The sequence below is a fragment of the Eutrigla gurnardus genome (genome assembly GCF_963514095.1).
Source record: "Eutrigla gurnardus genome assembly, chromosome: 8".
NCBI lineage: Eukaryota > Metazoa > Chordata > Actinopteri > Perciformes > Triglidae > Eutrigla > Eutrigla gurnardus.
This window is the reverse complement of record NC_139922.1, coordinates 18,063,873-18,352,230: the sequence shown is the minus strand read 5'-3', so window position 1 is coordinate 18,352,230 and position 288,358 is coordinate 18,063,873. Positions and strand designations below refer to the sequence as shown.

At 42.8% G+C, this 288,358-nt stretch overlaps 5 protein-coding genes across 8 annotated transcripts in view; 4 read left to right on the top strand and 1 right to left on the bottom strand.

The window, feature by feature from the left end:
• The window catches only part of bsna (bassoon presynaptic cytomatrix protein a), a gene marked incomplete at its 5' end in the record, with an annotated part of 128,509 nt that extends 52,106 nt beyond the window's left edge, over nt 1-76,403 (bottom strand). Inside the window, 4 exons of the mRNA XM_084014642.1 lie at nt 20,190-21,599; nt 21,831-22,055; nt 51,368-51,974; nt 76,216-76,403. Of these exons, the coding sequence (XP_083870768.1) occupies nt 20,190-21,599; nt 21,831-22,055; nt 51,368-51,974; nt 76,216-76,403 (2,430 nt within the window). The remainder of the gene's footprint in view (nt 1-20,189; nt 21,600-21,830; nt 22,056-51,367; nt 51,975-76,215) is intronic.
• Nucleotides 76,404-88,797: 12,394 nt separating this feature from the next.
• LOC311017648 (helicase ARIP4-like) lies at nt 88,798-144,932 on the top strand. Of its 3 annotated transcripts, XM_084016132.1 has the most exons (23): nt 88,798-88,890; nt 106,101-106,261; nt 128,962-129,205; nt 130,639-130,772; nt 130,949-131,116; nt 133,187-133,392; nt 133,747-133,929; nt 134,240-134,373; nt 134,739-134,935; nt 135,026-135,229; nt 135,369-135,507; nt 135,687-135,864; nt 136,138-136,356; nt 136,902-137,020; nt 137,263-137,387; nt 137,980-138,079; nt 138,163-138,368; nt 138,934-139,109; nt 139,661-139,857; nt 139,967-140,166; nt 140,281-140,370; nt 140,547-140,642; nt 140,805-144,932. In XM_084016132.1, exons 2-23 carry the CDS (start codon nt 106,147-106,149, stop codon nt 141,887-141,889), a joined length of 4,515 nt encoding a protein of 1,504 aa, XP_083872258.1. In that variant the 5' UTR covers nt 88,798-88,890; nt 106,101-106,146; the 3' UTR covers nt 141,890-144,932. The 3 variants fall into 3 exon arrangements, with proteins under 3 accessions (XP_083872258.1, XP_083872260.1, XP_083872259.1); XM_084016134.1 differs by lacking the exons at nt 88,798-88,890; nt 106,101-106,261 and adding an exon at nt 115,309-115,492; XM_084016133.1 differs by lacking the exons at nt 88,798-88,890; nt 106,101-106,261 and adding an exon at nt 117,377-117,670.
• Nucleotides 144,933-147,326: 2,394 nt separating this feature from the next.
• tmem115 (transmembrane protein 115) lies at nt 147,327-153,229 on the top strand. Its single transcript, XM_084014499.1, has 3 exons — nt 147,327-148,746; nt 150,244-150,608; nt 152,091-153,229. The coding sequence occupies exons 1-3, from the start codon at nt 148,255-148,257 to the stop codon at nt 152,398-152,400; spliced, it is 1,167 nt and encodes a 388-aa protein (XP_083870625.1). The 5' UTR covers nt 147,327-148,254; the 3' UTR covers nt 152,401-153,229.
• Nucleotides 153,230-156,855: 3,626 nt separating this feature from the next.
• rhoab (ras homolog gene family, member Ab) lies at nt 156,856-166,918 on the top strand. Its single transcript, XM_084015726.1, has 5 exons — nt 156,856-156,995; nt 163,281-163,438; nt 165,104-165,224; nt 166,205-166,335; nt 166,618-166,918. Exons 2-5 carry the CDS (start codon nt 163,283-163,285, stop codon nt 166,789-166,791), a joined length of 582 nt encoding a protein of 193 aa, XP_083871852.1. The 5' UTR covers nt 156,856-156,995; nt 163,281-163,282; the 3' UTR covers nt 166,792-166,918.
• A 10,641-nt stretch (nt 166,919-177,559) lies between these two features.
• Nucleotides 177,560-280,513, top strand: sema3h (sema domain, immunoglobulin domain (Ig), short basic domain, secreted, (semaphorin) 3H). 2 transcript variants are annotated; one of them, XM_084015725.1, is made up of 18 exons: nt 177,560-178,125; nt 198,292-198,446; nt 202,661-202,723; nt 203,335-203,454; nt 205,428-205,521; nt 206,804-206,923; nt 207,503-207,648; nt 208,577-208,691; nt 273,820-273,889; nt 276,284-276,428; nt 276,549-276,638; nt 276,867-276,996; nt 277,116-277,204; nt 278,185-278,226; nt 278,865-279,019; nt 279,551-279,612; nt 279,713-279,855; nt 280,053-280,513. In XM_084015725.1, exons 1-18 carry the CDS (start codon nt 178,026-178,028, stop codon nt 280,509-280,511), a joined length of 2,298 nt encoding a protein of 765 aa, XP_083871851.1. In that variant the 5' UTR covers nt 177,560-178,025; the 3' UTR covers nt 280,512-280,513. The 2 variants fall into 2 exon arrangements, with proteins under 2 accessions (XP_083871851.1, XP_083871850.1); XM_084015724.1 differs by having other exon boundaries at nt 278,862-279,019.
• The last annotated feature ends 7,845 nt before the right edge of the window (nt 280,514-288,358 follow it).

The window sequence follows — 288,358 nt, the reverse complement described above, 5'->3', positions numbered from 1 at the left end:
AATAAAAACTAAAGATTATGTTAAAAAATGGGGGCAGCAAAAAGGATTTAAGGAATAGTACACAAGCCTAAGAGAGTAAAACAAGTAATAACGGTTCTTGGGTAATGCTAATGCTGATAATATTTGATCCAGTTTATTCTAGATTGCAGTTGACTGTTGTGTTTTTTAAACAGGTGTAGTGGAGAATGAAGAGCCCCCTTCCAACCAGTGCATATTTTTGCATGTCCACGTTTGTGTATTCAGCTGTTGGAGGATCTGCAGTAGCTGCAGGGACAACATGATCACTACACGATGATGAATTGTCATCTCTGAGCAGCGATGACACGCTGCCCATCTGCAGCCGCGGCTCAGATAGGCATTGATTTGACGTCAGTGTCGATGCTCTGCCCTCAACAGAGAGGCCTCACCAGAAAGTGCTGCGAGGTGTAAACAGTGACAACAAAACTCAAAGGGAGGAAAGAGAAACTCTTTTCAGTGCTCTTTAAAGGATTTGTCCAGTTTATTACAAAGTCTTTTTCCTGACAACCAACCAGCTGATCAGTCAGACTGTAAACTGTATCCAAACCCAGCAAATTAAGGTTTACCAAAGGATTTTATTGACAAAACTCACAATGTGTAGGGGTGTGTGTTTACGTCACATTAAGTCCTTTTGTGTTTTGCTTTGATCTTAAGAACTAAAATGGAGAGGAACAGATCAATAACCGATGGCCATTAATTCACACACATGTCTAGAAAAACCCCTGATGGTGCAATCAATAAAAGAACAGGAGGGCAGCATCCAATGTTCTGAAACCACACACTGAGGAGAAACAAACATGCAGACTGAGTACTGTTTTTGTTCCCTGGTTTCATGCAGAAAGTCACAAACACGTCATGAATACATTTTTTCTTAGTATCAACCATATTTGCATATTTTCTTTTGTTGCTGGAACTTAGAGGAGAAAATAATTCAATACTTTGGCCTAGCTTCAAACTTAAACTGTGAGACGCAGCTTTGAAATAGCTCCAATGGATAAGCTCACTGCTTGTTAAACCCAACCTGAAGCTTCTGTAATAGGTGTAGAAGTATTTACGATTTGCCTCGTGTCATCTGCGGTCAGAGATAGAAGTAATTCAGAGGCCTAATGTGAAAATGATAAAACATCGGAGAGCCATTTTTCATTATCCAAACAATCAGCCGGCAAGAAGATTTAGCTGAGCAAGCCAATACACAGGGAAGTCACCCTGAAGTACCTGCCGTGTGTTTTCACGTAGAACATAATCATTTATGAAAGACAGCACAGCTGTAAAATGCAGCGGGGAGTCAAAGGGGAGATTAAGTAAACAAAGGAGGGGGGGAGGTGATAGAGGGTTAGATGGGATGAGGGAAGGGAGCGATGCATTGTGTGAATGAAATGTATAAAGTAAGTATAGATTAAGAGGCTTCTTGTGTCATCATGTAGATTTATGTCCCCTGAACCACAAACACAACCTTCAATCCTCCTACACATCAAAGGACTGGTGTTGGGAATTAGCTTTAGCTACACTGTATACGTGTGTACAGTACGTTTGGACACTGGTTATGTTTCACCTGTACCTTACTAATCGGTCATCACTTTATCATCAATCGTTTTTAAAAACTGCATTAGATGTAATGCATGACCCCAACCCAAAACGTCCTTTGGTGGTAGACAGTTATTTTTACCTTTGGACAGAACCAGGCTGTATGCTAAGCTATGCTGACTGGCTGTTACATCACATCTATTGTACAGGCATGAGTGGCATCAGTCTCCTCAGGCAACTCTCAGCAAGAAAGCAATTTGAATTACCAATGTCAAACCATTCCTTGAACCCTTAAAAAACGGCCAAAAAGTCCTAATTTTCCAAAACATTTTCTGACTCTCAAGATCTACCAACAGCCCTTGCAAAGATGGAAATAAAAGGACACACGCACACATTAATCAGATGTTGGCGGTTCACTCAGTTGCACTGGACTGAGTGAGCAAATAGATGGAATCAATTTTGTTCCATAGCATGCAGCGTTTCAATGACCATGAGGCATCGCAAGCTAGAATAAAGTGTAATACAATAGCATTGGTCATGAGAGTTATCAGATCCCAAGTCCTATGTTTTACTATTATTGACAATATATAGTAGCAGGTCACCACCACACTACACACACACACACATACACACACACACACACACTACACACACACACACACACATACATAAACTGCAGTACACCACAGTGTAGTGACTCCCTTGGGACTGCCTAGTGTTATAGCTACCTTCACCCTACACAGAAAATACACACACACATAGACACACACACACAGTACAAGAATGGTGTGTATCCAAGAGAGCTGATTGGTCAGTTATACTACGGACTCTACTCCCATTGGATTCAGAGAAACCTAGACTGTAATTTGATTCCCCAAAGTGCTCCAGGGGGTGTTTTCTAATTGTTTTATGCTTGTGTGCACAGGAGTTTGTGTGTGTGTGTGTGTGTGTGTGTGTGTTTAATGGAGAGGCGAGATCAATTTACGCACCTCTACCAGGATAGTTACAGATATAGTACACCTGCTCCTCTATCTCCCTCGCTTTCTGGTTGCCATAAACCTCTCTGTCATACTGGTTCTCTACATACTTGATTTCATTGGCCTGCCTGCATGTCTTTTGTATTTTTTAACACTATATGGAAATGATTGAGGCCTTCTAAACATTAGCCATCGCCGACGTATAGGTGATGTTATGTGAAAACAACAACATCGAAGTGTGTGTTTTTTTTCCTTTCCAGGCTTATGATGGAAATAGGCTTCTTTAACATTTATAAAGGTCTAGTTGAGATTGAGACAGTAACTCAGCATCCATTATACTTCAGAAAAAACAGACTAGACTACCGACACTATTAGCATAATAAAGTGGAGGAAAGCGCAGTATTTATTTATGAAGATGGTAATTTGAGCCATGGACAAGGAGAGACATGGAGGTGACAGCCTGCCGAAAAAGATGTGTCACTAAATATAGTGATTTATTATAAACACGATGCTACAGCAGGAGTTTGACAGCTGCACAGGAGCACCCTGCTGAGAAACAGTTTTCACATATGATCTGTTTCTTTTATATCTTTTTCTGTTGACTGCCTTCTCATTCCTCTGATTTCCCCATCTCTGTCATCTCTTATATTTCACAGAGACGGCAAGTCTGGTTGTTTGCTTGGCTGTGTTTCCTCTCATATTTATTTATTTTGCAATTGGCCAGAAAACATTTCTTAGAATTTGATTTGACTGTAATTTGACTCAAGTCCAAGTCTCAGGTCAGCTCTGTTGTAAACAAGTTAAAAAAGAGGCAACCTTGACCAAAGTCACTGCCGATGTGTAATATAATGAAGATGACGACCAACTATCCCTTCTTTTGTTACTGCTTTCAAACTTGTGCTAACACCTGACTGTCCCTCCACAGAACACCTCTGACACAGTGACCCTCCATCTTTCCTTACCAGCACCAGAAGTGCCAGAAGGCACTATGTAAATGTATTTGCTTGTGATTATAAAAAAAAACACTATGTAAAGTATTGTTGCTTACACATTCCTTCGTATAACAATTAAAATCAAGGCATCCTGTTAAATAGGTTAAGATGTTCATTCAGGCAGCAGTCAATCAGCACCACGGACAGAGGCAACATAAGAGTGAAGTAACCACAACTCACCAGCAGGGGGACAGAAAGCTGCTGTTAGTGTGAGTGCTGATTTACTGTAGTCTCTAGATAATGGAAATGACTACACATAGAGTAACGTGGTGCTAGTTAGTCCGTCAGAGATGAAACAGAGGAGGATATTATAATTGCAAAATCAGAAAGAAAAATTATACAGAGGGAGGAAGGAAGGGAAGTGGGGGAGAGATTTGAACAGAGAGTAATAAGCAAAGGCAGAGAGAGGGAGATACTGTAGGGAGGGAGAGAGAGCAGCAGTGGAATACAAACCACTGAGCTGCTGGTTACAGCTGGATTTTTCTAGTTACGCACATGCACACACACGCACACACACACACACACACACACACACACACACACACACACACACACACACACACACACACAGACACACTATAGATGTCCAGAGCTAAAAAAGCACCAATCAGAGGAAACCATTCCGCTGCCCTGGTTTCGTCGCCACGGTTTTCATGTCTGTGATGCATTTCAGCCAAAGGGATGTTACATCCCGCTTAGTATGTAACCAACACGGCTGTTAGCTCTAGCTCACACCTCTATCACATTCATTGGTTGTGTATTCTAATTCTATATTTTCGTAAGTCTTATATTTAAACAGTTACACAATCAAATGCTAATTTCTTGACTTGGTTTAAATTCACATCATACGTGTAATTCATGGCAAAATTCAAAAAGGATCAAAGCATTATTTGTCACTTGCCATTGACTTCAATACATATGTACGTCCCATGGTGGTCCAATGGAAGGGGTGGGTATTCCCCTTTCTTTTTATACAATGCAACACATTTACATACACACAAATAGTAAAACTGAACAGTTAAATCTATTAATATAATAGATAATTATATACTAATAAGTATGTGTTTTGTGTATTCTCAGTCCCTGACACTTTCCTCCCCCCTACTCAGCATCATGGCACAGTCCAATCCTAAAGGTTTTGCTTGTTCCCGTCGCACTCTCCTTTATCCATCACTTGTCCGTGTTTCAAGCTCACTCTTTCATGCTGTTTGTGGGGAAGATTATTGCTCAGATTTGTCACCATGCACGAAATAACAGTCTGGATGTGTGTGTGTGTGTGTGTGTATCTGTGAGCTGATTGGTTGCTCGAAACCATTATGAGACATCACATGTATTTACAAAGGGATACACACACACACACACACACACACTGCCATCAGTCACCATGTCTCCCACTGAGCGACGCAGATGAACAACATGCTAGTGACAGAACTAATACCCATGCCTGAATGATTGACATAATTTATGTAAGTGTGTGTGTGTGTGTGTGTGTGTGTGTGTGTGTGTGTGTGTGTGTGTGTGTGTGTGTGTGTGTGTGTGTTTTCTTTCCTGAGTGCTACTTGAATTGTAATATGAAACCAGACTGAGACATCTGCTAAATTAGACTGAAATGACTCTCTATTTACCTCTATTTACCTTCTGCTTGAACTATAAATACTTGAAATAACCTGTTCTCGATCATTTTAGTACTAGTAATCACAAACTATGTCATGTCTTCAAAGCAAATATAGTAATTTATCATTTGTTTCAATATAAAAGGTATAGTTAAGGTATCCTGATATTTATATAATATATTAGAATATAAATAAATAATGGTCATAGTGGAAATTAGTGCTTTATTTTTTAAACTGTTTCCGCTGTAGTTCTCCATATCAAGCACACAAAAAATGTGGATGTATTTTAAAATTATTATAGCCACAGATTTCTTTTATCACTTAGTTTAACATTAAGTTTAACTTCATAGTGTTCTTGGGAAAAATCGGATTGTGCCAGTCAGATTTCACTAGTGTCTTTAATTGAAAAGTAGAGGTTTTCCCAGCATGGCATTCTCAGATAGAAACAAGAGATTATATTATCACAATTTAACAAGTATCTTGACGTTTATTGGCATATTTCCTATAGTGGACATTCCAATTGTGGGGAGGAATGTAAAGCAATATTAAGACTACTGTTATCAGTAGTAATATTATACAGTTATCAATACAGAGAAAATCTTGCAGGGGCTTAAAGCAGGTGTGGGTTTTAACAAAACAGGAAAAAGTGCAAACACAAAAACCAAGCACGGACTATATATCTTTCACTTCAAGCATTCTCATCCAGAAGAAAGATTAAAGTGTGATCATCAACAGATGTTTTTTTTCAGACATCGGCAGGCCAATCACAAAACATGTACTCTGTCACCACCAGAAGTTAATAGTAAAATATTTACTTTTTATAACATGAAAATAGGAATGACTTGGACAAATACATTGAGACTATTTACACTGACCGTCACTATATCACTGCAATCAAACAGAATTATTTAGCAAAACAGTGATAGAAATCTAGGTTGAACACAAAAATAACATGTTGTCCATCTCCCATATGAGGGCAGTTCCCTGAAAAAAGCTGCTGAATGTGTTTTTATTGTTATTGTTATATCAAGTGGCAGATCGGACAAACCCTTGCAACGCGGTGTGGGAGGGTTTTACTCACAACTGCTTCAGGGGTGCCAGTCTGTAAAAACTGTAATGAAATCTGTGTCACATGGCCTTAAAAAACTGCATACCTTCCTGAAATAGTTTCATTAGTCTGGATGTCAACAGTGTTCTAATCCTCCCTGTTTTACTCAATTTGAATTTTAATTTACTGTTGATACCTTTAATATAAACTCAACATTCCTCACGTTTGTTTTATTTGTTGACTCAACAGCTTTTATTTGACAGTTTACAGTACCCAGTTCTATGTGTAATCTCACTAGTCATTTAATAAAGGCTTTAACCACTTCATGAAGGATTGTATTTTTACTGCTTTATTATTCTCTGGTGCCATTTAGGATATTGGTTGTTTGATGTTACTTGAAATACATTTTGAGACCAAAAGTATCCATATCAGCATGATGATCCCATAAATCCCCACACTAATAAAGCAACAGAAAGTAGAGGTAGAGGCAAAGAGGGGAGACAGAAGGGGGGAGAGTCTGAGTGAATAGAGGAGAACAGCTGGAAGGACGAAAGGAGGAGGTAATGGAGCACAAACACAGCAGGCTTTGGCCTCGAGGGCAGGACAGCCAGCAGAGAAAAAGATACCCCCACAAAAACCAACAGAATAGCGCAGCCCGCCTGGGAATCATCCATTCAGTTAGCAGCACAGGGGAGCTGGAGGAACACACAGTGAATGGATCTGGCTGGGTATACCCTCTAATTTCCCTCACTCTCTCTCCGTCTCTCCCATGAGAGCCGTCTCTCTCTCACTCAGTATCGCGACCTCTGACCACTTTGCTCTCTCTGGTTAATTCTCTTGCTCGCTCTGTCAGATTCGTTCTCTGTTTCACGGCTGAATCATCATCTAAGTCATTCCCTTGATTTCTCTCTTCTTTCAATCCTTCACTTTCAATCTCCTCCCCCCTCTCCTCTTCCTCCAGGGCTGCCTGGTGCTTCCCCTCTTTCCTCCTACTTTCTCTCTAGATATGAAGCAAAATAATGCCACACGTTTCTTTATGCTCCTTTTTACACCTTATCTGCATTTATGTGTTGAGTTACTGAGTTATTTAGGAACACTTAACTGCCTGTATGATTGTGTGTTTGCATATGTGTACAGGGCTTACAAGTCAAGTGTCACATGTATCTTTATCTGTGTGTGTGTGTGTGTGTGTGTGTGTGTGTGTGTGTGTGTATGCCTGTCACATCTTGGTAGCTGTCAGTGTCAGCGACAGGCAGCCACACATACAGGATATGACAACTGATTGGCAGACCACCAACATTCGTCATGGCAACCACCGAATACTGGAGTTATCAACTTTTCTATTACTATAAAATGTGGTCTCACATTTGCACATGAGCCCCAGTGGACTACTGACATTACTGTGGCATTCGCACGGGGGTGACATGAATCTTGGTCGTCAGATTTGGTGACATTCCTGTGGAGCTCAGCTTTAACGGATAAAGGAGCGATACGAGCATTTTAAACATGTGTCTTCTCATGAGGCAGTCTGTGAAAGGTCAATGTTATAATGCGCAGAATGCTCACCTGGACTTACATTTAGTAGAGCTACGTTATCAAGCGTCAATTTCACCCTGTGACTCAACATTGACTGACCTGAATCCTATTTCATAACAAATACAGACATGGTAAGTCTTTAAAAGATGAAAAAAACAATGTAAAATTGCTATATTTTCAGCCTTTTTTCATCATCTTGCATGAAGCTTTGTGTTCTACTTCCAGCACTTTACATACACTCTTTAAACATTTAAACTCTAGGTCTTGTATCTGATTCAGTTGCAACACTAATATATATATATATATATATATATATATATATATATATATATATATATACAGTGGGGCAAAAAAGTATTTAGTCAGCCACCGATTGTGCAAGTTCTCCCACTTAAAATGATGACAGATGTCTGTAATTTTCATCATAGGTACACTTCAAATGTGAGAGACAGAATGTGGGAAAAAAATCCTGGAAATCACATTGTAGGATTTTTAAAGAATATATTTGTAAATTATGGTGGAAAATAAGTATTTGGTCAATAACAAAAGTTCAACTCAATACTTTGTAATTTAACCTTTGTTGGCAATGACAGAGGTCAAACGTTTAATGTAGGTCTTCACAAGGTTTGCACACACTGTAGCTGGTATTTTGGCCAATTCCTCCATGCAGATCTCCTCTAGAGCAGTGATGTTTTGAGGCTGTCGCCGACTTCAAACTCCCTCCACAGATTTTCTATGGGGTTGAGGTCTGGAGACTGACTAGGCCACTCCAGGACTTTGAAATGCTTCTTACGCAGCCCCTCCTTCGTTGCCCGGGCGGTATGTTTGGGATCATTGTCATGCTGGAAGACCCAGCCACGTTTCATCTTCATGCTCTCACTGATGGAAAGAGGTATTGGCTCAAAATCTCATGATACATGGCCCCATTCATTCTTTCCTTAACACGTATCAGTCGTCCTGTCCCCTTTGCAGAAAAACAGCCCCAAAGCATGATGTTTCCACCCCCATGCTTCACAGTAGGTATCGTGTTCTTCAGATGCAACTCAGCATTCTTCTTCCTCCAAACACGATGAGTTGAGTTTGTACCAAAAAGTTCTATTTTGGTTTCATCTGACGACATGACATTCTCCGAACTCTCTCCTGGATCATCCATATGCTCTCTGGCAAACTTCAGACGGGCCTGGACATGTACTGGCTTAAGCAGGGGGACTCGTCTGGCACTGCAGGAGTTGATTCCCTGTCGGCGTAGTGTGTTACTGATGGTAACCTTTGTTACTTTGGTTCCAGCTCTCTGCAGGTCATTCACCAGGTCCCCCCGTGTAGTTCTGGGATTTTTGCTCACCGTTCTCATGATCATTTTGACCCCACGGGATGAGATCTTGCATGGAGCCCCAGATCGAGGGAGATTATCAATGGTCTTGTATGTTTCTTTTATACAGATAACGAGTTCCAACAGGTGCCATTAATACAGGTAACGAGTGGAGGACAGAAGAGCTTCTTAAAGAAGAAGTTACAGGTCTGTGAGAGCCAGAGATCTTGCTTGTTTGTAGGTGACCAAATACTTATTTTCCACCATAATTTACAAATAAATTCTTTAAAAATCCTACAATGTGATTTCCAGGATTTTTTTTCCACATTCTGTCTCTCACATTTGAAGTGTACCTATGATGAAAATTACAGACCTCTGTCATCATTTTAAGTGGGAGAACTTGCACAATCGGTGGCTGACTAAATACTTTTTTGCCCCACTGTATATATATATATATCAAAACATTTGGTGGAGTGGAGAGCAGAGAGAGGTGTGAGTCATTCATCTGCTCTGCTTCCCTCCTGAGATGCAGACAGGGAGCAGGTGAATGGAAAAAAGGCTTGAATCAATGTTCTCTCTGCCTGTCACGACCCTAAACCACATACCTCCACCAATGTGGGAGTATAAATGGTGCGTTGACTGAAGAAAATGAGCCTGGTGCTACCATGAAAGACTGAAAGAAAAAAGAAAGACAGATAAGACAGAAAAAGGCCGGATGAGACGCGTGGGTCTGAGTAATTCACCCTTTCTACACAATAATCGATGTGAGTCACGACTGCGTGTGTGGTGGGTTTCCTTTTAAAGAGCACATTCTCCGTTTAGGATGTGAAGTATTATGTGTGTTATTGCATGAGCCCTCCTTTACGTACACACAGAAACACACAGAATTCAGCTCATGAGTCACTCATTTTCCACATTTAAAAGAATATGGTGTGTAACCGAGAGATAACATGGAAAATAAAGGGAGATCAATGTGTTTATCTTTGCTAGGAAAACATCAGAAACCTCTGAGATAAATAGGAAGAGCCGTGGGGGGGAGGGAAAGACGTAAAACGACACATCGCTTTAACTTCAGTCCATATACCCACGCAGTACGGTAAGTCTCTAAGTTAAAGCGGTTGCCAAGTGTCCTGCTGTCAGAGCTTAGTGTGTTGCTCCAGTAAAATTGATGCTGTGCTCAGAAATCCTATGAAATATTTGCATCAAAAGGAAAAGACAAGATAATGTATTTAACGGCTCAATTGCTACAATGCAGCAATCGCTGCATTTACAATTCAGGCCGGACAATTCTGAAATCAAATAAATGATGAAATGACCGAACATGTAGTCACTGGTAATGAAAACAACTGGCCTTCATGTTAGATTGGAAAGTAGAAAACTTACCAGACAAGTATATTCTAATTGTAGCTACTGTGCTAACTGCACAACGCCACCTGTCTTATGTGAGTTCTGGCTGTCTTCTTTGAAGATACACAGTCAAACTCGCATTCAACCGGCAACCTCTAAGGACAACAAGCTCCATGTCACTTTAAGAGACTTTTACCCATGTCAGCCACAATGACTCGAGAAGATCAAGCTTCTACCTGACATACTGCTCAAAGAGAATCCTTCATCATGGTTCAGCAGCAGACTCAGTTCCAATAATTCTACTTTTTTCCCTCATCTGTGCCCTCAGGCTTCCTCTTGTTATATACCACGCTCATCTTGTTTTCCATCGCTGGCAATTGGAAAAGCTGTAACTGAGGTTTTTTAAAGGCATCATAGGCTATTTTATTCAGAACACTTTCCGTTATATTGCTTGAAATCATCGTAAAATACTGATAGGTGTACGTACATAAAAGCACTGACATAACTAAGTAAAAAAGAAGTCCTCTGTGGCGGGGGCAGGACTGTCAAAAGCACGTCCAATTATTTTCTCCGGGATGGAATTGTGAATGTCAGCTAGCGATGTGATGCTCCTCGCCCGAGCGATCTTTCATGTTGTAGTAAGGGCAGGGTGCGATCACGCGTTCTGGGGGGCACGGCTTTCAACAGAGGTCTGAACGATGTGGGCAGGATCGTTCCAGTACGCCGATGCGTTCAAAGTCAAAAATCTCTGTGTTTTTTTTTTTTAATCTTTAGAATGACCTATAAGGCCTTTAACACCACTCTGGTTTTCATTAACGGCTCTTCTTCAATGGTTTCCATGGGTGCCGAGCCTCATTTTGGCTCACCGGCTGCATACATTATGTCCCTCAAACATCCCTAATCCCTGCTTCATTTTGTATTAAATCTACTTCACTCTTCCTCATGGATCTTTAAATGGCAGAGTTCTCCATTTACTTATTGTGAGAGTCATTTTTCTGTTATTGGTAATGTATTCAGATGCATAACCCGGGGGAAGGATGATTCTTCCTCTACTCTATGGCATCGATGCATAGAATTGCACATTAGACAGTTTGGGATTTCAGTCTTATTTTACAATGAATGCTATTTCATGTTTTTCATGCTTCCAGACTCACATTGGAATTCAGCTCGTCAGAATTTCTACAGATTTATCAAACTGAAGATCAAATATAAATGTTTTTTTTTGGAAAATCTAAAAATCGGCTGTTATTAGCACCTTTACAGAACATATACAGAGTCTCATACAGCCAATATTATTTTCTGGAGTGCAGTCTCTAAACACTTACAGGTTTAAGTTAATTCAGTTTTGCATTTTGGAATTATAAACACCTTGGTTTCAGTTTCGGCGACATCCATCTGAACCTCTGTCTGTCCCTTTTTCAGGAATGCTGGAGCGATTTCGGTTGTCAAAGATCATGATCTCACAAAATATGTCTTTGGCCATAACTCAAGAATTAATATGCCAAATATGACAATTTCACACAAAAGTCTTAGTATACTTGGATGTAAACAGCAGCCTGAGTGGTTGGCGGAGGGGTATAATGGTCAGCTAGTAATTGTTGTTTAAATCTCTTAAAAGGGGGGGAATATATAAGTGTTCATCCTTTACAGCGTCACACTTAACGGCATTTTAAAAAAAACACTCCTCTGTTGTTTCCCAGCAACAGCTTCATGTTCTTTTGCTCATCACCCCGGTGAGGGAATTCCCCCTCTGCTCTTCTGCTGTATCGTCCCTTTAACTTTGGGTTTTAAATTGTTCAGAATCACACATTGTGCTTCTGTGGGAGTCTCTTTGTAAGTGTGTGAGGGGTGCTGTTAATCAGCTGTGTAGCAGAGGGAAGGGACCAGCTCTCCTCACTGACCCATTTAAAGGTAACATGGTGGAGAGAGCAGTGAAAGTAGGACATGGAAATACAAAACTTAAAAAGGTACTGCACACAGAAACCCAAAGGCTAACACCAGTGGCGCAAAAAGTGGGTATGCACTATATGCAGCGCATAGAGGCGATGGTTAAAACAATATATATTATTTTCTATATTAAGCTGCTGTTGTGCGTTTCTGAATCATTGCAGTCTCTTAATGTTACATAGAGTTGGAATTGGCCAAAATTGTTGCTGCATACCCCTCTGACACTGGGTAGTTGCGCCCCTAACCCCTAACCCTAAACCTTTTTGTATCACTATGATGATTTTCTTTAGATACAAAAATAAAATATATCATTTTTTTTATTTGATTTGGCGTTCGCCAGGAGGGCCATTCCACTACCAAATAACACCATCACTATTACTGATTGTAACACACCTGATCACAGTCTCACACACATGCACGAAGAGATACGCTGGCAGGAGACAAGACCGCACTCTTGTGCAGCAACTCCCTCACTAAGAGTTTGTCAAGGTGAAGATTAAAGGGACAAACAGTTTTAACTTCCTCTAAATATGGAGCCGTAACTCCGCAACACAACATGTTTTAGTCAAAGCCAACAAAACTACTTCTGGTGATGAAGCATTATTTTCACAGATACCTTACCTTGCCTAGAACTATTTATAGAGGACGTGCTCACCTGCACTCCTGAAAAATGTATCGGGACACATTCTGGAACAGTGTGTCTCCTTGCAAACTCCCGACGCTCCTCTGTGGTTAAAGAGGGAACAATCTCACTGCCCTCCTTCTCATCCTCTTCTCCTGCCACAGTTGTCTGTCTATATGAGTTAATCTGTTGCACCACTGACACTCACTGTATATCTATTAACTGGACAGGAGCACTGAAAGATACCTATGAAAAAGTTAGTCTCAGTCATAATGCTGCAACACTCAGTGCCTAAAACTCTCCTTGCCGCTACTTTTAATGTTGTTCTGCTGTGGTTACTTCTGCAATTTAAATTGTATTAATTTATCTCTAATCACATTTTGTTCTCTTTACTAAAACTCAATTGTTTAAAATGGTTAAAACTTAATGTGTGTGTATTTACACTTACAACTGTTTGTACTGTCTGTAAAATCTATCTATTAATCTAGAGTGTCTGATCCATGTATTTGATGCAATTTGAAGTTAAGTCACGCCTGATGAAAAGAGGGGAACCTTAATCTGCTGAATTTGCTAAACCAGTTTTCTACAAAAAAGCCCACAAAAAGAATAAAAGTGCCAGAGATGGCACTGTTCCTCATCCACACAACAAGGTGAAAGAAAACAGGCAACTATATAGAAAAGGGATGGAGAGATGAGAAGATGAAAAAAAGAGAAAAAGAGGAGGGAAGGATGAACAATGGTAAGAAAGGGAAAGATGGAGGAGTGGGATGAGGGAGGGAAGATGATGTGGATGAGAAAAGGGCAGTATAGACGGGAGGGGAGCAGAAACAGTGAGGTGGACAGACTGAGGAGGAGGAGGAGGAGGAGGAGGAGGAGGAGGAAAGACTATGATCTGATTCTGGAGAAGAAAAGAAGTGAAGAGATGGACGTCAGATGAGGATGAGTATATAAATGAGGACCGTTTACCATTTACGTCAGAGGGATACAAAGAGAGGAGGAGCAGACGAGAAAGAGAAGTAACTGGAGGTGAAGATAGAGGACTAGGGGGAGAGGAAGAGTCATTGTGGAGGTGACGTGGATAACACCACAAAATAACTCCATCATAAATAAAGACAATGTGTGTTTGATGAAAAGATTCCAAACAGACTGGGAGCGCTTGATTCATGTCACAAAACAAGAAAAGGTCACATTTGTTAAGTCTTTTCAGCACATACAGTATATAACAAAAAAAATAGCAAAAACTACTGTTACTTTGGATATTTGAGTTCATGTCACAACAAATGAATAACAGGCAGGTCTTTGTCGTTCTTCGGTCACATCACACAAACAGAAAAGTCTTAAAATGACACTAGCAGTTCCCCCCTGAATAGATTAAGTAAGACAAACCCAGCGCCCCTCAGTATACGTCATCTGATGGTATTTAAAGAACAGACTGTGAAAAGTCAAGTTAGCACGCGATGCCGGGTACAGACCTCAGCACGGAGTACTCTGAGAGTCTGAAGGCTGCATGGGAGATGTCGGTGCAAAGGGTTTGAGGGGGAAATAAGGTACGAACTATGGTTTGAGATAGGAGAATCATCTTCTAGGTAAAACATGTTGAATATATTCAATGGACTTGACAGATTCAGAACAGAGATATGCAACACAAAAGTCATTAATCTAACCTGAAATAGCCAACGAAAATATTCAAGATACATTTAAATATTAAAGGTGTTCCTAAATCGGGCATCACAGTGACTACATATAATCTCCCCAACAGAGCCAAGTACATGTAATGTCAAGGGTCAGTCGCAATCCTGTTGGAAAGTATTTGGGGAAATGTAGTTTTTTTTTTTTTTACATCAGTCTAAATGATGCAGAAAAACAATACTTATTGCAGCTCAGATATCTGTATTCATTTCACAGCTATAAAACTCAAAATCTAGAGATTGTGTTAGAAGAGGAAGAAATTACGTTTAAATACCCCGATATCTTATCATGAATCTTTGGCAAAGAAAAAAAGCAAGTCTTGTTTATTTGCTCTTTACAGTTAAAAGACTTAAGACTACCAGATGGTTATCTTTTTCATGCCTGCGCCGTGATTTCAATGACTAATTTGATAAGTAGCTGGCTGGGAAAAAAAAAAAAAAAGAAAAAACGCCACCTGCATAAAAAAGAACTCGTCTTGCAGGATTCTCGATGCATATTGCATGAATTCTTAAAAAAAAGTGAAAGGAGTTTGGTGTACTGAATAAGTCAAGAGCTCAGACGGAGAGGAGAAAGTAAGCAGGGGAACTAAGAAAAAGAGTTAATGGAAGAGAGGCTTAAAAAAAGTTTGACAAAAGAGGAGAAAGCAAGATGATTCGTGAAAAAGAGAGGCGAAAGCAAATAGGAGGAATGCAATATAGAGAGGAGAGAGGTGAAAGGAGGAAGAGATGTAGGAAATGGGAAGAATTCACACTTGAAACGGGACGGCGATCAGAAAGTTGCCAGTTTGAATCACACCTGGGAAAATCTGGGTGGAAGAGAGAGGATGAAGGAGACGGAGAGGACAAGATGAAAGGAACAGATGGAGGGGAGGCGGTGGACAGAGGCAGCGAGAGGAGAAAGAGGAGAGAGGGAGAAGGAGGAGGAGAGGAGGGGATGGCAGCCGTTGTATTATTAATTGTAGTGAGATGTCCTGAAGTGCAGGAGCGAAAACCGTACGTCCATTAGAAACTCTGACGTTCCTGCTGCTTCTCTCCTTCTCTATTTTTGTTCTGATTTCTTTCTAAAAAGAGAAACATGACGCACTCCATCCTCACTTCTTACCTTCGACTCCTCTCACCTTGTCACCTCTCCTCGCTTTGGCCCTCGACTTTAAATTGACTGGTGGTTTGATACATTTTTGCATATTGACATCTCTTTTATTTAACAGTAACTCATCTCATCTCAATGATGTGGATGAGTTTACCTTGTAATTACTTGAAACCCGGTGTGTCGGCGTTGTGGCCGAGTGCTGAACAGTAAAATAAGAAGAAAGGAGAGAATGTCTTTGTAGATACAGACACCACCATACACTTCTAGTGGGTCATACGTGATTACTGAGAGTACATTTTCGGTTTCAGTCAATTCATTTTTTACTGAAATGTTGTACATTTTTATAGCATGACCAACAGTGGACCTCCAAAATGTCCCCCGCTGACTCAGCGGTCCATTGTTTTTGAATAAGTTAACAAAGCCACGGTCTGCTGTTGGATAGATACGTAAGACAGACAGTCACACACACACACACACGCACACACACACAATCATGCGGGTTGTCAAATTGACTGGAGAGCCACAGTGAAGTGGATTATTGTGACTGGGACATGATGGGGCTGGCTGGAATCAATTTAGTTACGCTGTGTGTGTGTGTGTGTGTGTGTGTGTGTGTGTGTGTGTGTGTGTGTGTGTGTGTGTGTGTTTTCTTTGGCGTTGACTAAATGTCACACAGTTTATGGAACATTATGCAGCTTCTGTCTGAAATTTGTTGCTGTTTCGTCGTTGCATTAGATTGCTTTTCTCTCTGGGTGCTCTGCACTCTGCTCACCAATTTACAGATTGTTATTCTCATATTCATGTTTCCTCAGTGGACTAGAAAACAAGAGGTAATAGTAAGTGAACAGAGAGAGTAGCTAGATGCAGCAATGACCTTTAGAATGACCAATCAGTGCCATGGGAACTTCTCATACAAGTACACTCACGTAATCAAATACACACCGAGAACCTCTTTGAATTACCCATTTTAACCCCATGGCCACTGTGGCATTGGCTTCAGGATCAACCCTCTTAATTGCAATATTGTTCATATAATGTTAACACACACACAAACAAACAAACCAACAAACAAACACACACACAATTTCAGATGCAGGGATAACAATACACACTCCACATGTGCACAAGCACACCAATGCAGATTAAATGTCACAATCCCTAATCAGTTTCCTTCCGATGTGCACTCACACTCACACACACACACACACACACACGCACACACACACACACACACACACACACATTTAGACACCCATCCAGGTGGGCGGAGTGTAATAATCCTAATAATTGTTCGGACAGCAGTGATGACAGCTGTGAAAAGCCTGAATGACAGACTGGACAGAGGAATGACCTCATTCACTCATTCAGTAACACCTGCTTATACAGTGTAAGTGTAGTGTGTGTGTATGGGAGGTAATCTAATTCACTGTGTTCAATGTTTTCATGTTGAATTGTGAGCTCAGACTTTCTCATAAATAAACACAACATGCAGCACCGTTTCTCAGACACTCCCTGTGGCCTTTCAAGCTCCATTAGATCAAACACGGACCAGTTAAAAGAAGAATGAGCAGACTAAAGGACAAAGAATAAATATTATTTGAAAAAAAAGGGAAGGAAAGAAGGACACAGCTGTAGGAGGCGGACATAGAGAAGCAGAGAGGACAGAAGCGACAGGATAAACTTCGTGACTTTTTACTTTTCTGTTTCCAAAAGACACTGCCTCCTCCTTACATATTTCATCTCGTCTGCTATTTATATTTAAAAAAAAAAAAAACCTTTGCTGAATTATTGATTAATCAAGCGAGCGCAACCCTCCGTGTTTCTCTATGGCACAGCGTTCAAACACTAACACTCATCTGCACCGCCTTGTCAAACACATTCATTTTTCAGTTAAGGCACAACGTTGTATTCTGTCACAGTGTATAAAAAATACTGAAGTAGACAAGTCCTCTGGCAAAAGGGTTTAGAACAGTCGCACATAAGCCCATTTTCATTCATTCACAAATTACATATATTTGTTTGTGCATTCAGTGGGATGACAAGCCGACATTGCCCTTTGCTAGAGCAAAAAAGTGTTCATGCTCTCTCAGTCGAACCTCCTCAGCAAAAACCTTTGACGTCACTTCCCCCACTTTTTTCCTACTGTTCTACTTACTGTGTGTGTGTGTGTGTGTGTGTGTGTGTGTCTTCCCTAAAGGCTGCACGTGATTCAGCTCTACATGTCTGGTTTCCCCTGAGCCTCTATCCATTTCTTTTTCCATCTGTTTCCATCTCACTTTAAATGTCTTTTTTTCATTAGTGTTTCTTCGAACTTCTCTTCGTCCATCTTAATTTCATTGCGACTTCCTCTTCATCGCTTTCTCAGACTTTTTTCTCTCAGACAATTGTCTATCCTTTCTTTTTCTTCTCCCCATTTCTTTTTCCTATGATTCTCTATTGATCCAGTCTCTTTCACGGTCCCCATCTTCTCCAGTTCTAATCAACGTTTTTTTTCCTAGCTTGACTAGATCTCACACCTTAGCAGTAGTTATAAAACACAACCGTCATCTTTTCGATAATGGTCATTATATTAATTTTTAATCCCTCTGACATTTCTCTCTCCCTCCTCTCTTGCTTCTTTCAATTTTCTCTTTTCTGTTTCATTCACTTCTTCTGCAGAGCTGCAGGCCTTAAGCCATATCACACACACACACACATACGCACACTCACACAAACCATACATACACTCTTTACATAATGTGTAAGTTTGTGTGTGTGTGAGAGAGAGAGAGAGAGAGAGAGAGAGAGAGAGAGAGAGAGAGAGAGAGAGAGAGAGAGAGAGAGAGAGAGAGAGAGAGAGAGAGAGAGAAAGAGCCACAGTTAATGGCATTGATTTCTCACGGTCTAAATAACATTTTGAACTATTTTTTGTATATCTATAACACTGTATATTCACATATATATATATAACACTGTATATTATCTCTAGGTCTATCTTCAGTGACCTGCATTACAGTACAGTACTATGAACAACCGTACTCCCCAGAGACCCTGAAGGCATCACGCTGCCTCAAAGTAAATACAACACGAGTCATTCTCCATCAGCTTGACTGACTGACTGATTTACATGCATCCTTGCCTCTTTCTATCTTCTCTTTCATCTGTTTTCTCCTGGATCTTCTTCTCTCTTATTCCCTTTCTGATTTCCTTTTCTTATTTGTCTTCTTTATTTCATTTGTTGTTGTTTCCCCTCTTCCTTCTTTTTTTTTTCCACCTCTAAACCTGCATCTGGATTAGTAAATGGGAGGTGGGGGAGCAGTCTGCCTTTGCACTCGTCTCATTGTGGCATGAGCAGAATCGCTTTGGAGGAAAGAGAGAAAGCATACTGAAGAGGAAGTCTGTGTTTTGTGATTCAACTTCTCTTGGAACCTTCATTGACTCTTATCCTTTGCCCTTTTTCCCTTGCTCGGTTTACAGTCTTTACCTGTATTTTTATCTCTTTCCCTCTTGTCTGCATTTTTCTAATATATCTCCTTTTTTTGCGCTCAGTATATTGGCCTTCATTATTCACTCTTCATCTTTCCTTCTTGTTCTTTCTTCACCCTCCTCTTATGGACCAAGTATCCATGAAAAAACACAACCTTGCTTTGCCTCTCTTGAAATGTACAAAGCTTCACACATTTAGCAGTTAGCTCGTGTAGTGCCTGGGCATCGGTATTGCTGCTGACGGTTAATGAGAAATACGAAGACAGACAGACAGAGAGAGACTCCTTCCGTTCTAGTTAGATGGACTGTTGGAGGCCATTATTCATTGATTTTGAAGTGACAAGAAATCCTTCTCATGTAAATGTTTGGTTGATTTGTTTGATTTGTTTCCCAATTTCAGCTGTCGCCATGACTATATGACCTTTATCGGCATGTTTTCTGAGATACAGCATGTTAGCATGTAGCATTCATATAGTGTTTAGGTCTACTGATTAGGAGAGCACTCTGTTTACCATTTATCATTGTCCATTGACCTGTCAGGGCATATGAAGTATTATTTCCAGAAGTATTATATAGCTGGCTCTTGTTTTTCAAGCTGGCGGTTGGGTCTTTGAAATGTGTGCTGGCGTTTTATAGTGGTATTGTTGTATTGGCAACAATGGTGCAAAAAACATGACTTAATCCTATCTCTATACCTCGCTGCCACTTAGGATTACAAAACATGAAAGCAGTAGGGCAATGCGGTGAAATTGGGCAATATAACTACTAAAACTGACAACACGTAAAAAACACTGAGAATTGCACAGTGAAACAGCAAGTTGTGTGCCCAGGCGGATTGTCACCTGTGTCAAATTTCGGTAAATCTTTAGTACATTTTTCATTCAATTTAACAAAATGTTAAATGATTTAATTTTCTGTGCATTTTTGTCCCCACAACATGGGAACATGCATGTATCTGTGCGAGAGACTTTGTGTGTACACTGAACTGCATGTATGTGTAAGGCTCCTCTTACCTCCACCAGATGCGGCGTGGGGTTGAAGCCACACAGGTTACACACTTGGCTGTGACACTGCGTACAGGTGTTGTAGTTGGGCGGGTCGGAGCAGCCGATGTTCAGTTCCGTTTTACAAAGAGGACAGTTCACTTTAGGCTTCACAGGCTCTGGAGCAGGCACCGGGGCCGCCACGGGCTCCTGATTCTGCGGTGCTCTTTGCAGATGAGCAGGTGTTTGCTGATGTGGTTGTCCTTGCGGCCCTTTTTGATGATGTGTGGGTGACTGGTGTTGCTGCATTCCTTGTTGATGGGGCGTGGTCTGCTGCTTCTGAGTTGGTGCATGCGGTCCACCCGTTTGGGGACCTCCCATTTGGCTGGGTGGATAAGGGCCTCCCATTTGGCTCTGCGTATGAAGACCACCCATTTGACTGGGTGGATAAGGGCCGCCCATTTGTCTCGGCACATGAGGACCCCCCATTTGGCTTGGCGTATGAGGACCCCCCATTTGGCTTGGCGTATGAGGACCCCCCATTTGGCTTGGCGCATGAGAGCCACCCATTTGAGTTGGAGCATGAGGGCCACCCATTTGAGTTGGAGCATGAGAGCCACCCATTTGAGTTGGAGCATGAGGGCCACCCATTTGAGTTGGAGCATGAGGGCCACCCATTTGAGTTGGAGCATGAGGGCCACCCATTTGAGTTGGAGCATGAGGGCCACCCGTACTAAATGGTTTGGTGCCAGGGGCCCCTTGTTGTTGCTGCCTGGTGTCAGGAGTTGCATTACTGAACACCACCTTGCCTCGTGCAGGGCTTGGCTGGGTGGAGGCAGTGGGTAGAGGGTCAACATTTATCAGGGTACTCGCCTGATTGAGCAGCGATGCCCCGAATCCAAACAGTTTGGTCAGGCCATCTTGGGCAGGAGGAGGGGCCTGACTCTGAGGTCTGTGGGCTGGGGAGGAGCCGGCGCTTCTGGTCTGGTCATGGTGTCGGGCCATAGACTGGTGCATCGGAGAGCCGCGACCCAAATCAGGTTGGGATGGAGCCTTGGCCAAGCCGGGGAGGGGCACAGCACCAGGGTGGGGAATCCGTGGACCTCCAGTCTGGTTGGGACCTCCAGTTAGGTTGGGACCTCCTATAGGACCCCCAACAGTTCCTGGAGCTCCGGGACCTCTCTGGGAGTAAGAGTCAGACCTCATACCCTGCTGAAAGGAGCCTGTCTGAGTCTGAGGGCCACCAGTGCCTTGGTGTCTTTGCAAGCCCGGGGATGTATGAGGTTGAGTCTGGGGCCCTGGCTTGGATGCAGGGTAAGACTGGGGCTGAGACTGGGGATACTGCTGGGACTGGGAGTATGGCTGGGACTGGGAGTATGGCTGGGACTGGGAGTGTGGCTGGGACTGGGAATATGGCTGGGACTGGGAATATGGCTGGGACTGGGGGTGTGGCTGGGACTGGGAGTATGGTTGGGACTGGGGGTGTGGCTGGGACTGGGAGTGTGGCTGGGACTGGGAGTGTGGCTGGGACTGGGAGTATGGCTGGGACTGGGAGTGTGGCTGGGACTGGGAGTGTGGCTGGGACTGGGAGTGTGGCTGGGACTGGGAGTGTGGCTGGGACTGGGAGTATGGCTGGGACTGGAAGTAGGGTTGACTCTGGCCGTGGGGCTGCTGCTGCTGCTGCTGCCGCTGGGTGGGCTGACTCTGTGCCAAAGGTTTGGGCTGTGGTGCTGCTGCTGGCTGAATTGGCTGAGGTGCGGGCTGCTGAGGCTGGGTGATGGGTTTGGCTTGGTGGGACGGGGAGTGAATCTGCTGTTGGCTCTTAGAGCGAGGTGTGGTCATATCAATGCCAAGGGCTCTCTGCATCTGACAATTCAGACACAGCCACTCCTGGACCTGCAGACAAAAAAACAAGACAGGTTTGACGTTATTTTAACCTTCCCCTGGGGAAAATCATGTTCATTTGTCTGATTGACAATATCACACACATATTCCGTACAAGCTTGTTGACCCTATCCTTTTTGTTTTTCCTTTTTTTTTTTTTTTTTTTGGTGCAATAACAAAACAGTAGTGTAGCTTTACAGATACGATGTGTGAAACATAAGTGAAATACTCGAGTACAGATGAACGGAAGACAGAAAACCAAACAACAGCAACAAAAAGAACAAAACAGACAAAATGAAACAAAGCAAAACAAAACAAGGTAGCAACTTAGTACATTTCTAGATGTACTATTTCTATACAAGAGAAACTGAATAACAAGCTTGTTGTTTCTAAATATCTATCGTAAGTGGAATATTTAATGACAAATCTGTCAAAATATCCTACATGTATTGTGCATAATTTTATACCTAATTTCCTGAATTTAGTGTGATGCATTGGGTATCTTTGAGATCTCCACTAAAATTTAAACTCTGAGTTTGAGCAATGCTTAGCAGCACAACATGTGTTTCCAACGACAGGGTCAGTGAGGTTGAAGAGGTTATGAGTGCTGTTTCCTTTACTGATGTAAGAAAAGCCAAAGCAATTGAAACAAAAGAAAAAGGGGACAATTAAGAGAATTTATGAAGATAGAGGATGGAACAGATATAAAACATCTGTATGATTTCATTGATTTTCCCTTTCAAAGCCGATTGCTATTGATTACTTTAAATATCATTGCTGTCTCAGACCCAGTGCCCCAATATCTCATCTAAACCACACAGACAATGTATTCATTCAGCCAACTTCAAAGCTGCAATGAGTGCATTTGGATGGCGACACATAGAACATGGTCCATCTCTCCTCCCATTTAAAACATGAAGTGCAGAGATAATAGTTGTAATCAACCAGAAATAGGGAGAGAGGGGTAAATCAACCACAAATTGACTGCAGCACTGAGTGATTGCTGGAACTGCCGAAACCGCAATCTGAGAAAAACAGCATTACATCTCTCACAGACACACAGACTTATAAATCCACACGGTAACATAGGTATGCACACGACACAAGCGAGACACAAGCGTAATACGTAATAAAAGACACGATCAAATGAAGTAAATATAAAACACTCCATAGCATCTAAAAATAAAAATAAAAACATCACCCCTCCTCCTCCTCTTCTCCATGTCTTCCTCTTTCCTTCTCTTCTTCCTCCAGATGAGAGCTGATACTCCCTTGTGTCCGAACCTTGCCTGGCTCTCTAATTTCTCCCGACTGCAAGAAACAGACAGCTCATCTCTGAACTGTGTCAACCTGCTCTCGTCCTGTGTGTCCTACTGTAGCTTTGCATCCGCCACAGCCACCAAGCTGCCATAAATAGAGCTCTTTTAGCTCCTCTGCAACCAGAGCAAAGCTAGTAAATCTGTGCACGTTTCAAGCTTTTCTCCCATCCCCTTTCCTTCCCATAATGCAATGCGCAAATGTACTGTATCACCCCGCCTGCTATCTACAGAACCACCCCCCACCCCCCTTCGGGTTTTTTTTTTTGGCTAAAGGACAAGTTGACTCCTTGAATTTGAGGAAATATGTGGAGAAAAAAAAATGTCTGCCCTAACTAAGCATTTCCTCCCACTATGCTGTCCCAGCCTGCTTGGCATTTTCTAGCCTGACAGCATTACTGATCCTGTGTTCTGTTAACTCAGCGGCTACAGCCACTGCTACAGCCTGACATCCTCCTTTTCCCCCTAACATATTCTCTTTGTAGCTGTCATTCCTCTCCTCTCTGCTTCTCTTCTTCTGTTTTTTTCTCTTCTTCACATCCGCCCCTACACTTTTCCTTTTTTCTTGTTTTCCGTCTTTACCCCCATTTTCCTGTTCTCTCTCTCGCTCTCTGATCAGATTGAAAATGTAGGTCTTGTTCCTTGAATAGCTGTAGCGGAAGGAGATTTGAAAGTATAATTTTGCTGTGCATGCTCCTCCCACGTTGTGCTGCCATAATTACATCTGATGAAGATGGCGAGAGAGAGAGAGATGAAGAGAGGTGGATAGGGAAAAAGAGAAGGGGGGAGGGGGGTTTAATGAGTCCCTGTCTATCCCTCTGCTTTATAGGCAACATCACAGGAGACACATGAATGAATGAGGGATGGAGAGATGGGAAAGAGCAGGGAGGAGATGGAGAGGGAGCGAACAGTGGAAGGAGAGGAGTCAGCAGTTTTTTAATCCAGGCAGCTCTTCAGCTCTCATCATGTCAAGCTTAATCAACAGCAGCACAGAATATCCACTTCTGCTTCGCTGTTTTAAAACCAGTGAATCCTTAACGCACTGGAGTCCTGTTGCAAACAAGTGAGAATTTGCATTGCTTGGGGTTTGTTTGAAGGGCCAGTTCATTAAATGACCTCAAGTGGCATCTGGCCACCCTCTGGTGATTACAATCTCTGATGTTTATGGTCCAATACAGTGGAAAATAATTTGTGTTTCTCACAGCATTGAAATAGTATATTGAGTGTTCAAAATTCAAAAGCAACTTGTCTTTGAAATCTGTCACCAGTTTTGATAGGGACTACTTCTTTAGTTTAAAACAGTAGTTCACATTGAGGTCTACTGTCTTGAGGTGGCAGCAGAAAGACATGAGTAAACTGAGTAAACCAAATGAGTAAACCAAAAAAAAACTAAATCATCTGCATGGTTGGATACCACCAGATTCTAAACTACAAGTCAGTGTACTATATAATAATTTCAGCTCTTTATGCTGCAGCCTGAACTGTTTGTTAGAAGAAATGTTTGGGTGTTTTGAAGTGGGGTTGTATGAAGTCCTTATCCATAGTCAGTGTATTATGTACAGGGGAGGAGGGTCAGCACCCTTTTGGGGAAACAGATCATGCAAATACTGCTGTGGATGGAGGCTGCATCTAAAAGAAAGGCTCACCCAAAATAATCAATCCAAATAAAATGTATGTGTGTACGCTACAGCTGGAATATTTTCACCGCTTTATCTTGCTGTCAGGTAGCTGATTGCGAAGGGGAGCTGAACTAAAAGTGAAACTTATCTACGCTCTCTTCAAAGTCACAATAGTCTACTGCCAAAAACAGTATATATAAGTATCACTTTCAATTCAGTTTCCCACTGGAAAAAATTGCTTTGCTTGAATGCAGTAACTCCTGTCTGTTTCTCCAAACTCAGGACCTGACTGACAACTGACAACTAGGTAATACACTGACTATAGATAAGTACCTCAACAGTCTTGACAATGCAATCTAATTATACAATCAGGTGATATAACGTGTGCACTCACACAGAGAAACAGCACAAACTCAGATCAGTAGACATTTCTCAGGTAAACTTTAATCAGGGAGTCCCACTGAGATGAAACATGTCTTTTTCAAGAGAGAGTTGGCCATGAAGCAGAATTTCGAACTTAAACTGTAACAAGTGCCTGTTAAAACAACGTCTAACCCAGGAGGGGAGTTCTTCAATCAAGTGAGTGGAGATGAAAGACATTTCAACTGCAAAGGCAAAGCTCCAAACCCCAAAAGTATAAATATATTATATTACAACCGTCTTTCATTTACTAGCTCACATCTTTAACATTAACTGTTTATATATATATATATATATATATATATATATATATATATATATATATATATATATATATATATATATATATATATATAAAATTGGGCCACATTTGACTAATTTGTGTGCATGATATATAATTTGTTACCTCAATTTAATTCAATCGTTTCCACCATTTTTATTAATTTGCAAGATACTAATTTGTGTGTATGAGTTATAATTCATGGCCTCAATTTAATGAAATCGTTCCCACTTGATTAACTTGTGGGCACGAATGAAATAATTTAATAAGCCCCAGTGCACAAGGCCGAGTCATTCATTCCAGCCGCGACCTGCTTGCACTTGTCCGTGGTTGTATAGCTAAGGATAGACTCTTTAATTAAGCTTTACTTTAGCTTGGGGATGTGTAATCAAGACATGTTGACAACACATGCTTTGTGAAGGATTATTGTTAGTTAAAGGCATTTATTGAAGTTTCCCATACACACTCTATAGATGGGGTCCACACAATCTACCCGAAAGATTCAACTCAGCAGTTCATAAGATGGTAGCGCGATGTGGGAGGATCCCCTGATTGGACATCTCCTAAGAACCGGCTATATTTAATCTGTGGTGGTGCACCACGACCAGGTCTAGGTTGGCTTAGAAAGGCCCGGGGTGAAGGTGGCAAGTGGCTTTAGCCGTGAGCTTCAGCTACCCTTTCCAGGACCGCACCGGTTCTGGGGAGAATGGACATAGTGTTCACTGTGCCTTCTCTCGTGGCGGGGAGGGACTGCAGGACTGTGATGTCGGTGACCTACCCCACCCATCTTGAAACATGGATCCTTTTGCGTTTTCTATGTTTTGTGGGTGTAACTTTTTGTGGGTGTCACCACCATTCATATCTATACAAGGTAATCAGTGGACAGTATGTAGGCTACTTTATGCTTTAGGAGAAATGTCTGTCTGTTCTGCTGGCTCTATGTGTGTTTATAAATTAATTACATATTTTTTCTCTATATGGCTTCTTAGAAAGACACATTTACTCTGTCCTAAAGGCAGCAGACGAAGACCGACCAAACAAAGACAGCCAATTTAAAAGATTTCATAAACTGCCCATTGTTTGAATTTCTGCAGTGTTATATCTACTGGCTTTAACAGATACGCACAGTGGAGAGCAAAACAATCAAATGAACTTAATCATTACTACAGTGTCTGTCAGAAAAGTGTGTGTGTGTGAGACACTTAGACCATATCATTCAGCTCCAGGAGTGGAAGTTGCACAGAGCAGAGTTCACTGTGACTCTAATCTAATTTGTCATTAATTAGCCTGGAGACACCGAGAGAGGAGCAGAGAGGAGGTGGGAAGCCTGAATGCTGAGATCCAATCAAAGAATTAAAACAGCATTAGGAGAAAATCTATGAGGGTTACGGGTTTTTTTTTGGCTACCCTCTACTAATTAATACAATAAGTAATAGAACATAAACTGAGCAAATTTGTAGTCCAGTAGGGAGTAGGTTGGCATGGATGAGTGGCCAAATGAACACAGGACTTTCACTCTGGAAACTGCTTTTCATGTCCCAAATGACTTATTCAAATGTGTCTGTAACCTAAATAATGTAATGTACATATTTATTTTAAGTCAAACCTTGATGCCTAACTTAATCTAGCCAAGTCGTTTTATTTGCCTAAATATAACAAAGTAATTTTATTGCATTTTTTCTTTTGTTTGCATCAATCTACATTGATAACCATGTGTTTAAAACTGTAACTGTAATTTGTAGAAGACGAAGGGTTGGTGGTCCAAAATATTTGTTGCTAATACAAACAGCAAGCATAGACTCATCTTTACACTTTCTATTTTGCTTGGGGGCATTATCTCACACATGCACACTCACTGTCACGCTGTAGTCGCTACACACACGCACAAACACAACCACACTAACCTTTGAAGAGAGGCCACCGTTTCGTAGTCAGGTGACAGAAAAAAAAAGTCAATGACAGTAGCTATTTCCTGTGTTGTTCCACACAAAGGGTGACATGGATACAAACCAAGTCACACTCAAAACACACACACACACACACACAGACACACACACACACTGCTAGCACAATAAAAACATTTTCTTTTTGCCAACAAGTGTATCAGTGTACTTATTTTTGGTATGGTTTGTGCAAAAACCATACCTGGGACGGACCTCACTAATTTTGAAACCCTGGCTACGGCCCTGATGGTATATTCCCACTTTCCTGTCTGGTCATGTCTTTTCTATGTGTTTTTTGTGTGCGTCTTGTGCTTTGTACCGGTTGTGGTTTATTTTGCTGCATAACTGTTTTACACAATGTGTGCAGTGACGGCGCGGTTGGGGCAAGCAGGGTCTCAAGACCCTCCTGTCAAAGGCTGCGCCCCCCCTTTTGCCCCCCCTCCCCTCGAAATATTTATGGATTAAAAATTATAACAAATATAGATGATATATATGTAGATATATATATATATATATATGTAGTGTATCAGCACGGCCATGGGAACAGTACATCTATTATAGTGTTATTTGTTGGTGTCAGAATTCACGAGCACCTCCTATAAACAATCAGACCCCCTCATTGCCCACCCAATAATAATTTTCTGGTGCCGCCGCTGAATGTGTGATTAATTGGTGGGCTGGATCCCTGTGAAGTCCTTTGAGACTTACTGTACTCGTGATGAATGGCAACGGAAAGATACTTGCCTTAATGCTCTTTGCTGCAGACTCGCTGAGAGATGTGAATTACAAATTAAACGTCACGTGCTTTGATAAATTAACCGTATATAAACCTGTGTTGAATCACAAACAGAAGAACTAGTGTTGACTGCGACATGATATTTGAATATAATACTGTTACTAAAGGCAAAAAGATGAAAATTCCATTCCAAGATGGAACCATATGGCGGCCATCTTACCTGGGTGTTTAAATTACACCCAGCTAAGATGGCCACCATTTGTTCCATCCTGGAATTACTTATATTTCCTCACTATATAAGCAATCTCAGGACACCCCTAAGCAAAGCAGACATTCCTAGCAGACCAGGCCAGCCAGGAGCCAGCAGAGCAGAACAGACAAAAGTCGAGAGATCCTCAGAAAATTCAACAGCGACGACGAAAAATGAAGACATTCGCTGAATTGATGAAGAAGATCGAAAAGCTCAAAAAGGAAAACTATAACACAAAACATGAGTGCAATGGGATGCATTTACTGCTGGACGCGGAGCGCAAGGAGCACAACAAATATAAGGCTGGTATGGAGAAAGTACTCGAGGACTGTAAGGAAGCAGCCAGACAAGGCATCAGGAACATGGACAAAGTCAGACTCCAGAAGGAGAATATTCTCGCTGGACAATGCTTAAAGATGCATGATAAGTGCAATGCTATGAAAGCACAGACTGAACAAGCTGAGATGATGGTGGCAGAGGAGCAAGAAAAAGTAGCAGAATGTAGGGGTACCATGGTTCTCAAGGACAACTGGAACAAAAGGTTAAGGCTGAAGCTACTCCAAGACCACTCAAAAGTTTGTAAGGACCTCTGTAAAACAAGATTGCGACATGCGGAGACCCTGCAGAAGGTTGAAGAGTGCACTAAGCTGGTGGCTCAATTAAGGCAGACAATCGAAGAAAACAACATATATTTAAATAACAACAATATATTGATTGAATGCCAGAAACAGGAAATCACAGACTTGAAGGACTTACGAAAAGCTCTACCTGACGAAAGGGAAATGGAAAAGGAAAAGGAAAGGGAAAGAGAAAGGGAACATACCCTTCTTCTCCAGGGCAAAATAACAGAAAATGTTGGCAACATCAAGAGGCTTCAGGATGAGGGAAGTGAGCTTCAGGAGAGGTTAAACAACAAAGAGGATCAGCTGATGGAGTCAAGAGAGCTGACTGAAAAACTTGAGATCGAACTGCAGACCTCTCAGGCAGATAAGGTGAGCCTGGAGCAGGCTCACATTGAGGAGGTGTCTAGATTAAAGGAGACAATCCACAACTTCATCGAAAACCAGAGGGAGAAGATCGCTGACTTGAAGGAAGCACAGAAAGCTTTGCTTCAACAAATGAAGCAAGACCAAATTCTCACCTGCAAAAATGTAGAAGAATTGGGCAAAAACATGGCTTTGAAGGAAAGTGATAAAGATGAGATTTTGGAGCTGACTGAAGCCAAGAATAAGCTGGAAGTAGAACTTCACAAAGTCACAAAAGCCTCTCTGAAACGCAAAGTTGCCCCAAAGGTTGAAAAGGAAACACCTCCTACCCATCGAACAAATTATGACATGTTCCAAGCCAAGACCACCGTTCGCGGTACACAATGCACTCTTCATGAAAGGCCCGTCAGTCGCACATCGCTTTCAGAAGAATATGGGAAAAGAGCAAACAAAGAAGATGGAAACACCAGTACCCGAAACATGTAAGATGTTCTTAACTGGGAACGAATATATAAAGAAAAAGACTGCAATAAAGCATATGATGAATTCTTAAAAATGTTTTGTGTATTCTAAATTAAAATTGTCCAATCAAACAATATAGAAAAAAACAAAATCATAAAGATAATCAGTGGATCACAAAGGGGCTTCAAAACGCTTGTAAAAAGAAAAATACAATATATCGAGAATTTCTAAAACATCGAACAACAGAAGCTAAAGGGCGTTTACATACACGCGGATGTGATGGTTAGTTTCGCTAGAGGGCGCTGACAAACACGCGGATGTGATGGGTCGTTTCGCTAGAGGGCGCTGACAAACACGCGGACGTGATGGGTCGTTTCGCTCAGGACGTACACATACAATTATGTTTTTATATTTATTTTATTTGCTCCCAAGTCCGTTTTACACCGCCGGGATTGCATAGAGACTGGAAACAAGGGGTCCTATATGGCTGATACTTTTTGTATGGGTTTAAAACTTTTAATTCATGACATGCTAATAAGTTAACTTTATAGGTGTTCCAAATGTCAATTCTTTAAAAATAAAAAAATAAGATAAACCAAAATAATAACTTAAATCATGATTTAGTGATTCCCTCTATAAATATCATAAATAAAACTTGTACAATGCGACTGTATTTTTGCCAGTCATTAGTTTTGGCCAATTAACAGGCCAGACCTGAATGTAAGAAGTATTTAATTTCAGCCAAGTTTTATCAATACTTTTCTTGAGGCCAAGTAGCATAATTAATACATTAAAATTCATTAAAGCCGTTGGACTCAACCTGTCTGGGTTAGTGAACAGGTTGATGTGGAGCAAAGGGAATTTTAAAGGTTATACAACTCAGAAATTGCCAGAATGTATGATTTAAAGTGAAACAGCATTTCCATGTTAATGCACATTATGCTTTTATGCATTATGCATCAGCGCCATATAACAGTGAGTCCTCCTGTAATTTGACCACCTCGGTGTCATAAAGAGGCTTATAGTCTCACCAATACTAAACATTCACGTACTTCAAGCTGCAGGTGAAATCGATATTGTATACTCTATCTGTAGGGTATACTACACTGTTGCCCAAGAAAAGCCCTCAAACAAATGGGTGCCTGCTTCAACATTTCTTCTCATTGATTTCATATGAAAATGTTTGTTTTGATTAATAGGGAAATATCTTTATATAAAAGCAACACAAAGTGAACCAATACAGTAAAACAAGAGAGGCAGATGTGAGGAACGACATGACAACTTGGAGTCAAGCCAAGGTCCATTACTCATTTACGTTCATATTGGATCATTTTGCACCTGCCAATGGAGTGGCTAAGTCACACATCATTTTATCCATGTCTACCCCCCATATTGGGTCATACTTTCACAAGAAAACATTTTTAAGGCAAAACTAAAACTGCATGAGGTTGTATTTCTTGTTTTCAATTCAGTTGGAGTTATAAACACCTATGACACTAAGCAGCATACACGTACACCACTTCGCAAGTGCCAAACTAAAAAAATGAAATGAAGCATGACTTCTAAGTTCAAGCTGGTCTTTGTGACAACATCAGCCAAATGGTTTCTATCAACACCAGCTCTAGAAAACAGTAGGGGACTGAAACAGCACAGTAGGAGTACAACAGCTGCTTCTAAACATTGCAGTTTTAATGGAAGAAATGAACTATGAAGAAACAGTGAGAGGTCCATTGTAGAAATAAAAGTACAAACTGCAAGTGCCTTTATTGCATCAAAGTGAGGTTGAATTAACTTGCCATGAGCTGTAATTGGCTCAGAGTGTCTGGAAATCTTACACGTAATGTAAAGTAATTGAAGCCCACCGCAGGCATTAGACGAGGACTGTGGTTTGGTGTTGTGGCCTGGCCTGAGCAGCTCACTTCCATCATGGGAAAAGTCTGCACACACACATTAACTCATAGACTGTATACACACATAATACCCACATCTGATGCGTTCGACCGCCTCACATGCTCCTGCAGAATCCATATGCACCTCTACACAGGGACATTTACAGCTTTTAATAGACCTGTCTATCAACATGGTGTGCAGCTTTTCAGTGCAAAGTGGAAAAGTGAAGGAGGGAGAGGAGGACAAACACACAAGAGTAGGAGGGTTTGTGGGAACGAAGATGAGGACAAGACAGATGTAGAGAAACCGAGACATCAAGAGAGGAGAGGAGAACGGGTGCTTTTGAGGTTGAGTTGAGTTTATTTATGGAGCAATTCAGTGCACAAGGTTACACAGTTGTTGTTTTTTTAAACAACAAAAAAAACAATATGAACCAAGGAGAATGGAGGCATGAGAACATAAAAAGGAATTCTGAATTACTTGAAAGCTACAAATACTGGTCTTACTAAGCCTGATAAACAAACTGAATTCCTCCTTTTCGCTTCTCTTCATTTATTCAGCCTGACATTGTGACATCAAGTCAGCAGATTGCTTTTACGGATGTGAGAGGAGAGTACAGAAGCAGAGACAAAACTCTGGTGCCTTTTGACAACTACCACTAGATGGCCTTGCAGTAGGGCTGCTGCCATTTTGGACCGAAAATGCCAATAAATCTGTGGCCATGGATGTATAAAGAGATGTCAGTAAATCAGATAATTTAAAAAATGTTTTAAAAAGTACTAATAGCTAAGAAAGAGATTTTTTTCTCTGTATAATAGAAGTGTATCAGACTTACAAGTCTGTGGCACACCGCACGCTCATATGACATATCCGGTACTGCTGACTTCTAGCGAGCTGTACGGTGCTGTAATAATGGAATTATTGGCTGTAGCACATCACTTTTATTAATGTTTAATACATGGGCTGTATGATGTAAAGTCTGTGCTGTGGTGGATATATAAACATCTTTGTTCCCTAACAACCATCTATCGGCCAGTAGCTAGTAGCACAACATAAAATCAATTTGACGTAGTTTTATTATTTGTAGGTTATTTACAAACGAATCAGGGAAGCAGGTTGCGATTGATGTTTTGATTTCCATTGTGGAGATTTCGATGAAAGAGATCTTTAGGAAACCTATGAGGAAGCAAAATAATTTTGTTTTGGATTCAAGTAAATAGATCAGGATCAAGCAGAAATGTATGAATGAACACACAGAAGTCTTAACATGCAGCAGCAGTCAATTTACTGAGCACATCCTGATAGTTTATATAGTATATGAGGAAGGCCGATATGAAATGCAACATTAGTGGGTCTGCAGAGGGCACACGCTGTATGTTTCACATTTATCTTTACTGTCAGTCACTGAGTGGAGGCTCTTATGCAGAGTGACTCCAGTGAGTGAACAGTTTGTCTGGCTGCTCACAGTCATGGCAGCAGACTAATGTACTGATCAATATTCCACACAGAGAGAGGACGTTCCAGGAAGTATTCCCATGATGAAGCACTGAGATTCTTCAGCTTATTATGGAAACACTCGCCAAAACTCACACACACACACACACACACAGGTTTATTGCTTCTAGATACTTGTGAGGACATCCGTTGACTTAATGAAACCTCCAGCCCTCAACCATGGACATAACCATGGCAACTACATGCCTACACTACCCATAATCTAATTGCAACCTTAAAAAAGCCGCTTTGAAGAAGTAAGTGTCCTCAATTTCCCAAGATTTAAAACTAATCCTCAGAGAGCTAGAACATACACAAACACACTCGTCTACGCACATCACATTAGAGTGAATTTTACCCAAATTTTATCCAATAAAATGGGCACATTGAACATTGGAAGTAGGGACGGGACAATATAGAATTTCAGAGCTCATTGCAATTATTATTATTATTGATGGATGGATGGATGGATGGATGGATGTTTTAAAAAAATTATTCAAATCAATGATGGCTGAATGCCATTTGGTTGCTTCGTTTTCAGGGTCCTGGTATTGTTCACGCTGGCTCACGCTGTCACACTGTCATGGCTTACTGAATAAAATGGAGCCATTGTTTATGTCGACACCACTTGCTGTAATTATGACTTATAAAGATTTATGCTTGCTTTAGAAAGGCAGTTAACCTGCCTTTCGGAACCTACAATAAGATTGATGGCATCAAAATAAGGGAGGGCTGTGTAAGTCTTTGTTTGACAGATTGAGGACAATTTGACAAAATAGATGCTGAAGATCTTAATGATAATTAATTATATATTTTTTTTACAGAAACCTACAGTAACGGTTCCAAAGGCCCATTCACATTTTCATGTCAGCCACCATAGTTCTCCTACACACTTAGCACATGAAAGGAGATACACTTGATTGCAATCTGCAACCTCACCACTAGATGCTGCCAAACGTTACACACTGCCCCTTTAACACAAGTGAAAACATAATGAAACTGATACGCAGCATTTTGAAAATGTTTAATTTATTTAAAAAAAAGGTTTACTTTGTAGACTTTGTTAATTTGTGTGTTGTCCTTTACAGTCTGATCACACTGTTCAATTACAAGTGAACCAGGGCCTGAGGGTCATTCTGCTACCATAAACAAACATTGTCTCCCCAATATTTCATATATATATATATATATTTCATATATGTGTAGCGGTAGGGATAGTATAGTACTGCATTCACATTTAGATGACTTTCAAAGGGTACTTTGTCTCTTAGCCATGGTATTCCAGGTTCCAGGTATCCAGCTTGCTTATGCTCTTTAATCTCAGGTCAGCTGCCCGTTAAGTCTATCTGCTGTTCTTGGGGCTTGGAACCCAATCTGGGGGTGGGGTTCCAGTAGCCCATTTCTCATCAGGTTGCCCTGGTTCCACAACATCTGTCACAGACCTAGTTGACCTGGGCGACTTCCAAGCCATTATGACCCTTGTATTGGTTTCACTCATGCCTGAGGGAGGCAGATAGCATCAAGGGTCTTGCCTAAGGGCTGAACAAAATCTAATTCCAGTTCCTGAAAGTTTATCCACACTTCTCTGGTTTTCATAACACAAAGGAAATGAACCACCTCGGTGGATTTCATCTTGAGGTCATTTTGGTGTACTCTGTTGCCAAACAGGAGGAAATGGTGGCTATAACATGTCAACATCCATGTTATTAGAGCTCCAAAACCTCATCTCCTCATGTTTTCCTAAACCTTCAATCATATACATCACCTTTACACTATAACATCACCTTTTAAAAGCCTGGATACTTATTTTAGACGTGTAGTACATGCATGTCTGAGCCTCACTAACTAAAGGTGTAAATCATCCATAGTTGGATTAAACATCTAAAGCATGCTTTACTTTTATGCATTGTTTTTTCATTTCCTCTATCCATCTAATACAAACCACTGAACAGAGTCGTGTCTGAACCCTGAAATATAACAACTAAATACACAGAGAGATACTCCTCCTTCATTCAAGACCTAATAGCACCTCAGCTGACAGTTCATTCTCTGCCTTATCCTGATGAATGTACAACACACACACACACACAAACACACACACAGAGGTCTATCGCACCATGATTACCATCAGCGAGCTCCTGGCCAAGAGAAAGTCATAAAACACACTCACCTCTCAGTTCTGAGGCTGCACACACACACGCACGCACGCACACACACACACGCGCACACACACACACACACACACACAGTCCAACATCCGTTCCAATTTCATAAATCCTGTTGCTATCACGCCATCTCAGTCCACACTGCTGCTGCCGCCGCCACAGTCTAGCACATAAACACACCCCCGTGCCCATCCTCAGTGTCATCTCAACACATACACACACACACACACACACACACCACCTGTGCCATTCATCCACTGCCTCCCTTCACTGAATAACCCTAACTGGTCGATTGTATTGACCACTATCACACTATAATGCATGTTTCTTAATTAAAATCTGCCTCAGCACTTTCAGCCCGATCCAATATGGTCAAAGCCTCTGTGTGAACTCTGTGTGAGGAGGTATCCGTCTATGTGTGTGTGTGTGTGTGTGTGTGTGTGTGTGTGTGTGTGTGTGTGTGTGTGTGTGTGTGTGTGTGTTTGATTAAAAGCCTGGGTCTATGCCTGTGCTGTTACATCAATAGCAGATTTGAGTCAGACAGAAAAACAATACAAATGAGGGAGAGCAGTGGATGGATGGATGGATGGATGGTTGGATGCATTTTTGACTGCCTGAAGTCACAGAAAAAATCTTTATAAATATATGTTATATAAATACAAGTTTATTGTTATCATTACTACTACTACTACTACTACTACAACTACTCTGTCAGTCCAACTGAAATCACATTTAGTTACAGTAACATTTTGTCTTCAAAAGTTATGTCAACATGTTTTTAGAAGTATTGTAACTAGTTTAAATGATTAAATAGGAATGAAAAAAAGGTCTTTGGGGAAATATCAGAAATGCTTCTTATTGTCTCAGCTGGCTGGAGAGGCGTGTCTATGTTTGATTGACAGCTGCTGACAGGCTGGCAGGCTGCCGGTGTCACACCGTAGTGAAGGAGAGAAGGACTACACAAATCTGCGCTGTAGCCGACGTGTGATGGGCAGACAGCGTGTTGTTAGTGGTACTGAAGATGAAGGACCTGTAGTGCACTTTCCCCCAGTGAGTTTGTTTGCTTGTTACACAAGCAAAGGTGCAAGGATGAAATTTCAATGAAATAATGCAAAACCAGGGGGAACAATCACAAAATAAAAAATTCAGAATCCAATTTTTTTTTCTCAAATAACAACATACAGGATAGGTGATCCTATCATCTAATGTGCCGACTGGCCAAATGTATGAATGAAAAAGTGGTTGGGAATAAACAGGGGTTTTGCAGATTGATTATTATTCATTGTGGCCCGTTGTGGTTTGCAGATCTGCACTGCTACTCCTGAAAAGCACTTGAAAGAATCTAAAGAATGATTTTGAGGCATTCATCACTGTGGCCATGCATATCTCCTCTGTAGACAAAGTTGGGTGTGTTGGAGGAAGATTAAAAGGAAAGTGAAAAGTTAGACACGTTTAAGTTTTTTAGAATTTTCTCCAAGGGGAAGAGTGACCTGCCGACAGAGTTTGATTAATTGATTTAACATTTTAATTTCCTGCTTTGATTTGTCTTTTTTTATTATCTTGGACTCCTTCGATGACTTGAACAACCCCACGAGGCAGACACGATATCGAATACATTGCACCAAAGGGTGTCTGGAATCTTCAAGAGGAGGACGCCGATAAGACATCCACCACCCAGGAAGCTGACCAGACAGCACAGACCTATTTGCAGAGTTAGAATGAGTCGTATCACCTCCACCTCAAACAGTCTTATCACGCAGGGACAGCACCCAGTCAACCTTTTAAAAACCTCCTATGTCCAGTCCATCAACCACCGCTCTCCCTCCTCCTCCCCTCTCCTCCCCTTCGGTGAGTGCTCCTGCGATAGGGTTGGACATCAGTGGCGTCTGCACGTGTCCGAGTTCGTTTCGGTGGGGGAGGATGATCAAAAGTGTGTGGACATGTTTGTGAGAGATCAGTGGCGGAGCGGAGTGGTCTGCAGCTGTGTCCTCAAACGACTTCTCTCAGCTGGTAGGTGGTTGACTGACATGATATGACAAGACTGTCCTTCCCAAAAAAAACGACAGCATCAGTTGTCTCGGCAAATGCCCCAACAGAGCATCTGTTTATGTCAAAGCAACAAAGCCTATAGGGACTATAGGACGTATGACTCAACATGACGGGACTTTAACACAGGAGACCAGTGTTCTTCCCCCTATTTCCAACAAACAGTCAACATTATTTTTTTCTTAAGCATGACCATGACCGTTCCCTAACCTATACCCTGTGGTTATCATCATAACCATGATAATGAAGGTCCCCTAACCTTAACGAAGTAGTCATTTCAAACCCAAACCACGATCTCTTACAAACCCTAACCAAGTTGTTTGTGCCTAAACTTGAACATGCTTTAACCATAATGTGTAACCACATCATTAAAGTTTAATGATACCGTTTAATGATGTGTAACGGCTTTGAAAGGCAGTGACAAATGACTGTGTTCTGCCGATAGCGGGATCAGATCAGAAGAAACGCATCGATGAGTCGCTCTAAAGGGGAACACGATTTGTTGAAAACAAACCTACAGACAATAATGACAACACCAAGAGGGGAATTAAAGCGACATGCTTGTGGACATAGACACCAAATATTTCACATTTCTTTGTAAGAAGACAAGTTCTTTCGAATAATTACAGACACATGGAAAAATATGTGTTGCATTAACACCGAATCTAGTGACTCTAGCTAATGTGAAATTGTCACATATCCCTTCTCGACATTTCTTTTTTTTCCCCAGTTAGTTTTTCGTAGCGGAGGTGCTGTCTGTCCGTCTGTCCGTCCATGCAGGCATCTGTGAGTGCCAGCAGAAGCCATTAATCATTTAGGGCAACTCATTATAAATTCCTGCGCCTGAACTGCTGGGCTTGCAGCTGCACTCTCTGTAAGTTTGTGTGTGTGTGCGCATGCATGTGCAAATACGTGCAATGTGTGTCAATGTAAGCTAACTCAAGTGTCCATGTGTCTGGATGTATGCATGTTTATTTAACTGTGCATGTGTGTGTGTGCGTGTGTGTGTGTGTGTGCACATGAGTGTCCAGGTGTGTTCGTCTTGCCTCGAGCCTCTCTGCTGCTCTGCTCTCATGGTTAATGCATGTTGAGAGAGAATCCTCGTCCCTCTGGTTTTCTCCCCTTCTTCCTCCCCCGTACCACCCGACTTCCCCGGAATAGGCCTGATCCTCACCGTACATGCAAAAAGATAACTCCCATTCCTCCCCCATTTCTGCTGCACACCTCGGAAGATGAGTCAGAAAAGCACAGAGAGAGAAAGGGGGAGATAAGGTGAGAGAGAAGGGCAGGAAGATAAGACGTGGTGAAAAAGAGGTTGGAGGGAGTGATAAGGAGACATGAGGGCATATATTAAAGGTAAGGTGAGGTAGTTAAAGGAGGTACAGCAAAGGGGAGGAGAGCCTCCGATTAAAAAGATGGGAGAGAAATTCTCTGACATCTAAGAATTATAATGAAAAACACGGTTTGTTGGAATGACTGTCTGAGTTATTCAAAAATATATACCTCCCTGAGTGTTTAAAATCTCACGCTGTGACATATTTCACCATGATTTTACTTGTACTGCAAGAAAACAAAACATGACTGTAGAGTCCAGTCAGGTTTTGTTTTCTTACAATGAGAACAGGTTTTGTTTTCTTGCTCTATTTCTGTCTCTCCAGTAGCTTCCTCTGCCAAGCAGGCTGGGCTTTAACCAGTGCCAGGTCAGAGAGGCAGAACAGGCACACACACACACACACACAGGCACACACACACACACACACACACACGGCAGCTATCACTATGATACTTCTGCTGGGCTAAATTAGGAGATAATCCAGAATTGGCCGTACGGAGACACACACACCAACACCTTTTTCATAAGCCATTTCTGCTATTTAGCGGGAAATTTATTCCACTCCAACAAAGAGGCACACCCATTACTTCAATGTTTTCCCTCACTGACACTTAATATACATCAGCAGAAGACTAAACACTGTTAGCTCTTTCAGTGCTGTTGTTGTTGTAGTTGTTGTTTAGGTTGTTACCTCCAGAAAACCTCTATATTCACAGTTTCCAGTCTTTTCATTAATCTTTTTTCAAGACAAAATTACAACATAGGTAAACTTAGTTTCTAGTTTTTCTAACACAACACAACTACGTGGTTAGAGTCGAATTAAAGTAAGGACATTATTTAACAAAAGTGAGGTCAAATGAGTCGATGTTGACTTGGTTTAACACAGGACAGAATCAGCAAGGCAAGGCAAGGAAGAAAATACACTGAAAAGAGACTGTAGGTAAATTTAGTTTGTTGTTGAGTTATAGTTACGCCTGATGCACGCATGTTTGGTTCTGTGTTGGAGTGTGCAGCACGTGTCCCTTGGCGACCCTCTTAACGCTGTTGCCATCACAGTCACTCCCAGCGGATTTCTCCACCTTGATGTCCCAACATGCCCGCAGAGCTTCACACGGAAAAATACAGCAAAACTCGCAATCTCAACATGCACACACGTTAAAAGATACAGTGACCTCCACCATGGATCACCTGGTTTCCTTGGCAACAGTCGAGTTCGCCTGCCAAGGTGTGGGAACTATTACCGGCCAGGAGTAAGACAAGCAAGGGGAAAGGTGTCGGAGAGGAATAGCATGAAGAAAAATAAGAGGAAATAACATAGCCCAAAACAAGGGTGAGAGCTCAGAATGAGGTTGAGAAGAACAAAGGGAAAATAGAAGAATGTCAAGTGGAGTGGAGACTTAAAAAGAAAGTGTACTCCTGTGTGGTTAATTCGAAAGAACAGGGCAGCAACACAGGAAGGGTTAGAGGTGTTATTCCTAACGGGGCCACTCATAGTCAGAAAGAGTCTGGTAAAGGTGAACATGCCCTACAAAATTGTGTCTGTTTAAAGTCAGGTCATCCTCTGCAGCATGCCTTTGTGATTCTGTCAGTAACGGGCAGAGCAGAATAGCCTATAAATTCAGCCTGTTGGCCGCGGATTACGCTACAGTTTGTCATGTCTGAACAGAATCTGACATGGGATATAGACCGACATGCGTAACTGAACTAAAACAGTCTCTTTGGCAAAGAAATGCTTTAAAAAGACTAGCAAATAATAAAAAAATGACGACACAATTATCTTTTTTCATAACTCTCGGTCTCGGTGTGAGCGAGGTAGCAAACTTATCTTCTGCTGTTACGCTGTGTACACACCAAACGTTAATATGAATAAATGTGTGATCCAGGTTGTCTAAATTGCCAGCTAATAGGGCATGATAAAGTCACCTGTCTTTAGCCAATGGTGTATGGGTGGTGCAAAAATATACCTTCTCCATTTTAAATGCATATACAGTAACAAAAAATATCATTATACCTTAGAGGCTGGAACAACAGGTTAAGGATTAAAGAAAACGTGCCAGTACAGAGCTGAATACTGGTGTGGCCTTTTCAATATGGAAAAATTATTATATTACTTTGGGGGATGCCAAAGTTGCTCGTTATTTTGTACTTTTTTCTTGTTGGATTGGGAAATCCAAATTCATCACATTTAATTAACTCACCAAATGAAACGTTTTATTGAGCCGCTCTATGTCGGAGGCAGAACAAGGACATAATGAATTGGGTTGCGGTATTCCTCTACAGCAGTCCCTACAATGTGCACACGCATCCCGTCCTCAGAATGTGTCAGTTCCCACATTTTACATACAGCATGCACACATTTCTAGATGTGTTCATAACATACACTGTGTGTGTGTGAGAGAGAGAGAGAGTGTGTGTGTGTGTGTGTGTGTGTGTGTGTGTGTGTGTGTGTGTGTGTGTGTGTGTGTGTGTGTGTGTGTGTGTGTGTGTGTGCATCTCCACTGAGCTGTCAGTGCATCTGGAGGCTTTCAAAGAGGATTTCTGCTGCTTGGCGGAGGTTTATGCCGACGCCGGGGCTTTTGATTCGCCGCTCGCTCGCGCACGGCCATGCATGACAGACTGCTTCTTCTACCGCAGAGAAGGAGAGAGGGAAAGAGGGGAGAGACATACTGAAGAGGAGCAGATGGAGAAAGGGAGGAGGAGGTGGATAAATGGTAGAGGGTGTTGGAAAAGGGGGAGGAAGGAAGAAATGTGGCCCTCAAAAGCCAAGAATGAAGGAAGAAGGGAAAGATGGAGAATGATTGACAGAAAGTCTGTGTTCTTAGGTAGTTTGGAGGAGAGGGAGACAATTAAGTTTCCATCACTGCTTGGAAAATGCTTTACCCACATTCCAGAGAAGTTGAAAGGTGATTACATTCGCGACTTAAAATGAAACTTAATTGCACGTCAGGATTCACGCAACCGCTTTAAATTCTCACTGGCAGCAACAACCCGCTAATGACTAATGTAAGTTATTTGGGACTGCTTTTAAGGTCTGCCCTCTGAGTTCCCCTCCGCCGGTGTTCCTGCAATCTCAATAATTTACAGTGGAACATACCAGCTCCCTTTTCAAACTCTAATATGTTTGGCTTGGTTTCAGCTGGGGGAGCCATCCTGCAGCTATTGAGGAAGGATTTCCTCAGGATTTAGTCAGTAACTCATGATCAGATTTTTGTGGAAAATATTTGATTTTGTTTTGGGGTCGGAAAGATGTTGGTTTGGTTTAATATTGAAAAATTAACTAGTCATGCCTTGTCATCTTACATCCGTACCTACTAGCAATGTAGGTCTACTGTATGTCCTTCTATATGAAGATAACTTTGTTCTGAAACATTATATAAAGGGGCAGCAGTTGACAGTGGAGCAGTGATGAGCTGACACCAGCTACTATATTTATCTCAGTTCTAGGTGATGGAAATATATCCTCTCATTTAGGTCATTGCGGTTGTATCCTTCATTACAGACGAAACCGTCATTGTTTTGGTCCTCATTAGCGACTGGTTCCATTCCTCTACAGGGAAGTGCCATTAGGGTGATGAATACATAACGTCGTAAGTGAGAAATGTAAGAGGTAATTGCCTAAGTGGCATTCCTGTAACCTCTGTCATTAGCGTTATTATGAATATTCTCATTATTATCTGCAGGTCTGCTTTCAGGAATAGGGTAGCCAGCATTGGAGCCACACACACAAATTATGGTTGAAACTGAATGACATTTTTTTTTTGCTATTTGTTCATATAGAATATAGTATTTATTTATACAAAATGTTTAACTGAATCAACCCAAATTCCCCACCGTGTTTATAATTTCATATTTCTGCAAAAACCTTGAAACTTTATCATTTTTATTCTTTTCAATAGTCACTGGTGTAATTCTGTGAGTGTGTGCATCAGGCAAAGAACATGTGAAGATCTGGTAATGACGATTATATTGCCTTTTGCAGTTGTGTGTGTCTCTGTGTGTGTGTTTGTGTGACATTCAACTGAAAGATTTAATAAGCCGTGATGAAGTAATTAAATAGCGCAAAAATTCAATGGGCTGGAATTTTCTCCATATCAGACGTCAGCAGTGATGATAACATGTCTTTTTAAAACCTTGTTCCATCACTTTCTCCCTTTTCCTCTGCCTTCTCCTGATTTGTTCTCTCACTTCCTCTCTATCGCTGCCAGTGTTAGTCTCCTCGCACTGTAACACCTCGTCTCTCCTTTTCATTCACACATTGAGGAGTCACAGTGCAAGTCAAAGAGTGATTGAAGGGGACTATGACAAACATCTTAGAAGAATTAAGTGTCTTCTTATGTCAAATATTTCTAAAATGCCACAAAAACAATCTTGTGAAGAACCACATTTTGCAACGATGACACAAACAGACACTCACACACAAGGTCACAAGGTCTCTCAGCTCGCAGCTGGTAACGCTAGCATCATAATGATAATGAGATAATAATAACAAATATAAGCAAAACTTAAAAGTGGTCACAAGAAACCACTGTGTGTAAGTCTGTTGCTGAAGACAGTGAAGTTACACACACACTAACATAAGTGGAGTGTAACAGGCAGGAGGTACGATTTGAAAGGAGGGAATAGAAAAGCACAATCTGCAGATTTCTCAGGAAACTAATTAATCCAGCACACACACACACACACACACACACACACACACACGAGCAGCCCTACTTGCATGCTGAGACTAAAATTAGTACACAGTCTGTTGAACAACAAACAGGCTACAGGGAGGAAGATGTGCTGCCAGAACGCTTAGATGACAAATGGCTGAGAGACAATAGCAAGATGGATGCAAGTAGCCAAGGACAAGTCAGTGTGAGCTTAAAGAAATATCATGAAATCTTCTATCTTTACTATCGTTCTTGTTGTTTTATTTGTTTGGTTTCATTGGCAAGAACTAAGCCTTTGGTCAGAGCAAGTTCATCTGGGCTCAAAAGTTAATTTCCTGTGAGTTAAACAGGTGCAATCAGCTTAATAAACACAAATACAGGGAAGCAGAATTTATATGTGTTTGTATGTGAGTGTGTGTATTAAAGTACTCCATTTTCATACAAACAACTATCTATTTTATCACTTTCATTCCATTTTTACTGCATATCCATTTAATTGCTGTGACACAGACACAGGAAGTGATGTGTTTAGAGTTTCTGGCCGGAGAAAATGTGGCTATGTGGAATGTTTTTTTCATTAGCTTTTCTTCTTCTCATATCAGCCCACTTGTTACTTTGTTGTCATTAGACAGACGGAGTAAAAGTTTCCATTTCCACTGTGTGCCCACTGAAGGCAATTTGGATAAAAGCCTCCACAAAATGGCCTGCATTACATTTCACTCACTAATGGCTTATGAAGTCACTTTTATCAACACATTTGCATCAAGGTTCCCACTCGTGTATGTTGCCCTGTAGCTATATTTGCTTCAAAAACACAAGATTAAAAACGGTGTGACCCATGCATCACTGTTCACGACCACAGCCTGCTAATGTGTTTTTAATCTCCGAGACAGAAAGCCGTTGAATCTCATAGTCAACAACAAGAAACACATGGATAAAGGAAAGGCAGTGCATAACTTTGCTGGTTTAAGACTGAATATAAGCAAAGGGTTTTATTAGTAAAACATATTTATAGTTCAAAAGATGTTGTATCATATTGGCACTATTCAAATGTAACTCGGGCCAAAGAAGCTAGGTGTGATATCGCCCCTAATCTTACATTAATATAATACCAAACATTTAAAGGCCATAGCTGATTGTTGAAATTGTTTTTACAATTCTAGACCATGTAAAAAAGGTGACAACCTGCAGTGTCTCAGACACTCTTTTTATGCCCAGTATTCACAGATGAACCGCCACAGCATCAGCATCTTTCCCAGGTGTACTTTCTCAGGATTGAATAACACACATTAGATGAGTTGCAAATACGTGTGGGTGTTTCGATATACCTCATCCATATTCATAAGAGCTGCAACGGTCTGGGTTTATCCTTTTAAGGTGCTAAACTGACACAGCACACGTCACCCAAGAAAACATGGAATGAAAAGGGGTTCATCTCATTCATTCCAAGATCCTATTTATCCATTTTAGAACCAAAAATGGTAGCTGCAATTTTGCTGTAAACATCAGATTCTAGTCTCAAAAGAAATGAAAGTATGTTTAAGTGAAATGGCTCAATATTTAAACTGCTAATGTGCTTTATAATGATGATGAGAGTGATCTTTTAGGGACAGCGACAACATTTTATGAAACACTTTAGAATCGAGCTGATGATCTGGCCGCTCACATTTGTTGTCCAGTCAAAAGACTAACCTGCTGATAAGAAGGTATACTATTTATACCATGGCATAACCCTAGTTTCGCATTTACAAATTAGCAATAAGACAAAAACATAGCTGAGGCTGATGGGAATATCAGCAGTTTTGTAGATATTTGGTCATAACCCAATTAAACTTTAAATTGTGACCTGATGAGGGCTGTATATTAAAAAATTAAGGGATCACAAAAGTTAGAACAAGTCATCCTATGTATTAAATTAATATCTGTACTAAGTTTCATGGGAATCGATACAATAGTTGTTGAGCCATTTTGCCATTTAGAAACCACAAATGTGAACCTGCTGGTGGTCCAAGAGGAAAAGTGAGGGGATCACCAAAGTCATGAAGATTCATTGTCTCAGAACCACAAATGTTTGTACAAAATCCAATGTCAATTCAGCCAGTAAGTGTTGAGAAATTTCACATGATAAAGAAACAAATTCTGACCTGATGGTCATCAGTTCAGCTATTAGGATTCATTATCTTGATGGATATCTGTATACAAATGTCATGGCAATCCATCTAGTAGTTGATCTATTTCAGTCTGGACCAAAGTAGTGGCCTTAATGACTGGCAGACAGACATTGGTATCGTGAGAGTCAAGCTGCTTGCTAGGCTAACAACTCTGTCTAAGAGACTGCACGCAAAAGACGTTTCTTTTCCAATAAAATTGACATATTAAGTGGGCCATTAAAATCCAGGGGATTGAAAGACTGAATTTGTGTGCAGGCATTAAAGGAATACTTCACCCATTGCATTAAGCTTCGTATCGTTAGAAACCCGGTAGTATTTTTGAATGGTCGTGCATCATGCCCTCATTTTCCCAGAGACGGGAGATCTCTGTATTTCTATTCTGAAGAGGAGGATCCGATGATGCAAATATCGTTTTCATTTTGTGACTTCAATTCAGACTCAGGGTGTGAGTGGAACTGGACCGGTCCTTTTATAATAAAAAAAAAAACACTCCAAAATCCGCTGCTGCCGCCAGTCGGTCCACGGGCAAACCGGCGGGGGACTGGGGAGGGGGGACGGATCAGTGGGCATGGCCTGCGTAGCTCTGCATTGTCAGAGTTGTTGTCTTCCATCCGAATGCGCCAAAAAGTCACTGTCTGCCATTTTTCGGTCAAGAAAGAACCAAATTCTAAATGTATATTACATTTACGACTACATATATGACCCACTTTCAATATAGATTCATGTTTCCACCAGTAAAGTATTCCTTTAATCTTTTCAATGATGATTTCCAGTCACCTTTCACCGCCATTTGTTGTGTGTAACTTTGCGCTTTCAAATGTAAGTCACCAAACTAACTTGATCAGACCAAGCCCCCAGAAAGAGCCAAACAGTGGAATTAAACCATCTGGATCTGTCACATGATGCCATTTGGGCCCAGAAATCCCTTTTCCCCCATAAGCTTTCATTGGGAAAGAGAAGTCTGTAATCATCATAATCACCTTTTTATTATAAGGTAGATCAACTTCCCAGTACAAACACTCAAATAGACTCTTTTTTTTTTTAAATCATTATGTCCAAAAGTAGTAAAATCCACTAAAAGCTGAATAAAGTTATAATGAACTGCTGTTCATGTGAGCGAGTCGAGACCAAGCGGCTGGGAGGCGAGGTAAAAGGAAAACTAGTGTGCTTGCTCTATGGGCCCATGGATGCGTAAGATCTGGGTAAATTTATACCAAGGAAGTCGACATTTTTTAACTTCATGCGCCACTGAGCAACTTTCATAGGAATGAAGAGGACCCTGCCTCCGGCACTATATCCAGTTCTCTATATATATCCATAGGTCAGACAAATACTATAATGTAAAGTCATATCATGCTATAATCTACAGTATATACTGTACGGTACTGTAGATATATACTATACATATATATATATATATATATATATATATATATATATATATATATATAGAGAGAGAGAGAGAGAGAGAGAGAGAGAGAGATGTAAGATATATTGCACAAATCAAATCAAATCCCTTGTCATTATGTCATAAAGGTCAATGATTACCTTGAGAGACACATTTCCTAAATGCCACCCTTCCTGAATCACATACGTCTGGAACTGTAATCTCTCTGATCCTCCTCTTTGGCCTGTTAATTGGTGTCACTTTCCAGGTTTAGTCGTTTAAATGTTATCTGATGTAAAAGGCGTCAAAACGTAACGAGATATGGAGCTGGCAGTCCTTATTATATTACCAGGACAGACGGTGGCATTGATTAAATACAATGAAAATCTGTGATTCTAGCCAGAACAGGGTGGTCGACCCTCAAAGCACAGTTCTAAAGAAGCGGGTGATTATGCTCATGTTCCTTTTTTATTTATCTTATTTTTCTCTTCCTCTCAAGAGGTATTTTTCCTTCAATCAAGTTTCATTTAAACATGAACAGGACATTTTATCTTGATGGCATGAGGGGCCTGTATGTGTGGCTTTGTGCTTATTACAATAAATAGTCATAATGAAACATACCTGAGCAATTTATATTGTGCTCAATAATCTCTGAGTCTGCTGAATGTTATCTGATGCAAATGGAATCAGAGTGTAATACAGTGGATATGGAGCCACTGCTTATTAGATTACCAGGACATTGATTAGCTGTGATAATAATGGATAATGTTCAGTTTAAGTATTAATCCATGGCTGCAGACACAACATGGCCAGAGCACTGTCACATTGAGCAGAGGGAAGCAGATGCGATAGTTTCAAATAAAATGTTTAGACACTTTTGAATATTTATGAATGAATAAATAGGCTTTTTTCAAATCTCAGGACAAGAGATCTTATATGCACATTTCCATTCAACTCAAAAGCCACCAGTGTACATGAATTGTCAAATTGTCTGGTTAGATATCCTCTGGAAAAAAGAAAATCCTAAAAACAAGTTTAAAAGTTCAAATGTCTTTTCAAATGATTATAAACATTTGTTGCATGCTGATGTGTTTTTATCTCATATAGCCATGGGGCTACGTCACGTTAATGCTAACTGCACCAGAGAGTAACGAAGTTTGCAGGGTGGTGCTGTTTATTAGATTATGAGGATTGAGGGAACATTGATTAGCAAGGACAATAATGGAGAAGACAGTTAATGTTAATAGGAATGGGGAGCTAATCCATAATTCATGGGAACACAAACAATGCAGGACAAGCGTATTAATCTTTACCAGATGTAGGAGTCAAATGCAATGCATATATTATATTATATAATTATTATATTATATATATAATATTCATTTATGTTTTGTTTTGGGACAATATTTAATTATGTAAGCACAGAGAACTCAAAAAGAGAATGTTTTCTTTCTTTTTACCCAGGTAGTTGTTGGATTTTATGCTGTTGTGTTTTCCATTTTGCCCCTACAGGAAATCCATGTGGGTTCCTTCACTTAATAAACATCACAATTTATTGCACAGGCTTCTTGCATGAATTATGTTGAGCCAAATGGGGGTGACTATATGTGTGTGTTAATCTATCACAAGTGCAGTCAAATCCCTAAGTCAGAGGCTTATCAACGCCCCCTGCCTTCCACTTCATTAGCATTAACCACCATTATTATCTTGTGCACAAGCATGAGCACCTGAGCAGAGATCAAAGTTTGGTCTTAAAGATGATCCCACATGAGCCAGACAAAAGCTGCCGTACTGTACATACAGCGGGCGTATTTAAACTCACAACCAGTAAAACCGTTGTGACATGCTTTGCTAAGAATGACTCCAAGCTGTGTCCCAATTCAGCAGCTGCATCCTTCAGAGGCTGCATTTGAAGACCGAATGCTGCAACAAGGCTGTCCCATTTCAAAGACTACTTCAAATGCAGCCGAAATATCCGGCCTTCTTTTCCCGGATTCAAAGGATCCAACTGATGGATCTTTCATGGCCAAACTTATCCCAAGATTCATTGCGCACCGTTGATGATTGGATTTTAATCAACATGGCGTCTATGAGCGGATTAGTGGGAGATGTGGAAAAAACACTATTGCTTGAAATATATAATGCGCCAATAGCGCTGGCAGTGAATCCTCCAGCATAATTATATTAAGTAAACAGAATAAAAGAGGGAGAGGCAAAGGTGACGCAAAAAGGACATTCTCTGTAGACCAGATCGTCTCATTTCGGAGACCGCTCCGTTCGGCCATCCCAGCCTCAAAGGACCCGGCCCACATAGACCACAAAGACTGCATCCTCTGAAGGATGCTGCCCCTGAATTGTGACACAGCTTAAGACTTAATGTTGTCTGGAAACTGAAATCCTGGTTTCATGAGCAAACTTGCTCAGATAAAATATTGGCACTGTGTTTAGATTGCACTGCTGTGGATCAAGCCATCAAGCAATCCCAACAGGTCAGCCTGGTCTCACTCTGAACGCCAGGACGCTGCTTCTCAGTACCGTCATAAATACAGACGCTTCACTTTCTCGTTCATGCTGGAAAGGTTGACTGTCTGAACAATCACACATTAATCACTTGACTCGTGCATATCTGCACTAAAGGTGAAAACATTTTTGCCACACAGGTAATCAAGTATCATAAACAAACATTTTCACCGCATTTTCTTTAAAGGGATGATTTTTTCCCCTTTTGTTTATGAAATTAAAAAGTTTAAATCAATCTTAAAGACAAAGAGGAGAGAAAGAAAGAAAATTTTAAAAGAAAATATAAAAAAATCACTTCTAGTACATCAGTGTTGTTACCTGTAATAATATTATTACATATTATATTTACTATTACTTGCCACTGGATGTTAATTTGTTGGGCATCAGGGTGAACGATATATCAGGTACACATGGATGATTGTGGTGCCAATGTTGTCCCTCGCAAAAGCAAATACAAACTGAGACACAACAACACGACATCAGTTGTTCATATAATGCCGCAGAGTGTTTATCCTGCTGTCTGCCAATGATATAACCCTGGCCGTGACATCAGTGGGAATCAATGGATGCCAGCATGGCTAATATATCAGACGCGGCCTCATGCTTCTGGTTGTGTTTGTCCGTCTGAAGTCTTTCCTGTCTGCCCTGGGAGGCCGAGATTTGATATTTGTCACTAGTCGCTGACACTGGAGCTGATAGTTTTAACCTGTCACCAAAGGCAAGCGTCAACCTCCTCTCAATCAAAGAGAGCCTCTTAACCTCCTCGCTCCTCATCTCTTGAACCATCTCTGAATAACTTTAGTCTTTATTGTCAAATACTGTGGCTTCCTGTCTTTACATCACACCCATGAGGAGTACAATAAACTCAAACACACACACATTGCCCGACCTGTGTGTCTTGCCTCGGCACACTAATGGAGATTCTGTCAGCGCCTCGGGAAGGAATTACTGCCACTTGCTGAGCCCTTACACTCACTGTCGATCACAAATACACACAAAGACCTGCAGTACAAAGTCATACACACACTACACACGGCCTCTATACTTCCCTCATCCTCATTCCGTGCATTTTCAAATATTTACTCTTTAAATTACATAAATGTACCAATGGTTAAACCTGATTTTATTAAAGGTAAAGGAAGATTTTGGAGATGAAAACCCATTTTTTCAAACTGATTTCCAGCAGGCTTTTATGCTGTCTGTCTCTCTCCCTCTCTTTCTCAAATAATTAATCTCCCTCGCCTCAAACCATCCCTCTCACTTCTTCCACCAACGTCTCTGCACTGACTGGGTCACTTCATTCCATCACTTTAGCTTGCTCTCATTCAAGTCAGATGCATCAAGCAACAGGCCAGACAAAATCATAATCCTGTCTACCTCTGCTGGACCTGTTTCCAGACTCAAACTTTAGTTGTGTGCGTTGGACTAAACTCAACATTTTACCCCTCTCTCTCTCCGGTTTATCATCTTAACCAAAAACATGTATCAACTGTGACGCCTTTCTGCCAACAGGAATAAATGACATTCCTACTCAAATACTTAGTCACACTCACTATAAATCAACATTATATGATTATTGATTGTATTAATGCCACCAGAATATGATGGCCATTCTGCACACGCATAGATAAACACTCATCTTTGTCAAACATACCTCAGTGAGGTGCGGGTTGGGGTTGAATCCACACTGGTTACAGACGGTGGCCTTACACTGGGTGCAGGTGTTGTAGTTGGGTACAGCCGGTGGATTGGACAGCTCTGTGGTGGTGCACACTGGGCACAGTTTGCTGCTCGGCATCGGTGCAATCTGCGGCACAGAGTATGGCGAGGTGGGGGTCACGCCGCGATCAGGAGACGCGGAGGGAGACCGGCCTGTCCTGGAGCTGCTGAAGTCGACTTGGAGGTTCCGACGGGAGGCGTGCTGACCAGGACTTGCCTGACCTACGTGACCTCCCATGCTGGACGCAGCTGGAGAGTGACCCATCGCGTGGCCAGACCCTGGGCCATGCCCCACGCCGGGCCCCTGGCTTGACTGCATGTGTCGGGGGGAAGTTGGAGTCTCATGAGTGGCCAGACGGTAGGGCTCGCCAGCTCTGGAGCCTAGTCCTCCACCTCCACCCATCCCTACTCCCATCCCTCCTCCGCCTATTCCTCCCATTCCTCCTCCTCCCATTCCACCTCCACCTATTCCTCCCATTCCCCCTCCATGTCCTCCTTGTTGCATGCCAGTCTTAGGGCTACCCATCGGACCTATCGGACCCCTGGAAGAAAGGGACAAAACAAAAGAAAAAAGATTCATATAAAATCAAATTACAACATTCTAGTTGCTGGGAAATTCCAAAAAATTAACGTTTACAATAAAAAATACAATGAAGCTTGAATGGCATAGGTGGACAACTGAAACAGTTTATATCTCTTTAGGACAATCATGCTATTAAACCAAATTGTTTTACAGCTAAGACAGATTTACTCAGTATTTTGACATATCAACACTCTGTAATGAATCCTCTCTGATCTCCTATTATTTAAAACTATTTGTATCAGTGAACAAATTCAAAAAACAAGTCATTGTTGAAAAAAATGATAGTATTGATGTTTCTTTCTGCTGCTCAAGCAGAGTAGATCTAAATGAAATACATATCTAATTTCATTGAATGCATTATTGTTAATGAATGAGCACTATAGATAATTCAGTCTGGTAACTGTCACTGTATTCTAATACATTTAATTATCTTCTCATTGCCAGAGAACCAGCAGCAGAAACAACATTAAATACCAGCAAAATAATTACTGATTAATTCACTGGTAGCTGCTGAAAGCCGTGGAAGCACCTCCGATCTTCGCAGGCATCAACAAATTAAATTGGAAAATAACAGGCGAGAGCAAAACCACGCGCACACACACAAACATAAACATAAACACACACACATTAGAATGAATATCAGAAAACCTGTTAATTCACATCATCTTGTTATTTTTTATTTCTGTATGAAAACTTTAAATCTAAAACAACCTGTAAAGTAACACTTGATGACTGTAATGACATTTGAAGTGTCGTGTCTAACCAAAACTACCTGGTTCAGGCTGGAGAAAGACACCATTGTTGAATGTTTTAGGAGACAGAACGCAAACTGTGGTCTACAATGTTTAAGTCACACATAGGCCACAGGGATGATAGTCACTATTTTATTCTATTCTATTTTATTCTATTGCTGTAATTGATTGGATGAGTCTGGGCTCGGGGTATTACCGACTTCAAATGGTTAGTGGAGGCAGAAAGTGGAAATGTTGATTTACTAAAGTCCATTGTGAAAATGTTCCAGACTACCTGTCTGGTGACTCAATACCTCTCTATATGTCTCTACTTTTTCTATTCTATTTAGCCGTCTCCTTTGTAATCTTTCACTCTATTAAAACCTTTCTTTCTCGCCATCACAGCCCCCCCTCTTGGCTCAATCACTCCTCTCTTCATTGCCTCTGTCTCTGACTCTCTATTATCTCCTCCGTCAGTCAGCACTGACGATGGCCTCGCTCCCCCAATGTTCTCCTAAGTACTTTCTTCAATCTCACCTTTTTCCACATTTTTATTCCTGCCCTCAAAGGTGAAGTAGATTTTGTCTACCGGCCACAGTAAACGCTTTTGTAGGTCAAAATCAGAAACTGAATATGGCCCAATTCTGTATTGACTCATTGATAGATATTTCAAAATATGTCTAAATCTTATAAATACAAATACAGTGTTTCTCTTGAAAAGGTTTGTCTTTACTGTCTCGCAAACGTAGGCTACAGTACACATTGACAGATCAACACAGAGGAGCAAACGAATCAAAAACACTATGACACACATACACACACACACACACACACACACACACACACACACACACACACAGCTGCACAGGAGCCGTTTGCAATGTGTGAGTTGCTGTGTGGTGCATGTGTGTTTAAGGGAAGAGGGGTGACTCAACAAAAACCTCCAGGCTTTACTGATTCACCCAGCGGAAACATTGAAGAAGATGGGAAAACTGACATAAATCTGACAGGGAAACTGATTATGGGAAAAGAGGTTGAAAGAGAAAAAGAGAGGCACTCACAGAAAAAAAGATTTTGTAGAAACAAATTCATTCCATAAAATGCTGAATAAGTCTGTTATTTCTGTATAGCAGGCTGCTGCTATAAATAACAGGCGGTTGCTATGGACGCAGTTCTGATCTCCATACACAGCATGATTAAATTGTTTTTAGCTGAAGCAATAACATAATTGCAGACATTATTTTTCTATCAACATATTACATCAAATTATTGACTTCTTCAGTGGAGAGCAGGATAATGCTAAATGAACAGTGTGAGCAGGATCCCGACGCAAAGCGTATTCTTCCACACCTGAGGTCAGCGGTTGTTCTGTTGCTATGGCAACCCACACTGGCACAGTTCCATAGCAGTTAAGCCATGTTTACACTTTCCCTAAGCGACAAAACAACAAAACGGCCACTGTGACCAGCTACGTTGTTACAGCTTAGTGTCACTGTCTCCCAGTGGAAATGACGAGAATGTCACTCGGAGTGTGAACCCAGCATGACTGATAACTACTATTGTTACATCAAGCGTTTTGTGAGAACTGTGAACTACTGAATACAGCTTTCATCTCACTAAATGTCCTTTTTGAAACATTGTCAATGTTCTTTTGTAGCTGTTTAGTCTGGCCATTATAATTGTTTGTGGGTAATATGTACACCATTTTATGTAACTGCCAATTTACTGTTGGGCACTGTTTTTTTTTTTTTCTTGACATGAGGGGTAGTGTGTAAGTTGTTTGACAAAAACTCTTTTGTACTAATAATTTGTACAATACCTTTGGGCTAACTCTTGCTTATGATCTTTTCAACAAATGTTTAGATTTGAGTATGTGTGTTTAGCTTGCAACATAGTGTACCTTTGTGTGGTAGGACTACCGATTTCCAGATCCAAGAGAAGCACATAGCAATGGGATAGTAATTCGTTTTCATTTTACAAAGGCGCCATCACTAATTGTTGTGAGAAACTGAGGCTGACAAGCCAAATAATAGGAACAGTCCTGTCCATGTGTTTACACACTTCGCCTCTGCGATGCACTGGGACATTTATCACTGTCACAACCCAGCCATTAATGACCCAGTACATATGCTTGTTAGGTCAAAATGATTTCACCCAGCCCCTTTATAACCCTCAATTTAATGTCTGATTGTAGAAGAAAGGGATAAAAACTTGCATGCTAATCATATGTAAGCCACAAAGAGCAGCACAGTTGAATAGAGAGGGGAGGTAATAGAAAGGAAGCCAATGGTGAGAATGTCACAGTAAGACAGTGTTAACAGCATGTGGGATTTCTTCATAGGCTGTAGTTTTAAATAACATCTAAGAGATGAGGCTTCACTGTGGCGGACATTTTAGGAGAACAAGTTTGCATTTACGTGACTACGTTTTGAGATATTCGACATTGAATATGATGGAGCACTATACTGTAGCTGATGTGTTGACCACCGAACCAGTTTTGTAGTTATAGATGATTAGTTCAGTTCTTGTGTTAAGAAAGAAGGAGTAAGGGGTGGACTGCAGTCTCCTGCCTGACTACAGATTTTCATTTGCAAACCCAGAAAATCCCCAGAGGTGGTGATTTCAGTTTTTGCCGATGTTTGCCGTACTAAGGTTTGGGTAGGATTTACCTGATCTTGTTCCCCCAGCTGGTACATGCCGTATCCCACCTCTAGTCATGCAGTAAAACAAGTCTATTTAGGTTATTGGTGGACCCAAACTAAACATATATTTCCTCCTCCTCCTCTATTCCTCCTCTGCCTCCATGTCATCCCACTCTGGGCTGTTGACAGAATTGCTTTTGTACGGCCCATTTATTTCCATCTGCCTCCTCTCCCTTCCTCCTTTCTCTCCACCTTGCATCCCATTATTTTCTCTCTGTTTCCTCTTTTTTTCTTTCTCGTTTTTTCATTTCCTGTCTCTCAGTTCTTCAGAGTTATGCAAATGTCGTTTTGGTAGCGCAGATAAGCTAACTAACCTGAGAAAAAGTTACAATTTTCCCCAATTTTTCATGCATTCCCACCAATGACATTTGTGATTTTGGAAGGACTAAAGTTAGCAAGCTAACAAGGGTTGGCATTGACAAATGAATAGATACTGTGACAGTTTGGTTAGCATGAAAGCTAGGTATTTGTTAGCTCCTAAAGACAAGCTAAGACAATGTCCTAAATCAGCCCTCAGAGACAAGCAGTAATAAATATATTTTTTTAAGTATTTTGATATTTTCTTAACGCAGCAAAAAAGGTGGTTCCACCATTAGGATTGTTAGTCTGACTCACCGGATGTAAACTGCCATTAGCCACGCATTCTCCACCCTCTCCGGTATCCAGTATATATTTTTTGCGAGGACACGCTGCGTGGTCTGCTTAGCCCCGCCCAAGACGATTGTGATTGGTTAAACCGACACAGCGTCGAGGAGACAGCGTTGAGGCATCTCCCTCTGGAGTCCCACTAGTTTCTGTCTTCTCATGTCTCCTTTCTTAATTTTCCTCATTCTCTTTTTTCATATCATGCAAAATGGTAAAAGAGTGCAGCAATACTGTCTTAAAACCAAGAAATGTATTCTCAAAGTAGTTTGAATGGAATTTTGGTCTTAAATAAGGTCTTTAGTTAATGCAAGCTTAATTGATTTTAAAGTGAATTCTTCTTCTACAATATAAAATACGTTTGTAAATACCGTTCTTGTGAATTTTGAAGCTTTTACGTGTCTTAAAAAAGGCGAACTTGGTTTCAAGTGGCTAAAAGAGACAACAAAATGTCATCATGACAACTACTCTCTCTTTTATACCCTAACCTTAGTGACGTACTTCTTGCGCTAGCCACAGAGTTTGTTTCCTGCAATAATCCAACATTTTATGGAAAAACCCCTCTGACATTTTTTCAAGAGAACCAGCGCAATGCTGACCTCCAGGGTTGACCCACAATAATACGTCATCCCTGCAGCATTCTGTTAAATATATATGCATACAGACATTCTTCATGTTTTTGGAGAGTCAGCAGGCGAGCTTACTGGGCTACCTACCAACATAGCTAATGTTGCCTTTTTGGATTTCTATAATGATACAGTCACAGCAAAGAGTACAGAAGCGGATGTAACTCTGGTGCTGTTTTGACAATCGCCACTAGATGGCGCGGCGCTAGCATTGCTGCCATTTTTGACTAAAAATGCCAAAGAATTTGTGGCCATGAATGTACAGTATAATGAGACTCTGTGAATGTGAGGATATTTTAGGTGAATCAACTTCCAATTACAATCACTTCCTCCTCATTTAAAACATTATGTCCTAAAAGTTGCAAATTAGTTATTTTAAGGAGCATCAGACTTACGAAACTGCGGCCAACACACTCATATGACATCAGTTCTGCCCAATTCCCATTAAAAAATGATGGCAGAACTAAAATCCCCTCATGCTCTTCCTGTCCCATCTTAAACTGGTTGCAGGACTAAGTCTCTTTCACCTCTGCTGACCTTCAGTGACCTTCCCATTTGACTCAGATCAGCAGAATCAGTCCTCAGACAACTCATCTTCAAGTACATCAGGAGGTCACTTTTCATATCTCATATCTCTGCTCACTCAGACTTTTCTTACACAGGATTATTCCAGGCTGCTGTATATATTTTAATACTTCATTTTTGTTGATTGGGTCTATTGCGTACATCCAAACATATGCTAAATACAAGTGGATGGATGGAAGCACTCTTTTTTTATGTATTTTGAATGAAAAATATAGTTTTATAGCACATTTTAAAAGGAAAAGTAGACTCATGGCAGTGGGAAATAGGAGCAGTAGAACTTGACAGGAAATATGCACACATGCCCACGCACACATATTCTCAATAGTGCTTGTCACTGTTTTAAGGAGTGAGTGGGCAGCTCAGCAAGCTATGTTCTGTGTGATAAGTTTACTCTATTGCCATACCTTGTATTTTGTGGTCTACCATATGTAAGAGGGTGGTAGAGAAGAAAAATATTCAAGCGCTTGTCATTTAGAGGCAGTTACTGCGGAGATGCAGGGCTTTCATTACTTTTTCAATCAAACCAAAGACTATACTAGATGATTTCACTGATTTACGCTGTCAAAGAGGAAATAACCAATGAAATCAGGGTCTCCTTGCCTCTGAAAACCTGTGTTGTCTTAGCTCTCTATGGCACAATTTGAAACAGGAGATGCTAATATCCTCCTACATTCTCCCTTCTAGCAGAAATGTTTGTTTCAATCTGATGCTGAATAATAGCTGGAATGTAACATCACATATCTTGCTCTTTATTGAAAAGCAAAACCAATGAATGCCCAATTCTGCAATACAACAAAAATAAATACTCTTGGTACTGTGGCTCAAGCATGTCACCTTGGCGTTTTCCTATGCATTATGTAACAGGTGTGTCTGTTCCAGCTCTAAAGTACATAAGAAAGAGGAAAAGATGAAGAATAAGACCAAAATAATAAAAGATCCATGATGAGAATATTGATACCATCCTTTTCAGACTGACCCACCATTACGGATTTACATGCTGTTAAAGCACAATGTGTACGTTCGATTTTTGCAACTGTTACACTCCCAATTATGGTATTTGGAACAGCTTGACAATGTTTGATGATCTCAAACTTTTGCCATATCGTGAAGCTTTAAATTATCATCAGAAGATGAACTTTATGTTAGCAGTAATTTAACATTAGAGATGCAATAATAAAGTACACATTATTACAGTATGAAAAGCACTTGGTAAAGATTAAGCGTTGTTATATAATCAAGGAGTAGCGATACATCAGCACAGCTGTGTCATTCACTGTAACAACTATATACACAGTCGCACACACACACACGGACTTGGAGGCATGATGAGTCTTCATGCCTCGTTGTATCGCACACACATTTATGCACATGACATATATCTACACGCACATACTGTACTATGGCCACGTGTACTGAAGGCAGTTAGTGTAAGGCGGGGCTTTGTGAGAGGCTTTGTAACGAAACCACATGGTGGGGAGTAAAAGTCACAAACATTGACCTGGATTTAAATAGAGACCCATCTAAATGGCTGAATAATTAATTTTATTCCCTTATGTTTTCCTGTGATCCTTCAACGTTAACCATTTCAAAGAGATGAACATTTGATGAATCACAACTTAATTTTATGTTCAACACTTTCAAAATGACACCAATTATTTAGGCAGAAAACGTAGGCCTTTTTAAAGTCAACATGATAAGTAGGCTACAATTATCAGAACAATACGGACACTCCAGCTCCCCCATGTGGTTGCAAGGTGAACTGCACACATATGCCAAATAAAACACCATGGTGGAAATTCCGAAAACTTATTTGGCGACCCTCATACAATTTCATGGGACCCATCTGGTCCCGACCCAGTTGTTGGGAATGACTGGCCTAAATTATCCATCCATCCATCCATCCATTTTCTACCGCTTATCCTGTATTCAGGGTCGCGGGGGCCTAAATTATTTTAAGCACAATTACAAATGAACAGTTTGTAGCATTTAGGGGGCTCTATTGACCATTTACCTACATGCAGAGGCTTCACAATGTCATGCCATGTTGCATGGCCATGTTGCTACGGTAGCCCAGAACGGACAAACCAAACAGAGATGCAGGAGGAGTGTCAGTTTGTTGCAATCTGCGACCTCACCACTAGATGCCACCAAATCCTACACACTGTATCTTTGAAGACGAGTAGTGGACAAAAGTCTGCAAACGGGGCTTTTTCCAAATTGAATAGAAAATGATCAAATAATGATAATGGACAGTGTCTTTATCATCGCCACAGCTACAATATCCTGTCTCGTTTAAATCACCTTCAGTGGGAGGCAGCAGCGCAGGCCCATCACACCAGGTGCTTGATGGTTGCCGTTTGATTTACAGCCAGAGAGCCTGGAGACGTAACTGTATTCTACGATACTCACGGGCACGCACACACACAAGAACACACACGCGTTCACTGTATTTTGCAGCACTGATACTCTGTCTGCTGTCTGTTTAGTGTGCCTCTACATCTATTTATGTCTTTAGCCCATATCTTTGTAACCTTCTGATGTGTTTTCAGCAGATGGCTCCTATAAATGACAACCTCTGTTCTGTCATTTAAAAGTCATGTGTGTGTGTGTGTGTGTGTGTGTGTGTGTGTGTGTGTGTGTGTGTGTGTGTGTGTGTGTGTGTAAAAATGTGAATTTATGTGTTTTATATACAATATACAGTATTCCTTGCCTTACATTGATACATGACACATACTGTTTGTTTGTGTGCGTCTTGGCTAATGTCATGTATGTTCCTCTCTGTGCTGAATGTGTCTCCAGCAGATGTGCTATTCCACATAAAGACACACACACACACACACACACACACACACACACACACACACACACACACAATGTGTTCAGCAGTTAGAGATGCCATCAACACCTCAATGCCTAACAGACTGTTCATAATGAACTATACACACACACATGCACACACACAATCTCATACAATAGGCCAAAATACAAATTTACACAACAACCTCCCACACACACACACACACACACACACACACACACACACACACACACACACACACACACACACACACACACACACACACACACAGCAGCAGCAGCAGACACTGATTGAGATGTATAATGCCTCATCAACTCTCCTCCCAGTCAAATCAAGTCCCCACGAAAGAAAATGTTAGAACAGAAATTGGATTTTGAAAATGATGTCTGTCTAGCTGATTTGCAGGCTGCTTGTCTGACTGCCTGTCTGACTGAATTATTTGTTAGCTTATGGTATCTGCCTCCATGCCTCCCTGCATGACTCATTAGCTGTGTCCAAATTCGACCGTAGACCACAAAGTCGGTCGGGTAGTTTGAAGACAGGGAGGGCCGAACCGAGCAGTTTCAGAGACGCTCTGAGGATTTCCTGTTTGGGGCACAAGTTGTTCCCATCCCATCCGTTGCCGCTCCTGTCACCTAGCAACCAGCAGCAGTTAAGTTGCTAGCTGACTAGATGACAAGGTGACCAGCTAAGGGACCTTCTTACACTGTGGTTGGTTGTGTCTGCCTTGCTAAACGACTGAATAGAAAACAAATAGCTCATGATTGCTGTAGCATCCAACAAACTAGTAGTTATGGTTTTGGGGGAAATGGGCAACCCTGTCCTCTAGAAATTACTAATATGCAATTAATGGGTTATGGGTCAGCAGAACATGAACTCTTCCAACTCTAGAAAATTCTTGCCAAAGAACATAATAATGCAGGCAGCAATTACATTTCCGTCTTACATTTCCGTTACCGACTGATGATTACAGCACAGACTGGATTATTACTTGAGAGAATAGCTACCTGACTGGCTGACTGACTACAGCTGCTCAGATGGTGAAATGAAAGTAGCCCAATTCTGACGAATGGAGGCTGGTGTTAAAATGATAAAAAAAAAGAAGAAGAAGAAAAGCAGCGTGATGAAGGAGAGGGGAAGAATCACTTTGCTTAGCATGCTGCTCCACACTTGGAAAAACCTGTCTCTCACCCTCTCTTTCTCACTCCGTTCATCACCACATTTATATTTATGCCTGCACACACACACACACACACACACACACACACACACACACACACACACACACACACACACACACACTCACACACACACACACACACACACTCACACACACACACACACACACACACATACACACACACACACACACTCTCTCAGGGTGTTTCCCCACCTGCTGTACCTGCTCGCTGAGCTCAATCTGACTCAACGACACATGAATCAATATCTACCAATCCAAAATCTTTGAGTTTACTAGAATTTACCGGCTGAATCGGCTCATAAATCCTCTCGTTCTGAGGAGATAAACACAAGGAACATCAAATTAAAGAGTAGATGTGAAAACGTTAACTCATAAATCAAAATCTAAGGACGTTTTTTTTTTTTTGCAGAATTGTAGAAGATGGATGAAAATAGAAAATGGAAGAACACATGACAAACCGAGATAATACCACTAATGCGCTGCATATTTAGAACAATCCAGAGCAGCAGCGTAATAGTTTCCCTCTCACCGCTGAGTGAACTTTTAACACCCCTCAACCATCTCCTCTGCACTTTAATTGAAATTCCTATCAGTGGTGTGTCGCCTCAGGATGTGAGGCGAATACATACAAATGCAACAGAATAGAGCAAAAACCAAAGAGAGAGAGAGAGGGAGAGAGAGAGAGAGAGAGAGAGAGAGAGAGAGAGAGAGAGAGAGAGAGAGAGAGAGAGAGAGAAAGGTGCAAGTGTAAACACTGAGCAATAAGTGAGTGTGAAGATCCATGAAAAAGAAATAAATAAACATGAATAAATGAACAGTGACACTGATAATAAAATATACATGCAAATATATGCATTGAGAAAAGTGGGTCAATGTGAGATTTACCTTCAGAAATGTCACATGTAACAATGAGGGAGATTGTGATTGGGTGGCTCCAACGTGGGTGTGGTTTAGTGAACACCAAGCGGAGGAGCTGTGATTGTTGGCCTCCACCCACGACTCATTCACCCAGGCGGTTAGAGGAGGATTACACTCATCTATTAGGGTTCAATCACACCTATTGAGAATTTAAAAGTGTCGAGGAACAGTGTGTAGGATTTAGGGGGATTTATTGGCAGAAAAGGAACATAATATTCATAGCTAAAGTGCTTTTTTTTGCAACCATGGACAGAAGTGACCATATTTGGACTGCGGAGGAACTACGGGTCGATCTGACGAGTATAAGTGGAGCGACGAGAGGAGCACCGCAAGCGTCAACCTTACTGCTATACAAAAGCTATATATATAATATGTGTGTGTGTGTGTGTTTGTGTGTGTGTGTATGCAAACAGTCTGTTTGTCTCAGTCTATCTTTAGCATAATGACTTAATCCTGACTAAATACAAACAAACTACTTTCAATTGAGTTGAACTCCAGCTCAGTTTGATGTATTTTATCAGGAGCAAACAGGAGGAGAAAACTATTCAACAGGAATATCAATAAACGTACAGTCTTCTCTCTTTTCCCGATCAATTCTCCTCGTCTTTACAGTGCCTGCCCTCTCTCTCTCTCTCCCTCTATGATCTTTGTTTACAGAGCGGCTTGTTTAGCCTTAATAAGAGTCATTTCATAATTACTCTCATTAAGTCGGCCAACAGGCCCCACGAGGGAATCAACCAAAACAAAGGCAGCATTGTGTTTCGGGCAAGTGAGCAAAAAGCCGGAACAACGTATTTGCACCTCACATCATCAGAGACGCACCTGAGTGGAAGAACAACAATATACATGATTGAAGTCAGAATGCAGACACGTGAGGGCAGAAGCACCATGATGAAGACGAGCATTAATAACCCTAATCATTTTAGCCTAACGAACATTTTCACAGACGTCCTCTAAAAGCCTGACGGCTCCATAAATTCTTTAAAACGGAACGAGGACGGAAAAGTTCAACACCAGAACTGGAAGAAAATAGTCTCTGGTGATTTTACTGAAGATCAAGAGGCAATATGGTGGATTTTACCAAACCATTAGCAATTACTGTTTTTATATAAATTTATATATTGAAGTTCAAGAGAGTTAAAAGAGTTTTTATTTTAAAAAGCCCATATTTTTTGTGGACTTTCAAAGGATCAGATTATGTGAGATGACATGGATTGGAGTGGATTTGATAAATATGAAAACATGCATATAGTTATAAAAGGGATTTTTTATCAATGATAATCAATGGATCAGACTACAGTATATCGGAAAGAAGTACTTCCTGTTTTCAGGAAGATACAGCCTTAAAAAAATGATTAAATATACATTACAAGATAGATGTTCAAACTTTTCTTGTGAAGCACTAATTAATTCTGTAATGATCAATAATTATCTGTGTAATTAAATGTAGAGTGACTCTGGAAGTTGTTTTTTGGATGCTCAGTAAAATGGTAGTTTCTATAGCAACCCAATCCTCATCACGCTTCAGTTCAGTGGGGGTTTTTTCTCCAGTAAAGTACATGTTTGGATATACATTTTTGCTTTGTGTTACACCTGACCAGAGTACATCTCTGTCTAAGTCTCTCTTGCCTCCTCACTTTTTAATATTATTCCCCCAACCAGCCATCATTTTGCTCCACTAGCAGCAGCAGCAGGCTATTTCATGCTGCGTGTGTAATAAAAGGATTAATTTGTGCTGCTCAGACTCAGAATGGGCAGTAAATGGGACAGAGGGATATAAATAGAGAGTACCTCACTCAACACTTTCTATTTCCTGAAACAGATTGCTGCAAAAGAGGCACACACAAAAAAAAAACATCCCCTTTTCTCTACATCTCATTATCATTACCACTGTTTTAGTGTTCCTAATTATGCATTTTTTTTTACTATGATTTGGCCTTGAGGGTTTCCCTGTTTCTTGATTACTGTTGCTTTCTGAGTTTGGATCAGGACGAATAATAATTGTGTGGTGACATTATGAAAATGGATTAAGTAAAATGGCTTAGCGTGTCATTTACTACACTTGGTGGATGTGACTTTTCCCGTCTCCTCACCGTTCATATTTACACAACCAATGTTTTTATGGGGAAATTAAACTCGATTTTCTCTGAGTGAAGTATCTTAAAGTTTCGTAAAACAGTTGAAAAACAGAAGAATGGGAGGGGACATGAACTCTAGTCTCCATTGTCAAAGTAATATTGGTTGCCCAGCAACCATTGTCACTGTTCTACAGAACATCACACTTCTTCCTGGGTGCAAATTAGTTTTCAAGATTTATTTTAAAAAGGGTTTATTCCTGTATTTGATTCCATGACATTAGTATAGATGCCTTGCTAACCGGATGTCATGAATGAGACAGATTATTTTTTTTAGTTAGTTGCCTGATATTCTGCAGTCCTAACAGGCTGATGGATTCATGTAGAAAAATAATGTTACTCTACAGATACAGATGCCAGAAGAATTGGTGCCAGAGTGAAAATGGTGCCATTAGGCTTTAGGTTGTAGATGTGAAGTATTTGTCGCTGATTTGATTTCATGTCATTTTAAGCCAAGAGGCCCACAGCTGGCAAGCACAAATTAGCACTAAGTTAATTTCACTTGTAATCAGACTCGTTGGTTAAGGCTTGTGGCGAGGCATTGATCATGTGGTGTTTAATGCATCAACCAGGTGGTTTCCAGCCCAGAATGCCGGGTGGCCGTATCTGAAACCAGATCCTGGGTTTTAATTGGTCTGCGGAGGCATGAAGGTCATGAAACTCAGTGAGCACGCCTAGGACTGTCACTTCGCAACCTGGAGGATCAGATCAATAAGGGCGAGACTGGGAGTTTTGAGGTTGCCGTGTGACGGCGAGGATACGCAGCCCGTCCTTGGCAGAACCACAATACAACAGAACTGCTGAGCCACGCTGTCCTGCTGGATTCCCCCCCCCCCCCCCCCCCTTCCCTCTCTCCCTTTATTCTGCTCATTAGCTGTCATACAGGACTGTCAAAGAGAATCAGAGACAGCAGACAGACTTCTCAGTCATTGAGGCTTTCAGAAACATGGAGGTGTCGTACCAAAAGTGGAGCTGCAGGGCTCACAGACAGCTGCTCACTTCGCAGCGCCAACTCTCCTCATATTTGTCACTTGTAATTTATATTTTGTTCGATTCATGGCCTTTTAGGTAAATACGATTTTTTTTCTCCTTTTTGTTGTTTTTGGCATTTTTCCATTAATTACCATTGAAAAAAAATCAGAAAATGATAGAAAGAGGCACAGTCTTCACAAAAACCTTTTAGCATCTGTATGACCAGGCTTCTATCTATCTATCTACAATGTAAAACCTTCTGCATCATTATTAGAGCATGCTCTGGGGGTGTGATGGTGTGTTATGATGACCAGAAGAGTGGAGGCAGATGGAACAACAAATACACGACTTTCAACCAGGAAACCAGTGTTCGTGTCTCAAAGTGGTGAGTTATTTTTTAAGCTAGTGATGTTTCGATGTGACATGTTTTCTGTACTTACAATAAGAGTTGACCGTCACTAAGTAGCAGCTTGGGTCCAAGTTTACTTCCTGTTAGCTGATGTCACTCATATGCAGCCGGTAATGAAATGTGTCAATATGTTGTATAGCTGTGACATCACAACCCTACAGTAACGCTGACGGCTCGTTATAAAAGGCTCAGTTTGAATACAGGCTGTGTGTATTAATCTATGGATTGAGCATTTAGACCTGCTTCATAACAAATACATAATAAATAAATACATAAAATGCACCTCGCTCCCCTCCACTCCAGAGAAGGAGTCTTATCAGACTAACAAAGTTACAAAGTTACGCCAAGGGGTCTGACAAAACGTCAGGATGTGATGAGTCGGGATCGTCTGTACGCATCGCCCAGGGAATGAAAACTTGTCTCTTTGACATCAAACTTTCTCACCCTGCTTCAGTTCTTTCTTTCCCCCCCTCAGCTCCTTTCAGCTCCAGTGACTTGCTTTACTGTGTATATAAAAAAAAAACAATTGTTGTTGTGCGCTTCATCTTAATCTTCCTGTGACATTTTTAAACTGTGAGAATGTGCAAGTTTTTGTTCGCCCGCGCTGGAACGGGGTCGGCTCGTTATTGGATTCATGGTCGAAATCAGTGAAGTCGACACGATAAGAGGAACAGAAGCTGCAGCTCCTTTTGAAGGTGCTGGAAAAACTGCTGGAAAAACCTTTGAACACATCAACTAATGTGACCTAAATTCAGAAATCCCATTTTTCCCTAATTTCATGCCGATAATAAAAAACACCCCATTTGAGCGTCTTTCGCTGTGCCAAACCCCCCCACTGAGTCCAAATGACTGCAGGAGCACCACTGTGCTGGAAATGAAACGGTGTCCTCAAAGGAAAACGCTCTACTCGGCTCCGTCAACGCAAAATATTTAACATTTTCGGTTTAAATCAAACTCTGCATGTCGTCGTCGTCCTTTACTCACATGAAATCACTGATTTCAAATCACAGGTTTGTTTATGAACAAGAACACGTTTTAAGAGTCTGCGGGGTTGCTGAGTTTTGTGGTTTGTGTTTGGGCTTCCGGCTGAGAAAAACAAGTCATTTTCTTTCATCCACCATCTTTGAATAAACCACAGTGAAGGGTGAAGCAGAGAGACGTAAATCAGTGTAATGCTCCATAACAAAGAAAAAGAAAAGGTTGAAAGTTATTGACTATGAAAAAACACCATTCATCAATGGGCTTCAGGATACAGGAGGAAAAGGCTCAAAGACACACAAGCGTGTGTGTGCTTTCCACACACACACCATATTCAGCCACAGCATCAATACAGGTAACATTTACTGTCAGGTGGCGACAACTTAATGAGAAAACGTGCCGTGACCTTCACTGGTGCCTCGTGGAGAAAATGGCAGAGCGCAGCAAAATATTCTCACGCAAACAAATGAAAGTCAGAGGAAATGTATCCCCAACTGAACGAAACAAATCAGGAGTGTCGGGTGCCGTTCACCCTCAGGCGTCATCACAGGATGGACGGAAAAATAGACATCCAAACGCCACTGAGTAAGCATAAAAAATATATCTGATGGGTTGGAAAGTATATGGTAATTAGCCAAATTTAACATAATAAGTTGGGTGAAAGTGAAAGTGGAGAGAAGGATCAGAAATAAAGAAGAACAATGTTTCAAAAGGGTCTGCGTTGGTTTTTGTTGTTGTTTGTTTTGGGGGGTGGGGGGGGTGGTTTAATCAATCAGTGAATGAAATGTCAGTTGTATAAAATACTTTTAGCGTCTACATATTATGATTGTATATGTAGAACTAAGACGTAATGTTGATGTCAGGTCTGATATTTTTTCAGTCCCCAAAAGCCTTGAATCTTAATGGTCACCATGGAGCAGTTTAGTAGAGGAGAGAATGAATGATTTAATGATGAAATGAAATTTACTTTAACATTCTGGAGTCTCTGAATGAATCAAATACTCGGATCAATACATATGGTGTCCTATTTGTATTTATTATCATCCAATTTGACACAGAATTCAATGATGAGGATGTTATTAGCACATTTTTAGCACTTTTAAATAAAGACAGATATACATATAGCCTTTATTGTCACTGTACAAAAATACAACGTGCTTCCACTGATTAGTATAAATCACTAATCACATGGGTGAAGTGGAGGCCAGCTGCTTGGTTCAGAAAACAAACAAATCAGCTGACTGTATTTTATAAGTGTTTATAATTATTCATTTCATCCTTTCCTGCATAGCAGTTATTAGGAGAAGTGGCTTATTCGTTAATGATTTTACATGCCAGGTTTACATGGATTAACCCTCTTCACACCAAGCCTGTTGGACTGAAAATGGTGACTACGAGCCAAAGACTGAGCACCTGTATGCAGGGAAATGCCAGGGCTCGGGCCGCAGTGTCTGGAGAGTCGGTTCTGAACAGAGCCGACTTACTAATCATCCTGTTGTGTTGGTTTTTCTGGCAGAGATGGAGGAGCTGTGCAGTTCGGCCGTTGACCCTGCAGATTTTTTTGCAGGGTCACAGCTCGCCTCAGAGGCGACTAATTTGTTCACACCAGAGCTTCTCCCGGACAGGAGTTCTTGGCAGTGTGAGAGGACCCCTCAACCCGCTACACCGAAACGCTGTATGTGAAACCAATAGTTGTAAAATTCCTCCAGAGAGAGTGGAAATTCATGTAAAACAACACTTAAACTGTCACTTCCAACGCCTAGGAGTGACTACTATAAAGCTTTATATAACGCAAACTTCTGTCTGTCATTGGCAGGGGGATATAGTCACATATATGGGTCACTAGTTATTATTTTGTACAGGAGAACTCTTTATTATATTCCTACTAGAACACATTTAGCACACAATGAAAAACATGTCAGATATTTCTCAACCACCGAGTATAATATGTGCTGATTGGGAGGATTTATTAAGATTTCCTTGTTGAACTTTATTTATTTAAAAACGTAAAATAGGTTATTATGAATACGTTACAGGAAAAGATACAACTGATCAAGGCTCCCAATTCCAAAATGAGCTAAATCTCTGAATATTTCTGTTGCACACTTGAGGGTGGAGCTAAGAACAACCGAACGCTGACTAAGGAATTTTTAGACAACCCAAAATGTTACAATTAACGTTCATGAAATAAAAACACACTGTGAAAATGTTAAAGTTGTAAGACCTCTTTTTTTGCAATTTTGAGACCAAGGTTGCACCTGGATCTAAATTTACATTCATCGCACACAAAAGAACAACAAGCAACTCACAGCTCATGGACTCAGACCATGGAGGTGGTTTTGACAAGCCCTCAGTGCAGCTCTACTTACTCACTGTCACCTCTCGAAGAAGAGAGACAGGACAGCCAGGGCTAACCCGTTAGCATGCTAATCTCAGTAGAAACACATCTACGTCTTTGACATAATGCTGTAACCTTTTCACATCCTGTTGATAATGTTAGTTCCCTTTTTGGATGTTTTTTAACATGAATAATGTGTTTTTGATGGCTCTTTTCTGGGGCTCATCTGTGACCTCTGGACTGCAGGAATTTTCTCTTTGTTGTAAAAATTGCTCCAAGTCGCCTTTCATGGGTCCTGACGTGGAAAAACAGTAAATCATTTCTGTCAATAAGCTCTGTTTTCCCTTATAATTGAGATAAGTCCTCACAGGTCTAACACTGTTTAAGGTCTGAACAGCCCATCGCCGTGGAAACTTGCAGTGCTGGCTGAGGTGGTTGAGGCAGCGCTGCACTCTGCTCACTACATGAGGTCAGGGCCGACGACACTGGTGCCGCTTACAAATCCCTGCTGAGCCCTGGAAGAGGACCGACAGCCAAAAGCAGGAAGCCTCCCTAATCTGGACTTTTGATCCTTCATTCGCAGTGATTTAAAGGGGCGTGGCACTGTGTTCTTACCTAGAGCACTTTGGTCAGAGTTGTACTTGAGGTATCCTTGCTGAACAGCTACCACTTCACTCAGATGAGGACCTAACACTTGCTTCTATTTTTTCACTCTTACTCTATCGGCAATCATATGGTTTCTTTCTTTCGACAAATGTACTTATTGTAAGTCTTCAAGCCAGCTGTACGGGAGTTAAACGACATTCTTAACCCCGCCCACACAGCTTGGATTGCTTGATTATTATTATTATTATTATTACTATATTAAGACGTTCTGTGTTTCGACATTAAATACTGTCGTCTCAAGTCTTTGTCTTCATATACCTGGACTACACATTCACTTTGCAGTCGTTTCTGATCTCCTGGTTAAAGCACAACAACTCATAATCCATTATCACCAGCGTCTTTCCTCCGATTCCACTGATTTTCGCTCACATCGACGTGACGTTTCTGTTCAGTCTATTTCGGGCTTTCACTCACAAGCTCCAGCGACAGCATCTATTTGCTGAAACCCAATACTGTCTTAGGCTGTGATATTGCGCTTATTGCCATCTTATCTCGCGATGCAGCCACCCAAACACATTTAGTGTTCGGAGCCTCCTGCAAACATGTCCTCCTGATAACAGGGCGTGTAAATACAGAGAGAGCCTCTGTCTGTCTCTCGCCCACTCAGTCACACAGTCACAAGCACACAATTCGTTAAAAAAAAAGAAAGAAGAAAAATCACACTTTTAAAGCTCGCACACAAACACGCCCACAGAGAGAAACACAGTCACTCTTATTTTCACATCCAAGTTAATTTAACTTTTGGAGGGGGGAGGTCGAGTTTGTGAACCTCCCGGCGATTAAAGATGGTGACTAAGAATTTACTCACTGCCTTTGCGGGTAAGAGTCAGACAGTTGACCTCCAATCTCAGCCGAGGACAGTGTTTTCCAGCTGTGTGGTTTAAAATCCACAGACACGGAATCTACAGTGACAAGATCACATTAGAGAGAGAAAGCGTTTGGCAAAATGGGCTGTCCTGTTTGTTTTTTGCTTGCCTGCTGCTGCATTTCCTTCTTCAGAAACCTGACTCGTTTGTTGTTGTTGACTGTGTGCCTTTTCATCAACATCTGTTGTTTTTAAAGTGCCATTTAGATAAAGTTGAGTCGAATTGAGGAACTGCTCTGAAACAGTCCTTTTTTTGGTGCATTCAGGTACTTCAGATTTGTCTGCCAAACAACAATATTTTATGTCAGAAATAAACAAATTCCAATTAGTTCACGTCAGCTCAAATTTAGTTTTTGATTTAGCTTTTAGAAAGCAAGCAGGATGTTCGGGATTTGATATTTAAATGAAAATGTGTGTCATATTTATTGTCACATGAGAGGGTTGAAGGTGATCGAATTACTCCCAAAATGTAGATATACTATTTTCTCCATCCACTATAGTTTAACATTATATAATACCTTTTTTTAGGGTAGAAATAATACTCATTGAAACAGTATCAGATCATATTAAAGCATAGTGAATCAACTCTATGTGCAACATGAAACGATCTTTGCTTGAACAGATGAAACAACAGAGAATTATCAGCCAACCCTGCAGCTCTGCGGAACTTTTAAGCTTCTTTTCGCTCATTGCTTTGGTTAAAAGCCATATTAACTGAGCGTATGTTTTAGTCTCAGTGTAAACTTGTTATCCAGCAGCAGGCAGCTGTTTTCAGTGAACAACCTCTGATAAGCCCACTGTATGTTAACTGTCCAGTAACACAGAGCAGAATCTAGCAGCTAAACAGCCTGATAAATGGCTAAAAGGAGAGGGAATATCGGACTTGCGTTCATCAGACCGTCGTCACAGCTACATGCAGCTCCAACTACAGCCTGACGTTCAAATTGAAATGTTGGCCTACGCCGACTCAGCATCACGTCCAATCATTTTTAACCTCACCCATGATTTCAACAACAAAAGGCTAATGGACGGCCGGTAACCAGCCCACTCAGCAGATCAGACGCTGAATCGTAGCAACGTTCTTTTCTCCTGATGATGTGAGAGAAGAAAAAAGAATCATGTGGCTTTGACAATCAGCAAAAAAGAAAAATCCTCAATAACAAGCCGAGTGGTATGTACATTTACAACGAACGCGGCAGCGACGGGCTGCTGACTTTCTGCAAGAGTTGGAGAGACAAAGTCACACTTAAATACGCAAACACATCCTCGACGCATGCCTCTCTGGAAAGTGAAAATTGGTCTCAAGTGTGTCGGAGGAAGAAAAAAAAAACACGTTCACACACTTTTTTTCTCTCCAGCATCCTCACACATTCACAGTCTGCTACAAGTAGACTCTCTCCTTCTCTCTCTCTCTCTCTCTCTCACACACACACACACACACACACACACAGCTCGACGAGCGTGTGCAGGGAATAAAGTGGGATGGCTGCCGACTGCTGTTGCAAGTCATAGCACACACACATAAACACACACACACACACGTATGTACACAACATGTGAGTGTGAGTTGAGTCAGATGTAAACTAAACATGTGTTGCCAAAGAATAAATGGGCTGTTCTGTACATTACATGCTATAGGTCTCTCTCTCTCTCTCTCTCTCTCTCTCTCTCTCTCTCTCTCTCTCCATCATCTGCATATCCACACTCTCCACCCCATCTTCTTTGTCTACCTACGTTACATTCTTAACACATTCCTTAATTCCTCTGTTTTGTATTATTTCTTTCCTTATACATGTGTGCACTCTCCTTCATTATCATGATCTCTCTCTCTCTAATCATAAATGATCCATCTGTACACTGAATGTCCTCCTCGAGTATTTCCTCTACAAACTCCTTTTTTAAACTTTCCTCCTTAATTTCAATCCCTCTCATATTTGAATGTAATGCATCTGCATTGCTTGGATTAAACACAATGTTACGGTACAAAACACGTTCTACAACATCTGCTGATCGTATGCAAAATACCCACATTTACTGGAATGCATTGAATATTCTGAAAGTAACAAAAGTATGACTAAGAGAAGTATCACACATGTTCTTACCAGCTACTTTGAAGAATGTGGAAGGAGTTAGATGACGAAAAACAGGCAGAAGAATAATAATTAATGGGATGTTTGCAGGTAGAAGACCATATGGTATGCTCCCCGCATTCACACCAATTAATTATAAATTATGAATAAAACAACAATGTTTTAGATAAAAAAAAAATCCAATTTATTTTCCTGGCGATGTTGCCGACTGTTCCTGGATGATGCTGACTGGAGGTGACGGTTTACACCTTTTGATCCATCGCTACCACTCCCTTCATCCCATTGTACAGCACACTTGATCCATTTCAACCTGCTTCTAATCCCCTTCAGCTATCGCTCTCTTTTTCCGTCTCCCTCTTTCCATTTACTCTCAGTATCTCTCTCTCCTTATCTGTCCTCCCCTACCCTATACAGCACTACGATCATATCTCATTGTAAAGACAGAGCCATTTATAGGCTGCTGGTTATTGGTTGAGAAGAGGGCGGGAACGGAGGGAGAGAGATGGAGGGGGAGGGAATGTACAGAATATTTGCAAACTGTCAAGACAAGAATTCCTTGTTTCAGTAAATGCCCCAAAGTGACACACGTTTACGTGAAAATCTCTTTTACGGCTGTAATCATTTTGATGAGTAAAAGAGGAAGTGAGGTGATCGAGTGACTCAAGCCACAATGTTTCCTGTAAAGTTGTTTTTTTAGCTTACTTGTCCTGTATATTAAAAGCTGTTGGCAATATTAAAATGTCATGAATTGACTAAAATGTAATGAGCACAAGTCTCTGTGTATCCAAACCTATTATCTTATCGCTCTGTGAGTTCCCTTGTTGTCCAAACGACGTATTGAAAAACAAACGGGGTGACTTCATTCTCATGAACATGGGTGCTGTAGTTGATTTCAATGTAATCAGCAAACACACCACATCCTGCTGCCTCAAAAAGTAACAAATGTGTGTTCATCCGCATCTGAAAATAGTCCCAGAAAATTCAATTACATGCATATTCCTGTTTGAGGTGTTAGAAAGTGGCCGAGCCTTTTTAATGGAACAATTAATTTGAAGAGCATTTATAAACATATTCATGTTCAGTGTAGGAGCCACAGACATGAAGGCTAGTCACACCCACGCATTGTTGGGTTTCATCTTTCCATTACGTTTTGTTGACCATATGAAATGTGAATAATGGCAGCCTTATGCTTTAAAGAAAACCCCACGTAGCTGTGCTATACCACTTTACATTATCAGTGCAAACAGCACAAAATGATAACCGAGTCAATTTAGAGGCAGGGGGAGGGAAATTGAGAGAAAAGGGGGGGAAAGAGGGAATGTGCAGAGGTTGAGTGAAAAAGAAAGACTACGAGTACGTACGGGATACAGAGAGAGACAGCGAGGGGAAAGGGAGAAGGAGGAGAGTGTGCAGAGGAGACGGGGAGCGAAAGAGAGAGTGATCAGAGCAGGCAGTCAGGCAGAGCAGTGCAGAAAAAAAGGGAGGGAGTGTGTGAGAGTGAGGGAGGCGGGGATGGAGGAGGGGTGGAGCGAGCAAACACGCTCTGCACGTGATTCAATCTGTTCACATGGCCTTGTGTTACGCCGTTATAAATACTTAATGTGAGGCCGCGAAAGCCCCCCTCGCATTTTATCCAGAGCGGATTTGAAGTGTGGGCGCCGATTTTGAGGTCTGAAACTGAAGCAGGGCAGAAGCATGCAAACACAGTGTGTGTGTGTGTGTGGGGGGGTGTGTGTGTGTGTTGCATAGAAAATGTAATCAAAGCAACAAAGAAGAAGGCGATGTCGCCATGAAACGGAGACAGAAATATTGCATCAGAGCATGCTCAGCTCCGTTGTCTTTCTCCGAGTCTCCTGTGTTATATAATGATGGATTGGCCTGCACCGCTCTGCTCTTCTCTCCCACAGAGGCATGAATCAAACCTGGGATGTGTCCTAAATATAACCTGTGCACACACTCACACACACACACACACACACACCCTGGTGTGTGTTTGTAGGCCAGCTGAAGCCCTACCCTGGAATCCTCACAAAACGTCAGCCCGGCTGCCAGATTAATGGATGAGGTGCTACGGTCAACTGGGATTCCTGGATTCCTCGTATACGTGTTAGCAGAGCCGAGCTGAAGAAGAGATTGGAGCTGGAGGGGAGAAAGTCATCATCCCGCCAACATGTTTCGGAAAAAGCTACTCATTTTGGATGTAGGCCTTTGAAACGTGAGTCCAGCGTGCAGCTATTGGGCAGATGTTATGTCAGGTCACATGTGTTGTGGACGTAGGTGTGTCAACTAGACACATTAAATAATGTTGATGTGAGGACTGCACTATTTTATATGTATTATGGATGCTTGTTGTGGTAAGGAACACCAGGATTTAGTGGCATATGACACATGTATGTTAAAGTTATGGAATAGTTATTTTACAGTGTGATCACCAGATCCAAGTATTGAGTATATATATATATATATACATATATATATATATATATATATATATATATATACATGGGCACAGTAGCCTTTGATTCGACAGGGTTTATTTGACATATACGGTACCATCTGTCTGTCAGACGCTTCCACGTCATTACCGGGAAGCGTTGGCGTTGCTGATAGTATGCTGCACACATCTCATCAAACACGCGCCTACATGGCCAGGCAAGCCCCTTAGCGTACGCACACTCGGGCACACATGCACGAACACACACACACACACACACACACACACACACACACACACACACACACACACACACACACACACACACACACACACACACACATCCAGCGCCCTCCTCTCGCCCATGCGGAAACAAGCGAGTGTAAGCTCCAGCCGCATCGCATCTCCAGCATAACTCACGAAAACGTCCCAGTGGTCACGTTTCATAAATGGTTGGGGGGGGGCTCGGTTGTGTATCATTCATCGGCTGTCAAAGACACGTCCCATTCACACAATACGCCAAAGCAGAGCCCGAGCTCTGGGGAAGGAGGAAATACTATCACTGCACATGACACCGTGGAATAATCAATTATTATATTTTTATAATAAAAAAAATAAGCATACCCTTCCCTATAATATAGATATATACCCATAACATGCAATGTCAAACGCGTTTTAGGGAACGGAGCCACGGTGCAGCTGGTAGTGTTTCAGCACCGCGGACAGCGCTCGGCTTTTCAGCATCCTCAGATTGGCGCGAGATCTCTCTCTCTCTCTCTCTTTCTCTGTCTCTCTCTCCTGTTAGTAACACACCATCGGACGCTCGTGTGTCCTCCTTCATGCAAGGAGGCAAACAATGTGTGACACTCTTTGAATCGCATCTCTCTAAAAAAACGGAACCAAATGACGTGTGACGGTGTCTCGTCCATCAGCCGTTTCCGTGTTCACACACACACACACACACACACACACACACACACACACACACACACACACACACACACACACACACTGGGATGGGATGTAGTAAACCCAGAGCCCTTCACCCAGCCCCACATCCCCGAAACACCTCCACTTCTGCTGCTCCTACCTCGTCATCCCCATCCCGGGGCCTCCGATCCCCATCCCTCCCCCGGCAGCGGTTCCGTTGACCGGCTTCATGTGCTGTCCTGCCCCCGGTCCTGCTGCGGGTCCTCCGGGCATCACCGACCCCATCATCCCGGTGGATCCCGGCTCACCGGGCTGCCCGCCGCCCTCCATGCTCGCTTCGTTCCCCATTCTCGGTCTCGGCTCGGGAGACGGGAGGGAGGTGGAGAGAGGTGGCGAGTCGAATCGGCGTCGCTTCTATCTCACTATGTTGTCTTTTTCATATAATTATAATCAGAAAAGAATGAATGGAAAAAGGGGGGGCGAAAAACTGGGAGAGCGAACTCAGCGTTGCTCCTCCATCACCGCCATCATCATCATCAGGACCAGTGGGGGCTGCCTCCTGACGTGGTGACGTGAGCGCGCTGCGCGTGCACGGTGACTGTTAGTCAGGGGGGGGGGCATAAAAACGCGAAACCAAGATTAGATTAGATTACATCAAAGTTAAATGAGCCCCGTGGATCAAATGGAGACAAATGAAACCTCCGGTCGACGATCACCATAAAGAAAAACAGACACAAATAGAAAGACAATTGAATTATAATTTCTCCGGGAGGTTTCTATTTAGGCTGTTTTGTACCTGAACATCGCCTCCCCCCGCTCTCTGCTCATTACTCCCACGAGTTTGTCTTTCTAATGTCCTCATATTCACATTTATGCTGCTCTATAAAACGGCTAAACTGATTGAGGGCTCCTCATCCCCGCACGAAGCAACAAAGTTGAACTAATAGAGAGTACCGCATCGCGTGGTGTGAAAACGTGCACGTTCGTCTCAAAGTCTGACAGAAATGTGCATTAGAGGTCCGCATTAGACCGAAACACCATGCTCGTGATCCAGTTATTGGTTTTACAAACAGCTATTTGGGAAAAGCGGCGTTGCGCAACCGCAGACGCGGGCACGCGCTTCCTGACTGCTGCTGATGCTGAGAAGCAGAGAGCGAAGGAGGAGGGGGGGGGGGCTACAGTATGCGCGCGCGTTCACGTGACACTTTCACGCGCAGAGGCGTCGGGATCGACTGCACCGGAGCATCACGTGTCCAAAAAAAAAAAAAAACACTCCATGGTGTTACACCCGCTATTTCTCCAGAAAGGCTTCCTCGTGGTGGTGCACAGTAGTGCTCCGGAGAGTTTGGGCTCCTTGTTGGAATTGATTTATTTATTTAGGACTACATCTGGACCGAGCGCCAGACTTTTGTGCATTTTTAATGTCATAAACGATTAACACATTGGGTGAAATGCTATTTTCTACTGTCTGTCAGCATGTCAAAAATGTTTTTTGTGATTGTCTGCCACTGGGCACTCTGCTCTAGAGGATACAGATTTATTGTTTGTCTGTTGGTTTGCAGTCATTTCATTAATTGAAAAATGTGTTTGCGGATAAGAATAATTAAAAAGGCCTCGAGTCAATAAGTCCACATGCGTCAAGATTTATTTTAATGACTTTAGCAAGTTTAACTCAACTACTAATCACTTTATTTATTCATTCAAATGTTAATCTGTATCTCCCATGTGCTGTGCATTATTCTGATGGAGAATTAATTTCATTTAGTTCAATTTATTTATTTTCTTGCATAAACACAATCAAATTCTGTAAAAGAAAAAATAAACCATTGAAGTGAAAAAAACCTGACATGTGTATTATGTGTGTGATGGTATAGAAGTCATCATCATGATGGGAAAATCCCCAAATTACGAACAATATTAGGGATATCAATTTCTTAATTTGCGCTGATCAAGAGCATGTTGTTCAGACACTTGAAAGACGGTCACCTTTGTCATATTTCATTTGACAGCTGCAACAAAAAACGGCAGCAAGGACAGAGCAGCATTAACGCCAAATATTTAACAGCAAGAAAAACATGTTAAAGGGAAATGGAGCGTAGGCGAAAAAACGAAATGAGAAAAGGGTATTAAGTCCATCCCATACAATAATAACAACAAAGTCAGTCAGATAACAGCCGCCAAGCAGCCCTCAGCCACTGGGAAAAGGTCCACTCTCTGTTCCAATGCCAAGACTCTCCCTCTCAGGCCAGACTTTACAGAGACGAATGAACCCTGCCAGATAACTTCAGCTGTGTGCGGAGTGTATAATAGATAGATGGTGAGGAAAAACAACTCTTGTCCAAGCTTCTTTCAGCTTTCACAGCAACTCCACACATACACGACAACCCCAAGTCAAGCAGAAGCAACACAGGAAACATTGGCATTAAACACAAAACACAGCATGAAGCAGCATTAGTGGAAGGCAACCGTCGCATAGAGACACCTGACCGTGATGTATCACCTACACTTGTGAACAGAGACAGCTTTGAAGAGAGCCGAAAATGGATGAAAATGATCATTCTGAAGACAATGAATAGACAGAGCCAAGTTTTCCTGTGATGAAATGAGTTAAAGAGAGAAAGTGGCACTTAAATGGAACAATGTCAAATTCATTCCAAGCAACGCAACTGCCAAGGGCTAAACGTAGTCGCATATTGGCTTTGCACCAGCATAAGCATAAGGTGCATCTACTGAGCACCCTCCACGCGCTCAAGACCAAATGCTAGTTAGATCATACCTGTTGGTAAATAAGGCCGACGTCGCGTCCTCGAAGAAGCAGCCTTTACGCAGCAACAAGGTGAAAAAGCACACGTGTGACATGTGTTAAATGTTACATTTAAATCACAAAACCAGCCACGCTGATTGTTTCAGCATAGGTATTTTGTGTGTGTGAGTGTCACAGAGGTCAACTTACTGGCTTCAGAGCTTTCAGGAGCACAGGAGCAATGAAAGGTCCTTGAATCGAACAATTAATTCAATGTGTAGCCTCGCTCCGATTGGTTGTTAACATTATTTTAGGCCCAGTGGCTTTAAACAAGGCTAATGTCAGAAAGCAAAAGACACTTAGAGATTGGCCTTAGGAGGCAATCAAATAACCACCAGCATCTGTCATTTCTACAGTACTGGACTGTAATGGCACGATTCCAAGCGGTCCCTTTAAAATCTGCAATCACGGAGTGACTGATGAATTGTGGGATCCAACATCCAGTTTCTCCTCCAGCGAACGGTTTCCTGCTCCAGCAGAGTCCTGAGAGGCCGCTCAGGAAACCTGCAACCCCGGGATCGATCTCTGTGACGGACTGACTCATTGACGCGACTGTGGGGGGTGAATACTTAAAGAGATTAAAATGAGCAATGTGCCAGCACTCCGCTTCACTCCAAGCAACAGGCCACCCGATTGGTCAGCTGTGAGCGGTTGATTGAGTGATTGATAGGCGGGGTAACCCTCAATCAGCACTTTCGCTGCCCAACAGTCTCGCAACAGAGGAGACCGTTGTTGTCATTTATCTCCTTCGTTTGACTTCACCTCTTCTCCCCAAACGTCAGGGAAGAGGCACTCACAGCCGTTCTTGTTCCTCTCGTTGACTAGTTAAAGGACCATTTCACTGTTTTGGCTCTTTACTCTACACAATGAAGTCATAAGAGTTCAAATTTAGTGTCCTTTTGTCTTGATCCAAGTTAGTTTGTTTTCATTCATGTATAGTAAATGAATGGAAAGTAACAGCTGCTTAAAAGGTCCAACCAGCAGCCGGCTCCTCACCACTGGTAAGTAACCCAGTTACCTAGCAACTGACAATATGAATAATTAGCTTTGTAATGGAAAAACCAACCAGCTCACATGTTGTCAGCCTTATGACCCAAAGTTACAATAAAATGGTTGAACATTAGCCTTGCGCTAGCCTTGTTCAGAGCACTTTAGCCTCGTGATGGACAAGGTTAGCAGCTGATAACACTATTGACATTGTGTCATTTCTGGCAAATGGCAACACTTTGATAGACAGCAATAACATTTAATTATTATATTTTATTATTACTAGCATTTAGTTATTAGTCTTATGAGAGCCAAACATAAAAAAAACAGCTATGTTGGTAGGTGAACATTTGTGATGGCCAAGCTAGGACCTTACTGATCTTGCATTATTTTGTTTATATTCAAGGTTAGCAACTAATGACTCTGATACTTACTAAAAGGAGCATTTCTGTTATGTTTGCCCCACTGGAGTCTAAGCTGAAGGAGTTTCTGGTGAACCAGCAGCTTTTGCTGGAAGAGGACCCGGTGGCACCGATGACTAGCATGACTACATAACTACATAGAAATGGCAGGCAGTATTACACTGAGTGTGTCATAAAAGTAATCAAAAACTTGCAACTCTACTTACTAAAGTTATCCTCACAGCAGATGATGGCGAGCTACAAAACAAAAATTATTGCTGCTGAGTTTTAAATTCACTTAATAGCAGACGAAAGCAGTTTTTGATTCAATACAATTAGGCCATCATTTCGTTCCTTAACAAAAGAGAAATAAACAGCAGATCAAGCGTTTTTTTCATGTAAAATAACAGTCAATGTTTCATGCTGCGTTATCTGTTATGCTTGTTAAAAGAAAAAAACATATTCCCATGATGTTGCAGGACTGCTAAACTAAGATTGTCACCAGCTGGATGAGTGGGTCCGATGGTTGGTTTACCTTTCACACACCACATGCTGTGTTTTAAAATGAAGCTATAAAGAGTCTGGGTTTTGATTTGTTTGTACTTCAGAGTGCCTCGGAGCAAGCCTCAATGAGGTGAAGGGAATAAACATAGAATAATAAAAAGGCTTGTGGTTGTTTTTCTTCTTCGCCTCCCCTGTCTGTGGAGAAGCTGATCAAAGCTTTTATTCCAAATCACAATCATTTAGAGAGGGAAGAAATGTGTCCACAACCACCGGTGATTTCTCTGACTGCTTCATAAACCCAGAGCATAATGCAAATTATTTACTGCCATAATAAATAACACACTACAGGAAGCATGAGGAGAAGGTGCTCTCGCTTCTTCCTCCTATTAATTCTCTTTCTTCTCGCTTACTTTTGCCCTGTGGAAGTTGTGGCGGAAGAATCCTTTCAACTCATCTGAATGTTAATGTCAACAGTTCTGATCCCCAATAGAATTTACGATGTGATTGCCTTCGTTTTTCCTGAAACTACGCCTTACATAAGACTTGTGCCACCTTTCCCATCCTCTGAATGCAGAGTTAATTACTGTAATGTGTGTGACGGGAAAGATTCGGTCCTCGTCAGCGTTGTGTTTGGGCATCGTCCCAGCGTATCCTGCAGCACTGTGACCCTCTGCTGTTGTAAGACAGCCAGGACAGAAAAGCTGTTACTGGTTGCCTGGTTGCCTGTTTGTCTGTTGGGCTTGGTGAAGCACTTTGGTTCTGAATGCACAATATTTTTTTAAGCACACAGTGAAAAATAACAAGAAAAGATGATTGATTACTTTTTTTGACAGCTCAAATGTTTTATATTAATTTTTCAAAGTTATTGAAAAGCAAAGGCATTTGTTCCTGATCAGCTTCTTTTACCCTGGACAGCTCCCAAGTTTCATAGAAACGTAGTGTTTGTGCCAGAGAAATCATCTCAGAAGAAGGTCTGCTTACAGACGGTTCTCACAACTTACTAAAGGAGGCAATAAAGCATTGTTGGCAGGCAGGTATGTTCCTTCCAGGGTGAGCTGACAAAATGGTGGGGAAATGAAATGACTCATAATTTAAATTCCGGTCGCTTTCACTGCAGCATTAAAGGTGAGATGGAATGAAAATTGCCTTTTTAACCCTTTAAGAAAATATAATTCTGTAACTTTTAGCAACAATGGAGGTATGTGTGGCTCCGTATGCGATACAGTCTAAGCCACTTTAAATCAAATGCGAAGGCCCCTGTTGTCAAATATTCAGTTTCACTGGAGAGCACGTCACAGTACAGAAGCTAAAGATGCTTTAAGCCTGTCAAAACAAGTTTACAGACAGAGCCCTGACATATTAAACGATTAAGTTGTCGCAGCCAACATGTTGCTCTGTGCAGCACGTCATGTGCTGCATATCCACAGGCTGTCGTTGTATATAAAGACAGACAAGAGTCTGCCAAGCTGGGTCAGTCCCATCCCATTATGAGGCAACCTAACGGGGAGAGATACTCCTTGGAACAGATGGCTGATGGTGAACAGTTGAAGCTTGCCAAGACGGGAAGGAGAAAAGAAGTAGAAGCAACAGAGCCGAAAAGAAAATAGTTTCAAAACAGAGAGAAACCATGTACTGAGAACAGCATATATGCTAAGTCAACCCCCTTCCAGTGGACCAGTCATTTGGATATATATAGCAATCAATAGCGAGAGACAAGCCAGTTTTTGATCCCATATGAATTGTGGCTAAAATTACACACGTTTGTCTATTTAAACGATCATTTTACACGTCATGGAAGTTGCATTTTGTAGTAGAACTGCTGAAGTAAGAACTAATTGATTATACGACAAATTCAAGTGTGACTTTCTTGACTTGAAAATTATCTTTTAAATTGACAAATATCATTCATGGTACATAAATAAATACAAATATTTTCCAAAATAAGGTCCCATGGGCAACAGCGGAAGGGGCGTGGCTTAGCCTCTATACACATAACACTCACCTGCAGCGTTGCTTCGTTGCTCTCTGAAGGCATGGTGGGTGAGGACAGTGGAGATACTGCAACTGGGGTATCCTGCAATAATAGAGGCAGTAAATACAATTTGCTTTACAGTAGAGGCTGAGGTAATCGTACCCTTTTGGGGAAAACTGATTCACTGTTCCTTTTATCTGTTTATTGCTTGTATTAGATTGGACATAAGGCCTCTCAACAAGACTCTGTTTTTACATAAAGCAGCATATGGCAGAGCTGATAAGTGAGCAACCGAGGCAACATGTGATCTCCTCTCTGCTGCACTGCACACACACACACACACACACACACACACACACACACACACACACACACACACACACACACACACACACACACACACACACAGGAATAGAGCAAGCATAGACCTTTAAACAATGGATGATGATGATGAGATAATAAGCACACAATTCGATTTGGAAGTGGAGCGAATAAACAGCAGATGTTTGAGTCGTTTTAGTTGGAAAAGCACAGGTGCAGCTACTGACATGAACGAACATCCTAGTAATACAAAACCACGTAGCCAGCATGCACAATACCACGACCCTGTAACACAACACCTGAATGAAATGCTGTCACTTTCAGGAGTCGAATGTATACTGAGAAAGAGGTCTTGACCTCTCATTGCACAAATACGGATTACATGACTGAGATTACATCAGTGGTAAAGATTTTATAAGCAAGCTAGTTTTAAATATGAATTACATTTTTTAACTAAGAGATGAGGGAACAAAACAGGTGGATGTGAGACACGTAAATAAGGTCATACTCTATAATTATGAACAGAAGTGTGAGGTGTGGCCCGGTTCCAATGTCCACCGCTGAGCCCTCACAGACTTGAATTGATGTCACCTGTGTAATCAATAATGTCACTGAGTACTGGAGATTTGCTGCCTTCAAACTGGGTCGTGCTTATCGGTTTCAACAGAAGAGTCCATATGAAGTTGTCACAACTTTGTTAGTGGACGTTGTCTAAAAGCTCAAGAGTTCACGCGTTCTGACCCGTTTGCTGACGTCAGAAATAATGGATGCTACTTAAAGTTATTTTTGTTTTTGTGGATGATAAGTTAATATATTGTAATATTAGTAGCTTCAAGTTTTTCTTTGTAATTTTATATAGCTTCCCTACTTTACGTTGCTAGCTTGCTAAATTGATTTGTATTTTCAATTTTGGCTGGCAATCACACTCACAAGAAAAAAGCACTCAAATATATTATTATATTAATGTCATAAATTGAGTCACTCAATTGTATGAATAGTTTTTTGGTTGTTAAAGTAAGGTATGTTTAGAAATGAAAAAGGTGGTCACCGAAACTGGGAACTCGACTATCAAAAATATCTCCGAGTTTCCCTCTCGTAATCACGATTTGAGGGGGCGTTCATGAGTCGGCAACTCCTATTTACCATTATTCCGACACCACGTGAAGGCAGCATAACGTTACTGTTCAATTATGAATATAAAAGGTATTAAGAAGCAAAGAACAAGCCCTTCTCCTTGTTGTTAGCGGTAACACGTTTGGGTAATATTAATATCTTTGTTATGACGTTGCTGCACGTTACATTTGAGCCACGTTAGCCTAGCTTACGTTAAAACTAGGCTATGTTAGCTAACGGATGATTAGTTAAGTTAAAACTCAGCTGTGCAGTTACTTGGTAGCTAACAGTAAAGTTACGACTAACTTTTTGTTGTTTAATTGGTCCCTTATGTAAAAAGAAATAATAAATAACCTGCCATCTTCTCTGTACAGCCTCCCTGGACTCTTTGGTACTTTTTTGGTAAATTAGTTAGCTGAGAACCAGTTGGAAACACCCAGGTAAGATGGCGGACGGTTCTTCTTTTATTGTGATGTAGCATCTACTTGTGTGTAACTATGGTGTACACGACTTCCCAGGTCTTAACTACGAGCTCATTTCAATGCAGTAACTGTGACGACGAGGGAGGAAAGCACAGGTGAGACATACAGTATTTCATTAATGATGTTCCACTTATTAGCATACTAAGCCTTCATAGGCAGGAAAATGTGTGTGCTTTAGTCATGTAATTTAATACACTGCAAAGTGATGTTAAATGTCCGCTGTGAAGAAATTCTGTGGACCAGCACTTTGTGAAATTGTGTTACGTGGACGGAGGTATTTCTGTGGATCAGGAATGTCAGCCTCATATTTCATGTGTAGTTTTATGTTAATTCTTAAATGACCATCATGCTATCATGTTAAGTAAGTCTGCAGACTTGCAGATTTGTAGGACTTTCCAAGTCCTAGCGGGAATTCTCACGAACTGTGTCAATCAACAGAACACTAAATAAGGAGGCAGATTCTGTGTGTACACTAATATAATGATCAGGGCAGAGTGGTATTACATGGTAAGTGGCGCCATCTGGTGTACATATGAGGTCAACACAGGTTGAAGCTTCACCCTGCCCTTGAGCCGGATTGCCTTTCTGTCTCTCTGATTGCATTTGATTGCAGTCACCATCTTGAGCTGTCAGATGGCATTAACGAGCAGTGGTGGACAGTAACGCAGTAAATTTACTTAAGTACTGTACTTAAGTACATATCCAGAGGATTTGTACTTTACTTGAGTAGTAGATTTCTTTGGTACTTATTACTCTTACTTGAATACATTTCCAAGACAAATACTTTTACTTTTACTCGAGTTAATTTCTAAAAAAAATGCTGAAAAGTACTCATTACTTTCATGTCTGCTCTTTTTTTTTAAATACTATTGGACACAAGCTGTGTTTGTCAAAGAAGGAACCCTATCACAGTGCACGCTCTCCACTGGGATCTGTGTAAAAGCGGAAATACGTAATCCCTCCCCATAAGGATACCGCCAAAGTAGCCACGCTCTCGACTGTGTTTGTCAACACAAAACCGCAACAATGGCTGAGTCTCAGACTGAGTGTGATAATGATCCAGAGGAACTTTCAGAAAATGTTAGAACATGGCTACGACAGTGCAGTTTCCTTGGCAATATTACACTGTAAGATACATTATGTTAATCTAGTCATACTAGTAACAGGTATATGTATTGTATTATATTTTACTTATTTTGTGTGACTGTATAGCGCATAGCAGTGGTTGGTATTTACTGGTGGTGCAGGAAGACATGAACCCCCAAAGACTTTTACATAAATATTTATTAACTATGTAACCATTCATTTTATTTGAAATTTAAGTTTAAAAGCATGTACTTTTGGATACTTAAGTACTTTTAAAAGCAAGTACTTTTTTACTCTTACTCGAGTACCATGTCGACTGAGCTACTTTTACTTGTAACGGAGTACATTTTGACCAGTAGTATTTGTACTCTTACTCAAATACTGGGGTCGAGTACTCTGTCCATCTCTGTTAACGAGTTGTAACCGCAGAAATATTCATCCCACATGCAGCACATGAATCCAGGATGACAGCCATTACTCAGAGTGTATTTGCATATTAAGAGGGCTTTGGGCCCTGCTGGCTCCTTCAGGCAGGTTATGCCTTGAACACTTCTACTTCTATTTCTGTAATCCTCAAGCCACAAGGACCCACCTCCCACTAAATTAATTATTATATTTAATTAAGCCTCAAATTAAACTTAATAAAGTAGGTAGCATTCATCAAGTCGATTGAAACAGAATGAAAATAAATATAAATATAGGCAATCTGTGCTGATAGCTGTCTGAATGAATCTTAAACGTGACGAAAACAATAATAATAACAACAACGCTGAACATCATTGATTTTGCATCGCAAGATTAAAGCATTATTATGTTTATTCCTGCCTGCCAGCCAAAAGAGGTGTGTTTGGAAGTCTGAACGGATGAGGAAAGATTGAAACTGACTTGAGACGGGAAGGAAGTGTGAGAAAATGAAAGAAAAAGTAAGATTGCCGAGCCTCAGAGCTTGTTCCAATTTCCAGAGCAGCCGGTAGCGTCCGTCTCTCCTGTCACTACCCAGATATCTAACATCAATCACACACAAACACCTTTACTTCATCTATCCTGACGTTTATTCCATTTTCTGCTCCTCAGTTTCTCACTATCTTGCTGCTGCACAGAAACCTGAGAGAAACAGAGGATATCAACAAATGTAATTGAGGAGGGATGGAGGCAAAAAGAAGAAGAGAATCTTGCACATTATTATTATTAGAGTAATTCAGACAGGAAATGCACTGAAGGTAAACTTAAGATCTTGCTGTTCTATCGGTCTATTTTATGTCAAGCATGGAGGGGGGGGGGGGGGATGTTTGACCCTGAAGTGACCACTCCTTTTATTTATTTATTTATTCTGTTAAACTATTTGAATAAGCTTGAAACATAAAGATGGAGGTTTGGCCAAATAAGCCTTGTACACATTCTCCAAGGGTCATGAAATCAGTGCTCTACATCATTAAGGCATATTTAGGTGATATTTAGTATCTTTTCAACACATATAAACCTACAACCTCCAACAACACACAACTTTTTAAGGTAAAGGTACGGCAGGTGTGTCTCATACCATTCACCAGTACTATGTATCCTCCACTAGGGGGAACTTTGATACCTGTGTGTGTTATCTGCTCCGATTAACGATAGTTCTTCTACTCAAATCAATTAAATTATACATTTAAATTGCATTCCCAAACAAGTGTAGCTCTCACCCTCTGCCTCCGTCTCACCCCTCTGTTAAAGGTTCATAATCCACATTTATGTGAAACACTGTGGACTGGTGGCCAGTAGGGGGCACTATATGAATGAGAGAAAGAGAAAGTGCAGACAGATAAAGAATGCTACAGCATGTTTATCATGTTATTAATCACAGACAGAGCAGTTTCATAACACAGTGTACTATACCAAAATCATTCCATCGTCTGGCACCAGTTAGTCTATGCTTCACTGCTAGTACAGAGTACTGAGCCCAATGGTGGGGTTTTCATTTCAACTCTAATCCACAAGTAATTCACACATACATTAGAGCTCTGGCAAACAATCACCACTTCATATTTTCACAAGGAAAGGGTAATTTGGTGCCTGATAATTGATTAAAGCGATGTACCCCAATTTTGTCTTGCTTGACAGACCTCCAATTGTGCTGCAGTCATGCTAAATTGAATACATTTATTCTCGGTCTGTGACAAATTTGCTTACAATGACTGTCTAGAAAGTTGGTTTATTTGTATGGAATACAAGTTCCTACATGAGAGAGTTTAGAGACCCTGCAGCATCAAGTGGCAGTAGATGAAATTATCAAGCTCCTTATGGAACAATGAAAGTGAAACAAAACTAACAACAACTAACTAAGTGTAAAATATGAGTCTAATCATCGATCTATATCCCTAGAACTTATCTGGACGAGTAAAAATGCAAACAGGTCTTCTCACAATATCAGTGCATGTTTAAGAACTGGACACTTTCACTTATTTGTCTTGTTTTATTTGACCTCTTCTCAGGACAGTGTACACATTGTGTTTGATTGACATCAGTCTTGCGTTCCTGTTAGTTACACAACTGTTTTCACTTTCTTATGCATGCATCTAGATGACAGGTGACATGATGTACTTTCCAGCTCAACTCCACCCTCTGACCTGAGGTCTAGTGAGACCGAATAATGTAAACACCTGAGCTGCAGAGCCAGTCACTCTTGTAGGCTGATTCATTCACTAATACAAGGAGTTTAATGTATTAATATAATATTATTAATGTATTTAAAATAATAAATACATAGAACAAGGAAATAAAAAAAATAAAAATCAACAGGATGTGAAAGTATGATACATGCTATTAAAAATAATAATTATAGACATAATTAATATGAGTAAAACAGCGCTGTGAGTTATTATACTTGTGTTTAGTGCAGTTATGCAGCTTTTGTAACCTCAACAGTTTGGATGCTCTAGCACTTCCGGAACTTTCGTAATGGCTTTTGTGTGCGCGCGCGCGCGTGTGTGTGTGTGTGTGTGTGTGTGTGTGTGTGTGTGTGTGCAGAGCGCTCGAGCGCATGCAGGAACCGTCAGGACCGACCCTCCTCTTCCAGCAAGAAACTGATGAATGAGTGGAAGCGGCCAAGCCTGCCCTGCATCTCATTACCACTTCAGAAATAAAAGCTTTTCCACTCGGAGGGACTCGCCGCCGAACCGGACGGAAGGTGAGACACACGGCGTGTTTAATGTCCGCTCGGAAAGGTTTTTCTCAGCCCTTTCTCTCCATTTGTATTTCTGCCGGGCGTCAATTAGACTCCAGACAATAGCGGAGCACGCTGCACTTGTGCACCTCCGCTTCCTTGTGTCTGCAGTGCCGTTGCAGCCTTCCTCAGTGTTATGAAACAAGCACGCTGCTTCCTTTCTTTCTTTCATTCTTTCTTTCTTTTTTCCTCCTCGAACCACAAGCCGGTGACCGCGGCGGAGATGAAACCAGCGGGGGCACACATGTGCTGACACATCTGCGGATTGAAATAACCCCGGTGAAATGAATGAGCCCTAATTTGTGCCGGTGTTACCTAACGGCGAGTTAGGCTATAAGGGCAAACCGAAAATGGAAGTGGCTTATGTAAAGAGTTACATAAGTTGAGGCCTAAATGTCAAGTGAGGTGTTTTAGGGAAGTCTTGGCTACTTCTGAGGGACAGTCATGAAGGGTTGCAGCAGAGGAGGTCAGTCTGAGGTTAAAGAGCAAACCTCAGGAGCTCGGTACTGCACCTTTTGTAGTTGCAGTTCCAACACTCGCCTCCAGTGGTAGAATGGGCTGTGATCACAGGAAAGCAGACAGATGGTTTTGACTCTGTGTGTGTGTGTGCGTGTGCGTGTGTGTGTGTGTGTGTGTTTCAGGTTGCCCTGGTTCACCTTGTTGACCCAGGTGACCCGGTAAGACTCTTGTACTCGTTTCACCCATTGGTAGGCAGATAGTATCAAGGGTCTTGCCTAAGGGCGTTTGCCACACCCTAACCGTGAATCTAACCTCTTCAACTGATGGTTAACACAAATATGTAATCGGCAAATCACATGACAGCAAGTCAATGTAGGCATGTAGGCAATCAGTATGGGGAAGAAAGGCGATTTAAGTGACTTTGAACGTGGCATGGTTGTTGGTGCCTGACGAGTAATTCAGAAACTGCTGGGATTTTTGAACTGACTTTAAGCAGACTGAAATGTAGTCCTTCAGCAGAGCTGTAGACTTCCTGCCTCAGACACGGACTGGAAAAGCAACTGCACTCAAGGTGGTGTTTTTAAAAAGGAATGAAAAACAATGCAAAGCAGGGGTCAAGCAGGGTCATTACTGACCCACAATCATTTGTGCAGCGAATATATGAGCAAGAGAGTGAAAGTTCAATGTTGAATGTATACTGCATGTACTTAGTAAGGCCTGTTATGTACTAAAGGGAATATTAGAAAAGTATACTGTTGGGCATGAGGTGTGAGAGAGAGAGAGAGATGATGAGCAGGACACAGATGTGTTGGGCTCCAGATTTTCTTTTCTTTTTTAGACTTCTAGTCCTCAGCCTCAACTGGCACTGACTTCAAGCAGCAAAAGGCTTTATATAACTTTTTTTTTTTACATACTCGCCAAAAAGCTGTTAGCAGGCTTTGATGTATAAAATTGTTGTAGTTTTCCTTTTAAAACAGACTCGTAGGGTGTTAAAAACTGAGCCTTGTAATTTAGGTTAGTTCTGCCTATTTTCAACCCAGTGGCGTTGTCTTTGTTATGCAGTGCTCATTTACGGTTCAAATTGGTGGGGCAGGCGGGCTTCCAGGCTACCAGGGAAAAAAGTGTGTGTTTAGCTGCTTATGATAATTGGAATCATTTAAATGTACCAGTTCAATATACTGTGAGTTAAAGGGCTCTTTTTTTATTGTATTTTGATGGGAGCCAGAAGTTGAAAAGCAACATGTCAAGGAAAGCACAGGCGTAACTAATAAGCTAAATTATGTCCGATTGCGAGGTCACTGTCATGCCTTAACAGCGCACTTGCTGTCAGTGGGACTGAACCATTGTTAATGTTATTAGTTTCACAACCAAAATATCTACTGTGGAAAAAGGTATTTCAGCTCATTATTACTTGCAGCACTAACAGCCCTTGTTTAAGTGATCTGCAATCAAAACATTTAGTTTGTTGTTGTGTTGAAGCTTTAGATAATTTCTCCTGCTGCGAAGGAAACGCATCATCTTCTGTCTTAAATCACGTTATCTAAAAAAAGTCTATTGGAGTGTTTTCCGATGCTGACCAGGCATTTGGTTCAGGTTGATCGATCCACTGCAAGAAGATTATGTTCTAATAGTCTGATTCTCAGACTTTTCTGTCTGCCTCTGCTGCCAGTGTTGATTCAGACACTTTGTTCTGTTAATCTGACCTTGGATCAGGTATCCAGTGATCCACTTTAGCCAGACGCAACCTTAGCTGATGAAACCCTCTCGCTTCCATTCGTACCTTTTTTTTTTCTTCAGGAAAGCTCCGACAGAACAGAGGGGAAATACGATGTTTGTGTAGAATGTGTTCATTGTTGGTGTGCTTTCTAGTAAAGGCGAGTGTGTCTTTAAAAAGCCTAACTGCAGTAACTGGCTGTCAAAGTTGTTTTCTTTCCTTTTATGGACCCAGACTTTTGATGGAGATATGTGTTGGTATGAAGGTCATAGTGCATGTTTGCTTACATAAGAATGTCTGGAATGGATTCTTTGCACTTGTGGTATGTTTGAGCTGTTGACAACACCTTCCAGGTGTGTGTAGTTTGTGTTTTTTATTTTTGGTGCCGTTTAGACCCATATTTTCTGCTTGATTTAGAAAGGGGGTCTAAGGTTGCTTCTGTGGCACTCATCTTTTCATCCCTCCCTTCATCCTTTCATCACTCCCTCAGTGTGTTCCTGCTACTGAGCTCAGCAGGCGGCGGAGAGCAGGAACAGAGTGCTCAGAGTGGCGAGGACGGCTGAACGTTGCTACCGCCGGCTTTCTTGACAGTTATGCACATTGTTGGCGAACTAACAGGAGCAGATTCGGTTATTAATAAATTACTTTTAATATCAAAAGGAATTACTGATATCAATATAATTATTAATGTAATTAATAAAAGCGGGGCACCACCTCGGTCGTATCCCAGGGGCCCCTGGGGTCCATGTGGCTGTCAGCCAATAGGGCACCAGAGTTTGCATTTCATCAGACGAGGTGAGAGGTATGAACCAAGATGGAGGTTTGGCGCAATTCCTTTGTGTCGTAGTCGGGCCTTGTGTGACCGCATGTCAAGGCTTCTAGCCTCCATGTAGCCTGTTTTTGTTCTTCCACATGGTGAGGTCACAACAACATTAATGGTAGACGAGTTTTCATCTGTCGGTCTATGAGAGGGGAGGAGACGTCCGTACACAACTACTAGTAAGTACTGGACTATATTTAGTTCTCAGCTTAAAAACTACAATGATTAGATGATCAATTAGTCAATCGACAGAAAAATAATCGTATTTTCTTCATCAATTAATCGTTAAAGTAACTTTTCATGCCAAACTCAAGCTAAACTCAGTATTTTGGGGATTTGGACAAAGCAAGACATCTAAAGACATCACTATTTGTGTCAAACAAATGTCCACTATGCTTTACTAGAATTATCTGTCAGCCTGATATTTAGTTTTTTTATAAAAATTGGTTTCAATTCAGTTTAAAGATCATAATGGGATTTTAAGTTATGTTTTAGAAATGCATTTTGAAAAATGTAGCTCTGAGCAAAGTTGGGAAGAACACAACCCTGTGTTAAATTTCTTAATTTAAGAAATATAAAATATTTTTATAGAATTGTGTACACAAGGACTACACCAAACAAATCTCTTAATACAAGACTTAAAATCTCATGTTCCAAAATATTGGGGGAGAAAACTGAAAAGATGCACAAAATGATATATGATAAAAGAAAAAGCAGATCCATTAACATTCAAGGTCATTACATTAAGTAGAAACCAGGGAGCTTCGAATGGTATGGGTCTCCCCAACACACTCCGCTTCTCTGGCTCGCTCAACCTTAAATGGTGGGGGAGGGATGGAAACACCAGCATCTGTTTGACCTACACTCCTTATAAAACAGCAGGGGAGGGATTGATGCTGGGCATCGTGGGCTGACTGACCTCCGCTGCTCATATTCAGAGAAGACTGAAACAGGGAATGTAGACAAGTAAGAGATTTCAGTTTCGCCCTCTGTGCTTATGGCCAGGAAGGGAGGGAGGAATGTAGGGCGACTGAGACTCCGACGTCCACTGCTTCTTATGTTTTAGTAATTCTTCAACACAACACGCAGGGGGTGATGGACCACTCTTGGTCTGACCTACTAATACTTCAGTAGTTTACTTACTGTAACTTTTAAATCTTTAATGGGACAGGAGTGCGTCGGGACATGGTCGGAGAGGGGCGCGTTGAATCCCTGTCTCCCTGATTCTTGTCACAGTCATGAGATCATGAGGGATAAAGGAAAAGATGCAGCATGGGACAGCTGTCTGGCTTACAGCATTGAACCTGCACTGCATTATACATGTCATTTTACATGCATATACCTGTCTAACACACTGGAGGTGGAAGGACAGAGCTCTCTTTTTCCGGCTCATGTTTGATGCACATAAAACGCAGCGCAGTGAACGGAAAGTTGGATAAAAGGATGTAAGCCATCACAGCGGCAGGGTGGCTCAGTTGCCAGGGGAACAGCCTCACAACTGAAAGGTCACAGACTCAGTTCATGTTCCTGACAAACTGTCTCTTAAGTGTGACATTTAGTCTGTTATCGATTACAGCCCAATGTAGAAAAGTTACTGTGACATTTCTACAGTCAATTCTAGTAAAATGACACTGACTTCAGTCAGTTACGGTATCAAATTGCAGTGATGGTGGAGCAATATGTTGCTATGATATTACTGCATTGAACATCAGATTATTACAGCAGTGTGCTGTTGTAGAATTACAGTATAGTAATCCCACAATGCTTTGAAAAACCCAAATGTCTTGTGTAATAGTCCCCACTGTAATAGCACAGTTTAAGCCTGGTTTCATTTGTATTTATAACAGTTACTGCTGACATGAACAATGAGGGTTCTACTGAAATATAATTTCATGGTTGAGTATGTAGTGAGTTTATAGATATAAATCTAGTATCAGTTTAGGCAGACTGTTCTCATACACTGTGTGGCTATACCTTTAAGAAGAAGAAGTAATCCATTATAATTTATGTATAACAATGTCATCGATTCATATGTAATCCTCATATGGAGGAGGTCGTGATGTTAGAAAAATACAGATTTTTACAAAATACAATTTTACCCTGAATTTTGTAACTTTTAAAGTTATATAAAAAATGATGTATTGTGAATCTAACTGTAGGTAATTAATGGGAAACACTGGATTAGTCATAGAAAATGAGAACTGTGCATGTTATTTTCTATCAAGTACCAAAAAATTGCAGCGTGGCGCGTTTGACTGAATTTGCCATCATCGTACATCCTGTAACGCGACTATTGCACATAGCAACGTAGCGTGCAGCCCTAACATTCACCCAGGTTCAATGTACATTCATAGGGAAACACAGGGAAAACAACTATTACTTTTGGTCCCATGCGAACCGTTGTATGACATGTTGATTAAAGTTAATTAAGTTAATGCGTTAATGAAATCAAGTAGGGATCATCTTTTTATCAAGGTTCCGTCATTTTAGATGTAGTTTTTCCAAGATTTGCATACTACCTGAGCACTCACACACACACACACACACACGGGGGCTGTTAGCTGTAGTAAAGTAAATGTCGGAGCATATGTTTGCCTTTTTTTGCCCCAGAACTGTTTTTCCTTTAATGGAAAGATTCTACTAAGCCGGTGTTGTGGTAAAAACCTCTTACTGCTGGTCTACTCCCTTCAGGGCCTCAACATCTAAACTTTTAATGATTTAACATCTTCCTCAAGACGTGTTCCCCCATCATTTATTCGCTGAGTCGAGGCTTTTATTGGCGTGCTTGTAAAGTTTTGTCCGATTTTTGGTCTGGATCTCTCCAGACAATGTGTCTTTCTGTGGGCCTCCATGAACTGCTTTTGTACTTCTGTGTTTGTGAGGCCCAAACGAATTGTAACATGAAAGGCTGTATTTTTCCCACTCTAAATTCTTCCATTCATGCCAATCAAATGTCACCTCATCTCAGTCGCATTTACTGCAACTGATTACAGTCATCATCGATTAGTCTGTTGATTATTTACCTGATATCTCATGAAATGTAAAATTAAAAATGACCATCACCTTTGATCTGAGCCCAGGTAATGGTCTTCAAATAACAGTCCAAAAACCAAAGAGATAAACTTTTATTATCGTGTGAGAAGCTCGAACCAGCACATGAGGTATTTCGGCGTGATAAACGATGAATTGATGATCAAAGTAACTGTACATTTTTTTCTGAACACACCTTCAGGGTTAGTCAGTGATGGTCCTCTCAAATATAGAAGGATGATTCGTTCATGTTTATGTGGTTAACCTATCTTTAGTAATAATTAGAGATGGCCAAAGAGACACTGTGCATGTATGTGTTGCTACATTAAAGCAGTAAAAAGCTTTTTTGCTGTTGTTGCTTAGTATCTTTATTTTAAAAATGTGGTGCATGAGAATTGAAAACAATCAGAACCACAGTTACAAATAGAAACATAATTATATAATCTGTGCACTCAAATGATCAAAAGAAAAAACAAGCCATGCTTTGAATTTTAAAGGTGTAATTAAATCTAAAAGAAAAAACTTAATTAAAGTGTCTGTAGATCCACTAATCATTTCAGAACTATGGAAAATATGTTAAACTCTATGAAGAGGCACTAGCGAGGGATCATTAGATTTTGGCTCATGAAATATTCAGCTTAGATGTAAACAAACACATTTAACTCAACAGCAGACCCAAATGGTTTATCACAGTTTGCCTTTTCAGTTTCATCAATCAATACGTTTGACACAATCCTATTTTTGGTGAACTATCGGTCCTCCACACTGGATTTTCCCTGTTGGATCACATTCCCTTTTAGATGTTTAGTGTGCCTGAGAAACCCAAGGGAGGAGATCAAAGTTGGCAGAGACGTATGGGGGAAAACTAAGCTTGGATTTCAACATTTACCGGCTTGCCTACATGGTTTTTAAAAAAAAGAATATGTCTAAGATATTGATAGTGGATGGAAATAGATTTTTTACTTAAATGTTTAGTGTCGGTGCAGTTTTTTTCTCACCATTCTGAAGTGTCATACAGGTTTTTCATGTTGCAGAAATCTAATCCAAGGCACTCTTCTGTAAGAAAGCTTCAAAATGCCTTTATTAAAACAGGTAGAAAATAACTAAAAACACAACTTAAACAAGGACCGCTGTCCAGCCTTCTTCAGGAATTACAATAATCAGGAGGTTCCTGTTGGTTGAGTTGTTTGATCCTATTACCTCCACATATTTTTCTTTAAAATGTCTAGCCATTGGTTAGTCATCATTTTTGTGTCTTTATCGCATACTACTTTATATAGCTTTTGTAATAGATTCTAATGTATGTTTAATGTATAATGTATGTTCTATGTATGTTATTGCTACTGGATGCTTGAATTTCCTTCGGGATCAATAAAGTATCTATCTATCTAGTAGATAGATCTATCTATCTATCTAGTAGATAGATCTATCTATCTATCTACTTATCTTCTCACAGTGTATCTGGTAGTCTGTTTTGTGACAAATTCATTAAATGACAAAGGTTGTCTTAAAATGAATAAAGTGTCTTATTTCATAGCTTTTATCTCCAAGGATATCCTGAAAGCTTCTCCATGTTAACACATTAGAGCAGTGATTACAATGACCACACAGGAAAACCTTAGGGTTTTAAGGGGAGCCAGGTAGTTTTGGGGTCTGCAGGAAGATTGGCTATCAACAAGCTTCTATGTATTAGATATTTTCATGACATACTTTTCTGTAACTTTCTGAAGAAGGCTGGACGCTGAAATGCGTTGAAGTAATCTTTTTAATGAAGGCATTTTAAAACTTTCTCAGAGACGAGTGCCTCAGTTAAGATTTTTGCTTCATACCCCCCTACCAAAGAGCACCGTATTATTTTCACAAACACTAGTTTCAAGAAGCTCTCCAGTTCCTTCTTGTTTTTCTTTGTAGGTCTTTCATCTTCTTGTATTAGCTGCCAGCAGAATAAGCCGGGTTGGCTTAGATGGGTTGAGCAGAGGAGACCCTTCCCCTCATATGTCCCCATATGAACCCTAAACAACCTCAATGACCCTTCTAAACCCTCACTGATTGGCTGGAGAGCAGCCAGCAGCATCCAATTAGAGGTCATCTTTGCACAATGATTTCTGATCCCTCCCTTGCTGCCTCTCAACCCCTCCCAGTTCAACTACATGGACTCGGGAGGTATGGATGAAGAGTGTGAGCTCCTGCATTACTGAGGAGCTACTCATCTTCAGTTTCAGGAAAAAACAACAAACATAGCATTTTGAATTCAATCATCAATAAGTTAATAAGAATTTCATCTGTGTCTTCACTGTATGACTTCTAAAATTTCCAGGACAAGAGATATGATTCTTCATGGGTGAGGTTTTCTTCTTGTTTTCTTTTTTAAAACTGTGTTCAGAGGCTGCCAACTGCCAAATGGAGCATTGGATATGACACCTATGTGGAATTAGCCTGAGGGTTTACCTGTTTAAAAATATCCTGAAGTGAGTCATTGCAGGTCAGCATTGTTTACCGATCCAGGTCACTAACTTGTGTGAGACCTCTCGGCCAAAGTCTTAAATGCAGGTCAATCCTGAATAAACTTGTATGCTTTGTAGATATTTCAGGCTCAAGGACAGAATTAGAACAGTTAGTGTATCTTTGTGAGTGACCTACAATCAGCAGGCTGCAGGTGTGTTATATATGTCAGAGGCCAGATAGGGTTAGCTTGGCCAAATATTCAGATGAACTCTGAGACATGCTCACGTGAATGTGTGTTGTTTAATAAGATGCAAATTAAGCAAATATGAAATATATGTTTGTCTCGGAACTTAAGCATGGATGTTGGGGTTGCCTGCAAACAATTGGTCGAGTAGTCCAATAATCTGCTGTTCAATAACAACTTTGATAGTCATTTATCATGAAACAAGACTAATGGTGTGATCCATTTACATGCTACACCCTGAGGAGGTTTTTAATAGTATGCTGTGTGTTCACGCGTAAAAGGGATAAAGTAGGCAGGATTCATACTAAAGACTAAAATATCGATGGACACTATTCTCCCATAATGCATGAAAACATTCCAATTAAATGTTGAAATGGCGCTATAAAAAAAAGAGGGAAACAAACATATGGGGACATATCATGAGTCAGTGCTAGTGCACATATTTTGGGTATCTGAAGTGCATACCAACCCACAAACTGTGAAGTGACAGATGGTGTGAAAAATAATTCGTTTTTAAACATTGACGCATGTTCTAGTAGAAACTTAACATTCAAGTAGGAACCTGAAAATGATCATGATGCGTCGCTTCTACAGTTTTGGAAAGCTACTGCAATTAAAGTTCACAAAGAGGCATCGATGCTTTTCTAAGTTTGTCCTTGACATCTGACATCGTGTTGTTTATTTATTTTAACTGCTAAAATCAGTTTTATTTTAACAAGTAGCATGTAGTACTACCTATGAGTATAGGGTATAGATTTAGTATGTAGTGTGCATTCGGGACAGTCTTTTAATCTACAGCCCTACTTTGCCCTTCCAATTTTGGATGATTGGATCTATTACTTGTTCTTTGGAGTTTGAATACACTTCCAATGCATGACATGGAATAACATTAGATATGAGAAATAATCAATTTGAAAACAAACTATTTTAATGCACTTAACAATATATGAAAATATTCTTTTTCATAACTGTTGCATCACTCTAAAGCAAACCCATAAAAACATAATTTACCCTCATCAGTGTATTTATAGTTTGTGTGTGTGTGTGTGTGTGTGTGTGTGTGTGTGTGTGTGTGTGTGTGTGTGTGTGTGTGTGTGTGTGTGTGTGTGTGTGTGTGTGTGTGTGTGTGTGTGTGTGTGTGGTTCATGTTGCCTTTGATTGAAGGCAGCCTCTGACATGATTGGTGAACCCCGTCCCTCCTTCTGTATTGTGTAATTCTGTTACACAAGTGAAGGGATGTGATGTAGTAAATCTGTAAGCCAGTCAAATATAAAAGCAAGGTGTTATACAATATCTGTTTTCAGAGACACAAATGGTCGCTTTTTAAATCTTGCAAATGACCAGCATTAGGGAAAACGACGGTGCAGACTGTGCGTCATTGGACTCTTATGGCATTCGCAGGATCATTTGCGTCACTTGTGCTTGATGTGCCGGGGAGGGGCTTACCTCCATGTAGACACCGACACGCTTTCATCAATCATGGCTGAAATAACACTTTTGCTGTATTTGTACATGTTGTGGAAGTTCCAGATATGCCATTCTGTTCTGAGTTCACAACATCACCCAGAGGTACTCGATGAATTTCACTGAGCTGTATTCACGGTGAAGTCAAACATCGGCTGGTTAACTACAGCAGTATGAACCCAAAACAAACTAATTGCAATAAATGGATATAAAGAATGCTGAAATAACTAATTACAACAATTTGTAAGAAGTCTGAAGTCATGGCATGTTGGGTCTGTCCACAAGACGATAAGAAAATGACTTTTAAAATGCTAACGCTATAGCTGCTCCATCAACACTTAAAATAACTTCACCCAGGCATAAATACGGCAGCGACCTTGTTGTTTCTACATGCACCGTCTGGTTTATACAGTGTTATTAGGTCTCTGTACTAATGGTTCTATCGTAGCTTTTCTGGCCACCTCACCTTTGATGAAGCAGTGCTTATTTAATCCTTTTGAACGAGAGGAACGAAGAAAAGGCTTTAAGAACGCAGCAGCTATGGTGGTATAATTATTATTATTTTCTCTGTCAGGTGGATCATGCGATCGGTCCCATATTTGCACCTCGGAGTCTGTCTACGGCTCAGCTCGCATTCTGTTGCAGCAAGCTGCATAATATTTTGGGTTATGACTGCATGCTCAAGGACCTCTCGTGGTTATGGTGACTCACACTTTCTCAGAACAACTTGGCAAGATTTTATGAAATGTAATGTATTTATTCAGTCATACAGTAGAGACTAGAGTAGAGGTCTTTGCAGACACACCAAGTGCACTCCACAGTGCAAATTTAAACTGCATCCAGTGCATTCTTTCATACTGTAATTTCCTCAGAGCTAATAGGAGCCCTGAGCCCCAAGAATACTGAGATTAATTTAATCAAAAAGCATCTTTGGACTTCAACAGATCATGTCTAATCTGATTTATTTAGGAAAGTTTGACTAAAAGCAGCTCACATTCATTTTCTTGTTTAATTCTCTTGAGTGGTATCGCCCCCCTTCTCTTTTTCTATTTGTCTCCTCCCTCGTTTAAATCTTCCTTGAGCTCCCGCGGGGTTTCTAATGAGGCACTGCTACACACCATTAAACGCTGCTGACGTATGAACCTGGAGCACAAGGCCAGTGTGTGTATTTGTGTGTTTTCTTTGGAAGAACCTATTTGAGTTGTCAAACCTTGAGAGTGAGGAGATTTTTGGAAACTAAAGAAATTAAGGGAAATTAGGTCTAACCTCAAGGTTATGGTTATATTAGTTTTAGGCTAAGGTTAAGATAAGGTGCAAGTAAGTGGAAGTGGAGTTGAGAAAAAGAAAATGTGTGGTGGTTTTCAAGGCGACTTTCAAGCTGTGAGAAAGAGAGGGAGAAGTGGAGAAATTAGTGTGTGTGTGTGTGTGTGTGTGTGTGTGTGTGTGTGTGTGTGTGTGTGTGTGTGTGTGTGTGTGTGTGTGTGTGTGTGTGTGCGCACACAATGTCCTTGCATCTTGGCATGCATCTTGTACAACTTTTTTCGAGTAAGCTGAACAGGGGCATTATTAGCCAGATCTTATGTAAGGCAGCTTATGCAAGCAGCTGTCTTCTCACCGGCCGCCTCCTTTATCATCCGTTGTATTTCTCTTTCTCTCTTCCCCTAGGGACACTTCCCTTTTAAGAATGCACCTGTATCTTCAACCTAAATCACAAACTCTGTATGTTCACAACATTGAATAAAAACTAGTGCAGTGCCCTTTTGGAGATTGCTTGGCTGGTACATTGGATGGTATTGTTGCAGAGAACCATACAAACAGCAGCTAATGATGAAATCCTTGACTCCGCCCCTGCTGCTCCCTGCTGTTCCTCATTGTATTCAATGTTTTTTAATATACAATGGATTCTTTTACTATTTTTGGGGATATTTCATGGACTAACACAGTCAAATCAGTCGGTAAATCAAAAAAAGTTATCAATGAGAATAAACAAGAAAAGTGTAGAATATTGAGAGCGAGTCCTAAAGCCCCGCCCGGGCTTCTTCACAGAGCTTTGTTGACTTTGTTATTCAATGTGTATTAATATTGGACATGCCAGTCCAAAGTGCTCCATCTTCAATGTCTTCAGCACCTCCTTGAAAAGACCTTCAGTATTGTACACACCCGAGAACACCGAGTTGATATTTACATTTTACATGAAACCTTCCCAATGCCTGCAAGTGATAATAGCAAAAACTATCAAAAGCCGGCCGAACTCGTGATCCCAGATCATGATGCCCTGACAGTTTGGGAATCCTGTAGGGCAAATGTGGAGCTCCAGACAACATTTTGGCCAGCCTAGTTTAAAAATAGTTGACGTTACGCCGGATACAGTGTTTGGACGGAGACACCAGACTGGCAGCAACGGATAGTCTTGACAGATTTAAAAGGGGAGTGAGAAGTTCAGAGAATTTTTCACCTTTAGGCTTGTTGATATGCAGAAGAAATTGTGTAGAATAATTAATGAAAATTACACATTTCATGTGCACGTACGCACAGGGTTTCTTCACAACTGTCTGATGCTGGCTGCACAAAATGTAGTCTAACCAGCGGATCTGGCATACAGATCATAATGGTCCCTGATGTAATTGTGGCTTGACAGCGCGCAACATCACTCCAGTTGGAGACTGCAGCGGATGTAGATACGCTCATCTCACCTGCAAGAGTTAATCAAAACTTGAAGACCTTTTTATTAAATTGAGGCCATGAATTACACCCTGTGTGCACAAATTAGTAAATACATATTTTTTTTCTCTCCATGGCCAATGGAATGCACAACTTCTTATGTCCATCGCTAATGTAGCCTACTCATTACTAAATCATCACCCAGAAATGATTAAATGTCACAAGACAGGCATTTCAGTTGTTGTGTCCGTGTTCTTTGACATGTTCACAGCTGGTGGGTTTCTGGTTGGGAGGAGATCCACGTATATGATCTTAAGCTTGTCCAGGCCACAGCGTTGTCCTAGTTTTCCTAGAGAAATTAAGGTTATCTCATCCCTCCCACCCTTTGGTCATGGGTTTATGGTTGGTTTTGGTTTTTAGGACACCAGACAGACCAGACAGCTTTCCTCCCCTGTGGTTCTGTGTACTCTCCCCCTCTCTCACACCTCCTCCTGTCTTTGTCCATCTCCCCCATCATCCTTCATGCCTCCCACTTTTTATTTTTATTCCCCCCTCTGTGCTTTTTATATTTCGGCCTCGTCAGCATCTCGTTTCCATATTCCCTGATGTAAATTGCTTCTCAGACTGTCTGGCCCAGTCAAAAGAAATGCTGTACTCCACAATGCAATGTTGGCTGAATCAGAAGTCCTTGAACACTTTCTCGGCCCGCTGTGTGATGTTATGTAAGGTAAAACTTACATTTAACTTCTTTTTTTTAAATTAAGATTTCAACTCGCCGTATGCAAGTAAGAGAGTTTGAACAGTTTGAAAGTCTTCTCCATTCCTCCATAAACAATGTCTTCCAACTTCCTAAACTTGTGACTGTATTTACATGAAATGCATGGATGCACCAGCTTTTCTTTTCTACATTACATCCAGTACACGCACACCTCTTCCCGCCTATCCCTTATGTGCAAGCAGGCAGTTTAATTCCTGCAAAGGCAGACTCCGCCAGTAACAAAATGCCTACTACAGGCAATTACAGAATGCAAATACATTCAATAGCTGCCGACCAAATAACAAATGGGATTTGGTACAAAGAAAACCAGAAGGATTATAAGTTGAGTCTTTTTCCCCCCCTAACTTGATTATGTTTTTTAATTTATCCATTTCCATACAACAACAGAGTTAACATAAGTCTGGTGGTGGAGAGAGTATCTCTTAGTTAAATTTCTATCTACCATCAGTAGATGAATGCTTCGATAAAAATGTATGCTGCTACACTGTGTTGAGTTGTAGTGTCATGACTTGCAATTTAATTCAAAATAATGCTTACTGGTTCAGTTTTCAAGGTGCAGAATATCAGTTATGGTAACATGGGTACTGTAATATCATTCTGTCTTTTTCTTTGCTTCTGTCAAAATGCTGCTTTGGTCACATTTACTTTTCCATGTGAAAACTTGTGTCTTGTTCAATGGCAAAATGACAAGATTTGCCTACGAGGCACCCTGTGGAGGATGTCAGATCAATGCTCAGCTGAAAGCAACACAACAAGACAATCACCAGCACCAAACGGTAACATGCAATGCATTGCAACAACCCTGCAGTAAACCTACCTTTCTAAAGCTCCTTTATGAGACTATGTCAATGATTTATACTCACCTCGGTGGTTTTATTTGGGGCTGTAATTTGTGGTGAATAGGTTCATTACATTGTAATATGTTATGATAGTTTTTCACACCAAGTGCACGTCATAAAACTGAGTCGCTGCACAGTCTTGAGAAATGAACATAATCTTCACAAAGTTATTGCAGGTCTGTTGCTTTGGATTGTATTATTGAGCTAGTGTTGATGCATCGTTTCTATTTTCCAGTTGTTGAAAAGTTGTTTCAGACAAGAATACACAGAGAGTCTAACCTACAAGTCAGAGAGTCTAACCTACATGCTGAACCAACATGGAGCTGTATGTTACACAACCAATATTTTACAGCCTGAAGGCCTGACATGAACCGCGTTTGGCCTGCTTTCCCCTGGTATATAAAGTTACATAAAACCTGATGGCAGTGAATGGAGCGGTTTTTGGCTGGGTGTGACATTCAAGTTATGTAGGCTAATAACAAGCTGTACGGTATGTCTGGTTTCATGTGACTGTGGCATTTGACTATCTATGTCCTCCAAGTCAGGTTATATTTAGAGTTGTGTTTTTTAAACAAGATATGTTTTGTTAAAAGTACACAGAGCAGCACTGTGAAGAATCTATTTACAAAAACAAATAAAATATATGGTCATGCACTACTAAAACAGAAAACAGTTCTCTGTGCTTTTTAAAGACAAAGCTATTATAGCACCATTTACTTTGGTACCAGAAATGCTTTTAGCAATGCCCTCTTGATGACAGGTTTTCCATGTCTATACTAAGATAGTTACTCTGTTTGGCTATGAATATTGCCATAGTTGCAAAAACAGTATGTTCACAAGTAATAGGCACAGATAAATATGTCTAAGCCAAAGTCTGCCGCCAACACTTCCCTGGCATGTAATGTTGCATAAGAATCTCACCAAGCCAAGTACTGTATGTGCTTGTTCCCAATTCACTGTAGTGCAGTTACCCAACAGTGTGTTCTGTGGTTGATTACGTGCTAACGGTGTCACACTTACTGATGCTTGTAGGCTTTTCGAGGAACTAACTAGCAGAGGAGTCACTCTTCTAAACTTTTACTTTCTAAATATTATATATCCCTGTGTAAGTCCCCTTGTAAGATCAATAAAGGTGTAATATGCAGGGCTCAGAGGCCTGAGATGGACACAGAAGTCGATATGCAGTGATTGTAACGTGAATGCTGTGTTTACAAAAGGCAACCAACAATATAACTACATATTTTACCTTTTTTTTCCAAGGGAAACGTGACGGAAATGCGTGTTTTTGCTTTTGAAAACATGAGGGATATTTGCGAGTGCTTGACGGAAAAACAGCACTCTTCATGTTCAAATGACCTCTTATAGTCGAGAGTTGGTCATTTTAAAGGAACATAGGGTTTGTTGATATTAACTATTGTTGGGGGAAATGGTTGCATCTCAACAATCCATTTAAAGCTGCTAAATGCAAAATTCTGAGTATTCAGCTCTCAGCAATAGCGATGCTTAAGCCGGTGGCTCGCAGCTAACTATGCTAACAACGCTTACAGTACAAACAAAGGCAACCGTGCTCAACAGTAGACTGCTTAAAGATTATATCCTTACATAGAATGCAGTTGTTTGCTGCTGTATTGATGCTCTGAATATCAAATAGAGAAGTGTTGAGAAATGTGTGGTTATATACATTTCTATACAACCAGAAACCAGCACATCAGAGTTAGAGCGAGTTCACCAGGTTCTTGATTATAGAGGCTTATTGTAAAACTGCCCCGTCGGGCCAACAAGTCAACTTGACCCGAGCTACCTGTTGTGCAATCTGCTGTGTGACGTTATGCAAGGTGAGCTGGCAGTCTTTGTGAGAGATGTCTGAGTGGGAGTGCATATTATTCAAAGCTTTTGGTTTTAACCAAGCGAGACTACGAAGGCAGTAATTCTTGTTTACTGTGGTAGATGTAGGCCAAGGAAATGTTCACCGTAACTCAGAGGTCTTGTGATTTATCTATTTGCCCTCCTTTTGAAAATTGCAGTGAGAAAGTCTTTGTTTTATAAATTGCTCAGGATTTCCGTCATTCCGAATGACGTTATATTTTTGTGTTCTGTTGTAACGATTTAAATAATGATTATGATTCTTGTTGAACACGAGAGAATTATGGTGCTATAAAACATAAAGGAAAGAACACAGTGCACAGCTGATAATGAGGGAATGGCAGTATTATTGGCGCACAGAAAAGCATGCTGGTAATGCCGGTGTAATTTTCCTGCTGCTAAGAGATGGTGCTTTAAAAGCCTCCTCTTTCATTGTGTGTCTCTGTGGTACATTTCCATCTGTCCATTTGCTCTACAGCTCTGTCTTTCATCTGCAGTCGTGATCTTTGTCATAACTTCTGTCCTGTCTTTTAGTCAATTCTTCTATTTCTATAATATCTATTTGATACTATTGTGAAAACATCTCCTACAAACATTATTATTCAAGTTTCAATCTATTATTCAAGTTTCAATCTAACATAACATTTAAACACATCACAACATCTGTATATATACATACATATGTTTGTATATTCATACACATGTTGTGATGTGTTTAAATTTTAGTCCATGTGAGTGTACTTTTACGATTATGAGTGTACCCTCTACTATAATGGAGGGCTTTGGAGTCGGGATAAAGCAACATTAACATTAAAAAAAACGTTCACGTGTTCATCTGTTCATACTCTTTGTTTCAGGTGTGTAGTACGGCCATGCTGAGGTAGCAGCAGCCTGCAGGTCAGGATGTCTGCTGAAGAACAGGAGCGTCTGAATGGGAGGAAGAGGGCGATGGAGATCTGCTACATCACTGATGAAGACGAAGACAACGATGGAGATGATGAGGATGAGTGGATACCTGGTGAGTCTTTATCAATGTGGATTCTTTTAAGTTAGGGTGCATTTTTCAGGAGGAACATGTCAACTGTGTGTACGGCTATAGTTTGCATTCATTGTGGGCAATTCAATTGGATGGCTCCAAATAACCATCTCCACACTACATGCCTGTGACTGTTTGAGAACTGAACAGGAGAGAATTGATTAGGTCCATTGAAATGAGAGCTCACAACCTAAATCACAAAGGTGTTTGGGTAAGAAGCATAGACTGTGTATAAGAAGTGGTCGTAGTCATCGTGAGGTCACCTATTGGTTTGTGGAGTATGGTTTTGAAGCCATTTTATTTATTTACATATCTTGGAATTTTTGCAACCAGTGAAGTCGCCCCCGGATGGCCAGTCGAAAGAATGCAAGTTTAATGCACTTCAGCGTTGACTCCACTTTTTAGAACTGGGGGTTGCTCCTTAGTGAGAAGACATTTTTGTCATTGTTTACATTCAACACAAACTTCAGTCTCTAATTTCTCTAGTTTCTCATCAGCCTGACATTGAAGAATTGTATTTAAAGACACTTTAAGAACCGAACACTTTTAGAACAAACTGAACCGGCGGCTGTACAGTCCACACATGTGACCAGACGAGCTCTCCACATCAGCCTTTGGCCTTCTGTCCTCCCTCAGGAAACAGACTCCTCAAAACTCCCTCGTCTCCTCACCTCTTCTGTTGCCAGCATGTGTTACGTAACCCAATGAATCATCGTTGGTTCTTTTAAATGCTTGGTTGTCTGTGTGAGGGGGAGATGTGTCTCTAGCAGTGTGTGTTTGTGTGTAGGAGGTAAGATTTAAACTTTGGTTGGATAACTAACTGACTTTAACCTCATTACAGTGAGAGAAAAGTCTGCACCTAAAGGTAGAGATGAGGGGAGGAGGGGCAGCACGATCAGAAACACCCTGTTAACTTGTCCTACATTGCATAAACTTATCGTACCGTAGTAACGTTCCACCCAAGCTCGGAGTGCTTTTTCAGTTGATGTGCAGTAAATTAAACATCTCGGCATCAACTTAATAATAAAATTAGATTAACTGCAGGAATAACAAATAAAATCTCCTCCCTCTTTTTTCTTAATTAATGCTTTTACTCCTCCACTCGTAGCCATGTGTGTACTTCTGTCTTCGTGCCGACCTTAGGAAGAGAGGACATTTTCATTGGTCTTCACTTCTTCAAATGACTGAGGCTTACAATCAAATTTTAAAGTTAGAATTGGGTAAGAAGAGACCAGGTCTGAGGGTCCTCATACCCTGCCCCAGTCTGGTTTTTGGTCTGCCACTACATCGTGAGTGGTTTCTCAAACATATAATGAAAGCTAAACACATACAAACACTACATCTGTGTGGATCATTTCTTGCCTGGAAAAGGCATTTCTTGCCTTTTCCAGGATGTCTTTACTCTTTTTTTTACCGTCTCTATCACTTCAGATCTTCTCTCTCCGTTAGTGAAAAACAATAGAATTATAATGAGAGCAGAACAGACATTTACATTCAAATCAGCATAGTAGTCAGAGCATCGACCATTTTTTTGGGGAACATTGCTGTTGTGACAGTTGCGGCTAATTTCTGTCTAAATTGTCTTACAGTGATTCTTGGAGGTTTTGTATATTTTTCACATTTTCTATTCTTTTCTATTCTATTGTGGACAGTAGGCCGCAAACAGATTTCTCAAACTAGTGAGCGTGACACTCGTTTGACAACGAGTCAAATGACCACGGCAAATAGTTCAACGTCTGCTCTAATCTCACTTTTTTTCCCATGTAAAACACTTTTCGAAGCACCTGCTCATTTCCTAACATGCGGTGCTGCAAGCAAGCCAACAGGAGATGCAGAAAAACAACTAGCATCTGCTACTAATTGTGTTATAAAACACGAAGAAGACATGGGGCGTTAATAAGCTACCAATTTTACATTTATCTCGGCAAAAACTCTGGAAGCAAGGGATTAAAAAAAACTCTATATTTGCAAACAATGAAATCTTTGCACCATTACTCCATTTGGTTAGTTCTGGTTTCTGTATTACTGGGTAGTTAGCTCGTTCTTCGGCCGTCTTATCAAATTCATGCAACAGTTGATGCTTTCTGTGATGTCGCTGATTAGAGAGAAACATAAGGTGTGAAGTTTTCAGCCTATAGAGAGCTGTGAGTCAGTGTTGGGTGACCCTGTAATACGGCAGATTGCTTGTTAAGTTTGGGCCTCGGCAGCAGAGAGCTCTGGAGTGTGAAGAACTCTTAACAGACACAGACTGTACATGTTGTCCTGATTACAGCAGCGGCACCCTTTTTGGTGTAGCTGTAATGCTAGTTATGTAGGTTCTCAATGTGTTTCTGTGAGAGAGTGAGGGGCGGATGATTGAGATGATGAAACATTAATCATCCAACGAAAAGGGTTCAAGGCCTTGTGCCTTCCTGCTTACCGCTCAGGCTTGTCAAAACATTTTTCCCACAACCGTTGTGCAACACTTTGTATAACTGATCAGACCAAAATGCTACAGAAGTGGCTTTGAGGGTGTGAGGTTGCCGGTGAGATCCCCTCATATTTTGTCAAGTATGTGTCATGGTATTGCAGTTGCAAGTGGGTGCTGCTGCTCTAAAATTTCTCCCATGATCTGTTGTTGAGCTCAGACGACAAACAACAAGCACAGAGTGAAGTTATGAAATAAAATGCCCGTTTCTTTAATGAGGTTGCTGTTTGGCAGCCACATTTTAAACCCTGAATGCATCGCAGCAACGTGGAGGAAATTTTAAAATCACCCCTTTTGCTTTATAACTATGACGAAACTAAAGCATACTAAATAGAAATATCAAATTATCAAGCAGATAATAGAAGCATTTATTTAATGCGCTGTAAAAATGTCAAACAATATATTTGTACTGGAAAATGTATGCCTTTAGTGGCATAGTGTGCCTGCTTTGGTTGGTTCAGATTGTGCTTAGGGCCTTTAAAAGCCTAAACTGCCCTGCGTGTGATGCAGTTCATACACTTCAAAACACTCTAAGGTCTTGTCATTTTTGAGAGACAGCTTGTATTGATTTACAGCACAGATCAATAGGAGGACACTGCTTCCAGATCACAAAGAGAAAAAGCTCTCAGTTTGTCGCCTTGGCAGGTGGTGGAAGAAATGATGGAGAACAATTGCGTTACTTGTTTGTCTTCTTCACTATGCAAGTCTATTTTGCACTCATGACATCATCACCCCCCACTGTCGCCTGCGTTTGGCCCACGGTTGCCATAACAACTGTCACCAGGATGCCGACCCCCTCAGAGTTTTGATGGTTTCCTCCTTAAGGTTTGACATCCCCCATTCTTTTTCTTTTCAACTCCATTTTATTTTCTTCTTCTTTTCATACTTTTCTCTTTCCTCCTCTGATCTTCAGTGATAACCATTTTTGCCTCATATTCAGTACATTCTTTCTGTTCCATTGTTTTCATTCATTCTTCTTCTAACTACTTAATTGTCCTTTTGCCTTTTGTGCATCAGTATTCTTGATAAGATGTGCTTCCCACCTGCTTTGAAGTTAACCGTCTCTCCTCCTCTGCTCTCTGTTAGTCTATAGAGCATCTAAATGGTCTTTCTCCTTGTGTTCTCCAGCTGCTCTTTAAAGGTGCTTAATTCCAAATTCAGAGCAGGTCTATGATTGAAGGATTGCCTCCACACGGCTCTCAACCCAGCTACTGCTGAGCCGGCGGCAAGCAGCGACTAGCTAGCCAGTGAGACACACACTTAGACACAAATGCATTAAAAGGCATGTGCAGCTGAATCCACTACATAAACAAAGCACAGAGAAGCTCCAACTACAACTGAATTTAAAATGTAGCACCTTTAAACAGCTCGATTTTGATTTAAACTATTTTAAAATACAGTTTAAAGACAGAAAGATGCATACTTCAGCTGTGTATAGAGTAGAAAAATGAACATGGGAGAAAATACAGTAATAATATAGCGAGGGAGTTCAATATTCATCAGACAACACACACAAGTAAATACACAAATTATTTTTATTATTTTTGCGGGTGTGATGCTTTTTATATTTTTGGCTTATTTTTGGCTTGTTTTTGGCATGTCAGGTCAATTTTAAAAGAGTTGGATATGTTGTTTGCTTGTCAGATTTGTCAGAGTTTTGGTGTTGTCATGGTGACTATTGGCTTCGCATGACACACATATGACACATTCTGTTCCAATTTGCAGGGCCCTCGTAGAAGTAGTTTCCAAGCCTCTATGCAATGCTAGTTTGTGATCAGGACCATGTTTATATGTCAACACTGTGTTTTAATGTTAGTTTCCTCTCCACTCTCGCTTTTTCCTCATTTAGATATAGAATAATGAATGCATCAGTGTGAAAATATCTGTGATTTTTTAAGTATTTAATTCAATGGATTGGCATAAAACTGAAGTGGTTCCTATAATGGTTCATCGATGGACCATAGAGTTTTAAAAAAGGAATTTCACCCTGGGGCACTCCACATATTATCATAATGAAATACACAAACTCGATTGATAAATATTCCTACAAGAGGAAACTGAACTGTCCCTTTAAGCTGTTGGAAAGCAGTTTCAACCGGAAAAATGCAGATAATACGCACTTAAAGCACACACTCATCAGAGAGAGGGAGGGAGGGAGAAGCCATGCATCAAAAAGTGACATTGAGAAATGGACTTGGGGAGGTGGTACTAGTCCCCTAAAAGTGTGTGTGTGTGTGTGTGTGTGTGTGTGTGTGTGTGTGTGTGTGTGTGTGTGTGTGTGTGTGTGTGTGTGTGTGTGTGCGTGCGCGTGCGCGTGCGCGTGTGCTGCATATTATTGACTCCCTGAGCTCAGATGAGGCTGTCATTAGGTTTAGTCACATCTTTCATAAGACATACACACACTGACTTCAGAGAAGGAGCGTAATAGTCTGTTAATTAGCCTGTTGCTCCCCCGCCTGTGTGTAGGCATGGGCAAGCAGGGCTCTATCTCTCTCTCTCTCTCTCTCTCTCTCTCTCAGAAGAAAAACAAGAAAACATGTTTCCTCCCACGATTGTTACAGACACCTGGTGGTTGAATCAGCAGCAAGATGCATCACCTCGCCATTCCATCGAAACTGCATCGGCGCGGCGCCGGGTAGTTCCTTACGACTTCCAACATCACGCACAAATGTAGCGGAGGAACAAAAAACCTTTAAGAACAAAGTGGAGAAGCATCATGGTCTTTGCAGTCCACAATGTTTTACCGCCACATTTATTTTTGGACACATGCTCAAGCAGGGAGCTGGCAGCTAGCTGTGGAAGCTAAACCAGAGCTCAAAGGAGTATATATTGAACTTGATTGAACTGGAAATGCTTGCGATGTTCTTGAGGGCAAAGGGTGTATCTGACAGTGAATGAAAGCAAATTTCATTCTGCAAGGGAGTCTATCCAAAAAGTCTGCCAGCTCTAATAACGGCTATATACTTAATCTGAGCAAAGATCTAGCTATCTGGCTGTAGGTAATTAAAATAATAGATATTATTAAGTAAAAACCTGTTCTACATGTAAATATGTCCCCATGTTATTACTTAGCTGATTATGGTAAACAGTCTCTGATAGTTATCTTCTCTGCACAAAAGTATGGACAATGTTGAAAATGAGAGCCAATCATCATTATCAACTGCCACCTCTAAGTTGTCTGGAAGGCAACGTTAAACCACACAGCAGACCAGTTTAATTTTGGCCTGTCATCAATTACTCAATTAAAATCAGTTAACGACAGCTGATGAGGCCCGCCAACGCTAACGTTTAGCATTCTAACCAGCGAAAGTGACAGTCTTGTGAAACTGTGTGTTTCGCCGTATCAGAACCCGCTGTGAATCACCGGCACCTGCAAATAGTTTCTCACATTCACACACTCGAATTTTCACTCACGTGTGCAACGAAACCTTGTGGTAGAGGTGAAAACTGGGCCACAGTTGAAACTTATTAGGAATCAAATCTAATAAAATTAGTCTCAACTCAACAATCAAAAATACCCCTTTCATAACTGTGTTTGTGTGTGTGTGTGTGTGTGTGTGTGTGACCTGATTAAGGGCTGCACCGAGTGAAGTGTAGGTGGTGATACAATAACACCAGCTGGTCCACATACTGACGCACCAGACTGCCAGATCATAGTGTGTGTTTGTGAGAGATAGAAACTGATGATGAGGCTTCGAGTGTGAGCAGACTTCAGAAGAGGTGTCCTTCTGGCTCGATGGCAAACCAGGTTACAATAGTTACAAGGGCTAATTTGTTTTGAATCTGCATCAGCTGTGGTCTCTTGAACTCTCCTCATTTCCGCATGCCGCGGGGTCCTACTCTTGTGATTGACTCGGCTTTCCTTGCAATCAGATGGCGATGGGCCCTTGGTAGAAACGGTCAGGAGGAGGAATCCCTGATCTGAGTCTCTGGTGGGCGAGAGTTTTCAGTCTGACCACACTGATCAACCCACAGACTCAAACGATTTTATATTCTCCTTGTGGTTGTAGAAAAGAAAGAGGAGGAACAGACATGAAAAAGTTATATAAACTCAAATATTTGCAGGATTGAATTCTTGATTACTCTGCAAAAAATCTTTGGATTTCATATATATTTCTTTACTCTGCAACTAAATCTAGTGCTTTTAAATCATTTTAGCAGTTTGGCAAAAACAATAGAAATCTAAGCCATCCTGGTCAAGAAGTCCTTGAGGTGGTCCGAAAAAAAACTCTTGTAGTATTTCTATTACCTTGGGTTTAGAGACGTCGTAGGTGAATGTGAACCATAGTTCCTGTGTCCTTTCACTGCTCTAAAACTACTCCACTATAAATAACGCTACTCATTTTGCATAACTAGCAATATTGTCACATACTATACAATGTTTTCAGGAACATCCTGTACCAGACAGCGGTCCGGCACAAACAAAATCGGATTTCATGTTGCTGTGCTGTGCTGTCGCCGTTTAAAAAGAGCAGTAGAATATTTGATGTGTTTATGGCGCCGGCGTTACTTGTTACAGGAAATAGAAGTATTTGACTGCATGCTGTATTTGATGATGATGCTTCAAGCGATGAAGTTATTGGCACTGGTTTTTGGGTGTAGTTAACTCTGTGACGACCTCGGTTGCCGTCTCAGAGGCGGAATATTCTGTCACGCCTTTCGGCCTCGGTGAGCGCTTACAGTGACGACGGGGCGGAATAAAGGCGGAATACTCCTGCAACGAAAAGGCAGTCTAAAGGGGCTACAGATAGAAGACCCCTCAATGTGAACAATGGCAGGTGAACTGAGAGTTGAGTTTCTCTTACTAACTGTCCACAACTCTTCAAGAGCAAGCAAGTCGCTGTCCATCATTACGTGAAACTTCTGACATATTGTCAATATATTGTATGTTGAAATTTTCTGTTTTGAAGCAGTGGACACAAATTATGTACTGTGACTCTAAATGACTTCCCTCTCTCTCTCTCTCTCTCTCTCTCTCTCTCTCTCTCTCTCTCTCTCTCTCTCTCTTAGCTTATGTAAACAGTGAAATTTGAGCTTTCCTTCCTCACCAGAGGAATCGTGGCTGGATAAAAGAACTGTGGTAGTGTGGCAAAGGTGAATTTGTGTGTGTGTGTGTGTTTACGCTTTGACAAGCAGACCTCTGCAAAACATTGCTGCTGTCACCGCCTCCTCTCATCTCCTCCCCCACCTCAGTATGTCTCACTCGGCCGCCCCTCCCCCAGGCTCCACAGCAATGTGGGTTAGTGTATGGAGCCATGTAAGACTGGGCTCTTATACCTTCCACCCTGTTTGCGTGTGTGTGTGTGCATGTGGGTAAAGTGATCTGTGAAGGATAATCCAACACCACCGATGAGGATTTACAGGGGTCATGAGGCTCATAGGATTGTTTTGAATCAGGCCTAGTTATTACTGATTTTTGTCTTTCCTGTTTTTTTTGTTTGTTTGTTTTTTTTCAACTTATTGACATTGTCATGTCATCTGTTTTCCGTCCTTCATGTTTTTCCTTATACTTTTTACTCACCTTGGTGATCGGCAGTTTTTTTTTCTTTTTCTAGGATATAATTCTCCATAATTCCTCTCGTCATTCTCACTGTTGATGGTATTCTTGTTTTGCTAAAATGTACTGTTTGTGGCAATTGTCAATTGGGAAATGATGTGTTTATTGGTGTTTACGATGTGCGACACTGTCCAGTGAAGCCAGACGAGAAGTTTCCAACGTGTGCGCTGACCAGAAAGTATAGTAGCACATGACTTTATTCATGTCCGCTCCGTTTCCCCCTCTTTATCCTTCTCCTGCCTTTTCATTTCATTTTCTAACTAAATAGCTTACACTGCTTTTTCCACAACCTCTGAAATTATAAAAAAAAATATGTACAATATTTTAATTTGGGTGAGAATTCATTGTTTGCTCAGGAAGCGGAACCAAAAATAGACTAAATTTGCTGTTGATATTTCAGCAAAATATAAGGTGTAGACAAAATAACAAGAACATTTGCTATATTTAAGCATAAACTGATACTGAAATGTTTTATTTAGTCTACTCTCTGACTCTACTTTGTACACATAAAACATATTATAACCAGCTGTTAACATCACAATCAAAATAAACATGCAAACATGAAACAGATTATTTGAGAACCGAGGTCACGGATGATTTAATATCATATTGACTGTCGGTTATTAAAAAAGTCATTATCTTCACAAGTTTCCAGTGGAATGACCACAAATGAAAATGACCAGCTGTTGGAGTAAACACTTCTGTCCTCCATTCTCTCACTGTGTCGTTCATCTCTTCCTGGTTGAACCCTATTACCCCTGTTACCAAAGGCAGCCTCTCTGGAGGGGGCGTGGCTTAGTGACATCACACTCACTCCTGTGTCAGTTGGCCGGGGGAGGGGAGACAGAGAGCCAGGAGGAGGAGGAAGTAGACAGGAAAACCAGCAAGTGGGGTGGATAGGGGGGTGTTTCCTACACACGGCAGGCTGGGGAAGCTTTTAAGCGACTCATTGTTTTGTAATTGTCCCAATGGCCTTCTGTCCTCACTGGAGCGCCGGTACAGCTAAGAGACGAGACTCGAGCTAGATGTTGAGAGCCTCGCACACACTCCGTTCGGACGGGGCGCTGAGTGTGTGATTCAGCAGCATGAAGGAGGAACACGAGACAGCTGGAGTAAGTTGCTCAGAGTGAAAGTGTAGAGGAGGCATGGAGTAGGAGACAAAAACAGAGCTCTCAACCACATGACATGGGTGAGTAGCTTAATTCGTTGTTCAATGTGTCACTGCTTTTGTTAATTTATTTAACAAATTTCACACATCTGTTCATTCTCATCTCCCCTTATACCAATATATCTTCTGCTGTATGTCTTTTATCAGCGCATGTATGCAGACACAACTATCACACTGACCTATATGTGGTGCAGTGCCAAGTCTCTGGCCCGGGCCACTCAGGCAGAGCATAGCTCAGAGGTTTCATAAGGCATGTTATGAAATACATGCAGTAGTTGTCCTTGTTTCCCAAAGATGTATCCTTTTTAATGGCAGTTTATGTGGATGAAACTTAATGTAAATTGTCCTCTTTTCGAGGAGAAATTGGCGCGAAGGCTTACGTTGTTGTTTCTATAAGAAGCCTGATTTTGGTTTTATCTCTTTTATTATATTATTTTTTGCTAGTAAAAGCAGCTTCAAGTGTAGAAGCCATGAGCCTTTTATTCCAGGGGGAAGTCTTCCTGTAACCTTTCATAACCGCTCCCTCAGGTCTGTGGAAACTGTAACAAATTGGATTAATTAACTGTGTAAATCAGACAAATTTGTCTCAGTACATATTGTACGCTCTTTAAATGGGTGTATAGTTGTCAGTGTGCTGTTATACATCTCCTCCAGTATTTAGGTTAACAACCAAACATAAAACACAAACTATTTGGGACTTTCACAAACAAGGATGGGAGAAAAACATCTCTAAGACGTAGATTAGAGTTAAGTCTGACGAATTCCTGAATAAAAAAATAAAAAATCAGGTTTCAATTATTTGCGTGGTACATATTGGTGGTAAGGCAATATACTCCTTCCCCAATGTCAGTAGATGAATATCCTTTACTATTTTTGTTTCTGCCGATGAAAAATGAATGAATGCTATGGCGGTTACTCCTTTTGATCCGTGATTACTGACACCCGTTGTTAACTTATTCAGTCTCTCAAAACTAAATGCTGACTTATTATGAATTTTGTTGCTGCGCTGACAAAGGATGACAAAAAAATCACTGGAAAGGGGGAAATTAGCTGATAGTTAGCCAATACTGCTGCAGAGTCATTAATGAATGCATGCTAATTGTAACATTTCCCACTAAGAGACAAAAGCCAGATATTCGTGGGTGTTCATGTTTTTTTGTCCAATGGGACAAGGCCTTAAGTGGGAGTAAACCTCGTTTAGTGACAAGTGGAAGGAACATTTGTGATTTAGCTTTTCAAGAAGCCTTTATTTGAGACTCTAGATTCAACATAAAGTCTCATCTCAAGACCAACATCGAGGATTTAAAAAGGAGTCTGCATGGATTGTGTAACTTTTGAGACTTTTTGGAGTTTTGGAGAAACTTGACACATATCACTGTAACCACATTCGTCTTGTGTGCCCTTCATCCAGCAATACACAAACAAGCCGTCATCTGTCCGGGTCAGCAGAGCTCCGGCTCTGTCGTATACAAGCACAGTACATGTGTAAGAGAAAGGAGCCTACTAGTCTTTATCCATGGATTTGTGTTTGTGTGAAATCCAACCTGGTTTTATACTTTAAAATGTAGTTACTTTTACCTATTTCTTTGTCCTCTTAAAGCATTTTTGAGTTACCTGTTAGTCAGACCAATGACAAATACGTTTAGGTGTTTGAATCTTTTCCAGAATCCCTTTTTTTTTTTATTGACCAACATGTGTGGGCGGCTGCTTCCGTACATGCTCTGTAATCCTGCGCGTGTTATGGAGGAGTGTTTTGCAAAGGGGAGGGGGGGAATAAGGGATGATCAGCCGTAGGAGTCCCCCCTCGGTGGGGCCCCGGCTCCACCATAAAGGGTTATGTAAGTTTTTCAGCTGCCAGCCCTCCTGCATGCCTCTGCCTCACATTCTCATTGCCATTTACCAGAAAGGAGCACACAGAGCGGTCGGCAGGCTGTCAGTGAGTCAGTCAGTCACTGAGGCAGTAGACTGAAGACCAGCAGAGTGTAAAACAAGGCTGTGAAGAGGAGAAATACTCCTCCTGTTTGCTTCTTTGAAGAGTTTTTTTTTTCTTCTCCTGCAAGAGGAGGCGGTTTTTTGAATTTGACAGGGAGATTTAGAGCCAGAGATAAAAGAGAGGAGGAAGAAGTAACGCTGAGAAGAACGGCTCTTCTCTTTACTCGATAACCATGCTGCTCCTGGATGAATCGGAGTCATTCACAGGTACGTGACATCATCATCATCATCATCATCATCTGACCCTTGTTGCTACGGGATGAATCCCTGACCTCAAGGAAAGCAGTAGAAAGTTGGTGAGAATTAAGAGAAGAGGGCATATAAATCTAGAAGTAGCGAAGAGAGGCGATAGAATGGAATGGCCAAAGGTTTGAGATGAAGAACATTATGAGCAGAAAAGGGAGACGTTGATTTTGTAAACCATCTCAGACATGTGCAGCAGCTGATCTGCGCTTGTTAAGTTACTTAACCATGTTGTATAACACTGAATCCACACCTGCTCAGGCATGCCGGTGCATCTATCTTTTTCTCTCTGTGTTTTCTCTCTCTCCATTTCGTCCTGGTCATATTTCCTCTCAGTCACATCCATCCCCTGCTTCTTTTCACCCCATTTTCTCGGTCAGCCATCCCTCCATCTTTCAGCCGGTCTCTCCCACGCGTGCCCAGCTGCCTCTCTCTTGCCTCGTTGTCTCGGATCCTCTTCTCCCATTGGCTGTTTCTACGGTTACCTAAACCAATGCCTGTGCGTGATTGGTGGAGCCGGCTAGGATTGGGCCATGCTGGAAGTGTGAGCATGCGGAGGCAGGGAAAACATGTAGTTCATTAGACCAGTGGGTGAGGAGGGTAAACGTGAAGAGGCAGGCAGGGACGGGGCGCCGCCGCAGACTGTGGTCTATCTGGATGAATGAAAGGGAAATCCATTCAGAGGGGGGGGTTTTTTAATGTAATGTTGGCAAAGGCAGGATACTCCAGAATTACAAACCTTTTAACTAAAGAGTTTATTATTTCCCTAACTTTCATTTTATTAACATCATCTTAAGACAAAGTTGTAAATTTGTCCAATGCTGCCGACTCACAGATGCAGACCCTCAGAAGGTAAAACATAGGATGAGGTGGATTGCGATCATGTGACGGATGTTTGTCCCTAAAGTTATTTGGTGACCTTGTATGTATGTTGACTATCATTTTCCTGTTGCATTGTCCTTAGATTCAAGCTATGAGTCAACGCTTGCACTCATTGTTTCATTTTGGATCAGTCGGTAAACAAAAGGTGCCAAAAGCAGTTAAAGCTTCTTTTTTTTTTTTATGTTTAGCCCAGGGCTCACGATAAGATAACTAACTATGCCAACAATACTGTGTCTGAAATCAAATCACGATTGAGCCTTTTTAATCCTGTTTAAAAAAACATGTCACTGTTTATTTGTTTCGCTCGGAGTGCACCGTGTTCAGCTGGCGTCTGACTATGTTGGCGTTTGTATAGAGAAGCATTCACAGCGAACCTTTACGAAGAAATAACCAATGTCATACATGCTCGTAATTCTTGGGATTGATTTTTGGGTGTTTGGCTCATTGTGAAAAGGGTCGCTCAGTGCCTCGTCATCGCTGCAAACATGGCACGGCGACTAGCGATAAAGGCTAAAAGAACACACTGTTCTCCCTCACATCCAGTGTGTGTGTGTGTGTGTGTGTGTGTGTGTGTGTGTGTGTGTGTGTGTGTGTGTGTGTGTGTGTGTGTGTGTGTGTGTGTGTGTGTGTGTGTGTGTGTGTGTGTGTGTGTGTGTGTGTGTGTGTGTGTGTGTGTGTTTTCTTCGAGTACAATCTGTCCATCAGTGACGGACTGCTCATTGTGAGAAGAAAAGAGTGAGACAGTTTAACGGCAGCAACACCTTTGTAGTACAATATAACAGGATGGAGCTTGTTGCACACTTGTTGTAATTGGCCTTGGCATGCCGGGCAGGAACAACCTGTCCACTTGCAGACCAGCGCCGGGCCAAGCGCCGGGAACATGTGTAGTCTGGCTGCTTTCATAACACCGCGGCTCAGAGGATGTCGGCTTCGCCAGTCGGGCCACATGGCTGCTTCCATAAATGTCTGGTTTTTAAATCTCTCTGCTTCCTCCTGTCATAACATATAGCTGCTTTCTTTGTTCTCTTTCATTATAAATTTACTTTTTTCTTTAATTCTCTTTGTTGGGCGACGTTTTTTCTTTTTCTTTTTTTTATCCCGGCGCAGCACAACGTCTCTCACTCTGTTCCCCCCTCCCCTCCTACGAATCCTTCTTTCCGTTTGTCTCTCTTTCTTCTGACTTCTTATAGTAATTTATTCTCCGAGATTTTAGATCTATTCCTCATAGAATCCCCCAAGTTGCTCCAAAAGGCGCTAAATGTTTAGGATGGGTTGCACACCTCTATATTTATTTCCATAATAACGTTTTTAGTAGTTTGTTTTAGGTTAGAAAGATAAGATATATTTGTAATGTCCCCTTAGGGATATTTGTCCTGCAGTTCAACAGTAGATAAAAACAGAACATTCTAGCTGCAACAGTCTGCACAAACACACTCTCTTACTCATGTGTACAAACAGCTGAATGACGATGTCCGTGATCAACCCCTTGGCGCACAAATGGCTGCCATGGTAACCATTGGTTGCATTAGAATGTTTTAAACAAGTGGGACTTACATTACACTTAAAAGTTTTGCTTATTTGGAGGTCAGATTTCTCTGAGGCTGAGAGTACACACAGTGTCCTGGATGCTGCCAACAAAGGGTTTATGTAACGGGCTTTAGTATGACCAACACTGTGATAATGGGGGGCTGTGTGTGTGTGGTTGTGTGTGGTTGTGTGCGTGTGTGTCCTCCTCCTCTTCCTCCTCCTCAGCAGTGGCACACTGGCCTACAAACCTCACCTGCTGCTCTCTATCACACACTCATTGTCTCTCCGTGTTTTCTGTCTCATTCTTCATTCTTGGTCGTGTTACTCTCATGCATCGTTTCTCTGACACACACACACACACACACACACACACACACACAGTGGGAGGGTTTCATTACTCACCTGCCTCGCTCTAATAAAGCAGCCTTAATAACTCATTCAGGGCATGCTGTTATATAAGAGAGGTGTCTGCGTGTGTGTCGTGTTGTTGTAATGTCAGGAGCTGCGTTGGTCTTTCAATTGATTGATTTTTTTGTCTTTCTCAAGGCAAGTTATGCAACCCAGTTAAATCTCGGTTTCTCCCAGGAAGAAAACCACAACTGTTTTTCCACAAGTATTTTTTTTTCTTCGGTTTGGCTTCTTCGTCTTTTGTTTTTCTTACCTGTGGTTTGTGACTCTACGTCTATGATCTTTGTGATATATTTCCTCAGTTCACCCCTGCAGACACTGATATGTTTAAACAAGAAGGGTAATCATCAGTCTGTTGATAAACGTACATTTCTGTAAAGATTGATCACATCAGATTCAGCACATTTCTAGTCTTTGAAAATCATGAGCAAGTCCTAGTCCTGCTCTATAAGTGTCCTGAGATCACGTTTGTTGTGATATGACGCTATCAATAAAATGTAATCGAGTTCAAATTATTTGTGACTTTTAGGTGAGGCATCTGATGGATTTCATAGTTTACTACATCCTGTCAGGCTGCCTAGTTTGATTCTCTATTGATGTATTGATCTGTTTTTGTTTGTATCTGTCTGTCCGTCAACCTCAAATCATCTGCCACATTTTTCTTGTCGGGAGGGGAAAAGTCATTAAAAATAAGAGAACATCATGAGCTCCTCCCAAAACAGCAGGAATAAGGCGGAAAATTCCAACACTGACAGTACACACACACACACACACACACACATACTACACACGCATGCAGACACACTCATCACAGTATATCTGTGAGTACGCTGTGTGTGTGTATATTTAACGTGTGTTTCTATAAGTATAGATGGTCTCTAAATGTCATTATGTTCGTCTGCCAGCTCCTTCGTGTGTGTTTTGTGTGTCTGTGACGCGCTACATCTTTGTGTGTGTGTGTGTGTCTGTGCGCTCGTGCAGGATGTAAGGTTCTCGTGAACATGCTGGTTGTGTAACAGCCAGAGGCAGTGGTTACATAAGCGTCCCCCCTCGTCGGACCAGCCCCGGCGTCGGTGGCCTGTCTGTCTGTTAGAAAGCAACTTTCTGTCTGAGTGACTTGGTCTGTGTGTGTATTTGTGTGTGTGTGTTTGTGCGTGTGTATTTGTGTGTGTGTTTGTGCGTGTGTATTTGTGTGTGTGTTTGTGTGTGTGTGTGTGTGTTTGTGTGTGTGTGTGTGTGTGTGTGTGTGTAAGCAAACGGGACTTCATAAAGCAGCTCATCGTACTGTGGGCAGCACTTCTCAAGGAGGAAATAAAAGGAAGAAGTTTTGGTTTTTGCATATTGACCTACTGATCTTAACCTAATGACCTCGTTATTAACCTCACGTTCATCCGTGACCCCTTTTTGTCACATTGACCCCATTTCTGACACTTAAAAGATAAAATCAAGCTTCCTGCTTTCTGACGTTTGTGATTTGTCATCACATTGCAGTTTGCAGGGATGTTTAACCTTCTTGTTTTTACGCATGCTTTTTATCATGGTGACTTCTGGTAATCCAGACTTGTTTTTAGATGTTACAGGTATGTTTGCAGGAAGATACAAAAATCAGTTTTGCTGAAAATGAAAAGTGATTCATCTTTTTGCTGGGAGTACCTTGTTGTTCTGGTAGGTTACAACTAAAATGTGAAGTAATGTGTGAAGTAAAAAATGTGAAACTCTCAATTTCAAATGACAAATAAATCCCAGACAAATTTCATCAGTACTTTTAAGTTCACTTTATACACTAATTATTGTGCCATGCATTGCCTCATATTTCATTTTCATCCTGTTCGTTCTGAAATAATGCCATCATAATCGTCTTGTTTGTATCCACATTAAAGGAAAACACCACCGCATTTCCATACTGAACTATGTTCTGCTCTGATGTTAGACGAGGTGATACATACCTCCCTCTCCTCTGTGCGTGCACTAAATGGCTCTTGAGCGCACTCCGCGCAGCGCTAATTTGCTAGCATGTAGCTTGTCCTTCGGATCCAAAGGGGGGTGAAGTTAGAAGCGACCAAGCACTTCCACGTTGTCCCTATTTAAATACGGTTACGTGAGTAGTTACACGACCCAAGTTTGGTTACACAAAATGAAACATGTCAATTTTTATAAGCGGATAACAAGGATAACTATATAGTATGGCGGAATAACAACTGGAAGCACTTCGACGTCGGCGCAGTAATATCATCACTCAAAACATGACGGGACTATATACCTTCTGCTTGTTTTCACAACCCTGTACGATGCACGTTATAACCATGATGTTTGATTGTTCACAAACTATCTTACTACAACCTGATGCTTCCTCAACTGTGCACAAACTACTACAGCTGGTGCAGGCGACGGCGTGCAGGTCACGTAGGTTCTATTGACGGAAGTAAGAGGGGGAGCGGAGTGATGATATTACTGCGCCGACGTCGAAGTGCTTCCAGTTGTTATTCCGCCATACTATATAGTTATCCTTGTTATCCGCTTAGAAAAATTAGCATGTTTCATTTTGTGTAACCAAACTTGGGTCGTGTAACTACTCACGTAACCGTATTTAAATAGGGACAACGTGGAAGTGCTTGGTCGCTTCTAACTTCACCCCCCTTTGGATCCTAAGGACAAGCTACATGCTAGCAAATTAGCGCTGCGCGGAGTGCGCTCAAGAGCCATTTAGTGCACGCACAGAGGAGAGGGAGGTATGTATCACCTCGTCTAACATCAGAGCAGAACATAGTTCAGTATGGAAATGCGGTGGTGTTTTCCTTTAAAATACATATGCATATTAAATATTTCTATACATTTTCCATTATTAGAAAGCAAAGTGCATACTTGATCTACAGAACATCATATAACATTCTGCCACTTCACATTCCTCCAAAACGTTATTGTATGGTCTGCGTATGGTATGGCAGCATCAGTTCATGTCATCCAACAGCATATTATGACGTTATCTCAGCCTGACAAAGTGTAATTTATCAATTTGTCAGACAGATGTCATTACACCTTGTAAGGACAGCAGCATGCCGAGTGTTTCAAGAATGTCTTTCTGCCCTGTGAGGCCTTACTTTGTGTTGTATAACGAACATCATCAGGAGGAGATTATATAATATGTAGGACGCGACAGCCCAGTGAGCTCGCTCAAACATGTACCTGGTCGGGAGGAGAGGGAAAAGAGAGATGAGGTGGGGGGATGAGGGGGGATGAGATGTAATTTGGCAAAAGGAGAGGAGCCAGAAGATAGTAAGTGTTTAATAGAGAGTAAAATCAAAGTAGATTAAGTTCAGACAAAGTGCAGCCAGGAAATGAAGGATGAAGAGAAGGTGGGAGAAGACGAGGAAGAGGAGGAAGGAGAATATGTGAAGGGACAGATGGAAAGATCGGGCAGTACTGTCATATTATGACTTTCCCCAGTCATTTCATTACAGTTATTACTCCAAGTAATGCTGCATTATTGCATAAACATTCAAATATATCAGCCAGTCACAAAGTATACCTTTTACCATACCAAGGCAATTCAAAGAGCTTCATGCTATACAAATACAGACAAGAAGTCCTCAAGATAAAAGCAAAGTAATGTAACTAATTGCTTTTGATACCCACTAACATTATTACATTTTTAAGGAGTAAAAAGTAACTTAGTAGGTGGCGATACGACATTCCTGGGGACTGCCGGTAGACAATAACCTTAGGTTTTTATTTTCATAAAATGTACCTGAATTCACACATATTTAACATATTATTATTGTCTCTCACCAATTAAAAACGAAACAATTTGGTCAAATGCAAAACAACCGATGCAGCCGCGTGTTTATTTGCATATAGAGCGGAAACGCATTCCAGGTGTGAAATGACGTAGTTTGAGTTGTGACACATGTGGCTGTCAGGCCCGAACACATCCCTTGATGAACACACCAGGAACTCCCGTTTTAAACCCAAATGTTGCTTCAGAAACTCATTTTGCGGCAAAAGCTGCCTTTTCACTGGAAAGTCAGCCGTTACACATTTTTTCCCATTGAAGTGTTCCAAAGCATGTTGAATAACTACAAGAGATTGGATATAGTTATGGTTCCTAGTACTGAGGGCGCAAAATGGATTCATTCTCCCTGGAAACCACAGGAAATACAGTTACAAGGAATTGTCCCCCATCCGTCTGTGTTGGATAACCACACAGTCCATCCTCTGTTTGTGTGCGTGTATGCGAGTAATATGTGACGTAGACGCTTCACCGCCAAGCGCGCTGTAGTAAATGTCCGCCGTCATCTATAATCTGCGTGACACAGACAGACTGTCCACTTCTGCCATCTAATAGATTTCAGTAGGTCAGTGACTCACAAGAACGAGGAGCAGAGGCCGGAACGTTTAAACATTAACGGGTGGATTTGTTTGTTAAGGAAGCAACGGGAAAACACACACACCTGAAAACAGGAGATCCTTAGTTCTTTGGGTTGTGGCTCATAGTTTTCTGAGAAACCAGATCGCAGAGACGAAACTCTCAGTCGGCTCTTTCATCGCAATGTCGTAATTGTCATAATTATTAACGGAGTATCTCAGGAAAATGTTATTTGACGACATAACGGATGATTATCTTTCCTGGTGTGCGGTGCTCGAGGGCAGTTGTTTCTCCATCTGTTCCTGAGAAGTTTTTTTCTTTCTCTGAAGAGCAAGACATAAACACTTTCAAGCTGTTTTCATCACATTCTGGGGAACTCTAACAGGTTTTTCAGTGCCAAAAATCACCGCCTGCCTGTGTCTGGTGAGGGTTTAAAGGACGTTCGCACCAAAGTGTAACACAGAGAAGTTGATGGGAAATCACATTGTGAGGTTGTTGTTGCTGCGCTCATTCTCTCCTGTCCTGTTTTAATCTTTCTGTAGTCTCTCTCTTATCTCCTGTTGCGTTGATTAGCGCCGTGCAAGGAGTTATATAAACACTTGACATGCACGGCGATGCGGTTGCATAACCTTGTTGCCGCTGAAGACATTTCCCCACAGCAACTCCCCTCTGAGACAGACGCACACACATAAACACACGATGACGCCTTCGTTGCCGATGGCCTCACATTCTTCGCAGCCACATAGCTTTCAAGTGCATGTTGTTTTTGGTCTTAAACCAGAAGGAGTGTCCCAACAGAACAAATGAAAGGATTAGAAAGTTTGCTGCGGCCGCTTATTTACCCAGGGACACTTGCTGACTGCTGATGATTCAGCATTTCATCAAGACACTCACTTTCTCCGCTCGGTGAGCGTCTGTGGTTTTCATACCTTATCTCATTCTGCCGACTCCTTGTAACCATTGTTTTGCCTTGTATTCCTGTTCGCACCTCCTCATCGTCATTAGCGACCCAATATTCAAGTTCAACTCGGGCGCTTAGCAACGTATGGCTTCTTATTGTAAATATGTCACAGTTTAAATTTGTATATATAATGATACTAATGGGGGAACATGGGTGGAATGGGGGAACATTTTCAGTTAAATAACTGTGAATGTCAATAACTCAACTTATCATTGGTAACCAGCAACGTGATCTCATGGGACAGCGTATAGCATGACATTTTTAAGGACATTCCGTGTATCGTGTCATTTTACAGCCATTCCTACACCATTTGATGAGGAACATGAACATGAAGCCAACATGATGCCGATACTGAGTGCTTCTCCTCTACCAGCTGCTCTTAGAGCCAACCGGAGGTCCTTATCTTTTGTGAAACAGATAAATGTCTCAAGTAAAACCATTAAAGTGGTTGTTAAATGTTCGGACTCTGAAAGTAACCGCGGCTAGTCTGCTAATGGCCCGTTCGACTGCATCCGACCCACTCCCATAAATCTCCGCTAGAAGCAGAGATCCATTACAGACTTATCCGTCCATCAAAGGAAACCAGTGTGCTTCCATATTATCTTCATGCTATCTCTGTGTGTCTCTCCTCTTGACCCAAGAAGAGGAAACAGTCTTGCTTTCCATAATTAGCGTCTTTGTGTGCTTGTTTTTGTGTCGCCACAAGGATTCACAAATGTATTTTGTGATTTATATATAAATGGCTCTTTTCTCACAAATACATTTCAATCCACACACAAATGGATATCATACTATTTTAGGGTGTGTCTGTGCGTGTGTGTGTGTGTGTGTGTGTGTGTGTGTGTGTGTCCGTCCCTCTCACTCTGAAGTGCATCACCCTTTGAATGATGACCTCTGTTTCATCTCTCTCCCCTCTGCGCTCGTCTTTCCCTTCCTGTCTGCCCCCCTGAGTGAGTCTCTCTTTGTCTCTGTGTGTTGATGTGCATTTCAGGAATCGTTATATAACTGTTCTGTAAGGTCGAGTTCGAGGGGGGTAAAACGTGGATGTTTAAATCGGATCGGGGCCGTCTACGCGTGAACATGTTTCTTGTTTCGCTGCAAACTGATATTATAACCATTAAACTCGTGTCCGGTTTCATTAAAGCGTTTACGTGTCCTGTTCTAGGCACACAACGTCTGGCAGCTCATTCTTGGAAACCAAAATCACATAGTGCACAGGAAACGATGTGTTTTTATGTTTCCTGTTGTTTTATTCTTATTGCAATAAGTGGAAGAACTGAGTAGTTAGCAACACACTGTACAATTCACAAGGTCTGTTCTTGATTTGTGTTACTCGTCATTTGGAACTCATTTCACATCTTAAAAATGTAAAAGCTATACATCATTAGACAAAAAGAAATCTTTATCTTTATCCTGTATTGATCTGTTTTTATACCAAAGCGGCTTGTTCTTCAAGTCCAGTTTGTTTGATTGTTGGCAGTGCAGCTCAAAAAACCTCAGATTTTAGTTGCAGGAATGACTTATGATGTCACATCTGTACTTGATGCATTGATGCATTTTTGGCTGTTTATTCTTGTATAGTTAACATGCCAAAAGGTGCCTGTGCAGAGGCATGAGAGCAATTTCTTCTTCTTCTTGGCAGTTACTAATTCATCACAATGATTAAATGAATTGTTTTTGATGCGACTCTTAAGACACATAAGCAAACCGCACATACACATTAACTACCGAGACTCCATCAGAAGTTTGTTATCACGTAGATGGACTGAAGGAGCCTTTTATGCAAGTTGTTTTTCAACTGGCGGTGAGCTCATCAACAGCATCAGTGCCCGAAGAAGTACATACAAGACGTGTTCACTGCATGACACCTGGCACACACACACACACACACACACACACACGTAATGGTGTTGAAACTGAAAATTGTGTTTTGGCAGCTTGTCCTTGTTTGTCCAGTCATCCAAGGCAGACTCTTGGCTGAACCGGCCTACATATTTGCATGCGATGATGATTTATATTCATATGTGAACACTCCTCTGGAATGTGTGTGTGTGTGTGTCGGTGTTTGTGTCTTGTTGTGTTTCATAAGCCGTCCATATTTATGATCCAGCACTTACATAAGCCTCAGATCTGGTTCAGTGTGTCTCTGCCAGAACAACTGAGGGAGAGGAGGAGGAGGAGAGAAGAAGAAGAAGAAAGGTGAAACTGAAATACAGGCAGTGGAAGAAACCGAGAGAACTAGAATAAGAATAGAAAAAAAGACAAAGAAGAGAGTAAAAGGTGCTCTAGGGGTTTCATGGATACTTTTTTATTATTGCACTTTGGCTCAAGATGAGAGGAGTCTTCTTCATGCTGTTTTGGAAACATAGATTTAGTTAAATGTCAATTTGAATAAATCGGAAAAGTTAAATCCTCAATGGCTCCGGCAGCAGGGGCAAAGCAGTTAGATGGAAGTTTCCATTTCAAACATAGTAAACATGCATTATTAGAATAATGGCAGCAGCTTGAAAAAATTCAAGTCCTGATAAATATCAGAAAAGCTGTAAGTATTTGTGTACAGAACTTTTAACGATTTTTAATAATTACACTTCACTTATACTTAGATCTTATGGAACTGTCTTCAATAGTGGACTTTTAAAGTGTGAATGGTGTGAGTTTGTGCCTTTTACATATTTGACCAAAAATATAATAATAATGATTCTGGTTTATGATTAGTTTGTCAGCAAAAATGGAAGAAAAAGAATCAAAACAGGGTGCTGTGTCCAGTGTTGTTTCTACGGGAGAGACGGGTCTCACCTACACCCATCTGATCAGGGACAGACATGTTAACCAGCACACAACTGAACAATGAACATCAAAATGGCTGAATGTTAGACTCTACATCACCTATTGATCCATGTCTATGATTTACGTCTTCATGTTTAGTGACAGAATTAAAAGGTGTGCGGCTTCAGGTGTGATCACTGCTGAGAGCAGACAAATACCAGCCCAAAGAGGGCTTGGTATTTTTGATGATTCAAAAATGTTATGTCCTGTCGTAATGTGTGTCCTTTTTTTTTTTTTATTACACTTTAAATAACCATCCCTTATTCTCTTCCCGTCTTCCTCACACAGACCAGTCCCACGGCGTCCCCTTCAGCGCCGAGAATGAGGCTCAGGGAGGCGACTCGGCCGCGTGGCAGTGCACCCCTCCCTCATCTACCTCACCTTCGGGGGAAACGGCGGCCCACCCTCCCCCTTCCCAGCTCGCGTCCAGACCCCGCTCCAGGCCGGCCAGCCAAAGCCCCTCCCCTCCCTCCGCCCTGACAGGAGCCAAGAAGAGGAGCGGCAAACCGGCTCACATGAGACGCAACATCAGGTACTGAAGTCAACGTCCTCGCTTCAACCTCGAAAGATGGTTTCAGTCGAAGAGTTCAAATGGTTGATTCTGTGGAGATCCTTAAGAAGCCCACCGTCATTTCTTGTGGGAGCTTGAGATGAAGAGTTCAACCTGCTATATTAAGAATCTGATAGCTATTTTTAGAAAGTGATTGTTGCCATGACATTAAAGCACAGGTAATGAATCCTTTGAAGAGCTTTGCCCATGAAGGCCAGTAGTAATTTATAATGTTATGTGGCAACACACAGTATGTACGTTTGCCCAGATGTTGCTATGGATTTTCATTTCTGCTAGTCCCTGGACATCTGGAGTGACCAGTGATTTAAAAAAAAGAGTTTAAAAATACATGAAACACAATAACCTATAATTATGAACAAAGAAAATCAAACCAAAACCACAAGGTGGAGTTTCTTCTAGAATTTTCTTTTTCTTTTTTAAACAAGGTTTTTAAAAAAATGACTCAGTGCTTGGCAAGCAGTAACCAGTCAACCTTGAGATGAAAAGGATTACTACATAATCCCCTGAGTATGTTTCTGCTGAGCTGCAGAGTATACTAACACTCATTCAGCTTATTCCACCATTATTGTATTTCTGATAACGTTCATTGTTTGCTGGATAATGAGATTAATCATCTCTCTACTGTCTCTTTATGCCTTCTTCATTTCTTCCACCAACCTTTGATTTCACTCTCATTTTGAAGAGCCAAAGCACACAATTACTAATCAAATCTGTCAATGATTATTCATCGCGTATGCTCAAATCTGCAGCTTCATTCCTCCGGCTGCCAGTAACCACAAAAAAAAAAAGCTGTTTTTGTAGTTATTACGGTTACAATGTGCTCGTCTACAAACATTGATAACACTTCTAAAGAATGTATACAAACATATTTTCCCAGAACGTCTAATGTCACTCGCTCTTAAATAATGCAATTATGAAGGGGTCAAAATATAGGCGATTTTCTGTTTCCATAGCAACGTGTTGAAGTCAGTTGGACGCAGTGGCAAAATTAAACTCATAAAAATTGTATTCTAATTGTTAGGGAGCATATCTTTTTCTGACACCTTGGATTAAAAATATATATATTTTAGCTGAACTGCTCAACTTTTGGCCATTAGGGGACAGAAGAAGCAATACGCTTTCACACACCCAGCAATCACAACATCAGCGGCCATTTGGAGTTGTCCACTAGAAAATATCAGTCCACTCTTCATTTTAATCGCTGGTTTAGTTTCCACCTACTTCTGAGAAAGGAAAAAAAAAAAAGCATGTGACTCCTTAGCAGCTAAATGCCAGCATGTATACAATGAAAACCGCGTACCTTCCTGCAGTTTAAACACAATGGTGGCTGTTAGATTGTAAAAAACACAATTAGGTTTATATACAAATGTCGTTTTCCCTCTGTGTCCCCGCAGAAAGTTACTGAGGGAGCATCAGTTAGAGGCAGTGACCAAAGCCGCCCAGCAGGGCGAGTTGGAGAGGAGGCGACGTCTGGATCCTCAGAGCAAACAGGACTTCCCCGTACCACTGCTGCCTGAATACACGACTGGTGAGAGCCTGTACCCACAAACACCTGCTTCCATAAATGCTGACGGCAGCCACTGGTGCATCAAACACGAGCCTGCTGACATGTTGTAGGATTGTCTTTCACAGTGGACTAGCATGCATATAACACATCAACTAACTCTGACTGTTGTTTCCATCTCTTGATGTCCTTCCCGCCAGGCGATGTGACAAAGCGTGTGACGTCTGCATCAACGGCGTCCCAGCAAGGCCTGAAGTCTGTCAGACAGGAAGTGGTCTGCCTGGACTCCAGCAGCACTGGCATCAGTGAGGAAGTAAGCAAGACTGACGTGCCCACCTCCGCTACCACAGAGAGCACACACAAAAGAGGTGAGACACACACACACACACACACACACACACACAGTTGTCATGGATTGTCTCGCAACGGCAACATTCCATGAAACATTACTTCAATATTACAACAAACACTTGAAATGAGAAGGATATTTCCTACTTCTTTCTACATATTTCATATGTCTTTAGGTCTTTGTATGTTTGTTTTGTGCTGCGGTTTATGACCCTTCTTTCAGTACAACATATCACGATGTGTAATTAATCCCGTTAGATTTGTCTTTGTTGGAGAGCAAAGCATCCTATAGCCTCATGACAGCCATGCGTTTATTAAATTACACACTCTGTTTCAAATTGCATTCTGAGCCCAAGGGGTTTGGAAAGTCGCTGCATTAAAAGCAGCATCAGCTTGAATTTCCACAAAGAAAACACAGAGGATTGAAAAAAACAAAAAACAAATCTGGATGAGTTTTTTTACTCGAAGGGCCACAACACAGCAAATATCTGGGACAGTGTTCATCTGAAACCATGGGATGATTTGTAGGAATGGATGTTGGAGATAATGTTCGACATCACATCCACAGACAGTTTAGTGTTAATAAACGCTCAGCCCTCCATTGTGAGGGACTTCTAGCCTTCAGTGAAGTCGGTATTAAGTGAAGTTTAACAAAAACTTGGCATTTATGCAAATTTCTTTGAATTCTTTCAAGGGTGAAGAGACTCGACAGCCTTTTTGAAAATATTTAATGCAATTACTGAAATCAAACAACCGAGGACAAAAGTCCCCAAAGTCACTGTTCTGTGTGTGTGGGTGTGTGTGTGTGTGTGTGTGTGTGTGTGTGTGTGTGTGTGTGTGTGTGTGTGTGTGTGTGTGTGTGTGTGTGTGTGTGTGTGTGTGTGTGTGTGTGTGTGTGTGTGTGTGTGTGTGTGTGTGTGTGTGTGTGTGGTTTTTGTAGATTAGCAGCCATGTGCAGCAGAATATTTCAAACTTGCTCAGGGTACATCATGTACCGTTCCCTTATTGCCTGCACACACACACAAACACACACACACACAGATACACAATCACAGAGCCACTCGAACAGTCATGGATAAACACACACTTATAACACACTCAGTAGGGGGTAAACACACGTAAGTTCCATGTTGAAAGAAGACGGAGGCAAACTGCAGGCACACAGACACACACACACACACACACACACACACACACACACACACACGAATGAGAGAGACACCGATGGGACGAGCAAAGACAGATAATGTGATGATTTGGGAGCAGATAAAGACAAACACGAAGGAGAGAAACAAAGGGAGAGTGTCTGCAGGGGCAGATCAGAGCTGGTCTATGAAGCAATAAAGCTGGCTAATCCTGGTTATGAGCCAGAACACACACACAAACACACACACACACACACATAACGAACACACACACTCGGTGGCACAGTGACATTTCTAGTTGGGGTTGCATAACCAGTCTCCCCCTCCACTCTAATCCTACTTGTATAACCAGCCATTCACTGCAGTTATATAAGCTCTCTCTCTCTCTCTCTCTCTCTCTCTCTATCTCTCTCTCTCTCTCTCTCTCTCTCTCTCTCTCTCTCTCTCTCTCTCTCTCTCTCTCTCTCTCTCTCTCTTGCACACACTCACACACAGACTAACATACTGACACACACACTCACCTCTCCTCTCCCCGCTGTGCCCTCGCAGGCCGCCGGCTTGCGTAACAATCATCACTTGATACCGTTGACGTTGGAAGTCCTTTTTATCAGATACGGATTTCATTCTGTCCACGCCACACACACGCACAGTGACGTCCATGTGGACGTCATGGACGTAACATCACGCTTGTGATGCAGCCACCGCATCACTTTAGATGAATGTATTAAGCCAATAAAGATGAAAAACAGTTTTCATCGGAAAAGGTCATTCTACAATAAAATGTTCCTTTGTTTTAGTTCTTTTAGATTAGACCTCGAATGGAATCATTGGAATTTCTTTTTTCATGACGAGGTCAAACTCAATCAAGTCTAAGATTCAAAATGTGTTCTGTGTACTAAGAGCTGCAGTGTAATTTTTGGAAATCCCGTCCCCTCCCTCGTGCAGACGTGATCGATCTGAGCTCCGGCGAGGACGACACTACCGTGCATGTCAGCGGCGAATCCACCATCGAGGAAGAAGGTTCGCACGCCGACGACGCCCTTAATCAGCTGGACACCCAGGGCAGGGTGCTTGTCAACTTGAACCATCCAGCTGTGGAGGAGGACATTTTCCTGTCTGCTCAGCTGGCGCGAGCCGTCAAACCTCACCAGGTATTATTGCTGCTGTACTCGAAGCGCATGCCTTTTCTCTCCTTGTCCTGCAACTCTTTGGGATGTTTAGAACGGAATACGTCTGTGAATATTGTAAAATCAGTCAAGTAACGACGAGTTTTCTGCCTTTGATGTTCCTGCTGAGAACTTCAGATTTCTTGACCTTTTGTCTTGATCTTTTCCTTCAGTTTTAATGAGATATCACCTCCACCTTTTCACCACTGACCTTCTCTTCTGTCTCGCTTCCCCCTACGTACCAACTTTCTTAAGCACCTCACGCTCTTTTCTTATTGCCGCATCTTTTGTCATCATCTTCCTTCTCTTCACTCACCTAATTCTCCGTCTCCCCCTCAGATCGGAGGAATCCGTTTCCTGTACGACAACCTGGTGGAGTCCCTGGAGCGGTTCAGCAGCAGCAGTGGGTTCGGCTGCATCCTCGCTCACAGCATGGGCCTGGGCAAAACGCTGCAGGTCATCTCCTTCATCGACGTCCTGTTCAGACACACCCAGGCCCACACTGTGCTCGCCATCGTACCTGTAAGTGACTTTTGCTCAGATAAAGACACACATTATGATCCGTGAATAAGAATATTGATTAGTTCAAAACAAAATGAATGAATGAATGAATGAAATAATAGAAGACTACAAGGCTTAAATGTATGGTGATAAATGTGTAAAAGCCTAAAATCTGTGGTGCAATCAGAACAGTAAAATATTCTTTCAATCAACGACTCAGTGAATCATTCCATGTCAAGATTGGACATGAACAGAATTAATAACACAGAGAAGAAGATAAGGACAGAATATTGACTCGGGTTAATTTATCCATTTATCACTTTCCTCCCAGGTGAACACGCTGCAGAACTGGCTGTCAGAGTTCAACCAGTGGGTCCCGCCCGCGGAGGCGTTACCCCCAGACACCGACCCGGGACTGGTGACGCCTCGTGCCTTTAAGGTTCACATCCTCAACGACGAACACAAGTGAGTAACAGCTTTTCAAACATATCTTAAACTTCTAAATTACAAATAATGTGTTCCTACTCTTCAAGCACTATGCTGAAATAATTATTCATTCATAATGAATTGGTCATTGATCACAATGAGATGACTGATTGCAATGCCATTCATTCTTGTTTTCACTCATTAATACAAGATAATCTGCTGAGCGTTTACAATTCTCTTCCATCTATCATCCATTTCCCTTTAATTTAAATCTTTTAATTTTTATCGTTCCATTTATTTCAAAATACAGAAAAACAAAAAATATTTTAACTCTGTGACAGGAATGAATTGAGGCTTGAGTTTTACGGAACACAAGCAGTAACAACTTTTCTTATGTTACGCAGGAACACAGCAACGAGGGCCAAGGTGGTGGAGGACTGGGCCCGGGACGGAGGGGTGCTGCTGATGGGTTACGAGATGTACCGACTCCTGTCGATGAAGAAGAGCTTCGTGGCTGGGAGGAAGAAGAAGAGCAAGAAGACAACAGGACCTGTCGTCATTGACCTGGATGAAGAGGACAGGCAGCAGGAACTGCTCAAAGGTGGGAGAGATGAAGGGAAGAGGCGGGAACAAACAGAATGAGATGTTATGTTGAATATAATAAGACATTTTTCCTGTTCGCTTCCTCCAGGTATCGAGAGAGCCTTGGCCCGGCCTGGTCCAGACGTGGTGATCTGTGACGAAGGCCATCGCATCAAGAACTGCCACGCCAGCACGTCACAGGCTCTGAAAAACATCCAAACCAGACGCCGGGTGGTCCTGACCGGCTATCCCCTCCAGAACAACCTGATCGAGTACTGGTGCATGGTCGACTTTGTGCGACCCGACTTCCTCGGTAAGGGGCCAGGCTAGCTTTATGTCTCCCAGACCAGCTTTATGTCTCCCATCAAGATGTTGGTCATCAAAAGACTGATTGTGTCACCTAGTTTCCTGTTAATATTCTGACCAGTTTTTACAACCGACATGTATTTCAGGTACGCGGCAGGAGTTCAGCAACATGTTTGAGCGTCCTATTCTGAACGGGCAGTGTGTGGACAGCACAGCTCAGGACGTCCAGCTGATGAGGTACAGGAGCCACGTCCTGCACAGCCTGCTGGAGGGCTTCGTACAGAGGTGAGGAGCTGCCTGTATAAACCCGGAAAACAAAACTTCACCTCCCGTCTATATTTAATAGAGAATACAAACAAGGGTTCAACAGACCTTCGGCTCGCTTACATCTAACATCGTCCCACATATTCCTAATTTCTTAGTACCATTTTACAAATATTGACCGTAACTTGTCTTTATTCCAGGCGAGGACATGACGTCCTGAAGGACCAGCTGCCATCTAAAGAGGAGCATGTGATCCTGGTGCGTCTGTCTCCGCTGCAGAGGATGCTCTACACAGAGTTCATGAACCGCTTCAGAGAGGCAGGAAACACCGGCTGGCTCAGCCTCAACCCACTGAAGGCTTTCTGTGTCTGCTGCAAGGTGAGGAGGAGGGCATGTGTGTGGAAAGCTGCCTGGATACAAAAGCACCTTTATTGGTATAATTCTTCTTCAAAATGTGGATCTCTACTTGAACCAAATTAATTATTTTACCTCTTCAGTTCCTGCAGTCCATGTAATAAAAACTGGTACCCAAGTTACCATCAAAGTCGACATGTTGCACCACGATCAATTATTGTATATTTATCATATTCTGTAACAGTGATTGCTACCTTGAGAGTGTTTTCACGCCGCTGATCTCCTGCCGTTCTACAGATTTGGAACCATCCAGACGTGCTGTATGAGGCCTTACAGAAGGAAAACCTGGCCAGCGACCAGGACTTAGACCTTGATGACATCACTTCCACAGGTCCCACCCGATGTCTTACCGCACCCAATCAAAAGTCCAAGCCCCTCGAGAACCCTAACCCCATTGGTGGATTAAGTCTCAACCAGCTGCAGGAGAGAGCCAATCAGGTCATCACTTATGAATGGGTACGTTGAAGGACCGGCATAACAAAAGAGTTTTGCAGCTCACTTCCTTTTACATAAAGCCGCATGGTGCATTTTGTAAGAACACCAGTGCTTTTAAGCTTAACCTCGGTTTTGTTGCATGCAGAACATTATGTTCCCCCTCACTGAGACGCTGCTGTCGGTTCAGTGCTGCCACCCACAGTTTAACGAAGACAAAGACAAATAGAGTAATGAACTCTCCATGAATCCCCACGTACATTACAGTACATCATTACAAACCATTGAAGTCTGCAAGAATATTCTGCTTATCTTTTCCTGACATTTAAGGGCCACATGGAGCCATAATTTAGTTCTTAAGCATTGTTGCCCTTGGTGGAGAGTTGTATTGGCCTGGCAGGGATGTGTGATTAAACATCCTGTGAGGAAGATTTGAGGGTTTTCAGTGACATAGCTGAATAAAATAATGAGATCATGAGATTTTAATTTCAAGAAGTTAAGTACTGAGAGATTCACAGGTGATGTGTAATAGTTTTTTTAACGGTCTCTCTCTCTCTTCACATGGCCAGGCAAAAGACATCCTGTATGACTACAAGCCCGGCGTATTGGAGAACTCGGCCAAAATGACGCTGCTGTTCCATCTGATAGACGAGAGTGTCAGGAAGGGAGACAAAATCCTCGTGTTCAGGTATGAGATCAGACGAGAGCGAGAGCGCTTCAACTGGATTGTACGAAATTTAAGATTTTATCAGTTATTTTCGCACGCGATGTGATATACACATAAACCAAAACGAATTGTAGCTTCATATTCATATTATAGTCGAAGTTGATTTAGTTAGTTTTTACTAACTTTTTGCATTCCATTTACGTTACTGAAGCTCTCGGCATGTGATCCAATCCTTAATGTTGCCCTTTGTCTTCCTCATGCAGTCAGAGTCTGTCCACGCTGACAGTGATTGAGGATTTTCTGGCTAAGAGACCAGTACCTCCCTCGCCCAACACGCCCAACAGAGACAGAGCCAACCAGAACTGGGTCCGCAACCTCAACTACTACAGTAAGTAATCAGTCATTATGATTTAAATAGTGTTCACTATTTAGTTCAATAAATATCCCAAACTGGAAACCTGCTATTAAGGCCAATAAACAGATGATGCAGAGACCGTCAGCGAAAAGTGGTATATTTGTGTTATATTCTGTACAGTTTACTAACTTTAACTTTAACTACTGGTACATATTTATAAATCTGTTAGTTTTGGTTGTACGGTGGTATTGCACCTCTCATTGACTTCCAATGAGTGCTGCCATCTGCTGGTGTTTCTTGATAACAAACACACACACATGTTTATGGTTCTCCACAGGCATAGAAAGGGATACACAGCTTTTGTAGAGTTGGTATTTGTGTATTTTGTCAGAAAAGTCAGTAAAAATGAATTGAGTTTTTATTTTTCACAGCTTTCTCATTTTGCACAAATGTTATCTTTGTTCAGAACATGTGTCCTCTGCACAGGTTGTTTGATTTCTTTTACCTTAGACAAAAATAATGTGATATCAGGTAAAGACTCCAGTTCACAGAGATATAGTTGCTCTATATAGTGAAGCCACCCCGTTAGTTTGGACTGTAATATCGGTTGTTTGATGTCTTCAAGGACTGGATGGAAGCACAGCAGCCTCAGAGAGAGAGAGACTGATAAACCAGTTCAACGATCCGTCCAACACCTCAGCATGGGTCTTCCTGCTGTCAACCAGGTAAAACACACAGATAACAGTCATATTAATGGAAGAAAATTAATATATGAAATCTCAGGACTTAACCAGGTTTCTGACCTCAGGGCTGGTTGTCTGGGCGTAAACCTGATTGGAGCTAACCGCGTGGTGGTGTTTGACGCCTCCTGGAACCCGTGCCACGACGCCCAGGCCGTGTGCCGCGTCTACCGCTACGGTCAGAGGAAGCGATGTCATATCTACCGGCTGGTGTGCGACTTCACGCTGGAGAAGAAGATCTATGACCGCCAGATCTCCAAACAGGGAATGTCAGGTGAGGAGGGAAATGCATTAATGACTTTATGTGAATATCTCTCTTAGAGAGAATTGGAGAAGGCCGTAGAGCGTTGCTCCTTACACACTTTTTGATACATAAATGCTTTTGTGTCAATTGTTTCCAACATTTATAATATTTTTTTTTATTTGACCTTTTTTTAAAAGACCAGAATGGAAAACCTAAAACACAAGACATTCATTTAAATTTCAATGAAACATTGATGCGTCTTTTCTCTCATAAATATAGCCGTCTAGTGAATATCACTGCCTTCAGCTGACAACTCTGTCAAACATCTTCCAGGCTCTTCTGTGTGAACACTCAGCAGACAGACCACCCACAGACACACTTAATAATCAGCTTTGTGTTGAAACCAGAGTTCCTCTTCCAAGTGGCTCTTGTCTGACAGAGTAAACTGTTTCAAGTGTTTGCTGTAAGCTTTGACTGGCGAAACGGACACATCAATGTTTTGGAGCGCTGTAGGAAATCAGCGTCCTCCTTTTTTTTTTTTTTTTTTGCCTCCATCGTTTCCTTAATACCCCCCCTCTCTCCCTCCCTCCATTAGACCGAGTGGTGGATGACCTGAACCCGGTGCTGAACTTCACTCGAAGGGAAGTGGAGTCTCTTCTTCACTTTGTGGAGGAGGAGCCGGCCCCGTCCCAGATCCGTCTGCAGCCCCACGACAGCATGGAGAGCGTTCTCCGCAAGGCTCTGCACCTCTATCCTCGTCAAATTACTAAGGTAGATGGACACAGGACACACCGCCCGTATATACCCCTACAGCTGTCTTTCAGTAGCACATGCGTGTTGTAGAGTTTAGATTCTCTGCCCGAGCACGACCCCGGGCCAGGTTTTTTTATTAAATCATTGCCTTATTGGCCTAATTATTTTTAGATTTTTGTGGCTGAGAAGTGGTGCAGCCGCACCTCCACTTCCCACGGATTTGCAGCCTATTCATGCATTAAAAATAATTGTCAGGTTAAAATCGGGCTGGGGCTAAGCAGTTACAGTTACGCCTTGTTTTTTGTATTTATAACAGTGTTTTAAATACCTGGAAAGGTATTTAATTCCCCTCATAACTTAACCTCAGAAGATTTTAAACTTGCTTTGTGAGGCTAAGAATTTCTCATTTGGCGCGTTCTTGTGTTTTATTGCAGCTAATGTAATGGTATAAGGTAGTAAAAATGTAACGCTTATATTCATTTTTGATTCTAAATTAATTTGTCATGTGAAGGCATCCACATTGTGGGAGAATGACGCCTATCTCATATCGTTTTTTTTTTTTCTTCCAGCAACCATTCACCCACGAGTCCCTGCTGATAGACCGCAGGGAGCTGAAGCTGACTAAGGTTGAGAAGAAAGCAGCAAAGAAAGGTTACGAAGATGAGAAAAGGGCGTCTGTGCCATACACCCGCCCTTCCTACGCTCACTACTACCCTGCCAGTGACCAGAGTCTCACCAACATCCCCGCCTTCAGTCAGAGAAACTGGTCAGTCACTCACAGCTGCAACAAAAAAAAATGCTTCTTTCATAAGGAACTGATGAGTAACACATGAACACAAGTCATGAACTAATACAAAGAAATCAACTCTGCTCAGGCGTCCACCTCCTCGTACTGAAGAGAAGTCAGTCCCCGGGGTCCGGCCAGTCCAGTCAACCCCAGTTCCCATGGCGCCCCGACAGGCGTCCGCAGGCTCTGCCCCAAGCGATGACTCGGCAGAATCCAGCCTTGGAGGTTTTCCTGTCAACTGCCTGCAAAAAGCCGGCGTTTTTGTACAGAGGATTGTCACCACTACAGGTAGGCCCACTACGTATTGGATCTGATTATATTTCAACTTCTTCTTCTTTAGCTGTAGAATAATAGATGTTTCTATCTACTTTTAGTTCATGTATCTCCTTTGGTCTCTTTCAGACATCGTGATTCCAGGCAGCAACAGCTCAACAGATGTCCAGGCCAGGATCACTGCTGGAGAGAGCATCCACATCATCAGGGGCACCAAAGGTACAATAACGCTTCACTTACTTGAAAACGTTCGCGTGTTGGCCACTAAACTCAAAAAAGTGTTCATATAAGCCATCTTACATGATACTTAACTGAATATCTGTTGTTCAGACAAAACAATAATGTAAATAATGTAGTCACAAGCTCATCATGTCCTTCACCTTTGTCTGTTTTAGGGACTTACATCAGGTCGTCTGATGGTCGGATCTTTGCAATCAGAGCAGCTAATAAGGCCAAGAGTGCAGAGGAGAGTACTACAGCGTCACCCAAAGGTAGGACGATCTATCACCAGGACTGACTTCCACTTACAGCAGAGATGTAAAGATAAGGCACAGAATATTGTAGACATGATATTATTTAAGCAAACCCAGCTCACCTAAGTCTTAAATTATTTTCCAAAAGCTTAGCTCTACCTCCTTGGTTCTTCTTCTCAGACTCCCAGACCCAGCCAGAGGAAGTGTTAGCCAACGGCAGCAACGGTTGCCTGTCACCTGACAGGGAGCAGCCAGTGCACTCCAAGACTGCGCCGCGCCCTCTTTCACCTGACAGCCCGGAGATCATCAGCGAGCTGCAGCGCTACACGGGAGCTGGCAGCGCCGCAGCTCAACCAGAGAGGGCAGCAGAGGGCAACATGAACACCCTGCCGTCCACCAAAATGGTTCAGAACAACGGCAGCAATGGGAGCAGTTTTGCTGCCGTAAATCTGAGCCACAGTGATGCCTCTGTGACTAATGTAATCCAGCCCAACATGGACGCCACTGCAGCTCAAGACCTGAGAACAGGCTCCAAGCGCAAAGCCTCCACCCCCTCCCTGGATGAGCGGCCCAGTAAGCAGCCCTCTGCAGACATACACTCCTCAGCCCCTCTGGCCACACAAGGCTTCCCCTTCAGCGGGGGCTACGGCCTCCCTCCTCTGGGCCTCAACCCCGCCATGTTGGGTGGCTCACTGGGCCACCCGCTTTTCATGGGGGCAGGCTCGCCTTACTTCCAGCCCCCCCACACTCAACTGAGGGACTCCAGTTACATGTTCCCAGATGTATTCGGCTTTGGCAGAGCCAGCGGAGTCCCTACCTCCTCATCCTCCTCCTGTTTGACGACAACCACTGCGACTGCCGTGTCCTCTTCCTCATCATCTTCTGCATCAGTCAAAGCTGCCAGTTCAGTTCCAGGAGCCCTGCCGCCGTTCATGCTGAGCCCCAGCATGGTGGGCATGGCTGGGATGCTCCCACAAGGCTTCCCACTCTCTTACAGTCAGTCCCTGGCTAGCCTCTACACAGGGTCCATGCTCCCTGGTGGGCTGCCGGGTCCAGCCGCCACTCCTGGTCCAGCGGGAGCCAGCTTCCTCTCCCAGTACCCTGCCACTGCTGCCTCTAGTTCCTCTTCATCTTCCCCTTCCTCCTTCTCCCCTTCTGCGCGGTCTGAAGGCCACCGGGGCCCGGTGCTGATGAATGGCGGGCATGTCAGCAGCGCCAGCAGCTCGGATGATGACGATGATGTAATTGAGGTAAGGGGACAGTGACAGACGAATGATGTGGTTGTTTGAGCAAGCTCGATTCAATTTAAAAACCATCAAAATAGGATGACATCCTGTTTGGCGGAAGCAGGCTTTACGGGGCTTGTGCCTGAGGCCGTGAGGGAAATGGACAAGAAAAGAGACACTTTACGTGATGACAACTGAGCCCCTGCGAAAGTGTTTCTTCTGTTCGTCTCCACTGTCTTGGAGAAACAGTCTGAATGGGGATTAAACACAGACTGGACACAGAGCGGCAAATCTTAATGCTGAATATCAGAAGATGAAACCAGAGGAAGAAAAAAGCTCCAGAGGGAAGAAGAAAATGATAATCAGAGGACTTTGGGCTTCCAAGTTTTTGTCCAATACTGGCATTGAATTACGAATCACTGGACTTAGAACTGCTGAGTTTGGGCCTGAAGTGACCACAAAAGGCCACTAGATGTAGTGTTGACTTTAGAGATTCTAGTTCTGCAGCTTTGCTAAATGTTGACTTTTGCTTTCTTCGGCTTATCAAAAAGATGATGTATGTTGGAGTTGCTTATAAAAAAAGGGGGAGGGGATAATTAAGTTAGCTGGTAGTAACCTTTTGTTAAATATCAGTAACTGAAATTATATTGTTTGTCAGTTGTTGAATATTGCTACTGAATATTTCTTCAAATGGAAAAAAGAAAAGGTAAAAAGAGCAAATAGAACTTTTAAAAAAGCATTTTGAACATTGAACTTAATAATTCACTGCCAGGACAGGGGTATTGTACGTTTTTGTTCTTGAAGAAAAAAACATAAAGAAGTGGGATCATTCTGAATTATGGAAGAGGAGTTTGAGGCTCGTTGAGGATGAGGTTAAAGACAATTACTGAAACCTTAAAACTGTAATGAACGAATGTATGCTTCATGAAATGCCTTTAAACCAGGCCTTTTTGACAAGACTCCTTCTATTTAGGCATCAGTGGGAAGATCTGATTCTTTTCTCTTTTTTTGCATTTTATATTTATATGATCTCCTAGTTTTTAATGATAAATCATTGCCTAAAGACAGCCAGGTGAAAATGAGAAAAAAAACTGTGTGTTTGTGAGGTGTCCTCCTCGTAGCGGAGAAACAACCAACAGAAAATGCCTTTTTGCCTCCATCTTTCTGAATGTTAACTGAGAGAGGAGAGGTAAAGGGAGACAGGCGGACCCCGCCGCTCTCTGGATCTCACCCGCAGTCTTACTGTAGCCTAGCAAAAAGCGATGCAAAACACTCACTCAAGCCTATATACCGTCTGTTTTCGTACAACCCCGGAGGAGTTAATCTTGCAAACCCCACTTTTGGCTACACTTGTGTCGTTCCTGTGTTGTTCGTGTGTCGTGTTCTTAAGGGTTACAAAAGGAATCGTTTATAAAAAAATGTTGCTCGATTTTGGTAACTTGCTCTGATGACACAGATTCCACCTGCTCTGCTGTTTTTATATCCTTCTCTTCTGTATCATCTCATTTTGTGAACCGTGATCATTGTGAAACCAAACAGATTTTTTTTTCCCTCCCGAAGAGACGGTGTAGCTTTGCCAAAAAAAAAAAAAAAGAGAAATGCACAAGCACATTAGAGACCTCCATCGAAGAGAAATGTGTCTTAGAGACCAAATGATGTTTCCACCACAGCAACGAGCTCTCTCTCTCCAGCATCCTCACAGTCTAGACGTTAAGCAGCCATCTCTCTGTATGACCTTGCAGGTAACACTGTACACTGTACCGCACTGTAAAAGTGACACACATCTGTAAACGTTGTCAGTAGGCCGGTTGAAAGCTGGGAAAGCTTCAGCATGTGACCAAGACCCCTTTAGATTAACCTTAAACCGCCGCTCTGCTGTTCCACTCGATCTCCGATCACACAAACGGATCTACTTTGGTCCGAACTGTCCTTGTGTGGAAAATCTTCTCCTCCAAAAATGGCTCTTTTGTTTTTGAAAGTGAAACGTCACAGAGTAAAGACTGAGCATTTCCTGTTCTTTCTCTTCCATGTATTTTGTTCTTCATAATGACATGTTTTTGTTTACTTGTGTTAAATTTTTTTTGACAATGTTTGAATTTACCAAATGTATTTATTTGTGACGGTGCATATTTATTCATTTTTATTTTTGTACAATGTTTGTTTTTTTGTTGCTTTTCTTTATTCTTGTTTGTAAGATTTGTATGATCATATTACTTTTGTTGTGAGTACACATGGAAAACACTTTCTTGTGATTTCTTTTTTTTTTTTTGGTGACGATCTGCGAGTCTGACCCAACACATGTGAACTTGCATGTGGACCAACCGACTGGTGTGTTACTGTGCACATTAACACCCAGGGTAGCAACTGTAAGGAGGGTCAATCAATGATCATATCCCACTTAACTGATCAGCTCTTGATTATGAGAAACCCAAGAAAAAGAACATCGTGGATGCACCGGTGTTAACCGTCATACTAAGCTGTGTTAAAAAAATCCTCCTCCTCATCTATATGAGCTCCGATTCCTTCATGAGAATATCTTGCCTGTTTGGGATTGGGATGCAAATCCTAAGTATTTAATCATATAGGCCATTTGTGTGCATGTAAATGTAAAGCTCATTCACAATGGGTCAGACACCGAAGCAGTACCTACCACAAAAGAAAGAAAACAATATCAAGTGCTTTTCTTCCCTTTTATTATCTGTGGTTCACTACCATATCATCAGAAATGTCCATGTGCGTCCTCCCGATGATGGCAAACAAGTGAGTTTCCTCGGTGTTGAATTGTTTGGTTGTCAGCTCGCTGACTGACTGCTCTTTTGTTTCACAGCTTTCTACTTGAATTTACATATTTATTTATACAAATCTATTCGGTCGGACGAGCCAAGCCGAATGTTTGAATTCCATTTTAGCCGAGGAGAAGATTAAAGCTGCTGTCTTTTGAGGATTGGCTTTAGTCAAACCCTGTTGTGTAGTCTATCGATGGATCATGTGTATGACCTTGGATTGCTTTTAGATCCTTTTGGGTTGTTTTTTTGGGGCTTTTTGAAGTTTGTAAATAAAAAGAAACATGTTCTGAATAATACTTTTCCTAATTTCTTTACATCAATAGTCGGAGCAGATGTTTGTCCCTCCCCCACACACACAGACACACACAGGCCAACATGAAGCTGCCTGCAATGAACTGCTTTTACAGTTTTACAGTCACACGACGAGAGTACATTTTGCTATACTCAATCTTTATGATGTATAAAAAATGGCATATTTATGCAATTTTAACACTAATCTACATTATATTACATTTGTCTTGAAGTAACAAAACTTTGCATGCTTATATTGTCAATAAATACAGGTGTAAACCAAGAGTCGCACAGTAGAATCAGTTTGTCTGATGCACAAGTTCACGGACCATTATAGATCTCAGTGGTGTCTTTTTCTCTGTGCTTTGTATTAATAATCAACCGCTCATTAAAGAAAAGTCAGGATCTGGAATCTGTTCCAAATGGTACTTTATTCTCTCTTTATTTTTTTAGAAACACACTAAAAATATCAACAAACGAACATTGTGGAGTTAGAATAATGTTTAATATCTTTATCCCTTGAAAAAGAGATGAATTTGGACACTAAATGAGCCAAAATCATAGAGGCCAATTCATGTTTAGGAATGTACAAAACCTACTTGTACAATATGATAGAAAAGGGATATGTATCACTTTAAAAAGAAGAAAAGCTGATAATCTAAGCAATAGGGGCAAAATAAATTACTCTGTTGAATCAGCAACATTTTAGAAAGAACATTCTTGTTTTTGTTTGCACTCGTATAGATGCCAGTACGTCCAACGTCATTGCTTTTGGCAGTTTATTTGATTTTCCTGTCCTTGTAACGTAGTGGTAGCATCAATGGAAGTGAAATCAGGGTTTGGTTCGTACTGATCCACTTTCCACGTCCTACTTTAATATATGGTCCTTCACATACACAAGTTTATTTATATAGAAATTAGGAGGCATCAAATCCTTAAAAACAAATCGGGGCACATAAATCAAAAAATTCCCCAGCCTTTATTTTGCAGGATGCTTGATTTTTTGGCTTGTTGGTGGTGTGGCATATAGTTAATTCAGCCCACCAAATGAGGATACAACTGATAATGGTTGTGTCGATGATTTCCAATGAGAGGTGTGAAAATGTCTGAACGATAACAAGGAGTATCTTGTTTCATTTGAATATTGTCCTGCACACAGCTGGCGACGACTTTGCAGCACAAATGACCAAATGAACACAGCTCACTGGCTCATTTGCATGGTTATTACATATGTTTTGCATGTACACCAGCACTTTTATTGATCTGATTTGATGCATTATGTTCCAATTTACCATCCAATCCATCTCACACCCATGATCACCATCGAAGGAGGATTTTAAAACGAAATTGTTCCAAATCAAATTTATAAGCCACAGCCACAGACAGAGATAAGTCAGTGGTTGGCTGGTCGTAATGTGCCAGGCTGAACAGTTTTATGTACATTCATTTTTAGTGCACAGGTCTCCAAGTTATGTATAAAAGTGTTGTATGTGAGTGCTTGATTTGGGTAAATGCCTAGCATGTACGATGAGGCACAATAAATATCATCGATTGGATTGTTTCCTTTTTATTATAATCAGTGATGCCTGTGATCTGTAGCTCCCTGTTTCTGTCAACCCTGCGTGAAGGTTGCTGTTCAGTCTGTGTCCTTGTCCATTGTATCCTTGTTACAACCTATTTGTATGTGATTTGCCTTTTTTGTAAATCTGATGTGAGTTCCAATTGTTAAAAATAAAATGAATGCACCTGTGCTATCGTTGTGTCTTTGCTACATTGTTATTAGACAATTAACTCCGGAGCCCCTCGTTAGAGATTTAACACACAAATGATCCAAGATGAAGCAAACAATGCTATCAAAAATAAACTAAAGAAAACAATACAGTAGTTCTAGTGAAGTGAGGTCAAATGAGGTTACTAACCACCAACTAGAGGAGCATTTTCCAACTTATAAGGAGCTAGCTAGGTAACAGTGGCAGAGGAAGCATATGCAAACAAAAATCTGAATTATTTAAGAAGCAATGCTTGACATTCCAAAACAATATAGTTATCTAAAATATTTATGTTCAAAATAAATATTGACTATTGCTGTGAAATAAGTCTAATGTTACTCAGGGGAAGTATAAACCTCAAAATTGTAGTTCAATAATTATTTAAAGAATGAATTATTAAGCTGCTTCCCACCACAGGCTCACTTATAAGGTTTAACAACGAATTATTTTTAATTTATTTAATAATCTAACTTTCTAGCTACAATCTGTTATTTGTGTTATCAACGTTGAGGACTGTTAATGTGTTTAGAGGCAGTATTTCTTGAGAACTCTGTTTCCCGGCATGCTTTGGTGTTGAAACGTTACGTGACTTGACGTTTTTTTGGTAGTGATTGTTGATGACGATGGCAGACGACGCAGGTCAGTAGCTGAGTGGTGTTTTACGGGGAGGAGGAGTGCCTGTCCAGATAAAACCATTTTCTCCGGCAGCCTGCTGTCCAAACACGGAAGAACAAGACACCGAACGAATAAAGGCGAGGTAACACTGAAGAACTGTGAACTCTCCGCCAACTGACGCCGGTTCAGAAACGTCTCCAACATTGTTTTGGAGGCCTGTTGCTAGCTTCGGGGAATCCTCGGGCTAGCCCGGTGGACGCCGTGCCTACAGAGCGCAGGGGAGCGGGACAGGAGCTCCGTGGAGCTGCTTCCATCGTCCAGGTTTCTACTGACACGCTGCCCTGTCCTATACTCACACGAAGACGGTAGCTCTCCTGCTCCTTCGTGGCGGTTATAAATCAAAACGCTCTGAGTGTGACACCTAGCTAGCATTAGCTCTGGAGTGTTTACAAGCTAACTCAGCCCAGTCCCTCTGAAGAAGTTGCCCCCGGGGTATAAACGTATATTTCGCAGTTAGTATTTGCATATTTAGGTGCATCTGCCTGCTAGCCGTTTGGTGATTTTGTAACCTTGTTGCACTTCTACTGAAGGTCGCCAACCAGGCAGCTCGATCAAAAGGTCTCCTTAGCTAAGGTTATCACACCTTCAAGCTTATCTGCTGCTGCCCAAAGTTTGCTCCCTTGTGTCAATCGAAGGAATAGACTTACCTGAGTCGACTACCGAAGCTATCTACGACTACTCAGAGACAGTGTCCCGGATGAAGACTCACGGAGAAGTGTGGAATTCAGTGCTGTCAGGAGTCACAGGTGTCACCTGTTCGTCTTGGCATTATTAATCTCACACAGCAGCATCGAACACCTGCTGCACCAGGAGCGACGCGTCCGCCGTTTCACTCCCTTGAGCCGATTTGCTCAAGAAGGATTCTCCTCGAAACAGACCCGCGATGAATCGATACCTGCCGGTGGCGCGGCAGCACTTTCTGGCTGCCCTTGCCAGCACCAGCGTGGTGGTGAAGAGCATAAGTGCTGTGGTGGTTCTCCTCCATCTGTTGTCATGGGCCGTCGACACTACATACGCACTGGGGGTGACCCCAGGCTACCTCTTTCCGCCCAACTTCTGGGTGTGGACACTGGTGACCCACGGGGTGGTGGAGCAGCACATCTGGGGTGTAGCGGCCAATGTTGGGACAGTCATGGCCTGTGGGCGCCTGCTGGAGCCTCTGTGGGGTGCTCTGGAGCTCCTGATATTCTTTGCAGTGGTTAATGTGTCTGCAGGCCTCCTGGCAGGCCTCTCATACCTTCTCACCTACGTTGCCACCTTTGACCTGGACTACCTGTTTGCTGTACGTGTCTATGGAGCAGCCGGGTTCCTCGGAGGTGTCCTGGTGGCGCTGAAGCAGACCATGGGGGATACGACCGTGCTCAGAGTGCCACAGGTGAGGCCAACAAACACCAGTTATTTCTACTCTGCATTGATGCTCATCTGCTAAATAATACCGAGACCAGTGAGGGGTGGGGCAGCAAAGTTAAACTGGGACTGTAACCCAACAAGAATGTAAACAGTACTGGAAACCTAACCACTTGTCCTTGAGTTGTATACATTAATCACTGTGTCAGATTGTGGCCATCACACATCGACGACACCCCAAGTCATATTCACAAAATAGCATAAAATGTGCTATTTTTTATTTTAGTTTAAATTAGTTTTAGAGTTTTGCAATGAGTATGAATAAGGAAAATGTGTCCCTATGTTAAGTGCCAAATTCTTTGCCTTGATTTACAGACTACATGTAACTCTACACAGAGGAGGAAACCAGTCAGTCTTAGAAGCACTGAATCTACAGTATGTGTTTAGCTAAGAAGGAAGCATAGGCTTTTAAACATAAGGTAAATAGATTGGTATAAAGTGGAATGGGAGCATTTCCACACGTACCTCCAGCATACCAGCTTTTTTCTGGATTGGAGAAATGCTGGAGTATTTGTGCTGGAAGTCCACATGCGGTAAAGCCCATGATGTTTGTTTTTTTCTTTTAAAGTTCAGGGGTGTTGCTTCCAGTCTCCCTTTGAGGCTGTAATTGTGGTTTTGCATGATGAAAGCATCCAGTTATGTGTCTCTCACCCCCCACACTCACCCAATAGGACCCTACAAACTACAGCCATAGAAACAACATCTAAATGTATAGCTGCTGTGGGTCAGGCTTGTGTTTACACTGTACCTTTTCATTGGGACGACTCCCCAGATGCTTGAATTGGGATTTTATGCTGATGGAGGAAGTTGTTTTCTTTCTTTTTCTAACTCTCTTGTTAATACTTCCTTCAGTTATATTATTTTTCATGCTGGTGTGCTTTGCTAATGGCTTTAATCGTTTTGTGACCACACCTCCTCATAAACTATCCATAGAGCCCATGCATGTCAAATTATTGTATAAATACAGTGATCATGGTGTTGTATTAAAGACAAATAAGCCTGCGGTTTATAGGCTGTTGATTTGTTTTTGTGTTCTTTGCTTTAGGCATGTGATTCTTTTCCAAATAGAATGTGATCTGTTCATTTACATTGTAAAATTAAATCTGATCTTCTGTGGAGCAGTTTACACTGAGAGTCCAGATAAGGGTTTTGCTGAAGCACACATAAATGACACCTTCCTATGTGTCTCTTTATAAATTGCTGGACCACTCTGCTTTAGCTACCTTTTTTTAAAGCTACTAAAATACTACTCCATCAAAATGCTTGTACATTTTGACTGACTCTCGCCTGCCATCCTGGCATGTAACCAGCTATTGTTTGGTTGTTCCAATTCCTGAATCCAGCTGACTTGAGTGAATTGTGGGAACTGGCAACCACGGTAGTCCGTCAACAAAATGGCAGCTGTCCCTTTGCCTGACTATTTTAGTTCCCAGGAACTAATATCTGTCTTCTCCTCCCATCTCAGGTTAGACTCAAGGCAGCACCAGCGTTGGTCCTCCTCCTCCTGGCCTTACTGCGCCTGTCCGGGCTGCTAGACACCTCTGCCGACCTGGCTGCATACAGCTATGGTGCCCTGTCTGGCTGGGTCTACCTGCGCTTCTACCAGAGACACAGCCGGGGTCGCGGGGACATGTCGGACCACTTTGCCTTTGCTAGTTTCTTCCCTGAGGCGCTGCAGCCGGTGGTGGGGCTGCTGGCAGGGCTGGTCCACGCCGCCCTAGTGAAGGTGAAGGTGTGCAGGAAGATGGTGAAGAGGTACGACGTGGGGGCGCCCTCATCCATCACTATCAGCCTGCCAGGCACGGACCCACAAGATGCAGAGAGGAGGAGGTGAGTCAGAGCATAAAAGAGTTTAACATGTATATCTGCATGCTTATTAACTGTTCTCATGCAAACATTGATAGAAGTTTTATTGTCTCTCCATCTGAGTGACTTTTAATTTAATTTGATTGAAGGGTTTAATGTCATATGTAAATTAATTTATCTGTGTCTGTTCCATTATGAGGTTGGTCACATTACCTTTAAAATTTGTATTATTGTGGTTCCATTTAAATAATAGTCATCCATAGTGTTACTCTAAATGTTGTTTCGGAAGCTTTGAAAACAGAATACTTACACTTTAAGTAAATAATAATCTATTTAATTATTGAGCATCAATACAGAATACTGTTGTTTTTAAAGTTAATTCTTGAAGTGGGGAATCATCAGCTAAGGAAACAGCTTTCAGCACATGAGTGAAATTAAAAATATACACACACCCATATGGTCAAATAAATACTCCAGTCATTGACGAGAAATAGAAACAGTGTTGTTTTTAGTTTTATTTACTGAGGAAAGGGTTGCTGAGCTTGTGCTCTTTTTTTTGGTCATACTGCTCAAACTAGTTCTACAGCACAGAGACTCCCACTCTCAAGCTGTCAGAGGTTTGGTTTTCCTCTTGTTCGTTTGTGACTCTAGCACACACACTTCCAAGCTGTCAAACGGATTGAGTTACAGATAGATGTCATGTCTCTTTCTCTTTCACACACACGCACACAGACAAACGTTTTTCAGGTTTTCGTGACTTTTGGGGACATTACATTGACTTACATTAACTTCCTGGAGACTAACCCTAACCAGACCTGTTACCAGCCTATTCCCGCTCCTTACCCAAATAACTGGTAAAACACACCCACACACACAGACCAGTCCTCCTGTAATTAAAGGGGTCATTTTATAATTGTTTTATGTTGTAACATCACAACAGGTATTATTACATTTTCCCCAGAAACTGGTTGAACTTGACTTGACTTTCATTACTACTACTACACGACTCATCGTTCCTCCAGTGTGACACACATTATATATGGCTGCCAAGTGAATGACGCTAAGGAGAGGAGGGGAATGGGGAAATTAACCTTATGGCGATGATTTAAATAGAAATTTGTACTTTTTCAGAATAAGTGGGGGGATTTAATCAACAAGATTTTTTCATTCCAAAAATGACATCATTTGGTAAATTGCCTTTTCTTTATCAGCAAATGTTATTACATTTACATAACAAGTGGGGTACCTTCATTGTGAGTCCACACATCTACCAGAATATTCTGATTGTGTAGGACACTTAACAAAGCAAGGGATAATAATTGATTCTGCTGTTGAAAACGGCCCATTCAAAGACTGTCCAGACTTTCTGTACTTTGACAGATGAGGGAGCACACACTTACCTTCATGGTAAAGTTCCCATCCAAAAACCATTACAAACTAAATAAACAGCTGTACTTCCTTCTGGGATCAATGAAAAACATTTCTCTTTTCCCTTCTTTCTTCCAGACAACTGGCCCTCAAGGCTCTGAATGAGCGCCTAAAGCGCGTGGAGGACCAGTCTGCCTGGCCCAGCATGGATGACGAGGAAGACGATGACGAGGATGAAGTCAGGACGGACACACAGCCGCTCCTGCCAGTCGGGCGTGACTCCTCCTCCTCCTCCGCACCGCGACCAGCGGGGGTATCTGCCGGCGCCTCTTTCTCCTCCACCTCGTCATCCTCGATGTCACAGAGCAGCGGAGGGCCATCCACGGGCGGAGCCCCACACCCAGAGTCCAGCATTATCAGCTTTGAGGATGCTCCTTCCCGATCGTAACGAACACGCGTGTGAAGATACGCAAGCTCTGTCCGGTGTCACTGGCAGGTTTACTAGTGTATTCAGCTTCACTGGCTAGTATTCAAATGCGTTCAGCGACAGTGAGTAGATATTTATGCTCGATATCAAACACGGCAACACACAGACAACATCTTTGACTAGTTCATACACACAACCACTCACCCACAAACACACTGTCAATGTCATTGTGAAGCCCAAACTAACTGTACAGTGCTTTCAGATCTGACATGTTGGTTGTAAATGCTCAGTGTAGTTGGGCCAACTGGACACTTCTTCTCTTCCTTTCTGCAGTCAACCGAAAGTCAACCAGAAATTCTCTCTTGTCTGGACTTAATCCCAACTTGCAGAGCTCGGTCCTCCGCTTCATGTCTCCCTTTCTCTTGCTTTCTAAATCTATAACAAAGTGGGTGTACAATATTCTTTTTTTCAGAGCAGCCTTAGTTGATCTCTGATTGCCTGCCATGGTGAGTGACAGAGACTCACGCTGAATTCTTGATAAAAGGCCAACTCTTTGCACAGCGGTTTGATACGCTTTCAAAAATGGCCGAAAGTGACGTTAGCTTTTGGTTCACTGGTTCTTGATATGTAACCAGGTGTGCAACGGAGGAAGTATGAAAAGCACGTACTCTGCAGATGTGCTGGACCAGAGGAAGAGGAAGAAGCTACTGCGGGTCTGTCCTGCTGATAAACGTTGCTACAAAACTTCAAAATTTGAAGAGGAGCCGAGTGAAAGAATTTTCTCAGACCAGGTTTATTTGTCGCCTGGTGTGTCTCTGGAAAAACAGGCAGAGAAGTGGACCGTCTACAATTTTTTTTTTTTTAAATCCCTAATTTGTTGTTCAATGGAGAACAATTCTATTTTTTTTTTTTTTTCTCTCTTCATGACTAAAAATATAAAAAATACACACCTTTTTTTTCTTGACAGTACCAAGACACGGAAATTGCATTTCACTCCTGCACACTGATCTGTGGAGGATGATTGTGTTCTGGTTCTACAAGTTACATTGTTTAGGCTATCATCAAGAACTAGCAACAGCTATTCAATTGTCTGAATGCATGTCATGTAAAGAAACGGTCAACGTTTGTCATGGTTGTTAGTTATTTGGCAACATTACAAGTGCAGAGAGGTGCAGGAGACGGGTAGAGAGTTGGCAGGATGGTTGTACACGGACGCAGGGGTTTTTAGAGGTCGTGTCAAACTCTGCTCTGATTTGTTGTATCTCCGACTAGTGAAGATAAATGACTCCACAGACAGTATGCATTGATCAGTAATCAGCCTGACCAGGGTTCCCCAGTCACATCTTTTTCTAAACTTAAGTTCCTAGCATGATACAAACTTCATCCCTCACCCCTCAGAGGTCTCCTCAATCTGTGAAAGTCTGTGAAAGATTGTTTGTGCTCTGTTGTGTCTTTTGAGGTGGCCAAATGTTTTTTTCACAAATCTGGAAACTACACAAAATGTTTGAATGAAGTACCAAAATGTGTTGTTACATGTTGAATTCAAATATAGAGTGATTTTGGGAGTCTAAGCACCCTGTAAAGTATGTTTACAGTTTATCAACAACCTTATTTAACACCCCAGGAATGCTACGTTCATATGTGTGAGAAATGGTGGAATTTGTCAAAGGGAAAGAAAGTTCAGAAAATTCAGAGTTATGCAAGTCTGATCCCTGATCAGCTTGCGGTTTTCTCTGCAAGGTTCTGTGGAAACCTTCAGTCCACCGGCTCAGTCTTAACATCATGAAGTCGCCTGACATATTTGATAGTGTATTTTGAGGAAGAACATCACAAGATTTTTTTTTTTTTGACAAATAGTGCTGCGTGACTTAATGTGTAAAGCTGTGAAAGAAGCGATAATGTCACCGGTTTAGGAACATATGCTCCTGGGAAACATTAGCAGTCTGATATTCAAACTTGCAACGGTCTGTAATTTTCCAACCCATGCTTATGTTTTAATCTGACAGTATGCTCCAGGTTAACGTTATGTAGTACGGCAAATTCAGATTAAATATGTAGAGTTTGCGTTTGGATTCTCAATTCCAGGCAACGATAAACAGTCACTTTTCACCAGATGGAAATGTTTTATGTATGGGAAGTGATAAGCCATATTGGAGTGATGAAGTTCTGTGTGATCTGTCCGCTTGTCCTTTCTGCTCATTTCACGTGCTCTTATTTTGATAGGAAGATGTTTGCGTTGGATGATTGGGTCTGTTCTTTAATTACATAAGGAGGAGCGGTGGTATTTACACAACCAGTGGACAGGAATGAGAGACGGAGCTGAGTCTTTCAAACCGCATTCTACTATCGCAAGCATTCAGGGTAGCAATGGAGGAAACGTGTCAAAACGAACCAGCACATACAGTGATTACAGATGGTGTAACAGCGCTATCAGTTTTATGGTGTCATTCTCATACCATTTGATTGCATTATGCTCTGGACATGGCGTGAAGATAACCGTCAAGTTGTGTCATTTGATCGGTGAATGTTGTAATTGACAGTCCGAGGTTTCAGATTGAGCTTGGCCAAACCTCCACCGTCCATCCATTTTCTTCTGTATTTCCATTTGGTTCTGACTGTCAACATCAGCAAAGAGAAGAAAAGGATCGCAAATTAGAACGTGTGAAGAACGCCAGTCTACAGTTGGTGTTGACAAACTAGGAAAGCTAGTGGCAAAGATAATTAATCACTGGGTTTGTCAGTTGCCAAACCCTTTAAGAGTCAATGAACAAGCATTTAATTGCTAGAAATGCCATTTGGCTCCTTACACGGTTCAGAAGTTTGTCCTGTGAACCAGTAAGACAATTTTTTTAAATCTCAACCGGTGCTTTCTCAGTTTTACCCAAACAATTACATTTTACCAGGCTGGCTGGCTTCCTTTCAAAGTGGCCAATGGATGACGCAATTTTTTAATGTATATTGGAATTAATGTGATTTTACTGTAACCGGTGGGGGGGCTCTTTGACGATGTTAAATTTTAAAGTTGCTCATTTGCCAGTCTTCATTTGCAGGTACAAATCTATTACTAGCAACTATTTGGAGGGCTCCGTCAATACAAAAATTAAGTTATATAACTACATCAACATGACATAAAATCAGCAATCATTTGGTATGGTTTGATGACGAGTTGTGAGATTTTTTTCACATATTCTAGTAGCTTTACTCATCTTTTAGCCCGGCAGGCAACAAAGGTCCTTAAAGTGGGGATTGTTTGGTAAAGCGGTGTATTGGAGTAACATCTGTATTGGACCCGTGGATGAAGACTTCCCTGATTTTGTGTACTGTTGGCAAAGAGGGTCACTCAGCAAAGTTTTCATTTAAAACAAAGAAAATAGTTTTTACTGCTTTCATTTTCCTAATCTGTCCCTACTTTTGCACCAACAGATCTTGTTCATACTAATGACAGTCTCCTTTCTCTCTCTATCTCTCTGCACTGTGGCTGTTGCACAGACTTTTCTGTTTTAGTTTTCAGATATATTTCTTTATCTATATGAAATAAAAGACGATTGTATGAAATTAAAACGTGGGTTTCAGTCTGTTGCGGTGAGGTCTGTCCGTGGATTGATCCCACAATGGAAACCGTGGTAGTCAAAGTTAATTTTATTGTTAAGAAAAATGTTAAAAACACCATCATTGACGACTCCTAAGATAAATACACACCAATCAATTCACTCTGCAATTCACTGATACTGTCAAAAGAGGTCGCCACTGTCTCTTAAGAGGGTATAAATTCAAATGGAATATAACCGTACTGGGACCAATCGTTAATAATGTATTAGTCATACAGAAAAACACGCATTAACCTCGTGGTGAAATTGTTTTGTGAACTACTGATCACAAAGGTCAAGGTTTTTTTTTCCAAAAAGAAGAAGCGCACTGATAAATGGACATTTAAACATCTGCAGTACAAAGGTCGTGAAATGATCAAATGCTTGTCATCTACTGTTTTCAGGTCAGTCTCAACTACTGAATGAGAGTATTGGCAGTGCTTACGTACTTACAAACTGTCCTTTAACAACTGGGCGACTTGTTTCCATTCTTTCTATTCTCTTTTTTTTAATTATTTCTCTGCAGTTACCTAAACTGTCCACCAGATGGGGCAGTTGGTCTACTTTGAAATGCTCTACAGTGGCTAATTATACCCCAGGTAATAGTCAAAGAAACACTAAACTAGAGTGCCATGTAATTTTAAACCCATGGTAGGTTAAAAACAATATCCCACTATTAAACTCAAACACACGTTAACCTGTGAAAGTTATGAAAATGTCACGTCTGAAAACAGACAGCGTTTTATCGCTCAACGTCACCTTTACACGTTCATACACAGAGGACGAGCCGGTAGCTGCTCCGGCTGCTCGTACACCTCGTGCCCGCGCAGGTGTGGCTCTCGAGCGCGTGGCCGTGACCCCTCCCCCCCTCCCTCCCAGCTACAAACTACAAACCCTAGCGGCGCGCTCCCGTGAAGTAATTCATTGTATCAGATAGAGACGGGAGGAAGCAGCGAGTCGACTGGTCGGCAAAGCAACTCTGCACCGGGAAACACCGAAAAATCCGACGGCTAGCCACATAAACTGCAGGTAAACTACTTTCTGAAATACCGGGCCGTTGAAAAGTGCGACGTATTTCGCGTTGTTACGTTTGAAAGCGGACAGGGTTATTTTTAAAAGTTCTCCGGAGCGTAAGAGAAGAGGCCGTGCTAGCGAATCTAGAAGCTAGCGTGGTTAGCTTGCCCCCCATAACCGACCTCAACGCCGCTTCCGCACTTGCCACACACGAGTAGAAAACTACTGTTTAGGGTCTCTACGCCTCTGTGGCCGAATCACCTCGGTCTACCGAGGGCTGTTGGTAAACCGATAGAACTCAAGTGATGCTCATGAATTGAACCGTAGGGACCGGCCTGGATTACAGCCAAACAATACGGCTCTTTTCCTGGCTTGCCCCGGCTGACCGGGCGGCTTCCCCAACGGCTCCGCGTCACTCTTTTGAATGGCTGCTAGTTAAATGCTAATGTCAGACGTTCGTTTTCCGGTACGAATACAACACCGTACTTTCTTTCAAACACCCAAAACCAAATATTCTCCCGGTTGTAGGTTTTAGGAACACGGCATGACCATAAAGCACACGTTACTTATTAGCGGGTTTTACATTTTCCACGAGCAATCTCCACCTCTGAGAAGTCATACGTGTGATGTAGGTCTAGGTGTTTAGTTTGGATCGGGGCCACCCACCCATTCTTGCACTGCGGACACACTAGCCATCTGTTGCCTCTGTGATGACGCCATCTTTCTGGTGACCCACCCAGTGGCTTGCTGGTTTAAAAACAATGTTTGACTAAACACTGGGAGCTCTCACAGGCAAGAAACAACCTTTTTCTGTGCGTTTGCCTACAGGGGCTAGTAGACTACACGAAGCAATTTTCTACTCAGCCACGTGAGTGTGCGATATTTGACCCATTTGCTAGGGCTGGGCGACACAATTATACCTCACTATATTTTCAAATATATATATATATATATATATATATATATATATATATATATATATATATTTACCACCACCCTTTTCCACATATTAAGACATTTTAGTTGGATGCATGTGATATGGCTTTTGGGGAAAATGGCAGTAATGTACCTTATTATCCAGATGCATTTCTTTCTGATTTTTTTTAACTAAATAATGAAAGGAAAGAACATAATTTTTCAAGCTATGCAACCATAAGTAAATCTTGTAGAAAAGTGAGAAGATATAACATCCAAACCTGGATCTTAAGAGGACTTATTGCATGCTCAAATGTGCAGTTTTCCCCTCAGATTTAGTATTTTTGGATGGGGTTACAGTTGAATATTTCTTACTCCATTTTATCATTCTTCACAAAAAAATACTCTAGAATAGCATTTGCTCCATCAGAAGATAAAGTAGCTCCATTCGCAGCGCCTAAGGCAGAGCAGGGCGTGAGGTAGGTTTTTAATACGGGCGTTACACACTGTCACCCTTGAAGCTGGTAACTTAAATCATATCCTCTCCTCCACTGTAACAAAGGAAGATACCAGTGACTGACATCCAATTTCATCTTATAGCCGATTCATAAATCTGGCCTTTTTTTCCTAACAATGAAGGTTTCTTCTGAATACACGTGCATGTCAGTTCTTTATGGGGTTGTGCTATAGATGCGGCATGATTCTTTTGTTACTATATATATGGATATAGATATAGTGAACAGCTGCCAATCCTCTGGAAAATATGATTTTAACTGCGTCACTGCATTACTTTGTCTCCTTTCAAGTAAGGGGTAATTTAAATATTCATCAGGAATCTTTGCAGTAATTTAGTCAGTAGATTAAATGCTTCAAATACTAATTTTTATCTGCTTAACTTTAAATGCACAATCCCTGACATGTTCTTGAGCACACACACTTAAGAGCTGTCATCTTCATAATGTAGGTTAGTCAAATTGTTGCTTTAAGCCAACAAACCAGTCTCCACAGGGGAGATATTTTATGTAGTGTATTGTTTCATTGTGTGTGCTGTACACACGGTGGTAAACATCATTCTTTTCTGTTCATTTCACAGCAATGGATGAATTCAAATGTCCACTAGTCACAGAAATGATTGTCAGGTGTCAGTGGAAAAACACCCGCCAAGTTTCTGTCAGTAACTGAAATATTCATATTGCAGTCAGTAAACCATCATTAACCTGCGTCTAATTTTCCACACTGAAGAGTGTGTGGGGTATTTCCTAGTGTTAACGCACACACGGGTCTTTTAATACAACTGTTGCCTGTGTGGGGTTTTCGAAAAGACCGGCTGATGAATCATCAAGTGCACTGTAACCATTTTAATAATGCATTTAAAGTGTTGTCATACAAGGAAACAACTCAGAGCAAAGTTCAGTGAACTCTTATTAATTAAAGAAAACGCCACAGGATGGTTTTGTGTTTGATGAAAACTGGTTGTGTTCATGCACAAATTGGTTTGTGTGGCAGGTCTGCTGTCAGGAAAAAAATGTCTGTTTTAGTTTACTTGGTCGATAGTTTACAGGATAGTTAATCACCCCAAATGTGGAGACTAGATTGAAAACCAAGACTCATCAAACGTTGTCTTTGTTGGAATTTTTCTTGTCTAATTCAGTTAAGTAGCTCAGGAGAGTAGGATGAGCTTCTTTTGTCAAGCAGCTTTTCAAAAGGAGCACAATCACTGTTGGCGGAATGTGTGAGTTGCTGACGTGAACCACAATAATTACCAGAAGACTTACCCCTATTGCCAGCTGTCTTTTCATTGACTCTTGTATCACAGAATCGTTCCCCGTTGCTCTCTCTGATTCTATCCTACTCTGTTAATTTGATCCCATCGGGGTTGTCCCTCTCCTTATCTGTTGCATGCCCGTCTCTTAATTTGATCTCATTGTCTCTTGTTGGCTGACATGCAGGTGGGGCGTAGGATTATAATTGGTCAGGCGAGTACATCCGACATGCATTAAATTTGTTGTTACCGTGACCATCAGCAGAGTCTGCATAACAAACCTTTTTTTTTCTCCCTCGTGCATGAAAGCATTTTTAAATTTGTGCACCCAAAGAAGACAGTTTTGACATAAGCTGTTATGTGATTGTCTGTAGGCTGTAGTTGCTTTTACATCACTTCCTCTGTAACTAACATATTAGCCACAGCCCAAGATGCTGATGGTCGTATACATATTTCTTGAAAATATTCAAACGGATAAATCAATTATCAAAATGGCGGGCAATTAATTGTACAGCTGACAACTAATTTTATATTCTCATTCTTCAAAAACTAGTGAAAAAACTTGAATCCAGCCCATTTTATCAGTATTTCTATCTTATTTCTTATAAAACAACACAGCTTCCACTACTGCTAATCATGTTGGATAAGGTACTTGTGGACAGTGTGTTCCCATTATTGATTTAACTTTTATGTAGCTGTAGTGTCCTTTGGAATAGGAACAGTGTCTATTAATTTTCCTGCTACCCAAACCATAGATGTCAAGTGGTTGTTGTCTGTTATGACCAATGAATGTGTTGTGTTGCTGCTACAGTTCAGACATAACAGTCTCCATTGCTAATGGAGATTTTCCTGTTGTTGCCCTTTGTGTTCACATTGTGCCCCCCTGATGTGTTGTCTTTTATTATGTCCCTGTTAAGTGTTTCCTGCATATTTTTTAGACCAGGAAAAGGTTTAGATACTAACTCTTTATTTATAGAAATGTATAGTCTGAAACTGACGTTGAAACATAGATGCAGCTTTGTATTATTACTGGTTTCAATAATCCATTTTGAAGGAATAATTGGTGGCTGTAATGACTTGCTTATAGGCAGCATTTGTTGAAAGGAGGCCACATTGTTATTTACCCTGTTCACCCACTGGCCAAACGTTTCAAGCATTGACCACACACCCACCTCGAGGCTACAGCTGCCCCCATTTTTGTCTTTTCCTTTTTCCTCAAGTCATGAAGGAAATGGTCTAATCTGTTTTGACACTGCTGTCCTACTTGGAGTATTCAGCTACAATTTAAATATTCTTCCAGGACCTCACCGTGCTTTTTGTGCATTTTAGGGTCAGAACCTAATGAGCCTAAAGGCAAAAAAAAAAATGAAATTGAAAGTCAATTTAATGAGCGGTCATACTTAAACTTGTAAATGGAGCTAGTGTGCTGAATGGACTGCTCAAATGTGCTGTGGTTTAGAAAAAGACTGTTTTTTTTCCTTTGGAAAAGGACAGAAGCTGAAGAAAATGTAGATGGTACAGAGCTTACAGTAGCTAAAAATGTCAGTTACATAAAAACTGCTGTATGGACAAAAACATAAAGCAGTGAAACAAATCATGGAGAAGAAAGACAGGCTAGGGTCAGTGAGAATCTTCTGATAAGCATATTAGTTTTAAACATCTTTTAGCAGTGCAACTAACAACCAAACCCCTTGTACCCCAGGTCTTTGTTCAGAGAGGCTAAAATCACACAGGGAAGGGAATTGAACCTCTAACTGGGGCTGGTGCAACGCCATGTCTGGGTGGTGGTGGGGAGTTTGCCCTCTATCACGCCTCCAGCTGACTCACTGTTATGGCGATGACCAGCCAGAAATATGTGATTGGCACCAGGCAGTGCTGCACCTTTTCAGATCAGGGAGGAAATGAGCGTCGGGGATATGATTTATTACCCTCTCTATATGCGTCTGGTTGTCCTTGTGCGGTTAGTAAGTACACAGTAGATGTACTGTGTTCGTGTGAAAGTTGTCTCTGCGGAAGTGCCACCATGACAGATGAGGTGCGTTTGAAGTGTGCTTTGTGGGGGGGGGGTTTCTGTTTCCTGTTTGAAGTTGTTGGTAAAATGTGACCGTAATTCTTGTTCCACACCAGTCTATATCTTCAATAGAAAACCCACATTTCAACCTAGTTCCTTTTGTATGTGAATTTCTTTGAAATGGCATTTCCCAATAAGGAGTGATCCAAGCTGCTCTCAGTGCAGCTGACACAAGACTATACGACACTCATTTACTCCAACTTCCCTTAACTCTGTTGGGCAAGCTTGTTCACTCACACCCACGCTGACACGTCTGTTGGGTCTTTTACTGCTGTGCATTACTGGAACATCGGCTACATTTTACTTCCTAGTAGCTCTTGCTGCATTGTGCTGTAATGACAACTTTACACATCACTAATCTCCCCATTAAACCCTATCCTCATACTAGTATAATTATTATAAATCATTATCAGACCGTCATAGGATTTGACAAATTGGATATGCTATTTTGTATCGCGCTAGCTGCATCGGGGATGGGATGATACAAGATTTTATTGTTGGTCACAATAGAAACACTTACAATAAGTTGATTGTGATGAATTGCCATTATTGGAATAATCCTGTATGTTGTCACATGTCTGACTTGAAAAACTTGTCTAGCTTGCTATCGTGGTAGAGAAGAGAAAAATGGAAAAATATTTGCCGTAGACACAAACTAGAAATGCAAGGATGGCGTTTTTTTTACTTTTTCACCATGTGACCTGGTTTTATATAATTGCATCTACAGACACCAAAAACTCTGGATCCATTTGGATGGTCGGCCAAAACGTGCAAGACTGCATTTGCACACAAACGTTGCTGTGTGGACATGGCCTTAAAGTACAATAATTGTCAGGCAAGCATGAAGACTAACACAATGTCTATCTTTTAGTGGCATGTTTAAAGTTTTAAGCATTTATTATGGAAATAATACCATGAACCCCAATTATTTTGGCCAGGATAATCATGACATGAAATTATCTGTCACTCCCACCAGTCAGTCTTAATCTTAATATGCAACTGGCCTGCATTGTGTGATTCACAGGTTCCCATTTACACATGTTCTCCCTACGCCTTTTCTGCTAACAAGCCCCGAAATATGAAGTGGTTCCTGCTCTCCTCAGCCCACTTGTGCAATATTAAATCAGCCTCGACGTTTGCAAGCCTTCCTTTCTTAAAGAAAATGGCAGTAATTACAAATATAGAATAGAATAATATAAAAGAATATTACCTTTCTGTCTCAAACTCAATCAACCCAGAGAGAATCTGAGCCTCAGGTTGAGGACCTTTTTTTCCAGCTCCGTGGTTAACTTAGTCAAGTATGGTGTTGCATAGTGCACCTGCACAATACATTGTCTCAGTATATAGTCACATATGTCGCAAGGTATTTTCAGCTCTTAGACAGGTGCTACAGGATAGTTTGCTGTGTATTTCCCCCAATGATCAAAAATGTGGACGGTTTTGGATACTTCTGCTGTAACTGTCGCCCTTCCGGTTGTACTTAATGTGTTAAGCTTTTCCCGTGGCTCCTTTTGATCATAACGTCTACCTGCTCCTCCATGTCTTCCTCCAGGGATGGCAGCCATCCGTAAGAAGCTGGTGATAGTGGGGGATGGAGCTTGTGGGAAAACCTGCCTTCTGATTGTCTTCAGCAAGGACCAGTTCCCTGAGGTCTACGTCCCCACCGTATTTGAAAACTATGTTGCTGACATAGAGGTGGATGGCAAACAGGTGAGACAGTTCTTTTTTGTCTTTTTGGCCTTGCAGAACCTGACCCTTTTCTTTCTTTAATATTAGTAGTTTTCTGTTAATTATTTTCATATAAAAAAAATCTCTGTGTTACACTTCAGCAGCCATAACTTGCTGTGTTCATCATTATGGTCGTAACACCATTAAATGCCACTTCCAAGTGTTGCCTCGGGGTAGATGGATTGATCCAAACCTTAGACACATTCTTGTTAAGTGACTGTTTTGCTTAGTAAATAAATGCCATTAAACTACTCCAACCTGCAAAAATAAATAAACACACCTCATTACAGAATTTGCACCCTTTTCTGACATCATCGAGTAATCTACATGGTTCCCTAACTATCCCGACAGACCCCTGCCTTTTTTAGTCACTGCAGTGTGTTCTGTGCTTCTATCGGGGCTAATTTTGTTCCTTGGGTGCTTTATCATGCTCAACGCTGTAATTCTGCCTTCAGGCCCAAGTGAGCAAGTGTTGATAAGACTGCACTGCCCCATTTTCACATCTTCCCTCACATTGCAGCAGTCATCTGTTAAGTCTGGTCTGTTTCTACAGACTGCTTCATTTGACTTAGTCACCGGCCTTCAAATTAATTGTCAAAATATTTGCAGGTGTTTTTGGGCTATCGTTTTGGTGCGCTACTCTGCGTTTTATCTAAAATTATGTCAAGTGCTATGCTAACTCACAATGCATACTTGCCCTATGTGAATACAGATGGACACATTGATGTTTGTGTTGAAGCTTGCTTTAGATAAACCAAAATCCACCGTTACACAGAAATTGCAGGATATTTTCTCCTCTGGAATAAGACTTCTTGTGACTTCCAGCCACATGATGTGTTATATGTGTGCCATTCTGGGTAACTACAGCACCCAGCCCAACGCATCAGTCATAAACCCACATGTCCTGACCTCATTATGTGTTAATGGGATTCTGGGACGTTGAGTCTTTTATTGGCTGGTTTGATTTCTAACTCTGTGCCGCTGAGGAGAAGCAACTTATGTCAAGTGTCACACTTTTCCAAATCGGGTTTCCTTTCCAGATTTTACCCTGCACTCTGCTCGCTTGGAATAATGGTCACATGTTCAAATATATCTATAAAATGAAATCTAATTATCCAATTATAAAATAGGCTTTTATAAGCATGCCATGGCAAGTAAATGACACAAAGGTGCGAAATAATTGCCTGCAACTATGATGTGATGGGCTTTTATTGTGAAAGTAAGAACGAAGGGAGTGGATCTGGTCTGCACTGCCTTTGTCAAGGTTGAAATGAGTTATAGTTTACTGTCTTGTTTGAACTATAGAGCCTCCATGTTTCATAAATACAGGAGAAACACAGCCTGTTCCACACAACTTTTGTTTGATGCCTTATCGAACTTTTAATTTCTTTTGCCTCCTTGTTATACTCGTAATTATTTTTGCTATAATGATGTACTAATTTTTTTCTTGTGGAATGAGAAAATAAATGTCCTTTTTATAGTCCCTAGTCAGGGCGAAGTGCGCTGAAGCCCTTGTTTATTATCCATTTCTTTGCTGGCTTCAGTGTGAAGGTTGAGCTGATCAGGACGGACATGGTGTATTAACTTCTCTCCCTCCCCTTTGTCCTTTCTCCACCCTCAATGCTCGTGTGTGTCTGTGTGCGGCAGGTGGAGTTGGCTCTCTGGGATACTGCGGGTCAGGAGGACTATGACCGACTGAGACCTCTCTCCTATCCAGACACTGATGTCATCCTCATGTGCTTCTCCATAGACAGCCCTGACAGCTTGGGTGAGGACACACACCTACACACATTCATGCATGCCATAAAGTAGCCCCCGCCTCCCCATCTTTCTGTTTTCATAACAAGTTATTTCTGGGGTCTGCGCCTTCATCCTGTTGTGATTCTTAATACCACTAGACGAGGAACTGCTTCCATTTGCACATACAGACGTACACACACTGAGACTTATTATCTGGCATGCAGCCACGCTGTAAAACAACAAGTCATGCCTTTTCTGTCATGCTTATGAACAGCACTGCTGTGATCACATGGAAATGGATTTGCATAAAATGTGGTGATTAAAGCTGCAGATAATTAAAGTGCCAGACATGAATTGTGCAGGATTAAATGAGAGGAAGTTACAATTGTAACAAAACAAAGGCTTATTATACTAAAGCTTGTACTTTCAAATTGTTTTACGTGACCATTCTTCAGACTTCACAGCTCTGTGTAAATCAGTGTTTTCGCTGACCAAGCTCGACAGTTTTTTTTTTTTTTTTTTTTTCCCCAACACTTGATGCTCAGTTGAGATATAGACACATTTTTTCTTTCTTTTTTTGTCTTCAGAAGCAGAATTGACTTTGCAGTGACTCATATTTTAAATGACATTACTTTGTCAGTGTTGGTCTAATCTAAATGCCGGCATCCTGGGATTTAACGCTGTTAGCTAATTTAAAGATAAGATTATTTGCTGCATCATCAAATAACGTTTCTGCTTTTGTGTGTGCCAGAATAGGCGGCACTAGCATTTCCTATGAGTTTGTTGGAACATTTACATAGTTATTAGCATTTCCTGTGTTTTAAGTGAGACATATACAGAGAGACACAAAAAGATAAATCACTAAAGATCCAATCGCCTCCATCGCAACGTGGCTCTGCATTGAATTTCATTCTGACAACCAAAATTACGTTGGATGTGCCTGCACAAACTAAAATGGCCAATGATCATTGATCTATTGCTTACTTCTTTGGTCTCTTTCCATCGCAGAAAACATTCCAGAGAAATGGACCCCAGAGGTCAAACACTTCTGTCCCAACGTTCCCATCATCCTGGTAGGAAACAAGAAAGACCTGCGCAACGATGAGCACACACGCCGAGAGCTGGCCAAGATGAAACAGGTACCATAATTATTCTTATGTCTGGCTCTAATTAATAGTTAGACATTTAGCCCTTTGTTAATTTAATACAAATATATTACCATTTGGGGTATTCTGCGAGTGTATTGTATGTGTATTAGACAGTTGTCAGGAAAACGGAGGCAAATGCATGACTCTCATAGTATGAGATGTTTATATCAGTCAAGATCGTGGCTTTGATTCATATTTTCTAGATTTTGAATATTCAGTGGTACAGTGAATGTCTTCCAAAAACCCATTCTTGGTTTTTGCTCCGACCAATAGGAACCAGTGAAGTCAGACGAGGGCCGGGACATGGCCGGCCGGATTGCAGCTTTCGGTTACATGGAGTGCTCTGCTAAGACCAAGGACGGTGTGCGGGAGGTGTTCGAGATGGCCACCAGGGCGGCACTGCAGGCCCGTCGCGGAAAGAAGAGCAGTAAATGTGTAGTGCTGTAAAATGGCTGACATATTCGGACTGTATTCACCCTGGGCTACTGTACCCAGTGACTAGGGCTCGGGAGGGATGGAGGCATTACTAGATGGGAGAGGGAGGGAGGGGAAGAAACGTTTGTTGGACTGCATTTACCCTGGGACTTGGGTTTGATGGAGAGGGACGGGTGGGGGGGTGGGGACTTGGATGGGTGGGGGGTGGGGCGGACGAAGGGGGGCGGGGGGGTGGTGGACGGGTGGCTACCGCTGTAAACCATTGGGCTCTTTACCTGTTTACCATTAACCAGCCAAACGCTGGTCCATTTTGTCTTTTCATCAAGCCACTTACACTGATAAAGATCATGGTCAAACTGTTGCTGGTGAATTATGGGATGAGACTACATTCAGTACGGACAACAAAAAAGGCTTAGTTTCCCGCCTGGATGACTTGACAGATGGATGAGGGCAAACGGATTGCACAGTAAATGTGTACCAGTATAAAGGGCTGCCAGTGGGTTATTTAAGCCTGGAAGTAGCGCTGGGATCAACCATGATGAGACTGTGTACACCAAACCTTCAGTTTAACTTATTTGAACAGCCCCAAAAGCAGACAGATCACCACTAAACTATTAATCCAGTGCTCCTCAAAGGGTTGAGGTTGATTCTCTTGCAGTTCAATTCAAGAACAATTCTGTTTTCTATGAAATAGTGCATTTATAAAAGTCTGTCCTGATTGGGTCGTTGCATCCAGTGTTAAACGAGTGGTCACGTGCTGTCAGGTGCTCCATTCTTATGTGTGGTATTATCAGAGCGGCGTGGAGCGACGCGTCCACATGTCCAGCTCAGTCTCTCACTGAGACTAATCCTGCGTTCACAGTGACAAACGCATTGAACCGTACTCTTACCGGACTGCACAAACCGCAGCCCGTGCACCCTTTGAATTGAGAGAAAATTGCCCTCGGCACCGGTTTTAAAGTAAAGCTACTTCCTGTTCTTCGTCATATGATCTGTAATTCAAAGTGGCTGTCATCACCACCTGTGCTCCACTTGCTGCTTTAAATATTCAGCATCTTACCATAGCAGTGTTTGTAAAGGACAGTGTGAAGTTTACGTGCTAGCAGCATTGTGATGCCGTCGGTGTCGCACATTAAAATGACCCCCATGCTGGTGAATCTTTACTGAGGTTGGTTTGTCTACTTTGGGAGGTGATTTGCTGAACCGTTACCGTTCTCTGGACTGCATCGGTGGAAGTGGCGGGTGATTTGTGGTCCCACGGGATGCCGATGGTAGCTTCCTGACCTACATATAGTACAAGTTAACCAAACTCATCCCTTCCTGTTCCACATAGCTGACTGCTGGTGCTCATCTTCCCTGGTTTCAGACCAGGACAATGGACAAGGAGAGTATGTGTTTACACGCACACCACTGATCTCCTTATTTGGGATGAACGACTACTCATTTCTTTTATTTGTAGGCATGTATAAAGGTCAAATGTACAATAACCAGAGCTAGTTTGTGTTTAAGGGGGAAAAAGGGTGTCTGGAATATACCATGTTATCCACCATTTATACATGTCTGCCTTTTACTGGTTAACTGTTGGTCCCCCATCGTCTGCTTTAACAGGTCAACTTAAAACACAGACATGACATGCGTGACATGACCTCCTTTTATCCAGAGAACTGCATGGAAATGCCAGCATTCGTCAGATTGGGCAGCCGGATAGATTTTTGGTCCTCTACATCAGTAACTAGCAGAGTGGGAATTTAGCCCCTGCTGTGTGTATATATGCAATTTTAATTTGGGGTATTTTTTAAGGTCTATCCATTCTATAACTCGTAATGGTGGAAGTTCTTATTTGGGATAAATCAGCCACCACCCTCCCCTGACTCTTGAGTGTTTTACTGGCAGATTCAGCCTTTTGACACTGTTGAAAGCTCCCGTTCTTCTTCCTGGCCTACCTGGTCGAGCCTGTTCTTATATCCTTTTTCCTTTTTTTTTTTTTTTTGCTTTTAAAAAAGAAAAAGAAAAGAAGTCATGTTTGTCTATCAGTATTTAAAATAGACAGTGAAGACTATGGGACTGCTTTTGTGTTGTCGCTTTAGTTTATTCTGTTGTGCTTTACCTGATTCTTCTGATGGTTAACGTTTGGTTGTAACGACCCGTTAATCATCGCTGCCAAATGCTGTTGTTAGGCAGTCAGGAGAAAGGCTGGCCTCTCGGCTGCCTGTCTAATGCGTCGCCAGCTCTTCTTTTTTTCCCTCTGTTCTTTGTTTCAAACACAAACTTGGCTGATAAGCCAAGGAAAAAACAGTAAGCCTCCTTATTATGTACAAATCATTTTTATTTCTACTTTTATTGTATTTTTAAAATCCTAATTTGGGATGCTGAAGCAGTGATGTAAACAAAAGAACAGGAAAACCAAGCTGTATGCAAAGTCTGTAAATATAAAATGTGGTTTGTTCATACTAGACTATACACACGCACAGAACTGGAAACTGTATTTGTAAACTAGCTTTGGTTTGTGTAATAAATGACTTTCTATAACACCCAGCTCCTATTCATTTTGGTCTCAGGGGGATTTGGAGAAGAGCTCTAAAGTTCAATCAATACACATGAAGTATGAATGAGTGGTGGAATCGTTTTCATGAACTACTGAGTTTATTTTTTGACACACAAGCCCCACATAAACTATCAAATGATGCAAAATGTGAAGAATTATTTAAACTGTTGAGAGGTTGGGGAGTGACATTTTAGAGAGTCACTTTTGCAACCACAATTCAAATACTTTTAATTATATCCAGTTGGTGAGGTTTATATTGGGAATGTGAACTAGCCGCTCTTGAAGTGTGGATGTTTAATGAAGCAACAGCATTTTAACCCATGCTTTTCCCACCCCCAAATCTCCAATTTTCAACTCACTGTGATCACAGCCGAGTTTCAAAACAAAGCATTTGTGATCACGGCTCTGTTGTAAACTATACAGCAACATAGATCAATGTTTCATGGGTAATATTATGGGTGCAACGATAAAATCCCACAACATCGATGGGACTCGAGCCTCATCTGGTCACACGATCAGTCTTCAAACACGATGAAAAGTCCGTTGTCATCCAAACCGCACCCAATATCTTATTAAAATGAGGTAAACGAACAGTACCTCACCAGGAATGAATGGAATGTGTCGCCCTGTAATTGCAGCGCCTGAAATCGGAGGAGAAAACAATTTCTCCTTTACTTCTCTTCAACCAGCACTGATGAAGTTCTGTCACAACACCAGTAACATTACTGGTAAGTGGTTGGGATGAGCGCTCGCTACAGCTAGATGTGCTGCAGAGTGTGTGGGATGCCGAGGTGAGGCGCATTCAGCCTGTGTGGGATGAAGCTGGATGTTGTGGAGGAATATCGAGAGGCTGGGAACGTGTGCGGAGAGTGTGGAGCCGCTCTGCTACCAACAATAAAACACTGTAGTTATGTAAGGCAGCGCGGAGGAGTGGAAATCCGGTCATAAAAGTGATGTGTGAGGATGTGGCGTTCACAAGGAACGTGCACTTACAGTCAACTTTTTCGTACAGAGACTTATATTTATTTAGGTTGCTCATGTGCAGCACACATCACATCACGTTTTTTCACAACTGATGTGGACCAAACAGTGGCAGAAATCTCTGTGCCAACAGCCACTTGAATGTGAACGCAATGCTGCCAGTGCAATAACCCACCAGAGGAAACTGCCATGGTATTTTATTGGCATTCATTGACGTCTCTGAACCTCAAGGTAAAAACTACGACTTGGTTATTTCAAAGGGGGAACCGGATGTGAAAACGTAGCAGCTGAACAGTCTACATAAAAGATCCAAGGATGACATTTGTGAGCTTTGAACGACTTTTCCTACATTCCTGCTGTGGTTCCTCCCATTCAGTTACCACCTCAGGAAGGTGACCTACGGTTACAGGTGAGACTTGTGTGGTACAGTAGGAAGAGGAGGGGATGAACAGGTATAGAAATGTTGAGGATGGATAGTAGGAGGATGGTTTATAAGAAGTGTTGTAGTGGGCGGATGTGTGAGAAGTCAGCTTGCGCCTCTCTGGGTGAAAATGACTTCATGCACATACCCTCACTGTAAAACACTGCACCATCTGCCAGAACACACGAAGCAGCCTTTTACTTCACGTTGATTCAAGAGGAAATCTGTGCATTGCTTTGCAGCATAAAACACGACACCAACAATGACCTCTTGGCATCTGACCCCATGTTATCACTATTATGAATAATTTAATTTTTCTCCTCTCTGGGGAAATGTATGTGTTAAAAGATTTTTCATCTAAACACTGTATCATATTCTATAACATATATGTTTATTGCATCACTGACCTGTCAGATCCACACGTCTCTAAATTTTCCAGCATTGCCGGCATTAGCTGCTCCGCCCAAAGGTGTCATTACAACACGTCGTAGACATACTCCTTCTAGTTAATGGGACGACTGCTACAGAACGTGCAGCCATGTTTGGTCACGCGAACCCATCAAAGAGTCTTTGAATGATGAGATTTTAACGCAGGAGGCAACTTGTTGGGCCTACCTCAGTTACAGCTATTGTATTATGGTTAATTCATCACTTTTTTTGACAACGTCTACTCTCTGATCGACGGGAACGACTGTGGTACTCTAGAGAGATTTAGGGACGAAACCAGAGTTAAAGAGGAAGGAAGGAAGTTCGTCACTGCCTACTCCACCCAAAACTGGTGGCCGGGCATCATGTAAGACACGACGCAGCCTCTGCTGCAACACTTGTAGAGGAATGAGCTAAGGGCGAAGCTGCTGAGGGCGACGACGTTGTTCCCTGTTTGTTTTTTTTCTCTCTGCCCCCCTTCTCTTCCTTCTTCCCCGGCTGCCAGTCGGACAGGAGTAGCGCGCATTACAGCGCAACCGCCAGCATTATATACGAGTCTATTTTTAGCACCCCGCGAGCCCAACTATATTTAACCAATATGAGCTCATCACCCGCCCGACTTGCCCAATGGGTGAGAAGCCGGAGGAGGAGGCTGTCCAATGGGAGGGAGCGAGAGGGGAGAGGGGCGGGTTACACAGGGGCCTATCATCTGCAGTGAAACAGAGAGTGAGCGATGAGGGAAAGGCTAGAGACCTCTCACTCTGCCGTTTTTCCAAGGCACCACATATCTCTGAGAGCTACTAACATCAGCGAGGAGAAGGATTTTCTCACAGATAGTCTTCTTAAAAGCTATTAGGGCTTTCTGGTAATATTAAGATAATTTAACATGTTCTGGCCAGTAGAAATAAAGTACGGTGGGCATCTGTCTATTAAAGTGACGGTCTCTGTGGGAAGAAACTGTTCATGTGTCTGTTTTTTTTTTTAGCGTACAGTCTTCTCCTAGCAGAGGGGAGAAGCTGAAACACGTTGTTTCCTGGGTGTGAATGGTCCTTATTCTGGTGTAATGTGTATTTTATCCTGTTTGGTGGCCGAGCCAAACTAAACAGTGATACTTAACAGTGACAGAGTTTGGGATGCCCGCTCGGTCTGGCAGTATTAGAGTTGTGCTTATGAACTGCATGGAAAGTACAGTGAGAGTGAGGCCTATTTCAACTACCGTCGTATTCATCCTCTAAAATAAACGATCTTTGGTGATGACTTTGGACTGATAGAACTGGCTGCTCTGTCTGAGGTGTATCTTTTTTTTGTTATGACTTTGGAGTAAGGATTGCCCCATGATTGTGAGTCATGCTTACACCCACCTATTCTGTTGATTCCCAAAGTTTTATTTTTAGGCTATGAGCACCAAAACACAACGCCCAGTGACCCGTCTGTCTCTGTTCCTTTGGCCAGGCAAGAGTATTGTCTCCATGGCACATAGCCTAACTTAAAAAAAAAACAACCTCTGGCTTACGTTTCCAACAGTTTCCCGTAAAAAAACACAAACTTTTTATTAAGCTTATCAGCCTTTCTGAGACGACAACTTCAGTGCTAATGTCCATATTGTACTGTAGGTTCACTACTGGCTACTGTTTAGTACCAAGCGCGCTCTCGTCAGCCGCGCCCCCACACAAAAGGTTCCACCACATCATAACGGGAGCGCGCAGGACGGTCAGACGACCCACTCCCTCCAAAACGCTTCACTCCCCCTGTCATAAACTCCATCACATCTGTTAAAGAATTTTAAATCCAAACGGCTCTCCAAAATTAAACCTGATTGGTCAAATATGAGGAATATTTAGCTCTTAATGAAAAATATACTGAAATCAAAGCACAGCAAAGGCATAAATTATACCTAATTTATGGGAATGCTACTTTACTTCTCTATCTCACATGAATACTCACCATAGGAGATTATACTAATATCAGAAAGTAAGGCATGCAATAATTCCATTAACAGATTAGACTTGAGTGAGATCACAATGATTTGTCATTAAAGATACATTTTTTCTTTGACATTTTGTTAAAAAAATCAAACAAATAAAATAATAACAATAATGATAAGGACAATTATTCATGAAAAGTCATCCAAAGTGATATTTCAACAGGCCATGTGATGTTACCCAGACCAACTACAGGCTGAACAACAGCATTTCGATTTAGTTCAATACTTTTCCTCACAGTTTTTTCTTTTTTTTTTTTTCAGAAAAAGGAAACACAATCTCTGCAATCGAAAGGCATTTTTAATTTCATGTAGGCATTACATTATTATTATTCTGAACCACATGTAATGCATGTGTCATCATACACTGACCTCTAGTGATGCAATGCTGTAATTACATCTTAAGTGTATTGATAACAGTTACTTCTCTTCTTCTGTGACGCTGCAACAGTTTTCTTTTTTTAGATATTTGTTGTCAGGACATGTTTAGTTCACTTCGGGCGTGCTGTCAGACTAATAGCTTGAGCAAAAACGAAACACGTTTACACGGCTCATTTCCTATACGAATCAAGTCTCGTTGGTGGTTTACTCCCCACCGGTGGTTCTCGCGGGAGTGTCCGAAACGCGAGATCCCAGTCAGGTAAGCGGCGCGAAGAAGAAACGTAAGATGGCAGCACAGTCCTACCTGTGTGTAGTGAAGGAACCTGTAACTTACTTATTATTACCAGACAGTTTATTGACAGTCCGCGGACCAAAGCAACTTTTGGGTAAAGGTTTATTTCTCCCAACTTCTTATGTTGAATTTAGGCTATTTTAGTAACCTATCTCTCTGTCTCTCACTGTGACATGAACAACATTAAATCAAAAATAACACCATTGCCAACCCCGTCCTAGCTAACAGTGACACTATTATTGCCACCTACCCCAATAATGACTAGATACCGTTTCATATTATCTTTTTAAAGGGAGTTATGTATGTGCTGTATACTGGTATTGTCCGTATAGCTCTCTATTAAACAGGATAGAACTGACTTAGAGAAAAATAATACTTCAGCTGCTTCTCCATCGTAGTCCAATGTCTAAATGAAGCTTTGTAATGAAAATATTTGTTGTAAACAACAAATATAATGAAATGTCATCCCTGGTCCCAGCTTTGTCGTCTTTCTCTCAATCTTCTACCCTGTTCTGTCGCCCTCACTGCCTCCATGTTTGTAAAGTTTTCACAAAAGAGGTGACTTTACTTGAGGTCTATTAGTGTAAATGTACTTGTGTGTGTTTGTGTTGGTGTTGCCAATTCCAGTTATGTTTTTCATTTTAAATTGAAGTGTTTCCCCAATGCTTGCAAGAGGTTTAATTCATGAACGTGTGTGCGTCTCACGTAAGAAACTGTGTAATGTTTTGTAAGAAGTGTGAATTAGTAACTTTACGGTTAATATCAGCTTCAAAAAGGGGGTTTCAGACCTCCTGAAACTAAGCAGACTGGACAACAAGATAACAATGAGCGCTCATTAAGTGATGCATCCTCACTCAACCCAGGAAACACAGGGAATGTTCATGAGTCAATGGATGAATGTGTGTGTGTGTGTGTGTGTGTGTGTGTGTGTGTGTGTGTGTGTGTGTGTGTGTTTTTGTGTGTGTGTGTGTGTGTGTGTGTGTGTGTTGTTTGTAGAGAATAGTGGCGGTAAGATCTGAGACCAGTAATGATCCCAGCAGCTAGAGCTCATACACTAATTGACTAATCGACATCACTTGTCAGAGAGAAATCAGAGGCAAACATTGTTTGCCGTAGCTGGGAGGTCATTAGTTGTAATTAACAAGCATACTGATCAGGTGAGATTGGCGAAGAGCTTGTAATTATCCAGTTCTACATGACCTGAGAGTTTTGGAGGTCCTTGTAAGTCAGTTTTATGGCGAGAGCTTATAATGTGACAATGGTGAAAGTATCATTTGGAGTTTTTAAACGGACAACACAGTGGTTCACAACTGTGTCTTCTGTCTTTTCTCTTCAGAGATGTAATTCATACTGCAACTTCAGAGCCCCTTTTGTTTTGTTGAGTGGCTGATAATCTTTTTTTTTGTTCAGCTCTGACATAGCTGACGGGTCAAATGCAAGCTTTATGAGATTCACAACTGCAGTGTCTTTTTAGTAGCAACCACGTGAATATAAAACATGCAACAAGATGTAATGAATGGTGACTCATTGACTCACATGCTCAAATGATGACCGGTGCATCCACTGCTTCCTGCTTTACTACTATACTAGTACAATTGCAAAATGCCAAAATGTCCAACTTTTACCCTTTTAACCTTTTACACTTTATTAGTCATGTTTTCCTCACTTGCAGAATCTCGGCAGGAAAGCAAACACGAAAAATAAAGATTCTGAACATTTCTTTAAGGTCTTTCTATTGAAATACCTCTGTTGCACAGGATTGGTGAATTTGATGTCCCCAGTTAGTCTAAAATATGCACAGGAAGATATGGGAAATGTCATATCACGATTATCCTGGCAAAAATGATTGCGATTCACGATATTCTCCCAATAATCATCAAAATATGCTTATAACTCTTAAAAATGACACTACATCGTATTGGTATGTCTTTACCTTACCTTTAGTTAAGAACAATTATTTATTGCATCACAGATAGGACACATTTAGTGAACATACTTTTTAGTGAAAATCAAGCGTAAATAAGGTAATCATAAATCATCAACATGAAGTTCTCTCTTCATATTGTGTGCCTGTTTTTTATTCCATGATTCTTCTTGTATTTTGTAAATTAGGTTTTAATTATTTTACTTCTATACCATGATAGTGAACTAGGCAGCTTTTTCCAGTTGCTCGTGACGATATTTACGATTATCCCGAAAATGAAAATTTACCACGATCAACTTTTTTTGTTTTTTATCCCCATCCGTGATAAATGTTATATCGTCCAATACCTAGTCTAAAATATATATAATCTATGCAAGAGCTGGCCTGGGTGGTTGGCATTGGCAGTGATGAAAGTCACAAAGACAGCTACAGTTATATAATCGACAGATAATTATAATAAGTTGTTAAATTGTTTGATTGACAGGTGATCCTGATCAGGATGAGGGAGGAGGGCCACAATAGAATCACCACAGCAATGAGAGGTAAGCAGTAAAGATTTATCTTCTTACTACTGATGATAATTAAAAAATCATTCATGACACTGTGAAAAAACATGTCGTCTTTATGTAATGATGGATTTCTACTGGGTAGCAGAACAGCACTTTGTCCAATGATTCAAACAACAGAAACATTTAGTTTTAATAATTTAGACATGAACCATAATAAGCACGTTGCTCAAGCCAAACCATCACTGGAGGAGGTTTAGTAAGTCAGTAACCACAAGGCAACTTCTTCTTCTTCTTCAACTCAATAAGAGAGCAGGTTTGACCGGATTCCACAAGGTTACAGGATTTAATTGCTGGAACAAAGTTATACGATATGTAAAATAGCAAACAAGTGTAGAGAATAAATAATTTACAAATCAGAAAAAGAGTATACAGTTGTTCATTTGCACGCAACCTAAATTCATTATTTATCCCAGAGAATGAATAAATTGTCCCTGTTAGCCTGTGATTGAACTTGAAGCTGGTGAAAAATTCAGCCTGCGCAGCCGTACCCCAGTGAGCAGCCATCTAATGAAAATAACAGAGCAAGAACGATGGCTCAGGCTTTAATGATTGCATTTGGGCTGGGAGTGGAAACCGAGAAAATAACGAGAAAGGAAAGGATCTGAGGCATAGAGTGAAGAAGAAGTTTTGTTTTAGAATTGATCCTGGCTTGGCACCTCAACTCTGCAAATCTGCATATTTGAATGTCTTATTTTAAACTGCTTCTGAAAACCAACATGCATGTTTTTCATCTTTATAATTGCATTTTAACTGCTTAATATGGTGTCATATGCCTGTGTTTATGTATGCACGTTCAGATTGCTTTTCATTTTTCAAATTTTTATTCTTTACGTTACTCAATCAAAACATTTAACAACTTTGTGCGCCTCCCGTCAAGCTTGGAGTTATCACTGATGTTGATAAGTGTTATAGGAAAAAAAAACGCCAGAAAGTGGGGGAAAGAAAAGGAGTAAGTGATAGAGTAAGTGCAGAAGGAAAAGGAGTGTGAGAGCTGCAGTAAGAGAACGAGAAAGTGAGTAAATGGGAATAAATATGAAACTGGCTTGTCTCTAATTTCCACTTTAACTAGCTTTTCTTGGAGCAGTGAAGGCGTGTGTGTGTGTGTGTGTGTGTGTGTGTGTGTGTCTGTGCAGGGTGGCCACAATGATCTGGGGTCTTGCTTCCTCCGCCTCCCAGAGAGAGAGAGAGAGAGTGTGTGTGTGTGTGAGAGAGAGAGAGAGAGAGAGAGCAGTCACATACAGAGAGGGGTTGGGACGAGAGACAGAGCAGAAGAGAGCTGTCAAGCTGAGAGGAGGCAGCGGAGAGACGACTTAGTTTTTTTTCTTGGAATACATTTTTCCCTCCATCTCTGAAGCCCACACACACACTTGAAAAGAATAAACACACACATGGTATAGTGTGTGAGTGCTGCTGTTAGGAGCAGTGAATTATTTTCAGGATCTGGACTTATTCAAGCCTGGCACAAGACTGCCTGGATTCATCATCTCTGTTACTTGGACCTTAGTTGTTTTTTTTTAGCAGCGCAACACTTTGGACTAAGAGTGTGTGTGTGAGTGTTTGTGTGTGTGTGTGTGTGTGTGTGTGTGCGTGCTGGGATTCAGCACCTCACCTGAATGCAACGCTGAGATTTTGACTGACACTGTGTTGGGCACTTGTTACTGTGGTTACCTAAATTTGTAAGATTGGACTCAGTGTGCGCTTGTGTGTGTGTGTGAGGAGCAGGAGGATGTGTTGGTCGGTGACAGCGGTCCTGCTAGCCCACCTCGGGGCTACCTTAACGGGGGCATGGAGAGCATCGCAACCAAGACTGCAGTTCACACACTCCGGTAAGAGGCTTTTTGTTTGCTCTTACTGTCTAATACATCTGTAGCACTCTCTTTCTCCACACACACACACACACACACACACACACACACACACACACACACACGCACACACACACACACACACACACACAGACACACACACACACACATGCAGGTGACCTCTTCTCATCTTTCCCTTTCACTGCCCGCACATTGTTATACGATATGTGAAGCACAAATTATACTCCGTCCCTCGACCCATTGAGCTTTTTTTCCCCTCACACTGTCTCACTTCCACCATCTCTGTAATCACCTGAATTGAATTCATCTTCCTCCAGTTCTCTCTCGCCGTCCCGTTCGCCTCACGTTCTCCTCCCGCCGTGAGATCTGTTGAGGAGTGTCAAATTTGAATTGCTTCATTTTGTCTAGACACACTTTTAATATGAGAAAGTTTCCTAAATTACATAGTCAGCATTATTGTCATAGTTTTGTCCATTGTTTCTCTCAGTTGTGATAACTCTGAACTAAGTCATTGCTGAGATCAGGAAACACTGTGACAGCGCTACAAACGGAAACACAATTACCACTTACCGCTTACTAGCCACTTAATTATTAAATTGAGCTCAAAGGTTGCTATTTTTCTCTTAATACATTGGAAAACTGTGTGTGGGCCACCGGGGCTGCACATTGTTTGCATTGTCAAGTTGTATAGAGGAACAACAATTCCACTACAAAGCAACGTGGTGGGTAGCACTGGTCTTTGTAGGTGAACATATGCTCACGTGTAGGTATGTCCAAGGTCAGCAGATACAATCTGTTGACCTTTGTGATGCGTACATGGCATATTTAATTTCAAATTTACGGGAAAAGGCAGAGCCACTCTTTTTGGAGCTGGATCTACTTTCATGTCTTCCAACTTCATGGAAGCGCAGTGCTTGATAGCTGGAGTCCATATTTAAGTAATTGAAAAGCCAAATAGCAGGGAGCAAACATGGTAAAGCAAAGCCCTGAAAAAACTAGGAAGGTAGACAAAAGCAGTAGTTAACAAAATGTTACAAGCAGAGAATGGTTTCCATCCATTGACCTCTGGGTTATGGGCCTAGCATGCTTCCGCTGCGCTACTCTGCTATCATCTGGTGGATTAGTCTGTTGACCCATTCAGAGTGACTTGAAATGCTGGTTTAATGCATGTCAGCATTTCAGCAGTGGAAGAGACAGCACAGTTGAGGATAAAATGTTCTTAGCAGAGGATGGTTTCGATCCATCGACCTCTGGGTTATGGGCCCAGCACGCTTCCGCTGCGCCACTCTGCTATCATCCACCCCAGATGGGACTTGAACCCACAATCCCTGGCTTAGGAGGCCAGTGCCTTATCCATTAGGCCACTGGGGCTTCTGCATTACAGTAAGAGGAAACCAACTAATTTCAAGTTGATGGGCAGCGAAAGATACACTCTTTTTGGAGCTTGATCTGTAAAGGCGGGTCCACACCGGACCGAAAATCAGCGTCTTTGACAGAGTCGGCGTCCGTGACATGAGTCTCCTTGGTGTGGTCGCTCGAATCGGCCCACGTCGGCGTTCATTTCAGCCGATTCAAATGTGTAATCCGCCATTCGAGTCGGCCATATTAAGTAGCCCGACTTCATTTACCGACGCGAGTCGGGCAGTCGGTGCGGTGTGGACCCGCCTTAAGAGGCACTGAGAGTTTTGTGTCTTGCAATTTTATGGATATGCAGCACTTGAGCGCTTGAATCCCTAAGTAGTAATTGAAATGGCAAACAGCAGGGAGCAAACATGGCTAAACTAAGCACTGAAAACACTTGGAAGCTGAGACAAAAGAGTAGTTAACAAAGGTTAAGTGTTCAGAAGTCTGTTTCCGCAGCACAGACTTTCCTGAAATCTACAGTCTGAACTGACCTATAATGCTTTGTTGGAGAGTGTTGTCCATTTAGTGAGTGAAATTGCCCCGTTAACATCCCATTATTAGACCATCGAGAGATTTCTGATTGTTACCTGTGGGTGGATTAGTCCTTTGACCCATTCAGAGTGACTCGAAATGCTGGTTTAATGCATGTCAGTGCGTCAGCAGTGGAAGAGACAGCACAGCTGAGGATAAAATGTTCGTAGCAGAGGATGGTTTCGATCCATCGACCTCTGGGTTATGGGCCCAGCACGCTTCCGCTGCGCCACTCTGCTTTCTTCCACCCCAGATGGGACTCGAACCCACAATCCCTGGCTTAGGAGGCCAGTGCCTTATCCATTGGGCCACCGGGGCTGCACATTGTTTGCATTGTCAAGTTGTATAGAGGAACAACAATTCCACTACAAAACAACGTGGTGGGTAGCACTGGTCTTTGTAGGTGAACATATGCTCACGTGTAGGTATGTCCAAGGTCAGCAGATACAATCTGTTGACCTTTGTGATGCGTACATGGCATATTTAATTTCAAATTTACGGGAAAAGGCAGAGCCACTCTTTTTGGAGCTGGATCTACTTTCATGTCTTCCAACTTCATGGAAGCGCAGTGCTTGATAGCTGGAGTCCATATTTAAGTAATTGAAAAGCCAAATAGCAGGGAGCAAACATGGTAAAGCAAAGCCCTGAAAAAACTAGGAATGTAGGTCAAAAGCAGTAGTTAACAAAATGTTCTTAGCAGAGGATGGTTTCGATCCATCGACCTCTGGGTTATGGGCCCAGCACGCTTCCGCTGCGCCACTCTGCTATCATCCACCCCAGATGGGACTTGAACCCACAACCCCTGGCTTAGGAGGCCAGTGCCTTATCCATTAGGCCACTGGGGCTTCTGCGTTATAGTAAGAGGAAACCAACAAATTTCAAGTTGATGGGCAGCGAAAGACTCTTTTTGGAGCTTGATCTGTAACAGGCATTGAGAGTTTTGTGTCTTGCAATTTTATGGATATGCAGCACTTGAGCGCTTGAATCCCTAAGTAGTAATTGAAATGGCAAACAGCAGGGAGCAAACATGGCTAAACTGAGCACTGAAAACACTTGGAAGATGAGACAAAAGAGTAGTTATGAAGCAACAAAGGTTAAGTGTTCAGAAGTCTGTTTCCCCAGCACAGACTTTCCTAAAATCTACAGTCTGAACTGACCTATAATGCTTTGTTGGAGAGTGTTGTCCATTTAGTGAGTGAAATTGCCCCGTTAACATCCCATTATTAGACCATCGAGAGATTTCTGATTGTTACCTGTGGGTGGATTAGTCTGTTGACCCATTCAGAGTGACTCGAAATGCTGGTTTAATGCATGTCAGTGCATCAGCAGTGGAAGAGACAGCACAGCTGAGGATAAAATGTTCTTAGCAGAGGATGGTTTCGATCCATCGACCTCTGGGTTATGGGCCCAGCACGCTTCCGCTGCGCCACTCTGCTATCATCCACCCCAGATGGGACTCGAACCCACAATCCCTGGCTTAGGAGGCCAGTGCCTTATCCATTGGGCCACCGGGGCTGCACATTTGCATTGTCAAGTTGTATAGAGGAACAACAATTCCACTACAAAGCAACGTGGTGGGTAGCACTGGTCTTTGTAGGTGAACATATGCTCACGTGTAGGTATGTCCAAGGTCAGCAGATACAATCTGTTGACCTTTGTGATGCGTACATGGCATATTTAATTTCAAATTTACGGGAAAAGGCAGAGCCACTCTTTTTGGAGCTGGATCTACTTTCATGTCTTCCAACTTCATGGAAGCGCAGTGCTTGATAGCTGGAGTCCATATTTAAGTAATTGAAAAGCCAAATAGCAGGGAGCAAACATGGTAAAGCAAAGCCCTGAAAAAAACTAGGAAGGTAGGACAAAAGCAGTAGTTAACAAAATGTTCTTAGCAGAGGATGGTTTCGATCCATCGACCTCTGGGTTATGGGCCCAGCACGCTTCCGCGGTGCCACTCTGCTATCATCCACCCCAGATGGGACTTGAACCCACAATCCCTGGCTTAGGAGGCCAGTGCCTTATCCATTAGGCCACTGGGGCTTCTGCATTACAGTAAGAGGAAACCAACTAATTTCAAGTTGATGGGCAGCGAAAGATACACTCTTTTTGGAGCTTGATCTGTAAGAGTTTTGTGTCTTGCAATTTTATGGATATGCGGCACTTGAGCGCTTGAATCCCTAAGTAGTAATTGAAATGGCAAACAGCAGGGAGCAAACATGGCTAAACTAAGCACTGAAAACACTTGGAAGCTGAGACAAAAGAGAAGTTAACAAAGGTTAAGTGTTCAGAAGTCTGTTTCCCCAGCACAGACTTTCCTGAAATCTACAGTCTGAACTGACCTATAATGCTTTGTTGGAGAGTGCTGTCCATTTAGTGAGTGAGATTGCCCCGTTAACATCCCATTATTAGACCATCAAGAGATTTCTGATTGTTACCTGTGGGTGGATTAGTCTGTTGACCCATTCAGAGTGACTCGAAATGCTGGTTTAATGCATGTCAGTGCGTCAGCAGTGGAAGAGACAGCACAGCTGAGGATAAAATGTTCTTAGCAGAGGATGGTTTCGATCCATCGACCTCTGGGTTATGGGCCCAGCACGCTTCCGCTGCGCCACTCTGCTATCATCCACCCCAGATGGGACTCGAACCCACAATCCCTGGCTTAGGAGGCCAGTGCCTTATCCATTAGGCCACTGGGGCTTCTGCATTACAGTAAGAGGAAACCAACAAATTTCAAGTTGATGGGCAGCGAAAGACTCTTTTTGGAGCTTGATCTGTAACAGGCACTGAGAGTTTTGTGTCTTGCAATTTTATGGATATGCAGCACTTGAGCGCTTGAATCCCTAAGTAGTAATTGAAATGGCAAACAGCAGAGAGCAAACATGGCTAAACTAAGCACTGAAAACACTTGGAAGCTGAGACAAAAGAGTAGTTATGAAGCAACAAAGGTTAAGTGTTCAGAAGTCTGTTTCCCCAGCACAGACTTTCCTGAAATCTACCGTCTGAACTGACCTATAATGCTTTGTTGGAGAGTGTTGTCCATTTAGTGAGTGAAATTGCCCCGTTAACATCCCATTATTAGACCATCGAGAGATTTCTGATTGTTATCTGTGGGTGGATTAGTCTGTTGACCCATTCAGAGTGACTCGAAATGCTGGTTTAATGCATGTCAGTGCGTCAGCAGTGGAAGAGACAGCACAGCTGAGGATAAAATGTTCTTAGCAGAGGATGGTTTCGATCCATCGACCTCTGGGTTATGGGCCCAGCACGCTTCCGCTGCGCCACTCTGCTATCATCCACCCCAGATGGGACTCGAACCCACAATCCCTGGCTTAGGAGGCCAGTGCCTTATCCATTAGGCCACTGGGGCTTTGACGACCACATTTGTGTTAGACAGTCATAAGAGGGACATGAGCAGCAACTTCTTTCACGAGAACATGCTCATCGCTGGACTGGAAAACCCAGATGTAAGAGAGATAGTTGGCATCAGCAAGTACATCTGTAAAAGCATGTTATTACAACATGGTGAAGTACAAATATTTCTCATTTGCTAACATTTTCTATACATTTTGTGTCATTGCACTTTGTTGTTCCATAATTTATTTTCCTTTTAGCAATTGTGAGATTAAGTCTGGATAGGGGTTATAGTGGAAATGTATTCTGATTGGTGAAGTGTAATCAGACCAACTGACCAGACAGCTTTGTGTCTGAAAAACCCCCAGCTTTAAATACTTAAATACATGCCTGATTACCTCCTAAACCCCAATTTCTCTCTTAACGACTAAATTATCCCAGTTATTTACTCAAACTTCATGTCGCCCGTATGCAGGAGTGGGCTAACACACACACACACACACACACACACACACACACACACACACACACACACACACACACACACACACACACACACACACACACACACACACACTTCAAGCACACACACACTTGAGCGTAATGAATCCATTTTCCAAGCCATTCAGTGGATGGTAGTGTGATTTTCTTGATGATAGATGGCAATTAGAGATACCATCTCTGTACCACACACACACACACACACACACACACACACACACACACACACACACACACACACACACACACACACACACACACACTGTACTGTATACCTGAACAAACACAACCCCACAAAAGCAATAGCATTCAAGAGACACACACATGCACAGAAAAATGTAATTTATAGCATTTTCCACAAACAAACACACACAGACAAGCCATTATGTAAATATGCAAAAACTAATTTATGGGAAGGTTTTATATTACATAAAGGAACACATACACACAACAACTTTAACTGCTGTCACAGTTTCACCTGCAGCTACTTTCCAACTTGTAACTGTCTCATGAGAATACAAAGACTCGTCTTGTCAGAATGACAGAATAAAGCTCCATAAATGGCTCAGAGGAGGCTTGGATGGTTTATTAAGTCGATGTGAATCTATTTTCCCACATGGAGAGAGTCATGTTTTATTCATTCATTCAGCATTCACTGAGTGAATTTCCTTGCCATAGACATTTAATGTTAATCAGTCACTGGAGAATATTTGAGACACTGGATTTGAACTTTGACCCCTATACTGCTGATTACTTGATGGTTGTGATTCAGGCGTTTAAACCACATCCTGCTGTTTCCCCAAGTGCCTTTCTGGAGAAATGCCCAACTCATAATGTAAATGCAAATGAGTCCTTTTCAATTACATTTTATTAGCATACAAATTGTGCGCTAATACTACATGTAAGATTAGTTCATCAGTGTTCAGATGCATGTTTGCTCATGTTCATGTTTGCAAAATGCATTTTAGATCTCAGGGGAAAAATGCATTACATACATAGAAATTTGATTATAAATATTTACTATCTGTTTTATGTTGTGACTTTCTGCAGGCTAAAGCCAGTGCCCAGACATCCCCAGCGACAAAACTGTTAAAATGGTTGAGTCATAAACAGCTACTTTCATACAAAACCAAGATGAGCGGTCTGTTTTCAATTAAGTAGAAGGATGTTGTGTAGCTGTGTTCTCTGTGAGAGAAACATATCAGCACACACAAAAATGAATGTTACAACTTGTAGGCTCATGGTTTGTGAGCTAAAACTTTACACCAAAACTCCTAAATCTAAAATAAATATACCTTTGAAGATCCAGCTCGGAGAAACAGGAAATACAAATTAGGTCTGGTTTTCTTTTCCAAGAAAGATAAGGTGTTGAGGTTGCAAGTTAAGAGGTAAGACCTGGTTCTTTGTTGATATTGTACATCTTCATCCACTGTGTACTCTGTGTACGAATAAAGCACAAATGCCTTCAGAGTGATATTAAAAATCAAGAGATATTTCATTATTCATTTATTCTTTCAGATCTGTTTCTATCTAGGCCAATGCTTTCCAGGCTCAGGGCTGGGGATGTTGCTGAGATATGGATTTCACTGGGACGGTTAACTGGCACAGAATCAGGCTATTCTCTATTATTAATTTTAATAGCGGCAGTCCCCAACTGTGGTGCTATCATAGCTTGCGACTATTGAAGTCAAATGGCAGCTGACTCAAGTATCGCAGATATTTTCTCTTAAAGAAGACATTATGTTGCAGGTTGTTGGAATACTTATATGTCAAAATCTAAAATATAGCTGTAACCCAGGTTCTTGAAAAGAGTATCTATTAAGCTAGAAAAGTGCTCCATTTACTTTAGCCTCTCCTTCCACTGTTTAAAATCACTTTTCTCAGAATATTTGGAGGGCAGGAGAACATTTTCTTGCAACCAAACTTTCGGCCCTTGTTAAGACATTTAAAAAACCCTGATTTAGGGGCTTGTAGCTTGAGGGTTTTGTCCTCTTTCTGGACACAGACAGTGAAAGGAGTCTAATTACACCCTTGCTTTGGCAACAACAGACCCTCACAACAGTGCACAGTAAATTTACCCATGAGAGGTTTCTGGTGTTAATAGCAGAGGCTTTCTTTAGCCTGAAGCCTGTAATTAAGCAATGAAACATACGCTTCATATGTCTTCTATTTCCCTTAAGTATTAATTTCTCCAATCTGCCAATCTGTTGTCCATATTCTAGAGCTGACTTTCTCACCTCTCCTCTGTGGCGCTTACTACTACTCAGTATTTCTTTCCTATATAACATGCAAGAGACACAAGACTGGACTAGGGATGTCAACAGATATCCAACTTTTCAAAAACGTTTCAATTCAGAATCAATATGTGATCTGATCAGCCTTATGGTGAAGCTATCTAGAATTAGCTGATTGGGGGCTGCACAGTTTGGGTTCGGGTTCCTTCTGTGTGGAGTTTGCATGTTCTCCCTGTGAAAGCGTGGGTGTCTCTGGGTTCTCCGGCTTCCTCCCACAGTCTAAAGACATGCAGGATGGGGAGAGGTTCATTGATTACTCTAAATTGCCCGTAGGTGTGAATGTGAGTGTGAATGGTTAGGGTTAGGGTCTGTCTCTACATGTCGGCCCTGTGATAGACTGTCCTGTCCAGGGTGTACCCTAAAAACTGGATGGATAGAGCGCTATGGTGGCAAAGGACAATGTTTCACGTCAATTTTGTTTTTTTGTCGTTGTTTTTTACTAAGAAATTAACCGATTAATTAATGATTAATGGGCGTCAAGCATGTTGGGTTGTTTTTCTTTTCAGCTTTATGCAGAGTGAGTTTCTCCCTGCATTCCTTTCAATAAAGCTGTATGAGGAAACGTAATCCACAAAGACACATTTGACATGTTGGCCAGCAGTAAGCCAAAAATACACAAGATCAACTCATTAGCTGTAGATTAGGGCAGGCTGGAGACATGAAGTCGTGTAGTCGTGTATAGCAGGTACTCAGAGGTTCATTTACTTATACAATATTGTGATTTGATCAATTTTAACAAGATAGCTTAAAGTGAAATGGCAGCTAGTAGTCAAGCTTCAGTTTAACGCCACTTGCACACCGGCACTAAACGTGATCTTTAACCCTTGGTGTTAGTGATCTGACATTCCCACGGTTGCGTAAACAAGAAGAAACTACAAGAATTGAGAAATTCTTGTGGTTTCTGACTGTTTTGTCAGTGATGGAAACATCAGACAAGTACCACAAAGGGCTGGAAGTCAGACTTCCTTTTCCTGTTTAAATAGAACCAGAACTTATCAGAAAACAGAGAGGATGTACAGCAACAGATAGATGTTTTTTTTTTCTTTTTCTTGCTGGGCTTTTAGTAGGGATTCGTCATAAATTTGACCCTGAAACGGATTGTAAATATAAATCTGAACTCACTGTAGACATCATGACTATCCATAACATTCCCATGACAGCTTTTTATTTTTTTATGGGCGCCCGTTTTTTAGATGTAGAGATATCATTATTGCCCATTTGCCAAAGAAAATGTCCACTACAGAATGTCTAACATGCTTTGATGTTGAGCCAAGAACTCAAAGCCATAGACGATTTAAACACTGCAGTGATTTTTCACTCTCATTGCCGCCAAACATACAGAATTTCAAATTGCCAATTCAGAGTAAGTCTTACCTAGTTAAACTCATGCTGATGATTCTCCTGCAAGAGCACTCACTAGTCTGTGAATGAACAGAGTTGTGATTTACTTGAGTATCTGCCACCAGTCCAGGTCAAGGTTGATTGTTTCCTCTTGGGATAAGTAGTCAACTTCAGAGTCACATATCTTAAATCTCAGCTTCAGCAGCATGATGTGAAACTTGTTTGAGGAAGTCAAGGTTTTTTTTTCAGTTTTTTCTTTCTTTTTGAAAAATAGCATCATTTCAAATCCTTAAAGTATGCCTCCAGGGTTAAATTTTTTTTTGGGATGTGAGATATTTACGAGATGAGAATTCTTTTTTGCAGGTGAGGTTATTGTTTGGGAAGGGCTTTGTTGTCAGTGCAACACATCCTCTTAATTAAGGCGCATTATGAGTGTATTGGTAAGATGAAAACACTCCACTCTACTTGGTTATGCAATCTTTTCTTTTAAGCTTTTTCATTAGGATGAGCAACAAATATGGTTAAAATCCCCAAATTAAATTGAAATACAAGCATGAGAAAAAAGCAACTTGTTATAGCTGCTCATCTGTCCGTCTAGGCATGAGCAAATAATTTACCACCAACGGTCTCCCACTGTAACTGTGTGAATATAAAGTGTTCACAGTGAACCTACTCTTGGATAAATGCAGATGAAAAAGATAAAAAGCAAACAGTGAGTGGACTCTAGTTTGTGTATGCATTAGCATGGCGACCCAGACCAAGTAGTCTGATGATGATGAATAATCATATGCGCTGAGGTCAAAGGTCAAGCTGTCCACGTGGGTCTGGTCTGTCGGTGACACAGTCCAGACCAACTGCATTTGTGTGTTTGGCTATAATTTAAGTATAAGTTTCTCTGTGCGTGTGTGTGTGTGTGTGTGTGTGTGTGTGTGTGTGTGTGTGTGCGCATGTGAATGATGAATAATTAACTTAAAATTAAGTTTTTTTTAATGTATAATTTCTTTTATAGGAATAGATAATTAACCATAGAAAGGTGGTTCCCATCCTATAGGGCATTGGGGATTAGAAGATAAATTGGAAAAAAAAAATGTAAAAATGCAAAATGTATCAGACTGCAAGATGTATTGTTCTTGTTGTCAAACAAAATATGATGCATGCATACGTCAGCCAGTACCCACCAGTTTCAACCAATAATATCGTGGCCTCCATCCATCAAACAATCTGCACAGAGCACAAGAAGGTTGTGAGCTAATCTTTTGAATGATCAAATCAAATTCCTCCCAACGTTATGTCCCGCCTGCCTATCCTGTTTTACTCTGATATATGTCACCATACGGAAGCCACATACTCTTGAAATGCCGTTTCAGCTCAACTTTAAGGCACCAAGAACACCTGCTCTGACGTAGTGCATCTCAAAAGACATACATGTAGGGTGATGCGATCTTAGCATTAGAGAGAAAGAGAGATTTTCTAACTGCTGTATGCATGTGGACACATGTTTGAAATGATTTTATGTGTGTTCACATGTCTCCGCATCAGTGTCCATCTGTGTGCCTATAGGCTTTGTTCCCATGATTCTGCAGGCCTCCTGCTGTAATTGTAGCAGTAATTGGTGAAGTGATAACCCCATTTCCACAGGAAATGTTCCCCGGTTTCCTCGCCCCCTCCACCATCATCCCTCTCTAGTGGCGCAGCCAACAAAGTCTTCCCCCGGGAACGTTGCACCAGACAGCTAAAGTTCCCTGGGGCTCGGCTGTCATAGATGAACAGACGGACAAAGATAGACCCACAAACAGAAACAAAACAACACACACATGTGAATCTTACAAACACACTCTCATGGACGATGCTGTAGGCTGTGAGGGAATAATTGGGGAGATTCATGATAAGTGAAACTCACCAATAGTGAAGTAAGTGTGTGTGTGTGTGTGTGTGTGTGTGTGTGTGTGTGTGTGTGTGTGTGTGTGTGTGTGTGTGCGCAGTAAAATTATATTTCACTCTGAAAGTGCAAACCCCTACAGGGCTTACAGAACTGTTCTTGTTATGTGTTGCAAATCCTGCACTTAGTTGGGAAATTTTCCTGCATGAAAACTGTTAATGCTCATCTTACCGACTGGCCAATTGTGTGCAGGTCGGTTCGTCATCTCAGCCCTGGTGAGTTGCGATGCAAAGCTGAAAGTTTGTAAGCACATGTAAATGTCACTAAAAAAAGATTTTGAGGTGGAGCTCAGATGGGGACACACGGTGTCACATAGAGATCTACACCGACACTAGTGGGAGGGCTTTAAACAAGGATATAGAGCCTGTGGGGAAGTAGCTAGGCGTTCCGTGGGCATGCTCATTATAATGAGACGATTCCACCATATACACTGATCTTAATTAATGCATATTTAATGAGTTTGCCTCCATTGTAAATATAGTTAATTATTGTAAAGGAGAATTTGACCAGGCCTATACCTGACTTGACTCCAATCATATGAATTTACTGAAAAAAACTCAAGGGCATATTTGCATAACTGATCAATGGCAAAAAAATACAAAAAAATACAATGGACATTTAAAACTATAAAACTGCTCAGATGGGTTATTGAGCATGTGGGGGTGGGACTGACAGACTGAGATAGGCTTGTTTTCTATCATTCTGCTGGCATTGTTTGGAAGCTGAGGCTAGTGGTCGTAAAATGTACATGCTTAGTGAATCGCAACATGTTAGTCTAGTAGTTGGCTGTTTGGCCAGCAGCCAGCACTTAAAGCTCTGAGGGATTAGTTCGCTATTTCTGAGTAAGAAACCTCTGCATCACAACAGAAAAACCAACGCTTCCCAACACATCCCAAATTGGCATTAAATATGATTTCCAAAAGACAAATAATATGACAAACTGCCCAAAACAACGCTTTGACAGGGACAGTTCTGTTAATGGTAGGTACAGACAGAGCATGGTGCTGCTGGCTGATACTGGCTGTAACTTATGGATGTAAACAGACCTCGTAGTATAAAAAAGCACATTTGTGGCATCACACCTCCTATATCCATATCTTTAATACTGTTGCTATGGTTACCAGCAACCTTACAATTTGAGCACTGAAATAAAAATGTTGACCAGAACGACAGTGTGTTTGATTTGTCTTGACGAACAATCCAAGCACATAGTAGGAATGGTGAAATTGTTGCTTGTTGTCAGGCCATCGGTTACCTTTGCTTTCAATTAGGATGGATGTGAAACGCATTTATCTGGAGAAAAATGCTCTTTGTTGTCAGTGACTTTCCCATCTGAGCTGCCCCTGAAAATGATTGGGCTGCTGCAGCAGTTTAAGCTGGTAAAGCTTCACTGCATTGCTTCTGAATCTATCGTCAAAATGTAGCCATGAAACTATTCAAGTAAATTGTATTTTCTTAATTCTTTTGTGTTTAATGTATGGACTTCATGTAGTGAAGGAGACAATGCACACAGAGCTGATCCTCTGAACCTTCATTCTTATATTGGAGAATGGCAGCCAGGAGTATTGACCCACACATTGTATGAATTATTTTGCAGTCATTTTGCATGTACGCAGGTGTGTTAATGAGAAAGCCAGCACACAGATGCATTGTCGTGTGTGTATGTGTGTGTGTGTGTGTGTGTGTTTGTGTGTGTGTGTGTGTGTGTGTGGTGCAATGCAGGAATGTTCTTAGCTGGATCACAAGCCACACATTTGCTCTAATCACATCGAGGTCCATCAGACCTCCCATGACCAGCAGCCTTTAATCTAATGTTGACCATGGATAAAAAATATCCCCCACAAACACACATACATGTATAAATGCCCAAATGATTTGTAGACAAACACGCACAGATACAAACACGGACAGATAGACGCTTGCACTGCTATAAAGGAACCATTCACAGACACACATTTCAGTGTGTGTGTCCGCGTGTGTGTGCATGCGCCAGTAGGATTATGTCTCACCTTTTCTGTTCTTTTCCGTCTTAAGCTTTTCCGTCTTTGATTCCCAGTGACAGAAGTCAAAGGCCAATTGGCTCAGATCAGAGGTCACGACCCTCGTTGACCCTGCTGTCAACTGAATGCTCATAAGAATGGCTGTACTCTGCAGGCTTTGTGCTTGCTGCAAGTTTGTGTATGTGTGTGCAGAATGAATGTGTGCTGATTTCATAGAACAAGGAAGCTCTTTACTATGACAACAACTTATTTTATATTTCTAAGTCTTATCTTTTTCTTCTATGGATCACAGGACAGAGTTAGATTAGTTATGTAACTTATGATAAAAGTAAAGTATTTGTAGCTATAGTCTGTTGAACTTATGATGACAGGAGATAATAAATACAGTATGTGCTACTTGGTGCTTGCAGATCACAGTTTCCCCCAAAAAACAAAACAAAAAAAAACAGCATGGTAGAGAAACCACTATGGTAATTTAATCCCATGCTTTCAAGTATCCACCACACTAGTATCACCATAAAAGATAATTGACATTTCTAGACAGTCTCAAGTTAAGCTGGTAAAAGTCAAAACTCAATATTTTGCTATACACTGTAATGAGTGTATACTGGCAGGAGCATGAAAGTCAGTGTTGTTGAAGTTATTATATGGTCTGTGTCAAACTCAATAAAATTACAAGCTGCGGGAGGTTAAGGGATGCAAATATCAGTTCTGAAGAAATAATGCATGGAGAAGTAACCCTATATCACCCAGCCTCTCTAGAATGTAGTTATAGTCACTCTTTTACCAGCTTTCCCCACAATATAAAAAGGCCTCTGATATTTTTCAGATATTCTTTTGCCTTCTGTTCTCCTCTTCTCTCTTTCTCTCTTCTCTGCCACAAGTCAACATGCTATTGTGGCATCACATTGTTCTTCCAGCTTTCAATGCAATGTGAAAGCATTTGAGGGCTGAGAGTCATTTAAAAAAATCATTCAGTGTTTCTGAAGACTGCGAAGTTGAAGGTCAATAAAATCACTTGCACTTTCACTACAACTTATAAAAGGTTTCATTCAGAAGCTGGTGTAGACTGTGAGGTGAATTGGTTGACCTTTTTCTGACCGTGTTTGGTTAATAAGGGCCATGGATTTAATTTAGACTTGGCAGGTGTGTGTGTTAATATCCTGTTGAATGTTGGTAGTGACAGATAGCCAGGCTGCGGGGCACAGATGGTGCTTTTTGTATCCTGAAATATCTGGACATGTGTTTGATTGATGGTAAATGACTATGTGTGTGTGTCCTCCCATTAACTTTGATGTCTTGGAAAAACCCTTATTACAAACTGCCCTCTGTGTTTTAGCCGGTATTAATGAGCAGCTAAATCATTCATGTGTGTGTGTGCGCACACGTGTGTGTGTGTGTGTGTGTGTGTGTGTGTGTGTGTGTGTGTGTGTATGTGTGTGTGGGTGGGTGGGTGCGAGTGTGCGTGTCTGTGTCTGTTAAACATAGGAGGTGGTGGTGGTGGGGGTGAGGAGGCAAGGCCAAGGGACACCCTTATACTCACCACACACACACACACCCCTCACAAATTATGTCGGCATGGTTGCTGTTTCCAAGGCAACTGTCCCAAGAGTAAGGGTGGGGTGGGTGCAGCTGGTCTTCCTCGACTCAGACAGGGATGTGTGTGTGTGTGCGTGTGCGCGTGTGTATCTGTGTATGTGTGTGTGTATGCGTGTGTGTGTGTGTGTATGCGTGTGTGTGCGTGTGTGTGCGTGTGTGTGCATGTGTGTGCATGCTGGAGAAAAGAATGTTTTCATACTGAATACAAGTCATTCATCATTGTGAAGTCAAGATGGGAAACAAAACATTTCCAAAAATTCTGTGTATGTGTGATGGCGTGTGCAGGATAAAGAAGATTGGAGGGTGTGTGTGTGTGTGTGTGTGTGTGTGTAACCTGGTATGAGGTTAGGGTATGGGTCAAGAATAGGCTAGTAGCGGTTCTGGTTAGGTAAGGGTAAGTCTCAAAGAAATGAATAGTCAATGTGATGTGATGTCCCTAAAAGTCATGAAAACAAGGCTGTGTGTGTGCGTGTGTTCACAAAGCCACTCTCAGTTCCCTGTTGCAGATCTGGGTGTCATCCTCATTGCCATAATGCTGATTTAATGCACTTTAAAGTGAGGATGTGAGGTTTACTTCAGCCAGTCTGACTCAATAGGATCTCGTGATGCTAACAGATGCTGAATGTCGCTGGTGTTTCCACTGAGGTGGTTTCACATTCAATTGAGCTGAGCATTTCCCTGTATATTGAATTAAGCAAGGTCATGTCGCTATTGTGGCATACAGACTATAATTCAGATGAAGTGCCTGATGCTTGAGGAGGCAGAGGAAGGCATGAATTCCACCGGGGTTGGATTCCCTGTGAAGAGGCTGGCGGCAACGTGGCCTCTTCAAATGGGCCTAGAAGAATGGTTTAACCCATTCTAATATCGCCATTGGGATGATTTTTTTTTTTTTTTTTTTTTTGCAATTCAACATAATGGTTAAACAAGGGGGGGGGGGGGGGGGGCTTGGGGAATACCAGTGCTTCTTGCTAGTTTTTACAACATACAAAAAGAAACAACCTGTGTTTAATTTCCATATTTAATTGGTTTTCATACCATTTTGCCATTTTGTTGGTGATTTAAACAACAAACAAACAAACCTTGAAAAAATTGTCACGATTCTGTTGGACTCATTGTGCTGCCAGTGCCAACACACTCACTGGGATTAATGAAGACCAAATCAGTGTGAAGCAAAACAAATTACCTCTCTGACCGTTCGATGGATATTTCCCACTGAACTAAAGTATAGCCTCCACTGCCGGCACTAGTGTGCGGAGCTTTCATCTCCTACTGCGACTGTTTCACTGTTTTAGATTATCTCTCTATTTCAAAGTCATGCCTCCTTCTCTCTTTCTTACCCTCCTCATTTCCTCTCTGTTACTGCATCTCTTGTGTTTTCTCCTAACTGTCAGCATGTTGTGGTTCCTTTCATTGCTGTCTCCAGCATCCGCCTTGTTTTCTTCCTCCACCTCCTCCTCCTCCTCCTCCTCAGTTTTTAGTCTCTGCTTTCACAAATCATTTTTCTCTTCTCATTTTTTTCTTCTCCTCTCTTCTCCTGCGGAAGCTCTGTCTTCTCCCACCCATCATCCAAAGAATCATCATTTTTCAAACTGTCATCATATAATTTTCCCTCTCACTTTTGCCTCTCTTTTCAACTGTCTCTCTCCTCCCTCCTCCTCCTCCTCCTCCTCCTCCTCCTCCTCAACCCACCTATCTATCCATCATTCTTCACTCTGTTATTACACTACAATTTTCCCTCACGCTCTCAGCTGTTCTTTCCCTTCATCCTCCTTTCTCATTTGATCTAACTTCATCACCTCATTGACCTTTCCTGCCCATCATTCCCCCCAGCCCTGTCATCGCAACGAGCTCTCTTCTTCCCTCATTGACCTTTCCTGCCCAATCCCCACCTGTCTATTCCCATTCCTCCTCCTCCTGCTCATCCTCATCATCATCCTTCAATATCTATTAATTTCTTCCATCAGTATTTCTTTCAATCTACTTTCTCCTTTTGCTCTCCTCCTCCGCTCCTCTTCCCTTTCCGTCTCATCTGTCTGTCATCATGTCATGTTTTGACAGTTTTCCCATTCTCATCTCACGACTGTCTTCACCCATCAGAGCGTTTTCATCTTGCTGTCGCTTTGCCATGTCATTTTCCCATACTCTCTCCCTCCTCCTCCTCTTTTCGACTTTATCTTCCTCTGCTATTTAACCTCCCTCTCACAATAACTTCGTGGTTTATGTGCACAGCAAAAAAAATAGATGGAAAGTGCTCATTTCAGCAATTAAATACAATGATCAAATTCAACCATTTAAAAAAATGGGAGCATTTGGTTTTGTTCAGATCACATAACGACATGCCAGCCATGAACTATTAACAGTAGTCACATGGGTTCACAGCATGTAGCTTGTTAATTGGACAGAGTTGTGGAAACCTTTCATCCTACCATGTTAGGCATTTTGATGAATTTGGACGAGATCCAGACAAATCAGATTCAAGTTCCTGTAAATTTAGTTCAGCATGATGGACTTTTACACATTCTCTTTGTCTGGTGCTCGTACCATACTAGCGTAGCGGCAAACCCCGTGCCAAAAAGTGTAGTTACTCAGATGGCCACTTGAGGCTGGCTGCAAAAGTGAGTCAATCTCCTCAGACCACCATGTTAAAATGCCCAACTTTACAGCAGAAATAAAACTGTTTACAGCCTGCTACCAAAAATAGTTGCTTTCCCCTTTCATGACAACTGTGCGGCAGGTAAAATTGAATACCTCACCTGTTTAAATTATATAAAGGATGTAAGTACGTCCAACAAGCTTATACAAGCATGTTCATGGTGAATTTACCCTTTCTCTCGCCTCTTGCCTTCTCTTCATCTTTCCTCGCATTTTACTTTTTTAATTTCATGGTCTCTTTCAGCAGTTCATCTAATTTTTGCATCCATCTCCAGCACCTCAACAGTCTCCCACTTCTCACCGTATTCATCATCTCTTTTCTGTTTTCCTTCTCTTCCTTTCTTCAACATATTTCACTGATCTATCAGTCTCTTCATTTTCTCATCTCAAACATGTGCTTTTTTTCTTCTCTTATTAAACCCACATGCCAAAAAATATGATATGTAGCATATTTTCTAAAAACCAAACAGATACAGCAGAGTGTTGAAGGTATTCAGAGTCATTCATTACTTTTTTCTTGGATCCCACATCTGCTTAAGTCAGCCGCAGTTTAGATAATTGCCATGTTTTTGGAGAGGCAAGGCTGTACGTCTTATTTATAGAATGAAGGGCAGCCACAGCGATGTGTCAGCAAATAGATTTGTATTTTGACCGATAGATTTCTGCTTGTTGGGTTTTATATGTGGCCGACAAAGCAGAGGTGCTGTGAGAAGAAGTTTAATGTTTGTGTTTTGTAGACTTCGATAAGTCCTACAACAGGATGGTGTTGAAAAATGCATCCGCAGCCATGTCTGTACAAACACAAAACTTCATTAGTTAGAGTTTAAATTTACAGTTGAGCCTCACAAAAAGTGGTTGCCACTAGCAGAGGGAAGTTCTCATAAACATTATACCACCCGGTGCCTCCTCAGAGGTAAAGCTGCTAGGTTTGATTGATTGTTTTATTCAGTGCCGGTGCCCATCCTGGAAGTTAATACCGCTGTGATATTGTAAGTAATTAACAAGATTAAATTCCGTATAATATTTTTGTCGGTGCAGATTCAGCCACTTGAGGAAACACACTGTACGTACTACGTTTGCAAGGGGGTTTTCCATCTCCGCAAAGGAATAAGCACCGCATGAATGTCAACTATGTGAGAAATACAAAACATGATCTCTCTTTTAATTAGAGTGAGTTGAGTTTGCTGCTGCAGTGAAATAGATGATAAATCATTAATAAGTCCTTTAACTCTACCCCTGAGTGAACCAATATTGTGTGCTAAAACTACACTTGGCAATAATTTATGTTAATTACAAGCCGTAATATTATCCCATATATCCAACTTCTCCTTGGGGTCTGGTTTATACACTTAGATTGGAAAGTGAAGTCTTTTGCCTCTCGTCCCTTCGGTATAATTTGGTATAAAGCATCGCAGAATGGCCAGGTTGCCAAAAGAACGAGTATGCTGTTTGCATTTTACTCACATTATTGGCCCAACTTTCTGGGTTTTGAACTTCAAGCAGTATTTTATAATCTCTTTCTTTCACTCACTGCTATTTGGAGCTGCCAACCTGTGAAGCTCATGCCTGGTGCCGCTTTGAAGCCTATATGTTTATGCTTTTAGCTTTGTGAGCCAAAGCCAACTCCGGTTCACTGAAGAACAGTTGGCAGTTCAAATATGAAACTTAACAGAAGAGAGCGGGACGTGCAATCTTCTCATAGTTCTCATAGTTTACATGGTGCAACAGTGTAATCATTTAAAAAACATTTAAGCTGCGTGCTCGTTATCTTTGCTTTCAGAATCGCTTGTTATCATGCAATCTGTCTGGAGAGTATGTGTCGGTTATTCTCATCACAGTTCATTTAGTTTGACCCGAGTGTTCATTGTCAAAAGAGTTGTAGAGTAAATGAGTGTTTAAACCAAGTTTCACACTGGGAACATTACAATTCAAATCTAGTCTCACCTATGCAGCTAGAGTCCGAAGTCGATTAGCTTTCTTTAATTGGGCATAAAGACTAGAATGAACTGACCTGACTCACTATTCCCAGTAAGGAGTTTAGGGTTTGCTGGAAGATGTATTTTGAACATTTTGGAGGAAGCCAGTTTAGTTGTTGCTAAGCTAAGTTGCTAAGCTAAGCTAATCGACTCCTGTTTTGAGCTTTGGTTGACTTTCTATGTCATTTTGACAGACAAAGTTTTTAAATTCTGGCATTTATCACCCATCATCTCAACTTTCACTTGTTAATTATAAAAAGACATAGGAGTATTTAAAGGTGAGTAAGTCTTCCTAATCCAATACAGTTTTTGAATAGCTCCACATGGTCCACTAGCGGGCAAATGAGCAAAGTGGATCGGACCGAGGCACTTGGCTCAGTTTACACAATCTCTGGTCTCGAGCTCCTATTTAATGTGCAGACGTGGCGGTGGAATCAACCTTATTGTATAATGTGCAGCTAGAAAGTGTATATCTTGGTAATTTCTTCCAGATTCTCTTGCACATTTTCAAAACTGAGCCATAGCCAATGTCTGGTGTTTGTAAGCCTTCAATTTGTCTTCCTCTCCTCTATCAGAGCTGATCCAGAATGGCCGCCTGCTGACGCTGCCCCTGGTGGCCGGAGACCTGCACTCCCTGCTGCCTGACGAAGACAGGAGGCGTCTGTACGTGGCCATGAAAGACAACCTGCTGTCTACTAGTCTGGACGACATAACGCAGAACCCACGCAAGGTTAGAACTGGAGCACACACAGTTGCATACCATTACAAACATGTACAGCAGACAAGTTCATTGTTGATGAATGCTTGAAGATAAACACATAATACACACATAAACGCTCAAATGACAGTAGATTCAGATAACTAAAGTGTCAGGGCTTTAATTGGTCTAATTACTGATAATATGAGGAAGAGGAAAGTCACACCCCTCTGATAGCTCATCTTTCTCTAATTCTTCACTCTCTCTCTCTTTCATAAAACATGAGAAGAATGAATTTGTATGTAAACATTTGCAAAGCTGGTTTTTTAAAAAGTATTTTAAATCCAGCATTGTTTATATCATGTTTACTAGCTTGTCTTCTTCTTCCCAACTTGCCCATTGCAGCATATCTTAGCATGTTACGGCCACCAATCAGTAGAATAGTTCGACACTATTAGCAAGATTGTGCAACACGTCATCTGTGTGCATGTGGGCATTGGCGTCCTTGTGTGCATGTTAAAGGTATACAAATTGGAGACCCACTCACTGAAAAACAGCTCCATAGTGCTACTACAGGTCTACTTAAGAATAATAATAGTGTACTCTACACTTCTAAACTACTAATCTGACACCCCTGAATGAGGTAAAGGTCCTTTGTTGCTTTGTTTTTCTAACTTTCAATAACAGACCATCAGATAGCAAGATAATGGGTTCCAGTCAGGCCACATTTTCTTTTATTATTTTCTGCACATTTCTCACATTCCTACCTTCCCCACTGTGAAGGTTCACTGCTGAGCAGCAGAACTCTTGTTGGCGCTTGAGAGCTGTTACGCACTTAAAGAAGAATAGATGACATTTGGATCAAAACAGATCACCTTCACTCCACATTAGGCAACACAGCAGCCTCCATGAAATATTACATTTTCTGTATCTTATTTATTGATTTCTTATAATAGTGAAACTGTTTTTGTGTAATTTCTCATGTAGGAGATTATTCAAAATGTTTTGAAGTGTACATTTTAAGGAGCAGGATTGTCACATGGCATCAATAATGTGAAGCTTAATGATATGTTGCGTGAAACCCTGCAGGCAGACCTCCTGCTCTGCTCTGCCCCATCTTGATTCAGCTGGTGAGGTTCCCGCCCCGACACATATCACGATCATGATATTTGTCTCACTACACACTAAGTTCCTGTGATGTACCTCACCAATGGTGCAAATTACAAATCACATCCAACATCAGTGTCAGAAATATTCATACTCATAGGAGGGGAAAAAGACTTTTAGGTGGATAGAGACATAAAATGTGTGGTAAGCAGCTTAAACCAATTTGCTTCTTTAAAAAAAAAAATACAATGATATTAGATATAAATTAAAGGTTTGTTGCAGTATCTGTGTTCCTTATGCAACTTTCCAGACAGAAAAAAAAAAATACAATGATATTAGATATAAATTAAAGGTTTGTTGCAGTATCTGGGTTCCTTATGCAACTTTCCAGACAGACAGGGTGACGGTTTGCCAACCAGTCTGCTTAAGTTCTGGGTCACAGCAAGTACAGAAACAGTGGTGTCTTTTCATAAGTCATAACTCTGTCTGATCAAATCAAAACCCTCATCTGTCAGATGAACAGGCTATCAGAGAGCCAAAAAGGTAGGCAAGCAGACAGAGCACCAGTGAAACAGATATACAGCAGTCAGGTTGGCCAGCCACCCACTCAGCCAGGCAGTCAGCCAACAAAAGGATAGATAGTCATAGTCAACTCATAACTCAGCCCTGTGCTGGCTGTAAAGTAATATATTTGTACATACAGTATTTATAGTCTGTTTATACTGTTCCAGCTTATGTGCAGCTTTTCCCCATGTGGTGTTAAAACCACTCACTGTGCCATATTCTCTACATTTCTATTTATTTTCTCTGCTACCAACATGCAGATCTTCTTATCAGTACAGGTTGAGGCCAAGTTATTCTGACGTTTTCACTTCTTTCTTTTCATGATTTCAACTTAACTTAATGCTTTTATATATGCACAGTTTTGCCGGCTCAATAAAACTGATTTTGGCATAGATTAGATGGACACGTAACCAGTTCCTCCAGCCCATCCCAGTTCAGGACAGAGTGCCAAACATGACGCTGTTGCCTTCAGAGGCAATTTTCTTTGATCTGGCCAAAAAACCTCAAGGCATTCCTTCTGTGTGAGTCTACAGCTGGTAGCCCACAATACACAAAGGGTCACCAAGGGTTTGAATGTGTGTTCTTTTCTTCGTTTTTACTACTTCTTTTGTTTCCATTTTCTTTCTTTCCTTTTCAGCACAGGCATTCTCTGCCAATGTCTAGAAATGAGTCATTTCTCATCATCATTTTGTTGTTTGATTTGCATAATACCTTTTTCCTGCTAGTGAATTCTATATTTTGCATGAACTCACATTCCTGTATGTTGTGTAAACTGACAGCTAGCACACTCTTCACAGAGGTACATTTCCATGAACGTATCCCATCAAAGTCTTTACCTGGTGTGAATCCTTTAGTGGTGGTCCACGTTCCTGTCAGTGTGTGGCATTTGGAGATAAGGGGGAATGTTGTCTATAATCTAATCTGATCGTCTCGGCTCCGTACCGTTCTCTGCGGGAATGACTAACACCAGGGAACGATTACCGGACATCCAGAAGAAATTGTTTCCTGAAACCACCATCGTTTGGCAATAATCACTGTGGAAGCAATGGTGTCATATTTTCTAAATTGAAGCAAATTCCTAAAAAAACAGAAGCTCAAGACTTTTCTTTTGGGTCCAACATCCATGCACAGATCATGTCTTGTTTCTTTCACTGATAATGATGATGACACTTGTGAAGTCAGTTTTCATTTGGATGACAGTTTGCCACTTTTCATTTTAAAGCAAAGTGAACTAAAAAAAAAGTTATGTTCTTGCATTTTCTGCAGTTTGTATGGTATGTAGAGATTTCGTATCAATTCAATCTCTGCTTCACAGCGCTGGTCTCTGAGGTAATCAAGGGCTCTGGGAAATATTTAGATTAGTCACATAATTGCCATTTGACACTGATAGCATCACTCATCCCTCTCTCTTGTTATCCATCCCTCGTCTATTAGTACAGTTGGAGTACTGTCCTTTTGGCTCATTCTTAGCAATCTGTGGATTTTATTCAGATATAGTGGAAAAAAAGTGAATAAACACGGTTTTCTTCACATGAGACTTACATCGGTTAACATCTCCATATTTACCCCTGAGCCATGTATTTGACAGGTTCCATTGCTTGCCTCATTTCTGCCTTACTGGGGTTTTTCTTATTTCGCAGCAATGCACATGGCAAGGAGCCTACATACATTATGGACAAAATGAACCGGCCTGTGGGCTGGCTTATGATCAGAAAAAGACATGATGCATGTACTGTATGTTGGCTTCTGTGTGGGCAAACTGTCTAACCAAAACAAATCAGCCAACATTTTTTCATCTTAGCCAGAATGCTGTTCTTTTAACATAATTGACACACAATCTGATTCCTCTTAGGTACTGTCAGGTCCTATGAAAGCTGAATGTACATCAAACAGGCTGGAAACTTGTGGCAAATGACAACAAACCTTACATCGAGGCGAGTCAGAGGAGCCAGGCCCGTGTTTGCGTCGGGTCAGGTCCTCACAGCAGATTATTGTCCTTATTGTAGACTTACAGTCAGTTCTCTCAAACATTGTCTTTTAACAGATATTAAATATCATTTAAACCACCAGACTCATCATTGACTGCTGTAATGAAACAATTAGCACATCTGGAACTGGTCTAGTCATACAAATAATAAAATATATATTAAAAAAAAAAAATGTTTATGAACAACAAAATGATTATGGTTTACATTTACAGGACAGTAAGTAAAAATCAACGGATTGCTTTACCCAAACTAATAACACTAGTTGCATTATTTTGCAAATGTAATTGTAGCTAGACTCTGTAGAAACAGTGAAATGGAAAATTAATTTGTCATGTTACCACCATCACTGCTGCTCTGACAGCTTGACTCAGTTGGTTTTTACTTTCTCCTCCCTGAAGCTGCCTCACAGGAGCTATTCAAGTCTTCCTCTTCTCCTGCCTTTTTTCATCTAGGTTAGTCTTGTTTTGCTGACTCTCCCTGCCTCACTTCCTTGTCAAGCACCTGCCAATAACGAACGCCTTTTATGAGGGATTCAGAGTAATGAAACCTGTCCTTGTTTGTTTTCTTTATCTCTCTTGCTCTCTGTAGCTGTACTGGCCAGCCAGTCCAGATCGTGTCCAAGAATGTCTCATGGCTGGGAAGGATCCGGAGGTGAGTCGAAAGATACACACACACACTCACACTCACACACACTCACACTCACACACACTCACACACACTAGATTGCATAAGCAAAGCAACATCTGCTATTATAACTGAACTGTTTTAAAGTCACAGAGGGAAGAAAATTAATTTACACAGAATTCAACAGAGATACGTCAGGTCAGGTAATATCAGGTTTAATATCCTTTCTTCGTTGCTTGCTGCAAAGTTAAACTGCCATCCAAGAAACTGTCTAAAGAGAAAAAATTGAGATTGTTGTATGATAGATTACAATCAAGAGCGTCTTGAATCTGTTACAGTTTGGAACAATAAACAAACAAGAGAGCTCTGATGCTGTTGAAGAACGACATGTTCAGCACTGAAAGGACAGACTTTGACAGGGAACTAAAGAAAAACAAGGATGCTCAGTGAGCAACCACATCTTCAAGTTCCGTGTAGCCATGAACCTTCATGCCTTTAGTGCGTTAAAACTGGCAGTTTGGACGTTTCACTTGGATTTTTCACATGCACAACAGATCCTAAGAATAAACATGTAATTCAAGTTTTTGATGATGTTATTATTACTTTTCCTCTTTCCTTGTGCGTCTTTCTCTGTCCAGTTGGAGTGTTCTAACTTCCTGCGAGTTTTGCAGCCTTTTAATCAGACTCACCTGTATGTTTGTGGAACTGGAGCCTTCAACCCTAGATGTGCTTTCATTGCTACCAGCGTCTTCCAACAGGTATTATTGCAAGCGCACATACACATAAATATTCCTTATCCAGCTAGTCCCTGGTGACTGGAAGGGGAATTACTGTAGCAAAAATAGAAAAGCAAAAAATTGGGATTTTCGTTAGTTCTAACAAATCCAAGTGAGTAATGTGCTCTCTAGCATGAGTCACATTCTCCAAGTTAATCTTTCATTGATATCATAGTTTAAGCTTGTAAACTTCATTGTTTTGAATCAGGATTTCAGGATTCAAGTCAAGTTGGAGGACTTGGATATGGACCAGGGCCACAAAAAATTCAGAGGGACATGTCCCGTTTGTTCTTGCTGCAGGATTACATTTTTGGATATAATGTGAATATCTTTTTTTTGTGAACAACATGTTACTGGTCTTTCCTCGCCATCACATCCGAGCAGCTGTAGCCCCTTTGTTAGCTAGCCTGCATGCTAATTGCTTAAAGGAGTCATAACCTGGTTTTATACGTATCCAGCCCCCCTTGGATCGCTTTGGATCAATTCGTAAAACTTATTAGAAAAAAAAAAAAAAAATTCAATCAAACATTGAGCTTGTTCTGACCCTTTTTCGTACCGCGATTTTATCACGCGAGATTACGCGCGAGGTTTTGACTGGTCCGGATGTGCATTGTATAATATGTAATGAGGCGAGCGTTGATTCGCCGCAGGAAGGACAGAGCCGGGGGGGCTTGCCTGCATGCAGACTCCAAAACATAATGGCGGCGCTTCGGCGATTTCAGGTAGCGGACGGGGCGGGGTTGGGTGGTGAAAGAGGGGTGGGCTTATGCAAGTAGCCGCCACGGTGACGTCACCGAAGGCGCAGAATCAAAATCTCGTGCTTTAGGAATGCACACCCTTGTGTGCTATTCCTGTTCGGAAAAAGAGCAGAAGCGAAAAAACGGCGCCACTTTCAAACTCCAGCCTTTCAGGCAAGTTTCAACTGAGGTCAAACACAGATATGCATGTTTTAACAAGAGAAATTGCGATTTCCAGGTGATGACTCCTTTAAGCTTTTAAGACAAATTATCATAGTATACAATACATACAAAATAAATAAATATAAGTTGAAAAAATGATTGACATTTTTTTTTCATAATGAAGCAATGCTGTTCCTGCCGCCCACCGTCCTGTGTGACTCCCAGTCCCGGCCCCTATACACAGGCCTATCAGCAGCTGAAATATATATATGTGGTGTCTGCCCCTATACTCATTTATCTACCATGGTTCACCCTGTGGCATCTGTTTAGAATATACAATGTACCTTTTGTCATTGAGGCTGCACTCTGGGGGCCACCAGACCCTGTGGATTTTTTTTACGTTGACATTAATGTCAATTATAATATGAATGTAATTCTAGAGCTTAAGAATGTCTCCTATTCCACACTGAGTAGCAATTTCTCATGATTTAGACACATGTGGGTTATCATTGTGGTAGAAATAGGTTAATGGTTCTAAATTCCCTCAATGGTGTGTGTGTGTGTGTGTTTTAAACCTGTGCCAATTGTTTGAAAGTGGGATCAGATACTGTGTGTGGTTTTTTTGTGTGTGTGGGTATGTGCATTCCTGCATTCGTATTTGTGTCAGCGTGCGTGAATGTGTGTCAGGGAACAGCTAATACCATGAAAGGGTGTGTGAGATCAGAGAGGTTCAGACAGAGTGCTTAGAGGAGCTGGTGGTGCTGACTGGTTTAAGACTGGACTTCACACATTTCTAAAATCCCTCCACTTAGGCTGATTACCCTCAATTACTCATTCACTCTGTGCGTGTGTGTGGCAGGCTAGATCAGCTGGCTGAAAAAGTCGTTCTGCTTATTTATGTGGATGAAGTCAATTATTTATAAATTAAAGAATTAATTAAAGAGTCCCAGCCTGTCAGTCTACCCAAACAACTTGTTTTCTTTTGTCTGTCTTCTTCAGTCTAGCTGATTTCTCCCTCTCTGTCTGAGTGACTTCTGTCTCTGTTTTCTTTGCTAGTCAGAGCACAAGACTCTCTCCTACAGCCAGACAGAGTGTGGGAAAGGGAAATGTCCCTACGATCCATTCCAAAAAACAGCTTCCGCTGTCATTGGTAAGTTGACTGTCTTTTTCTTGAAAATGCAAATAAACTATCAGTTGTATAGTCTAGTTATCATAGCAACAGTTATAGCTTGTCTGTGGTTTAAGGTTGGAGTGGCTGACCAGTTTTACCTGAAAAAAAAATAATAGTTCCCAATATGGGTGGTTTGAAGGAGAAGTAAAACATTCTTTCACTGCCACCACAGGAGGCGTTGAGGCACAGTATTGAGTGTAGGAGTTTTGGCAGTGCTCAGAGCCCAACACACAATCACTTGAAATGTCTTAATTAGTTACAGTATGACTGCAACGTACTCATGAGTTTTCTTTTGTAGTAATATGAAGATTGCAAATCTTGCAATGCTTCCAGCATATAAAGCAGAGGATTGTATTGATCCAGTCAATACAAAACACTACAGCTGTTAGCAGAGGATGGTTTCGATCCATTGACCTCTGGGTTATGGGCCCAGCACGCTTCCGCTGCGCCACTCTGCTATCATCCACCCCAGATGGGACTCGAACCCACAATCCCTGGCTTAGGAGGCCAGTGCCTTATCCATTAGGCCACTGGGGCTTCACATCATGCACCCTGTCCTGTTGTATGGATGAACAATTCAACTACAAAGAAACGTGCCAGCTAGCACTGGTCTTTGTAGGTGGACATATGCTCACGTGTAAGCGTGTGCAAGGTCAGGAGAGATGGTCATTAGACCTTTGTGATGCTGGTATCACTAAAAGGAGGGAAAAACCTAGGCAAGGCAAAGCACCTCGACGGTCTCAGAAATTGTTTATGAATAACTCTGTTGACCCAATCAGAGTGACTCGAAATGCTGGTTTAATCCATCTCAGTGTGTCAGCGTTGGACAACCCTTTTTGGTGACGGTAAAAGCCTGCTAGCAGAGGATGGTTTCGATCCATCGACCTCTGGGTTATGGGCCCAGCACGCTTCCGCTGCGCCACTCTGCTATCATCCACCCCAGATGGGACTCGAACCCACAATCCCTGGCTTAGGAGGCCAGGGCCTTATCCATTAGGCCACTGGGGCTTCACAGGACATAGTATGACCAATGTTACTGGCGAGCAGTGAGTGCCACTACAACGCAACAAAAGCACGAACAATGGCTTATGTTAACAATGGCTCCTGAGGTCACCATTGCAGTGGCAGTTGTGGAACTGCTTGTGTGAACCATTGTGAGAATATGTTGGAATAATCCTGAACTTCAGATTTTCAAAAGCTTTGACAACCCTTCTGCCTTCCCAAAAATTCCCTAAAGCTTTTGTTATTCTGTGAACTATAGATAGAGAGCTGTATGCTGGGATCACCTCAGACTTCATGAGCCGGGACTCCGCCTTCTTCCGTAGTCTCGGCAGCCGCCACGTCATCCGCACAGAGCAGTACGATTCCACCTGGCTGCAGGGTAAGTGCAAAGACACATAACAAAAAGTAAAAAAAATATTTTCTTTCTTTTGAAAACTGATCTCCAACTACAGTAGTCAGATGCCACAACAGAAGTCTAATGCACAGTTTTTGTACTACAAGCTTCCTGAGTTGGCTGATCCCAAGTCCTTTTAGAAATCAGCAGATTTTTCATCCAGTGAGTCATGGTTTGTTGCAACTGAAACATGTTACAGACTGCTGACAGCTAACATGCTCACAGTTTAGTTTCCACTGGTTCTTTGGATTCTTTATCACATAACTTAATGCATATTTGTGCTGTTTCTACACCTTTTGTCAAGTAAAGTGTTCTGTCAACTCATTTGATTAATATGAATGGATACATTTAACAACCCTCTTTCTAAACTGCATATTCTGAAACTAAACGGAATTTCTTTTGCTCTAAATCAACATCTCTAAAACCATCTCCTGCCCACCCGGTTGGTGTTTTATCAGGCATCGTCATCTGCTGCTGATATACAACAAGATACATGTTGACTCTCTCTGCTGTTTGTAAACTCAGTTGTACCTGTCTTTCTCTCTCCATGTTCTCTCTCTCCAGATGCCCAGTTTGTGCGGGTAGCGCCGCTGTCTGAAACTGATAACCCAGAAGATGATAAGGTCTACGTGTTCTTCACTGAGCGCGCTCAGGAGGCTGAAGGGGCTGCTGGGAAGGTGCTCTATTCCAGAGTGGCACGTGTTTGCAAGGTATGGAGTTTGTTTGTTTGAGGAAGATGGAGACCATGTTTGTTTGCTTATATCAGAAACTGTCTGCATGTAGTTTACGTAAACATGCGTTTGCCTGAACAGGTAGAGTATGTACGTGCTGGTTAGTGCGTGTGTATGCGCCTGCTGAGGTGTGTGTTTATGTAAAGAGCAGCTACGTGTTATTGAATGTTTCTGCCTTGTGTAGTCTGTGTTTACGAGACTGTTTATGTTTGTCGCTATCTGTGTATTATGTGTCTTCTTGTGAATGTGATGTTTGTACTGCTTGTCTTTTTTGTGGATATGTTTAAACATGCATGACTGGTGTTTTTCCTGCTTATGTGTACATTTATGTGTGAAAATAAATCAGTATTCACATTTTGCAATGATTATTCAATTAGTTAATTGCCAAAAACTGAATTTGCAATGATTTCCATAAGCAATTGAAAGGTAAATTATATTTAAAAGTGTCTTTTACAAAATAATATATAGTTCTAACTTCTCGAATATGAGGATTCACCACTTTTAGCAATAATTAATTGTAGGAAATTGAATATCTTTGAGTTTTGAGCTGTTGATCGAATGGAAAAAAGCAATTGGAATACATAACGTTGGACTTTGGGAAATTATGTTAATGTTTCGCTTTTTTCTGATCGTTTACAGACCGAACGCATCAATTAATTGAGAAAATAATCAGCTTAATCAGATTAACCAAAAGTAAAAAAAAAAAAACCCTCACATTTTACTGAAGAGTTTCCAAAACATTGTATGTAATATGTTTTAGATAAAATAAACCAGTGACAGTAAATTATTTGAATTTCACGTAGTTTGTGTTTGAATGGATTTTGAACAGAGGGGTGAAGGATGACCTAAAGTAGACAGAAATAGTAGACATAGTTTTTTCCTGAATTAGTCTTTTTTGTGTTTGTAGAATGACATCGGAGGCCAGAGGAGTTTAGTCAATAAGTGGAGTACCTTCCAGAAGGCTCGTATGGTGTGTTCAGTCCCAGGACCAGACGGCCTACAGACACACTTCGACCAGCTGCGTGAGTGCACACGAGCATCAAATGGCTACCACATTACATGCACAGTAAAACTAATCACATCAGACAGACCTCAACCACTGGTCACAACAACAGCTGAAGGACTGCCACTAAATGCCTCATACAGGAGGAATTGATTTCAGACACTTAGCCAGTATGTTTGTGTTCAATCTCAAGAAGTAGGAACTTCTTGCTGAAATATGATGAAATGACAAAGGAGAGTTTGCGGTCTTAAGAAATTTAGAAGTGCTCAACCACAACTTCAGAGTTTATGTGTGTGTGTGTGTGTGTGTGTGTGTGTACACGTTATACCGTTACCACGGTGATCAACAACTCTGTCGGTCACCTTGAATTCTTCTTCGTGCCTCAGCCTTGGTAACCACGGAAACTGGCCTCAACATTTACTTGCTGTGGGTTTATTCATTATCAAGGATTCGCGCCACTGTCCTCTGGTGAGTGTGTGCGTGTGTGTGTCTGTGTGTGTGTGTCTCCTCAGGAGCAGGTGTATGTAGGCATGAATCTTTCATGTGTATTTTGAGTGAATTACGATGTTAGGCTACATTTGCTCTCTTTCTGAACGTATAGCTGCAGCTGTCTCTAATTTTCAGTGGTGATAACCACAATACTAATATCGAATGGAGAGCAAAGCTACCTGCCTTCTAAATTGTGTAGCATTTGAAAGGCCTGGCACACCCACACAGGCGTTTTCAGTTGCTGAGTGCAGGGAAATTCATTCACTTCCAGTACTAATGAAAATGACCGGCTCGTTGCTAATTTGAGATTGAATTAGCTGGCTCAGATGGAATCAACCACAAAATGACTGATAATTATATGCAACATTATCCATAATGGAGCAACTGGGGACTATTCATTTTCTTCATACATTTTACAGAGCTGATGGTGATCCAAATAGGGAAATACCTTTTATAAATGAAGATGCTCTACTCTGAATCTCTATTCGTTTGGCGTCATTCATTTCCAGTTCATAGGAAATGGAAGATCCTCTCTTTTTGGAGCTTGACCTATGAGGGGGACTGAGACATTCATGTACTCTAATTTTATGGAACTTCAGTAGGGGATTGCTTGACTTCCTCTACTGCGCCACTCTAATCATTACCAGTGGGTGGATAACTCCGTTATTCAGATTCAATGGAAATGCTGGTTTAATTCGTATCAGTGTGGCAGCACCGGAAGAGACAGCACAGTTGACAGTACAATCCTGCTAGCAGAGGATGGTTTCGATGAAGCCCACTACAAAGAAATGCGCTGGCTAGCACTGGTCTTTGTAGGTGGACATATGCTCACGTGTAAGCGTGTGCAAGGTCAGGAGAGATGGTCATTAGACCTTTGTGATGCTGGTATCACTAAAAGGAGGGAAAAACATAGGTAAGGCAAAGAACCTCGAAGGTCTCAGAACTTGTTTATGGATAACTCTGTTGACCCAATCAGAGTGACTCGAAATGCTGGTTTAATCCATATCAGTGTGTCAGCGTTGGACAACCCTTTTTGGTGACGGTAAAATCCTGCTAGCAGAGGATGGTTTCGATCCATCGACCTCTGGGTTATGGGCCCAGCACGCTTCCGCTGCGCCACTCTGCTATCATCCACCCCAGATGGGACTTGAACCCACAATCCCTGGCTTAGGAGGCCAGTGCCTTATCCATTAGGCCACTGGGGCTTCACATTATGCACCCTGTCCTGTTGTATGGATGAACAATTCAACTACAAAGAAACGTGCCGGCTTGCACTGGTCTTTGTAGGTGGACAAATGCTCACGTGTAAGCGTGTGCAAGGTCAGGAGAGATGGTCATTAGACCTTTGTGATGCTGGTATCACTAAAAGGAGGGAAAAACCTAGGTAAGGCAAAGAACCTCGAAGGTCTCAGAACTTGTTTATGGATAACTCTGTTGACCCAAACAGAGTGACTCGAAATGCTGGTTTAATCCATATCAGTGTGTCAGCGTTGGACAACCCTTTTTGGTGACGGTAAAATCCAGCTAGCAGAGGATGGTTTCGATCCATCGACCTCTGGGTTATGGGCCCAGCACGCTTCCGCTGCGCCACTCTGCTATCATCCACCCCAGATGGGACTTGAACCCACAATCCCTGGCTTAGGAGGCCAGTGCCTTATCCATTAGGCCACTGGGGCTTCACATTATGCACCCTGTCCTGTTGTATGGATGAACAATTCAACTACAAAGAAACGTGCCGGCTTGCACTGGTCTTTGTAGGTGGACAAATGCTCACGTGTAAGCGTGTGCAAGGTCAGGAGAGATGGTCATTAGACCTTTGTGATGCTGGTATCACTAAAAGGAGGAAAAAACCTAGGTAAGGCAAAGAACCTCGAAGGTCTCAGAACTTGTTTATGGATAACTCTGTTGACCCATTCAGAGTTACTCGAAATGGTGGTTTAATGCATCTCAGTGTGTCAGCGTTGGACAACCCTTTTTGGTGATGGTAAAATCCAGCTAGCAGAGGATGGTTTCGATCCATCGACCTCTGGGTTATGGGCCCAGCACGCTTCCGCTGCGCCACTCTGCTATCATCCACCCCAGATGGGACTTGAACCCACAATCCCTGGCTTAGGAGGCCAGTGCCTTATCCATTAGGCCACTGGGGCTTCACATTATGCACCCTGTCCTGTTGTATGGATGAACAATTCAACTACAAAGAAACGTGCCAGCTAGCACTGGTCTTTGTAGGTGGACATATGCTCACGTGTAAGCGTGTGCAAGGTCAGGAGAGATGGTCATTAGACCTTTGTGATTCTGGAATCACTAAAAGGAGGGAAAAACCTAGGTAAGGCAAAGCACCTAGAAGGTGTCTTTACTTGTTTATGGATAACTCTGTTGACCCAATCAGAGTGACTCGAAATGGTGGTTTAATGCATCTCAGTGTGTCAGCGTTGGACAACCCTTTTTGGTGATGGTAAAATCCAGCTAGCAGAGGATGGTTTCGATCCATCGACCTCTGGGTTATGGGCCCAGCACGCTTCCGCTGCGCCACTCTGCTATCATCCACCCCAGATGGGACTTGAACCCACAATCCCTGGCTTAGGAGGCCAGTGCCTTATCCATTAGGCCACTGGGGCTTCACATTATGCACCCTGTCCTGTTGTATGGATGAACAATTCAACTACAAAGAAACGTGCCAGCTAGCACTGGTCTTTGTAGGTGGACATATGCTCACGTGTAAGCGTGTGCAAGGTCAGGAGAGATGGTCATTAGACCTTTGTGATGCTGGTATCACGAAAGGGAGGGAAAAACGAGGGCAAGGCACCTTAACGGTCTCAGAACTTGTTTATTGATAACTCTGTTGACCCAATCAGAGTGACTTGAAATGCTGGTTTAATCCATATCAGTTTGTCAGTGTTGGACAACACTTTTTGGTGACAGTACAATCCTGCTAGCAGAGGATGGTTTCGATCGATCGACCTCTGGGTTATGGGCCCAGCACGCTTCCGCTGCACCACTCTGCTATCATCCACCCCAGGTGGGACTTGAAGCCACAATCCCTGGCTTAGGAGGCCAGTGCCTTATCCATTAGGCCACTGGGGCTTCACATTATGCACCCTGTCCTGTTGTATGGATGAACAATTCAACTACAAAGAAACGTGCCGGCTCGCACTGGTCTTTGTAGGTGGACATATGCTCACGTGTAAGCGTGTGCAAGGTCAGGAGAGATGGTCATTAGACCTTTGTGATTCTGGTATCACTAAAAGGAGGGAAAAACCTAGGTAAGGCAAAGCACCTAGAACGTGTCTTTACTTGTTTATGGATAACTCTGTTGACCCAATCAGAGTGACTCGAAATGGTGGTTTAATGCATCTCAGTGTGTCAGCGTTGGACAACCCTTTTTGGTGATGGTAAAATCCAGCTAGCAGAGGATGGTTTCGATCCATCGACCTCTGGGTTATGGGCCCAGCACGCTTCCGCTGCGCCACTCTGCTATCATCCACCCCAGATGGGACTTGAACCCACAATCCCTGGCTTAGGAGGCCAGTGCCTTATCCATTAGGCCTCTGGGGCTTCACTTTATGCACCCTGTCCTGTTGAATGGATGAACAATTCAACTACAAAGAAACGTGCCGGCTCGCACTGGTCTTTGTAGGTGGACATATGCTCACGTGTAAGCGTGTGCAAGGTCAGGAGAGATGGTCATTAGACCTTTGTGATGCTGGTATCACGAAAAGGAGGGAAAAACGAGGGCAAGGCACCTTAATGGTCTCAGAACTTGTTTATTGATAACTCTGTTGACCAAATCAGAGTGACTTGAAATGCTGGTTTAATCTATATCAGTTTGTCAGCGTTGGACAACCCTTTTTGGTGACGGTAAAATCCTGCTAGCAGAGGATGGTTTCGATCCATCGACCTCTGGGTTATGGGCCCAGCACGCTTCCGCTGCGCCACTCTGCTATCATCCACCCCAGATGGGATTTGAACCCACAATCCCTGGCTTAGGAGGCCAGTGCCTTATCCATTAGGCCACTGGGGCTTCACATGATGCACCCTGTCCTGTTGTATGGAGGAACAATTCAACTACAAAGAAACGTGCCAGCTAGCACTGGTCTTTGTAGGTGGACATATGCTCACGTGTAAGCGTGTGCAAGGTCAGGAGAGATGGTCATTAGACCTTTGTGATTCTGGAATCACTAAAAGGAGGGAAAAACCTAGGTAAGGCAAAGCACCTAGAACGTGTCATTACTTGTTTATGGATAACTCTGTTGACCCAATCAGAGTGACTCGAAATGGTGGTTTAATGCATCTCAGTGTGTCAGCGTTGGACAACCCTTTTTGGTGATGGTAAAATCCAGCTAGCAGAGGATGGTTTCGATCCATCGACCTCTGGGTTATGGGCCCAGCACGCTTCCGCTGCGCCACTCTGCTATCATCCACCCAAGATGGGACTTGAACCCACAATCCCTGGCTTAGGAGGCCAGTGACTTATCCATTAGGCCACTGGGGCTTCACATTATGCACCCTGTCCTGTTGTATGGATGAACAATTCAACTACAAAGAAACGTGCCAGCTAGCACTGGTCTTTGTAGGTGGACATATGCTCACGTGTAAGCGTGTGCAAGGTCAGGAGAGATGGTCATTAGACCTTTGTGATTCTGGAATCACTAAAAGGAGGGAAAAACCTAGGTAAGGCAAAGCACCTAGAATGTCTCATTACTTGTGTATGGATACATCTGTTGACCCATTCAGAGTTACTCGAAATGGTGGTTTAATGCATCTCAGTGTGTCAGCGTTGGACAACCCTTTTTGGTGATGGTAAAATCCAGCTAGCAGAGGATGGTTTCGATCCATCGACCTCTGGGTTATGGGCCCAGCACGCTTCCGCTGCGCCACTCTGCTATCATCCACCCCAGATGTGACTTGAACCCACAATCCCTGGCTTAGGAGGCCAGTGCCTTATCCATTAGGCCACTGGGGCTTCACATGATGCACCCTGTCCTGTTGTATGGATGAACAATTCAACTACAAAGAAACGTGCCAGCTAGCACTGGTCTTTGTAGGTGGACATATGCTCACGTGTAAGCGTGTGCAAGGTCAGGAGAGATGGTCATTAGACCTTTGTGATGCTGGTATCACAAAAAGGAGGGAAAAACGAGGGCAAGGCACCTTAACGGTCTCAGAACTTGTTTATTGATAACTCTGTTGACCCAATCAGAGTGACTTGAAATGCTGGTTTAATCCATATCAGTTTGTCAGCGTTGGACAACCCTTTTTGGTGACGGTAAAATCCTGCTAGCAGAGGATGGTTTCGATCCATCGACCTCTGGGTTATGGGCCCAGCACGCTTCCGCTGCACCACTCTGCTATCATCCACCCCAGGTGGGACTTGAACCCACAATCCCTGGCTTAGGAGGCCAGTGCCTTATCCATTAGGCCACTGGGGCTTCACATTATGCACCCTGTCCTGTTGTATGGATGAACAATTCAACTACAAAGAAACGTGCCGGCTCGCACTGGTCTTTGTAGGTGGACATATGCTCACGTGTAAGCGTGTGCAAGGTCAGGAGAGATGGTCATTAGACCTTTGTGATGCTGGTATCACAAAAAGGAGGGAAAAACGAGGGCAAGGCACCTTAACGGTCTCAGAACTTGTTTATTGATAACTATGTTGACCCAATCAGAGTGACTTGAAATGCTGGTTTAATCCATATCAGTTTGTCAGCGTTGGACAACCCTTTTTGGTGACGGTAAAATCCTGCTAGCAGAGGATGGTTTCGATCCATCGACCTCTGGGTTATGGGCCCAGCACGCTTCTGCTGCGCCACTCTGCTATCATCCACCCCAGATGGGATTTGAACCCACAATCCCTGGCTTAGGAGGCCAGTGCCTTATCCATTAGGCCACTGGGGCTTCACATGATGCACCCTGTCCTGTTGTATGGATGAACAATTCAACTACAAAGAAACTTTCCAGCTAGCACTGGTCTTTGTAGGTGGACATATGCTCACGTGTAAGCGTGTGCAAGGTCAGGAGAGATGGTCATTAGACCTTTGTGATGCTGGTATCACAAAAAGGAGGGAAAAACGAGGGCAAGGCACCTTAACGGTCTCAGAACTTGTTTATTGATAACTCTGTTGACCCAATCAGAGTGACTTGAAATGCTGGTTTAATCCATGTCAGTTTGTCAGTGTTGGACAACACTTTTTGGTGACAGTACAATCTTGCTAGCAGAGGATGGTTTCGATCCATCGACCTCTGGGTTATGGGCCCAGCACGCTTCCGCTGCGCCACTCTGCTATCATCCACCCCAGATGGGACTTGAACCCACAATCCCTGGCTTAGGAGGCCAGTGCCTTATCCATTAGGCCACTGGGGCTTCACATTATGCACCCTGTCCTGTTGTATGGATGAACAATTCATCTACAAAGAAACTTTCCAGCTAGCACTGGTCTTTGTAGGTGGACATATGCTCACGTGTAAGCGTGTGCAAGGTCAGGAGAGATGGTCATTAGACCTTTGTGATTCTGGAATCACTAAAAGGAGGGAAAAACCTAGGTAAGGCAAAGCACCTAGAACGTGTCATTACTTGTTTATGGATAACTCTGTTGACCCAATCAGAGTGACTCGAAATGCTGGTTTAATCCATATCAGTGTGTCAGCGTTGGACAACCCTTTTTGGTGATGGTAAAATCCTGCTAGCAGAGGATGGTTTCGATCCATCGACCTCTGGGTTATGGGCCCAGCACGCTTCCGCTGCGCCACTCTGCTATCATCCACCCCAGATGGGACTTGAACCCACAATCCCTGGCTTAGGAGGCCAGTGCCTTATCCATTAGGCCACTGGGGCTTCACATGATGCACCCTGTGCTGTTGTATGGATGAACAATTCAACTACAAAGAAAATTTCCAGCTAGCACTGGTCTTTGTAGGTGGACATATGCTCACGTGTAAGCGTGTGCAAGGTCAGGAGAGATGGTCATTAGACCTTTGTGATTCTGGAATCACTAAAAGGAGGAAAAAACCTAGGGAAGGCAAAGCACCTAGAACGTGTCATTACTTGTGTATGGATATAGCTGTTGACCCATTCAGAGTGACTCGAAATGGTGGTTTAATCCATCTCAGTGTGTCAGCATTGGATAACACTTTTTGGTGACAGTACAATCCTGCTAGCAGAGGATGGTTTCGATCCATCGACCTCTGGGTTAATGGCCCAGCACGCTTCCGCTGCGCCACTCTGCGATGATCCACCCCAGATGGGACTTGAACACACAATCCCTGGCTTAGGAGGCCAGTGCCTTATCCATTAGGCCACTGGGGCTTCACATCATGCACCCTGTCCTGTTGTATGGATGAACAATTCAACTACAAAGAAACGTGCCAGCTAGCACTGGTCTTTGTAGGTGGACATATGCTCACGTGTAAGCGTGTGCAAGGTCAGGAGAGATGGTCATTAGACCTTTGTGATGCTGGTATCACAAAAAGGAGGGAAAAACGAGGGCAAGGCACCTTAACGGTCTCAGAACTTGTTTATTGATAACTCTGTTGACCCAATCAGAGTGACTTGAAATGCTGGTTTAATCCATGTCAGTTTGTCAGTGTTGGACAACACTTTTTGGTGACAGTACAATCCTGCTAGCAGAGGATGGTTTTGACCCATCGACCTCTGGGTTATGGGCCCAGCACGCTTCCGCTGCGCCACTCTGCTATCATCCACCCCAGATGGGACTTGAACCCACAATCCCTGGCTTAGGAGGCCAGTGCCTTATCCATTATGCCACTGGGGCTTCACATGATGCACCCTGTGCTGTTGTATGGATGAACAATTCAACTACAAAGAAACTTTCCAGCTAGCACTGGTCTTTGTAGGTGGACATATGCTCACGTGTAAGCGTGTGCAAGGTCAGGAGAGATGGTCATTAGACCTTTGTGATTCTGGAATCACTAAAAGGAGGGAAAAACCTAGGTAAGGCAAAGCACCTAGAATGTCTCATTACTTGTGTATGGATATATCTGTTGACCCATTCAGAGTTACTCGAAATGGTGGTTTAATGCATCTCAGTGTGTCAGCGTTGGACAACCCTTTTTGGTGATGGTAAAATCCAGCTAGCAGAGGATGGTTTCGATCCATCGACCTCTGGGTTATGGGCCCAGCACGCTTCCGCTGCGCCACTCTGCTATCATCCACCCCAGATGGGACTTGAACCCACAATCCCTGGCTTAGGAGGCCAGTGCCTTATCCATTAGGCCACTGGGGCTTCACATTATGCACCCTGTCCTGTTGTATGGATGAACAATTCAACTACAAAGAAACGTGCCAGCTAGCACTGGTCTTTGTAGGTGGACATATGCTCACGTGTAAGCGTGTGCAAGGTCAGGAGAGATGGTCATTAGACCTTTGTGATTCTGGAATCACTAAAAGGAGGGAAAAACCTAGGTAAGGCAAAGCACCTAGAACGTGTCTTTACTTGTTTATGGATAACTCTGTTGACCCAATCAGAGTGACTCGAAATGGTGGTTTAATGCATCTCAGTGTGTCAGCGTTGGACAACCCTTTTTGGTGATGGTAAAATCCAGCTAGCAGAGGATGGTTTCGATCCATCGACCTCTGGGTTATGGGCCCAGCACGCTTCCGCTGCGCCACTCTGCTATCATCCACCCCAGATGGGACTTGAACCCACAATCCCTGGCTTAGGAGGCCAGTGCCTTATCCATTAGGCCACTGGGGCTTCACATTATGCACCCTGTCCTGTTGTATGGATGAACAATTCAACTACAAAGAAACGTGCCAGCTAGCACTGGTCTTTGTAGGTGGACATATGCTCACGTGTAAGCGTGTGCAAGGTCAGGAGAGATGGTCATTAGACCTTTGTGATGCTGGTATCACGAAAAGGAGGGAAAAACGAGGGCAAGGCACCTTAACGGTCTCAGAACTTGTTTATTGATAACTCTGTTGACCCAATCAGAGTGACTTGAAATGCTGGTTTAATCCATATCAGTTTGTCAGTGTTGGACAACACTTTTTGGTGACAGTACAATCCTGCTAGCAGAGGATGGTTTCGATCGATCGACCTCTGGGTTATGGGCCCAGCACGCTTCCGCTGCACCACTCTGCTATCATCCACCCCAGGTGGGACTTGAAGCCACAATCCCTGGCTTAGGAGGCCAGTGCCTTATCCATTAGGCCACTGGGGCTTCACATGATGCACCCTGTCCTGTTGTATGGAGGAACAATTCAACTACAAAGAAACGTGCCAGCTAGCACTGGTCTTTGTAGGTGGACATATGCTCACGTGTAAGCGTGTGCAAGGTCAGGAGAGATGGTCATTAGACCTTTGTGATTCTGGAATCACTAAAAGGAGGGAAAAACCTAGGTAAGGCAAAGCACCTAGAACGTGTCATTACTTGTTTATGGATAACTCTGTTGACCCAATCAGAGTGACTCGAAATGGTGGTTTAATGCATCTCAGTGTGTCAGCGTTGGACAACCCTTTTTGGTGATGGTAAAATCCTGCTAGCAGAGGATGGTTTCGATCCATCGACCTCTGGGTTATGGGCCCAGCACGCTTCCGCTGCGCCACTCTGCTATCATCCACCCAAGATGGGACTTGAACCCACAATCCCTGGCTTAGGAGGCCAGTGACTTATCCATTAGGCCACTGGGGCTTCACATTATGCACCCTGTCCTGTTGTATGGATGAACAATTCAACTACAAAGAAACGTGCCAGCTAGCACTGGTCTTTGTAGGTGGACATATGCTCACGTGTAAGCGTGTGCAAGGTCAGGAGAGATGGTCATTAGACCTTTGTGATTCTGGAATCACTAAAAGGAGGGAAAAACCTAGGTAAGGCAAAGCACCTAGAATGTCTCATTACTTGTGTATGGATACATCTGTTGACCCATTCAGAGTTACTCGAAATGGTGGTTTAATGCATCTCAGTGTGTCAGCGTTGGACAACCCTTTTTGGTGATGGTAAAATCCACCTAGCAGAGGATGGTTTCGATCCATCGACCTCTGGGTTATGGGCCCAGCACGCTTCCGCTGCGCCACTCTGCTATCATCCACCCCAGATGGGACTTGAACCCACAATCCCTGGCTTAGGAGGCCAGTGCCTTATCCATTAGGCCACTGGGGCTTCACATGATGCACCCTGTCCTGTTGTATGGATGAACAATTCAACTACAAAGAAACGTGCCAGCTAGCACTGGTCTTTGTAGGTGGACATATGCTCACGTGTAAGCGTGTGCAAGGTCAGGAGAGATGGTCATTAGACCTTTGTGATGCTGGTATCACAAAAAGGAGGGAAAAACGAGGGCAAGGCACCTTAACGGTCTCAGAACTTGTTTATTGATAACTCTGTTGACCCAATCAGAGTGACTTGAAATGCTGGTTTAATCCATATCAGTTTGTCAGCGTTGGACAACCCTTTTTGGTGACGGTAAAATCCTGCTAGCAGAGGATGGTTTCGATCCATCGACCTCTGGGTTATGGGCCCAGCACGCTTCCGCTGCACCACTCTGCTATCATCCACCCCAGGTGGGACTTGAACCCACAATCCCTGGCTTAGGAGGCCAGTGCCTTATCCATTAGGCCACTGGGGCTTCACATTATGCACCCTGTCCTGTTGTATGGATGAACAATTCAACTACAAAGAAACGTGCCAGCTAGCACTGGTCTTTGTAGGTGGACATATGCTCACGTGTAAGCGTGTGCAAGGTCAGGAGAGATGGTCATTAGACCTTTGTGATGCTGGTATCACAAAAAGGAGGGAAAAACGAGGGCAAGGCACCTTAACGGTCTCAGAACTTGTTTATTGATAACTCTGTTGACCCAATCAGAGTGACTTGAAATGCTGGTTTAATCCATGTCAGTTTGTCAGTGTTGGACAACACTTTTTGGTGACAGTACAATCCTGCTAGCAGAGGATGGTTTTGACCCATCGACCTCTGGGTTATGGGCCCAGCACGCTTCCGCTGCGCCACTCTGCTATCATCCACCCCAGATGGGACTTGAACCCACAATCCCTGGCTTAGGAGGCCAGTGCCTTATCCATTATGCCACTGGGGCTTCACATGATGCACCCTGTGCTGTTGTATGGATGAACAATTCAACTACAAAGAAACTTTCCAGCTAGCACTGGTCTTTGTAGGTGGACATATGCTCACGTGTAAGCGTGTGCAAGGTCAGGAGAGATGGTCATTAGACCTTTGTGATTCTGGAATCACTAAAAGGAGGGAAAAACCTAGGTAAGGCAAAGCACCTAGAATGTCTCATTACTTGTGTATGGATATATCTGTTGACCCATTCAGAGTTACTCGAAATGGTGGTTTAATGCATCTCAGTGTGTCAGCGTTGGACAACCCTTTTTGGTGATGGTAAAATCCAGCTAGCAGAGGATGGTTTCGATCCATCGACCTCTGGGTTATGGGCCCAGCACGCTTCCGCTGCGCCACTCTGCTATCATCCACCCCAGATGGGACTTGAACCCACAATCCCTGGCTTAGGAGGCCAGTGCCTTATCCATTAGGCCACTGGGGCTTCACATTATGCACCCTGTCCTGTTGTATGGATGAACAATTCAACTACAAAGAAACGTGCCAGCTAGCACTGGTCTTTGTAGGTGGACATATGCTCACGTGTAAGCGTGTGCAAGGTCAGGAGAGATGGTCATTAGACCTTTGTGATTCTGGAATCACTAAAAGGAGGGAAAAACCTAGGTAAGGCAAAGCACCTAGAACGTGTCTTTACTTGTTTATGGATAACTCTGTTGACCCAATCAGAGTGACTCGAAATGGTGGTTTAATGCATCTCAGTGTGTCAGCGTTGGACAACCCTTTTTGGTGATGGTAAAATCCAGCTAGCAGAGGATGGTTTCGATCCATCGACCTCTGGGTTATGGGCCCAGCACGCTTCCGCTGCGCCACTCTGCTATCATCCACCCCAGATGGGACTTGAACCCACAATCCCTGGCTTAGGAGGCCAGTGCCTTATCCATTAGGCCACTGGGGCTTCACATTATGCACCCTGTCCTGTTGTATGGATGAACAATTCAACTACAAAGAAACGTGCCAGCTAGCACTGGTCTTTGTAGGTGGACATATGCTCACGTGTAAGCGTGTGCAAGGTCAGGAGAGATGGTCATTAGACCTTTGTGATGCTGGTATCACGAAAAGGAGGGAAAAACGAGGGCAAGGCACCTTAACGGTCTCAGAACTTGTTTATTGATAACTCTGTTGACCCAATCAGAGTGACTTGAAATGCTGGTTTAATCCATATCAGTTTGTCAGTGTTGGACAACACTTTTTGGTGACAGTACAATCCTGCTAGCAGAGGATGGTTTCGATCGATCGACCTCTGGGTTATGGGCCCAGCACGCTTCCGCTGCACCACTCTGCTATCATCCACCCCAGGTGGGACTTGAAGCCACAATCCCTGGCTTAGGAGGCCAGTGCCTTATCCATTAGGCCACTGGGGCTTCACATGATGCACCCTGTCCTGTTGTATGGAGGAACAATTCAACTACAAAGAAACGTGCCAGCTAGCACTGGTCTTTGTAGGTGGACATATGCTCACGTGTAAGCGTGTGCAAGGTCAGGAGAGATGGTCATTAGACCTTTGTGATTCTGGAATCACTAAAAGGAGGGAAAAACCTAGGTAAGGCAAAGCACCTAGAACGTGTCATTACTTGTTTATGGATAACTCTGTTGACCCAATCAGAGTGACTCGAAATGGTGGTTTAATGCATCTCAGTGTGTCAGCGTTGGACAACCCTTTTTGGTGATGGTAAAATCCTGCTAGCAGAGGATGGTTTCGATCCATCGACCTCTGGGTTATGGGCCCAGCACGCTTCCGCTGCGCCACTCTGCTATCATCCACCCCAGATGGGACTTGAACCCACAATCCCTGGCTTAGGAGGCCAGTGCCTTATCCATTAGGCCACTGGGGCTTCACATGATGCACCCTGTCCTGTTGTATGGATGAACAATTCAACTACAAAGAAACGTGCCAGCTAGCACTGGTCTTTGTAGGTGGACATATGCTCACGTGTAAGCGTGTGCAAGGTCAGGAGAGATGGTCATTAGACCTTTGTGATGCTGGTATCACAAAAAGGAGGGAAAAACGAGGGCAAGGCACCTTAACGGTCTCAGAACTTGTTTATTGATAACTCTGTTGACCCAATCAGAGTGACTTGAAATGCTGGTTTAATCCATATCAGTTTGTCAGCGTTGGACAACCCTTTTTGGTGACGGTAAAATCCTGCTAGCAGAGGATGGTTTCGATCCATCGACCTCTGGGTTATGGGCCCAGCACGCTTCCGCTGCACCACTCTGCTATCATCCACCCCAGGTGGGACTTGAACCCACAATCCCTGGCTTAGGAGGCCAGTGCCTTATCCATTAGGCCACTGGGGCTTCACATTATGCACCCTGTCCTGTTGTATGGATGAACAATTCAACTACAAAGAAACGTGCCGGCTCGCACTGGTCTTTGTAGGTGGACATATGCTCACGTGTAAGCGTGTGCAAGGTCAGGAGAGATGGTCATTAGACCTTTGTGATGCTGGTATCACAAAAAGGAGGGAAAAACGAGGGCAAGGCACCTTAACGGTCTCAGAACTTGTTTATTGATAACTATGTTGACCCAATCAGAGTGACTTGAAATGCTGGTTTAATCCATATCAGTTTGTCAGCGTTGGACAACCCTTTTTGGTGACGGTAAAATCCTGCTAGCAGAGGATGGTTTCGATCCATCGACCTCTGGGTTATGGGCCCAGCACGCTTCTGCTGCGCCACTCTGCTATCATCCACCCCAGATGGGATTTGAACCCACAATCCCTGGCTTAGGAGGCCAGTGCCTTATCCATTAGGCCACTGGGGCTTCACATGATGCACCCTGTCCTGTTGTATGGATGAACAATTCAACTACAAAGAAACTTTCCAGCTAGCACTGGTCTTTGTAGGTGGACATATGCTCACGTGTAAGCGTGTGCAAGGTCAGGAGAGATGGTCATTAGACCTTTGTGATGCTGGTATCACAAAAAGGAGGGAAAAACGAGGGCAAGGCACCTTAACGGTCTCAGAACTTGTTTATTGATAACTCTGTTGACCCAATCAGAGTGACTTGAAATGCTGGTTTAATCCATGTCAGTTTGTCAGTGTTGGACAACACTTTTTGGTGACAGTACAATCCTGCTAGCAGAGGATGGTTTCGATCCATCGACCTCTGGGTTATGGGCCCAGCACGCTTCCGCTGCGCCACTCTGCTATCATCCACCCCAGATGGGACTTGAACCCACAATCCCTGGCTTAGGAGGCCAGTGCCTTATCCATTAGGCCACTGGGGCTTCACATTATGCACCCTGTCCTGTTGTATGGATGAACAATTCATCTACAAAGAAACTTTCCAGCTAGCACTGGTCTTTGTAGGTGGACATATGCTCACGTGTAAGCGTGTGCAAGGTCAGGAGAGATGGTCATTAGACCTTTGTGATTCTGGAATCACTAAAAGGAGGGAAAAACCTAGGTAAGGCAAAGCACCTAGAACGTGTCATTACTTGTTTATGGATAACTCTGTTGACCCAATCAGAGTGACTCGAAATGCTGGTTTAATCCATATCAGTGTGTCAGCGTTGGACAACCCTTTTTGGTGATGGTAAAATCCTGCTAGCAGAGGATGGTTTCGATCCATCGACCTCTGGGTTATGGGCCCAGCACGCTTCCGCTGCGCCACTCTGCTATCATCCACCCCAGATGGGACTTGAACCCACAATCCCTGGCTTAGGAGGCCAGTGCCTTATCCATTAGGCCACTGGGGCTTCACATGATGCACCCTGTGCTGTTGTATGGATGAACAATTCAACTACAAAGAAAATTTCCAGCTAGCACTGGTCTTTGTAGGTGGACATATGCTCACGTGTAAGCGTGTGCAAGGTCAGGAGAGATGGTCATTAGACCTTTGTGATTCTGGAATCACTAAAAGGAGGAAAAAACCTAGGGAAGGCAAAGCACCTAGAACGTGTCATTACTTGTGTATGGATATAGCTGTTGACCCATTCAGAGTTACTCGAAATGGTGGTTTAATCCATCTCAGTGTGTCAGCATTGGATAACACTTTTTGGTGACAGTACAATCCTGCTAGCAGAGGATGGTTTCGATCCATCGACCTCTGGGTTATGGGCCCAGCACGCTTCCGCTGCGCCACTCTGCGATGATCCACCCCAGATGGGACTTGAACACACAATCCCTGGCTTAGGAGGCCAGTGCCTTATCCATTAGGCCACTGGGGCTTCACATCATGCACCCTGTCCTGTTGTATGGATGAACAATTCAACTACAAAGAAACGTGCCAGCTAGCACTGGTCTTTGTAGGTGGACATATGCTCACGTGTAAGCGTGTGCAAGGTCAGGAGAGATGGTCATTAGACCTTTGTGATGCTGGTATCACAAAAAGGAGGGAAAAACGAGGGCAAGGCACCTTAACGGTCTCAGAACTTGTTTATTGATAACTCTGTTGACCCAATCAGAGTGACTTGAAATGCTGGTTTAATCCATGTCAGTTTGTCAGTGTTGGACAACACTTTTTGGTGACAGTACAATCCTGCTAGCAGAGGATGGTTTTGACCCATCGACCTCTGGGTTATGGGCCCAGCACGCTTCCGCTGCGCCACTCTGCTATCATCCACCCCAGATGGGACTTGAACCCACAATCCCTGGCTTAGGAGGCCAGTGCCTTATCCATTATGCCACTGGGGCTTCACATGATGCACCCTGTGCTGTTGTATGGATGAACAATTCAACTACAAAGAAACTTTCCAGCTAGCACTGGTCTTTGTAGGTGGACATATGCTCACGTGTAAGCGTGTGCAAGGTCAGGAGAGATGGTCATTAGACCTTTGTGATTCTGGAATCACTAAAAGGAGGGAAAAACCTAGGTAAGGCAAAGCACCTAGAACGTGTCATTACTTGTTTATGGATAACTCTGTTGACCCAATCAGAGTGACTCGAAATGGTGGTTTAATGCATCTCAGTGTGTCAGCGTTGGACAACCCTTTTTGGTGATGGTAAAATCCAGCTAGCAGAGGATGGTTTCGATCCATCGACCTCTGGGTTATGGGCCCAGCACGCTTCCGCTGCGCCACTCTGCTATCATCCACCCAAGATGGGACTTGAACCCACAATCCCTGGCTTAGGAGGCCAGTGACTTATCCATTAGGCCACTGGGGCTTCACATTATGCACCCTGTCCTGTTGTATGGATGAACAATTCAACTACAAAGAAACGTGCCAGCTAGCACTGGTCTTTGTAGGTGGACATATGCTCACGTGTAAGCGTGTGCAAGTTCAGGAGAGATGGTCATTAGACCTTTGTGATTCTGGAATCACTAAAAGGAGGGAAAAACCTAGGTAAGGCAAAGCACCTAGAATGTCTCATTACTTGTGTATGGATACATCTGTTGACCCATTCAGAGTTACTCGAAATGGTGGTTTAATGCATCTCAGTGTGTCAGCGTTGGACAACCCTTTTTGGTGATGGTAAAATCCAGCTAGCAGAGGATGGTTTCGATCCATCGACCTCTGGGTTATGGGCCCAGCACGCTTCCGCTGCGCCACTCTGCTATCATCCACCCCAGATGGGACTTGAACCCACAATCCCTGGCTTAGGAGGCCAGTGCCTTATCCATTAGGCCACTGGGGCTTCACATGATGCACCCTGTCCTGTTGTATGGATGAACAATTCAACTACAAAGAAACGTGCCAGCTAGCACTGGTCTTTGTAGGTGGACATATGCTCACGTGTAAGCGTGTGCAAGGTCAGGAGAGATGGTCATTAGACCTTTGTGATGCTGGTATCACAAAAAGGAGGGAAAAACGAGGGCAAGGCACCTTAACGGTCTCAGAACTTGTTTATTGATAACTCTGTTGACCCAATCAGAGTGACTTGAAATGCTGGTTTAATCCATATCAGTTTGTCAGCGTTGGACAACCCTTTTTGGTGACGGTAAAATCCTGCTAGCAGAGGATGGTTTCGATCCATCGACCTCTGGGTTATGGGCCCAGCACGCTTCCGCTGCACCACTCTGCTATCATCCACCCCAGGTGGGACTTGAACCCACAATCCCTGGCTTAGGAGGCCAGTGCCTTATCCATTAGGCCACTGGGGCTTCACATTATGCACCCTGTCCTGTTGTATGGATGAACAATTCAACTACAAAGAAACGTGCCGGCTCGCACTGGTCTTTGTAGGTGGACATATGCTCACGTGTAAGCGTGTGCAAGGTCAGGAGAGATGGTCATTAGACCTTTGTGATTCTGGTATCACTAAAAGGAGGGAAAAACCTAGGTAAGGCAAAGAACCTCGAAGGTCTCAGAACTTGTTTATGGATAACTCTGTTGACCCAATCAGAGTGACTCGAAATGCTGGTTTAATCCATATCAGTGTGTCAGCGTTGGACAACCCATTTTGGTGACGGTAAAAACCTGCTAGCAGAGGATGGTTTCGATCCATCGACCTCTGGGTTATGGGCCCAGCACGCTTCCGCTGCGCCACTCTGCTATCATCCACCCCAGATGGGACTTGAACCCACAATCCCTGGCTTAGGAGGCCAGTGCCTTATCCATTAGGCCACTGGGGCTTCACATGATGCACCCTGTCCTGGTGTATGGATGAACAATTCAACTACAAAGAAACGTGCCAGCTAGCACTGGTCTTTGTAGGTGGACATATGCTCACGTGTAAGCGTGTGCAAGGTCAGGAGAGATGGTCATTAGACCTTTGTGATGCTGGTATCACAAAAAGGAGGGAAAAACGAGGGCAAGGCACCTTAACGGTCTCAGAACTTGTTTATTGATAACTCTGTTGACCCAATCAGAGTGACTTGAAATGCTGGTTTAATCCATATCAGTTTGTCAGCGTTGGACAACCCTTTTTGGTGACGGTAAAATCCTGCTAGCAGAGGATGGTTTCGATCCATCGACCTCTGGGTTATGGGCCCAGCACGCTTCTGCTGCGCCACTCTGCTATCATCCACCCCAGATGGGATTTGAACCCACAATCCCTGGCTTAGGAGGCCAGTGCCTTATCCATTAGGCCACTGGGGCTTCACATGATGCACCCTGTCCTGTTGTATGGATGAACAATTCAACTACAAAGAAACTTTCCAGCTAGCACTGGTCTTTGTAGGTGGACATATGCTCACGTGTAAGCGTGTGCAAGGTCAGGAGAGATGGTCATTAGACCTTTGTGATGCTGGTATCACAAAAAGGAGGGAAAAACGAGGGCAAGGCACCTTAACGGTCTCAGAACTTGTTTATTGATAACTCTGTTGACCCAATCAGAGTGACTTGAAATGCTGGTTTAATCCATGTCAGTTTGTCAGTGTTGGACAACACTTTTTGGTGACAGTACAATCCTGCTAGCAGAGGATGGTTTCGATCCATCGACCTCTGGGTTATGGGCCCAGCACGCTTCCGCTGCGCCACTCTGCTATCATCCACCCCAGATGGGACTTGAAACCACAATCCCTGGCTTAGGAGGCCAGTGCCTTATCCATTAGGCCACTGGGGCTTTACATTATGCACCCTGTCCTGTTGTATGGATGAACAATTCAACTACAAAGAAACTTTCCAGCTAGCACTGGTCTTTGTAGGTGGACATATGCTCACGTGTAAGCGTGTGCAAGGTCAGGAGAGATGGTCATTAGACCTTTGTGATTCTGGAATCACTAAAAGGAGGGAAAAACCTAGGAAAGGCAAAGAACCTAGAACGTGTCATTACTTGTGTATGGATATATCTGTTGACCCATTCAGAGTTACTCGAAATGGTGGTTTAATGCATCTCAGTGTGTCAGCGTTGGACAACCCTTTTTGGTGATGGTAAAATCCAGCTAGCAGAGGATGGTTTCGATCCATCGACCTCTGGGTTATGGGCCCAGCACGCTTCCGCTGCGCCACTCTGCTATCATCCACCCCAGATGGGACTTGAACCCACAATCCCTGGCTTAGGAGGCCAGTGCCTTATCCATTAGGCCACTGGGGCTTCACATTATGCACCCTGTCCTGTTGTATGGATGAACAATTCATCTACAAAGAAACTTTCCAGCTAGCACTGGTCTTTGTAGGTGGACATATGCTCACGTGTAAGCGTGTGCAAGGTCAGGAGAGATGGTCATTAGACCTTTGTGATTCTGGAATCACTAAAAGGAGGGAAAAACCTAGGTAAGGCAAAGCACCTAGAACGTGTCATTACTTGTTTATGGATAACTCTGTTGACCCAATCAGAGTGACTCGAAATGGTGGTTTAATGCATCTCAGTGTGTCAGCGTTGGACAACCCTTTTTGGTGATGGTAAAATCCAGCTAGCAGAGGATGGTTTCGATCCATCGACCTCTGGGTTATGGGCCCAGCACGCTTCCGCTGCGCCACTCTGCTATCATCCACCCAAGATGGGACTTGAACCCACAATCCCTGGCTTAGGAGGCCAGTGACTTATCCATTAGGCCACTGGGGCTTCACATTATGCACCCTGTCCTGTTGTATGGATGAACAATTCAACTACAAAGAAACGTGCCAGCTAGCACTGGTCTTTGTAGGTGGACATATGCTCACGTGTAAGCGTGTGCAAGTTCAGGAGAGATGGTCATTAGACCTTTGTGATTCTGGAATCACTAAAAGGAGGGAAAAACCTAGGTAAGGCAAAGCACCTAGAATGTCTCATTACTTGTGTATGGATACATCTGTTGACCCATTCAGAGTTACTCGAAATGGTGGTTTAATGCATCTCAGTGTGTCAGCGTTGGACAACCCTTTTTGGTGATGGTAAAATCCAGCTAGCAGAGGATGGTTTCGATCCATCGACCTCTGGGTTATGGGCCCAGCACGCTTCCGCTGCGCCACTCTGCTATCATCCACCCCAGATGGGACTTGAACCCACAATCGCTGGCTTAGGAGGCCAGTGCCTTATCCATTAGGCCACTGGGGCTTCACATGATGCACCCTGTCCTGTTGTATGGATGAACAATTCAACTACAAAGAAACGTGCCAGCTAGCACTGGTCTTTGTAGGTGGACATATGCTCACGTGTAAGCGTGTGCAAGGTCAGGAGAGATGGTCATTAGACCTTTGTGATGCTGGTATCACAAAAAGGAGGGAAAAACGAGGGCAAGGCACCTTAACGGTCTCAGAACTTGTTTATTGATAACTCTGTTGACCCAATCAGAGTGACTTGAAATGCTGGTTTAATCCATATCAGTTTGTCAGCGTTGGACAACCCTTTTTGGTGACGGTAAAATCCTGCTAGCAGAGGATGGTTTCGATCCATCGACCTCTGGGTTATGGGCCCAGCACGCTTCCGCTGCACCACTCTGCTATCATCCACCCCAGGTGGGACTTGAACCCACAATCCCTGGCTTAGGAGGCCAGTGCCTTATCCATTAGGCCACTGGGGCTTCACATTATGCACCCTGTCCTGTTGTATGGATGAACAATTCAACTACAAAGAAACGTGCCGGCTCGCACTGGTCTTTGTAGGTGGACATATGCTCACGTGTAAGCGTGTGCAAGGTCAGGAGAGATGGTCATTAGACCTTTGTGATTCTGGTATCACTAAAAGGAGGGAAAAACCTAGGTAAGGCAAAGAACCTCGAAGGTCTCAGAACTTGTTTATGGATAACTCTGTTGACCCAATCAGAGTGACTCGAAATGCTGGTTTAATCCATATCAGTGTGTCAGCGTTGGACAACCCTTTTTGGTGACGGTAAAAACCTGCTAGCAGAGGATGGTTTCGATCCATCGACCTCTGGGTTATGGGCCCAGCACGCTTCCGCTGCGCCACTCTGCTATCATCCACCCCAGATGGGACTTGAACCCACAATCCCTGGCTTAGGAGGCCAGTGCCTTATCCATTAGGCCACTGGGGCTTCACATGATGCACCCTGTCCTGGTGTATGGATGAACAATTCAACTACAAAGAAACGTGCCAGCTAGCACTGGTCTTTGTAGGTGGACATATGCTCACGTGTAAGCGTGTGCAAGGTCAGGAGAGATGGTCATTAGACCTTTGTGATGCTGGTATCACAAAAAGGAGGGAAAAACGAGGGCAAGGCACCTTAACGGTCTCAGAACTTGTTTATTGATAACTCTGTTGACCCAATCAGAGTGACTTGAAATGCTGGTTTAATCCATATCAGTTTGTCAGCGTTGGACAACCCTTTTTGGTGACGGTAAAATCCTGCTAGCAGAGGATGGTTTCGATCCATCGACCTCTGGGTTATGGGCCCAGCACGCTTCTGCTGCGCCACTCTGCTATCATCCACCCCAGATGGGATTTGAACCCACAATCCCTGGCTTAGGAGGCCAGTGCCTTATCCATTAGGCCACTGGGGCTTCACATGATGCACCCTGTCCTGTTGTATGGATGAACAATTCAACTACAAAGAAACTTTCCAGCTAGCACTGGTCTTTGTAGGTGGACATATGCTCACGTGTAAGCGTGTGCAAGGTCAGGAGAGATGGTCATTAGACCTTTGTGATGCTGGTATCACAAAAAGGAGGGAAAAACGAGGGCAAGGCACCTTAACGGTCTCAGAACTTGTTTATTGATAACTCTGTTGACCCAATCAGAGTGACTTGAAATGCTGGTTTAATCCATGTCAGTTTGTCAGTGTTGGACAACACTTTTTGGTGACAGTACAATCCTGCTAGCAGAGGATGGTTTCGATCCATCGACCTCTGGGTTATGGGCCCAGCACGCTTCCGCTGCGCCACTCTGCTATCATCCACCCCAGATGGGACTTGAAACCACAATCCCTGGCTTAGGAGGCCAGTGCCTTATCCATTAGGCCACTGGGGCTTTACATTATGCACCCTGTCCTGTTGTATGGATGAACAATTCAACTACAAAGAAACTTTCCAGCTAGCACTGGTCTTTGTAGGTGGACATATGCTCACGTGTAAGCGTGTGCAAGGTCAGGAGAGATGGTCATTAGACCTTTGTGATTCTGGAATCACTAAAAGGAGGGAAAAACCTAGGAAAGGCAAAGAACCTAGAACGTGTCATTACTTGTGTATGGATATATCTGTTGACCCATTCAGAGTTACTCGAAATGGTGGTTTAATGCATCTCAGTGTGTCAGCGTTGGACAACCCTTTTTGGTGATGGTAAAATCCAGCTAGCAGAGGATGGTTTCGATCCATCGACCTCTGGGTTATGGGCCCAGCACGCTTCCGCTGCGCCACTCTGCTATCATCCACCCCAGATGGGACTTGAACCCACAATCCCTGGCTTAGGAGGCCAGTGCCTTATCCATTAGGCCACTGGGGCTTCACATTATGCACCCTGTCCTGTTGTATGGATGAACAATTCATCTACAAAGAAACTTTCCAGCTAGCACTGGTCTTTGTAGGTGGACATATGCTCACGTGTAAGCGTGTGCAAGGTCAGGAGAGATGGTCATTAGACCTTTGTGATTCTGGAATCACTAAAAGGAGGGAAAAACCTAGGTAAGGCAAAGCACCTAGAACGTGTCATTACTTGTTTATGGATAACTCTGTTGACCCAATCAGAGTGACTCGAAATGCTGGTTTAATCCATATCAGTGTGTCAGCGTTGGACAACCCTTTTTGGTGATGGTAAAATCCTGCTAGCAGAGGATGGTTTCGATCCATCGACCTCTGGGTTATGGGCCCAGCACGCTTCCGCTGCGCCACTCTGCTATCATCCACCCCAGATGGGACTTGAACCCACAATCCCTGGCTTAGGAGGCCAGTGCCTTATCCATTAGGCCACTGGGGCTTCACATGATGCACCCTGTGCTGTTGTATGGATGAACAATTCAACTACAAAAAAAAATTTCCAGCTAGCACTGGTCTTTGTAGGTGGACATATGCTCACTTGTAAGCGTGTGCAAGGTCAGGAGAGATGGTCATTAGACCTTTGTGATTCTGGAATCACTAAAAGGAGGAAAAAACCTAGGGAAGGCAAAGCACCTAGAACGTGTCATTACTTGTGTATGGATATAGCTGTTGACCCATTCAGAGTTACTCGAAATGGTGGTTTAATCCATCTCAGTGTGTCAGCATTGGATAACACTTTTTGGTGATGGTAAAATCCAGCTAGCAGAGGATGGTTTCGATCCATCGACCTCTGGGTTATGGGCCCAGCACGCTTCCGCTGCGCCACTCTGCTATCATCCACCCAAGATGGGACTTGAACCCACAATCCCTGGCTTAGGAGGCCAGTGACTTATCCATTAGGCCACTGGGGCTTCACAATATGCACCCTGTCCTGTTGTATGGATGAACAATTCAACTACAAAGAAACTTTCCAGCTAACACTGGTCTTTGTAGGTGGACATATGCTCACGTGTAAGCGTGTGCAAGGTCAGGAGAGATGGTCATTAGACCTTTGTGATTCTGGAATCACTAAAAGGAGGGAAAAACCTAGGTAAGGCAAAGCACCTAGAACGTGTCATTACTTGTTTATGGATAACTCTGTTGACCCAATCAGAGTGACTCGAAATGGTGGTTTAATGCATCTCAGTGTGTCAGCGTTGGACAACCCTTTTTGGTGATGGTAAAATCCAGCTAGCAGAGGATGGTTTCGATCCATCGACCTCTGGGTTATGGGCCCAGCACGCTTCCGCTGCGCCACTCTGCTATCATCCACCCAAGATGGGACTTGAACCCACAATCCCTGGCTTAGGAGGCCAGTGACTTATCCATTAGGCCACTGGGGCTTCACATTATGCACCCTGTCCTGTTGTATGGATGAACAATTCAACTACAAAGAAACGTGCCAGCTAGCACTGGTCTTTGTAGGTGGACATATGCTCACGTGTAAGCGTGTGCAAGTTCAGGAGAGATGGTCATTAGACCTTTGTGATTCTGGAATCACTAAAAGGAGGGAAAAACCTAGGTAAGGCAAAGCACCTAGAATGTCTCATTACTTGTGTATGGATACATCTGTTGACCCATTCAGAGTTACTCGAAATGGTGGTTTAATGCATCTCAGTGTGTCAGCGTTGGACAACCCTTTTTGGTGATGGTAAAATCCAGCTAGCAGAGGATGGTTTCGATCCATCGACCTCTGGGTTATGGGCCCAGCACGCTTCCGCTGCGCCACTCTGCTATCATCCACCCCAGATGGGACTTGAACCCACAATCCCTGGCTTAGGAGGCCAGTGCCTTATCCATTAGGCCACTGGGGCTTCACATGATGCACCCTGTCCTGTTGTATGGATGAACAATTCAACTACAAAGAAACGTGCCAGCTAGCACTGGTCTTTGTAGGTGGACATATGCTCACGTGTAAGCGTGTGCAAGGTCAGGAGAGATGGTCATTAGACCTTTGTGATGCTGGTATCACAAAAAGGAGGGAAAAACGAGGGCAAGGCACCTTAACGGTCTCAGAAATTGTTTATTGATAACTCTGTTGACCCAATCAGAGTGACTTGAAATGCTGGTTTAATCCATATCAGTTTGTCAGCGTTGGACAACCCTTTTTGGTGACGGTAAAATCCTGCTAGCAGAGGATGGTTTCGATCCATCGACCTCTGGGTTATGGGCCCAGCACGCTTCCGCTGCACCACTCTGCTATCATCCACCCCAGGTGGGACTTGAACCCACAATCCCTGGCTTAGGAGGCCAGTGCCTTATCCATTAGGCCACTGGGGCTTCACATTATGCACCCTGTCCTGTTGTATGGATGAACAATTCAACTACAAAGAAACGTGCCGGCTCGCACTGGTCTTTGTAGGTGGACATATGCTCACGTGTAAGCGTGTGCAAGGTCAGGAGAGATGGTCATTAGACCTTTGTGATTCTGGTATCACTAAAAGGAGGGAAAAACCTAGGTAAGGCAAAGAACCTCGAAGGTCTCAGAACTTGTTTATGGATAACTCTGTTGACCCAATCAGAGTGACTCGAAATGCTGGTTTAATCCATATCAGTGTGTCAGCGTTGGACAACCCTTTTTGGTGACGGTAAAAACCTGCTAGCAGAGGATGGTTTCGATCCATCGACCTCTGGGTTATGGGCCCAGCACGCTTCCGCTGCGCCACTCTGCTATCATCCACCCCAGATGGGACTTGAACCCACAATCCCTGGCTTAGGAGGCCAGTGCCTTATCCATTAGGCCACTGGGGCTTCACATGATGCACCCTGTCCTGGTGTATGGATGAACAATTCAACTACAAAGAAACGTGCCAGCTAGCACTGGTCTTTGTAGGTGGACATATGCTCACGTGTAAGCGTGTGCAAGGTCAGGAGAGATGGTCATTAGACCTTTGTGATGCTGGTATCACAAAAAGGAGGGAAAAACGAGGGCAAGGCACCTTAACGGTCTCAGAACTTGTTTATTGATAACTCTGTTGACCCAATCAGAGTGACTTGAAATGCTGGTTTAATCCATATCAGTTTGTCAGCGTTGGACAACCCTTTTTGGTGACGGTAAAATCCTGCTAGCAGAGGATGGTTTCGATCCATCGACCTCTGGGTTATGGGCCCAGCACGCTTCTGCTGCGCCACTCTGCTATCATCCACCCCAGATGGGATTTGAACCCACAATCCCTGGCTTAGGAGGCCAGTGCCTTATCCATTAGGCCACTGGGGCTTCACATGATGCACCCTGTCCTGTTGTATGGATGAACAATTCAACTACAAAGAAACTTTCCAGCTAGCACTGGTCTTTGTAGGTGGACATATGCTCACGTGTAAGCGTGTGCAAGGTCAGGAGAGATGGTCATTAGACCTTTGTGATGCTGGTATCACAAAAAGGAGGGAAAAACGAGGGCAAGGCACCTTAACGGTCTCAGAACTTGTTTATTGATAACTCTGTTGACCCAATCAGAGTGACTTGAAATGCTGGTTTAATCCATGTCAGTTTGTCAGTGTTGGACAACACTTTTTGGTGACAGTACAATCCTGCTAGCAGAGGATGGTTTCGATCCATCGACCTCTGGGTTATGGGCCCAGCACGCTTCCGCTGCGCCACTCTGCTATCATCCACCCCAGATGGGACTTGAACCCACAATCCCTGGCTTAGGAGGCCAGTGCCTTATCCATTAGGCCACTGGGGCTTCACATGATGCACCCTGTCCTGGTGTATGGATGAACAATTCAACTACAAAGAAACGTGCCAGCTAGCACTGGTCTTTGTAGGTGGACATATGCTCACGTGTAAGCGTGTGCAAGGTCAGGAGAGATGGTCATTAGACCTTTGTGATGCTGGTATCACAAAAAGGAGGGAAAAACGAGGGCAAGGCACCTTAACGGTCTCAGAACTTGTTTATTGATAACTCTGTTGACCCAATCAGAGTGACTTGAAATGCTGGTTTAATCCATATCAGTTTGTCAGCGTTGGACAACCCTTTTTGGTGACGGTAAAATCCTGCTAGCAGAGGATGGTTTCGATCCATCGACCTCTGGGTTATGGGCCCAGCACGCTTCTGCTGCGCCACTCTGCTATCATCCACCCCAGATGGGATTTGAACCCACAATCCCTGGCTTAGGAGGCCAGTGCCTTATCCATTAGGCCACTGGGGCTTCACATGATGCACCCTGTCCTGTTGTATGGATGAACAATTCAACTACAAAGAAACTTTCCAGCTAGCACTGGTCTTTGTAGGTGGACATATGCTCACGTGTAAGCGTGTGCAAGGTCAGGAGAGATGGTCATTAGACCTTTGTGATGCTGGTATCACAAAAAGGAGGGAAAAACGAGGGCAAGGCACCTTAACGGTCTCAGAACTTGTTTATTGATAACTCTGTTGACCCAATCAGAGTGACTTGAAATGCTGGTTTAATCCATGTCAGTTTGTCAGTGTTGGACAACACTTTTTGGTGACAGTACAATCCTGCTAGCAGAGGATGGTTTCGATCCATCGACCTCTGGGTTATGGGCCCAGCACGCTTCCGCTGCGCCACTCTGCTATCATCCACCCCAGATGGGACTTGAAACCACAATCCCTGGCTTAGGAGGCCAGTGCCTTATCCATTAGGCCACTGGGGCTTTACATTATGCACCCTGTCCTGTTGTATGGATGAACAATTCAACTACAAAGAAACTTTCCAGCTAGCACTGGTCTTTGTAGGTGGACATATGCTCACGTGTAAGCGTGTGCAAGGTCAGGAGAGATGGTCATTAGACCTTTGTGATTCTGGAATCACTAAAAGGAGGGAAAAACCTAGGAAAGGCAAAGAACCTAGAACGTGTCATTACTTGTGTATGGATATATCTGTTGACCCATTCAGAGTTACTCGAAATGGTGGTTTAATGCATCTCAGTGTGTCAGCGTTGGACAACCCTTTTTGGTGATGGTAAAATCCAGCTAGCAGAGGATGGTTTCGATCCATCGACCTCTGGGTTATGGGCCCAGCACGCTTCCGCTGCGCCACTCTGCTATCATCCACCCCAGATGGGACTTGAACCCACAATCCCTGGCTTAGGAGGCCAGTGCCTTATCCATTGGGCCACTGGGGCTTCACATTATGCACCCTGTCCTGTTGTATGGATGAACAATTCATCTACAAAGAAACTTTCCAGCTAGCACTGGTCTTTGTAGGTGGACATATGCTCACGTGTAAGCGTGTGCAAGGTCAGGAGAGATGGTCATTAGACCTTTGTGATTCTGGAATCACTAAAAGGAGGGAAAAACCTAGGTAAGGCAAAGCACCTAGAACGTGTCATTACTTGTTTATGGATAACTCTGTTGACCCAATCAGAGTGAGTCGAAATGCTGGTTTAATCCATATCAGTGTGTCAGCGTTGGACAACCCTTTTTGGTGATGGTAAAATCCTGCTAGCAGAGGATGGTTTCGATCCATCGACCTCTGGGTTATGGGCCCAGCACGCTTCCGCTGCGCCACTCTGCTATCATCCACCCCAGATGGGACTTGAACCCACAATCCCTGGCTTAGGAGGCCAGTGCCTTATCCATTAGGCCACTGGGGCTTCACATGATGCACCCTGTGCTGTTGTATGGATGAACAATTCAACTACAAAAAAAAATTTCCAGCTAGCACTGGTCTTTGTAGGTGGACATATGCTCACTTGTAAGCGTGTGCAAGGTCAGGAGAGATGGTCATTAGACCTTTGTGATTCTGGAATCACTAAAAGGAGGAAAAAACCTAGGGAAGGCAAAGCACCTAGAACGTGTCATTACTTGTGTATGGATATAGCTGTTGACCCATTCAGAGTTACTCGAAATGGTGGTTTAATCCATCTCAGTGTGTCAGCATTGGATAACACTTTTTGGTGATGGTAAAATCCAGCTAGCAGAGGATGGTTTCGATCCATCGACCTCTGGGTTATGGGCCCAGCACGCTTCCGCTGCGCCACTCTGCTATCATCCACCCAAGATGGGACTTGAACCCACAATCCCTGGCTTAGGAGGCCAGTGACTTATCCATTAGGCCACTGGGGCTTCACATGATGCACCCTGTCCTGTTGTATGGATGAACAATTCAACTACAAAGAAACGTGCCAGCTAGCACTGGTCTTTGTAGGTGGACATATGCTCACGTGTAAGCGTGTGCAAGGTCAGGAGAGATGGTCATTAGACCTTTGTGATGCTGGTATCACAAAAAGGAGGGAAAAACGAGGGCAAGGCACCTTAACGGTCTCAGAACTTGTTTATTGATAACTCTGTTGACCCAATCAGAGTGACTTGAAATGCTGGTTTAATCCATGTCAGTTTGTCAGTGTTGGACAACACTTTTTGGTGACAGTACAATCCTGCTAGCAGAGGATGGTTTCGATCCATCGACCTCTGGGTTATGGGCCCAGCACGCTTCCGCTGCGCCACTCTGCTATCATCCACCCCAGATGGGACTTGAAACCACAATCCCTGGCTTAGGAGGCCAGTGCCTTATCCATTAGGCCACTGGGGCTTCACATTATGCACCCTGTCCTGTTGTATGGATGAACAATTCAACTACAAAGAAACTTTCCAGCTAACACTGGTCTTTGTAGGTGGACATATGCTCACGTGTAAGCGTGTGCAAGGTCAGGAGAGATGGTCATTAGACCTTTGTGATTCTGGAATCACTAAAAGGAGGGAAAAACCTAGGAAAGGCAAAGAACCTAGAACGTGTCATTACTTGTGTATGGATATAGCTGTTGACCCATTCAGAGTTACTCGAAATGGTGGTTTAATCCATCTCAGTGTGTCAGCATTGGATAACACTTTTTGGTGACAGTACAATCCTGCTAGCAGAGGATGGTTTCGATCCATCGACCTCTGGGTTATGGGCCCAGCACGCTTCCGCTGCGCCACTCTGCGATGATCCACCCCAGATGGGACTTGAACACACAATCCCTGGCTTAGGAGGTCAGTGCCTTATCCATTAGGCCACTGGGGCTTCACATCATGCACCCTGTCCTGTTGTATTGATGAACAATTCAACTACAAAGAAACGTGCCAGCTAGCACTGGTCTTTGTAGGTGGACATATGCTCACGTGTAAGCGTGTGCAAGGTCAGGAGAGATGGTCATTAGACCTTTGTGATGCTGGTATCACAAAAAGGAGGGAAAAACGAGGGCAAGGCACCTTAACGGTCTCAGAACTTGTTCATTGATAACTCTGTTGACCCAATCAGAGTGACTTGAAATGCTGGTTTAATCCATGTCAGTTTGTCAGTGTTGGACAACACTTTTTGGTGACAGTACAATCCTGCTAGCAGAGGATGGTTTTGACCCATCGACCTCTGGGTTATGGGCCCAGCACGCTTCCGCTGCGCCACTCTGCTATCATCCACCCCAGATGGGACTTGAACCCACAATCCCTGGCTTAGGAGGCCAGTGCCTTATCCATTATGCCACTGGGGCTTCACATGATGCACCCTGTGCTGTTGTATGGATGAACAATTCAACTACAAAGAAACTTTCCAGCTAGCACTGGTCTTTGTAGGTGGACATATGCTCACGTGTAAGCGTGTGCAAGGTCAGGAGAGATGGTCATTAGACCTTTGTGATTCTGGAATCACTAAAAGGAGGAAAAAACCTAGGTAAGGCAAAGCACCTAGTACGTGTCATTACTTGTGTATGGATATAGCTGTTGACCCATTCAGAGTTACTTGAAATGGTGGTTTAATCCATCTCAGTGTGTCAGCATTGGACAACACTTTTTGGTGACGGTACAATCCTGCTAGCAGAGGATGGTTTCGATCCATCGACCTCTGGGTTATGGGCCCAGCACGCTTCCGCTGCGCCACTCTGCGATCATCCACCCCAGATGGGACTTGAACCCACAATCCCTGGCTTAGGAGGCCAGTGCCTTATCCATTAGGCCACTGGGGTTTCACGTTATGCACCCTGTCCTGTTGTATGGATGAACAATTCAACTACAAAGAAACTTTCCAGCTAGCACTGGTCTTTGTAGGTGGACATATGCTCACGTGTAAGCGTGTGCAAGGTCAGGAGAGATGGTCATTAGACCTTTGTGATTCTGGAATCACTAAAAGGAGGGAAAAACCTAGGTAAGGCAAAGCACCTAGAATGTCTCATTACTTGTGTATGGATATATTTGTTGACCCATTCAGAGTTACTCGAAATGGTGGTTTAATGCATCTCAGTGTGTCAGCGTTGGACAACCCTTTTTGGTGATGGTAAAATCCAGCTAGCAGAGGATGGTTTCGATCCATCGACCTCTGGGTTATGGGCCCAGCACGCTTCCGCTGCGCCACTCTGCTATCATCCACCCCAGATGGGAGTTGAACCCACAATCCCTGGCTTAGGAGGCCAGTGCCTTATCCATTAGGCCACTGGGGCTTCACATTATGCACCCTGTCCTGTTGTATGGATGAACAATTCAACTACAAAGAAACGTGCCAGCTAGCACTGGTCTTTGTAGGTGGACATATGCTCACGTGTAAGCGTGTGCAAGGTCAGGAGAGATGGTCATTAGACCTTTGTGATTCTGGAATCACTAAAAGGAGGGAAAAACCTAGGTAAGGCAAAGCACCTAGAACGTGTCTTTACTTGTTTATGGATAACTCTGTTGACCCAATCAGAGTGACTCGAAATGGTGGTTTAATGGATCTCAGTGTGTCAGCGTTGGACAACCCTTTTTGGTGATGGTAAAATCCAGCTAGCAGAGGATGGTTTCGATCCATCGACCTCTGGGTTATGGGCCCAGCACGCTTCCGCTGCGCCACTCTGCTATCATCCACCCAAGATGGGACTTGAACCCACAATCCCTGGCTTAGGAGGCCAGTGCCTTATCCATTAGGCCACTGGGGCTTCACTTTATGCACCCTGTCCTGTTGAATGGATGAACAATTCAACTACAAAGAAACGTGCCGGCTCGCACTGGTCTTTGTAAGGTGGACATATGCTCACGTGTAAGCGTGTGCAAGGTCAGGAGAGATGGTCATTAGACCTTTGTGATGCTGGTATCACGAAAAGGAGGGAAAAACGAGGGCAAGGCACCTTAACGGTCTCAGAACTTGTTTATTGATAACTCTGTTGACCCAATCAGAGTGACTTGAAATGCTGGTTTAATCCATATCAGTTTGTCAGTGTTGGACAACACTTTTTGGTGACAGTACAATCCTGCTAGCAGAGGATGGTTTCGATCCATCGACCTCTGGGTTATGGGCCCAGCACACTTCCGCTGCGCCACTCTGCTATCATCCACCCCAGATGGGACTTGAACCCACAATCCCTGGCTTAGGAGGCCAGTGACTTATCCATTAGGCCACTGGGGCTTCACATTATGCACCCTGTCCTGTTGTATGGATGAACAATTCAACTACAAAGAAACGTGCCAGCTAGCACTGGTCTTTGTAGGTGGACATATGCTCACGTGTAAGCGTGTGCAAGGTCAGGAGAGATGGTCATTAGACCTTTGTGATTCTGGAATCACTAAAAGGAGGGAAAAACCTAGGTAAGGCAAAGCACCTAGAATGTCTCATTACTTGTGTATGGATACATCTGTTGACCCATTCAGAGTTACTCGAAATGGTGGTTTAATGCATCTCAGTGTGTCAGCGTTGGACAACCCTTTTTGGTGATGGTAAAATCCAGCTAGCAGAGGATGGTTTCGATCCATCGACCTCTGGGTTATGGGCCCAGCACGCTTCCGCTGCGCCACTCTGCTATCATCCACCCCAGATGGGACTGGAACCCACAATCCCTGGCTTAGGAGGCCAGTGCCTTATCCATTAGGCCACTGGGGCTTCACATTATGCACCGTGTCCTGTTGTATGGATGAACAATTCAACTACAAAGAAACTTTCCAGCTAGCACTGGTCTTTGTAGGTGGACATATGCTCACGTGTAAGCGTGTGCAAGGTCAGGAGAGATGGTCATTAGACCTTTGTGATTCTGGAATCACTAAAAGGAGGGAAAAACCTAGGAAAGGCAAAGAACCTAGAACGTGTCATTACTTGTGTATGGATATATCTGTTGACCCATTCAGAGTTACTCGAAATGGTGGTTTAATGCATCTCAGTGTGTCAGCGTTGGACAACCCTTTTTGGTGATGGTAAAATCCAGCCAGCAGAGGATGGTTTCGATCCATCGACCTCTGGGTTATGGGCCCAGCACGCTTCCGCTGCGCCACTCTGCTATCATCCACCCCAGATGGGACTTGAACCCACAATCCCTGGCTTAGGAGGCCAGTGCCTTATCCATTAGGCCACTGGGGCTTCACATCATGCACCCTTCCTGTTGTATGGATGAACAATTCAACTACAAAGAAACGTGCCCGCTAGCACTGGTCTTTGAAGGTGGACATATGCTCACGTGTAAGCGTGTGCAAGGTCAGGAGAGATGGTCATTAGACCTTTGTGATTCTGGTATCACAAAAGGAGGGAAAAACGAGGGCAAGGCACCTTAACGGTCTCAGAACTTGTTTATTGATAACTCTGTTGACCCAATTAGAGTGACTTGAAATGCTGGTTTAATCCATATCACTTTGTCAGTGTTGGACAACACTTTTTGGTGACAGTACAATCCTGCTAGCAGAGGATGGTTTCGATCCATCGACCTCTGGGTTATGGGCCCAGCACGCTTCCGCTGCGCCACTCTGTTATCATCCACCCCAGATGGGACTTGAACCCACAATCCCTGGCTTAGAAGGCCAGTGCCTTATCCATTAGGCCACTGGGGCTTCACATTATGCACCCTGTCCTGTTGTATGGATGAACAATTCAACTACAAAGAAACGTGCCGGCTCGCACTGGTCTTTGTAGGTGGACATATGCTCACGTGTAAGCGTGTGCAAGGTCAGGAGAGATGGTCATTAGACCTTTGTGATTCTGGTATCACTAAAAGGAGGGAAATACCTAGGTAAGGCAAAGAACCTCGAAGGTCTCAGAACTTGTTTATGGATAACTCTGTTGACCCAATCAGAGTGACTCGAAATGCTGGTATAATCCATATCAGTGTGTCAGCGTTGGACAAATCCTTTTTGGTGACGGTAAAATCCTGCTAGCAGAGGATGGTTTCGATCCATCGACCTCTGGGTTATGGGCCCAGCACGCTTCCGCTGCGCCACTCTGCTATCATCCATCCCAGATGGGATTTGAACCCACAATCCCTGGCTTAGGAGGCCAGTGCCTTATCCATTAGGCCACTGGGGCTTCACATGATGCACCCTGTGCTGTTGTATGGATGAACAATTCAACTACAAAGAAACTTTCCAGCTAGCACTGGTCTTTCTAGGTGGACATATGCTCACGTGTAAGCGTGTGCAAGGTCAGGAGAGATGGTCATTAGACCTTTGTGATTCTGGAATCACTAAAAGGAGGGAAAAACCTAGGTAAGGCAAAGCACCTAGAACGTGTCATTACTTGTGTATGAATATATCTGTTGACCCATTCAGAGTTACTCGAAATGCTGGTTTAATCCATATCAGTTTGTCAGCGTTGGACAACCCTTTTTGGTGACGGTAAAATCCTGCTAGCAGAGGATGGTTTCGATCCATCGACCTCTGGGTTATGGGCCCAGCACGCTTCTGCTGCGCCACTCTGCTATCATCCACCCCAGATGGGATTTGAACCCACAATCCCTGGCTTAGGAGGCCAGTGCCTTATCCATTAGGCCACTGGGGCTTCACATGATGCACCCTGTCCTGTTGTATGGATGAACAATTCAACTACAAAGAAACTTTCCAGCTAGCACTGGTCTTTGTAGGTGGACATATGCTCACGTGTAAGCGTGTGCAAGGTCAGGAGAGATGGTCATTAGACCTTTGTGATGCTGGTATCACAAAAAGGAGGGAAAAACGAGGGCAAGGCACCTTAACGGTCTCAGAACTTGTTTATTGATAACTCTGTTGACCCAATCAGAGTGACTTGAAATGCTGGTTTAATCCATGTCAGTTTGTCAGTGTTGGACAACACTTTTTGGTGACAGTACAATCCTGCTAGCAGAGGATGGTTTCGATCCATCGACCTCTGGGTTATGGGCCCAGCACGCTTCCGCTGCGCCACTCTGCTATCATCCACCCCAGATGGGACTTGAAACCACAATCCCTGGCTTAGGAGGCCAGTGCCTTATCCATTAGGCCACTGGGGCTTTACATTATGCACCCTGTCCTGTTGTATGGATGAACAATTCAACTACAAAGAAACTTTCCAGCTAGCACTGGTCTTTGTAGGTGGACATATGCTCACGTGTAAGCGTGTGCAAGGTCAGGAGAGATGGTCATTAGACCTTTGTGATTCTGGAATCACTAAAAGGAGGGAAAAACCTAGGAAAGGCAAAGAACCTAGAACGTGTCATTACTTGTGTATGGATATATCTGTTGACCCATTCAGAGTTACTCGAAATGGTGGTTTAATGCATCTCAGTGTGTCAGCGTTGGACAACCCTTTTTGGTGATGGTAAAATCCAGCTAGCAGAGGATGGTTTCGATCCATCGACCTCTGGGTTATGGGCCCAGCACGCTTCCGCTGCGCCACTCTGCTATCATCCACCCCAGATGGGACTTGAACCCACAATCCCTGGCTTAGGAGGCCAGTGCCTTATCCATTGGGCCACTGGGGCTTCACATTATGCACCCTGTCCTGTTGTATGGATGAACAATTCATCTACAAAGAAACTTTCCAGCTAGCACTGGTCTTTGTAGGTGGACATATGCTCACGTGTAAGCGTGTGCAAGGTCAGGAGAGATGGTCATTAGACCTTTGTGATTCTGGAATCACTAAAAGGAGGGAAAAACCTAGGTAAGGCAAAGCACCTAGAACGTGTCATTACTTGTTTATGGATAACTCTGTTGACCCAATCAGAGTGAGTCGAAATGCTGGTTTAATCCATATCAGTGTGTCAGCGTTGGACAACCCTTTTTGGTGATGGTAAAATCCTGCTAGCAGAGGATGGTTTCGATCCATCGACCTCTGGGTTATGGGCCCAGCACGCTTCCGCTGCGCCACTCTGCTATCATCCACCCCAGATGGGACTTGAACCCACAATCCCTGGCTTAGGAGGCCAGTGCCTTATCCATTAGGCCACTGGGGCTTCACATGATGCACCCTGTGCTGTTGTATGGATGAACAATTCAACTACAAAAAAAAATTTCCAGCTAGCACTGGTCTTTGTAGGTGGACATATGCTCACTTGTAAGCGTGTGCAAGGTCAGGAGAGATGGTCATTAGACCTTTGTGATTCTGGAATCACTAAAAGGAGGAAAAAACCTAGGGAAGGCAAAGCACCTAGAACGTGTCATTACTTGTGTATGGATATAGCTGTTGACCCATTCAGAGTTACTCGAAATGGTGGTTTAATCCATCTCAGTGTGTCAGCATTGGATAACACTTTTTGGTGATGGTAAAATCCAGCTAGCAGAGGATGGTTTCGATCCATCGACCTCTGGGTTATGGGCCCAGCACGCTTCCGCTGCGCCACTCTGCTATCATCCACCCAAGATGGGACTTGAACCCACAATCCCTGGCTTAGGAGGCCAGTGACTTATCCATTAGGCCACTGGGGCTTCACATGATGCACCCTGTCCTGTTGTATGGATGAACAATTCAACTACAAAGAAACGTGCCAGCTAGCACTGGTCTTTGTAGGTGGACATATGCTCACGTGTAAGCGTGTGCAAGGTCAGGAGAGATGGTCATTAGACCTTTGTGATGCTGGTATCACAAAAAGGAGGGAAAAACGAGGGCAAGGCACCTTAACGGTCTCAGAACTTGTTTATTGATAACTCTGTTGACCCAATCAGAGTGACTTGAAATGCTGGTTTAATCCATGTCAGTTTGTCAGTGTTGGACAACACTTTTTGGTGACAGTACAATCCTGCTAGCAGAGGATGGTTTCGATCCATCGACCTCTGGGTTATGGGCCCAGCACGCTTCCGCTGCGCCACTCTGCTATCATCCACCCCAGATGGGACTTGAAACCACAATCCCTGGCTTAGGAGGCCAGTGCCTTATCCATTAGGCCACTGGGGCTTCACATTATGCACCCTGTCCTGTTGTATGGATGAACAATTCAACTACAAAGAAACTTTCCAGCTAACACTGGTCTTTGTAGGTGGACATATGCTCACGTGTAAGCGTGTGCAAGGTCAGGAGAGATGGTCATTAGACCTTTGTGATTCTGGAATCACTAAAAGGAGGGAAAAACCTAGGAAAGGCAAAGAACCTAGAACGTGTCATTACTTGTGTATGGATATAGCTGTTGACCCATTCAGAGTTACTCGAAATGGTGGTTTAATCCATCTCAGTGTGTCAGCATTGGATAACACTTTTTGGTGACAGTACAATCCTGCTAGCAGAGGATGGTTTCGATCCATCGACCTCTGGGTTATGGGCCCAGCACGCTTCCGCTGCGCCACTCTGCGATGATCCACCCCAGATGGGACTTGAACACACAATCCCTGGCTTAGGAGGTCAGTGCCTTATCCATTAGGCCACTGGGGCTTCACATCATGCACCCTGTCCTGTTGTATTGATGAACAATTCAACTACAAAGAAACGTGCCAGCTAGCACTGGTCTTTGTAGGTGGACATATGCTCACGTGTAAGCGTGTGCAAGGTCAGGAGAGATGGTCATTAGACCTTTGTGATGCTGGTATCACAAAAAGGAGGGAAAAACGAGGGCAAGGCACCTTAACGGTCTCAGAACTTGTTCATTGATAACTCTGTTGACCCAATCAGAGTGACTTGAAATGCTGGTTTAATCCATGTCAGTTTGTCAGTGTTGGACAACACTTTTTGGTGACAGTACAATCCTGCTAGCAGAGGATGGTTTTGACCCATCGACCTCTGGGTTATGGGCCCAGCACGCTTCCGCTGCGCCACTCTGCTATCATCCACCCCAGATGGGACTTGAACCCACAATCCCTGGCTTAGGAGGCCAGTGCCTTATCCATTATGCCACTGGGGCTTCACATGATGCACCCTGTGCTGTTGTATGGATGAACAATTCAACTACAAAGAAACTTTCCAGCTAGCACTGGTCTTTGTAGGTGGACATATGCTCACGTGTAAGCGTGTGCAAGGTCAGGAGAGATGGTCATTAGACCTTTGTGATTCTGGAATCACTAAAAGGAGGAAAAAACCTAGGTAAGGCAAAGCACCTAGTACGTGTCATTACTTGTGTATGGATATAGCTGTTGACCCATTCAGAGTTACTTGAAATGGTGGTTTAATCCATCTCAGTGTGTCAGCATTGGACAACACTTTTTGGTGACGGTACAATCCTGCTAGCAGAGGATGGTTTCGATCCATCGACCTCTGGGTTATGGGCCCAGCACGCTTCCGCTGCGCCACTCTGCGATCATCCACCCCAGATGGGACTTGAACCCACAATCCCTGGCTTAGGAGGCCAGTGCCTTATCCATTAGGCCACTGGGGTTTCACGTTATGCACCCTGTCCTGTTGTATGGATGAACAATTCAACTACAAAGAAACTTTCCAGCTAGCACTGGTCTTTGTAGGTGGACATATGCTCACGTGTAAGCGTGTGCAAGGTCAGGAGAGATGGTCATTAGACCTTTGTGATTCTGGAATCACTAAAAGGAGGGAAAAACCTAGGTAAGGCAAAGCACCTAGAATGTCTCATTACTTGTGTATGGATATATTTGTTGACCCATTCAGAGTTACTCGAAATGGTGGTTTAATGCATCTCAGTGTGTCAGCGTTGGACAACCCTTTTTGGTGATGGTAAAATCCAGCTAGCAGAGGATGGTTTCGATCCATCGACCTCTGGGTTATGGGCCCAGCACGCTTCCGCTGCGCCACTCTGCTATCATCCACCCCAGATGGGAGTTGAACCCACAATCCCTGGCTTAGGAGGCCAGTGCCTTATCCATTAGGCCACTGGGGCTTCACATTATGCACCCTGTCCTGTTGTATGGATGAACAATTCAACTACAAAGAAACGTGCCAGCTAGCACTGGTCTTTGTAGGTGGACATATGCTCACGTGTAAGCGTGTGCAAGGTCAGGAGAGATGGTCATTAGACCTTTGTGATTCTGGAATCACTAAAAGGAGGGAAAAACCTAGGTAAGGCAAAGCACCTAGAACGTGTCTTTACTTGTTTATGGATAACTCTGTTGACCCAATCAGAGTGACTCGAAATGGTGGTTTAATGGATCTCAGTGTGTCAGCGTTGGACAACCCTTTTTGGTGATGGTAAAATCCAGCTAGCAGAGGATGGTTTCGATCCATCGACCTCTGGGTTATGGGCCCAGCACGCTTCCGCTGCGCCACTCTGCTATCATCCACCCAAGATGGGACTTGAACCCACAATCCCTGGCTTAGGAGGCCAGTGCCTTATCCATTAGGCCACTGGGGCTTCACTTTATGCACCCTGTCCTGTTGAATGGATGAACAATTCAACTACAAAGAAACGTGCCGGCTCGCACTGGTCTTTGTAAGGTGGACATATGCTCACGTGTAAGCGTGTGCAAGGTCAGGAGAGATGGTCATTAGACCTTTGTGATGCTGGTATCACGAAAAGGAGGGAAAAACGAGGGCAAGGCACCTTAACGGTCTCAGAACTTGTTTATTGATAACTCTGTTGACCCAATCAGAGTGACTTGAAATGCTGGTTTAATCCATATCAGTTTGTCAGTGTTGGACAACACTTTTTGGTGACAGTACAATCCTGCTAGCAGAGGATGGTTTCGATCCATCGACCTCTGGGTTATGGGCCCAGCACACTTCCGCTGCGCCACTCTGCTATCATCCACCCCAGATGGGACTTGAACCCACAATCCCTGGCTTAGGAGGCCAGTGACTTATCCATTAGGCCACTGGGGCTTCACATTATGCACCCTGTCCTGTTGTATGGATGAACAATTCAACTACAAAGAAACGTGCCAGCTAGCACTGGTCTTTGTAGGTGGACATATGCTCACGTGTAAGCGTGTGCAAGGTCAGGAGAGATGGTCATTAGACCTTTGTGATTCTGGAATCACTAAAAGGAGGGAAAAACCTAGGTAAGGCAAAGCACCTAGAATGTCTCATTACTTGTGTATGGATACATCTGTTGACCCATTCAGAGTTACTCGAAATGGTGGTTTAATGCATCTCAGTGTGTCAGCGTTGGACAACCCTTTTTGGTGATGGTAAAATCCAGCTAGCAGAGGATGGTTTCGATCCATCGACCTCTGGGTTATGGGCCCAGCACGCTTCCGCTGCGCCACTCTGCTATCATCCACCCCAGATGGGACTGGAACCCACAATCCCTGGCTTAGGAGGCCAGTGCCTTATCCATTAGGCCACTGGGGCTTCACATTATGCACCGTGTCCTGTTGTATGGATGAACAATTCAACTACAAAGAAACTTTCCAGCTAGCACTGGTCTTTGTAGGTGGACATATGCTCACGTGTAAGCGTGTGCAAGGTCAGGAGAGATGGTCATTAGACCTTTGTGATTCTGGAATCACTAAAAGGAGGGAAAAACCTAGGAAAGGCAAAGAACCTAGAACGTGTCATTACTTGTGTATGGATATATCTGTTGACCCATTCAGAGTTACTCGAAATGGTGGTTTAATGCATCTCAGTGTGTCAGCGTTGGACAACCCTTTTTGGTGATGGTAAAATCCAGCCAGCAGAGGATGGTTTCGATCCATCGACCTCTGGGTTATGGGCCCAGCACGCTTCCGCTGCGCCACTCTGCTATCATCCACCCCAGATGGGACTTGAACCCACAATCCCTGGCTTAGGAGGCCAGTGCCTTATCCATTAGGCCACTGGGGCTTCACATCATGCACCCTTCCTGTTGTATGGATGAACAATTCAACTACAAAGAAACGTGCCCGCTAGCACTGGTCTTTGAAGGTGGACATATGCTCACGTGTAAGCGTGTGCAAGGTCAGGAGAGATGGTCATTAGACCTTTGTGATTCTGGTATCACAAAAGGAGGGAAAAACGAGGGCAAGGCACCTTAACGGTCTCAGAACTTGTTTATTGATAACTCTGTTGACCCAATTAGAGTGACTTGAAATGCTGGTTTAATCCATATCACTTTGTCAGTGTTGGACAACACTTTTTGGTGACAGTACAATCCTGCTAGCAGAGGATGGTTTCGATCCATCGACCTCTGGGTTATGGGCCCAGCACGCTTCCGCTGCGCCACTCTGTTATCATCCACCCCAGATGGGACTTGAACCCACAATCCCTGGCTTAGAAGGCCAGTGCCTTATCCATTAGGCCACTGGGGCTTCACATTATGCACCCTGTCCTGTTGTATGGATGAACAATTCAACTACAAAGAAACGTGCCGGCTCGCACTGGTCTTTGTAGGTGGACATATGCTCACGTGTAAGCGTGTGCAAGGTCAGGAGAGATGGTCATTAGACCTTTGTGATTCTGGTATCACTAAAAGGAGGGAAATACCTAGGTAAGGCAAAGAACCTCGAAGGTCTCAGAACTTGTTTATGGATAACTCTGTTGACCCAATCAGAGTGACTCGAAATGCTGGTATAATCCATATCAGTGTGTCAGCGTTGGACAAATCCTTTTTGGTGACGGTAAAATCCTGCTAGCAGAGGATGGTTTCGATCCATCGACCTCTGGGTTATGGGCCCAGCACGCTTCCGCTGCGCCACTCTGCTATCATCCATCCCAGATGGGATTTGAACCCACAATCCCTGGCTTAGGAGGCCAGTGCCTTATCCATTAGGCCACTGGGGCTTCACATGATGCACCCTGTGCTGTTGTATGGATGAACAATTCAACTACAAAGAAACTTTCCAGCTAGCACTGGTCTTTCTAGGTGGACATATGCTCACGTGTAAGCGTGTGCAAGGTCAGGAGAGATGGTCATTAGACCTTTGTGATTCTGGAATCACTAAAAGGAGGGAAAAACCTAGGTAAGGCAAAGCACCTAGAACGTGTCATTACTTGTGTATGAATATATCTGTTGACCCATTCAGAGTTACTCGAAATGGTGGTTTAATGCATCTCAGTGTGTCAGCGTTGGACAACCCTTTTTGGTGATGGTAAAATCCAGCCAGCAGAGGATGGTTTCGATCCATCGACCTCTGGGTTATGGGCCCAGCACGCTTCCGCTGCGCCACTCTGCTATCATCCACCCCAGATGGGACTTGAACCCACAATCCCTGGCTTAGGAGGCCAGTGCCTTATCCATTAGGCCACTGGGGCTTCACATCATGCACCCTTCCTGTTGTATGGATGAACAATTCAACTACAAAGAAACGTGCCCGCTAGCACTGGTCTTTGAAGGTGGACATATGCTCACGTGTAAGCGTGTGCAAGGTCAGGAGAGATGGTCATTAGACCTTTGTGATTCTGGTATCACAAAAGGAGGGAAAAACGAGGGCAAGGCACCTTAACGGTCTCAGAACTTGTTTATTGATAACTCTGTTGACCCAATTAGAGTGACTTGAAATGCTGATTTAATCCATATCACTTTGTCAGTGTTGGACAACACTTTTTGGTGACAGTACAATCCTGCTAGCAGAGGATGGTTTCGATCCATCGACCTCTGGGTTATGGGCCCAGCACGCTTCCGCTGCGCCACTCTGTTATCATCCACCCCAGATGGGACTTGAACCCACAATCCCTGGCTTAGAAGGCCAGTGCCTTATCCATTAGGCCACTGGGGCTTCACATTATGCACCCTGTCCTGTTGTATGGATGAACAATTCAACTACAAAGAAACGTGCCGGCTCGCACTGGTCTTTGTAGGTGGACATATGCTCACGTGTAAGCGTGTGCAAGGTCAGGAGAGATGGTCATTAGACCTTTGTGATTCTGGTATCACTAAAAGGAGGGAAATACCTAGGTAAGGCAAAGAACCTCGAAGGTCTCAGAACTTGTTTATGGATAACTCTGTTGACCCAATCAGAGTGACTCGAAATGCTGGTATAATCCATATCAGTGTGTCAGCGTTGGACAAATCCTTTTTGGTGACGGTAAAATCCTGCTAGCAGAGGATGGTTTCGATCCATCGACCTCTGGGTTATGGGCCCAGCACGCTTCCGCTGCGCCACTCTGCTATCATCCATCCCAGATGGGATTTGAACCCACAATCCCTGGTTAGGAGGCCAGTGCCTTATCCATTAGGCCACTGGGGCTTCACATGATGCACCCTGTGCTGTTGTATGGATGAACAATTCAACTACAAAGAAACTTTCCAGCTAGCACTGGTCTTTCTAGGTGGACATATGCTCACGTGTAAGCGTGTGCAAGGTCAGGAGAGATGGTCATTAGACCTTTGTGATTCTGGAATCACTAAAAGGAGGAAAAAACCTAGGTAAGGCAAAGCACCTAGAACGTGTCATTACTTGTGTATGGATATAGCTGTTGACCCATTCAGAGTTACTCGAAATGGTGGTTTAATGCATCTCAGTGTGTCAGCGTTGGACAACCCTTTTTGGTGATGGTAAAACCCAGCTAGCAGAGGATGGTTTCGATCCATCGACCTCTGGGTTATGGGCCCAGCACGCTTCTGCTGCACCACTCTGCTATCATCCACCCAAGCTGGGACTTGAACCCACAATCCCTGGCTTAGGAGGCCAGTGCCTTATCCATTAGGCCACTGGGGCTTCACATTATGCACCCTGTCCTGTTGAATGGATGAACAATTCAACTACAAAGAAACGTGCCGGCTCGCACTGGTCTTTGTAGGTGGACATATGCTCACGTGTAAGCGTGTGCAAGGTCAGGAGAGATGGTCATTAGACCTTTTTGATGCTGGTATCACGAAAAGGAGGGAAAAACGAGGGCAAGGCACCTTAACGGTCTCAGAACTTGTTTATTGATAACTCTGTTGACCCAATCAGAGTGACTTGAAATGCTGGTTTAATCCATATCAGTTTGTCAGTGTTGGACAACACTTTTTGGTGACAGTACAATCCTGCTAGCAGAGGATGGTTTCGATCCATCGACCTCTGGGTTATGGGCCCAGCACACTTACGCTGCGCCACTCTGCTATCATCCACCCCAGATGGGACTTGAACCCACAATCCCTGGCTTAGGAGGCCAGTGCCTTATCCATTAGGCGACTGGGGCTTCACATCATGCACCCTGTCCTGTTGTATGGATGAACAATTCAACTACAAAGAAACGTGCCCGCTAGCACTGGTCTTTGTAGGTGGACATATGCTCACGTGTATGCGTGTGCAAGGTCAGGAGAGATGGTCATTAGACCTTTGTGATGCTGGTATCACTAAAAGGAGGGAAAAACCTAGGTAAGGCAAAGAACCTCGAAGGTCTCAGAACTTGTTTATGGATAACTCTGTTGACCCAATCAGAGTGACTCGAAATGCTGGTTTAATCCATATCACTTTGTCAGTGTTGGACAACACTTTTTGGTGACAGTACAATCCTGCTAGCAGAGGATGGTTTCGATCCATCGACCTCTGGGTTATGGGCCCAGCACGCTTCCGCTGCGCCACTCTGCTATCATCCACCCCAGATGGGACTTGAACCCACAATCCCTGGCTTAGGAGGCCAGTGCCTTATCCATTAGGCCACTGGGGCTTCACATCATGCACCCTGTCCTGTTGTATGGATGAACAATTCAACTACAAAGAAACGTGCCCGCTAGCACTGGTCTTTGTAGGTGGACATATGCTCACGTGTATGCGTGTGCAAGGTCAGGAGAGATGGTCATTAGACCTTTGTGATGCTGGTATCACTAAAAGGAGGGAAAAACCTAGGTAAGCCAAAGAACCTCGAAGGTCTCAGAACTTGTTTATGGATAACTCTGTTGACCCAATCAGAGTGACTCGAAATGCTGGTTTAATCCATATCAGTGTGTCAGCGCTGGACAACACTTTTTGGTGACGGTAAAATCCTGCTAGCAGAGGATGGTTTCGATCCATCGACCTCTGGGTTGTGGGCCCAGCACGCTTCCGCTGCGCCACTCTGCTATCATCCACCCCAGATGGGACTTGAACCCACAATCCCTGGCTTAGGAGGCCAGTGCCTTATCCATTAGGCCACTGGGGCTTCACATTATGCACCCTGTCCTGTTGTATGGATGAACAATTCAACTACAAAGAAACGTGCCGGCTCGCACTGGTCTTTGTAGGTGGACATATGCTCACGTGTAAGCGTGTGCAAGGTCAGGAGAGATGGTCATTAGACCTTTGTGATTCTGGTATCACTAAAAGGAGGGAAATACCTAGGTAAGGCAAAGAACCTCGAAGGTCTCAGAACTTGTTTATGGATAACTCTGTTGACCCAATCAGAGTGACTCGAAATGCTGGTATAATCCATATCAGTGTGTCAGTGTTGGACAACCCTTTTTGGTGACGGTAAAATCCTGCTAGCAGAGGATGGTTTCGATCCATCGACCTCTGGGTTATGGGCCCAGCACGCTTCCGCTGCGCCACTCTGCTATCATCCACCCAAGACGGGACTTGAACCCACAATCCCTGGCTTAGGAGGCCAGTGCCTTATCCATTAGGCCACTGGGGCTTCACATTATGCACCCTGTCCTGTTGTATGGATGAACAATTCAACTACAAAGAAACTTTCCAGCTAGCACTGGTCTTTGTAGGTGGACATATGCTCACGTGTAAGCGTGTGCAAGGTCAGGAGAGATGGTCATTAGACCTTTGTGATTCTGGAATCACTAAAAGGAGGGAAAAACCTAGGAAAGGCAAAGAACCTAGAACGTGTCATTACTTGTGTATGGATATATCTGTTGACCCATTCAGAGTTACTCGAAATGGTGGTTTAATGCATCTCAGTGTGTCAGCGTTGGACAACCCTTTTTGGTGATGGTAAAATCCAGCCAGCAGAGGATGGTTTCGATCCATCGACCTCTGGGTTATGGGCCCAGCACGCTTCCGCTGCGCCACTCTGCTATCATCCACCCCAGATGGGACTTGAACCCACAATCCCTGGCTTAGGACGCCAGTGCCTTATCCATTAGGCCACTGGGGCTTCACATCATGCACCCTTCCTGTTGTATGGATGAACAATTCAACTACAAAGAAACGTGCCCGCTAGCACTGGTCTTTGAAGGTGGACATATGCTCACGTGTAAGCGTGTGCAAGGTCAGGAGAGATGGTCATTAGACCTTTGTGATTCTGGTATCACAAAAGGAGGGAAAAACGAGGGCAAGGCACCTTCACGGTCTCAGAACTTGTTTATTGATAACTCTGTTGACCCAATCAGAGTGACTTGAAATGCTGGTTTAATCCATATCACTTTGTCAGTGTTGGACAACACTTTTTGGTGACAGTACAATCCTGCTAGCAGAGGATGGTTTCGATCCATCGACCTCTGGGTTATGGGCCCAGCACGCTTCCGCTGCGCCACTCTGTTATCATCCACCCCAGATGGGACTTGAACCCACAATCCCTGGCTTAGAAGGCCAGTGCCTTATCCATTAGGCCACTGGGGCTTCACATTATGCACCCTGTCCTGTTGTATGGATGAACAATTCAACTACAAAGAAACGTGCCGGCTCGCACTGGTCTTTGTAGGTGGACATATGCTCACGTGTAAGCGTGTGCAAGGTCAGGAGAGATGGTCATTAGACCTTTGTGATTCTGGTATCACTAAAAGGAGGGAAATACCTAGGTAAGGCAAAGAACCTCGAAGGTCTCAGAACTTGTTTATGGATAACTCTGTTGACCCAATCAGAGTGACTCGAAATGCTGGTATAATCCATATCAGTGTGTCAGCGTTGGACAAATCCTTTTTGGTGACGGTAAAATCCTGCTAGCAGAGGATGGTTTCGATCCATCGACCTCTGGGTTATGGGCCCAGCACGCTTCCGCTGCGCCACTCTGCTATCATCCATCCCAGATGGGATTTGAACCCACAATCCCTGGTTAGGAGGCCAGTGCCTTATCCATTAGGCCACTGGGGCTTCACATGATGCACCCTGTGCTGTTGTATGGATGAACAATTCAACTACAAAGAAACTTTCCAGCTAGCACTGGTCTTTCTAGGTGGACATATGCTCAGGTGTAAGCGTGTGCAAGGTCAGGAGAGATGGTCATTAGACCTTTGTGATTCTGGAATCACTAAAAGGAGGAAAAAACCTAGGTAAGGCAAAGCACCTAGAACGTGTCATTACTTGTGTATGGATATAGCTGTTGACCCATTCAGAGTTACTCGAAATGGTGGTTTAATGCATCTCAGTGTGTCAGCGTTGGACAACCCTTTTTGGTGATGGTAAAACCCAGCTAGCAGAGGATGGTTTCGATCCATCGACCTCTGGGTTATGGGCCCAGCACGCTTCTGCTGCACCACTCTGCTATCATCCACCCAAGCTGGGACTTGAACCCACAATCCCTGGCTTAGGAGGCCAGTGCCTTATCCATTAGGCCACTGGGGCTTCACATTATGCACCCTGTCCTGTTGAATGGATGAACAATTCAACTACAAAGAAACGTGCCGGCTCGCACTGGTCTTTGTAGGTGGACATATGCTCACGTGTAAGCGTGTGCAAGGTCAGGAGAGATGGTCATTAGACCTTTTTGATGCTGGTATCACGAAAAGGAGGGAAAAACGAGGGCAAGGCACCTTAACGGTCTCAGAACTTGTTTATTGATAACTCTGTTGACCCAATCAGAGTGACTTGAAATGCTGGTTTAATCCATATCAGTTTGTCAGTGTTGGACAACACTTTTTGGTGACAGTACAATCCTGCTAGCAGAGGATGGTTTCGATCCATCGACCTCTGGGTTATGGGCCCAGCACACTTACGCTGCGCCACTCTGCTATCATCCACCCCAGATGGGACTTGAACCCACAATCCCTGGCTTAGGAGGCCAGTGCCTTATCCATTAGGCGACTGGGGCTTCACATCATGCACCCTGTCCTGTTGTATGGATGAACAATTCAACTACAAAGAAACGTGCCCGCTAGCACTGGTCTTTGTAGGTGGACATATGCTCACGTGTATGCGTGTGCAAGGTCAGGAGAGATGGTCATTAGACCTTTGTGATGCTGGTATCACTAAAAGGAGGGAAAAACCTAGGTAAGGCAAAGAACCTCGAAGGTCTCAGAACTTGTTTATGGATAACTCTGTTGACCCAATCAGAGTGACTCGAAATGCTGGTTTAATCCATATCAGTGTGTCAGTGCTGGACAACACTTTTTGGTGACGGTAAAATCCTGCTAGCAGAGGATGGTTTCGATCCATCGACCTCTGGGTTATGGGCCCAGCACGCTTCCGCTGCGCCACTCTGCTATCATCCACCCCAGATGGGAGTTGAACCCACAATCCCTGGCTTAGGAGGCCAGTGCCTTATCCATTAGGCCACTGGGGCTTCACATTATGCACCCTGTCCTGTTGTATGGATGAACAATTCAACTACAAAGAAACGTGCCGGCTCGCACTGGTCTTTGTAGGTGGACATATGCTCACGTGTAAGCGTGTGCAAGGTCAGGAGAGATGGTCATTAGACCTTTGTGATTCTGGAATCACTAAAAGGAGGGAAATACCTAGGTAAGGCAAAGAACCTCGAAGGTCTCAGAACTTGTTTATGGATAACTCTGTTGACCCAATCAGAGTGACTCGAAATGCTGGTTTAATGCATCTCAGTGTGTCAGCGTTGGACAACCCTTTTTGGTGATGGTAAAATCCTGCTAGCAGAGGATGGTTTCGATCCATCGACCTCTGGGTTATGGGCCCAGCACGCTTCCGCTGCGCCACTCTGCTATCATCCACCCCAGATGGGACTTGAACCCACAATCCCTGGCTTAGGAGGCCAGTGCCTTATCCATTAGGCCACTGGGGCTTCACATTATGCACCCTGTCCTGTTGTATGGATGAACAATTCAACTACAAAGAAACGTGCCGGCTCGCACTGGTCTTTGTAGGTGGACATATGCTCACGTGTAAGCGTGTGCAAGGTCAGGAGAGATGGTCATTAGACCTTTGTGATTCTGGTATCACTAAAAGGAGGGAAATACCTAGGTAAGGCAAAGAACCTCGAAGGTCTCAGAACTTGTTTATGGATAACTCTGTTGACCCAATCAGAGTGACTCAAAATGCTGGTATAATCCATATCAGTGTGTCAGCGTTGGACAACCCTTTTTGGTGACGGTAAAATCCTGCTAGCAGAGGATGGTTTCGATCCATCGACCTCTGGGTTATGGGCCCAGCACGCTTCCGCTGCGCCACTCTGCTATCATCCACCCAAGACGGGACTTGAACCCACAATCCCTGGCTTAGGAGGCCAGTGCCTTATCCATTAGGCCACTGGGGCTTCACATTATGCACCCTGTCCTGTTGTATGGATGAACAATTCAACTACAAAGAAACTTTCCAGCTAGCACTGGTCTTTGTAGGTGGACATATGCTCACGTGTAAGCGTGTGCAAGGTCAGGAGAGATGGTCATTAGACCTTTGTGATTCTGGAATCACTAAAAGGAGGGAAAAACGAGGGCAAGGCACCTTAATGGTCTCAGAACTTGTTTATTGATAACTCTGTTGACCCAATCAGAGTGACTTGAAATGCTGGTTTAATCCATATCAGTTTGTCAGTGTTGGACAACACTTTTTGGTGACAGTACAATCCTGCTAGCAGAGGATGGTTTCGATCCATCGACCTCTGGGTTATGGGCCCAGCACGCTTCCGCTGCGCCACTCTGCTATCATCCACCCCAGATGGGACTTGAACCCACAATCCCTGGCTTAGGAGGCCAGTGCCTTATCCATTAGGCCACTGGGGCTTCACATCATGCACCCTGTCCTGTTGTATGGATGAACAATTCAACTACAAAGAAACGTGCCGGCTCGCACTGGTCTTTGTAGGTGGACATATGCTCACGTGTAAGCGTGTGCAAGGTCAGGAGAGATGGTCATTAGACCTTTGTGATGCTGGTATCACTGAAAGGAGGGAAAAACCTAGGTAAGGCAAAGAACCTCGAAGGTCTCAGAACTTGTTTATGGATAACTCTGTTGACCCAATCAGAGTGACTCGAAATGCTGGTTTAATCCATATCAGTGTGTCAGCGCTGGACAACCCTTTTTGGTGACGGTAAAATCCTGCTAGCAGAGGATGGTTTCGATCCATCGACCTCTGGGTTATGGGCCCAGCACGCTTCCGCTGCGCCACTCTGCTATCATCCACCCCAAATGGGACTTGAACCCACAATCCCTGGCTTAGGAGGCCAGTGCCTTATCCATTAGGCCACTGGGGCTTCACATTATGCACCCTGTCCTGTTGTATGGATGAACAATTCAACTACAAAGAAACGTGCCCGCTAGCACTGGTCTTTGTAGGTGGACATATGCTCACGTGTATGCGTGTGCAAGGTCAGGAGAGATGGTCATTAGACCTTTGTGATGCTGGTATCACTAAAAGGAGGGAAAAACCTAGGTAAGGCAAAGAACCTCGAAGGTCTCAGAACTTGTTTATGGATAACTCTGTTGACCCAATCAGAGTGACTCGAAATGCTGGTTTAATCCATATCAGTGTGTCAGCGCTGGACAACCCTTTTTGGTGACGGTAAAATCCTGCTAGCAGAGGATGGTTTTGATCCATCGACCTCTGGGTTATGGGCCCAGCACGCTTCCGCTGCGCCACTCTGCTATCATCCACCCCAGATGGGACTTGAACCCACAATCCCTGGCTTAGGAGGCCAGTGCCTTATCCATTAGGCCACTGGGGCTTCACATTATGCACCCTGTCCTGTTGTATGGATGAACAATTCAACTACAAAGAAACTTTCCAGCTAGCACTGGTCTTTGTAGGTGGACATATGCTCACGTGTAAGCGTGTGCAAGGTCAGGAGAGATGGTCATTAGACCTTTGTGATTCTGGAATCACTAAAAGGAGGGAAAAACCTAGGAAAGGCAAAGAACCTAGAACGTGTCATTACTTGTGTATGGATATATCTGTTGACCCATTCAGAGTTACTCGAAATGGTGGTTTAATGCATCTCAGTGTGTCAGCGTTGGACAACCCTTTTTGGTGATGGTAAAATCCAGCTAGCAGAGGATGGTTTCGATCCATCGACCTCTGGGTTATGGGCGCAGCACGCTTCCGCTGCGCCACTCTGCTATCATCCACCCCAGATGGGACTTGAACCCACAATCCCTGGCTTAGGAGGCCAGTGCCTTATCCATTAGGCCACTGGGGCTTCACATCATGCACCCTTCCTGTTGTATGGATGAACAATTCAACTACAAAGAAACGTGCCCGCTAGCACTGGTCTTTGTAGGTGGACATATGCTCACGTGTATGCGTGTGCAAGGTCAGGAGAGATGGTCATTAGACCTTTGTGATGCTGGTATCACAAAAAGGAGGGAAAAACGAGGGCAAGGCACCTTAACGGTCTCAGAACTTGTTTATTGATAACTCTGTTGACCCAATCAGAGTGACTTGAAATGCTGGTTTAATCCATATCAGTTTGTCAGTGTTGGACAACACTTTTTGGTGACAGTACAATCCTGCTAGCAGAGGATGGTTTCGATCCATCGACCTCTGGGTTATGGGCCCAGCACGCTTCCGCTGCGCCACTCTGCTATCATCCACCCCAGATGGGACTTGAACCCACAATCCCTGGCTTAGGAGGCCAGTGCCTTATCCATTAGGCCACTGGGGCTTCACATGATGCACCCTGTCCTGTTGTATGGATGAACAATTCAACTACAAAGAAACGTGCCAGCTAGAACTGGTCTTTGTAGGTGGACATATGCTCACGTGTAAGCGTGTGCAAGGTCAGGAGAGATGGTCATTAGACCTTTGTGATTCTGGTATCACAAAAAGGAGGGAAAAATGAGGGCAAGGCGCCTTAACGGTCTCAGAACTTGTTTATTGATAGCTCTGTTGACCCAATCAGAGTGACTTGAAATGCTGGTTTAATCCATATCAGTTTGTCAGTGTTGGACAACACTTTTTGGTGACAGTACAATCCTGCTAGCAGAGGATGGTTTCGATCCATCGACCTCTGGGTTATGGGCCCAGCACACTTACGCTGCGCCACTCTACTATCATCCACCCCAGATGGGACTTGAACCCACAATCCCTGGCTTAGGAGGCCAGTGCCTTATCCATTAGGCCACTGGGGCTTCACATTATGCACCCTGTCCTGTTGTATGGATGAACAATTCAACTACAAAGAAACGTGCCGGCTCGCACTGGTCTTTGTAGGTGGACATATGCTCACGTGTAAGCGTGTGCAAGGTCAGGAGAGATGGTCATTAGACCTTTGTGATTCTGGTATCACTAAAAGGAGGGAAATACCTAGGTAAGGCAAAGAACCTCGAAGGTCTCAGAACTTGTTTATGGATAACTCTGTTGACCCAATCAGAGTGACTCGAAATGCTGGTATAATCCATATCAGTGTGTCAGCGTTGGACAACCCTTTTTGGTGACGGTAAAATCCTGCTAGCAGAGGATGGTTTCGATCCATCGACCTCTGGGTTATGGGCCCAGCACGCTTCCGCTGCGCCACTCTGCTATCATCCATCCCAGATGGGATTTGAACCCACAATCCCTGGCTTAGGAGGCCAGTGCCTTATCCATTAGGCCACTGGGGCTTCACATGATGCACCCTGTCCTGTTGTATGGATGAACAATTCAACTACAAAGAAACGTGCCAGCTAGCACTGGTCTTTATAGGTGGACATATGCTCACGTGTAAGCGTGTGCAAGGTCAGGAGAGATGGTCATTAGACCTTTGTGATGCTGGTATCACAAAAAGGAGGGAAAAAAGAGGGCAAGGCAACTTAACGGTCTCAGAACTTGTTTATTGATAACTCTGTTGACCCAATCAGAGTGACTTGAAATGCTGGTTTAATCCATATCAGTTTGTCAGCGTTGGACAACCCTTTTTGGTGACGGTAAAATCCTGCTAGCAGAGGATGGTTTCGATCCATCGACCTCTGGGTTATGGGCCCAGCACGCTTCCGCTGCGCCACTCTGCTATCATCCACCCCAGATGGGACTTGAACCCACAATCCCTGGCTTAGGAGGCCAGTGCCTTATCCATTAGGCCACTGGGGCTTCACATGATGCACCCTGTCCTGTTGTATGGATGAACAATTCAACTACAAAGAAACGTGCCAGCTAGCACTGGTCTTTATAGGTGGACATATGCTCACGTGTAAGCGTGTGCAAGGTCAGGAGAGATGGTCATTAGACCTTTGTGATGCTGGTATCACAAAAAGGAGGGAAAAAAGAGGGCAAGGCAACTTAACGGTCTCAGAACTTGTTTATTGATAACTCTGTTGACCCAATCAGAGTGACTTGAAATGCTGGTTTAATCCATATCAGTTTGTCAGCGTTGGACAACCCTTTTTGGTGACGGTAAAATCCTGCTAGCAGAGGATGGTTTCGATCCATCGACCTCTGGGTTATGGGCCCAGCACGCTTCCGCTGCGCCACTCTGCTATCATCCACCCCAGATGGGACTTGAACCCACAATCCCTGGCTTAGGAGGCCAGTGCCTTATCCATTAGGCCACTGGGGCTTCACATGATGCACCCTGTCCTGTTGTATGGATGAACAATTCAACTACAAAGAAACGTGCCAGCTAGAACTGGTCTTTGTAGGTGGACATATGCTCACGTGTAAGCGTGTGCAAGGTCAGGAGAGATGGTCATTAGACCTTTGTGATTCTGGAATCACTAAAAGGAGGGAAAAACCTTGGTAAGGCAAAGCACCTAGAAGGTCTCAGAACTTGTTTATGGATATATATCTGTTGACCCGTTCAGAGTTACTCGAAATGCTGGTTTAATTCAAGCGTTGGACAACACTATTTGGTGACGGTAAAATCCTGCTAGCAGAGGATGGTTTCGATCCATCGACCTCTGGGTTATGGGCCCAGCGCGCTTCCGCTGCGCCACTCTGCTATCATCCACCCCAGATGGGACTTGAACCCACAATCCCTGGCTTAGGAGGCCAGTGCCTTATCCATTAGGCCACTGGGGGTTCACATTATGCACCCTGTCCTGTTGTATGGATGAACAATTCAACTACAAAGAAACTTTCCAGCTCGCACTGGTCTTTGTAGGTGGACATATGCTCACGTGTAAGCGTGTGCAAGGTCAGGAGAGATGGTCATTAGACCTTTGTGATTCTGGAATCACTAAAAGGAGGGAAAAACCTAGGAAAGGCAAAGAACCTAGAACGTGTCATTACTTGTGTATGGATATATCTGTTGACCCATTCAGAGTTACTCGAAATGGTGGTTTAATGCATCTCAGTGTGTCAGCGTTGGACAACCCTTTTTGGTGATGGTAAAACCCAGCTAGCAGAGGATGGTTTCGATCCATCGACCTCTGGGTTATGGGCCCAGCACGCTTCCGCTGCGCCACTCTGCTATCATCCACCCCAGATGGGACTTGAACCCACAATCCCTGGCTTAGGAGGCCAGTGCCTTATCCATTAGGCCACTGGGGCTTCACATTATGCACCCTGTCCTGTTGAATGGATGAACAATTCAACTACAAAGAAACGTGCCGGCTCGCACTGGTCTTTGTAGGTGGACATATGCTCACGTGTAAGCGTGTGCAAGGTCAGGAGAGATGGTCATTAGACCTTTTTGATGCTGGTATCACGAAAAGGAGGGAAAAACGAGGGCAAGGCACCTTAACGGTCTCAGAACTTGTTTATTGATAACTCTGTTGACCCAATCAGAGTGACTTGAAATGCTGGTTTAATCCATATCACTTTGTCAGTGTTGGACAACACTTTTTGGTGACAGTACAATCCTGCTAGCAGAGGATGGTTTCGATCCATCGACCTCTGGGTTATGGGCCCAGCACGCTTCCGCTGCGCCACTCTGCTATCATCCACCCCAGATGGGACTTGAACCCACAATCCCTGGCTTAGGAGGCCAGTGCCTTATCCATTAGGCCACTGGGGCTTCACATCATGCACCCTGTCCTGTTGTATGGATGAACAATTCAACTACAAAGAAACGTGCCCGCTAGCACTGGTCTTTGTAGGTGGACATATGCTCACGTGTATGCGTGTGCAAGGTCAGGAGAGATGGTCATTAGACCTTTGTGATGCTGGTATCACAAAAAGGAGGGCAAGGCAACTTAACGGTCTCAGAACTTGTTTATTGATAACTCTGTTGACCCAATCAGAGTGACTTGAAATGCTGGTTTAATCCATATCACTTTGTCAGTGTTGGACAACACTTTTTGGTGACAGTACAATCCTGCTAGCAGAGGATGGTTTCGATCCATCGACCTCTGGGTTATGGGCCCAGCACGCTTCCGCTGCGCCACTCTGCTATCATCCACCCCAGATGGGACTTGAACCCACAATCCCTGGCTTAGGAGGCCAGTGCCTTATCCATTAGGCCACTGGGGCTTCACATCATGCACCCTGTCCTGTTGTATGGATGAACAATTCAACTACAAAGAAACGTGCCCGCTAGCACTGGTCTTTGTAGGTGGACATATGCTCACGTGTAAGCGTGTGCAAGGTCAGGAGAGATGGTCATTAGACCTTTGTGATTCTGGAATCACTAAAAGGAGGGAAAAACCTAGGAAAGGCAAAGAACCTAGAACGTGTCATTACTTGTGTATGGATATATCTGTTGACCCATTCAGAGTGACTCGAAATGCTGGTTTAATCCATATCAGTGTGTCAGCGATGGACAACCCTTTTTGGTGACGGTAAAATCCTGCTAGAAGAGGATGGTTTCGATCCATCGACCTCTGGGTTATGGGCCCAGCACGCTTCCGCTGCGCCACTCTGCTATCATCCACCCCAGATGGGACTTGAACCCACAATCCCTGGCTTAGGAGGCCAGTGCCTTATCCATTAGGCCACTGGGGCTTCACATTATGCACCCTGTCCTGTTGTATGGATGAACAATTCAACTACAAAGAAACGTGCCGGCTCGCACTGGTCTTTGTAGGTGGACATATGCTCACGTGTAAGCGTGTGCAAGGTCAGGAGAGATGGTCATTAGACCTTTGTGATTCTGGTATCACTAAAAGGAGGGAAATACCTAGGTAAGGCAAAGAACCTTGAAGGTCTCAGAACTTGTTTATGGATAACTCTGTTGACCCAATCAGAGTGACTCGAAATGCTGGTATAATCCATATCAGTGTGTCAGCGTTGGACAACCCTTTTTGGTGACGGTAAAATCCTGCTAGCAGAGGATGGTTTCGATCCATCGACCTCTGGGTTATGGGCCCAGCACGCTTCCGCTGCGCCACTCTGCTATCATCCACCCCAGATGGGACTTGAACCCACAATCCCTGGCTTAGGAGGCCAGTGCCTTATCCATTAGGCCACTGGGGCTTCACATTATGCACCCTGTCCTGTTGTATGGATGAACAATTCAACTACAAAGAAACGTGCCGGCTCGCACTGGTCTTTGTAGGTGGACATATGCTCACGTGTAAGCGTGTGCAAGGTCAGGAGAGATGGTCATTAGACCTTTGTGATTCTGGTATCACTAAAAGGAGGGAAATACCTAGGTAAGGCAAAGAACCTTGAAGGTCTCAGAACTTGTTTATGGATAACTCTGTTCACCCAATCAGAGTGACTCGAAATGCTGGTATAATCCATATCAGTGTGTCAGCGTTGGACAACCCTTTTTGGTGACGGTAAAATCCTGCTAGCAGAGGATGGTTTCGATCCATCGACCTCTGGGTTATGGGCCCAGCACGCTTCCGCTGCGCCACTCTGCTATCATCCATCCCAGATGGGATTTGAACCCACAATCCCTGGCTTAGGAGGCCAGTGCCTTATCCATTAGGCCACTGGGGCTTCACATGATGCACCCTGTCCTGTTGTATGGATGAACAATTCAACTACAAAGAAACGTGCCAGCTAGCACTGGTCTTTGTAGGTGGACATATGCTCACGTGTAAGCGTGTGCAAGGTCAGGAGAGATGGTCATTAGACCTTTGTGATGCTGGTATCACAAAAAGGAGGGAAAAAAGAGGGCAAGGCCACTTAACGGTCTCAGAGCTTGTTTATTGATAACTCTGTTGACCCAATCAGAGTGACTTGAAATGCTGGTTTAATCCATATCAGTTTGTCAGCGTTGGACAACCCTTTTTGGTGACGGTAAAATCCTGCTAGCAGAGGATGGTTTCGATCCATCGACCTCTGGGTTATGGGCCCAGCACGCTTCCGCTGCGCCACTCTGCTATCATCCACCCCAGATGGGACTTGAACCCACAATCCCTGGCTTAGGAGGCCAGTGCCTTGTCCATTAGGCCACTGGGGCTTCACATGATGCACCCTGTCCTGTTGTATGGATGAACAATTCAACTACAAAGAAACGTGCCAGCTAGAACTGGTCTTTGTAGGTGGACATATGCTCACGTGTAAGCGTGTGCAAGGTCAGGAGAGATGGTCATTAGACCTTTGTGATTCTGGAATCACTAAAAGGAGGGAAAAACCTTGGTAAGGCAAAGCACCTAGAAGGTCTCAGAACTTGTTTATGGATATATATCTGTTGACCCGTTCAGAGTTACTCGAAATGCTGGTTTAATTCAAGCGTTGGACAACACTATTTGGTGACGTTAAAATCTTGCTAGCAGAGGATGGTTTCGATCCATCGACCTCTGGGTTATGGGCCCAGCACGCTTCCGCTGCGCCACTCTGCTATCATCCACCCCAGATGGGACTTGAACCCACAATCCCTGGTTTAGGAGGGTTAGGGTTGGCGAGTTTTTGCCAGCTGTTCTTCCTGCATTTGGCAGATGAAATTGTTGCCTTTTGCCTGTACTATACGTTTAACTTATTTGTATTTCTGTAAGATTATGGTTTGCTCCTCGTACGTGATATATTCCGCTCTGCTGCCCGTAGACCCATCCATGTTTGTGATTGGTCAAATGCTGCAAACCCCGCCTCTGTCATGTGCACGTGCTCATAGCTGCAAAGGGAAACCCTGGGTTGATTTACTGAGTTGATAACCAGCTTTGTGTGACCACTTATCTCTGATTGCCTTTGTTAGGGTTACTTAAGCTGGATAAGTCGAAGATACCCTGGGTATGTTGAGTTCGCTTCGTAGTATAGGCCTTTGCTATGTGATTTTTCAAGCTGGAGATAGACAGACGTCTGTGGCCGGACTCTGTTCTGGCACTCGAGACATTGAAGTAATTTTGTCTATGTGAGAGATTGTATGTTCCAGGCGTAAGACAGCACCCATATCGTTGTCACTACATCATCACCCGCTAATGCTGGAAGGAAAACAGGAGGGAGAGGAGCAAAGAGGAAAGTTTAGCAAAAGAACGAGTATTTATGTTTAGAAGGACGTCAGGGATGAGTGTTACATCTGATTTAAAAGATTGGTTCGGGACGGGAAGGGGAAAATAATTATGTATGTTTTTAACTGAAAGGATCAATTTGACAAATGGAGGGAGGGAAAATTAACAAACTGAGAACTATAAACTTTGCCTCACTCAGTGAGATCTGCAGAGGCCAGAGAGAAATAATTTTTTTAATAAATCCAAAGATTTTATATGAAAAGAAGGAGCAGTGGGGGTGAAGGAAGGGTGGAGAGACCATTAGACAGTAGCTATGTTTACCCTCAGACTATTTGGGTTTAAATACAGCAGTAGATTACTTTGTAAATACTGATATAAATATAACTTAAATGTGTCTGCGATGCTAAACAAATAAACCCATCACAGTGTGCTTCAACATAGAAAAAAAAATGGGGTGCCAAGATGCAGTGAGTTGGTTCCCCATAATATTGACATTCACTCATCCAAAGCCATGTTTGAGCAGTTTTACAAACATCTGTCTTTTTGTTGATGATGTCTTCTTAGGCAGTTTGTCTTTATTGGATAATAGAGCTAGACTAAAAAAAGAGAGTGGATGTATTACGAGCTACCAGGACTCCCATTCCTGCCTGATTAACCTGACAAATGCATTCCCCTATGTCCCGCTTAATTACCTCATCAACATAAACACTTTCTGTTTAAATTGGTTGTGAAAAACATTTTTTTGTGATAATGACAAAATGAATCATGTTGTGACACCTCCATTCAGCTCTTCTACTCCATCATAGCTTGCGTGAAAGTACTTGAATGGAAGCCCAGTTGATCAGAAGGAGAAAGATAGAGGGGGAGAAAAGGAGGAGAGCTGCTCGCACCAGGAGGAGGAGGGCTAAGAAAGAAAGTGAGAGAGAAAAGATGAAGAGGGACAAGTAGGAAGAGGGTAGAAGTTACAGGAAGGTGTTGAACAGATAAGAGAAGAAAGAAGGAGGGGATGGAGGAGGAGACAAGGACATAGGACAAGGAAATAGAGGCAGTGGATATAGTATGAGGAGAAGAGTAGAAACTGTTATCAAAGTGTTATTGCTCTAACTCTGGACAAGGGAGAGAGAGAGGTAAGAGGACTGGAAATACATTTGGTTTCAGGACAGGAAAAGTGAAGAAATCGGATAAGCTGGATGATAAAGAAAGGATGGGGAGAGGATCTCTGGACAAAAGAAGGATGTTTAAAAGAACATTTGAAATATTGCTAGTATGTCAAGATTTTTTAAGCTGTCTGAAGTGAAAATTGTAGTAGCACATGCAGAAAGTGTCTGTACATTTATTCTATTCCCCTTAGTCAGTGGCCTGAAAGTTGTACAAGGGAAGTCACATTTTCACAATATTTGGGGAATAAGATAGCTCATTAGCGCAGAAATCCGGATGAGGGGGAGTAAACAAAGTACGTTTTCAAACATCTCCGTATGGTGTAGAAAATGTTTAAGTGGTGATGTTACCAAGGAGGGTGAAGTAAAAAAAATAGATAGGAAGAAGAGAAGGAGTGAGGAAGAAACCAGAGGGAAGAATCAGAGATAAGGCAAGGTTTAAATAGCAAAAATATTACAACCCAGACAAAAGGGATTTTTCCTCAAAGGACATAACACATTTTACAATTAAAACATATTATGGGATTTTGAAGTCTTAACATACTTCATATAAATGATTGGCTTAGCCATAATAATTCTAGATGGCTGGATTCCCAGCATCTTCCAAATGGATACATCAGTCTAGACATCAATGATGAAATTGAGAAAGACATTAGGGTGGGGATAACAGCAGTGGCTGGAGGGTGGAAAGTGTGTCAGAGAGAAAATAGGTGCAGTGACAGAAGGAATAGGGCCAATAGCTAAGGGGTAAAAGAACCAGACAAGATGGAGGCAGGGTTATTATTGGCAAATTATTGTAAAATGGCATGGGGGAAATAAAGACAGGGAGTGTGGTCAGAAAGATGACAAGGAGGAAGAGGGAGGAGGTGGATGTTGGTACTCAGGGAGACTGGGAGGGGGAGGAGGGAGCAGCAGAAAAATGAGGACGATAGGGGTGTTGCCCTGGGGGGGGCTATGGCCACACAATTATGAGGAGGAGGAAGATAGGGGCTGAGGCCGCAGGTCTACGGGCTAGACAAGACTATCTTCCCTCAGGCAAACACAGACACTTTTTGTTTAGAGAAGAAGACACAAGAACAATCCTCCAGAGAAAATAGGCCAGACAGACAGATGGATGAGGAGATCGAGGGATGGAGAGATAGCGGTAGGGAGGGAGATTGGGGGGATGGCGAAAGTGAGAAACAAAGAGAGTGAGAGGCACACAGAGTGATCCTGGGAAGTCCAGGTGGATTTGAGCAGAAAGGGGGTGAGGGATGAGTACCTGATGAAAAGATAAAGAGACAGAAAGGAAAGGTGAGAAGATTCAGAGGAAGAAAAGCAGCGCGGAGTTAGGGACTCACTGTTAAGATTTATTAGATGGTGGCCAGCTGTCTGATAGTGAAAGAGAAAGGAAATGTGGTTAAAAGGAGGTAAAAGTAGACGGCATGAAGATGTTTCCTGTTACTGCCACACCATAAAATGTTGTTTATGTGCAATCCTACCTTCCTTCAACTTGTAAAATTATCAAATTTTCACCTGTCAGATAACCGTGCAGACAGAAGCAAATGTGCCTTATATTTCTACATTCAGTGTTTGTGATGAGCGTGTTTTGTTTTGTCCCTCCCCTGTTGAAGATGAATGACATTAACATCACGACAGTTTAATAAATCAAACTGTAGAAGCGTGGTGGAGCCGTACTAAATCAGGCGTGATTTAAACTTGTCACAGAGAGATAAGATTCAACTTTTGCCAAGCTGAGCTGTAAATAACTGAGACATCTTGTTCTTGAGTCTAAAAAAGGAAAATGCTGTTCTCGCTGCGTCTTCCAAAGTTTAAGTTTGTTTTCATGTGAAGTTGAATGCACACTGATGTGAAGGAAGAGACTAACTTTCAAGCAGAAGGCAGGGATTCAGAGTATTTCCCTGCAGGCTTTACCAAAGTTTGTATTGAGTTTAGAAAGTACTTTTTCAATAGTGACTATATTTGCTTTTACATGCTATGTGGCCTCCTTTCTACCTAGCTTTAAAACACCTCGTTATACTGTATATATGGGATTTTCGATTTCTCTTTCCCTTGCCAGCAAGTGAAGTAAAGGTCTTGATTTGTGGAGTATTTTTAGCCATGCTAGCGCCGTGTCTGTCTGCTGATTGGTTGGTCGGTCCACTTTGTTCCAGACTGAAATATTTCAACAGCTAACTGATGGCCATGAAATATGGTACATATACATTAATGCCCCCTCAAGATTAATTGTAACAATTTTGGTGATCCCTTAACTTTTCACCTAGTGCTACTGAAGGTGTGTTCACTCCAAGCGAATTTGCACCTCATTTGTGTGTATTAGAGTCACTCACCCAGACATGCTGGGGAGGAGGATCGGAGGTAGGTTATGCTAACGCTGTGTCATGTACTTGTGTCATGTACTTGTGCTTCATGCTTTTTCTTATCTGTAGACATCTTTTATAATCAATTGACACCCTTACTCCACACTACACTATTTCATTAACAGTCAGCTCAGGAACTGAGAACATTGGAGCAGCAACAGAAACAAGTTGCAGTATTCTGTGTAACTCTATGTCCATCGCCTCTCTCTGGTTTTGTAGTCAAGTTATTTTACTTTGTAAATGTTTATAGCCTGACAAGTTTTTTTCTGCCTTGCTCTGTTTACAATGGTGCTGCGAAAAAAGAGCGCTTCAACTGACCCAATGTAATTAGACTCAGGAGCTTCTCAACTCAATATGTCAACCATATAGGGGGCCGCCCTGGGAAAGACTAATTTCAATATACTTTGAGTAATGTTTGTGTTCTATGTTCTGGAGTATACATTAAAACTTAATGTATAACATTATACATTACATCTTAATTGTATCAACATATTTATACAATTCCCACTAGAATGGTTGAATTAATAGTTTTGTCTCATTGTGTGTGACCTGCAATTTACCAAATCAAGACTCGCTTGGCTGTCATACACTTCTGGGAAATTAACTCTTACTTACTTACTTACTGACTTATTTACTTACTTACTTACGTACTTACTTTAAAAGCAAACACTATTCGGCTGAAATCCTTATGGGAACTAAGGTCGCAGTTTACTGTAACAAGTATCCGCTAAACTGGCTGCAACTTCTTTTCTTGTTTCCCTGTTCTACACACAAAGGTTTATTTTCCATTCAACAACTCAAACATGTGTCCTGCAGACAAACTGCATCAACACGTTGTTGTCAGTGTAGCCAAATATGGCTTTGACCACCTCTGTAGTCGATTTGCTTGATGAGAGTTTGAGTGCATATTTGGGTACACTTACAAATTGATTTTATGGGTATTTTTGGTCTATCAGGGCAATTCAATCACCCGGTAAACATGTTCCCATCAGGTTTAAAGAGAGTCTGTATTTCATCTGTACAGTAATGGCATTCATCAGGCTGCCCGTGTGGCTATAAAACTCAGCTCTGAAGGCTTAGATGTAAATCTTCTGATGCCCTTCTTTTGACTCTGACTCATCCCTTCCTCGAAAAAAAAAAAACAACCTTGAGGTGCTTTGGATGAAAGCCTTTACCAAAGGCCTTATATATCATCTGGAGTAATAAATCAAGCCTGCTATAAATTAAACCTTTAAGACAACTGGAAGAAGCAAAAAAAAAAGAAACTTTTTTTTTCATGAAAGTTGAAGAGGGGGACAGGAAAGAAAATTACCCCTCGAAAATGGAGGGATGATATACAGCATAAATATGAGTAAAATATGGAGGACAGCAACTGAAGTAAAGAAAGAGATGAATGAACAAATAAGACTGCAAAAAAAAAACATAATTAAGGAGTGAGCAACGTGTAGACTGCAGACTGCCTATATTTCTCTCCCCAAGGGGCTGATGTGTGTGTGTGTGTCTATACATTCTATACAGTATCAGCATGTGTTTGATTATGTGCGCTGGTCCCTGCAGTTTGGTGTGTGTGGGTGCATGCATGTGGCCATACATTCTTTTATTTCGGTTTGATTGATGAATGTGTGCTCCTGATTCTTTCACTCTGTGTGTGTGTGTGTGTGTGTGTGTGTGTGTGTGTGTGTGTGTGTTTGTGTGTGTGTGTGTGTGTGTGTGTGTGTGTGTGTGTGTGATGAGATGAAATTAGACTTCCTGCAGGGCTGTAGTTCCATGGAGGCCATCTGAAGCAGCAGGAACGTCAGGAATGTGGGAACAGTGATACACTTCACTGTCTCTGTCACCACAATAACATCTCTGCCTCATTGTAGGAAACAAGGAGAGGAAGAGAGGAACCAAGGAGATGAGAATAAAGGCAGAGACATGTAGGGCACATCCAAACCTCGTTTTGAACATTCTTTTTTCAACCATTGTCAGTGCAAAGGTTTCCTGTTTGTATCTCAGCATCAACCCGAGTACTTCCTGGTTAAAACCTTTTTATAGAGTTTCAAAGACATTTAAAGTTGTTTGTCCCACCGTACCTTCGGAGCCGAGTCGTGTCATGTATTTATAAATTATCACAGCTTGCCACACAAAAACAGGGCTGTCTTCTCCACCATTGTGATATGATGATGAAAACATTCCCAACTCTGAGACAAAAGTGCAAAATGAAAAAAACCCTGTGATTTATTGTGATTTAAATAAACAGCAAAAAGCAAGGTCTTGTCTGTGTTGTGGCAGCAGACGACTGAATTATACAACGATGAGCTCTAGAAATGAGCACTAGAAATACAAAAATGTTGAAAATGCGATTAACATTTCAAGACCGTCCGTCAGTGTAATGTTTTTAAAATTCAAGAATGCTGCTCCAAAAAATCATCACAATGTTTCAAAGTTGTACTGTTTGTATCTGATATGTCACATTAAGCTGTGCTGTGATTAAAGGGCATCCATTTGACTACTTAGTAAGGATGACTGGATTTACGGACTAGTTTTGTTTCAACTGAACTAGAAGGAAAGGCCTTACGTCAGTAAAACTGCACTCACATGCAGTGTTGTTGTAAACATGTATGTTAGCACGTTTGTAAATGAGAGAAAGATATCTTAGATCTCCTGACTCCTACCATCAGTTTCTTTGTTCCTTTCAATCTGTTCATTAATTTTCATCTATTTGTGAGATACTTCATTTCCACTGTAATTTGGGAACTACAGTGATAAGCCCAAGCAGAGAACTACAGGATGGATTTTATTGAACAATTTGTTACACACAATATCTCAGGCACCACTTTGGGTGTTTATCCAAGTCTACCAAAATTAAAAAGTCAAGTAGTCAAAAACTCTGCAGGATACCTTCAATTAAAACTTTGTGTGATCAATGTTTTAGAGTAAACTTATTTTTACCAGGTAGGTGATTGATTCCATCCTACCTTCCAGTGTTGCTATTATGCCGAATTTGAACATAGAGCTTTAATTGGTGTCATTTATCAAGTTGTAATGCAAAGATTCATGATCTCTTTAAAATTAGTTGAGATCAGACATTTGGTCTATGATATATCATGTTATATATAAATAGAAACATGCCAAGGAGACAGTCTGTGTAATTTCTCAAATGCAAGGACACCATTTAAGTGTACATAATGCCAACAGTGTCTGAAGACACAGATGGAGAACGCGGAAATCTCCACTCCACCTGATTGCGCTGCATGAGGCACCACAGTCTGAGTGAGAAAATCGTATCCAATGTTGTGATTCGCTGTGTTTGAAATGGATAATGAAGACTGAGGCGTAGTGTTGGTGTGTGTGACAGCAGGTGTTGTTCTCCTGCGGCGGACTAGGCGCTAAGCTCTCCCACTGTGGCTGGTTATTAATGGCTACAGGTTCAATATAAGCAGCTAGTCAGCCATGCTGCCAGCACGCCTGACGCTATTAGTCACACAGTCAGACTGAGAGAGTCAAACACACATGCAGGTGCAACAATATTCAAGACTCCACGAGTTATGCGTTTTACTCTGGCTTAACTAATGTTTCACCTCTTTGTCTCCCTCCCCTGCTTTTCCCGATCTCTCCCTCCTTTCCTTGTTCCCTCAATCCAGAAGACATCTTTATCCTCCAGGCGAAAGACAAGAAGAACCCTCTCATCTACGGCCTGTTTACCACCTCTAGGTATGTCCCTCTGTAAAGCCAAAATATTCTGTAGTAACATTAAAAATGGGGCTTTGAAATCTGTGAATCCTTCTTTTGGAAAAATGCCTTTAATTTCATCTGGGTGGAGTTTTCATTCCTGTAGAAATTGCTTATAGTGAAGCAATCTGCAGGTTGAAGCAGTGTATGTATCCGCTGTTTTGTGCTACAGTACAGTACAGCAAAATGAAATAAAATCTGGCTTCTTGGTTAAGCTGCATTATTCAACATCGCCCTTTTGTGGACCCAAGTGGCAGCATTTAGTACTGTCATTTTGTCTTCATTCCCCAGGCTATCACAGGACTGATGAGTTATTAATCGACCTAACCTGACTGTTTTAGGACTATGGGAGGGAGAGAAACCCCACGTGGAGACCCCGCCCAATATGGAAAAATAAAACCTAAATAGCTAAAGACACGTGAAGTGACACGTGTGTGTGTGTGTGTGTGTGTGTGTGTGTGTGTGTGTGTGTGTGTGTGTGTGTGTGTGTGTGTGTGTGTGTGTGTGTGTGAAAGGCAAAGAAAAGCTTTTTTTCCTTTCCATCAATTTTCTTTCAATTTGAGTTTCTCACTGAGACCCCGAGAAACTATGAGAAAAATAACACAAATAGAGAAACCTGACACAAATTGCAAAAGGACGATTTTGCATTGTTGCTGTGCAACTACAACCTTTATTAAAGACATGTCAAAACATGGAAAATGTGATGCAGCACCCAAATGGCTTTAGTAAGAATTTATAGACAATACGCTTTCAGTTAGTATCTACAAAATGGTCATTTGCCCGCATGTTGTTAAGAGACAGTCATAACATAGAGGAAGAGAGAGACATTTTTCTGCTCCTTCTGGGACAGAGCAATGAGTCAAAGACATAAAACTTCACATTAGGAGGCAGACAGATGGATGGATGGAAAAAAGTCTGATACTCAAAAAGAGGTTCTCATTTAGACTGACACTCTGAAAGACTGATAACAGGTGAACAGATACAATTCACCCATTGGCAATGAAGTAGGGGTGGGGGGCGGTAGAGGAAAAGCTGCAACAAATGAGCAAGCGACCGACAAACTGCAGTTTCTCTTTTGCTCCCAACTTAGTGAGTTTACCACATGCTCTGCAAATAACCCAGTTTCTCAGGCGGACGGCAGGGCTCTACAGTAGCAGCAGAAGTGTGACGACATTTGGCATGTTGGAGCAGGGAGTTGCTCTGTTTCTGGGTTTTGGAAAGTGTTTGGAATCTCAGCAGGGAACGGACAGAAATCCACAGCTTCACTCAGGGTGGGGTCCCAACCACAGGACTCCCCGGGTGGAGAAAGGTCATTCCCTCTGAATGGAAACTTCTCTCTCTGGTTCACTCATGATTGCACACACAACGGACGTTTTTGTCCCCTGTGATGGAGTCAAGAGTGCAGGCTGTGGATCTGTCCTCTGTTATTTGCTTGCATGATTTGGTTTCTTAGTTGATAATTTCTTAATTTAACTGAACATATATTTGAAAATTGCTGTTTTGGAGAGGCAGGTGTTTATTTATTTGTGGATTTGTTTGCTTGTTTTCATTCATTTACTCATTCATATTTTATTTTGTAGTTTATTTTGTTTGTTTGGGTATTTCATCGAACATATCAATTGAAATGACACTAGTAAGTATTTAGCTGCTTAATTCTTGGACTCCTTCTTTCAACATGTTTGAATTGTTGCCCGTCACACATGCTAGCTTAGACACCAGTGATAATGTTTCTATAAAAAAAAATAATGTGTATGTGTTCATATCTACTTATAACTGAAATATCCATAAATACTATAAAACACACTTGAAAACTTGGGATGAAAATGTTTCTTTTCTGTATTAATTACCTTTCCATACAAATTCACCAAGAGCGCACTAAAATCCATGACCCCAAACGTAGCATCTGAGCTGAAGGAAACCATTCTGATGCATCACAACACAGGCTTTCTATTTGTTCTGTTTCTAGCAGCTCAAATGAAACTCAACTGGAATCTGTAACTCACATACACTTCGCGCGCATCTTAACCACGATCTTAACTACAGTGTATGGGATGTGTTGTGGTCGGGACTGATGTGCTGAAACCAGCGTATTCATCCCAGCCGGACTTTGGGTTGGACCACATTCAGTGAATTGATGCGCTCAAGCTGAAAAGCCACAATGACTCACAGCTCTTGATACAGTACATACATTCAACACAACACTCTATATTTATTTTACTGCTTTAAGACCATTGAAACCCATCAAGTGATGTCATCAAAGACATGCTCAGATCGTGTTTTTTATCCGTGCACACTGGAGGAGTACGCATGGAAAGATTATATATGAGTCTAACTGTGATGAATGACAGCTCTGCTTTCTTTCTTGTCTATCCGCAGCGACATCCTGAACGGTTCAGCAGTGTGCGTTTACCGAATGGAGGATGTGGTTCGGGCTTTCAAGGGAAACTTCCTACATAAGGAGGGACCTCAGTATAAGTGGGCAGAATTTACAGGCAAGGTGCCCTACCCACGACCAGGGACTGTAAGTTACTCACGCAACTGTTTTTAAATTGAATTACACCCCATCACAAAATCTCAGTGTCTTCCATATTCATTCATTATTCTCTTTCCCTCCCTATGTCTTTATTTCTCTCTCTCTCAGTGTCCCAGCAGCACGTATGGAAGTTACAGCTCAACCAGAGAGTATCCTGACGACGTCATCTTCTTCAGCAGGACTCACCCACTGCTGCAGGTTCAGCTGATATTCTAATTTAATTAGACAGTGGCCAATTTAACAGTGTACTTTACCTCTAGAGATGTCTGAATTCCGAAGTGAGTTTAAGAAATACAGTTAACCAACAGTCATCACCAACGGGACACCGTTACAACACGCGCTTCAACTAAAACACAAAAAAAGAAATCACATGTTTCATTCACATTGCATTCATGAATATCAAATTCAAAATTCGCACTGTTTTAGGAAAATGTGCTGCCGCTGGGAGAACGCCCCCTCCTGGTCAGAGTTGGTGCTCACTACAAATTCAGCAAACTGCTGGTGGACAGAGTGGAAGCCGTGGACGGCACCTACGATGTCCTGTTCATCGGCACAGGTAGAGTGTTGGCGCTGTGACTTTATCAAGGTTTTTGAGGATGTTTGATTGTATGCTTGGAGTTTTAACCCAAATGTTCTTTGTTGTTGTTGCGATAAACATTTTTTTTAATTATGCAGACTCAGGCCTCGTGCTGAAGGCGATCCATCTGCCAAGAGAACACGGTCAGGGTCAGGAGGTCACTCTAGAGCAGCTGCAGGTCTTCCAGGTATAGCGAACTCTTTCTGTACAAAAACACAATGCAATCTCCATACCAGGAATTTGGGGTGTTTCACCTTATGTTTGCAAATTTAGTTGTTGTGTTTCAGATTTGTAGATGTATTTTCCTGCCTTTCTGGTATCCATCTATTTCTTTGTGGTATGAAAATCAAATATCAGACTCTTCAAACTTGATCTAACAGTTACATCATTGTCAAAAGATAATGCAGCACAGACTTTTCAAATAGTTCTGCACTCAAACTGGAAACCAAAAACATGCTGTTCTGATGAATAACCTATCCGTTAATAGTTTCAATGGTCCTCCTACCAATAGCATCAACAACCTGAACATTGACCATGCAAATTGTCAGCAATAATGTAAAAATATACAACTGGCAAAAACATGGGTATGGACCTTTAAACACAGAGGAAACAGCATGATCAAATCCTCCTGTCATACTGTGCGTTGCCACAAACCAACACACGTATGTATAATGTATATTATTTTACTGTGTAGCAAAGGCTTTGGTCCAAAAGAGCATGCAGGTGCACCTAGTTATCATGTCAGACTATAAAAGACCACAATTCACAATAGTTACAGTTCAGCTCAATAGTAATTCCACTCGTGGCTGAAATTCTAGAAAAGCTCTATTTTGACTCTTGTCTGATGTGGTTGAGATTTCTTTGTCTGAGTGAAGTCTGAGTTTGTTTTTTTCTTCTCTCTCTTTCAAAGTATGTGCTTTGTCAAACCCTTTCAACTGATATGGATGAATACCAGACTATGACCTCTAAAATATTTTAAATGCTTTACAATGAATGAGGTTTTCAGCTGTTCCCAAAGAGCTTCAGATAATTTCCTTCGTTTTTCCTAAATAAATAATTAAATATGTCTTCACTTTTATCTATCTGTCTGCCTGTCGCCTGTCTGAGAGCGACAGTTTTTTTGATGGTCTCAATTTGAACTGGATTTCTTTTCTCTCTTCCTCACAGCACAAATCACCTGTGACAGCCATGACACTCTCAAAGAAAAAGGTAACATATAAGAAAGAAACCGCCTCAATTTTAAACTTCCAAACTCAGACACGCACACGCACACACACACACACACACACATACCAAACACACACGAACATGCACAGCATCACACTTATCACTCATCTTTCCATTTTGTATCTCCAAGGACAGCTTCATCACCAGTTGCTATGGTTACCCTACCTCAGTCAGTGCACTAATGAAGAGATGATACACACACACACACACACACACACACACAGAAAAACACTTATTATTATTAAAATAGTCTGGATTTCATGAATAAAAATCTAAAGCTTGTTCTCACACACATCAAGATTTTAAAACGCAGGCACCACCACATGCACTCACTGACATTGTTATAGTGCAAGTTGGATGTGTGACTCAGAGAGTGAATCTCTATCTGGTTGGATTCAATGACGTCTCTCTGTAAACTGAATCCTTCTCTCTTGGCTCTTCTTCATTTATTACTATATTCTCCTCTTCCCTTCTCCCTTTATGTCTTTCCTCCTTACATTCCCCTTCCCTCTTCCTCGACCATCCTTCCCTCCTCTCTCCAAATTTTGTCCATTGTGTTCTCCTCCCTCTCTATGTCTATCTATCTGTCGCCCCCCCTTCCATTCCTCCTCCTCCAGCAGTGGTTGTTTGTGGGCTCCAGGGAGGGTGTGTCCCAGCTGGCCCTGTACCAGTGTGAGCTGTACGGTCAGGCCTGTGCCGAGTGCTGCCTAGCCAGAGATCCCTACTGTACCTGGGATGGACACGCCTGCAGCCCTTACATGCCCACTGTACGCAGGTAGGGTTGGCGAATTTGATCTGTTCGTTCAAACAACACTTATATGACTATGATTTCTCTTACAAGTTGAGTTTTTTCTGACTAAAGTCTGAATAGCATTGGAATAACACATGGAACTGATCTTCTCAAATCAGATTTAAACCACATTTGTTGATAGATTGAAATGTGGCTCAAATTATATCTGAACACAAATCTTTCTAATCAAATTTTAAGCATTTTTTCCACTTGACCAACACTTGGTTCCATTACAAAGTATAACAAATGGGCCTGCTTCCCTGAAACTTGCATGTGTTTTTGGTGATGCCCCGACCTTTCCTCTAGTACCCGCATCATCACCATCAGCCAGAATTATCACTTTGTACTCACAAAATCCAATAATATTTGAATGAACAAATGATTAAACTTTATTATAACTACGTCCATATTGTCAAATATTTTCACATCACTGGGTGGAATGAACATTGCAGCCTCTTGAGCGACTAGCAGGTTCCAATCTTTGTTTGCTATGATTTCATGTCTTTTTCCCTACAGAAGGAATGCTCGTCACTTAGGGGAGGATGAGGATCCACTAACCCAGTGTGTTCGACAGGGAGGTGAGAGGAGAATGTTCTGTAACGTTTTAGTTCATTCAGCAATGACGAAACAAAAAAACAGATTTCTAACCTTTCACATGTTTGCTTTGATGTCATTCAGCCGGGTTGCAGGTGGAGGCGGAGCAGAGGACGATGATGGTTGCCGAGGGCAACAGCACCTACCTGGAGTGTCTGCCCCGATCCAGACATGCTGCTGTTACCTGGTACAAACAGGCTGGAGAGAACAGTCCTGAACTAAACCAGGTACACACACACACACACACACACACACACATACATTTCATTGTAATGCTTTAATTTACTGGAGGATAAACTTGTCCATTATTCTCTCAAGTTTCTATTTTGTTGTGTTGTCCACAGGCCCCTCATCATTTATTTATGGCGATTAGCCAGACTGCTAAATACAAAGTACGCAGCCTTCATCTGATCTCTCTCTCCAGGTGGTAACAGGTGACCAGCTGGTGGTGATCGAGCGGGGCGTCCTCATTCGTCAAGCTGAGTTGTCTCACGGTGGTGTCTACCACTGCCAGGTGGAGGAGCACGGTTACCACTGGACGGCCGTCACCGTTCGCCTCGCCGTCTGGAGCCCCTCAGCCAATCGCCTCCTCGCTTCCTTGTCCGCCTCGTCCTATCAGAGCGCAGGATCCCAGCCCTGGTACGAGGATGTGATGGCGCTGATTCACCCGGGAAACCTCGGCCAGCACTGCCGGGCGCTAGGATACCGCCCCCCGCGCAACCACCGACGCCATGGTGACATCATGGCAGAGCCAAACAAGCCGAAAGAGAGGGGGGAGAAGCACAAGCATGGGGGAGGAAGAGGTGGAGGCGGGGGAGGAGGAAGAGCAGCAGGGAGGAAGAGCAGGAGCAAGCCACAGCAGAGGGCACCGAGGAGCGCTTGAATGTGTCGCTGAACGGGAGGGCGGAGTTTCAGTGACATACACACACACACACACACGTATGTTAATGTCCACACTAAGATGCGCACATGTGCACACACACACACATACACACACACACTTAACTTATACACTGAGACACACACATACTGTATGTACAGAGACTATGACATGCGCATGCACTTATCTACAAACAAAAAAGGCATCCTTTCCTTATAGTGATAAACTTTTAAGCTAAGCTACACATAAACAAACTGAAGTATGTACAGGAGGATGTGAACAGCAAAGACTGCTACGCCTGGACTTGTGAAAAAGAAAAGGAACTAGTAGAATACCTAAGGCTGCATAGTGGAATGAAGGATGAACAGCAGGTCCAGGTCGCTCAGTTAAACTGACTCTGTGTCGTGACTAGGACTTGGGAACGGATCTCTTGGATTTGGAGCTTCTACTATTCCCCATTTGAAAACTCCTCCATCCCCTCTATTATGTGTGCTGCCTTCAAAGACCACACTGTTGACTTTGCACGTTTTTGCTCATTGATTATAAATCACATACAGACTGCTGACTGCATAAGACACTGGTTTACATTCCACTCCAACCATCTGACAGAAAAATGCAAAAAGCTTCAAATTTCAACGGTTTTGATATGATTTGATATATTTTCTAAGCAGTGTTTTCCAAACTTCACTGTGGGTTGCGTTAAAGTTTCAAGGACACTCCATATTTCATGGAATCAACAATCGACTTCTAAAAAGATTTTGATTGACAGAGCTATGTTGCCGGAAAGCAAAGGACAAACAAGCAAACAAGGAAAGCAGCAACTGTTCTTGAAACAGTTTGTGTTTTCAGTGTGACAGCTAAACTTGTGATGTGGGTAGTTTTTGGGGGAAATAATCAGCGGTGGTAGATGAGATGGTAGTCATTTACTGTAGTTTGTGAATAGCAGTAAATTGCACTGATGAGTATTATACATATTTTTCCTGAAATTGGAAAACTCTCACTTCACCAACAGTACAGTGAGAGTTTAGCTGGTTTCTTCACATAGGTGGGGTCTGACCGCGAGATGACTGACCCCGACCACAAAGATGAAAGGCAAAGAAAAGCATGGCGACGGCTTTGATGAGGTTACAGATGTACTTTTCCAGGGCGTTGCAGGCGTACAGACACAGTACAGGAGACGTTTCCATTATGTTCTCCTCAAAGTTCAGAAATGTTAGCTGGTAATATTCACAAACAGCACTGCCACGCAACAGAAAGCTTAGTATAGGTGCGGAGGGAAAGTGAACAGATACAGACACAGTGGATCTGGTGGGTTTTAAAATTCCTATACTGAGCATTTCCCAGAGTCCTACAAGATTACATTGTATAGATTTTGGAAATATGTTTATTGTTACGTCGGGCAAAAATAAGGTCTGCACATGAACTTCGGTTTGCAGACGAATCTACAAATTTTCTTTTTTGCGTTGTTAGTTTCTGGGGAAAGAAATGTTTAGCAGCTCTTCAATGAGGCACAATTAAGTGTCTCCAGTAACCCAAAAAAACAGAACTTCTTCATATGAAATGAAATGTTAAGCAGCTCTTCAATGAGGCACAATTAAGTGTCTCCAGTAACCCAAAAAAACAGAACTTCTTCATATGAAATGAAATGTTAAGCAGCTCTTCAATGAGGCACAATTAAGCCTCTCCAGTAACCCACAAAATATAAAACTTCTTCATGTGAAACTAAATGTTCAGCAGCTGTTAGATGAGGCACCATTAAGTGTCTCCAGTAACAGTAAAGCAAAACCCAACTTCTTCCTCCTGACATTCATGGTTGAATGCATTTTTAAATTGTCTTAATGAGTCTAAGCGTCATAACTAGGGTCATCACTTCTTGACATTTTTGGCAAATCACATTTCTAGCACATAGAAACTGAAATTTTAGAGCCTCTGTGTCTATTGGAAAAACATTGTGTTTTTACTGTGACTTTTATCATGATGACACTGTAAAATATCAAGAGGTGTTTTTAGAAAGCTTCTTCAGTAATGTTTGATGAAAATGGAGAAGGAAAGACATTTTGAAGAGGACCGAAGTATGAACTGAACCACCAAGAGACTCTGTACAGGACATGCATGTTTTCAACCTAAGGTTCAGGACCCTAAACGGGCCGATGGTGACTTTGAGTGTGCTCAACTAGTGGAGTGATATATTGCTGGTCCCGTAGCTCCAGCTATTAATGACATCTGGCTGTAAATAATGAAGCAGGCCTGATGTATAATAAAGAAGCCTTTATTATACAGTTGGAACTTGAGAAAGTGCTAAACAGGACTGGCGTCGAGTCGACTCTGGCGTGCAGGATTTAAGTGACTTCAGTGACTTTGCAAGGCAGTAAATTGCGATTTGTTCTTAATGTTAAATCAACACAACTTGTTCCACCTCTATTTAACTCGCCTCTTCGTGGTATTTATTTGTTCAGTCTGGAGTGAAACTGCTTGATTCAGAAGTTGGAATGTCAGATTTCTTTGGGAAATTCAAGCTCTCAAATCAACTGATTCAACCACGATGTCTCGCAAACCCGACACTAACTTAACATTTCTGTTGGTCTGTCTTTGTATTTATTATTTAGTTTTGTTTTTCAGGATTTCCAATTGTTACCTTCTGCTTTGTACCTTGCACCTTCCCGTTCTCACCTGTCGACCATGGTTAGCATTTTAAAGTAAAAATGGCTTTGGCTCGAGGCAGCAGGGGCTGAAATTTGATGGTTTGTCTTTCTCTTTCTCTGACAGTTTATGTTGTTTCCCATAACACCGGGCACAAAACAAATGCTGAAGCATCAGAACTCAGCTGATGGTGCTGTAGTTTACAGAGAGAATGGAGAGGGGGCAAGAGAAAGTCAGACAGACTGAATACATTTAAACTTTATTTATTTTTTTAATTTTAGACGATGCTTTTACATGCCTTGTTTAGTCCAATAATGTCAACCTCATGTTTTCATATATTTAACTTCATCCCACATTGATGATGGTGAGCATGCAATTGCACCTAAATTACAGTAAATATATTCCATGCTGGGTCCTGCAGGATCCCATTCCTTTTGCACTGCTTATTGTATGTATTTTCTACATGTGTGTGTGTGTGTGTGCTTGCATTTGCTGTGTGTGTGTGTGTGTGTGTTTGACATAAGTGGGATCAGATCCGGAGGAGCTGAAACGTCAGTTCAGAGGCCAAGCCGGTAAATCTGCCAGACGGGAAATTCAGCAATAGGTCGGAGACACTTTTGATGCTGGAAGAAAAATAAGCCAGACCGACTCGGAGCGGAGAGAGAGTACGCAGAAAATTGACGTGGGCTTGGCTCCTTGGCTGTGGCCACATGAAAGATCTCACCAGCACTGAGCTACTTCTGAACGTATGTGTTTGGGGAGAGAGAGAGAGAGAGAGAGAGAGAGAGAGAGTTTATATGGGAGTGTGTTGAAGTTGAACATTGTACAAGTGTTAGCTGCAGCCACGCCTCAACAATTAAAGGGTGTGCGTGAGTGGGACACTGGCAGTGTGATCCAAAATGAAATCAGAATTTGGTGTATCCTCAAACTGCTGTCAAACATAATATTTATAGGTATGACAAGTGAACAGTTATTTTGTGTCGGAGCCACTGACCTACTGTCTGGCAAACATGTCTGTTGGATGCTAACACCATAATCATTGTCAGGGGCGTCGTTGTATGAGGGTGGGACAAGAACCAGACACTTTTTTAAATCATTGCTATGATTATCCAGTTCATTTCAGAGTAACAGCTGAGTCCCTTGTAACGGGGTTCCCCGTTTTGACAGATAAAAGCGCGACTGGTCGTCAACATGTATTGTAGTTATTAATTACCATGATGTGGATTTCTGTCACTTGAGAAAATGAGCTCTAAATAAAAGAGCTCATCTCACATTCGTAGGACTTATCATCAATGGGAAAGAATATTATATGTAAGGAAAAATCCACGACCGGGATGAAGTTTATTGGAGAACAAATTTTGCATGCAAGCATAAAAAGATCCTCTGAATTAGTCGCGGAACCAATTTCTGTAGCCTACTTTTAGCTTTTTAATATTTTCAAATATGTGATCTGACAGGGGCCAACCATGTACCCATATTTCTTTCTCATGCTATAGCTGGATAAAAGTATCAAACCACATGTTAAAATGCACCAGAATACAGGAAATGACATCTACTCTAGGCCCTACTATTAAAAATGTTCTGGGGAGGAACCCCAGACCCTCATTAAATACAGATAAAAGAAACCATTACATGACAGAACAGCAGAGACTAGCTTTGGCGAGGGAGCAGGATTTCAGCTCGATATGCCGCTGTATGACTGACCAGCTTTCATGCACCATTGTGTTGGCAGATGAAAAAAGCATCCCTATAGAAGTGTTGACACGTTCTATAAGCCAGAACGCACGAAGCCAAATGCGACACTTGTTTAAGGGGCTCAAACCCCCCATTTTGCTTGTGAGAAGACGCCAACTTTGATTTCATTTCAAGACCGCTGTTGAGAGTTTCTATTTTGTCTCTGCTCTCATGTAAGTAGGCATCAAATCCAACTGCTAAGAGACTATGAAAATAATCGAGCTTGTATGGTCTCCGTCTTGTGGATATTGTGTGTATATGAGCGTGTAAAGTGTGTATGTTTGAGTCCAAACACCACACAAGTAGGAGGCAGAACTCCTACGAGACATTTTTATAGCGGACCTTTTTAAACATTTAGTGTTTCCCTCAAACACGTTGGTGCAGAGCCGCTCCTCTTCATTACAACGGCCTCTTGTGTTTCATTCGGTTTGGCTGTAATTAGATCTCAACATTCGTCTCTTGGGATTTTCCAGAACGACTTATTTGCAGACAGAATGAAACTGTCTTCAACTGATTTCCTGTCATGTACGGAGACTTCGTGGTTGTTGTTTTTTTTGTAAATATGTATAAAGGGTCTGCTTTCAAATGAGTATGTTTGTGGTTTATTGTGCGAGTAGCAAACCCCATACTGACCGACACAGAAACACATATATACTCTAAGTGAAAACCATATTAATGTATTGTTAGTTCACTATTTTTCAGTTCATACAAACCTTTAAGTCCCCATTGTATTATCATATTGTCATCAATGCTGAAAACCCAACAAGCACCACCTGTTTTGTACACAAGCCTGAAAGTGACAGTGATGATCATGGTCTTCTCATTTGCATTTAACTGTTTTGTTTAACAAACTAGCAGCTTTTGCTGCAGTGATACTGGGATCTCAAAACAACTGAGTCACACGGCTCTGTGCTGTTAAATGATGTAAAGTTTGTCAAGGTTGAGTGAGATTGATTTAGTCCCAGATCATGTAAACCCTCTCCCAGCTTGCATTCAAGCTCCAAGGCTACTCTTCTCTGTTTATAAAAAGGCAACATGTTTTAAATACATTGCTTTCGGCGAAGAAGACCAGCTCACATACTTAACATTATCTATTTTCTTTAAATATGCACGTGCACAAACATGTTTGGACACAAATCCGTACTCAGCTATTCTGCAGAGATTCATTCCATTCCAGTGATGTTATTTCCCAGGCACACCGTCCATCACTGTCTCTGCTTCAACAGTAACATACCATACAATACCAAACCGCCATCCGTCCTGCCAAAGTGACCGCATGCAGTACTTTTGATGTTCAACAACGGTATGCTCCGCTGAGCGGTCCTCTGGGTGAAAGATGCGTTCCAATGGAGCCGCTTAACAAACCTTCAATTTAGCTGCTGTGCTGTTTCCAAACTTGTGGTGGTAATGAGGGGGGTCGGCTGGACTTCATTGTTTTGGGCTATTTGTTTTTAATGACATATATGCACAGTACATTTAATGCTTTACAGGCTCCGTTCAACTATTTGCAACTGCGGCTTTGCATTCATTCTACTGCTGAGCTTCACTGTGTAAGCAAAATCACGCTCCGTCAGGAGATGATCAGACTGCACTCCAGTTTGAGAAACAGGAGATCGCAGCAAAAGAGAGAGCCGTGCATTAAAAAGAAATCAGTGTATTTCAGTGCTGTGCTTTGTTAGGACTCAGGCATTCTTTGTTCACTGGTTCTACAAGCTTCTACTGTCTGACAAAATACAGATGTGATACCATAATTACAGCATTCTATAGATTCACTGCATCACCTTACAAACAAGTGTCAGTTTACCTTTTGAGGCCGATGAAGAGTTAAGAGTGGACTTTTGGAAATTGCTTTTTAATGTTTTGGCCTGTGAGCAGTGGAACCTGAGAGACTGAGAGGTAATTTTGGTTTCTCTCGACCAACCCGACCACAAGCGGTGTCGGTGATAGTTTGGTTACCTTCAGAGTTGCTACATATTTTCTTGGCTTTAGGGATTAGGGAAACAGTCAGTCCAACACTTTGGTCCAGATCGAAAAATCTCCAGAGAACGCTCAGAAGAGAGACGCTCCACTGAGTGAGTCAGTTTCCTGTATCAGTGACACGTGTTTTCACCGCTGTCCTGAGTCTACTAACTCTAATGGGTGAAGTGAACGTGAACGAGTATGACTGATCGATACTTTCACTCCATGGTAACCAAAGTAAATATTAGACCCATTTTTTTCCACAAGCCACATATCCTTCAAACATTCTCACAATGAAATGTTATTTTACCAACAAATTGGAAATAAATCATATCTACCTTATTATAGTACAGGTCTGAGGTAGGGGAGTCACAATATACCACAATATAAGGACAGTATTGAAATACTGATATTATCTGATTAATACACATATGACGATATTGTGTAAATAATCCTTAAATCGTTTTATATATAGTTATCGGAGCAGACTCTGTCTACACAGATATCTCCAGACATGTATTCCTGTGACAAAATGATAGATTCACTGCACCAAACCACCAGGACCAGCCTCTGGAGATGGATTCATCAGCTCCAAGTGACCAAAATGAAGTCAATTCAGACCAGCATGGTGACAAGCCGTCACAACAACTGGTTTTACAGGCGTGGCGACTCAGGGCGGATTTATATTTATTGCCATTTTCCATTCCCTCCAAAGGACTCCATAAAAACATACAACATGGTCGGAATATGCACCAAATAACACCTCCGTGTCGGAAACAAGCAGTCAGGAGGAGACGCTTTTGGCATTTGTCACACAGTGACTCATTCACCCATTCGACGGTTCCCCCCAGTGCTCAGTTAACCAGGAAGCCGTTGTCACCATTTTGCTCATAAAAGTGCCTTTTAGGTGTAAGATTTGTGTGCACTTTACCACAGCATCCCTTCTGAGAAATCCTCATGCTGCATGAAACTGTCTCCTCATGCTTCAGCTTTACAACTAACTGCCTCTGGTGGTTTTCTGTGAATCTCAAACTAATCCCACTGGACATTTCAAGACTACACGGTTGTTAAATCTGCACATATTTCCAAAGATAATGTCCTTTTTCGCTAACCACTAGATATATTCTGAGCATTCTTGAGGAATACATTTTTCTCGACACCAATCACACTCTTTCAAAAAGTAATTGAAATTTCCATTAAAAGCCCACCATTTTCCTTCGTGACAAAATCATAATAAAAAAAACAAAAACAATTCTCTTGGTATTGGAAGCCTTCTCGGCGTCTACACCACTCATCCCTGACTTACATTTGAAATGAACTTTCTTTACCACTGCTTAAATCAAAAACCAAAAGATTGCAGACAGTGTGTGGTCGTGATTGAGCAACTTCCTGGTGTTAGCGAGTTGACGAGGAGCATGTGAATGCAGCATTCATGTCGGCCTCTGTGGGGATAAACTGTTTCTTTTGGGAAGGAGCCGTTGATCTCAGGTCTGAACTGCCGCTGAACTGGGATGCAA

Excerpts from the sequence above, each read along its gene's own strand:
- LOC311017648 (XM_084016132.1), top strand. The coding sequence starts at position 106,147 with ATGTCTGCTGAAGAACAGGAGCGTCTGAATGGGAGGAAGAGGGCGATG. Across the intron at positions 134,936-135,025 it reads GCAGCAGGAACTGCTCAAAG|GTATCGAGAGAGCCTTGGCC; the intron begins GTGGGAGAGATG and ends CGCTTCCTCCAG. Across the intron at positions 138,369-138,933 it reads CTCCAAACAGGGAATGTCAG|ACCGAGTGGTGGATGACCTG; the intron begins GTGAGGAGGGAA and ends TCCCTCCATTAG.
- tmem115 (XM_084014499.1), top strand. The coding sequence starts at position 148,255 with ATGAATCGATACCTGCCGGTGGCGCGGCAGCACTTTCTGGCTGCCCTT. Across the intron at positions 148,747-150,243 it reads CCGTGCTCAGAGTGCCACAG|GTTAGACTCAAGGCAGCACC; the intron begins GTGAGGCCAACA and ends CTCCCATCTCAG. Across the intron at positions 150,609-152,090 it reads CAAGATGCAGAGAGGAGGAG|ACAACTGGCCCTCAAGGCTC; the intron begins GTGAGTCAGAGC and ends TCTTTCTTCCAG.
- rhoab (XM_084015726.1), top strand. The coding sequence starts at position 163,283 with ATGGCAGCCATCCGTAAGAAGCTGGTGATAGTGGGGGATGGAGCTTGT. Across the intron at positions 163,439-165,103 it reads TAGAGGTGGATGGCAAACAG|GTGGAGTTGGCTCTCTGGGA; the intron begins GTGAGACAGTTC and ends TGTGTGCGGCAG. Across the intron at positions 166,336-166,617 it reads AGCTGGCCAAGATGAAACAG|GAACCAGTGAAGTCAGACGA; the intron begins GTACCATAATTA and ends TCCGACCAATAG.
- sema3h (XM_084015724.1), top strand. The coding sequence starts at position 178,026 with ATGTGTTGGTCGGTGACAGCGGTCCTGCTAGCCCACCTCGGGGCTACC. Across the intron at positions 202,724-203,334 it reads TGGCTGGGAAGGATCCGGAG|TTGGAGTGTTCTAACTTCCT; the intron begins GTGAGTCGAAAG and ends TTCTCTGTCCAG. Across the intron at positions 279,613-279,712 it reads CCAGTGTGTTCGACAGGGAG|CCGGGTTGCAGGTGGAGGCG; the intron begins GTGAGAGGAGAA and ends GATGTCATTCAG.